This window comes from Ctenopharyngodon idella, chromosome 1, assembly GCF_019924925.1.
Source record: "Ctenopharyngodon idella isolate HZGC_01 chromosome 1, HZGC01, whole genome shotgun sequence".
Taxonomy (NCBI): domain Eukaryota; kingdom Metazoa; phylum Chordata; class Actinopteri; order Cypriniformes; family Xenocyprididae; genus Ctenopharyngodon; species Ctenopharyngodon idella.
The window spans coordinates 35,372,275-35,660,632 of record NC_067220.1 but is presented as its reverse complement, the minus strand read 5'-3'; the positions used below and the strand labels follow the sequence as shown (position 1 = coordinate 35,660,632).

Below are 288,358 nucleotides of genomic sequence, written 5' to 3'. Positions count from 1 at the left end.
CATATAAGTTAATCCAGGACCCTATAAATAAACTGGTGAGTTTGATTTGTATTTAAAATAGGCTTTTTTAATTATTCAGCTTTGATTCGATTAAGCTAAACTTTAACTATTATTACACCAATTAATTTGTTTTCCTTGCTGACCTCTTTAGCTGAACCAGATCCTAACTGACCCCACAGCCACTCCATTTGTGTTCAATGAGGACACAATGAATTTCACGTAAGATTTAAACTAAAAAATCTGCTTTGAACTTGGTTTGATATAAAAGGATTTAAAAGAAGAAGCACACTGTGATCTTTTTACATATTTAATTAATGTAGATTTTAATTTCTCCCCAGGGGTAATTCCACCACTATTGAGGCTGATGTGCATTATGTTTTCTCCGAAAAAGACATCAAGACACCCAGTGCCTTTCTCTATGCACTTCTTGTGGTTAATAATGGTATGTTCTTCTGCATAGAAATGTTATTATTAATAGTTTTATAATTCTTTTGAGCTGGAAGGGTTTTTTTGTCTTATCTTAATTATTTTACACCTTCTCATCTACAGAGACTATTACCACAACTACTGCTGCAAGAACCACCTTTTACCCCACAGTGCTGAGCAGTGCAATCACAAACAACAGCACTAGCGCAGCATGGATTGTGGCCATTATTGTCCCTTGTGCTATTGCCATCATACTTGTACCTTGCTGGATTCTCCTTTGTGTAAGTATCATAAAGGTTTAATGAAAGATATGCATATTATAATTGAAATGATTAGTGATAACAGGAATATGATATGCAGTTGATTCAATACATTTCCTGAAACCTATACAGGTTTCTATATGTTTAATTCTAGTCTAACAAGGCTCTCTCTTACTTCTTAGTGTTTGCTCTGTGGATGCTGTACAGCATTAAGAAGACGTTGGCACAGAAGACGGTCATACAATGTACAATACACCACTCGAAACAGCCTTTTCTAGAGAATTAGAGACTCGTTTCAAGAAGGGAAATACATCAGCAAAAATTACTAACGTTGATTACTTATATTACTAATCCAAATTGTTACAGTGGTACTTTAAGATCAGATTTATCTTTCCCAATGAATATGATATCTTAGAGATTTTATAATACACAATTTACTATTTATTATTTTCTTGTGCCTGTATTGCTGGACAGACAGGATCTCAAATTGTGATGAATGTAAATTATTTTCAGAATTTCTCAGAAAAAAAAAAATTATTTAATAATTTACAATGTTTACATTTTACAATAACAATGTTTGTTTTCCAAATAATTTATTTGATATTACACATTTAATTTTAAGGGGCAATCTGGATAATATTAAACCTATTCACACTTTATGCACTTTATCTCCATTTGTGATCATTCAAATCACTTTTGTTCTAATCTGACAAGATTGCCCTACAGCTGTTGACAGGAAATTTGTATTTCATTAAGGCAGCACACTAACCCTAAAGCCACAAACAGCTGATTTCATCTTTTAAATCACAACCACATTGACTACTGTTGATCTAACAGTACGCAGTGTAAACACTATGCATACTATGTCTAAATAAAAACCTTATAATGTTGAAAAATAAACAAATCATATTTATTTTGAATGCTTCGAGTAACTTTTTCAACAATACCAAATAAAAATTAAAACTTGTTTTACACATAGTTTAAAAATACTGGTTTTGTTATAAGCCATCACTTCATAAATTTCTTTAAGATTAAGAAATACTACTTACCAGATCATTAGAATCATGTTGAGCATATGCATCACTAGCTGAAGAACCTGAAGTAAGGTTGCCTGCTGTGTAACATCAGGAATTTCATCTAAGGCAGAAAATATTTTTTCTTCTATATAAAATGCTACCTATACCTTCTTAGCATTTCCCTAATACACTTTTTCCTTTAAATGCACAAAACCAGTTGAATGATGTTTTGTTAAAATCAGTTTATTGGCTACATATTTTATCTATCAAAACATTATTAGCTGTACACTGTTCAGATATGTGCATAGAATGAGTCAAAGACTATAGAATAACACAAGACGTGTCACTCGTATTGTTTTGAATGGGAGAATGTGCAACACACGCAATATGGTGGAATAAGTCCCGCCTTCTAAATAAGAGCCAATCGCCGATTGGTAAAGTCACGCGTCACTGCAGCAGCCGTTAGAAGCTCCGGTTCCTGTAGAAACAGTCAGACGCGCGCTTCCTATAGAGACGCGCAGTTAGGACTGCGCATGCGCATTAGCTTGATCTAGTCAGATTTCATTGGTTATTTCAAAAATTAAATTTAATCGAAAGCTTGGCAAACAGCTTTAGAGAATTTGATATTTCCCCATTCAAAGAGATAGGAGCTACACTTGCATGCCCGAGAGGCGTTTCAAAGATGGCCGCCGAAATGACTTGTCTTAAAGGGACTTTGGAATGAGTGCAGATCAAGTGCATTTCTCAAGGAGGTCTACCTGGAGAAAACTGTCAGCATTCCCATACATATCTAAGGCAGTTGCTCAAGTGTTCTTATTCTTGATAACTCTTTTTGAGCCTGAGCTGAACATGGCATTTGACTGATCACTCCAGAGGTGCACGAGAATAATGCTGGCTGGCAGATGGCACCACAATGTTTCAGGATGAGAAGGCAGTTTACTTGCACAGTTCCACAGCGACTACCCTAAGCTTGAGACAGGGACAAATACACATATAAATAGGTCAGAAAAAGTCCATATACTATAATATGAATATAATGAAATATTTGGTATCACTCAAGAGAAACCCTGTTTCTGTTAGCTGGGGATATACTGTAATCGAACATCTGACACCGCCCACTGCTGAGAGCGACGGTTAGATGAAGATGTTGATTGTCCTAGAAATCGCGTTCCGGGGGAGGGGAAATGGGAACGCGGGGGCACCGCGATGCAACCGCAAAGGGCACTTTCAAAAGGCCACTGCTTTATAAAATAGATTGCTTAAAACCAAGCGATTAAACACGAAAAACAGTGTCAGTCTATCATTTCATCAGAAGTACAACGCTCTCCAGTGTTTTCACTCGTGGGCGTCTGACTGCTACGGACTCGAGAAGAGAAATGAACTGTAAAAGAAAGTGTACTAAAGTGTTTACCAGCCGAAGCGAACTTTTCCAAAAAGTTCGCTTTGGCAAACTGTTTCGAACTTCCAAAACGAACTCCAAACAAACTTCGTTTCGGCCTGATTTTGTTCGAAATGACGTCACATCAGTTCGTTCCTTCTTCGATTTCATTGAAGTATATCGTGGCCTTTAAGGCACTATAGATAACATACGACCTTTCTGGTAAATCCATCTACACAGAGTACCCACTTGTAAGGAAAACTAGTTTTGTCTTTGCTCTTCGATTCCTCTGGGTATGTTTCAGTTACAATTTCTATATTGCTTAATTATGATATCTAAATATGAAAATATACTTTTTTTAGGCTATTGCTGTAATACAGGGAAATTTATAACTGAAAATTTGTTTGACACATAGTAAAATAGCAACACATGATCAACACAACACAACAGAACCAAAAACTAAATTTGACTAATTACAGTACACTAGTACTACTGTACTTTTTAGTAGGCTACATTTTTCTAAAAAACTTTGGATTTCGTTAGGCCCTTCTTCAAAAATATTGAGGAAAAATAAAAAGGAAAAAAAAATCTAACTTTGCATTTTGATACACCACATTGTATCAAACCTTTTAATGAACTCATGGCTGAAAAAGGCAACAACGTCTGTATTATATTACAGACTACACTCATTGTGCTTTATGTTTTTGATTTAATAAAAATAACCAGTTTAGAAATTCCTGGCAAATCGAACCTTTGGTTGAGTTGTATGTTTGTTATTGCACGCAGACTGTGAGACCAGATAAATAAAATCATGTTTTATTGCGGTAGGCAATTCGTATTATTTAGTTTTTTGCATGAGTAAATACCTCGCACACAAACACGTGAACTCCTAACCTAACCTTGCATTTATTCCACTGGCTCAACAACGCCCCCTCATGGGCAGAAACAGTATTCAGGTTTCACAACCATGTAAAACATTATGATGTCGTTTCAGTGCATAGATTATCCCACATCTCCCTTTTTAACAGAGAAAACAATGAAAAACATATAGCGCTGACATCTTACTCTTACTAGACATTGCTTAGAACACAACTCAACAATGAGCAATAAACAATATCCTTTGTAAAGATTAACATTGCCTGAAAACTGTTCAGACTACAAAATGTTATGAAAAACACATTACCACCAATTACAATGGTTGGCCAGACGTGGGATGAATTTTCCCAGGTCGTTCACCATACCAAGAAAACACCTGAACTCAAACGTTTTGTTGGCTCGGGCATCTCTTGGACTGCTGCTGTCTTAGCTGAGTCTGGCTGCACCCCTGAGTCTGAGATAATGTGGCCGAGAAACATGACTACATGCTGTGACAAGGCACAGTTGAGGGTAACGCCAGCATTTTCCATCTTTTGGAGCACATCATGCTCTTCTTGAGAACACCCCCACACAAGCACATCGTCCATGTGACAGACCACTCCATTCAGGTCTTAAGTGACTTGGGTCACTATATGATTTTGGAAGTGCTCAGGCAAAGGGCAAACGATTGAAGAAGTACCACCCAAACGGTGTGATATAGGTTGTCAGCTTGGCGGACTGCTCAGTTAGAGGGATCTGCCAAAATCCCATGTTTATATCTAGCTTGCTAAAGACACTATCTCCCGCTAGCAATCCAAGGGTCAGTTCAACAGAGAGAAGAATTAATTTCTCCCTTCGCACACAGTCAATGCAAATGTGTGGGTCACCGGACTTTTTAGGCACCATGATGATGCTTGCACACCACTCCGTGGGTTCTTCCACCCTGCTTATGACCCCCATCCGCTCCATGCTTTGTAGTTCATTTTTAAATTTTGCCATAATTGGAAAAGGAATGCGCCATGGAGTTTTGAGGGAAAATGGGACTGCTCCTGGGCTCAGTTTAATGGTGTATGGCCTCTGTAACATTCCTAGCCCACTGCACAGCTTTGGATAGCATTCCTGTAAAGTGTAAATGCTTATGTCATTAACACATGCGACAAGACCCAGTTTGGTGATGGCAGAAGTGCCGAATATAGACTCTTATCAACATACACTTCCTCCAATGTATGCTTGTCTCCTTTCTGAAGCAGCATGTTCGAAACTCCAATCACACTAAGTGGTGAGCATTCAGGTCCAAGTAAGGGCTTAGTAACTCTCTGGAGTGCTGGTTTCTTGCCATCTTTAAATATAACATGGAACACATGGTTTGGAATAATAGTGACATTGGCACCTGTGTCAATTTTGAACAGTACTTCACAGTCTTTTATTTTATTATCAATTAGCCATGGATTACCTTCAGCAACCACAGTGCTTAAAAATATGCCAGGGTTTTGTTCTTGAATTTCATTCACCTTTCTGGATGAAGCACACACTTTTTTTGTAGTGACCCCGTGTTCCACATGCATGACACTGCAGGGCAGTGCGCTTTCAAATGAGATTTTTCCGCATCTTGACTGGGACTGTTTAGATTTTTCTTTTGCTTCATGGCAACTTTTGACTCTCTGCCTGCTTTGAGATGGCTTGCTTTTGCTTATGACTTTATCTACCGATCCAAATGTTTTAGCATTAACACATTCACCACCACACAGGTTACTCTGCTGCTGCTTCACTGCTTCAGTCTGTCTTGCCATATCAATGGCTTTTTCCAGTGTTATATCTTTAACTGCATTTGCTCCAACAGACGTACAGTATCTCACAGAAGTGAGTACACCCCTCACATTTTTATAAATATTTTATTATATCTTTTCATGTGACAACACTGAAGAAATGACACTTTGCTACAATGTAAAGTAGTAAGTGTACAGCTTGTATAACAGTGTAAATTTGCTGTCCCCTCAAAATAACTCAACACACAGCCATTAATGTCTAAACCGCTGGCCACAAAAGTGAGTACACCCCTAAGTGAAAATGTCCAAATTGGACCCAATTAGCCATTTTCTCTCCCCGGTGTCATGTGACTCGTTAGTGTTACAAGGTCTCAGGTGTGAATGGGAAGCTGGTGTATTAAATTTGGTGTTATCGCTCTCACTCTTTCATACTGGTCACTGGAAGTTCAACATGGCACCTCATGGCAAAGAACTCTCTGAGGATCTGAAAAAAAAGAATTGTTGCTCTACATAAAAATGGCGTAGGCTATAAGAAGATTGCCAAGACCCTGAAACTGAGCTGCAGCACGGTGGCCAAGACCATACAGCGGTTTAACAGGACAGGTTCCACTCAGAACAGGCCTCGCCATGGTCGACCAAAGAAGTTGAGTGCACGTGCTCAGCGTCACATCCAGAGGTTGTGTTTGGGAAATAGATGTATGAGTGCTGCCAGCATTGCTGCAGAGGTTGAAGGGGAGGGGGGTCAGCCTGTCAGTGCTCAGACCATACGCCGCACACTGCATCAAATTGGTCTGCATGGCTGTCGTCCCAGAAGGAAGCCTCTTCTAAAGATGATGCACAAGAAAGCCTGCAAACAGTTTGCTGAAGACAAGCAGACTAAGGACATGGATTACTGGAACCATGTCCTGTGCTCTGATGAGACCAAGATAAACATATTTGGTTCAGATGGTGTCAAATGTGTGTGGTGGCAACCAGGTGAGGAGTACAAAGACAAGTGTGTCTTGCCTTTTGTCTTAGCGTTTGTTATGTATGCAAATGTATTTCTCATCAGACAAAACACCTTTTTTGATCTACGAGGACATACAGAGAAGCACGGGTTTAGGATTACCTTTAATTCTGAAGGTAAGGCCTAAAAAAATCTGTCAGGGGACTTCACGCAATCATCGCATTTCTTTAATCTGATCCATCATGAGAAAGATGCAAATGCGATTCAAGTTCAGTGACTTTCTCGCACCGCTGAATGTCAAATCTTAGATTAAAGAGACTTGGCTCATTTGGTTGTGTAACACAAGGGAGCTTGAGCAATCAGAGAAAACCAAATGTGTTTTTCCTTTCATTTTCTGTTGAATGAATTCAGCAGGTGCAACACTAGAAAGATGTGTGTTTTTTATAAATAAACATTCATTTCAGAAAAACACGTACATGGACATTCAATGTCAGTTGCTGAGGATTTATCAAGGCAAACTTTAAATAATCATTTCTAATTCAGAGGACTACAATTTCTAAAGTTCTGTATGCATATATCATGCCCATAACGATTAATCATGAGTAAAGAAATGAGCAGATTACACATTGTCCCTCTTATACAGTTGAGCGTATTTGGAGGAAGAAGATATTCAAGAAGCCAAGACAGTTAGCCCATGGCAAAATATTCCATTACAGCTGGATAAATCGGGGCATTAATGCATTATTGAGGTGGTATTCGGAGGCTGTTTTTAATTTCAGATGGAAGATTCACCTTCGCATCCTCAGCTAATGGTGCATCAAGTATTAAAACGGAAGGTGGAGGAGCGCAAGGTCTCTAACATCCACCAGCTCCGTAATGTCATCATGGAGGAGTGGAAGAGGACTCAAGTGGCAACCTGTGAAGTTCTGGTGAACTCCATGCCCAAGAGGGTTAAGGCAGTGCTGGAAAATAAAGGTGGCCACACAAAATATTGACACTTTGGGCCCAATTTAGACATTTTCACTTAGGGGTGTACTCATTTTTGTGGCCAGCATTTTAGACATTAATGGCTGTGTGTTGAGTTATTTTGAGGGGACAGCAAATTTACACTGTTATACAAGCTGTACACTCACTACTTTACATTGTAGCAAAGTGTCATTTCTTCAGTGTTGTCACATGAAAAGATATAATAAAATATTTACAAAAATGTGAGGGGTGTACTCACTTCTGTGAGATACTGTATATCATTCAAACCAACGACTTACCTGTCTCTGATGAGTTTGTCGTGCAGTGGCCCATATTTGCAGTGCTCAGCCAAGGAGTACAGTACAGTAGTCACAAAGAAGTCGACTGGTTTGTTTTTCCCTTGTTTTCTCATTTTGTAATGTGCTCTTTCGTAGATTACATTTTTCTTCATGACAAAGAATGCTTGAAAACCCTCTTTTCCTGTGTCGTATCGCTCCATGTTTTCGTCCGTCAAATTAAGCCCCTAGGTGTGTTCATTTGCATTGTTAGCGTGTTGCTATTTTGAGGCAACTGAAATAGATTGTGCCATTGACCAACTGAAACCTGGACTAAAGTCAATGGCACAATATTTATTTATTTATTTTTTGTTATTTAAAGAGCGTGTTAGTAATATGTGCCTATAGGGTCCAAAACACACCCATGACTCATTGAGAGAATAGGGACAACCCTTTTAGACCATGCGCCGGGTGCGCCGACCATTTTTCCTGTTGTTAAACTAGCAAAAGTGGATTCGGACATGCCCTAAGTGCACTTGCGCCGTGCACTTTAGAACATGAGCTTAAAATAGGGCCCTATATCTATCCTTGCATTTATTCCACTGGCTCAACAATGCCCCCTCATGGGTGGAAACAGTATTCATGGTTTAAACCATGTGAAACATTATGTAGTTTCACTACATAGATTATCCCACAGGCTCTCTTTTAATCTTATCATAAATGAAGACTGCAGTCTCACAACAGAATTCCTTTACTGTGGTACTGTCGTGACGAATCGGCAGCGGTGGTGCTGGATACAGTAAAAACGTGACTGTGTGATAAGTTCATTGCGTACTAAAATGGTCACATAACATTGGTCAGCCATGGTCCAGTTTAATTATTTTGCTCCCTCCTCCACGCACTCCGACCCTTATCTAGCCTCAATTGACAAGTGTACAATCATAGCAAATTTGGAATGGTTTGTAATCTTTTTTATCCTATGGAAATACTGCTAGTAATGTTTGGCCAGATGCAGATAGTCCTTTAATCACATTAATGGAAATAGCTTATTCAATTAAAAAATAAATGCAAACACTAAAACTAAGACAAAACTTAGAGGTAAACTCTGTAACTGCTGGACAGTCTGGAGGAAACGATGGCTCGGCTATTAGTTAAATCAAGACCAAAAAAAAATCTGTTTTTAAATTATATTTCAAGATATATCATGTGAACATTATTTTCTCCAAATATGTGGAATGTTGATATTTCAATTGAACTCAATTCAATTCAAACACTTTTTGTCCCCAAGGGGCAATTTACGAGGTCACGTAGAGTAACATAAGCAAAATATACATCAGAGGCATCATACATTAAATAAATAACACAATGAGCACAATGTACAGTACATATTGAATATAATCTGCTACAGGCAGATACCTAAAAACAGGTCCAAACCAGATATATAAAATGAATATGTGTGTGTGTGTGTGTGTGTGTGTGTGTGTGTGTGCAGTTCAAAATATAAAATTACTAATTGAAACATTACTGCATTTTTTTCTTTCTTTCAGTGTGAAATAACTCAGAAATTCTGGTTTGGTTTCTCTTTTAAGCCTTCTGAAACTACCCAGCTTTAAACTTATTTACATTTTCTTATTAATATTTTTGCTAGTAGGCCTACATCGATAAATTGTTGGAATTTGTTGTCAGTTTCCTCATTTTTTTTATTGTAACTTTTTATATGTAAACAGTTCCCACCGGCGAACTCCACCTCATTCATTAAATGGAATCTCTAAATTTCTATTTTACCAACATAAAAAAAGTTTTAGCTTACAAAAAGTGATTTTGGCTTACAAAAAGTTGTATAATTTGTGGTTTGTTTTTGTTGTTAGTTTGTAACAAATTATTTGTTTCTCATTTGTAATTTGCTTTGTAGAAGCTTCTGCAAAATAAATAGAAGTAAACATTTGTTTCTTGTCCTACTATAGGCTATGCTATGTTGTTTATATCGGTATATGTATGTAGGAACCTACATTCATTATTGTTTTCCTGATAATGTGTGTAAATGTAGCCTACTATACAATAAAAAGTTCAGTCCACAAATCGGTTTCACAACAGGTTTATCAAATAAGTAGTTGTGAAAGTTGAAAAGCAATATTTGCGACTTGTGGTGGTTGTACTGTGAAACTAAACTAAAATCCAATGCGGTCAAAAGGGAGACATTCAAACTAGTGTATATACAGTTTTTACTGTTATTTCTATTTTATGTCAATGTATAATCTGATTTATACATTAGCCACAGCCATATCACCTTGTAGTCCAAGATTGTTTGCCCACTTAAGCCAAGGCTGAGCCTGGTTAATACCTGGATGGGAGACCTCCTGGAAAAACCAGGTTGCTGCTGGAAGAGGTGTTAGTGAGGCCAGCAGGGGGTGCTCACCCTGTGGTCTGTGTGAGTCCTAAATCCCCAGTGTAGTGACAGGTACACTATACTGTAACAAGCACCATCCTTTGAATGAGATGTTAAACCATCTGTTGATCGATATGTGTGTGTATATATATATATATATATATATATATATATATATTACTTGGGTTTGTGCATAAACATACCCAGTCAAAAAAAAAAAAACCTTAAAGCTATCCAATGACTTTATATTATTTTTGTTTTTTCCTTTTAACATTGTGAAAGGCTCACATACTGTCAATTTTTGCTACTTTTGGCCTTCATAAACATAACTGTTTTTACATAAACAAATGGATGGATGAGGCACACTGTAATTGTGTATTTCAGATGCTGTCACATCCCACAACCTCATCATCTGCAGAGAGAAAGTGCCATTCAGTTACACTAAAATATACACATAATGATTGACTTAGAGGCATCATAGAGGACTGTGTAAATATTTTACTGGAACATGGTCTTCACTACGTCTTCTTTCTGTTTCTATTTTGTTTTACTTCTTTATGTATTTATTCATGTTCAATGTCATTTGTCATTTATTAATGTATTCAGCTAATTATTATTGTTAACTTTTTGCTACAATTTCTTGTCAATAAAAAAGTACATAATTGACACAACATGCTGTTGACATTTTTTTTATGTAAAACCCTAATAGAGGCTACAAGATATAAGATCAGGCAGATAGAGGGGTAAAAAACAATATTAATAAATAATATATCAAAATAATAATAATATAAATATAATAATAATAATAATAAAAAACTATTATTTAAAAGGTTATTTATAACACTATTAATGTCATAGCACTTTCAAAGCATGGTTCTTTATGGAACCTTATAAAAAGCTATTAATAAAAGCTGAAGAACGTCTCAGGTTATGCATGTAACCACGGTTCCCTGAGAACAGGGAACGAGACACTGCGTCTTAACGCATTTGGGGAATGCCTTAGCGGGAACCGGTGTCTGAAACGCTATCAAATCACGGCAATCGTATTGGCCGGCGACAGCCTATGATGTCACTACTAGTGTGACCCGAACGCACATAAGGTGCGCCTAGAGAACAAGTCATCCACTTATCGTCTGAAGGGACTGTTCAGCAGGCGGCCCCGAGGCATGGCAGGGAGATGCAGTTCCCTGTTCTCAGGGAACCATGGTTACATGCATTCCCTTTCGAAAGGGAACTCGCACTGCGTCTTAATGCATTTGGGGAACGAATACCCACGCCGCCATGCTGAAGGGAGTGCATGCCAAAGAATGGCTGTGACAAATATCAGAAACCATTTCAACTGAAATGCCAAAAAACACTCCTCCTAAGGGTCGCAAAGGCTGTCAGTGACAGCATTCCCTTTCAAAAGGCCACTGCTTTATAAAATAGATTGCTTAAAACCAAGCGATTAAACACGAAAAACAGTGTCAGTCTATCATTTCATCAGAAGTACAACGCTCTCCAGTGTTTTCACTCGTGGGCGTCTGACTGCTACGGACTCGAGAAGAGAAATGAACTGTAAAAGAAAGTGTACTAAAGTGTTTACCAGCCGAAGCGAACTTTTCCAAAAAGTTCGCTTTGGCAAACTGTTTCGAACTTCCAAAACGAACTCCAAACAAACTTCGTTTCGGCCTGATTTTGTTCGAAATGACGTCACATCAGTTCGTTCCTTCTTCGATTTCATTGAAGTATATCGTGGCCTTTAAGGCACTATAGATAACATACGACCTTTCTGGTAAATCCATCTACACAGAGTACCCACTTGTAAGGAAAACTAGTTTTGTCTTTGCTCTTCGATTCCTCTGGGTATGTTTCAGTTACAATTTCTATATTGCTTAATTATGATATCTAAATATGAAAATATACTTTTTTTAGGCTATTGCTGTAATACAGGGAAATTTATAACTGAAAATTTGTTTGACACATAGTAAAATAGCAACACATGATCAACACAACACAACAGAACCAAAAACTAAATTTGACTAATTACAGTACACTAGTACTACTGTACTTTTTAGTAGGCTACATTTTTCTAAAAAACTTTGGATTTCGTTAGGCCCTTCTTCAAAAATATTGAGGAAAAATAAAAAGGAAAAAAAAATCTAACTTTGCATTTTGATACACCACATTGTATCAAACCTTTTAATGAACTCATGGCTGAAAAAGGCAACAACGTCTGTATTATATTACAGACTACACTCATTGTGCTTTATGTTTTTGATTTAATAAAAATAACCAGTTTAGAAATTCCTGGCAAATCGAACCTTTGGTTGAGTTGTATGTTTGTTATTGCACGCAGACTGTGAGACCAGATAAATAAAATCATGTTTTATTGCGGTAGGCAATTCGTATTATTTAGTTTTTTGCATGAGTAAATACCTCGCACACAAACACGTGAACTCCTAACCTAACCTTGCATTTATTCCACTGGCTCAACAACGCCCCCTCATGGGCAGAAACAGTATTCAGGTTTCACAACCATGTAAAACATTATGATGTCGTTTCAGTGCATAGATTATCCCACATCTCCCTTTTTAACAGAGAAAACAATGAAAAACATATAGCGCTGACATCTTACTCTTACTAGACATTGCTTAGAACACAACTCAACAATGAGCAATAAACAATATCCTTTGTAAAGATTAACATTGCCTGAAAACTGTTCAGACTACAAAATGTTATGAAAAACACATTACCACCAATTACAATGGTTGGCCAGACGTGGGATGAATTTTCCCAGGTGGTTCACCATACCAAGAAAACACCTGAACTCAAACGTTTTGTTGGCTCTGGCATCTCTTGGACTGCTGCTGTCTTAGCTGAGTCTGGCTGCACCCCTGAGTCTGAGATAATGTGGCCGAGAAACATGACTACATGCTGTGACAAGGCACAGTTGAGGGTAACGCCAGCATTTTCCATCTTTTGGAGCACATCATGCTCTTCTTGAGAACACCCCCACACAAGCACATCGTCCATGTGACAGACCACTCCATTCAGGTCTTAAGTGACTTGGGTCACTATATGATTTTGGAAGTGCTCAGGCAAAGGGCAAACGATTGAAGAAGTACCACCCAAACGGTGTGATATAGGTTGTCAGCTTGGCGGACTGCTCAGTTAGAGGGATCTGCCAAAATCCCATGTTTATATCTAGCTTGCTAAAGACACTATCTCCCGCTAGCAATCCAAGGGTCAGTTCAACAGAGAGAAGAATTAATTTCTCCCTTCGCACACAGTCAATGCAAATGTGTGGGTCACCGGACTTTTTAGGCACCATGATGATGCTTGCACACCACTCCGTGGGTTCTTCCACCCTGCTTATGACCCCCATCCGCTCCATGCTTTGTAGTTCATTTTTAAATTTTGCCATAATTGGAAAAGGAATGCGCCATGGAGTTTTGAGGGAAAATGGGACTGCTCCTGGGCTCAGTTTAATGGTGTATGGCCTCTGTAACATTCCTAGCCCACTGCACAGCTTTGGATAGCATTCCTGTAAAGTGTAAATGCTTATGTCATTAACACATGCGACAAGACCCAGTTTGGTGATGGCAGAAGTGCCGAATATAGACTCTTATCAACATACACTTCCTCCAATGTATGCTTGTCTCCTTTCTGAAGCAGCATGTTCGAAACTCCAATCACACTAAGTGGTGAGCATTCAGGTCCAAGTAAGGGCTTAGTAACTCTCTGGAGTGCTGGTTTCTTGCCATCTTTAAATATAACATGGAACACATGGTTTGGAATAATAGTGACATTGGCACCTGTGTCAATTTTGAACAGTACTTCACAGTCTTTTATTTTATTATCAATTAGCCATGGATTACCTTCAGCAACCACAGTGCTTAAAAATATGCCAGGGTTTTGTTCTTGAATTTCATTCACCTTTCTGGATGAAGCACACACTTTTTTTGTAGTGACCCCGTGTTCCACATGCATGACACTGCAGGGCAGTGCGCTTTCAAATGAGATTTTTCCGCATCTTGACTGGGACTGTTTAGATTTTTCTTTTGCTTCATGGCAACTTTTGACTCTCTGCCTGCTTTGAGATGGCTTGCTTTTGCTTATGACTTTATCTACCGATCCAAATGTTTTAGCATTAACACATTCACCACCACACAGGTTACTCTGCTGCTGCTTCACTGCTTCAGTCTGTCTTGCCATATCAATGGCTTTTTCCAGTGTTATATCTTTAACTGCATTTGCTCCAACAGACGTACAGTATCTCACAGAAGTGAGTACACCCCTCACATTTTTATAAATATTTTATTATATCTTTTCATGTGACAACACTGAAGAAATGACACTTTGCTACAATGTAAAGTAGTAAGTGTACAGCTTGTATAACAGTGTAAATTTGCTGTCCCCTCAAAATAACTCAACACACAGCCATTAATGTCTAAACCGCTGGCCACAAAAGTGAGTACACCCCTAAGTGAAAATGTCCAAATTGGACCCAATTAGCCATTTTCTCTCCCCGGTGTCATGTGACTCGTTAGTGTTACAAGGTCTCAGGTGTGAATGGGAAGCTGGTGTATTAAATTTGGTGTTATCGCTCTCACTCTTTCATACTGGTCACTGGAAGTTCAACATGGCACCTCATGGCAAAGAACTCTCTGAGGATCTGAAAAAAAAGAATTGTTGCTCTACATAAAAATGGCGTAGGCTATAAGAAGATTGCCAAGACCCTGAAACTGAGCTGCAGCACGGTGGCCAAGACCATACAGCGGTTTAACAGGACAGGTTCCACTCAGAACAGGCCTCGCCATGGTCGACCAAAGAAGTTGAGTGCACGTGCTCAGCGTCACATCCAGAGGTTGTGTTTGGGAAATAGATGTATGAGTGCTGCCAGCATTGCTGCAGAGGTTGAAGGGGAGGGGGGTCAGCCTGTCAGTGCTCAGACCATACGCCGCACACTGCATCAAATTGGTCTGCATGGCTGTCGTCCCAGAAGGAAGCCTCTTCTAAAGATGATGCACAAGAAAGCCTGCAAACAGTTTGCTGAAGACAAGCAGACTAAGGACATGGATTACTGGAACCATGTCCTGTGCTCTGATGAGACCAAGATAAACATATTTGGTTCAGATGGTGTCAAATGTGTGTGGTGGCAACCAGGTGAGGAGTACAAAGACAAGTGTGTCTTGCCTTTTGTCTTAGCGTTTGTTATGTATGCAAATGTATTTCTCATCAGACAAAACACCTTTTTTGATCTACGAGGACATACAGAGAAGCACGGGTTTAGGATTACCTTTAATTCTGAAGGTAAGGCCTAAAAAAATCTGTCAGGGGACTTCACGCAATCATCGCATTTCTTTAATCTGATCCATCATGAGAAAGATGCAAATGCGATTCAAGTTCAGTGACTTTCTCGCACCGCTGAATGTCAAATCTTAGATTAAAGAGACTTGGCTCATTTGGTTGTGTAACACAAGGGAGCTTGAGCAATCAGAGAAAACCAAATGTGTTTTTCCTTTCATTTTCTGTTGAATGAATTCAGCAGGTGCAACACTAGAAAGATGTGTGTTTTTTATAAATAAACATTCATTTCAGAAAAACACGTACATGGACATTCAATGTCAGTTGCTGAGGATTTATCAAGGCAAACTTTAAATAATCATTTCTAATTCAGAGGACTACAATTTCTAAAGTTCTGTATGCATATATCATGCCCATAACGATTAATCATGAGTAAAGAAATGAGCAGATTACACATTGTCCCTCTTATACAGTTGAGCGTATTTGGAGGAAGAAGATATTCAAGAAGCCAAGACAGTTAGCCCATGGCAAAATATTCCATTACAGCTGGATAAATCGGGGCATTAATGCATTATTGAGGTGGTATTCGGAGGCTGTTTTTAATTTCAGATGGAAGATTCACCTTCGCATCCTCAGCTAATGGTGCATCAAGTATTAAAACGGAAGGTGGAGGAGCGCAAGGTCTCTAACATCCACCAGCTCCGTAATGTCATCATGGAGGAGTGGAAGAGGACTCAAGTGGCAACCTGTGAAGTTCTGGTGAACTCCATGCCCAAGAGGGTTAAGGCAGTGCTGGAAAATAAAGGTGGCCACACAAAATATTGACACTTTGGGCCCAATTTAGACATTTTCACTTAGGGGTGTACTCATTTTTGTGGCCAGCATTTTAGACATTAATGGCTGTGTGTTGAGTTATTTTGAGGGGACAGCAAATTTACACTGTTATACAAGCTGTACACTCACTACTTTACATTGTAGCAAAGTGTCATTTCTTCAGTGTTGTCACATGAAAAGATATAATAAAATATTTACAAAAATGTGAGGGGTGTACTCACTTCTGTGAGATACTGTATATCATTCAAACCAACGACTTACCTGTCTCTGATGAGTTTGTCGTGCAGTGGCCCATATTTGCAGTGCTCAGCCAAGGAGTACAGTACAGTAGTCACAAAGAAGTCGACTGGTTTGTTTTTCCCTTGTTTTCTCATTTTGTAATGTGCTCTTTCGTAGATTACATTTTTCTTCATGACAAAGAATGCTTGAAAACCCTCTTTTCCTGTGTCGTATCGCTCCATGTTTTCGTCCGTCAAATTAAGCCCCTAGGTGTGTTCATTTGCATTGTTAGCGTGTTGCTATTTTGAGGCAACTGAAATAGATTGTGCCATTGACCAACTGAAACCTGGACTAAAGTCAATGGCACAATATTTATTTATTTATTTTTTGTTATTTAAAGAGCGTGTTAGTAATATGTGCCTATAGGGTCCAAAACACACCCATGACTCATTGAGAGAATAGGGACAACCCTTTTAGACCATGCGCCGGGTGCGCCGACCATTTTTCCCGTTGTTAAACTAGCAAAAGTGGATTCGGACATGCCCTAAGTGCACTTGCGCCGTGCACTTTAGAACATGAGCTTAAAATAGGGCCCTATATCTATCCTTGCATTTATTCCACTGGCTCAACAATGCCCCCTCATGGGTGGAAACAGTATTCATGGTTTAAACCATGTGAAACATTATGTAGTTTCACTACATAGATTATCCCACAGGCTCTCTTTTAATCTTATCATAAATGAAGACTGCAGTCTCACAACAGAATTCCTTTACTGTGGTACTGTCGTGACGAATCGGCAGCGGTGGTGCTGGATACAGTAAAAACGTGACTGTGTGATAAGTTCATTGCGTACTAAAATGGTCACATAACATTGGTCAGCCATGGTCCAGTTTAATTATTTTGCTCCCTCCTCCACGCACTCCGACCCTTATCTAGCCTCAATTGACAAGTGTACAATCATAGCAAATTTGGAATGGTTTGTAATCTTTTTTATCCTATGGAAATACTGCTAGTAATGTTTGGCCAGATGCAGATAGTCCTTTAATCACATTAATGGAAATAGCTTATTCAATTAAAAAATAAATGCAAACACTAAAACTAAGACAAAACTTAGAGGTAAACTCTGTAACTGCTGGACAGTCTGGAGGAAACGATGGCTCGGCTATTAGTTAAATCAAGACCAAAAAAAAATCTGTTTTTAAATTATATTTCAAGATATATCATGTGAACATTATTTTCTCCAAATATGTGGAATGTTGATATTTCAATTGAACTCAATTCAATTCAAACACTTTTTGTCCCCAAGGGGCAATTTACGAGGTCACGTAGAGTAACATAAGCAAAATATACATCAGAGGCATCATACATTAAATAAATAACACAATGAGCACAATGTACAGTACATATTGAATATAATCTGCTACAGGCAGATACCTAAAAACAGGTCCAAACCAGATATATAAAATGAATATGTGTGTGTGTGTGTGTGTGTGTGTGTGTGTGTGTGTGTGTGCAGTTCAAAATATAAAATTACTAATTGAAACATTACTGCATTTTTTTCTTTCTTTCAGTGTGAAATAACTCAGAAATTCTGGTTTGGTTTCTCTTTTAAGCCTTCTGAAACTTCCCAGCTTTAAACTTATTTACATTTTCTTATTAATATTTTTGCTAGTAGGCCTACATCGATAAATTGTTGGAATTTGTTGTCAGTTTCCTTATTTTTTTTATTGTAACTTTTTATATGTAAACAGTTCCCACCGGCGAACTCCACCTCATTCATTAAATGGAATCTCTAAATTTCTATTTTACCAACATAAAAAAAGTTTTAGCTTACAAAAAGTGATTTTGGCTTACAAAAAGTTGTATAATTTGTGGTTTGTTTTTGTTGTTAGTTTGTAACAAATTATTTGTTTCTCATTTGTAATTTGCTTTGTAGAAGCTTCTGCAAAATAAATAGAAGTAAACATTTGTTTCTTGTCCTACTATAGGCTATGCTATGTTGTTTATATCGGTATATGTATGTAGGAACCTACATTCATTATTGTTTTCCTGATAATGTGTGTAAATGTAGCCTACTATACAATAAAAAGTTCAGTCCACAAATCGGTTTCACAACAGGTTTATCAAATAAGTAGTTGTGAAAGTTGAAAAGCAATATTTGCGACTTGTGGTGGTTGTACTGTGAAACTAAACTAAAATCCAATGCGGTCAAAAGGGAGACATTCAAACTAGTGTATATACAGTTTTTACTGTTATTTCTATTTTATGTCAATGTATAATCTGATTTATACATTAGCCACAGCCATATCACCTTGTAGTCCAAGATTGTTTGCCCACTTAAGCCAAGGCTGAGCCTGGTTAATACCTGGATGGGAGACCTCCTGGAAAAACCAGGTTGCTGCTGGAAGAGGTGTTAGTGAGGCCAGCAGGGGGTGCTCACCCTGTGGTCTGTGTGAGTCCTAAATCCCCAGTGTAGTGACAGGTACACTATACTGTAACAAGCACCATCCTTTGAATGAGATGTTAAACCATCTGTTGATCGATATGTGTGTGTATATATATATATATATATATATATATATATATATATTACTTGGGTTTGTGCATAAACATACCCAGTCAAAAAAAAACCTTAAAGCTATCCAATGACTTTATATTATTTTTGTTTTTTCCTTTTAACATTGTGAAAGGCTCACATACTGTCAATTTTTGCTACTTTTGGCCTTCATAAACATAACTGTTTTTACATAAACAAATGGATGGATGAGGCACACTGTAATTGTGTATTTCAGATGCTGTCACATCCCACAACCTCATCATCTGCAGAGAGAAAGTGCCATTCAGTTACACTAAAATATACACATAATGATTGACTTAGAGGCATCATAGAGGACTGTGTAAATATTTTACTGGAACATGGTCTTCACTACGTCTTCTTTCTGTTTCTATTTTGTTTTACTTCTTTATGTATTTATTCATGTTCAATGTCATTTGTCATTTATTAATGTATTCAGCTAATTATTATTGTTAACTTTTTGCTACAATTTCTTGTCAATAAAAAAGTACATAATTGACACAACATGCTGTTGACATTTTTTTTATGTAAAACCCTAATAGAGGCTACAAGATATAAGATCAGGCAGATAGAGGGGTAAAAAACAATATTAATAAATAATATATCAAAATAATAATAATATAAATATAATAATAATAATAATAAAAAACTATTATTTAAAAGGTTATTTATAACACTATTAATGTCATAGCACTTTCAAAGCATGGTTCTTTATGGAACCTTATAAAAAGCTATTAATAAAAGCTGAAGAACGTCTCAGGTTATGCATGTAACCACGGTTCCCTGAGAACAGGGAACGAGACACTGCGTCTTAACGCATTTGGGGAATGCCTTAGCGGGAACCGGTGTCTGAAACGCTATCAAATCACGGCAATCGTATTGGCCGGCGACAGCCTATGATGTCACTACTAGTGTGACCCGAACGCACATAAGGTGCGCCTAGAGAACAAGTCATCCACTTATCGTCTGAAGGGACTGTTCAGCAGGCGGCCCCGAGGCATGGCAGGGAGATGCAGTTCCCTGTTCTCAGGGAACCATGGTTACATGCATTCCCTTTCGAAAGGGAACTCGCACTGCGTCTTAATGCATTTGGGGAACGAATACCCACGCCGCCATGCTGAAGGGAGTGCATGCCAAAGAATGGCTGTGACAAATATCAGAAACCATTTCAACTGAAATGCCAAAAAACACTCCTCCTAAGGGTCACAAAGGCTGTCAGTGACAGCATTCCCTACGGCCACCACCCAAGCTATAACCCTCAAGAGGCCTCCAGAAACATCTAGAGGCCTACCAAGGCTTGGAACAAAAAAAACAGAATCTCTAAAGCACTAGCCTCCAGAGGAGGGGTCCAGAAAGATGGATTGCAAACTGGCAGTAACTGGAAGTAACCAACTCAGACCGGACGTAGAGATGGGCATCCTGGGGAGCAGAACTCAGCATAGCGCTTAGAACCCTTGCAATCGAGGAGAGATACTACGGGAGATGCTCAACCTAGGATCTACAGAGCGCTTCTTAATAAGCACTCTGAAAGTTGAATACTCTAAAAAAGGTCCCTAAAGAGAGACGTACCTCCAGCTCCAACAGGAGCTGATCGATCAAGGGAGTTCTTACTTAAAGAACCCTTTAAACCTCAATGACCAACTCAGGGGCAAGGTCCTCAGCCTTCAATACTGACCTCCCAGGGAGGTCTCACGAGAGACCTTCAACCTTCCGATCAGACCTCGGGAGCGCAGTACTCTAAAGAATGACCTTCAATGCGAGGGGAGTACCCACTGGACTCAACCGAGACGAGTATTGACCAAGCTCAATGCAAGTACCAGAGAGGCTCCTAAAGAGCCTACACTCTGATATAACTCTAGGGAGTCAGAATACTATCTTAGCTGGAAGTGCTAAGGACCTACTCGACCCAGAGGATCTCCTTCAAGGTGGCCTGCCCGAGGGCCAACTACTTGGTAAAGATCTAGAACTCCAGGGCTAGTATTAGGGAGGCTCCAATGGAGCCTGAGCTACCTGATAACCATCTGCTCAATTCTAGGGAACTAGGACACTCAGGAACCTAGCTCAACCCAGAGGATCGCTTTCAAGGTGACCAAAGGAGGGCCAACTAAGTAGCAAATCTAACTCCAGCAGAGATAACCACTAGAGGTATGCAGGCTTGGAATACTCGTTCGCATTGCCATAACAAGCTGTGTACTCAGCATATCGCTTTCTACCCTTAAAACAAAGGGAGTACAAAACTATGCGACCAGGCTGACGAGGAGGCCTCAGTCAGGGCCTACTACTCTAGCATAACATGGCCACAGGGGGAGTACTCGACACGCTCAACCTGAGCATCACTGGTGTTGGGCACATATGGGGCACAGAGCTCTGGGAGCGAAGTGAGCTAACCTGAGAAAGGCTCAAAGGTAAAAACCTGAGCAAAAACTCTCGCTCCAAGATGAGAAAAGCCGTCTGAGCTCAGCTCTGGAGGAATGGAGATGCTCCAAGCTCAAACTAGCTACTACCAAAGCTATTGAGAGTGGAGACTTCAGCACAGTGCTTTCCACTCTCTAAATGAGAGGAAGTCTAACAATGCTCAAGGACAACCAAAGGGGAGGCTTTCAACGAAAGCCTACAACACCTGGCTATTTGTCTGTGCCTAACACCACCAGGGAACTGAAGCTCAGCATATCGCTTATACTCTAATATCAAGAGGAGTTTCAGCTCAACCTAGATACATTGAGGAGGCCGTAAGGCCTGCCACTTGCATTAATAGCCTAATGCAGAAGGCGGGGCCCCGGCCGGGGACGACTCTCACAAAGAGAGGAGGTGTACTAGGATCACTAGCTGCTAGTCTTAAGCTGGAGAGGCTCTCCAAGGAGTAGCCTACTCCGGGCTACTGCATGCTAGGAGGCGGAAAGCTACAGCTGAACCGCCTCTGTCAAAAAAGACATATTCCTGAGTACAAACCTAGGTCGGATGTCGGGGCAGCCCAAAAGAAGGGCCAGCACACACGCACTCATGACCTTCCTGGAGCTCAATGAAGCGGAGGCTTCAACAAAACGACTCTACAAGTGAGAGGAAACCAACACACTCACCACAGGGAATGTCAAGGTGGCCTTAACAGGCCATCACTTAAGGACATCAACTACCTGGAGCTCAGTGGAGCAGAGGCTTCAATAAAAACTCTCAGACAAGAGGAAGCCAGCTCACTCATCACAGGGTGATGTCAATGGTGGCCCAGAGAGGGCCAACACCTACCGTCATGATCTATCTGGAGCTCGGGGGAGCAGAGGCTTCAGCATATCGCCTTCTACTCTCTAAGTGAGAGGAAACCACTTCACTCGACCTAGGGAAGGTATCAAGGGGGCCTAACAAAGGCCAAACACCTCAAATCGTGATATTACCTGGAGCTCAGCAGAGCGGCAGCTTTGACAAACAACTCTCTTTAACGAGAGGAAGCCAGCCCACTCAACCCAGGAGGATTATCAGGGCGGCCCCTGAGGGCCGAACACCTGACATATCAAGTACCTGAAGCTCGGATGAGAGGCAGCCTAAAAAAACCAACTCTCAGATCGAAAGGAGGCCATGCCATTCACTACAGGTGATATTTCGTTCTTAATGCTACCCACTATTAAGACCTCATAAAGAAAAGAGGCACATAGTAAGGGTGCCACGATAACATTCCCTAATAATGGGAGCTCCAGGGCCCCAGTTTAAATGCCCCATTACAAAAAACATAGAATAAACATCCCCTTATTCCTATCTACAGGGAGCTGAGGTCACTAAATTTGCAATGGCTCTCACAGAGGGAGAGGTAACCTAAAATCTCAACCTGAGACTTCAAAGAGCAGAGGCCTAAATGTAAAAATGGCCTGCCATACTCTGCAGTCTGAAAGGATGCTCTTACTAACAAGCTCTGTGCCGGATCCACAGACGGGTTAAAAAAGGATGGAACCAACACATCATTGGTCCAGCCTCAGGCCTGGTGTGAAGCGCCTGGGATATAAAAGAATAAAAGCCCCCTCTTATTCCTTTCTATAGGGAGCTGAGGTCACTAAATGTAAAATGGCTCTCACGCCAGAAAAGGCAACCTGCAAAGCTCAACCTGTAACTACAGTAAATGGAGGCCTAAATGTAGATGAGGCCTGCCATACTGCTGTAGACTGAAAGGATGCACTCAATACCTAGCCCTTATGCGTAAGGGTTAATAATAATGGAACAGAACCCAACATCGGTCCATCCTCAGGCCTGATAAAAAGCACCTAATATGAATAAACACCCCCTTTAATCCTCTCTATAGGGAGCTGAGGTCATTAAAACTATAACAATTCTCACCAACGGTGAGGCGACCTACAAAGCTCAACCTGTGACAACAGAAAGCGGAGGCCTTAACGTAAATGAGGCCTGCCATAGATGTAAAGCTTGCACACAAACCTACACATCGCTCGTCCAAACGTACATAGAGCATTGCTTACTGATATAGAGGACGCATCCTATATCAGCTGAACACTCTCATAACAAAAAACCCATCCTGCTTCCCTTGAGAAGAGACAGACAAACGAGAGTGGAGCTTTCCTCGGCGGGAAACAATCACAACGCGTGCCGACAGAACTCTCAAGCACTGGGCATGCATGCTCTAACAAAGACGCACGAGTCAAGTGTGTTACCAGGTAGCTAAACATGGATGTGCACACTGACTGAAATGTCTGTAAACAGCCGTTCTTACCTTTAAATAGTGCTTAAAACAAAACAGTCCCTGAAAGACGTAAGAGGACGCAGTGCGAGTTCCCTTTCGAAGGGGAACTAGTACTGTTTAGAACCAATTTTTTTTTACGTAGGTAAGTTTCATTTTCAGCTGTTCTGTATCAAAATGTGGCAAACAAGCTTATGTTGATCTATGGCAATTTACTGTTGATTCTTATAGCCTATCCCTCACCAGTTACAATGGTTACGTAACAATGATATTTATTAGATAACGTAACAATGATATTTATTAACAATAAGCAAGCATAATATTGTAAAATAAAGTTCTTTTGGCATAGGCCCTGTCTGTAGCTCACATCCTGAGGGTTTCGGACTCTGCATTCCCTGCCTGAAGATGAAGGCAGGGGCGTAGCCGACCCCCTGGGAGGTATGGACAAGGACCATCCTGGTGGTGGTGGGGAGAATGGAGGTGAAGGTTAGCGTCAGCATCTGCGAACTCAGACATGTGTAAGTACCAATCTTTTATACTCCAAGTGTTAGATAATGATTGATTAGATTGAAACTAATAAGTGACATAACATTTCAGTCTTTCCGCTAGAGCTTTCATTTCATGGCATCTTTAACCGCGGTCTCACTCCAGTATTCGTAGACACTGAAGTGCAAACCACAAAAGCTGGTTAAACTGGTTTCATTTATTCTGCATTTAAAAAAATGTTTTTCTAAAACAGATCTTCCCTGGAAGGGTGCTGACGTCTTGTTTTTTGTTTTTGTTTTTGAGCCAGTCACTTGATTTATTATAGTTTAATCTATGATGTAAGTAATATAAAGTAATATAGAACATAATATTGTATTACTTATATCATAAATAAACAATTATCTTAATTAATTAGACAATTCCATATTGACAGCTGTGTAATCTAAAATTAGAAGTGAACCTGCAGCTATTGCTAAATCTTTGCACTTGGCCAATCCCAAGTGAGATATGTGTACTCAGGGCAGTCTACACCCTCTTTAGAGCTAAGCAAAGTTTTGACTGAAGTTTGATATCATAGGAAAAGAATCGTATTTTATGTCATTATTTTTTTTTTTTTTTTTTTTTTTTTTCAGTTGTTATTTTAGGCCATATGTTATAATAGTACAGTGGCATAGTGTGAATATTAAATAGCAAAGCATGTGAACTGAATAGTCTGCATGTCCACAAACAGAGAATAAGCAGTGAAATACAGTGAATAAACCTTGTGTAGCAGTAAATGCTCAACAATTTGACACTAAATGGTTTACAATGAAGTTAATTGTGTTTTCATATTATAGCTAGCCTGGACCTGTGTGAGTCTGAGCAACTTTGAAAATCTGAAAGTAGCACATATAGCTATATAAAACCTTTTCTCTTCAGAAGTGATTCATTTTCAGGTCTTAACAGTGATTATTATTGTGGATGTCAGTTATGTATGATATATCAGGTCAATTCCCACTGGAAAAGCAATGTCTGCAATAAATCACAGAGTTGGGCATGGTTACGGCCTTTACTCATTGCCATCACAATACCTTAGGCTAACTACCAAATACCAATATGCATTACCAATGTAATACCACATGTATTAAGGTGCTAATTAATTAAGCAGGAAGTATTAAACTTTAGCATATATTTATAGTACAACAGTGAGTCTCTAATTCTATACTGAACAAATTCAGAACAAAATAAGTTCTGAAATGCGACTGATTCTCTGGCTTTTACTGGCATATGAAATCACAGAGGACATTGATAAATGAGAGTATATCATTGCAAAATGGCTTGTAAAATATGCTCAGTTAATAGTCCACCAGCTGGCTTTACTTTAAAAGCCGCTTTGTACAATAGAATGTAGGTTACAAGATGCTGTAACCTTTACTGGCACATGAACAAGCGATACGAACAGTTAGCCTGAGATGGTCGATTCAGAAGAGATTAAAATTACAGAGAAGCAATTATTAATAATTAAATATTTAAATCTAAATAGCGCTCGCTTTAGGTTACAAGTCAGTTGATATGCTGTTGTATTGTAGTACCTCTATAGTCTAAATAAAGTTTAAGCCTAAATAGTGATTGTTCATTCCGAATAGCCTCTAACGTTCTGTCTACGCAAGTTGCTGTGTGTGTGTGTCTATGTGTGCATGTGCGCACTTTGTTGAACATTCCAAGACACACCTTATACCAGTATAACACCAAAATATGAGAGCAATCCCATTTTTATCTGATAGACGTCCTTTTGTACGTATGCATGAAAGAAACATTGAGACTCACACCCTAAATCTATTCTTATATGAAAGAATTAAAGTTTTTTTTTTTTTTTTTAGTTTGTGGCTTTGCAGGCTTTTTACAGCACCAGTATATACTGTGCACACAATTATTAAATTAAAATATTAAATATGAAATCACTCCTTAGCCTAAAAGTGAGTTTTGCTGAAACAATATAATGATTTAATTGTACATTTGATGATTGTCATTTCACCACATTTCACCTCTTCTCTACTGTCAAATCTCAACAATTTAAAATCATAAGTTAGGTAGAAGGCTGTCCCTTGGCAGGGAGGTGGGGGTAGAGTCTACTCTTTGGGCCCACGAGGGGAGAGGGTATCCACAATTTTAGAAATGGCATGTGACAGGTCCTTTATCAAATTTAAGAGTAAAGCGGTTTAGCTAAATCATTCATAGTATCACCATGAATGTACTATTCAAATAAAAATATTAGTAATAAATAAATAAATGTGCTACTGACAGTATAGCCTTTTAAATTGTCTCTATGTTAAAACATAATTTAATAACTTTGAAACAAACTTCAACTTTTTATAATGAAACATTTATAGGCTTCTACAACAATTACCATTGATTATATAATGTGTGTAGCAAATAAACTCTGATTTATTCTGGCTTATTGTTCATCTATTTCATAAAGCCTTTTATAGGTTTTATTTTACTTTTTATTTCTTTATGCCTTTTATTTTATCTTACATCAAAATAGACACTTTGTTGTCACCAAAACACCTTTCATCATTCTGACAGAAATAAATTCTTGACATTCACGTTAGCAGTAATCAGCATTGTATTTACACCCTTCATTGTAGGCAGGGAATAATAGCATCAGCTTCTGTATTACGTACTAGAGCGTTTGGTTGCCAAACTACACTTTTTACCACACCCTACAAACGTCAGTCTGCCTTTGATATAGTATCACCCAAAATTGTGCTTTCCAGTCTGTTACATTTGAACTAAGAAGACAAATCACATAGAGCATTGCAATACCATTTGGTGTACATGGTTATGAATTTGAACAGCATAAGGAGGTAGGCAAATGATTACATATGAAATGATTGATATCATATAGCTTATAATACTGTATAATACTTTATTTGATTTATACTATGTAAATATATGTTTACATTAGCCCCTGTATCTGCTTGTATTATTTGTTGTCAACTTGTATCAACTTTATATCAAAGGGGTTGTACACCATTCAAAACTGAATTGGGAATGCCTTTTAAATTACAATTGCAATTTTGAATTTGAATTGAAATTAAGTACCAAGGAAGAAAATAAAATTCGAAAACATTCAAATACATTTTCAACTAGAAAAGCAAAGTTTGTCAAAAAATTTTTTGAATGCTGTCTTGACAAATCCTTGTTTGAAAGTTTTGAAAAAATTATAGAAAATATTATATAAAAATAGTCTTAAAATAAACATTTATAGGCCTTATGAACAGAGAAAGATAGAATGATAGGCAGACAGATACACACACACACACACACACACACACACACAGATAGATGGATAAATAAATAAATAAATAAATGTCTTTTTTAAATATTTATTTTACTAAAATACCCAACATACAACATGAAAACACATCACATCACCATTCAACACTTGAAGCTAACAGCTTGAAGCACAGCTACAACTCTTCATTGAGATAATTAAAGTTTGTAAATTACAAGATGTAACTGAAGGAAACATAGACCACAGGCAGCAACAAGCAACAGCATATGTGTAACGTTAAGCAGGGCCGTAACCACCATAGACATTGAGGGGGACAAGTCCCACCCAATAATTAGAAAATGGTTCCTGGTCATGCGGCACTCTGTATTTTGTTAGGATGACAAAAAGGTAAAATTTTTAGTCTGGTCTGCCTCAGCGGTTAACGAGCCGATGACCTATGATGTCTGCGCAAACGGTGCACGAGGGTATGTAAAAACATTCGGATTGAATGTAATGATTGGATGAATGTTTTATGGTCCTATGCCTTCGACAGACGATATATATTTATAAAAAATACATTAAGACCATTTAACATTGATTGCAATCAGGATATGAGGAGACTTTCAACCTGTATAACAAAAATTATTTCTGTAGAGAATCACCTATTGCACCTTTAATCTGTTTCAATCTTTGTTTGAAAACTATGTGCATTCCTGTGGTGAAAACAGTAGAATTTGACACCAGGGTCATATGTTAGATTCCCAGGGAATGCAAGAACCAGTAGAACTGTATATATTTTGAATGCAAAATGAGCTGCTTCGGATAATGAGTAGGCTACATGTAAATGTATGTCATGAGAAATATTTCCACAGAGAAAGGAAATTTTGAGACAAAAGCATACAAAATCGATCAAAAAGTGCTTTGAAAACTAGTCTATGCAGTTGGAACCGGCTTTGTTGAATGATATGAAAAGCATGTTTGTTAAACCTACTGTGTTTGTGACAGAATTAATAAATAAAATGTTTTAATTTATCTGAAAGCCTGACAATTGTTCACAATTTTAGTCCTTTAAATCTTCTCTAAAGGAAAGTTTTACTTTAGAGCTTTTTAGATTTATTTCTACAAAGATTTATCATTTGTAGACTGGCAATTCTGCAAGAGAAACAATATCAATACTTTATAGCACAACTCATAAAGCTCTTTGAATGTAAATGTTCTGAAATTTCATAAAGACATAAAATAAATGATTGATCTTCTATTTTAGGTGGTGTTTCATTTCAAAAAATGATGTCAGATGGACAGTTTTTCTCACCATATGTAAGTATACTTTACATTAAACCTGGACATTATGTGCTGAGAAATTGATAAATAAAGAAAATGGCAGACATAATCAAAAACTCTACAAATAGTCTAAATTGAATTTTAAAAGATCAAAAGGTAATGATGAAATATGTTTATTTATTTTTTTCTGGACAGTATGTGTATGGTGTACCGTTTGTGGAGGTGTATCCTCCCCAACTACAACTGCACCAACAACACCAGTTTCACAAACAGCCAGTGAAGTTTGTATTATAAAAACTAAAGCGTCTATTGCCACAGCTATGACCCCCAAACAAAATCAAAAATGTACAGCTGTGACTTTCACAACTACACCTCCTACAACTACTGATTCAACATCAGTGGCATCTTCTATAACAAATGAAGCTTCAACAGAATATCCAACAACAGCTACAGTTTCAAACACAATGTCATCTTCAATGGCAACAGGAACTGAATCTTCAATAACCACAGATTTAACAGCAAATGCTGCTCCAACAACAACACCACCATCTTCAACAACAACAAATGAAGAAGCTACAAACACAGCTGTGACACCCACAACCACACTCACATCCTTGCCAACTACAACAGCAACAAATGCTGCTCCCACAACAACAGCACAATCTTCAACAACTGAAGCTTCAACAACCACAGCTGTAAACCTCAAAACCATGCCTATATTCCCAGAACCTACAACTGCACCTCCAGCAACAGAAAATATTGCTTCAACAGAGAAACCATCTTCAACAATAACAAGTGAAGCTTATACAACCACAGATGTGACCCCCACAACCACACTCATATCCTCAGAACCTACAACTGTTCCTCCAGCAACAGAAAATGCAGTTCCAACCACAGCACTATCTTCAAGAACAACAACTATATCTCAATCCATAACACCACTTTTCACGACAACAACCAAACCTCCTACAGCAACAACATTTGTCACTCCCACAACCATGCCAATGTTCTCAGAAATTACAACATTTCTGACAACCACATCTTTACAAAATGCAACTCAAATTTCAGTGACACACAATCCAGATCCAACTGCTTTTGAAGCTCAAAGCACTATTTCTTTAGCAACCACTGCAACCAGTGCACCGACACTCATAATTGTTACTCAAGAAACCACTATGTCATTGTCAATGTCAACAACTGATGCCTCCCCAACTACTATTGTGAATCCACTGACTGAATCTGGAGCTGCAACAACTCAAACAACAGCAGTTGTCAACAGCACACTGGTGTTCAACTCTTCATCTCCAGTCCCCAATGAAGCTCTGGTCCTCAGTGCTATCAACACTCTCCGGCAACGCAGAGAGTCACAGCTCAATGATTCAGTGAAGGTGGTGAATGTCACCTATCAGAGTAAGTTTCATCATTTAAGGTTGAAATACTTTTGAAATGGGAATGAATAAAACAACTATGAATGGCAAGTTTTAGCCAAATAAACAAACAAACAAACATTTCTCTCCAAACAGAAATCTCAGAAACCTCCTATGCTGTCGTCTTTACATTTAACCTGAACAACATCAGCATGCCAGTGAATTCTGATCTCAGAGGCGACACCTACCAGAAAGTGCAGAATACAACCAATAATGCGGTAAATATAAAAAATTAACCTTCTAAAATGGTTTAGTTCCAATGCCAATCTTCCCCAGAGTTTGATGAATGGTTTGATTTTCTCCTGCAGCTGAACACTCTTCTGAATGATCCTGGGAAACAACTTTTTGTACCCAAAACCTCCAACTTCACGTGAGATGCAATCTTACTTCTATTATATTCTATTTCTGATTGCGGGACATTAAAAAAGCAAACAAAATGAATCCATTTTCTTGAAAATTTCAATAAATCTGTATTGCAAACTCTTTCCAAATATTTTTTTTTTTATTTTTCCTGCAGAAGCACATCAAACCAGATTGATGGCAGTATGGGATACACCTTCCAGGATGAAGATGTCATACAACCAGTCAGCTTCCTAAATGAGCTTCGTTCACAGATGGGTATGTCAATAATGATGATATATACCTAGACAAATTAGAAGAAAAATCTTTTTCTCTAAATCTGAGTTTTATTGTGTGTTTCTGCCTTTCATTGCAGAACTGACCACTACAACAGTGTCTCCAAGCACAATATCCAGCTTCCCCTCGACTTCTCCAAGCCCAATGCAAGTGTTGATTTTCCATTTACAAAAATTGCAACCTTTTATGGAGTCTTAAATTTATCACAAAAAAGTGAACTGTATTAATCAAAAGCGGTGCTCTTTACAGATCTGGTTCAGCAGTGGTCACAAGCAAGCTGCTGTTCAACTCTTCATCTCCAGTCCCCAGTGAAGCTCTGGTCCTCAGTGCTATCAACACTCTCCGGCAACGCAGAGAGTCACAGCTCAACGATTCAGTGAAGGTGGTGAATGTCACCTATCAGAGTAAGTTTCATCATTTAAGGTTGAAATACTTTTGAAATGGGAATGAATAAAACAACTATGAATTGCAAGTTTTAGCCAAATAAACAAACAAACAAACATTTCTCTCCAAACAGAAATCTCAGAAACCTCCTATGCTGTCATCTTTACATTTAACCTGAACAACATCAGCATGCCAGTGAATTCTGATCTCAGAGGCGACACCTACCAGAAAGTGCAGAATACAACCAATAATGCGGTAAATATAAAAAATTAACCTTCTAAAATGGTTTAGTTCCAATGCCAATCTTCCCCAGAGTTTGATGAATGGTTTGATTTTCTCCTGCAGCTGAACACTCTTCTGAATGATCCTGGGAAACAACTTTTTGTACCCAAAACCTCCAACTTCACGTGAGATGCAATCTTACTTCTATTATATTCTATTTCTGATTGCGGGACATTAAAACAGCAAACAAAATGAATCCATTTCCTTGAAAATTTCAATAAATCTGTATTGCAAACTCTTTCCAAATACTTTTTTTTTTATTTTTCCTGCAGAAGCACATCAAACCAGATTGATGGCAGTATGGGATACACCTTCCAGGATGAAGATGTCATACAACCAGTCAGCTTCCTAAATGAGCTTCGTTCACAGATGGGTATGTCAATAATGATGATATATACCTAGACAAATTAGAAGAAAAATCTTTTTCTCTAAATCTGAGTTTTATTGTGTGTTTCTGCCTTTCATTGCAGAACTGACCACTACAACAGTGTCTCCAAGCACAATATCCAGCTTCCCCTCGACTTCTCCAAGCCCAATGCAAGTGTTGATTTTCCATTTACAAAAATTGCAACCTTTTATGGAGTCTTAAATTTATCACAAAAAAGTGAACTGTATTAATCAAAAGCGGTGCTCTTTACAGATCTGGTTCAGCAGTGGTCACAAGCAAGCTGCTGTTCAACTCTTCATCTCCAGTCCCCAGTGAAGCTCTGGTCCTCAGTGCTATCAACACTCTCCGGCAACGCAGAGAGTCACAGCTCAATGATTCAGTGAAGGTGGTGAATGTCACCTATCAGAGTAAGTTGAATCATCAAATACTTTTGAAATGGGAATGAATAAATCAATTATGAATGGCAAGTTTTAGCCAAACAAAAAAACAAACAAACAAACAAACATTTCTCTCCTAACAGAAATCTCAGAAACCTCCTATGCTGTCATCTTTACATTTAACCTGAACAACATCAGCATGCCAGTGAATTCTGATCTCAGAGGCGACACCTACCAGAAAGTGCAGAATAAAACCAATAATGCGGTAAATATAAAAAATTAACCTTCTAAAATGGTTTAGTTCCAATGCCAAACTTCCCCAGAGTTTGATGAATGGTTTGATTTTCTCCTGCAGCTGAACACTCTTCTGAATGATCCTGGGAAACAAGTTTTTGTACCCAAGACCTCCAACTTCACGTGAGATGCAATCTTACTTCTATTATATTCAATTTCTGACATTAAAAAAGCAAACAAAATGAATCCATTTCCTAAATCTGTATTGCAAACTCTTTCCAACTATTTCTTTGATTTTTCCTGCAGAAGCACATCAAACCAGATTGATGGCAGTATGGGATACACCTTCCAGGCTGAAGATGTCATACAACCATTCAGCTTCCTAAATGAGCTTGGTTCACAGACAGGTTTGTCAAAACTGACAATGAATTGCTCCACAGACTCCAAATACTGTAACTGTAAGCCTCCTCCACTAATCATTACTTTATTTTACAGTCTTAACAACAGCCAGCCCTCTGACAACAAGCACAACTTCTCCTCCAACAGTGTAAGTGCAACGATTCCAGTTTAATTTTCTCAAAGTTAGTTGTTTTCTGAAAATGTCTTTACATTCCTGTTTTTTATATCATCTTTAGTAGGATGAGGAGGGTTTATATAAATATTCAGCTCATGTTCAAAACGGTGGGCCCAATACCGAGTGAGAATGACATTCTACAACTGGTCAATTCTTTGATCGACCCACGTTTCAGAACTAAACTTCTCTCAACAAAACTTTCAGATGTCAGATTTGCGAATGTCACCTTTATAAGTGAGTTTTTCTGTCCTCTTAGGTTACTTTTTGTTCTGAATATGACATTTGATTGCAAATAATGCATATAGTGTAGATCTGTGCAATAGCTTTCTTTCAAGGAAAATAATAATAAATATTTCAGTCAATTATTCCCTTCTAAAAAGGATTGTGTAATGCAGTTTCACCACTCATATATAACCACACAACTAATTTTTTATTTTTTTTTCTATATGTTAAGGAATTAATGATACCAGCTATTCTCTCAAATTTGGATTTGAAATCAGCAATATATCCATGTCAGAGAAAATCGAACTCAGGAATGAAACCTACGTTTCAATCCAAACCACTATAAACAAATTGGTGAGTTGGAGACACTTCGATACAGTGTTTTTTTTGTTTTTTGTTTTTTTTTTTCCACGAAAACTTGAAAATGAATGAAAATGAAAAGACCCTGAAAATGAATATGCCTTATTCTAATCACACTAACATTAACCTATTAATAAATACATTCATTTTTATATTTATTGCTCCACTCTTCAGCTCACCGAGATCCTAAATGACCCCTCAGCTCCTCAGTTTGATATCAAACAAGTTGATTTCAAGTAAGTTCTGAATTATTTTTATTATATTTTGAGCAGAAATGTCTCAAATCTGCATTTATCAGCGAGTAATATTTAGTATGCTAGTAGATGACTTGTGAGGGAAAATTGTTTACTTTTGTTCCTCATTGCATGTTTAAATCTCCCCACAGTGATAATAACACCGTGATTCAGGCCAATGTTACATATGTTTTCTCTGAAAGTAACATAAACACAAACAGCACCTTTGTCAAGGAAATTCTCAAAATTAATGGAGGTATTACAACATTCACACCTGCTATGTCATGTTTTAAATGCCTTGCTCCACAAACACCAAATACTGTAATTTAAAGCAGGATTCTCCTCCACTAACCATTACTTTATTTTACAGTCTTAACGACAGCCAGCCCTCTCACCATAAGCACCTCTCCACCGAGCTTGTAAGAGCAATAATTCCAGTCTAATTTTGCAATGCCAGTCATTTGAATTTTCTCTTTACATTTCTCTTTATTACCATGTTTTGAAAATTTCCATCTTACCGCTCCTGTAACACTTACTGTTAAAATATTGTATTGAACTTATTGGTGACATTGAATAAATCATCCAAATAAATAAATGTACTATCTTTTGCAGGTTTAGGAAGGTGATTATACGCATTAGCCTTGTGTTTAAAACACGGGGCACTCTACCAAGTGAGAGTACCGTTCTACAAGTGGCTAACTCTCTGTTAATTGGATTAAAACTGAGAACTAAACGAGCCCTCACAGAAAAAGATCTGAATGACCTTGTGAGCTCTGTGAATGTCACCTATACAAGTGAGTTTACGTTCCTTTTTTGTTGTTGTGAATATAACATTTGAATGCAAAGTAGTAAGCTTTCATGTCTCTCTTTGAAGGAAAATGTTTAAACCAGTAATCCCCTCTAATAATGAATGTGAAATTTTATCATCCACATATAACCACACAACTAATTTTTTTTTTTTTCTCCCTAAGAAATTGATGATGCCTCCTTCTCTCTGAACTTTGGATTTGAAATCAGCAATGTATCCATGTCTGAGAAACTTGATCTCAGGAACGAAACCTACACAGTGATCGAGAACTATATTAACACATTTGTGAGTTAGAGACGCTTCAATACAGTGCCTACAAAAACTTGCCCTGAAATTAAAATTGCTTTATTTCAATCACATTAACCACAACATATTAATAAACAATTGAATCTCTGTTTATTTCTGAACTCTTCAGGTGTCCAAGATCCTAAATAAAACAACAACGACTCAGTTTAATTTCAATAATATCATTTTCAAGTAAGTTCTGGCTCAGTCTTTTTTTTAATTTTTTTATTTCGAGCAGGAATGTTGTAATGATTTTAAGAAATCTGCTTATCAGTGGGTAGCTTTTGGTACATGGGTGAGGGAATGTATATTGTAAGATCAGTTTATTTATGTTGTTTCATTTCTCATTGTACATTTTAATCTCTCCACAGTGACAATTCCAGCGTGATTGAGGCCAATGTTGTGTATGTTTTCTCAGACAGTGACATAAACAATTTTGGCTTGGTCTCCATTTTTCTCGCTACACCTGCTCCAACCACCGCTTACCCTACAGTTCTGAACACTACAGTCCCAAACAACAGTACAAATGCGGCATGGGTTGTGGCTATCATTGTTCCTGTGGCTATTGTCCTCGGGCTTATACCTTGCTGGATTCTCCTTTGCGTAAGTTCTATGATGACTGAATGTCAAATATGTGCTTTGGTAGTAAAGTGATTCATGACAGCAGTCATGTGTTATGCTTATAGTACAAATGGACTTAGATTTGCCTTTGAAAATGGTGTTTATATTTCTATACTGATGATTAAAAGTTGTTTTTTAAAGTGTATAAAATTCCCTTCCAGGACCTTAACTCTCAATGTGTCTGTTTGTGTCTTTAGTGTTTACTCTGTGGGTGCTGTGCAGCAATCAGAAGACGTTGGCACAGAAGACAGTCGTACAACATGCAGTACACCACTCGAAACAGCCTCTTCTAGAGATATTCAAGAACAAAACATTGATGTTTAAAAGATACATTATTTTTTTCCTGTATTGCTGGGCATACAGGACCTTTGCAACTGTGATTTTAAAGCTGTTATTTAGGAAATTATTTTATTTATTTGAAAATTCTGTCATATAAAGTGATGATGATCTTGTTTTCCAAATAAACAATTTGGTACTATACATTTAATGTTAAGGGATGGATTTAGAATGTGTTGATCACGTTTTTATTTACAATTCATGTAATTTATCTTCATCTAATATAATATATTGCTCCCTACTAAAAAAGTTTCCACAAATCCACTGTGAATGTTTTAAACTGTCTAGTTAAAATAATAAAAACAATTGTTCAATTTAAGAATGTTATTGTATCCAGAATTGGAATACAATGCAGAGTTTCACAGGAAATTCACCTAACCTTACTGTAACATTTCATTAACCTCATTTTCATCATATTTATTAACACATTCATGCACCATTAATAGTAAATCAGTCTTAAATAAATCAATCAGCCTGTATAAATATATAATGAGCACACAATTTAAGTGTTTGTTGCTCCATGTTTAATTGTTAACAAAATTAACAATATATCAAAATTTAGCAACGGTAATTATCTTTTAATAGTAAAAACATTATAAAACATTATATCATAAAAAAAAATAAAAAACTACAGAGAATGTTCCTAGAATGTTCTTGTTTGGTTCCCTAATTAATAACAAAACAGGAACCAAATGAGAGGAGAATCTGTGTTTGATAAAATGATAATCTCGCATTTCCTTTTGTTCATAAATTTACACACACACACACACACACACACACACACACACACACACACACACACACACACACAAAGCTGGAGGGAGAGAGAGAGAGAGATCCAAGCGCTTCAAAACAGATTACAAGATTGCTTTGCTTGACAGGTAAATTATTTTACGTCAACACGATGGGTTTTAAGCGGTGGGTTCATTGACTCTGGTAGACTAACAAGGCTTACATCTTTAAATGTAAGACAGAAAAATAATTCAAATGAAAGTTCGCTAAGGTTGCAATAACAGTTCAACAACCATGTTTGTATCATGTAGCCTATCATTTGAACAATAGGCCTAAATGGGGAAATACATCTCTTTAGTGTCATTTTTTTATGTGTTTAAATACACAACACATCCTCATTATTCTCAAAATCAATTAATAGATTACACCACTTTACAAAATCCGCATATCATGTTATTTTAAATTTCACAATATTGCTGTTCTTTACAGAATTTTTGATCAAATAGCCTAAATGCAGCCTTTGTGAGCAGAAAACAATTTTCAACATTAAAATCTTACTTATTCCTAACTTTTGACCTGTAGTGTATTTAAAATAAAATATCAAATAAGTTATAAAATTATTGATTGAGTTTTGCACACATATGTCAAAGTATAAATATGAATTTACATATTGTACTCAGCAAACATTTTTTTGTATATATTAACTAAACATATGTTTTGCAAAAGTTTAAAACTGTTTTCTATTAAGGATACTGTACATTGGCTTAGCTCATTTGCTTGAATCTTTCCAATGAATTTATGCAGCTTTAATCAGCAGATGTCCTCAGCATGCAGACTTCAAAACCATGGTCATAAAAAAAAAAAAAAAACAACAACAAACGTTCTGCTATCACTAGTAAAAGTAGCTCTTACATTCATGCAGAAAAGACCATCTTAGAATGTTTTATAATGCTGTGACTAAATCAAACTAGAAAACATACTTTTAAAAAAATCTCTTTTTGGTTTCTCTGATGGAACAAAGGGTAAGATAACTTAACTATGTGCAAACAGCTGAAATGATTGGATTAAAAAAAAAAAAAAAAACAGTCCAACTGCAATTTTATTTATAGTGGACCTTTTTCACAAACTGATGACGTGTTTCCACAGTTTTATGTCTTGCAAAGATTTTTATATTTTCATTTATATATAGAATTATTTCTCAGTCTCTTTATTAGAATATAGCCAGAAAATACAGTAAATTTGTATGCAGTATTAAAAAAAAGAGAGAGAGAGAGAGAGAGAGAGAGAGAAAAGACTTCTATAGGCTAAAGTGGCAAGTATTTAATGACCTCCCTGTACTCTTGAGCAATAGCAGGAATCGGCTCTCTTAAACCTAAATGGAATAGAAAAGGACTGGAAGGCCAAGAAAACTTTCAAAATATGATGAGAAGTTTCTCAGATTTTTCTCAGAAGTCCAGGAGGTCACACTAAATACAGATTTTTGCTTAAAGAAGCCATTATTATTATTATTATTATTATTATTATTATTTTACATTTTGTACATATTTTCTGTATTTTCTGTTTGTATTGTAATAAAAAACCCAAAAATAAATATTAATGGTCAATAAAGCATTGCTAAAACAACAAAGCTGGTGGTGGCCTAAGTTTTTGCACAGTACTGTGTGTGTATATATATATATATATATATATATTACCTTGGCATGAAATTTGCTGTGTGGGTGTTTCTATTACACCGGCTAAGACTACCAAAATCAATCTAGTCTTATAAACACCATCTTGGATTTTACTTTTGCTATTGGTACGAATGGTAATGCAAAAAAAAAAAAAAAAAAGTTGTAAGTTGTTGTAGTTTCTATTCCATTCCAAGTTTACCCAACCATGATGACTTCTGCTTCTGAGTACTCTGGAAATGTGAAAAGTGTCCTTTTTTTTGTTTGTTTTTTTTTTTTTTTTTTTTTTGTTTTTTTGTAAGGGCGGGCATACATATAATATAATACAATATATAAAACATAATAAGGGACTGATCATCAAAAACAAGTATTGTCAACTGAAAATGGGAGCGGGCGTTCACCTTATTTGCAACATTTTGTTTTGTGCTGTGTTTCAGTGTTGTAACGCAAGGTAGTAGAGCCTGTGGCACCTCTAGAAGATAATTCTCTTTCGATTAACTCATTTGACATCTCACTCTGCGAAACCATCCCTTCCCTACTTAACCTGTTGCACAGGATCAGCCCCACGTTTTGAGATTTGTTAGAATTTGTGTGGAGGTGTAAAGCCTTTGGAGCAGGATGGCAACAGAGAGATTTTCCAGAGGAGCAGGAATGCTAATTAAAAACAGCCAGAAGGTGAATTAAAGGGTTAGTTAACCCAAAAATGAAAATTCTGTTATCATTTACTCACCATCACGTCATTCCAAACCTGTATCTTCGGAACAGATATTTTTAATGAAACTATGAATGAAAATTTCAAAACTTTTAAGTTTGACTAGCAAGTTGCTGCTATAAATGTTAACGCTTGTGCATATAAATTGTTCTTGTTCAGCATATCTTTAGTCCTATATCTTTATCCTCTAGGTCACCATTTTGCTATGGTTTTTCATTCTTTCTGAATCAAGTGTAGCGGGTACAGGAAAAAAAAAAATCACGCTGCTTGCTGGGTTATGACGAACAGCACAGCAGACCTATCGCAACACACTGCACTGCCACAGTGCCCTCTATTGGTCTGGCAGAACCACCATTCCCTCAATGTATTTTCACATAAAGAGACAACATTAATTTCATCAGTTGCGATTAACCAACAATTGAGGCATCACACAAGCACTGGTTGACATATAAACCATATTAATTCTTATATTAATACAGAAATTCTTATATACAGGAAATAACAATGTTTCCATATGACTATGCTTCAACACAATGAGAAAATTGCTGTGTTGCCATAAATTAACTCAGAACTGGAACTGCCCTAGACAGTTTAGTTTATTATATATAATGGATTTTTTTGTTTATTTTTAAGTGTTTGCCTTGATATAACTGCATTTATGTATAAACAATAGAACTATGGTGCAAGTTTCTTCTTTATATGGATTTTTTTTTTTTTTATAAATCTTTCAGAAGTGGTGTATCTTGGCATAGGCCACATAGTACAGCATTTTTCCAACAGTTATTTTATACTAGTTAACAGTTTTATATATACACCATTCAAAAGTTTGGGGTTGGTAAAAATTTTAAAAGAAGTTTGTTATGCTCAGCACGGCTGCATTTATTGGATCAAAAACAGTAAAAACAGCAATATTCTGAAATATTATTACAATTTAAAATAGCTGTTTTCTACACCAAACTTTTGTTCTATAGGGCTGAATATAGTGTTTATATATAGGCCTATATATTGTCTGGCTTCAGTGACGTGTTCAGAGGGGGGCAACAGGGGCTCCTTTTGCTGCTGAACTAAAGCCCTTTTGAAACAAAGTCTTTATCATGAATAAAAGTAGGCATGACTACAGTAAACAACAGCTGAGAGTTTCAATATATGAGGCAAAGCGCTGAATATGTTACAAAATCACTTTGTTCCTCTGATACAGAGCAGAACGCTGCCCTCTGACTATTCCAAGTTTCGACAGGTATCTTGTTTATTATCTTCTAGTGGTATGTCATCAGCAAGATAGATGATATTTTAACTGTTGAATCAGGACTGTAGGGGAAATCAATCTGACTGAATTATTTTGCAAACTACAATTACAGATGACTTAAAAGTTGTGGATTTTTCTATTTAAAACAACACAAAAGCTTGGCTTGTTTTACTTGTTAAAAAACAACAACAACAAAAAAAAAAAAAAAAAATCTCTTGGCAAGGCGTAAAATAAATAAATCTAATTAAATATTACTGATAGTTGTGTTTTTGTCTTTTTCACAATGACTCACATTTGAGGCATTTGAAGTAGGTTGGGCCAACTGGCCATACTGGTTCTGCACTCTGTAAAGGTACAGCAACAGATCTGTTCAGCTTCAAAACAAACAACAGATACATCAAAAATTTGACCGTTTATCGATAAATCAATTTTCATCATGTTTACATAGCACAAAACTCAATACCACATTTCTACATTTCTGATTACATTTACGATTCTGTTCACTGACAGTCAAAATTTCACCCTGTGCTTATATGGCAGCTTGTTCAGCTGCAAGACCACCTACAAATAATTTATATCACATTTATAACTAATAATAGTGATATTGGCCATATCTATTACTGTGTTTTGGATACATGCACTATAGATAGTGAAAGGGTCTGCCAGTAAATAAGCTATTTCTATCTCCTTTTATCTCTTTGTCTCTGTGATCCCTGAAATGTTCTCACAGACCATATGGACCATTACGTGTATTTATTTTATGATAATCTCCTTTGTTCTAATTGGTCTGTTACATGCTACCTGTCACTGCAGCTGGGCATTGTTTGGATCATGGTGAAAGAGATAAAGGGAAAGAAATAGGATAGTGACAGTGTGGTTGACATTGAAAGAGGAAGAGGAGATGGTGTAAGAGGTGTCTGTAGAAAAGCCAGGCAGCAGGGTGGAAGAGAACAATGAGATGAGATCCACTTTAACTGATCATGTGTGTGTGTGTGTGTGTGTGTGTGTGTATATATATATATATATATATATATATATATGTATTAAATCTTAAATTGACTGCATTATAACATTATATCTGGTGCTGTGTGTGTTTAATTGACTCAAATCAATCAAAACCCACTGTTTTTTTGCTGAGTTGCTCACAAAATGGGAGCAACTACCACAAAAAGATCATAAAGAGATCGGAAAACTAATCCATATGAATTGATCGGTTTAGTCCAAATTTTCTGAAGAGACTCGATTGCTTTTTATGATGAAAAGATTCAATTTAGGCTTTCACTTACATGCAAATATTGATCAGCGAACATAAGCAGAAGTTCAACCGAACATGAATAACTCACAAGAACAAACCTCTGCCGGAAGCTCAAATGAACCTCATTGGTTACGCAGCACGTTTGAACTTCCGGAAGAGGTTTGTTCTTGTGCGTTATTCATGTTCAGTTGAGCTTCTGCTTATGTTTGCTGATCAACATGTGAGTAAAAGCATGAATTAAATCTTTTCATCATAAAAAGTGATCGAGTCTCTGTCACGGTTTGAGTTTGTTCTGTTCATGTCTGTTTCTATTTTGGGTTTTCCTGATTAATTAGTTCAGTTCAGTTCTCCTTCATTGTCTCCCTGTTAGTTTCCATAGCCACTGATTGTGTTAGTTTAGTTCAGGTGTCTAGTTAATTTACCTTGTTGATCATGCCATTAGCTCCTGTTTGGCCTTGTATTTAAACCCTGTATTTCTTTCAGTTTGCTGTCAGTCCTAATGTTGTTTTATGTTTGTTGCCCTGTTCCTATCCTTGTTCCTGTCTCCTGAGATTCTGTATTTGAAGTTTTTTGAGTTTGTTTAATTAATGACTGCTGCACCTTGATCCTGCTTTATCTCTGCTGCAATCAGCGTGACAGTCTCTCTCTTTTTTTTTTTTCTTTTTTTTTTTTTTTTTGAGTATTTTATGATTGTAAAGACTGACTTGCCATCAAATAAAAGTATTTTATATGAACTATCCTATAATTATTAAAAATGAAAAAACATCAGTTTGAATGGTTGACCCAATGACCCAGCACTGTCAAAAAACAACCCAACAAAAGGTTTAATATGAAACCCAACAAGCTCCGTCAAAATATCCCAGCATGTGTTCTGTCCAATATTTACCAAGCGCTGGGTTGCCAAATATTCCAGGGTTGAATTTGGGTTGCCTAATAATAAATGTTATTTTTTTTTTTTTTTAATAGCACTTTTTAGAGTGTATTTTAAGCTGCTGTCACTTTAAATTCGAATGCACAAATACAATATATTGGCACATCCAATTAGACATAGCCAACTATGTTTATGTGAATACTCGCCAAGCCTGGCATTTTGACATTATTTTGTGTTTATTTGATATTTTAAGCGCAATAAACCACAAAAAGCGCTTTAAAGGATCAACTTCAATGACGACACCACAAACACCACAACGTCAACACATTATATGTATGTAACCACATTATACACCAGAGATAGGCAACATCGGTCCTGGAGTGCCGCTGTCCTACAGAGTTTAGCTCCAGCCCTAATCTTTTTTTTTTTTTTTTTTTTTCCAAGGTTGAAGCAAAACTCAACGATAAGTCAACCAACGTTGACTATCCCTGTTATAGACGATAAAGCAAAATAAAAGAAAATGAGCTCTGACAAAATTCAACCACATTTTAATGCTAATGCAGGAGCAGTGTGAAAATCTCCCATGTTTTTATTGTTCTTTCCACCACGATCACATATTCTGAATACAGTTGTGTAGTTGTTTTTCTCCTTTTTGATGCAAACTGTAAAAAAAAACAGAGAAGATTAAGATTCTTAAAATTCCTTAGACATGAATTAAATTTCTCTGGCTAGACAGAAATGGCTTTGATTAACTAAACTTTAATGAATAAATTCAGTGCTTACAATACACATTTTATGGTCTTTTTGAAAATTTCCTGTAGTGCACAGTCCCATAGCAACTGCTTGGTAATAATTTAGCAACAACCAAGACAACCTCTATAGATAAAATATTATTCTCTATTTGGGATAATCCTTTTGTTTCTTATTTACGGACAGAAATGTTTTTCTATTTCTAGTGTAACATTTTCAAAAATTGTCATTGTGACCCATAATTTGTCATATAGGATTCAAGTAAAATGGGTCAATGAGCCAGCTAAATATAACTCAGTTGTAAATATATCAAACAGCTTTATTTGTGTTTAAGAGTATAATTAGACGTTTTAGGAGATCAACATTTTTTAAGACTGATAAAAGCAGCCCCACCTGGAATTATATTAGTACGTTATGTTGCATCACTTTCAAATTGTTCTCTGCTCTGTCCAAAAGGAATCTTGGTCCACCTCATTCTTTACACATTAAGCCATTATTTATATCTTTGTCAAGCCAACACCCTCTTGGCGTTTCTTGGCCTAAAGTACAAAACTAATGGTTCTGATTTGGATCTTGTTTCTTTATATTAGATTTTAATCTTCCATCTAACACATTTAAGTGGAAAAAATCTTCATTTTCCTAATCATTTATTATCCGGAATTTGTGTTTTTCTCCCTCATCCGTTAATTTGCTATTTAATGCATATCTGAATGTGGCATGTAGGTGTGTAATAACTGATGTCAGCCCCAGTGACTTACTGTCACGGAATGAACACAGACAGAGGATCCAAGTGCAAGAATAACAATATTTATTGACAGGAAAATGCTGTACAATAACTTCACTCCAAGGGTCAGTCGAGGCAGAGGCTGTGGCGTGCAGAGTGGCGAGGCACTGGGTGGCGCAGGGCTACAGCGGGTATCAGAGAACAAGGATAATCCAACCCAGAAAACAGGGCACACGACGAAAGTCCAGAATCCAAAAACCAGGAAGAAACACACAGAGAACACGACACCGGGAACAGCCTGCAACGAACTGACAAAGACACATAAAGACAAGCACAATATATAACAACCACTAACAAGACACGGCTGGCAACAGATCGCAATCAGACCATAATGGGTGACGCCCACACAATCATTCACTCACACCCAACACACACACACACACACACACACACACACACACACACACACACACACACACACAACAACACACGAGGGTGAGTAAGTGAATCCATGAACCGTGACAGTACCCCCTCTCCTATGAGCGCCTCCTGGCGCTCCCAGGAGAGCCTACCTGTTGATAGTAATCATCAATAAGAGAGTGATCCAGGATGTCCCTGGCAGGAACCCAACTCCTCTCCTCCGGACCGTAACCCTCCCAGTCCACCAAGTACTGGAATCCGCGTCCCCTTCGCCTAGCGTCCAAAATACGACGAACCGAATAAACGGGTTCCCCATCTACGAGACGCGGCGGGGGGGGAACCGGAACCGGCGGATTAATGTTAGCATGAAAAACAGGTTTGATTTTAGATACGTGGAATACGGGGTGAATTCTACGGTACGCTGGGGGGAATTTGAGGCGGACTGTCACCGGACTAAGAATCTTGGTGACAGTAAACGGGCCAATGAATTTAGGTGCCAACTTATTACATACGGAGCGGAGCGGAATGTTCCTGGAAGAAAGCCACACTTTTTGTCCGACGACGTATACGGGAGGCTTCAGCCGGTGGCGATCGGCCTGGGCCTTGGTGCGCGCTCCCACCTGAATAAGAGTCTCTCGGGCTCTTCTCCACGTGTGACGACACCTCTGGACGAAGGCGTGAGCGGAGGGGACCGCGACTTCGGATTCCAGACTAGGAAAGATAGGTGGCTGGTAACCTAGACTACACTGGAAAGGCGACAGGCCCGTAGCCGACACTGGTAACGAGTTGTGCGCGTACTCCACCCAAGGAAGCTGCTGACTCCAGGATGAAGGATTCTGAGCTACCCGACATCGCAACGTTCTCCCCAAATCCTGGTTGGCTCTCTCAGCTTGCCCGTTACTCTGGGGATGGAACCCAGATGACAAACTAACAGTCGCTCCCAGTAATCTGCAAAACTCCTTCCAGAATCTGGAGGTAAACTGGGATCCCCTGTCAGAAACCACGTCTACCGGGAGGCCATGAATACGAAAGACGTGATTAATGACAGTAACCGCTGTCTCCTTGGCAGAGGGTAATTTGGGCAAGGGGATGAAATGTGCCGCCTTCGAGAACCGGTCCACTACGGTCAAAATCACCGTATTGCCCTGTGAAGGAGGGAGGCCTGTTACGAAATCTAGCGCTATGTGGGACCAGGGTCTTGAAGGGACAGACAGCGGTTGAAGAAGCCCATCTGGGGAACGATTAGAAATCTTACCACGAGCGCAGACAGAGCAAGCCAAAACAAAATTGCGAACATCGCGAGCCATGCAGGGCCACCAGAATCGTTGCTTAACCAAAAACATGGTACGACTAACCCCTGGATGACAAGCCAGATTGGAATCATGGCCCCATCGGATAACGTCTGGACGTAACCTCTCTGGTACAAATAATCGACTCGGTGGGCACCCGGGCGGAGGCGTTACCCCTTCTAAGGCCGTGTGGACCTTCGACTCGACCTCCCATGTGAGTGAAGAGACAATGAGTCTCTCAGGTAAAATACACTCGGGAGTGGACGGGCGCTCGGAACGATCAAAAATACGAGATAAAGCATCGGGCTTGATGTTCTTAGACCCGGGACGATATGATAGAGAAAAATCGAAACGACCGAAAAACAGAGCCCACCGAGCCTGCCTAGAGTTTAGTCTTTTAGCGGATCTGATGTATTCTAAATTCTTATGATCGGTCCAGACGATGAAAGGTACCCCCGACCCCTCCAACCAGTGACGCCATTCTTCCAAAGCTAATTTGACCGCCAGCAGCTCCCTGTTACCAATGTCGTAATTCCGTTCGGCGGCGGATAAGCGATGAGAAAAAAACGCGCAAGGATGCATCTTATCGTCCGTGGCGGCGCGCTGGGAAAGAACTGCCCCTACCCCCACCTCTGAAGCATCAACCTCCACCACAAACTGACGTGAAGGATCAGGGGCGACAAGAATGGGAGCCGAAACAAAGCGGCTCTTCAGATTGGAAAATGCAGCCTCAGCTGTATTAGACCACCTGAACGCCGTTGCGGTGGAGGTTAAGGCGGTCAGAGGAGCGGCTAGTTGGCTGAAGTTGCGAATAAAACGCCGGTAAAAATTGGCGAATCCCAAAAACCTCTGCAGGGCCTTACGGGAATCTGGGATTGGCCAATCCACCACAGCCTTAACCTTGTCAGGATCCATGCGCACCCCCTCAGACGACACGATATACCCTAAAAATGGAACTGACTGTGCATGAAAAACGCACTTCTCCGCCTTGACAAAAAGCCCATTCTCTAGCAGCCTCTGGAGCACTCGTCTGACGTGTTGCACATGTTCCTGGAGAGAAGAAGAAAATATCAATATGTCGTCCAGGTAGACATAAATGAACTGATCGATCATGTCTCTCAACACGTCATTAACGAGTGCTTGAAACACGGCGGGCGAGTTGGAAAGGCCGAAAGGCATAACCAAGTATTCAAAGTGCCCTCTAGGGGTGTTAAATGCCGTCTTCCACTCATCCCCCTCCCTAATGCGAACCAAATGATAAGCGTTGCGCAGGTCCAATTTCGTGAAAAGAGACGCGCCCTGCAGCCGTTCAAAGGCAGAAGACATCAACGGCAAAGGATAAGTATTCTTTACCGTGATGTTGTTCAGTCCTCTGTAATCAATGCACGGCCGCAGCGACCCGTCCTTCTTACCCACGAAAAAAAAACCCGCCCCCGCGGGAGACGAGGAAGGGCGGATGATCCCAGCTGCCAGAGAATCAGAAATGTATTTCTCCATGACCTCCCTTTCCGGATTAGAAAGTGAATATAACTTGCCTTTAGGCGGAGAAGACCCTGGTACTAAGTCTATGGCACAGTCGTAGGGACGATGCGGAGGAAGAGAAGCAGCCCGGGACTTACTGAACACTTCCTTCAGGTCAAGGTACTCCTCTGGCACGTTTGACAGATTCACCGACGACTCCTGTAACACAGAACGAGACACAGAAGAACAGGCAGACAACAAACAAGACGCATGACACTGGTTGCTCCATTCTGCCACGGACCCCTGACCCCACTCGATCCTGGGCTTGTGTTTGAGCAACCACGGATGACCCAAGACGACCGGATGAGTAGTAGATCTAGAAATAAAAAATGGCAACTGTTCAGTGTGGTTACCGGAAGTGATGACGGTTAAGGGCTCCGTGGCGTGTGTGATGGTGGGTAGCTTCTGTCCATTAAGGGCGATGACAGTTATGGCATGTTCCAAAGGGTGAATGGGTATGTGCAAACGCGTGACCAGATCATAGTCCATGATGCTGCCCTCCGCCCCCGAGTCGACCAGAGCCTGGCAGGTGTGATGCCCCGATACCCACTGTAGTCTCACCGGGAGGAGTGTCGCAGATGAGGATTTATCCAAGGAAAGACCACCCGACAATAACCTCGGTACTACTGTCGGGCTCTGCCTTTTACGGGACACTCCCTAAGAAAATGCCCCGCCCCTCCACAGTACAAACACAGTCCCATCTCTCTCCGGTGTAATCTCTCCTCCCGGGAGAGCCGAGCTCTACCCACCTGCATGGGTTCAGGATCGAACGGGGGACCGACCGTGTTAACTCCGCTGGCACCGCTCTCCTCCATTTCCTCGAAGCGCGCTACGGGCCTCTTACGCGCCGCGCGTTCTTGCAAGCGAGCGTCCACCCGCAGCGCGAGCTCAATGAGACCGTCGAGACTGGTGGGTAGATCCAGCTGGTAAATCTCCTGCTGAACACGGTCGGCCAACCCATGCAGGAACATATCCCACTGCGCCTCCTCGTTCCACTTGCATTCCGCTGCCAGGGTGCGGAATTTGATGGCGTAATCAGACACTGGTTGGATTCCCTGCCGCAGATCCGCGAGTTTGCGCGCGGCCTCCCGTCCCGCCACCGAACGGTCGAAGACCCGTCTCATCTCCTGCGACAGGGTGTGGAATGAGGAGCAGCACTGATGTTTGTTCTCCCACACCGCTGTTCCCCACAACGCTGCGCGTCCCGTCAGAAGCGTCATGACCAACGCGACTTTAGATTCCTCAGAAGAAAACGTGTTAGGTTGCAAAGAGAAATAAATAGAGCACTTCGTTAGAAAGGCTCTACAAACATCTGGTTCTCCAGCATACCTCTCTGGTGCAGGAATACGCGGCTCTTGTTGACTGCTGACGTTGGCGGATGGGTGGGGAACAGACGGTGGAGCTGGCGCAGTGGGAGATGAAAGATGTTGAACCTGGGTAGATAACTCAGCCACCTGCGCCACCAACGCCTGAACGGCACGAGCAGTGGCCACCACTTGCTCGTCCTGATGATCCATCCGTTGAGCACTCCTGCTCAAATACTCCTGAAGATCCGACGACCTTGCTGGATCCATAAGTGGTCAGTTCGTTCTGTCACGGAATGAACACAGACAGAGGATCCAAGTGCAAGAATAACAATATTTATTGACAGGAAAATGCTGTACAATAACTTCACTCCAAGGGTCAGTCGAGGCAGAGGCTGTGGCGTGCAGAGTGGCGAGGCACTGGGTGGCGCAGGGCTACAGCGGGTATCAGAGAACAAGGATAATCCAACCCAGAAAACAGGGCACACGACGAAAGTCCAGAATCCAAAAACCAGGAAGAAACACACAGAGAACACGACACCGGGAACAGCCTGCAACGAACTGACAAAGACACATAAAGACAAGCACAATATATAACAACCACTAACAAGACACGGCTGGCAACAGATCGCAATCAGACCATAATGGGTGACGCCCACACAATCATTCACTCACACCCAACACACACACACACACACACACACACACACACACACACACACACACAACAACACACGAGGGTGAGTAAGTGAATCCATGAACCGTGACACTTACTTCCTTATAGTAAAAAAGATGTACAAAAAGATGCATGAAGGAGACCAACTCATTGTCCTTTAAAAAAAAAAAAAAGGGGGGTAATAACAATCTAAGAAGACATTTTAGTGTTATACTGATATTAGGTTGATAGTGAATGACTGATTCATCTGAGGTTCCAATGAAAAATATACAGCAGAGAGATTTGTTATGAGATGATCAGTATGGAGGAAATAAAATAGACGCTAGAAACTATCTTATTAAAGGGACTTATGTTATATGTAAGCAATAAGGTACGAGAGGCTGTGCTGTATCGTGAATAAGTCACGATACGGCACCAGCCTCGAGTACCTTATTGCTTTTATAAAACGGTTACCACACAATACAAATATTGAATCCAAAAAATATGTGTATCAATGCAACTTTCATGAAGTAAAATCACTAAAAGCCTATCTTCCGCTGGAAAAAATAGTCCCTGACCGTGAACAGCAACAGAAGTTACATTATTACGCCATTAGATGGCGGCAAAGACTGTCTTTATGAGCGAGTCACTCTGTAGCGAAGATTTTTATATTGAAAAGATTGAATTGTTGTGAACACGAAACAAGACGCAACTGACAAATGCTTTGACTAGAGCTGTTAGTCACGGGAAAACCCCTTAACTGTTAAAAGAAAAGGACAAGATAATACATTGGACATTTAAACAGATTTTTTTATTATGAACATAGGACTGACCTGAAAGAAAACGCTAAATCTGAATGCAGGTAATAAACTCGCTCACTCGATCTCTTTCTCACAATACTCTTCTACATAATACAGTAAGCTTCAATGAACAATATAAATTGAGAACAAACAGTTTACATTGCTAAGAGTGGTTGCTAAGCGTGATGTGTAGTGATACACAGAACTGTTGGGTGAAGCGGTCATAGCCGTGTTTTATCGTGAATAAAACACAGCCATTGACCAATCAGAATCAAGGACAGGAACAAACTGTTTTATAAATCAAAATAATATATTGAGCTAAACTAGTAGAAAATGAACAATATTTAATTAGTAACAAATTAAAGGATATACTACATGTTAAAAACAAAACCGTATGTGTAATGATGGGTCGACAGCGTGAGGATCCATTTGCAGCTTTATTACGATAAACACCAAAGCAGACAGGGGCAAAGGCAGAGACACAAACAGGGACAGGCAATGGTCGAGGCAGGCGGCAGGCAAGAAGAGTAAAGTCACAGGCAATGGTCAGGGCAGGAGGCAGGCAAGCAGAGTAAAGTCACAGGCAATGGTCAGGGCAGGCGGCAAACAAACACAGTCCAATGGCAACAGAAATACAATCCACAAGAAAACGCTCAGTAGTGATCACCAGGGCAAATCAAGACTTCGCAGTGTGAGTGTGTGTGTGTGTCTTAAATAGTGTGAGTGTAATGCAGCGCAGGTGCGTGAGCAATCAGTCTCAGGAATGAGGGCCCATGGGAAATGTAGTCCGAATGGGAAATGATCAGAACTCCGGTGACGGCTCCCTCCGGCGGCCGGGAGGAAGAGCCGTGGGAACCGTATTCGTGACAGAGCCCCCCCCTGCGAGCGGCTCCAGACGCGAGGAAGCGGGCGCCGGGGTCTGCCACGTGGTCGAGGGGCCGGTCTCTCCGGATGCGTCCGATGAAACTCCTCAATGAGAGATGGGTCCAGGATATCATCCGCGTTGACCCAGGATCGCTCCTCCGGGCCGTACCCCTCCCAGTCCACCAGATATTGCAGTCCTCTACCCCGGCGCCTGGAATTGAGTAGCCCTCGAACCTGGTAGGCTTCCTCGCCCTCGATGATCAGGGGTGGGGGGTTGCGGGCCTCGGCTCCCTCCGGCTCCTCCCTCGGGCCCCCGGAGGGTTTCAGCAACGATACATGAAAAGCGGGAGAAATACGGTAATTAGCAGGTAAATTGAGACGAAAAGATACAGGTGTGATTTGTTTTGTGATTTGAAAGGGCCCTACAAACCTGGGACGGAGTTTTCTGCATGGAAGTCTGAGACGTAGATCCCTGGTAGACAGCCAAACCCACTGTCCCACAGCATACGAAGGATTGGGGCGTTGATGTCGGTTGGCTTGAGCCTCCTGTCGTCTCACAGCTCTTTGCAGGTGATGATGTGCCATGTCCCAGGTCGCCTCGCTTCGGCGCATCCACTCAGTGACAGAGGGTAAGTTGGATGGTTCCCCAGACCATGGGAAGAGAGGTGGTTGGAACCCCAGGACGCATTGGAACGGCGTGATGCCGGTGGCAGGTTTCTGCAGGGAGTTTTGAGCATATTCGGCCCACATTAGATAGCGGCTCCAGTCGGATTGATTATGCTGACAATATGTGCGTAGAAATCTTGTGAGCTCCTGATTCATGCGCTCAGTCTGCCCATTGGATTCGGGGTGGTACCCAGAAGAGAGGCTGATGTTGACGTTCAGCTGTTTGAAGAATGCTGCCCAGACCCGTGAAGTGAACTGCGGGCCCCGGTCGGATACAATGTCCTCCGGCAGACCGTAGAGCCGGAAGACCTGGTTGCACAGGAGTTCTGCTGTTTCTAATGCAGTGGGTAGTTTGGGGAGTGGTAGCAACCGGCACGCTTTCGAAAAGCGATCAATGATGGTGAGTATGGTGGTGTGGCCCTGGGATTCGGGAAGATTGGTGACGAAATCTATGGCAATGTGGGACCAGGGTCGTTGAGGAATGGGAAGAGGTTGTAACAGACCTGCGGGAGCTTGATGTGGGGTTTTAGAAGTTTGACAGGCTGTGCAGTTGGTGATGAAGTTTGTTAAGTCTGCCGGCATGGTTTCCCACCAGAACTGATTCTGTAACAGGTGTAGGGTGGCGGTGATACCTGGGTGGCCGGAACTGGGAAGGTCATGGACGTGATGTAGCAATTTGTCCCGGAGATGGATGGGAACATAGGTGCGGTTGGGTGGACATGCTGGTGGAGGCGCTGTTTGTTCGTTGGCCTGCGAGATCTCGGTCATGACATCCCATTGGACTGGGGCGAGTAATAGGGTTTCAGGAATTATGTCTCTGTGTCTTCTGGACGTTCCACCTCCTCGGCCTGCCGGGACAGAGCATCCGCCTTGACATTCTTTGACCCCGGTCGATACGTAACCGTGAACTGAAAGCGGGTGAAGAACATTGCCCATCGTGCTTGTCGAGGATTCAGACGTTTGGCAGACCGGAGGTACTCCAAATTTTTATGGTCGGTGAGAATGGTAAATGGATATTTCGCCCCTTCCAACCAGTGGCGCCACTCCTCCAGCGCTGCCTTCATTGCCAGCAGTTCCCGGTTGCCCACATCGTAGTTGCGCTCTGCCGCAGACAGTTTCCTGGAGTAAAACGCACAGGGGAACATCTTGGCTGGATCACCCTGTCGTTGTGAGAGAATCGCGCCAATGCCCGTACTGGAGGCGTCCACCTCCACGATGAAAGGGAGCTCAGGATCTGGGTGACGGAGAATGGGCGCTGAAGTGAATCTCTCCTTTAGCTCTTGGAAAGCATTTACCGCTTCGGGAGACCAGATAAGTCGTGTGGACTGTCGTTTAGTCATGGAAGTTAGGGGGGCGGCGACCCCACTGAAGTTTCTAATAAACCGCCTGTAGAAGTTGGCAAACCCCAGAAACCGCTGCAATTCCTTTAAAGTGCGAGGTTGGGGCCACTCTAGTACCGCCTTTACCTTGCCATCATCCATAGCCACTCCCTCCTGACTGATAACATAGCCCAGAAACGAAGTTGAGGTGTGGTGGAACTCGCATTTCTCGGCCTTGGCGTATAGTTTGTGCTGGATCAGGCGTTGAAGTACAGCTCGTACCTGTTGAACGTGTTCCTCGAAGGTGTTGGAGTATATGAGGATGTCGTCTATGTAAACGATAACCCAGCGGTTGAGCATGTCTCGGAAGACGTCGTTGATGAAAGACTGAAAGACTGAGGGACTATTGGCTAGCCCGAAGGGCATGACGAGAGTCTCATAGTGACCAGTGGAGGTGGAAAAGGCTGTCTTCCATTCATCTCCCTCCCTGATGCGAATTAGATTATAAGCACAGCGGAGGTCCAGCTTGGTGAAATATTTGGCTTGTCGTAGTTGTTCGAGGGCTGCAGGAACTAGCGGCAAGGGATACTGAAACTTCACCGTGATGTCGTTCAGGCCACGGTAGTCAATGCAGGGCCGTAAACTGCCGTCCTTTTTCTTAACGAAGAAGAAGCCTGAGGAAGCCGGTGACGTGGAAGGCCGAATGAACCCCTTAGCCAACTCCCCCTCAATGTAAGACTTCATGGCTGCGGATTCAGGCTGTGATAGAGGGAATATTCTGCCCTTAGGCAGTGTAGTACCGGGCAGCAGTTCTATGGCACAGTCGCTGGGGCGATGAGGAGGCAGCTCCGTCGATTTGGTCTTGCTGAAAGCAATTGCTAGATCCAAGTACTCAGCTGGTATGGTTGACTTTATATCAGGTTCGGTTTCGCAGTTGGGGATGGTTTGAGAGGATAGTGGAGTGACAGACCTCAGGCAGCAATGGTGGCATGTGGGATGTTAAGCGGGTCAGTTGATGCTGATGTACCGCGAGCTGGCTGGCCTGTGCTGATAGCTCGGTGGAAATCTGTGAGAGAACTGCTGGATCGTTTGATGGCGAAGTCTTCTGTAATGATGGGTCGACAGCGTGAGGATCCATTTGCAGCTTTATTACGATAAACACCAAAGCAGACAGGGGCAAAGGCAGAGACACAAACAGGGACAGGCAATGGTCGAGGCAGGCGGCAGGCAAGAAGAGTAAAGTCACAGGCAATGGTCAGGGCAGGAGGCAGGCAAGCAGAGTAAAGTCACAGGCAATGGTCAGGGCAGGCGGCAAACAAACACAGTCCAATAAACAGTCCAACGGCAACAGAAATACAATCCACAAGAAAACACTCAGTAGTGATCACCAGGGCAAATCAAGACTTCGCAGTGTGAGTGTGTGTGTGTGTCTTAAATAGTGTGAGTGTAATGCAGCGCTGGTGCGTGAGCAATCAGTCTCAGGAATGAGGGCCCATGGGAAATGTAGTCCGAATGGGAAATGATCAGAACTCCGGTGACGGCTCCCTCCGGCGGCCGGGAGGAAGAGCCGTGGGAACCGTATTCGTGACAGTATGGTAATGATGTAGAATGTTGGAAAACAAAATGTTTTGATAATTTAGTTTCTTTTGTGTTCCACAGAAGACAGGAAATCATGCAGGTTTAGAACGACATTATCAGGGAGAGTAAATGATGACAAAATTTTCATTTTTGGATGAACTATCGATTTAATGTAATCTGTATAGACCCTATTTCTAAACTTGTAACAAAAACAATAATAACAGAAAAATATACTTATGAGACATTCTTTCCATTTTACCTGGAACCATATTCGAACACAAGAACTTGCACATGCGAGAATAATGAATGATGTGTTGGAAACTATGCTATTCAAAAAGGATCCCCACCTTGGCCCTAAACTTATTCTTTCTTTAATAATTATAGCCTTAAAGTGTATTGTTTGCAGTGTCATTTTTGATTTTCAAAAACTGTCTCTATACAATAACTTTCAACACTAGCGATTGTTAATAGTCTGCTAAGGTCAAGAATATAGCCTGACAGTAAGAGAAAAAGTGAATCAAACATGTTTTACCAAGGAACACAGCTGTATTTTGTCACTTCACATCAGTTAATCTATTTCACGCTGTACAATTCCATGAAAAGGTAAAAAAGGCCACAGAAATTAGTCAGTAAGGAAAGAAGTAGGCCCTATTGTAAGAATGCAGAGCTCTGATGAGATTCTAAAAAACAAATGCAACATCAAGTTTGATGTCTAAACATTAGACAAACTGTAAAAAAAAAAAAAAGAAAAAGAAAAGGGTGGAGCTTTAGTAGTTCCAACTAATAAAAGTAGTCCCAACTAAAAAGCTCACAGATCAGGTAACATCAAAACAGTCAATTGAATAGATGTGGTTTGACAGTCTAATTATTGGCTGTTGTAATGGTTCATTTAGTTGTTCATTATTCTGCGAGTATATGCGTATATGAAAGTCTGAGTCACTTTGGACCTGCTAGCTTTCTGTTACACCAGAAGTTTCATGTATAAATCATATCAAGTTTTCTTAATGGCTGACAGATTAAATCAATATTTCAATATTTCAATAGTCAATATTTGCCACGTATCCTCTTGCACTGATAAATTACACAATTTTGGACATCTTAATTTCACTAAGGCACATGTAGTTGCTGAGGTATATATATATATATATATATATATATATATATATATATATATATATATATATATACACACGTGTGTGTGTGTGTGCGCGCGTGTGTGTGCATGTGTAATTTATTTTAATATAATGCTATGTATGTCAGATATATGCTATCAATTTCACTTATGTTGTAGTTTAGCTTGTATTTGGAAAACAGATTATATCTGTTTTGACATGGTGAAGTATCAGGGTTTATGTATTTTAAGGTTTATGTGAAAATTATCTAAATAAAACACATCTGTAGGGATGTACCTGCGTATTGTTTGACACATAATGATGAAGGCGTGTCTTTGTGTACTTCTATGTCTATCAATGCGACAGGGATGTTGATGTGATAAGAGTTTGTGCGTGTTTGTGCGTGTTTGTAACAATCCACACCCAAGAGGAAATCAACAGAATACAATATGATTGTGAAAGAGGAACAGTCTGTGTTTGATATACTGCTTATTTGTGTGCGTGAGCACAAGTTCTGAATGTGCTCACACCCCAAAACAAACTGAAAGAATGAGAGAGAAAAAAAGAAAGACTTTTTAAACCAAAATAACTGTAGAGAGAGAAGAAATTTAGTTTTAGTTTAGTTTTAGTTGTAATAAATAAGAATTATACATATAAAGTTTGGAAACTTACTATTTTTAATGTTTTTGAACTAAGTCTCTTATGCTCATTAAGGCTTAATTTATTTAATAATAAATACAGAAAAAAAATAATATTGTGAAATATTATTACAATTTAAAATTATTGTTTTCTATTTTAATATACTTTAAAATATAATTTATTTCTGTGATGCAAAGCTGAATTTTCAGCATCATTACTCCAGTCTTCAGTGTCACATGATCCTTCAGAAATCATTGTTATATGCTGGTTTGATACTCAGTTATTATCAATGTTGAAAACAGTTGTGTTGCTTAATATTTTTTTGGAACCTGTGATACTTTTTTCAGGATTCATTAATGAATAAAAAGTTAAAAAGAACAGCATTTATTCAAAATATAAATCTTTTCTAACTATATAAATCTTTACTATCACTTTTTATCAATTTAACACATCCGTGCTGAATAAAAGTATTAATTTGTTTAAAAAAAAAAAAGAAAGAAAAAAAATTACTGACCCCAAACTTTTTAGTGTATATTGTTACAAAAGATTTCTATCTTTAAAAAATGCTGATATTTTTTTAACTTTTTATTCATCAAACAATCCTGAAAAATTATCACAGGTTATAAAATAATAATAAGCAGCACAGCTGTTTCCAACATTGATAATAAATCAGCATATTACAATGATTTCTGAAGACATACTTGGCCATTGAATCACTTTCACCCTGTTCTTCTTCAGAAATGTGTTTAGGATCATTGTCATGTTGGAAAAGTGCACGACGACCAAGGGCACGGAGTGATGGTAGCATCTTCTCTTTCTTCTCTTTCTCTTTCTCTTTAGAGCAGTACATCTGTGAATTCATGATGCCATCAATGAAATGCAGCTCCCCGACACCAGCAGCACTCATGCAGCCCCACATGAGGACACTGCCACCACCATGTTTCACTGTAGGCACCATGCATTTTTCTTTGTATTCCTCACCTTTGAGACGCCATACAGTTTTGAAGCCATCAGTTCCAAAAACATTCTTGGTCTCATCACTCCAGAGTACCAGTAGTCTTCATCTTTGTCAGCATGGGCCCTGGCAAACGTCTCGGTTACAAAGGTAACCCTCGTTCCCTGAAGGAGGGAACGGAGACGTACGTCGGACAGACCGACGAATAGGAATCTCGCTAGAGAGGCCAATCTACTTCGAGTGTAACTACAACGAGCCAATGCACATTGGCATGCAATCATATGCATCAGCTGCTCGCCTCGCAGCGCGGGTATATAACGAGCAGCAGGTGCGTTGCATCTTCAGGTTTTCGCTGAGGAGCCGAACCGGATAGGCGGCAGCATCAGCGGGGTACAGCGACTGTGGCGACGGGACGTACGTCTCCGTTCCCTCCTTCAGGGAACGAGGGTTACCTTTGTAACCGAGACGTTCCCATTCAGTCGGTCACGTTCGACGTACGTCGGACAGACCGACGAATAGGAATCCCTACCAAAGCGCCACAGGGGCTGCCCTCTTCCAGCGCTCTGTTGTAAGCCACCTGAACCCCCTTGCCTACGGACGGTGGGACAGGGCTAACACAGAGAGTGTCAATCACTGCTGTTCCCCAAAACCCATTCAGTGAGACTATTGGATAACGCTGGGAAAGCGTACCCTTCCGCTGGGAAAGGAACGCTGCGGAAGCCACATCCTTCCCGAAGGAGTTAAGTGGAGAAGTACATATGGACTAACCCGTAGGCTGTACTACATATGGAAGAACTGGGGTGACTCCAACTCGATGAGAGGTGGGTTCTCCCAGAGGGAAAGACACGGGCTTCGTTTAGGAGCAACCGTGGAACTAGACATATGGGATCCCAGTAGGGTCACACATATGGTACCCAGCCTAAACCCGGTTCTCAAGGATACAACGGAGTATAGGCCTAGCGCCAGACGCTCCGCCACGTCGGCTGCCGAAGGGAGATCGGAGGACTCAACAGGGTCTGCCTTGTAGGGACTCTCTGGAGAAAAAAGCGCATGTAAGCGCAGCAAGCCGACACTAAGCCGGGGCCTCTCCGTGCCTCTGACCTGAGGTGAGAACACGGGAGGAGACCGGCTCGACACGAAGGCTATAGAATCTAGCGAACGTGTTAGGTGTCGCCCAGCCCGCAGCTCTACAGATGTCTGTAGCGAGGCGCCACGAGCCAGCGCCCAGGAAGATGCGACGCCTCTCGTGGAGTGCGCATGCAACCTGAGCGGGCAGGGCACGCCCTGAGCTTGGTAAGCCAGGGCGATGGCATCCACTATCCAGTGGGCCATCCTCTGCTTGGAGACAGCCTTTCCCTTCTGCTGGCCTCCGTAACAGACAAAGAGCTGGTCTGAGGTCCTGAAGCTTTGAGATCTGTCTATGTACAGTCGCAAAGCGCGAACTGGACAGAGCAAAGCCAGGGCTGGGTCTGCCTCCTCCGAGGGCAGCGCTTGCAGGCTCACTACCTGGTCCCTGAAGGGAGTGGTAGGAACCTTGGGCACAAGCCAGGCCGGGGTCTCAGTACCACATGGCCGTCACCCGGCCCGAACTCCAGGCACGATTCGTCGACCGAAAAAGACTGCAGGTCCCCTACCCTCTTGATGGAGGCCAATGCAACCAGCAGCAAAGTCTTCATAGACAGAATCTTTAAGTCTGCTGATTGCAAGGGCTCAAAGGGAGCAATCTGAAGTGCTCTCAGCACCAGAGCAAGGTCCCAAGAGGGTATGGAGGGAGGATGAGGAGGATTTAACCGCCTCGCCCCCCTAAGGAACCTGACGACCAGGTCGTGCTGACCAACAGATTTGCCATCTATGTGGTCATGATATGCGGAGATAGCAGCAGTATGGACTTTGAGGGTGGAGGGGGACAGCCTACGCTCCAACCCCTGCTGCAAGAAGGAAAGCACGACACCGATCGAGCATCTTCGGGGGTCCTCTCGACGAGAAGAACACCACTCGACGAACAGGTTCCACTTCAAGGCGTAAGCCCGTCTCGTAGACGGAGCACGTGCCGAAGCGATGGTGTTAAGTACCTCGGGGGGTAAGTCACCTAGAACCTCCGCGTCCCGTCCAGGGACCAGACATGGAGTTTCCAGAGGTCTGGACGCGGGTGCCAGAGAGTGCCCCGTCTCTGAGAAAGAAGGTCCTTCCTCAGAGGAATGGGCCAGGGAGGGGCTGTCGCGAGGAGTGAGAGTTCTGGGAACCAGGTCCGGTTGGGCCAATAGGGCGCAACTAGCAGAACCTGCTCCTCGTCCTCCCTGACTTTGCACAGGGTCTGTGCAAGTAGGCTCACTGGGGGAAACGCATATTTGCGAAGGCCCCGGGGCCAGCTGAGCGCCAGTGCGTCTGTTCCGAGTGTTCCCCGGACAGGGAGTAAAACAACCGGCAATGGGAGGTTTCTGGTGAGGTAAACAGGTCTACCTGAGCCTCTCCGAACTCTCTCCAAATCAGCTGGACCACCTGGGGGTGGAGTCGCCACTCTCCTGGCCGCGCAGCTCGTGATAGCTCGTCGGCCACACGGTTGAGCACACCGGGAATATGAATGGCACGAAGCGACCTCAGATGCTTCTGACTCCAGAGGAGGAGATGGCGGGCGAGTTGCGACATGCGACGGGAGCGTAGACCACCTTGACGGTTGATGTACGCCACGGTCGCAGTGTTGTCCGTCCGGACCAGTACATGCTTGCCCCGTAGCGGCCCTTTGAGGCGGCTCAGGACAAGGCGTACCGCTAGCAACTCGAGGCAGTTGATGTGCCAATGCAGATGGGGGCCCGTCCAACCCGACACTGCATGCCCGTTGTACGTGGCACCCCAGCCTGTGGCAGAGGCATCCGTGAATACCACAGCATGCCGGGACACCTGCTCTAGGGGTACTCCAGCCCGAAGAAACAAGGGGTCTGACCACGGGCTGAAGGTTTGGCGGCACTCCTGAGTGATTGCCACCCGGAACGTGCCGCGTTGCCACGCCCATCTCGGGATCCGGCCGTGGAGCCAGTGTTGAAGCGGTCTCATATGAAGCAGACCGAGCGGGGTTACTGCCGCTGCGGCTGCCATATGCCCCAGGAGCCTCTGAAAAAATTTCAGTGGAACCGCTGTCCTGCCGTTGAACGTATTCAGGCAGTTCAACACCGACTGAGCACGTTCCTCTGTGAGGCGTGCTATCTGTTCGACCGAATCCAACTCCATACCGAGAAAAGAGATCCTCTGCACCGGGGCGAGTTTGCTCTTTTCCCAGTTGACCTGAAGACCCAACTGGCTGAGGTGTCTGAGCACCAAATCCCTGTGTTCGCACCACTGATCCCGGGACTGTGCCAGAATGAGCCAGTCGTCGAGATAGTTAAGGATGCGAACACCCTGTTCTCTCATGGGAACAAGGGCTCCCTCCACGACCTTCGTGAAGACGCGGGGAGACAGGGCCAGCCCGAAGGGTAAGACTCTGTACTGATATGCTTGACCTTCGAACGCAAAAACGCAGGAATGGCCTGTGTCGCGGAAGAATCAAACATGAAAGTACACGTCCTTCAGGTCGATCGCTGCAAACCAATCCTGGGGACGGATGCACTTGAAAATGCATTTCTGCGTGAGCATTTTGAACGGTAGCTTGTTAAGGCTCCGATTCAAAACTCGCAGATCCAGGATCGGTCGTAACCCACCGCTTTTCTTGGGTACAATGAAGTAGGGACTGTAGAACCCTGACCTCATATCGGCTGGAGGGACCGGCTCTATCGCGTCCTTCGCCAGTAGGACCGCGATCTCCGCACGCAAGACACGGGCATCGACAGCCTTCACTGCAGTGAGGTGGACACCCCTGAACTTGGGGGGACGCCGGGCGAACTGAATCGCATAGCCGAGCCCGATGGTCCGAATGAGCCAGCGAGACGGACTGGGGAGCGCTAACCAGGCTCACAGAGACCGTACAGGCGGGATCAAAGGGACCGCAGGCGTACCCGCAGTGAGGCAGCGAGGTGGAACACAGGGACGCAGCTCGGGAGGCTCTCTCTGCGAGGCAGCCCGAAGTGGGGTCAGAGTGTGCTGTGCAACACCTACCTGGTTCCACGGTTGGGCAGGGGGCGCAGGAGAGGCTTTGCTGCCTTCTCGACTGCACGCTGCTGCCCTCTGGCGAAGGAAGAGGGGGATGAGAGTGGTGAGGCTTTTCTCCTCCCACTGCTCTCCGAGCCCTCTTCAGACCCAGAGATGGAGGAACTGCTCTCTTTTTGAAAATTTGGGTACCGCTGGCTGTTGGACCAGCGGGAGAACAGAAACAAACCCAACCAACAGGATTTACCACCCGGCCCTCCTCCGGGGGGGGGGGGGGGGGGGGGGGGAGAGCAGCCCCACCCGTCTCTGGGTCACCCGTCTCAGGGGTGATTTTTCACTAACCACTTAAACAGTAGCAGAGACGGGAGGTGTCATCTTCCTGCAGCGGACACAGTAGAGCAGACTGGGCCGGAGTTTTTTTTTTTTTTTTTTATTCTGCAGGGGACGACACCCTTGGCGACGAGCAGACTGAGGGCCCACGAGGAACTCAATGGTTTGTCGGGGGAGGCTCCCCGGTCTGCCACTAACTGAGGAGAACTGCTGGGCTCAGTCCCCGACAGTGTCACCGAAAAGGCCACCTTGTGAGATGGGAGTGTCGAGAAAGCGTTTAGCTTGACGACCTCTTGCACCTCAGCAAGGTAAGCCAGGGGGGCGCTTCTGGACCACTGAGGTGGACATCGTCTGGCCGAAGGCCTGCGCCGTGACTTTGATCACGGTTAGTCAACAAGCGCAGCTCAACCCCGGCTCAGAACTACCCTCATGCATAAAGAGTGCCTTGGCCTCACAGGCACTTTTGGCATTCCATATTTATGGCACCAATATAGCTCCATACTGCCAAGTTTTTCATGCACATCCGGAACACCCGGGAAAGCATGGCTGTAAACTCTGAATCTGAGTCAGCATAAGCACACACCATTACAGTGGGCAGCGTCACCCTCATTTCCAGAGCATAACAGCCCTCTCTCCGATGCTGCAATCGACATCTGACCCTCAGCTGGAGCCCTAAATGGAATGCTAGGTTCCCCTATGAAGAGGACCAGCAATCCAATCCAATCCAATGCTTTTACACACAAGCGGCAGCTGGCCAACAACAGAGGGGACTCAAGCTTCCCGGAGAAAGAAGAGTCACGACCGGCGTGTCGACGTGATCATGTTCTCATACGAAAACATGAACCACCCACGAACATCGTTTCAGCACGCGCCCAGACATGTGAAACAGTGATCGTGGCCGTCAGTGAGGACAGGAAACGACCGCATCCAGAAACACACAAATAGAATGTCATCTTTAAAAAGACGCAAGCTCTATTTGTGTAAGCTCTTTTAGGGACTTTACTCTTTTAGAGTGCTGAAGCACGCAGGGGAACGGCCGCCGCAACACAGACAGGGATTGTGTACAGCCTGTCGTGTGCTCTTTCTCTCTTTGAAGGCGCTCACTCTTACCAGCCGTAAAAACGGCTTTCAGCGCTCGAAGCGCACCGTACCGGCCGTGAGAACAGCCTTCTGACGCTGTCAAACAAAAAACAGAAAATAAAGAGAGGACTTCGACCCCGCTGCTGTGCTGTTCGCCCGCACTCGAAAAAAAAAGAGAAGTTCAACCAAAAAGCTTGACTCGTCTTCTAGCAGACACTTGCTTGCAGAGAACAGGAACAACACCGTTCGGCTCCGAAGCGAAAAGCTGAAGATGCAACGCACCTGCTGCTCGTTATATACCCGCGCTGCGAGGCGAGCAGCTGATGCATATGATTGCATGCCAATGTGCATTGGCTCGTTGTAGTTACACTCGAAGTAGATTGGCCTCTCTAGCGAGATTCCTATTCGTCGGTCTGTCCGACGTACGTCGAACGTGACCGACTGAATGGGAACTCTAGGCGGGCTTTTTTGTGCCTGGGCTTTAGGAGAGGCTTCTTTCGTGGACGGCACCCATGCATGCCATTCCTCTGCAGTGTACGCCGTATTGTGTCACGGGAAATAGTCACCCCGGTTCGGCTTTCTACTTCTTTAGATAACTGCAGTGAACTTGCATGCCGATTTTCTTCATCGCTTCTCATCAGAAGACGCTCCTGTCGAGGTGTTAACTTCCGTGGATGACCTGGACGTCTCTGTGAGATGGCTGCAGTTCCATCTTTTTAAAATTTTTGTACCACTTTTGCTACAGTATTCTGACTGAGAAGTAAAGCTTTGCTGATCTTCTTGTAGCCTTCACCTTTCTGGTGTAAAGAAATTATTTTCTTTCTCAGGTCTTGTGACATTTCTCTTCCATGTGGTGCCATTGCTGACAGCATGAAATGGGAAGGGGTTTTAACACCCTTTTATAGTCAACTGTCTGCTGGACATCTGTGTAATGAATAATTAGACTCACCTGTGGTTAAATTCTTGTTAAATTAGACATTTGTAGTCTAAAATTTAGCTTTGCTCCAGAGATTTTTAGTGGGGTGTACTCATTTTTGCATCACCCTAATTTGAGTAAAGCTGAAAATTTTGTTCTCTAAGTTATATTATTAACCTTACTTTCATGTTATAAGTTAAATAGATGTTATATAAAACTTAGTCTTGTCAACATTTTGGAAATTGTTTTTGTGTTCATTGAGATATTGTAACATTATTTGTGTCAAACATTTCCTGTCTTTGGGCCACCAGAAATTTTGTCATGTGATTCATGACTTATGGTTAAACAGGTCTTTAGAATAAGTGAACAATTCTTACATGAGCACATCAAATATTATGTGTCATCTATTGTATACCTTAATGGTATAATTTTTTCCTCGTTAAAAAAAATGTAGGTTTAGGTGTGCCATCTGTGACGTGACTATTGAGAATGTGCCTGAGAATGTGTGTTCAATGACTATATGCCATTCTGAATTTTGTCCTCCTCCTTAATTTCTCAAACTCTGTTTTTCTATTTGTAATTTTTCACAATATTTAGGCACTTTTATATATTAACAAATGGCTTTTTTCTACATTTTGGAGAACAGACAATCATGTTTATCAAAAACAAAACAAAAATAACGACTTTATTCAACAATATCTTTTCTTCTGTGTCATTCTCATACATTGTTTACGTCCAGCGCTTCCAGGTTCTACGTCAGAATGCCGAGTAGAACCTGGAAGCGCTGGACATAAAAAGCATAGGGGAATGACACAGAAGAGAAGATATTGTTGAATAAAGTTGTTATTTTTGTTTAATTTTTGCACACAAAAAGTATTCTTGTCACTTCATAAAAAAAAGGATGAACCGCTGCAGTCACGTGGACTATTTTAACGATGTCTTTAGTACCTTTCTGGACCTTGAAAGTGGTGGTTAAATTGCGGTTAAGTTGTCTATTGAGGAGTCAGAAAGCTCTCAGATTTAATCAAAAATATCTTAATCTGTGTTCCGAAGGTCTTACGGGTTTGGAACGACATAAGGGTGAGTAATTAATGACGGAATTTTTATTTTTGGGTGAACTAACACTTTAAGTCTGTTAGTGGGACAGTGATGCAGCCTTGTTTTGGCTTATCATCTTTTATGAGTGTTTCACTACTTAGTTCATTTAACTGCATCCTAAATGCACAACTTTCTCTGTCACATTCATTGTGACTCCAGGCAAAACAGATGTGGGACCACCCTCATTCACTGCAGCTGAAGAACTGGCAATACCCATGGTTGAATTCATTCCTGGGGGAGCACATCATAGTCACCTACTGCCAATGATACACATAGTTGCATAAAGTGTAAGTATATTACATGAATATTTTCTACTTTTTAGTGTACTAGTGGCTTGTACATTTACTTTGCCTTTCATTCTCATCTCTTCTTGTTGCTGTAAAACCCAGTCACTGCCATATACTGCTCCAAATGAAGTAGAGGAAGAGATGTTCATTAGGGCTTCTTACATTTACATTACATTTATGCATTTAACAGATGCTTCTATCCAACAGTTTCTCCTTCAACATGGTCTTTATCTTATAGTACAGTAGCTCTCAAAAAGTACATGCTGTACTACACAAGATCTGTAAATTTGATTAAGTTGTTCCAGATCAGTAAGTCTTGATTTTTGTTGTCAAGCACTTTGAGAGCCTAGACTGAAGACAAAAGTTGAATGTTTTGCTTTGTAATAGAAACACAATGATCAACAGTGCCAAAGGCTTTAGTGACATCTAAAATGTAACTCCACCCTTGTCTAGTGTAGATGTAACATTTAACATTCTTGGATCTAAAGCCCAACTGCTTGGGGTGTTATCTAAAAGAATGGGTGCTAAGTTGTTCTGTTACATGCCTTTTAATGACTTTTGGCATAACAGATGGAATACTATTTGGCCTGTAATTGTGCAGCTCTAATGAATTCCATGCTTTAAAAATAGGTGTTTCTGTTGTTGTTTTCCATGCCTTTTGGGAAATCCCTAAATTGATAGACATAATAATGATATTTTAAATTGGACTATTTAAACACTCACTAAATATTTTTGGCAACACTTAGTGAATGGAACATTTACTCTGTTAAGCTCTCAGAGTCTATATTTCTTTATTTTGCAGGTCTGCAGCAATATGTGAGATTGATAATATATGACTGGATAGGAGTTTATGAGGTAAACTAGTTACTTTATTTAATTATATAAATTTGCTTTATACAGTAATAACGTTTTATAATTATAATAATCTGTTCTTCCACTCCCACTGATCCTCATGAGTATTTGCAGACATCCTCTGAAGCTTGATTATGCTTGTCTGAAGCAAACTAAATAGTTCATAACCTGCTTCACAACAGGCCCTGGCTCTAATATATATATGGCATAGGACAATATCAGTCACTGTAGAAAAAATAGATTATTACTACTATTATTTGCCATTGTGGAATATTAACTTTCTATTAACTATATATTAAGAAAGAAAAACATGCCAATTGTTTATGTATAAATATGCTTGCTTGAAGTGGTAAGAAGTGCAAACACATAAGTAAATTCCTAGATGTACACCAGAAAGTCACATGACTTCAATAAGATATTGTGAGGTTATTAATATCATTTGACAAATGTTGTTCTGCTCATTCAGGAGAGCTGGGGCCTGTTTCAATAAGATGGTTCAACCAACTCTGAGTTAAAACTTGAACTCTGAGTTGACTTACTCTGAGATGGGAAACTCTGAGTTTTTGGTTTCAGAACAGCTGAATTGAGTTAGTTCAATCAACTCTGAGTAGGTTGACTCTGAGTTAAGCATGTAAAGTAAGTAAAGCAAGTAAAATATTAATAATTTAAATGCATTTTTCTTACTTTGCAAATTCTTTGCAATAAGTGCAAATAGTAATTAGATGTTTTTTTAATACATTTATCACAGCCATTCATCTTGAATATAATATCTGTTTTTTGTTTGTTTGTTTGTTTGTTTGTTTGTTTACTTTGTCACATTTGGTCTGTTTTAGTTTTGCCTGAGTTGGACTTTGAGTCGGTTTTCTATGTTTGCATTTGTTTCTCTGATGATTCACTGGTTGATTGATTCTCTGCACCTGTTTCTTGTATCTTTTCATTGATTATGTGTATATATATAGCCCTGTGTTTGTTAATTTCTTTGTTAATTTGATCATGTTTTCATTAAAGATCTACTGCTTGCAAATAGATCCTTTTTATTTCACCTTTGACTCAACCATCTGTGATAACAACAACAACAACAACAAATAATAATAATAAGAAGAAGAAGAACACAATCAGTGAATGGATTTACAACCCGAATTCCGGAAATGTTGGGACGTTTTTTAAATTTGAATAAAATTTAATATCAATCTTCAATATCAAAATTCAATATTTCTCCAAATGTGCATGCTTTTAAGCTAAAAGCCCTGATGGATGTTGCTTTGTCAAAGGTAACGACTCTGTTTTTCATATTCATAACTCCTGACGCATATTAACAAATTACGGTCACTATAAGATTTTAAGAGTAAAACAAAATGTGAAGCTTGAGTCTTAGATCTTTTTAATAATGTATAGTTTGTCAACTGCACATTAACATTTAGGCTATATAATATAACAAATATAATAGCCTATATGAAATGCCATAGAGGTAACATAAATGTTCAGACGCTTTGCATCACAGAAATACATTATATTTTAAAGTATATTAAAATAGAAAACCATTATTTTAAATTGTAATAATATTTCACAGTATTGCTATTTTTTTCTGTATGTTTGATATACAGCATGATGAGCATGAGACTTCTTTTAAAAACATTATAATAGTAATGCGTCCAATCTTTTGAATGGTACTGTAATTTAAACTATAATAGGCCTATACAAAATTTTCTTCACATGATGTGCAATAATACGTGCATGAATGAGATCACAAAAATCATGTTTTTTTGTCAAGAGTGGACATCATATGAATACAATAGCTGATAGAGGTTTTTTTCACATAGCCTACCCGACTGAAAGGGCTCATTATGTGGGTCATTATGCGGGTCTTTGTCTCCTCAGGTGTGAATCACAGCATTATTCATGAAGATTTACGCCTCCATGCATACTGTGTGTCTTGACAAAAAGTGTCTTACAAAATTTAAATCAATATATTGTTTTATATGAACGAGTAGGCAGGATAATTTTTACATAATTTTGAAGCAAAAACTCTAGTCTACAAAGTCCAATATCCAGAAGTTTTGTGAACACATATTTTGTATTTATTTTGTGGCCTTATTTTAGTGACTTAAGTTTTTTTTGTTTTTTCAATAACAACACAGGAATGTTATTCCCTCAAAAATCCAAACATGTACATACATGTTCCTCACATATTATGGTAGCCTAGTTTGTGCTGAATACAGTGTAATGACACCTTTTCTAACTGAAAAAAGCACAAATGTCAGGGCATGTCAAAACTTCTCCAGGGCCCCAAAAATCCTCAGACCCCAGAGGGTTAAAATGGACTGTTTCAAAGTGGAAAAGTGTTCTATGGTCAGACGAGTCCAAATTTGACATTCTTGTTGGAAATCATGGACACCGTGTCCTACGGGCTAAAGAGGAGGGAGACCTTCCAGCATGTTATTAGCGTTCAGTCCAAAAGACAGCATCTCTGATGGTATGGGGGTGCATAAGTGCATACGGTATGGGCAGCTTGCATGTTTTGGAAGGCACTATGAATACTGAAAGGTGTATAAAGTTTTAGAGCAACATATGCTCCCCTCCAGTCGATGTCTATTTAAGGGAAGGCCTTGTGTATTTCAGCAGGACAATGCAAAACCACATATTGCAGCTATTACAACAGCATGGCTTCGTCGTAGAAGAGTCCGGGTGCTGAATTGGCTTGCCTGTAGTCCAGATCTTTCACCTATAAAGAAAAATACGTCAAAGACGACCACAAACTCTTCAGCAGCTGGAAACCTATATCAGGCAAGAATGGGACCAAATTCCAACACCAAAACTGCAGAAACTCATAACCTTGATGCCGCTCTCACGGTACTTTGATATCATATGCCGATCGGTCTGCGCAGTGCCGATGCATCTTGAACAAGATTATTATCACATTCCCACATAATATGACATCCCCGCGAATTAATGGCAGTTTCTCAATATGTGTTCTTGTCTGTACTTGTTCTTGTAGACTTGTGAAACATCATCAGTTGCTGCCCAAGTAACTGATTCAATCTGATCCAGTCAGTCGAAGAAGTTGATGAGAAATTATTTCTTTATTAAAGATGAAAGATTAAAATTGAAGAAAAATTAATAATCGATAATGAATAAATGATAACAGTTTAATAGTTGAGTAAAATTGAAAAGACCAAAAGGTCCAGCAATCAAAAGTCTAACATCTACAATTCTAAGATTCCGAATTCTGAGTTTAACAATCTTTGTCAGAAGATATCAAAAGCTGGCACGCCAAAAGAGCAGAGAGCAAAAGATGGGTGCGGCTAACAAAGACCAAAGGTCATATTTACTATCAGCTTGCGCCAGCGCAAACCCTCTTTTGGCTTTAAAAAAATACTGTCGGGATTTACTAAAGACACGCAGTGCAAAACTAGCGGCTGACCTTGCATTTGCATTTGTAGGAATTTCCCTTTCAGACGCAAAATGTGGGAGGACAGTATTTAAATGAATCACGCAATGCGATTTACTAATGTTTGCACTATTCAATTTACTGGTATTTGCGCCATTATTTAACGCCCAAAAAAGCATGTCTTAAGTTAACCCATTATGCCACATGGCTGCAGTTGTTGCTGCTAGGTAGAGACACCCCAGAGAACAGAGAGCGCGTGGTAGAAGGGAGAAATTATTTTCCACTCGTATTAAGTTCTTTGGAATGCCAGAGGAAGACAACACGGGTGCAACTTGTTATGCTACATGTAATATACAGAATATTACATGTAGCATAACAAGTTGAGCCTGTGTCGACCCGCACATGATGATCATCAGCTCTGCTTATTTGCGACCCAAGCTAATTTGCACTGCTCTTGGTAGATTGCGTTGGTCATTATGTAAATGATTTGACTGCGTCTGCGTTCTTTAATTTGCGCGTCACCACTAGATCACGCGCAAAATTGCCACTCCCATCGGCGCATTTGTGGAATTGCGCTCTCACGCTAATTTGCCCCGTTTCGTAGGTTAAATCTGGCCCAAAGTCAGTTATACACCTTAAGCATAGGAAAAACTTACATCCCACTTAAAGGGTCTGTTTTGACAGATATTAAAGATCACAGTAAACTCTCCGCTGTGTCAGTAATTTATGTTTTCCTGCTATAAAAATCATGACTGGTTGTGCCTGGTCCCGTGACAGTTAACATTAACCAGAACATCAAAAATAACCACCCAAGATGTGGGTTGAACACCTTTTCAGAACAACAGGAACGCAAAGTTTGCACATTTCAAATATTAAGTCTTACGTTGAGCACAAAATATTATTGGAAAAAGGTTAATCAAGTTCAAATGAGCACAAATTCTGAGAACATCATCGCTTCTGCAGTACATGGCAGGCGTCCATATTAACCACAAGTGTCAACAACCTGTCACATTGGAACATTTAATGGACAACTGAATACAGCAAGCATACTCTCAAACAACTTAAAAAGATAAAAGAAACCTCAATGAAGAATAACCATAAAATGAGTAACAATATGATGAGGATTAATATATGAAGTAGGATTACATGAATAGCCATATAAAATGAAAAATAATATTGCTAAATCATAAGCCATGACTGATTAAGTTATTAATATGAAATATGAATAAAATGCACGAATCTAAATACCATTTTGGATCCACCACTTAGGCTATTTTTATAATGGCTATTATTGATCATTAAAACTGACATTTAACAAAAAGAGATAGGGTTGTGTTGTATGTCATATTTCATTTTATTACAGTGAAGATAATCAGAGCACATATTGCATGACCCCTAAAAAATATGTTCAATATTTTAAAAATGTAAACGAAAAGAGGCAGGGTTGTGTTTTTCGTTTTGTTATCCTATACATGCAGTGAAGGTCAATGAACGCGTTGCATGAACCACATTTGTGTCGCCTAATGTGTTTAAGATTTTTTTAAATGAAAACGAAAAGAGGCAGAGTGGTGTTTTAAAACATATTTCGTTTTATTGTTGCCTAAAACATACATACAGAGATAACCGGAGTAGCCAGAGCGAGCTGAATGATGCTATCAAGAACGCTGCTCTACCATTTGCAGAATCACCGGACTTGCGTTCTCCCGTCCTCGGGAGTCCGTTCTCCTGAGTCGAACTTGTCAAATCTGGACTTTGCGTAGGCCTACTTGATATTGAGAAACGCCTATTATCTCGTGGTCGGTGGCGACAACAAAACTATGTGAACCGAACACGTCCCCTCCCGGTCCCGTACAAATGCATGACGTGCCCGCTATTGTCATTATGGAATTTGTGGAACACAGTAGAATAACAAGGGTAACATGTTATTTAAAGGGCAAAACAATTATAGATTGCATAATTAAGTATTATTAAGTGACATAAAAAACAAACAAAAATTACACAGCTGATATGGCCAACGTATTAAAATTAGTGTATATATTTATATAAAGTAAAACACACGACAGCTTCCTCCGATCTGACATAATAGGCTATACATAATCCAACCATTTGATTTCTACCTTCAATATATAGTTGACTCTTTTAACCAGGGCCGGATTTACCTCATATTGTAACAGGCAAAAGAATATGGAGAAGCTCCTGCCCGACAGCAACAACATTATAACATTTTATAAATTTATAAGGTGTCGTACAGGGTTTTAGTAGCCTATTAGAGTAAAATAATAATAATAATAATAATAATAATAAATAGCAGAGAGTTATTTTGGAGGATCAATTCATTTTGTTTTTCCCTCTATTTTTGTTGTTGTTGTTGTTGTTGTTGTTGTTTTGTTTTGTTTTTGAAAACACCATACAAATCCACTGCAATCGAAAAGACACATTTGTGTAATTTGAACTTCTGTTATTGTTTCACGACTTCAAATGTTCACAAAATTTAACTCTTCATCGTAACGTGAAATGATCTACAGTCAAACCAAAATTTATTCAGACACCTTGAACATTTCATTCATTAATTCAGTTTATTCACTATAGTTAAAAAATGGTAGGCTAATAAAATATGACAAGATCTCAGAGTTAAACTGTGTCAGAAAAAAATTATCTTAATTATGTCAGATAACACTTAAGCAAAACATGGTCAAGTGTCTGGATATTTTTTGGTTCTAAAGTTTTATCAATTTTACTGGTAGTCCAATGTATGAAGAATTTTTGGGTATAATATGTCACAGTTTATTTTGCTATCCTCACTTACATAAATGAACTATAGTGTCCTGCACCCACTAGTAAAAATATATCAAAAATATCAAACATTTCTGAATAATTTTTGGTTTGACTGCACATCATCCTTTGTGATTTCATTTGTTTCCATCTTTGTCAGTAAATTTATTGATAGGCTGTCTCAAATAGTCTGTGTCGCGACGTACAGAAACGTTTTTAACGTAGTTGTGCTACACCCTTTATTGTGGAATAACTTTGAAAATCCGATGCTAGTGCGCGCTGCAGAGATTCATCATCTAATTACACCTGTTAGTGTACCACACCTTATAGCCTACGTCAACACACCTTTGAAATACTCTGCCCCAAATTTTTCTTGTCAGTCTTTAAACGTTGAACTGAAACGAATCACATACAGCATCGCAAGGACTATCGAAAGGAATATTGTTTGTTATTTATGGTTATGACTTTGAAGTACGGGAGGAGGTAGGACACTGGATGAATGAAGAATAGATTAATTTTGAACTGATACATTTAAAAAAATATATATATATTTTATCCATTAAGCGTTCCATTAAGCGTTTTTTTTTTTTTTTTTTTTTGTAGGGCATTTAAATTGATCTCTGCTCGCAGACTAATATGCCAGTTTATCAATTAGCCTAATATTCATTTATTATAATTAATACATTTATGTGAATTTAGCTTTTATTATTATTATTATTATTATTATTATTATTATTATTATTACATTGTTTGGAGCATAAGAAACAAAGATATTTTATTCATATGTTATGCTAGGTTCACTGTAGTGGACATCAGGACTCAGTTATTCAAAAAATAAAAAGGCATGAAAGACATATGTATAGGCAAAAACAATGGATTTTTTCATTTACCAATCAATTTGTAGGTTTCAGGATTTTCTTTAACCAAACATTGTATAAAGATGATTCACAACTATGTTATGGAATATATAACAGAATGATTTGATATACTATTTTAATTTATGTGATATGTGTGTAAAATTGCCATAAAGTCCCATTCTATACAAAGCGTCTATACATTGTATCTAATTTGCATATTAATGTGTTCTTGGGTCAACATGTAATGAAAAAAAGAAGTGTAATAATGAGAGTAATAATTGGCAACATTTTCATAAGAATATCTAATATTTCATAGGAATAGTGATATATAATTTATTTCCCTATTCACTTGTTGTGTCTCCCAAAATGCCTGATTTACAAGTCCTGGTATCCACTAGTGGACATATGAAATCGATTCGTAACAGAAAGTCATATTCTGATTTGAAACCCCATAACAATTCAATTTTCTGAGATGTTGATTTACGACAAACAATTTGAAAATTAGTAAGATTTAAATAATAATTACAAAATATCATATTTCCAGTGCTATATTTGATAATTCAATCAATGTCAGTCATTTTTAAAGAAAGGAGAGGGAGTTGTCATGGTGAAACCTCCAAATATTTGGTATCTCTAAAAAGCCCTGAATTTAATCTGCATTTTGTTACCCCAGGTTACACCAGGTGTGCATCAAGTTAGTTACACTGGACATCACTTAACGAGAGACTGGAACATTCGCAAATCTATTAGGCTACAAGCAACTTAAATGGATCTTTTCCCCTTTTTTGCTAAATTTGTCAAAAACAACAAGAAAAAATAAATAAATGTATTATTTTTGATTGCAAAACTAATGTATATAATACAAATTAGTATTTTATTTCTTTAAATCGATACACCGCAATCTGTCCATGCCAGACATGACAATCATGGTCAAGACATATCTGTATACCTTTACATGATAAGCACAACTTTTTGTAGGCCTAATAAACATAATTGTCACAGTTAAGTAGTGTTAGCTATATTATTGATTACATTTACAAATTTACAAAATACAAATTTTCAGGTGACCACACAGTATTTTTAGTATTAGCACATTATAGCCTGCATAATGTAATAGCATGTATAATATAATATAAATTATTTAAATATTCAAATATTTACAATTTTCCACTGTGTACCTGCCAAAAATTTTATTGTTGTATGCTGTTCAAATCTTTTCCAGTCTATGGTTAGTCACAAGTAGCTATTGCAAAGTGTTTAGACTGCAAAGCAGATTGCATATAAATGCACCAAGTGGGCCCTGGTCAGATGGGGCCTAGTTATTTATAATATACTTTTGTGCTTGATGTGCTTATATTTTAATGGTGGACTGAACCAAATATGTTGTGTAGCCTACATTAGAATATTGGCACTTTTGATTTCACCATTACATACATTTCACAAAAAGTTCACAATTCATGCATATTTATATTGAAAACAAAAGAAAATCACTGTGCTAGGCTCTTTACCTGCTTTAACTGCATCCTCTTTTCTGTTCTGATCAGAAAGAATACTCATTTGTAGATATTCCAGCCTCTGACTGTAGGGAAAGGTTGTTCTTTGTAGAACAATTAAAATAACTGATGATTTTTTCTTTCTCTCTTTTAGCGTTTTTTATCTTTCCAAGCAGGATGGCACTAGAAAAATTGTATTCACCCTATGTAAGTACTTAAAATATCTGTATATTTTTCTGTTCTGTGTTCTACAGATTGTTTTAGAATTGTTCTGTTTTATATACACAAAAATAATGAAAACTTATACAGCACTGTGTTTCTCTTTACAGTGTGTTTGTGGTGTGCTATTCATTCTACAAAAACACAAACGTAAGTGTAATTATAATTAATTGTTTGTATTCTCAATCGTATAATTTTTTATCTAATACAAAAATTTTATATATAATTTTTTATTGTTTTATATATAGATATATATACATATATATATATATTTTTTTTTTTTTTTTTTTTTAAATCAGTGCTTCAACAACTGAGCCTACAACTACAGCTTCAACAACTACTGAACTTATCAAGCCTACAACATCAGTTCCAACCTCATCAGATTCTCAAGGTATAACAACAGAGGCTCCAACCACAACAGTTATAACTTCAGAAACAACAATTGCAACTGAAACAACAAATGCACCATCCACATCTCCCACTACAACAACATCAGCTCCAACTTCATTTGAATCTACAGCTGCAACAACACTTGCTTCGACAACAATGCCTACAACTTCAGAAACAACAACTGCAACTGAAACAACAAATGTAGCATCCACAACCCCAACTGATCCTTCAACTACTACATTAGCTCCAACATCCTCTGAAGCTCAAAGTACAACAGCGCAGACCACAGTGCCTCTTGTAACCACAACTACTGAAGCTGTCACAACCACAAATGTTAGTCCAGAAACCTCAACTGTTCTTTCAACTACAATTTCTACAACTTCAGAAACAACAACACTTGCTTCAACAACAATGCCTACAACTTCAGAAACAACAACTGCAATTGAAACAACAAATGCAGCATCCACAACCCCAATTGAACCTTCCACTACTACATTAACTCCAGCGTCCTCTGAAGCTCAAAGTACAACAGCGCAGACCACAGTGCCTCTTCTAACCACAACTACTGAAGCTGTCACAACCACAAATGTTAGTCCAGAAACTTCAACTGTTCTTTCAACAACAATTTCTACAACTTCAGAAACTTCAACTGCACCTCCTACGATCACAACTACAACTGAACCCACAACATCTCTTGACCTCACAACAACTCAAGCTCCCACAACCACAGTTGTCAGTACAGAAACAACACCTCTTACTTCAACAGTGCTGCCTACAACTTCAGAAAGTACAACAGCAGAAACTACAGCTACAACTTCAACAACTACAACTTCATCTCCCACAGCAACAACATCAGCTCCAACTTCATCTGAATCTCCAGCTGCAACAACAGTTATAACTTCAGAAACAACAACACTTGCTTTGACAACAATGCCTGTAACTTCAGAAACAACAACTGCAACTGAAACAACAAATGCAGCATCCACAACCCCAACTGAACCTTCCACTACTACATTAACTCCAGCGCCCTCTGAAGCTCAAAGTACAACAGCACAGACCACAGTGCCTCTTGTAACCACAACTACTGAAGCTGTCATAACCACAAATGTTAGTCCAGAAACCTCAACTGTTATTTCAACAATAATTTCTACAACTTCAGAAACTTCAACTGCACCTCCTACGACCACAACTACAGCTGAACCCACAACATCTCTTGACCTCACAACAACTCAAGCTCCCACAACCACAGATGTCAGTACTGAAACAACACCTCTTACTTCAACAGTGCTGCCTACAACTTCAGAAAGTACAACAGCAGAAACTACAGCTACAGCTACAATTTCAACAACTTCAGAAACCACAACACTTGCTTCGACAACAATTTCTACAACTTCAGAAGCAACAACTGCAATTGAAACAACAAATGTAGCATCCACAACCCCAACTGATCCTTCAACTACTACATTAGCTCCAACGTCTTCTGAAGCTCAAAGTACAACAGCGCAGACCACAGTGCCTCTTGTAACCACAACTACTGAAGCTGTCACAACCACAAATGTTAGTCCAGAAACCTCAACTGTTCTTTCAACAACAATTTCTACAACTTCAGAAACTTCAACTGCACCTCCCACGACCACAACTACAGCTGAACCCACAACATCTCTTGACCTCACAACAACTCAAGCTCCCACAACCACAGTTGTCAGTACTGAAACAACACCTCTTACTTCAACAGTGGTGTCTACAACTTCAGAAAGTACAACAGTAGAAACTACAGCATCAACAACCACAACTCCATTTCCCACTACTACAATATCAGCTTCAACTTCATCTGAATCTCCAACTGCAACAACAGTTATAACTTCAGAAACAACAACACTTACTTCGACAACAATGCCTACAACTTCAGAAACTTCAACTGCACCTCCTACGATCACAACTACAACTGAACCCACAACATCTCTTGACCTCACAACAACTCAAGCTCCCACAACCACAGATGTCAGTACTGAAACAACACCTGTTACTTCAACAGTGCTGCCTACAACTTCAGAAAGTACAACAGCAGAAACTACAGCTACAGCTTCAACAACCACAACTTCATCTCCCACTACTGCAACATCAGCTCCAACTTCATCTGAATCTCCAACTGCAACAACAGTTATAACTTCAGAAACAACAACACTTGCTTCGACAACAAGACTTGCTTCGACAACAATGCCTACAATTTCAGAAACTACAACTGCAATTGAAACAACAAATGCAGCATCCACAACCCCAATTGAACCTTCCACTACTACATTAACTCCAGTGTCCTCTGAAGCTCAAAGTACAACAGCGCAGACCACAGTGCCTCTTGAAACCACAACTACTGAAGCTGTCACAACCACAAATGTTAGTCCAGAAACCTCAACTGTTATTTCAACAACAATTTCTACAACTTCAGAAACTTCAACTGCACCTCCTACAACCACAACTACAGCTGAACCCACAACAACTCAAGCTCCCACAACCACAGTTGTCAGTACAGAAACAACACCTCTTACTTCAACAGTGTTGCCTACAGCTTCAGAAAGTACAACAGCAGAAACTACAGCTACAGCTTCAACAACTACAACTTCATCTCCCACAGCAACAACATTAGCTGCAACCTCATCTGAAATTCCAGCGGAAACACCAGCTATATTCATAGATGACCTTAAAACCACATCAACAGCTGTAACCACAACTGCTGCTGCTCCAACAACATTTACAACTTCAGAAAGTACAACTGCACATGCAACAACAACCTCACCTACCACATTGGTACCTTCCACTACTGCATCAGCTGCAACCTCATCTGAAGCTCCAGCTGCAACAACAGTTGTAACTTCAGAAACCACAACACTTGCTTCGACAACAATTTCTACATCTTCAGAAACAACAACTGCAATTGAAACAACAAATGCAGCATCCACAACCCCAACTGATCCTTCAACTACTACATTAGCTCCAACGTCCTCTGAAGCTCAAAGTACAACAGCGCAGACCACAGGGCCTCTTGTAACCACAACTACTGAAGCTGTCACAACCACAAATTTTAGTCCAGAAACCTCAACTGTTATTTCAACAACAATTTCTACAACTTCAGAAACTTCAACTGCACCTCCTACAACCACAACTACAGCTGAACCCACAACAACTCAAGCTCCCACAACCACAGTTGTCAGTACAGAAACAACACCTCTTACTTCAACAGTGCTGCCTACAACTTCAGAAAGTACAACAGCAGAAACTACAGCTACAACTTCAACAACTACAACTTCATCTCCCACAGCAACAACATCAGCTCCAACTTCATCTGAATCTCCAGCTGCAACAACAGTTATAACTTCAGAAACAACAACACTTGCTTTGACAACAATGCCTGTAACTTCAGAAACAACAACTGCAACTGAAACAACAAATGCAGCATCCACAACCCCAACTGAACCTTCCACTACTACATTAACTCCAGCGCCCTCTGAAGCTCAAAGTACAACAGCACAGACCACAGTGCCTCTTGTAACCACAACTACTGAAGCTGTCATAACCACAAATGTTAGTCCAGAAACCTCAACTGTTATTTCAACAATAATTTCTACAACTTCAGAAACTTCAACTGCACCTCCTACGACCACAACTACAGCTGAACCCACAACATCTCTTGACCTCACAACAACTCAAGCTCCCACAACCACAGATGTCAGTACTGAAACAACACCTCTTACTTCAACAGTGCTGCCTACAACTTCAGAAAGTACAACAGCAGAAACTACAGCTACAGCTACAATTTCAACAACTTCAGAAACCACAACACTTGCTTCGACAACAATTTCTACAACTTCAGAAACTTCAACTGCACCTCCTACGACCACAACTACAGCTGAACCCACAACAACTCAAGCTCCCCCAACCACAGTTGTCAGTATAGAAACAACACCTCTTACTTCAACAGTGCTGCCTACAACTTCAGAAAGTACAACAGCAGAAACTACAGCTAAAGCTTCAACAACCACAACTTCATCTCCCATTACTACAACATCAGCTCCAACTTCATCTGAATCTCCAGCTGCAACAACAGATACAACTTCAGAAACAACAACACTTGCTTCGACAACAATGCCTACAACTTCAGAAACAACAACTGCAATTGAAACAACAAATGCAGCATCCACAACCCCAATTGAACCTTCCACTACTTCATTAACTCCAGCGTCCTCTGAAGCTCAAAGTACAACAGCGCAGACCACAGTGCCTCTTGTAACCACAACTACTGAAGCTGTCACAACCACAAATGTTAGTCCAGAAACCTCAACTGTTCTTTCAACAACAATTTCTACAACTTCAGAAACTTCAACTGCACCTCCCACGACCACAACTACAGCTGAACCCACAACATCTCTTGACCTCACAACAACTCAAGCTCCCCCAACCACAGTTGTCAGTACAGAAACAACACCTGTTACTTCAACAGTGCTGCCTACAACTTCAGAAAGTACAACAGTAGAAACTACAGCTACAGCTTCAACAACCACAACTTCATCTCCCACTACTGCAACATCAGCTCCAACTTCATCTGAATCTCCAACTGCAACAACAGTTATAACTTCAGAAACAACAACACTTGCTTCGACAACAAGACTTGCTTCGACAACAATGCCTACAATTTCAGAAACTACAACTGCAATTGAAACAACAAATGCAGCATCCACAACCCCAATTGAACCTTCCACTACTACATTAACTCCAGTGTCCTCTGAAGCTCAAAGTACAACAGCGCAGACCACAGTGCCTCTTGTAACCACAACTACTGAAGCTGTCACAACCACAAATGTTAGTCCAGAAACCTCAACTGTTATTTCAACAACAATTTCTACAACTTCAGAAACTTCAACTGCACCTCCTACAACCACAACTACAGCTGAACCCACAACAACTCAAGCTCCCACAACCACAGTTGTCAGTACAGAAACAACACCTCTTACTTCAACAGTGCTGCCTACAACTTCAGAAAGTACAACAGCAGAAACTACAGCTACAGCTTCAACAACTACAACTTCATCTCCCACAGCAACAACATCAGCTGCAACCTCATCTGAAATTCCAGCGGAAACACCAGCTATATTCATAGATGACCTTAAAACCACATCAACAGCTGTAACCACAACTGCTGCTGCTCCAACAACATTTACAACTTCAGAAAGTACAACTGCACATGCAACAACAACCTCACCTACCACATTGGTACCTTCCACTACTGCATCAGCTGCAACCTCATCTGAAGCTCCAGCTGCAACAACAGTTGTAACTTCAGAAACCACAACACTTGCTTCGACAACAATTTCTACATCTTCAGAAACAACAACTGCAATTGAAACAACAAATGCAGCATCCACAACCCCAACTGATCCTTCAACTACTACATTAGCTCCAACGTCCTCTGAAGCTCAAAGTACAACAGCGCAGACCACAGTGCCTCTTGTAACCACAACTACTGAAGCTGTCACAACCACAAATGTTAGTCCAGAAACCTTAACTGTTCCTTCAACAACAATTTCTACAACTTCAGAAACTTCAACTGCACCTCCTACAACCACAACTACAGCTGAACCCACAACAACTCAAGCTCCCCCAACCACAGTTGTCAGTATAGAAACAACACCTCTTACTTCAACAGTGCTGCCTACAACTTCAGAAAGTACAACAGCAGAAACTACAGCTACAGCTTCAACAACCACAACTTCATCTCCCATTACTACAACATCAGCTCCAACTTCATCTGAATCTCCAGCTGCAACAACAGATACAACTTCAGAAACAACAACACTTGCTTCGACAACAATGCCTACAACTTCAGAAACAACAACTGCAATTGAAACAACAAATGCAGCATCCACAACCCCAATTGAACCTTCCACTACTTCATTAACTCCAGCGTCCTCTGAAGCTCAAAGTACAACAGCGCAGACCACAGTGCCTCTTGTAACCACAACTACTGAAGCTGTCACAACCACAAATGTTAGTCCAGAAACCTCAACTGTTCTTTCAACAACAATTTCTACAACTTCAGAAACTTCAACTGCACCTCCCACGACCACAACTACAGCTGAACCCACAACATCTCTTGACCTCACAACAACTCAAGCTCCCACAACCACAGTTGTCAGTACTGAAACAACACCTCTTACTTCAACAGTGGTGTCTACAACTTCAGAAGGTACAACAGTAGAAACTACAGCTACAGCATCAACAACCACAACTTCATTTCCCACTACTACAACATCAGCTCCAACTTCATCTGAATCTCCAACTGCAACAACAGTTATAACTTCAGAAACAACAACACTTACTTCGACGACAACACTTGCTTCGACAACAATGCCTACAACTTCAGAAACAACAATTGTAATTGAAACAACAAATGCAGCATCCACAACCCCAATTGATCCTTCAACTACTACATTAGCTCCAACGTCCTCTGAAGCTCAAAGTACAACAGCGCAGACCACAGTGCCTCTTGTAACCACAACTACTGAAGCTGTCACAACCACAAATGTTAGTCCAGAAACCTCAACTGTTCTTTCAACAACAATTTCTACAACTTCAGAAACTTCAACTGCACCTCCTACAACCACAACTACAGCTGAACCCACAACAACTCAAGCTCCCCCAACCACAGTTGTCAGTACAGAAACAACACCTGTTACTTCAACAGTGCTGCCTACAACTTCAGAAAGTACAACAGCAGAAACTACAGCTACAGCTTCAACAACCACAACTTCATCTCCCACTACTGCAACATCAGCTCCAACTTCATCTGAATCTCCAACTGCAACAACAGTTATAACTTCAGAAACAACAACACTTGCTTCGACAACAAGACTTGCTTCGACAACAATGCCTACAATTTCAGAAACTACAACTGCAATTGAAACAACAAATGCAGCATCCACAACCCCAATTGAACCTTCCACTACTACATTAACTCCAGTGTCCTCTGAAGCTCAAAGTACAACAGCGCAGACCACAGTGCCTCTTGTAACTACAACTACTGAAGCTGTCACAACCACAAATGTTAGTCCAGAAACCTCAACTGTTATTTCAACAACAATTTCTACAACTTCAGAAACTTCAACTGCACCTCCTACAACCACAACTACAGCTGAACCCACAACAACTCAAGCTCCCACAACCACAGTTGTCAGTACAGAAACAACACCTCTTACTTCAACAGTGCTGCCTACAACTTCAGAAAGTACAACAGCAGAAACTACAGCTACAGCTTCAACAACCACAACTTCATCTCCCATTACTACAACATCAGCTCCAACTTCATCTGAATCTCCAGCTGCAACAACAGATACAACTTCAGAAACAACAACACTTGCTTCGACAACAATGCCTACAACTTCAGAAACAACAACTGCAATTGAAACAACAAATGCAGCATCCACAACCCCAATTGAACCTTCCACTACTTCATTAACTCCAGCGTCCTCTGAAGCTCAAAGTACAACAGCGCAGACCACAGTGCCTCTTGTAACCACAACTACTGAAGCTGTCACAACCACAAATGTTAGTCCAGAAACCTCAACTGTTCTTTCAACAACAATTTCTACAACTTCAGAAACTTCAACTGCACCTCCCACGACCACAACTACAGCTGAACCCACAACAACTCAAGCTCCCCCAACCACAGTTGTCAGTACAGAAACAACACCTGTTACTTCAACAGTGCTGCCTACAACTTCAGAAAGTACAACAGCAGAAACTACAGCTACAGCTTCAACAACTACAACTTCATCTCCCACAGCAACAACATCAGCTGCAACCTCATCTGAAGCTCCAGCTGCAACAGTTGTAACTTCAGAAACCACAACACTTGCTTCGACAACAATTTCTACATCTTCAGAAACAACAACTGCAATTAAAACAACAACAAATGCAGCATCCACAACCCCAAATGAACCTTCCACTACTACATTAGCTCCAACGTCCTCTGAAGCTCAAAGTACAACAGCGCAGACCACAGTGCCTCTTGTAACCACAACTACTGAAGCTGTCACAACCACAAATGTTAGTCCAGAAACCTCAACTGTTCTTTCAACAACAATTTCTACAACTTTAGAAACTTCAACTGCACCTCCCATGACCACAACTACAGCTGAACTCACAACAACTCAAGCTCCCACAACCACAGTTGTCAGTACTGAAACAACACATGTTACTTCAACAGTGGTGCCTACAACTTCAGAAAGTACAACAGCAGAAACTACAGCTACAGCTTCAACAACCACAACTTCATCTCCCACTACTGCAACATCAGCTCCAACTTCATCTGAATCTCCAACTGCAACAACAGTTATAACTTCAGAAACAACAACACTTGCTTCGACAACAAGACTTGCTTCGACAACAATGCCTACAATTTCAGAAACAACAATTGCAACTGAAACAACAAATGCAGCATCCACAACCCCTACTGATCTTTCAACTACTACATTAGCTCCAACGTCCTCTGAAGCTCAAAGTACAACAGCGCAGACCACAGTGCCTCTTCTAACCACAACTACTGAAACTGTCACAACCACAAATGTTAGTCCAGAAACCTCAACTGTTCTTTCAACAACAATTTCTACAACTTCAGAAACTTCAACTGCACCTCCTACGACCACAACTACAGCTGAACCCACAACATCTCTTGACCTCACAACAACTCAAGCTCCCACAACCACAGTTGTTAGTACTGAAACAACACCTGTTACTTCAACAGTGGTGCCTACAACTTCAGAAAGTACAACAGCAGAAACTACAGTTACAGCTTCAACAACTACAACTTCATCTCCCACTACTACAACATCAGCTCCAACTTCATCTGAATCTCCAGCTGCAGCAACAGTTGTAACTTCAGAAACCACAACACTTGCTTCGACAACAATTTCTACAACTTCAGAAACAACAACTGCAATTGAAACAACAAATGCAGCATCCACAACCCCTACTGATCTTTCAACTACTACATTAGCTCCAACGTCCTCTGAAGCTCAAAGTATTACAGCGCAGACCACAGTGCCTCTTGTAACCACAACTACTGAAACTGTCACAACCACAAATGTTAGTCCAGAAACCTCAACTGTTATTTCAACAACAATTTCTACAACTTCAGAAACCTCAACTGCACCTCCTACAACCACAACTACAGCTGAACCCACAACATCTCTTGACCTCACAACAACTCAAGCTCCCACAACCACAGTTGTCAGTACAGAAACAACACCTCTTACTTCAACACTGGTGCCTACAACTTCAGAAAGTACAACAGCAGAAACTACAGCTACAACTTCAACAACCATAACTTCATCTCCCACTACTACAACATCAGCTCCAACCTCATCGAAAGCTCCAAGTACAGCAACAGCTGAAACCACAATGCCACTTGCAACCTCAACTTCTGAAGCTCCTACAAATACAGATACTACAGCTGTTGCTTCAACAACAATTTCTACAAATTCAGAAAGTGCAACTTCACTTGCAACAACCACAACTACAGCTTCCACCACCACAATGATTCCTTCCACTACTACATCAGATCGAACTTCATCTGAAGCTGCAAGTACAACAACAAAAGGTCCAAGCACAACAACAGTTATGTCTCCAATAACCACAGCAACAACATCAGCTGCAACCTCATCTGAAATTCCAGGGGAAACACCAGCTCTATTCACAGTGGCACTTGAAGCCACATCAACAGCTGTAACCACAACTGCTGCTGCTCCAACAACATTTACAACTTCAGAAAGTACAACTGCACATGCAACAACAACCTCACCTACCACATTGGTACCTTCCACTACTGCATCAGCTGCAACCTCATCTGAAGCTCCAAGTACAACAACTCAAACCACAACAACTTCAACTCTAACTGTATCTCCAGCTACATCAACATTAGCAACAACAACAAATAACAGTCCCACCACTGAAACTCAAGCTCAAACCTCAGCTTCAGCTCAAAGCACAAGCATACCTACAGCAGCAATAACAACTGCATTCCAAATAACAACTGCACCTCTATCAAGCACAACTATTGCTTTTACCAATACAGCTCCAGCTCTAAGCCAAACAGCACTTACTACAACAACTGCACCTCCAATAATCACAACTGTGTCTCCAGAAAACATAACTATTTCTGTAACAATTATGCCTATCTCCACAACACAAGTAACTCTATCCCCAACTTCAACTCCAACAAAAACAACTGAACCTCCAAGAACGCCAACTGCATCCATGACAACCGAGACTGCTCTTTACACCACTACAGTTCCAGCTGATATCTCAACTACAGTTCCAAGCACAACTGCAACTCAAACAACAACTACATTTCAAGCAACTACAGGAGGTCTGTTAAGCACAACTGTAGCTTTTGCCAGCACATCTCCTGCTCCAGGCACACTGACACTTTCAACCAAAACAACTTCAGGTCCAACAACTGTGAATTCAGAAACTACAACTGCATCAACAACTATAACTGGAATTATTACAGGTCTCACAAATACAGTAGAAATTCCAATAGTGGTTCCAGTGACAATACCAGGTCTAGAAATCCAGAATCCAGCAACCACATCCACATCTTCAACTAATGTGACCGGTGCAGCAATAGTCACAACCAAACTGGTATTCTCATCCTTGTCATCCTTGCCCAATGAAGCTCTTGTCCTGGGTGCTATCAACTCTCTCCTTAAATCTAGAGAGTCACAACTCAATGAATCTCTTAAGATTGTGAATGTTACCTATCAGAGTAAGTTTCAACATTTTGAATGGAAAAGTATTTAAAAATGCATACATTTCAAACAGTGCTGCATGTCAAACTTTGAATAAAAATGTGTTTCTTTAACAACAGAAATTTCAGAAACCTCCTATGCTGTCATCTTTAAATGTGATCTAAGTAATGTCAGCATGCCAGAGGACCCTAAGTTCAGAAACAACACCTATATGCAAGTGCAGAATGTTGTCAATAATGCGGTGAGCATTCAGAATGAACTGAATTAAGCAGTTACATTCAATACTAAGCTTTTTTGCAGTTTGATGAATAATTTGATTTTCACCTGCAGCTGAACACTCTTCTGAATGAACCTGGCAATGCAACATTACAACCTACATCGTCCAACTTCACGTAAGTTGCAAACTGAATTTGCAATCTTCATTTTGTCCATGCACATTTTAGCTTATTAAAGCAATCCAAAATAAAAATACTTTTTCTTGGCAATTTTTATAAATTGTTTTGAATTATGGATTGAAGTCCTTAATGTCTTCTGATGTTCCCACAGGAGCACATTAAACCAGATTGATGGCAGTATGGGATACAACTTCCAGGATGGAGATGCCATACAACCAGTCAGCTTCCTAAATGAGCTTCGTTTACAATTGCGTATGTCGACAATGATGATCTGTGGCTATTCTAAATTCTAAAAGTTAAAATGACTTTTGCTGTAAATCACAAAAGACTCATTTTTTTCTTTTTATATTTGATTGTAGAACTGACGACTACAACAGTGTTTCCAGATTCAACAACCGGTTCCTCTGTGACTTCTCCAAACCTAATGTAAGAGCTGATTTTCTATTTTCAGAGCTCACAATCAATCGTAGGTAATTTTATTATAAAAATGTGAAATATAATAAACAAATGCTGTGCTCTTTACAGATCTGGTTCAGCAGTGGTCACAAGCAAGCTGCTGTTCAACTCTTCATCTCCAGTCCCCAGTGAAGCTCTGGTCCTCAGTGCTATCAACACTCTCCGGCAACGCAAAGAGTCACAGCTCAACGATTCAGTGAAGGTGGTGAATGTCACATATCAGAGTAAGTTTTATCCTATAAGGTTGAAAAGCTTTTGAAATGGAAACGAGTAAAATAGTTATGAATGGGAAGTTTAACCAAATAAAAACTTAACATTTGTCTCCAAACAGAGATTTCCGAAACCTCCTATGCTGTGGTCATTACGTTTAGTCTGAGTAACATCAGCATGCCTGAAGTCCCTGAGCTCAGAAACAACACCTACACGAAAGTGCAGGATGTTGTCAATAATGCGGTAAACATTCATCATTAAGAAATACAGCAGTCTGAATACTATGTAAACCTTCTTCAGAGTTTAATGAAAGATTTGATTTTCACCTGCAGCTAAACACTCTTCTGAATGAACCTGGCAATACAACATTACAACCCAAATCGTCCAACTTCACGTAAGATTAAACACACTTTGCAATCTTCATTTTGTCCATGCACATTTTAGCTTATTAAAGCAATCCAAAGTAAAAATACTTTTTCTTGCCAATTTTCGTAAATTGTTTAGAAATATGGATTGAAGTCCTTAAACAATGTCTTCTGATTTTCCCACAGGAGCACTTCAAACCAGATTGATGGCAGTATGGGATACAACTTCCAGGATGGAGATGCCATACAACCAGTCAGCTTCCTAAATGAGCTTCGTTTACAATTGCGTATGTCGACAATGATGATCTGTGGCTATTCTAAATTCTAAAAGTTAAAATGACTTTTGCTGTAAATCACAAAAGACTCATTTTTTTCTTTTTATATTTGATTGTAGAACTGACCACTACAACAGTGTTTCCAGATTCAACAACCGGTTCCTCTGTGACTTCTCCAAACCTAATGTAAGAGCTGATTTTCTATTTTCAGAGCTCACAATCAATCGTAGGTAATTTTATTATAAAAATGTGAAATATAATAAACAAATGCTGTGCTCTTTACAGATCTGGTTCAGCAGTGGTCACAAGCAAGCTGCTGTTCAACTCTTCATCTCCAGTCCCCAGTGAAGCTCTGGTCCTCAGTGCTATCAACACTCTCCGGCAACGCAAAGAGTCACAGCTCAACGATTCAGTGAAGGTGGTGAATGTCACATATCAGAGTAAGTTTTATCCTATAAGGTTGAAAAGCTTTTGAAATGGAAACGAGTAAAATAGTTATGAATGGGAAGTTTAACCAAATAAAAACTTAACATTTGTCTCCAAACAGAGATTTCCGAAACCTCCTATGCTGTGGTCATTACGTTTAGTCTGAGTAACATCAGCATGCCTGAAGTCCCTGAGCTCAGAAACAACACCTACACGAAAGTGCAGGATGTTGTCAATAATGCGGTAAACATTCATCATTAAGAAATACAGCAGTCTGAATACTATGTAAACCTTCTTCAGAGTTTAATGAAAGATTTGATTTTCACCTGCAGCTAAACACTCTTCTGAATGAACCTGGCAATACAACATTACAACCCAAATCGTCCAACTTCACGTAAGATTAAACACACTTTGCAATCTTCATTTTGTCCATGCACATTTTAGCTTATTAAAGCAATCCAAAGTAAAAATACTTTTTCTTGCCAATTTTCGTAAATTGTTTAGAAATATGGATTGAAGTCCTTAAACAATGTCTTCTGATTTTCCCACAGGAGCACTTCAAACCAGATTGATGGCAGTATGGGATACAACTTCCAGGATGGAGATGCCATACAACCAGTCAGCTTCCTAAATGAGCTTCGTTTACAATTGCGTATGTCGACAATGATGATCTGTGGCTATTCTAAATTCTAAAAGTTAAAATGACTTTTGCTGTAAATCACAAAAGACTCATTTTTTTCTTTTTACATTTGATTGTAGAACTGACCACTACAACAGTGTTTCCAGAATCAACAACCGGTTCCTCTGTGACTTCTCCAAACCTAATGTAAGAGCTGATTTTCTATTTTGAGAGCTCACAATCAATCATAGGTAATTTTATTATAAAAATGTGAAATATAATAAACAAATGCTGTGCTCTTTACAGATCTGGTTCAGCAGTGGTCACAAGCAAGCTGCTGTTCAACTCTTCATCTCCAGTCCCCAGTGAAGCTCTGGTCCTCAGTGCTATCAACACTCTCCGGCGACGCAAAGAGTCACAGCTCAACGATTCAGTGAAGGTGGTGAATGTCACATATCAGAGTAAGTTTTATCCTATAAGGTTGAAAAGCTTTTGAAATGGAAACGAGTAAAACAGTTATGAATGGCAAGTTTAACCAAATAAAAACGTAACATTTGTCTCCAAACAGAGATTTCCGAAACCTCCTATGCTGTGGTCATTACGTTTAGTCTGAGTAACATCAGCATGCCTGAAGTCCCTGAGCTCAGAAACAACACCTACACGAAAGTGCAGGATGTTGTCAATAATGCGGTAAACATTCATCATTAAGAAATACAGCAGTCTGAATACTATGTAAACCTTCTTCAGAGTTTAATGAAAGATTTGATTTTCACCTGCAGCTAAACACTCTTCTGAATGAACCTGGCAATACAACATTACAACCCAAATCGTCCAACTTCACGTAAGATTAAACACACTTTGCAATCTTCATTTTGTCCATGCACATTTTAGCTTATTAAAGCAATCCAAAATAAAAATACTTTTTCTTGCCAATTTTCGTAAATTGTTTAGAAATATGGATTGAAGTCCATAAACAATGTCTTCTGATTTTCCCACAGGAGCACTTCAAACCAGATTGATGGCAGTATGGGATACAACTTCCAGGATGGAGATGCCATACAACCAGTCAGCTTCCTAAATGAGCTTCGTTTACAATTGCGTATGTCGACAATGATGATCTGTGGCTATTCTAAATTCTAAAAGTTAAAATGACTTTTGCTGTAAATCACAAAAGACTCATTTTTTTCTTTTTATATTTGATTGTAGAACTGACCACTACAACAGTGTTTCCAGATTCAACAACCGGTTCCTCTGTGACTTCTCCAAACCTAATGTAAGAGCTGATTTTCTATTTTCAGAGCTCACAATCAATCGTAGGTAATTTTATTATAAAAATGTGAAATATAATAAACAAATGCTGTGCTCTTTACAGATCTGGTTCAGCAGTGGTCACAAGCAAGCTGCTGTTCAACTCTTCATCTCCAGTCCCCAGTGAAGCTCTGGTCCTCAGTGCTATCAACACTCTCCGGCAACGCAAAGAGTCACAGCTCAACGATTCAGTGAAGGTGGTGAATGTCACATATCAGAGTAAGTTTTATCCTATAAGGTTGAAAAGCTTTTGAAATGGAAACGAGTAAAATAGTTATGAATGGGAAGTTTAACCAAATAAAAACTTAACATTTGTCTCCAAACAGAGATTTCCGAAACCTCCTATGCTGTGGTCATTACGTTTAGTCTGAGTAACATCAGCATGCCTGAAGTCCCTGAGCTCAGAAACAACACCTACACGAAAGTGCAGGATGTTGTCAATAATGCGGTAAACATTCATCATTAAGAAATACAGCAGTCTGAATACTATGTAAACCTTCTTCAGAGTTTAATGAAAGATTTGATTTTCACCTGCAGCTAAACACTCTTCTGAATGAACCTGGCAATACAACATTACAACCCAAATCGTCCAACTTCACGTAAGATTAAACACACTTTGCAATCTTCATTTTGTCCATGCACATTTTAGCTTATTAAAGCAATCCAAAGTAAAAATACTTTTTCTTGCCAATTTTCGTAAATTGTTTAGAAATATGGATTGAAGTCCTTAAACAATGTCTTCTGATTTTCCCACAGGAGCACTTCAAACCAGATTGATGGCAGTATGGGATACAACTTCCAGGATGGAGATGCCATACAACCAGTCAGCTTCCTAAATGAGCTTCGTTTACAATTGCGTATGTCGACAATGATGATCTGTGGCTATTCTAAATTCTAAAAGTTAAAATGACTTTTGCTGTAAATCACAAAAGACTCATTTTTTTCTTTTTATATTTGATTGTAGAACTGACCACTACAACAGTGTTTCCAGATTCAACAACCGGTTCCTCTGTGACTTCTCCAAACCTAATGTAAGAGCTGATTTTCTATTTTCAGAGCTCACAATCAATCGTAGGTAATTTTATTATAAAAATGTGAAATATAATAAACAAATGCTGTGCTCTTTACAGATCTGGTTCAGCAGTGGTCACAAGCAAGCTGCTGTTCAACTCTTCATCTCCAGTCCCCAGTGAAGCTCTGGTCCTCAGTGCTATCAACACTCTCCGGCAACGCAAAGAGTCACAGCTCAACGATTCAGTGAAGGTGGTGAATGTCACATATCAGAGTAAGTTTTATCCTATAAGGTTGAAAAGCTTTTGAAATGGAAACGAGTAAAATAGTTATGAATGGGAAGTTTAACCAAATAAAAACTTAACATTTGTCTCCAAACAGAGATTTCCGAAACCTCCTATGCTGTGGTCATTACGTTTAGTCTGAGTAACATCAGCATGCCTGAAGTCCCTGAGCTCAGAAACAACACCTACACGAAAGTGCAGGATGTTGTCAATAATGCGGTAAACATTCATCATTAAGAAATACAGCAGTCTGAATACTATGTAAACCTTCTTCAGAGTTTAATGAAAGATTTGATTTTCACCTGCAGCTAAACACTCTTCTGAATGAACCTGGCAATACAACATTACAACCCAAATCGTCCAACTTCACGTAAGATTAAACACACTTTGCAATCTTCATTTTGTCCATGCACATTTTAGCTTATTAAAGCAATCCAAAATAAAAATACTTTTTCTTGCCAATTTTCGTAAATTGTTTAGAAATATGGATTGAAGTCCATAAACAATGTCTTCTGATTTTCCCACAGGAGCACTTCAAACCAGATTGATGGCAGTATGGGATACAACTTCCAGGATGGAGATGCCATACAACCAGTCAGCTTCCTAAATGAGCTTCGTTTACAATTGCGTATGTCGACAATGATGATCTGTGGCTATTCTAAATTCTAAAAGTTAAAATGACTTTTGCTGTAAATCACAAAAGACTCATTTTTTTCTTTTTATATTTGATTGTAGAACTGACCACTACAACAGTGTTTCCAGATTCAACAACCGGTTCCTCTGTGACTTCTCCAAACCTAATGTAAGAGCTGATTTTCTATTTTCAGAGCTCACAATCAATCGTAGGTAATTTTATTATAAAAAATGTGAAATATAATAAACAAATGCTGTGCTCTTTACAGATCTGGTTCAGCAGTGGTCACAAGCAAGCTGCTGTTCAACTCTTCATCTCCAGTCCCCAGTGAAGCTCTGGTCCTCAGTGCTATCAACACTCTCCGGCAACGCAAAGAGTCACAGCTCAACGATTCAGTGAAGGTGGTGAATGTCACATATCAGAGTAAGTTTTATCCTATAAGGTTGAAAAGCTTTTGAAATGGAAACGAGTAAAATAGTTATGAATGGGAAGTTTAACCAAATAAAAACTTAACATTTGTCTCCAAACAGAGATTTCCGAAACCTCCTATGCTGTGGTCATTACGTTTAGTCTGAGTAACATCAGCATGCCTGAAGTCCCTGAGCTCAGAAACAACACCTACACGAAAGTGCAGGATGTTGTCAATAATGCGGTAAACATTCATCATTAAGAAATACAGCAGTCTGAATACTATGTAAACCTTCTTCAGAGTTTAATGAAAGATTTGATTTTCACCTGCAGCTAAACACTCTTCTGAATGAACCTGGCAATACAACATTACAACCCAAATCGTCCAACTTCACGTAAGATTAAACACACTTTGCAATCTTCATTTTGTCCATGCACATTTTAGCTTATTAAAGCAATCCAAAGTAAAAATACTTTTTCTTGCCAATTTTCGTAAATTGTTTAGAAATATGGATTGAAGTCCTTAAACAATGTCTTCTGATTTTCCCACAGGAGCACTTCAAACCAGATTGATGGCAGTATGGGATACAACTTCCAGGATGGAGATGCCATACAACCAGTCAGCTTCCTAAATGAGCTTCGTTTACAATTGCGTATGTCGACAATGATGATCTGTGGCTATTCTAAATTCTAAAAGTTAAAATGACTTTTGCTGTAAATCACAAAAGACTCATTTTTTTCTTTTTATATTTGATTGTAGAACTGACCACTACAACAGTGTTTCCAGATTCAACAACCGGTTCCTCTGTGACTTCTCCAAACCTAATGTAAGAGCTGATTTTCTATTTTCAGAGCTCACAATCAATCGTAGGTAATTTTATTATAAAAATGTGAAATATAATAAACAAATGCTGTGCTCTTTACAGATCTGGTTCAGCAGTGGTCACAAGCAAGCTGCTGTTCAACTCTTCATCTCCAGTCCCCAGTGAAGCTCTGGTCCTCAGTGCTATCAACACTCTCCGGCAACGCAAAGAGTCACAGCTCAACGATTCAGTGAAGGTGGTGAATGTCACATATCAGAGTAAGTTTTATCCTATAAGGTTGAAAAGCTTTTGAAATGGAAACGAGTAAAATAGTTATGAATGGGAAGTTTAACCAAATAAAAACTTAACATTTGTCTCCAAACAGAGATTTCCGAAACCTCCTATGCTGTGGTCATTACGTTTAGTCTGAGTAACATCAGCATGCCTGAAGTCCCTGAGCTCAGAAACAACACCTACACGAAAGTGCAGGATGTTGTCAATAATGCGGTAAACATTCATCATTAAGAAATACAGCAGTCTGAATACTATGTAAACCTTCTTCAGAGTTTAATGAAAGATTTGATTTTCACCTGCAGCTAAACACTCTTCTGAATGAACCTGGCAATACAACATTACAACCCAAATCGTCCAACTTCACGTAAGATTAAACACACTTTGCAATCTTCATTTTGTCCATGCACATTTTAGCTTATTAAAGCAATCCAAAGTAAAAATACTTTTTCTTGCCAATTTTCGTAAATTGTTTAGAAATATGGATTGAAGTCCTTAAACAATGTCTTCTGATTTTCCCACAGGAGCACTTCAAACCAGATTGATGGCAGTATGGGATACAACTTCCAGGATGGAGATGCCATACAACCAGTCAGCTTCCTAAATGAGCTTCGTTTACAATTGCGTATGTCGACAATGATGATCTGTGGCTATTCTAAATTCTAAAAGTTAAAATGACTTTTGCTGTAAATCACAAAAGACTCATTTTTTTCTTTTTATATTTGATTGTAGAACTGACCACTACAACAGTGTTTCCAGATTCAACAACCGGTTCCTCTGTGACTTCTCCAAACCTAATGTAAGAGCTGATTTTCTATTTTCAGAGCTCACAATCAATCGTAGGTAATTTTATTATAAAAATGTGAAATATAATAAACAAATGCTGTGCTCTTTACAGATCTGGTTCAGCAGTGGTCACAAGCAAGCTGCTGTTCAACTCTTCATCTCCAGTCCCCAGTGAAGCTCTGGTCCTCAGTGCTATCAACACTCTCCGGCAACGCAAAGAGTCACAGCTCAACGATTCAGTGAAGGTGGTGAATGTCACATATCAGAGTAAGTTTTATCCTATAAGGTTGAAAAGCTTTTGAAATGGAAACGAGTAAAATAGTTATGAATGGGAAGTTTAACCAAATAAAAACTTAACATTTGTCTCCAAACAGAGATTTCCGAAACCTCCTATGCTGTGGTCATTACGTTTAGTCTGAGTAACATCAGCATGCCTGAAGTCCCTGAGCTCAGAAACAACACCTACACGAAAGTGCAGGATGTTGTCAATAATGCGGTAAACATTCATCATTAAGAAATACAGCAGTCTGAATACTATGTAAACCTTCTTCAGAGTTTAATGAAAGATTTGATTTTCACCTGCAGCTAAACACTCTTCTGAATGAACCTGGCAATACAACATTACAACCCAAATCGTCCAACTTCACGTAAGATTAAACACACTTTGCAATCTTCATTTTGTCCATGCACATTTTAGCTTATTAAAGCAATCCAAAATAAAAATACTTTTTCTTGCCAATTTTCGTAAATTGTTTAGAAATATGGATTGAAGTCCATAAACAATGTCTTCTGATTTTCCCACAGGAGCACTTCAAACCAGATTGATGGCAGTATGGGATACAACTTCCAGGATGGAGATGCCATACAACCAGTCAGCTTCCTAAATGAGCTTCGTTTACAATTGCGTATGTCGACAATGATGATCTGTGGCTATTCTAAATTCTAAAAGTTAAAATGACTTTTGCTGTAAATCACAAAAGACTCATTTTTTTCTTTTTATATTTGATTGTAGAACTGACCACTACAACAGTGTTTCCAGATTCAACAACCGGTTCCTCTGTGACTTCTCCAAACCTAATGTAAGAGCTGATTTTCTATTTTCAGAGCTCACAATCAATCGTAGGTAATTTTATTATAAAAATGTGAAATATAATAAACAAATGCTGTGCTCTTTACAGATCTGGTTCAGCAGTGGTCACAAGCAAGCTGCTGTTCAACTCTTCATCTCCAGTCCCCAGTGAAGCTCTGGTCCTCAGTGCTATCAACACTCTCCGGCAACGCAAAGAGTCACAGCTCAACGATTCAGTGAAGGTGGTGAATGTCACATATCAGAGTAAGTTTTATCCTATAAGGTTGAAAAGCTTTTGAAATGGAAACGAGTAAAATAGTTATGAATGGGAAGTTTAACCAAATAAAAACTTAACATTTGTCTCCAAACAGAGATTTCCGAAACCTCCTATGCTGTGGTCATTACGTTTAGTCTGAGTAACATCAGCATGCCTGAAGTCCCTGAGCTCAGAAACAACACCTACACGAAAGTGCAGGATGTTGTCAATAATGCGGTAAACATTCATCATTAAGAAATACAGCAGTCTGAATACTATGTAAACCTTCTTCAGAGTTTAATGAAAGATTTGATTTTCACCTGCAGCTAAACACTCTTCTGAATGAACCTGGCAATACAACATTACAACCCAAATCGTCCAACTTCACGTAAGATTAAACACACTTTGCAATCTTCATTTTGTCCATGCACATTTTAGCTTATTAAAGCAATCCAAAGTAAAAATACTTTTTCTTGCCAATTTTCGTAAATTGTTTAGAAATATGGATTGAAGTCCTTAAACAATGTCTTCTGATTTTCCCACAGGAGCACTTCAAACCAGATTGATGGCAGTATGGGATACAACTTCCAGGATGGAGATGCCATACAACCAGTCAGCTTCCTAAATGAGCTTCGTTTACAATTGCGTATGTCGACAATGATGATCTGTGGCTATTCTAAATTCTAAAAGTTAAAATGACTTTTGCTGTAAATCACAAAAGACTCATTTTTTTCTTTTTATATTTGATTGTAGAACTGACCACTACAACAGTGTTTCCAGATTCAACAACCGGTTCCTCTGTGACTTCTCCAAACCTAATGTAAGAGCTGATTTTCTATTTTCAGAGCTCACAATCAATCGTAGGTAATTTTATTATAAAAATGTGAAATATAATAAACAAATGCTGTGCTCTTTACAGATCTGGTTCAGCAGTGGTCACAAGCAAGCTGCTGTTCAACTCTTCATCTCCAGTCCCCAGTGAAGCTCTGGTCCTCAGTGCTATCAACACTCTCCGGCAACGCAAAGAGTCACAGCTCAACGATTCAGTGAAGGTGGTGAATGTCACATATCAGAGTAAGTTTTATCCTATAAGGTTGAAAAGCTTTTGAAATGGAAACGAGTAAAATAGTTATGAATGGGAAGTTTAACCAAATAAAAACTTAACATTTGTCTCCAAACAGAGATTTCCGAAACCTCCTATGCTGTGGTCATTACGTTTAGTCTGAGTAACATCAGCATGCCTGAAGTCCCTGAGCTCAGAAACAACACCTACACGAAAGTGCAGGATGTTGTCAATAATGCGGTAAACATTCATCATTAAGAAATACAGCAGTCTGAATACGATATAAACCTTCTTCAGAGTTTAATGAAAGATTTGATTTTCACCTGCAGCTGAACACTCTTCTGAATGAACCTGGCAATACAACATTACAACCCAAATCATCCAACTTCACGTAAGATGCAAACTGACTTACTGTATATCATATGTTCTCACACATTATCTTTTTAAAGCAATATATATAAAATATTTGCATTTTCTTCAAAATGTTCCCCAAAAATTGCACATATGAATCGATGTCCCCAACAGATATCTTCTGTTTTCCCACAGGAGCTCTTCAAACCAGATTGATGGCAGTATGGGATACACCTTCCAGGATGGAGATGCCATACAACCATTCAGCTTCCTAAATGAGCTTCGTTTACCGACAGGTTTGTCAAAACTGACAATGAATTGCTCCACATACACCAAATACTGTAACTGTAAGTCTCCTCCTCTAATGATTACTTTATTTTACAGACTTAACAACAGCCAGCCCTCTGACAACAATCACAACTTCTCCACCGACTTTGTAAGAGCAATGATTCCAGTCTGATCTTTAAAATTTTCTTTTTCATTTCCTGTTTTAATGTGTATTATTTATCATCTTTGTAGGATTGGCAGAGTGATTATATTCATTCGCATTGTGTTTGTCACACTTGGTCCCCTACCAAACGAAAATGAGATTGTTCAGGTGGCCAACAATCTGCTGTACTCACGTCTCGCGACTAAACTAGCCACCAGAACAGAACCCCTGAGTGATCCTGTGAACTTTGTGAATATCACATATACAAGTGAGTATTTCTTTCCTCGTTTGGCTTCTTTTTGATGTGAATATGTCATTTGAATGCTAATGGTGTTCATCATTTAGATCTGTATTAAGCTTATATTGCTGATTTTGAAGGAAAATAGTCAATTCTGTAATTTAATAATCTTAAAAAATTCATGAGTGATTTTTTTATTTTTTTTTTCCATCCACATATGCTACCACACAACTAATTATTTTCGTTATGTATTTTTAAGAAATTAATGAGACCGCCTATGCTCTCAACTTTGGATTTGAAATCAGCAATGTATCCATGTCTGAGAAACTTGAATTCAGGAATGAAACCTACCTGACAATACAAGACTCTATAAATACACTGGTGAGTTGGAGACACTTCAATACAGTGGTCTTTTACAAAAAGTCATTATTTTAACCACATAAATCTCAAACAAATTAATCTAAAAAAATGTTTTGCTGCACTTTTCAGCTGAACAAGATCCTGAATAATGAATCAGCTCCTACAATTAAGTTCCAACCAGGCGATTTCACAGAATTCTCGTAAGTTCTGAATTTTGAGCAAATATGTTCTAATGATTTTTAAAAACTCTTCTTTGGTGATAGTTGGATAGCTTTTGTACGCGGGTAGGTGTCTAAAAAAAAACTTTCATTTCTAATTGATTGACTTTCATTTCTAATTGTACATTTTTAATCTCCCAACAGGGGCAATTCCTCCACGATTCAGGCCAATGTTACATATGTTTTCTCAAACAGTAACATCACACAACCCAGCATCTTTATCAAGCAACTTCTCCAGGCTATCAGAGGTATTACCATATCCAACCTACAGTCCGAAACAATCATTTAAATGGTCAAACTGACAGTCAGATGTTACATTTATGTTTTATGTCTTGCACCAAAAAGACCAAATACTGTAACTGAAAGTCTGATTCTCCTCCTTTATTTGTTATTTTCATTTACAGAGAGCACTTTGACAACAGCAAGCCCTTTGACAACAGCGAGCACAGCTACTCCACAACCGTAAGTCCAACGAGTCCAATGAGTAATTTTGTGAAAGCCAGTTGTTTTCATTTTCTGTTAACATTTCCAATGATTTATCATCTTTTTTCTTTCCTTTTTTAGTATTAGTAAGGTGGTTATTAAGATTCGCCTTGTGTTTGTCACACTGGGCCCAATACCAAGTGAGAGTGACGTTCTAAGGGTAGTTAAATCTGTGTTGGCCTCAAATCTCACAACTAAACTAACCACCAGAGCAACAGTAATCCCAAGTAACCCAGTGATCAAGGCGGATGTCACTTATTCGAGTGAGTTTTTCTCTCTTCTTTGTGTGTATTTATTATTATTATTTTTTTTTTTTGTGAATATAACATTTGAATGCAAATAGTGTACATTGTGCAGACCTGTAGTAAACTTTTATGACTTCTTTAGGAGGAAAATAATCAATAATTATGGATAATGATTCATGAGAATGGATAATGAAATTTCCCCACCCACACATACGACTAATTATTTTTGTTATATATTTTTAAGGAATTAATGACACTGCCTATGCTCTCGACTTTGAATTTGAAATCATCAATTTATCCGTGAATAATGCACAAAAGGATCAAGCCTATGGAGAAATACAAAACAAGATAAATAATTTGGTGAGTTGGAGAGGTTTGGATATTGTGGTCTTCCACAAAATCCCTAAATTTGAAATTGCCTTATTTTAATCACACTAACTGCTATTCTCTAATATTTATTGCTCACTCTTTAGGTGATCGAGATCCTATCGAACCCCTCAGCTGCTCTGCCAATTATTCAAGCCAGTTTCAAGTGAGTTCTGATCCACTACTATTTTTAATTTGTTGAGCAGAAATGTCTAAATGATTTTAAGAAATCTACTTTTGCCAGTGGGATGTTTTTGAAGCATGGGTGAATGGCAAGATAATGTTTAGTTATTTTCTTTTTTGTTTCTCATTGTGCGTTTTTATCTCCCCACAGTGATTCAATTTCCTCCATAATTATCGCCAATGTTACCTATATTTTCTCACAAAATGACAGCAACAGTTACACACTTTTTGGTCGCTTGGTCGGACAACTTTTCATCACTTTTACCACACCTGCTCCAACCACCATTAACACTACAGTCTCAAACAACAGTACAAATGCAGCATGGGTTGTGGCTATCATTGTCCCTGTGGCTATTGTCCTCGGGCTTATACCTTGCTGGATTCTCCTTTGTGTAAGTTTTATGATGATTGAATTTCAAATATGTGCTTTGGTAGTGAAGTGATTCATGACAGGGGTGTGTTATACTTATCCTTAGACCTGCCTTTTAAATAATTGTATAGCTGATTAAAAATGTTTTAAAGTGTAAAGTGTTCCCTTCCAGGACCTTAACTCTCAATGTGTCTGTTTGTGTCTTTAGTGTTTACTCTGTGGGTGCTGTGCAGCAATCAGAAGACGTTGGCACAGAAGACAGTCGTACAACGTGCAGTACACCACTCGAAACAGCCTCTTCTAGAGATATTTAGAGCGCAAAAAAAGGACTGAACACCAGTTAAAACATAAATATAATTTAAGCTTTGGATTTTCAATACTGACTCCTTTGTAGTGATGAATGTACTATATTAATGCTTATTTTATTTTATAAATTATTTATTTTATTATGCCTGTATTGCTACACAAACAGAATCTCCATAAAATGATGCTAAATGTGATTTCTTCATACTTTCTCTGTAGTGTATAATGATATGTATTGTTTTTATTTATTTGTATATATTTATAACATTCAGTTTACAGTTAATTAATAATCTTGTGCAAATCATGTCTACTTGACATTACACATTTAACTTAAAGGGACAAAGGGACTAATTCAAAGAAGATTTGAATTAGAGTTGCTTATGTATTCATACTCCATGCACTTTATAAATGCAAAGCAAATGTAGGTTCTGCAAGTCACTGGCATGAACATTTTAAACTGCAAATAACTAATAAAAATACTAGATGTATCAATACAAATTTTTGTCTTTTGTCTCTTTGCAATGCAAATATAAAGATTACTTATTATTGGCCATTGTCTTGTACATCAAAGTAGTTTATACTATAGACCAGTGGTTCTCAAACCTGTCCTGGAGTACCACCAGCCCTGCACATTTTGAATGTCTCCCTCATCTATCACACCTGATTCAACTTATGATCGCATTAGTAGAGACTGCAAGACTTGAAATTGGTGTGTCAGATATAGGGAGACATACAAAATGTGCAGGGCTGGTGGTACTCCAGGACCGGTTTGAGAACCACTGCTATAGACAATATTCTCCAAACTTCTCTGTGTTTCTCAGTTGTTCCATTAGGTGGAACGTATCTACATTTACAACTTATTCAAGCTCTATTTAACTAAAAAGTTCTAAATTACTGAATATCCTCTAAGCAACAGTTGCTTTGAGATTTGTTGAGGTTATGCTTAACATCATTGCTCAAATCATGTTTTATTTCAAATGTGCAGCAACATAGCAGGCAGTAGGCTGCTGTGGTCTGGTTTGCTATAGGCTACTAATAGATGGTGGTAAGCACAAAAATAGGACGATTCTAAATTGTCCAGCAACCTCTGTTGGACCACTTGAGATAGACTGACACTAAATTGCACAATAAAGCTATATAAACCACTACTTTGCCGGCATTAACTGTCAACTCATTACTTTTTGCCATGATTTTTGAACATCCATGTACCATTTTTCTTGTTGCATTTAAAATCTATGCATTTTATGAATGGTTAATATGGTTTTCTTTTAAGGCAAGACACCCCCAGGTGAATAGGGTAAAATAACCAATATATCACCATACTTCCACAGATGATTGATTACATTAATGCAAACATTTTTGCAGAACAGCAATTTGAGCATTGGATAAAGCCATGCTCAAATTTTTTGTTTCATTTTGTTGACATATTAGAGTTTTTACAGAGGGGATTTTGTGAAATGTGAAAATACTGTCAGACAACAAAATATTTTTTTTACCATGTTTTTAAGAATAAAATGTTGTATAAATCAGGCAAATGACCCAACAACCCCCTCTTCAAAACCTTCAGAATATAAATAGGAATAAGAGCATTTGAAGGAGGAAAAAAAACACTTAGAGAAAACACCATTTAAAATACAATAAAATAAACACTTATATCTTAATACTGACTAGTGCATAAAAACCATAATGCTTTTGCCTGTATCTGTAGTTCACGGAAAAAAATGAAAATTATGTTATCATTTACTCACCCTAAAGTTGTTCCAAACCTGTATGAATTTCTTTCTTCTGCTGAACACAAAAGAAGATATTTTTAAAAATGTCGGTAACTAAACAGTTGACTTCCATAGTATGTTCCACAGTTTCCTGTACTATGGAAGTCAATTGGGCCCATCAACCGTTTAGTTACCGACATTTTTCAAAATATCTTCCTTTGTGTTCAGCAGAAGAAAGAAATTCATACAGGTTTGGAACAACAACTTGAACCGCTATACTCGCTTAATTGTGATATTGTGCTAAAGTAAAACTAACTAATGTGGTTTAATCTTCAAAAATGTGAGTTCAATATTTCGTCCATATATTTGACGTATGCGGACATGAAAATCGCTCAGTAGGATGAGAGCTTTTATTTTAAAAAATCCCAAGCGGATGTTGTCGACTCATTGTGGCCAGCCCCAGACCCGTACATACACATACATACACGCATTTGAACTGGCTCACTAATGTTATATAAGCTTAATCAAAACAGATTTCAACGCAATGGCAAATTTTGTAACGTTTCAAACGCAAATCGCTTCAGTAATGGAAGTACTAGCAAACGCCGCTGTGGCAGAAATCTGCAAACTTGTTGAGGACAGCTATGCCGAATTGCAGCTTGAAATATCACAAACAAAAAAGGAGAATAACCACCTTAAAAAGAAATTAAAAACGATAGAAATCAGGGATTCATTTTATCGAAGAGCGCATAAACTGATGAACGAATCAACTGCTATAACCAGAACCAGTGTTCACGAAAAAGTACCAGGTAAGGGTGGTTAGAATGGTCATTCAAGTAGACTGGTTTCGGACTAACTCCGTTGTATTAAAAGCCACTATTGTAAATTAATTGTTAACGGTGAAGGTATTTATGCTTATTTCCAGGGCGAATCAGCGTGAAAGTCGCTTCGCTGTGTGATAACGATGGTAGTGATGAAGATGGATCAGTTCACTGCGATAACGTCTCACTTCTTCAGCCCGAAAGACTTGACCAGGTCTGCATAAACAATGAATGGAGTGTAACACCTTGCCTTAAAGGGATAGTTCACCCAAAAATGAAAATTCTGTTATCATTTACTCATCCTCAGGTTATTCCAAACCTGTATAAATATCTTTGTTCTGTTGAACACAAAAGAAGATATTTTGAAGATTGTGGGAAACTGACCTTTTTTTTTCTTTTCTTCCTACTATGGAAGTCAATGGTGCCCCAAAGCAGCCTGGTTACAAACTTTCTTCAAAATATCATCTTTTGTGTTGAGTAGAACGAAGACATTTTTACAGATTTGGAACAACTTGAGGGTGAGTAAATAATGACAGATTTGTCTATTTTGGGTGAATCCCTTTAAACTTATTGTATTTATTTATTTTTTTGTCCTTGTATTTTGTACATTCTCTGATAATCGTTGGTTATCTGCAAACCTCTGTTAACTAATTCAATCAGTTGCACTGACCCTTTTTCTGTGTTCAATATCTTTATCTCAAAGCACTCAAAACGTTTTCCTAACAGTGCTTATATTTTCCCATTTATCACACATTTCGTCTTTTGTTATTATACTAGCATCTCAATGATTCTCTGAAATTGCCTATAAAAATAATATAGAAATTAAGTTTTTAGAGGGATGTGGCATACATATGTAAGTGTGCCTTTATTTTGAGTTTCCCATATATGTTGCTTGCTACCATTAAATTGTGTTTGTTTATAAAAATATATATGTATTTTTTTTTTTTTTTTTTTTTTCATATATACTTTTCAAAAGTTTGGGGTCAGTAAGGTTTTGAAATATTTTTGAAAGAAGTTTTATTTTATTTGACCAAAAATACAGTAAAACAGTAATATTGTGAAGTATTATTACAGTTTAAAATAGATGTTTTCTATTTTAATATATTTTAAAATGTAGTTAATTTCTGTGATTGGGATGGCAGTCTCACATGATTCCTCAGAAATCATTCTAATATGCTGATTTGCTGCTCAAGAAAATTTCTTATCAATGCTGGAAACGGTTGTGCTGTTTAATATTTTTGTGTAATCAAGAATCCCAGGGTTCTTTGAAGAATAGAAAGTCCCAAAGAACAGCATTTATTTTAAATAAAAATATTTTGTGATGTGATGTAAATGTCATTACTGTCACTTTTGATCAATACAATGCATCTTAGTTCAATAAAAGTATTAATTAGAATTTTACTGACCCCAAACTTTTGAACACCAGTCTATAAGCCCTTGGCCACCCATATCTCTAGATATCTAGCCCATATCAGTTGATAGTATCACCATCACTATTAATGTTCAGAACAGATTTTCTTTTCCAAACACATTTCCTCTCAGGAATCATGGCAACCTTTTAATCAGTCTGTAGGGGGTGGTGATGAGCCAGATGTTCTCATTATTAAAGAGGAGAGACCTGACAATATGAGGTGTGAACAGTCAGAAAGTGAAACAGAGGCTACTGAAAATCGTGAGTATGGTGTCTTTTATGTATTTGTTTAATTGTTTTGTCCTTTGTAACTTACTGTAGGGGTAAAGTGTATAACTTTGGTCAGTTTTGAGATTAGTTGACATGTAATTCAAGTTAACAAGAAGATAAAATATGGTAAAGGAAAAATGATCCAATCAAATAATAATGTAATAAAATTCACAAATATATGAAAAAAAAAATATTTTATTACATATGAATATTAAACACACACACACATATAACTGGTACATCCGCCTTGCAGTTAAAGATGACACCCAATACCGGAGTGCAGAAGTCTTTGTAACAATCCCCAGAGAAAACATCATTGACCAGAACACAGTCCAACACTGCCATCAAGAGGTAGGAAACGGTCTCAATCAGTCTGTAGGGGATGATGAACCAGATGTTCTCATTATTAAAGAGGAGAGACCTGACAACATGAGGTGTGAACAACCAGAGGGAGAAACAAAGACTGCCGAAAATCGTGAGTATGGTGTTTTTTTTGTTATTATTTGTAACTTATTTAAGGGATAAAGTGTATAACCCAGAGTTATTACACATATTATGTATAGTGGAATAAATTCATAAAATATCAAACCTACAAAGAAATGTAACTATTAATAAAAGTGTTATTTTATCTATTGTTTATTGTATTTTTTTTCCCCCTTTATTTTCATCAGAAAATCTATTAAAATATGACAAACTTTTGAATGGATATTGAGATTTAAAATAAAAATTCTTCTTTGTTTACCCTGAATTATTACTACTTTTTGCTTTCTTGGTAAGATGACACCCAGTACAGGAATTCAGGAGTCTTTGTAGCAGTTCATAAAGCAAACTTCATAGACCAAGACACAGTCCAGCACTGCCATCAAGAGGTTAGTATGAGAAATGGTAAACTTTTGAACATACCTGTCTTTGTTTACAATCACATTACACTCATGACACATAAACTGCTTTTCTACAGCTGTGGCAATTTCCAAACTGCTGCCCTTTTTTATATATATATATAAAATTTTATTTATTTTTTTTAATAATTTTTGTTCTTGCTTGTTAAGTTGTGATGTATGAAATACTGTTTCCATGTCCAATCCTCCACTCCGTTTCAACTGAGAATCTCAACATCAATTTATAAGCGCACTATTTAATTATAGCACACATTTAAGCTACACTACAGTCTCCAAGCTTACAGTGTCACACCAATTTCTGGCCAAATCTGATTTAGATAAAGGTTAGAATCATGATTTGTTGGTAATATTACCACTGATTTTTTTTGATTGATATAGCATCTGATAGAGCGTTTGCACTCGGAAGGAGTGGCACGTGACGTCAGACTTAACAAGTGGATAGGACTTGTTTATGTTGTAGTCTATAATATTCAGATGAAAAAATAAACAAATAGGTAACACTTTACAATAAGGTTTCATTTATTAACAAAAGATAACTATGTTATTAAAATGAACTAACTATGAAAAGTACTCTGAAAGACTTAATTTCAACATTTACTAATCAAAAGTTAATATCTGTTAATATTATTAAATGGACCTGAGCTAACATGATCTAACAATGAACAGTTGTATTTTATTAATTACCATTAACAAAGATTAAAAAATGCTGTAACAAATGTATTGCTCATTGTTATTTAGTTGTAATGTAGTAACTAACGTTAACTAATGGGACCTTGTTGTAAAGGGTATCGACGAATTAAATTTCATATTTCACAGTACAGAGGTAGTATGTCAAAAATACAAACAACAAAATTTCCTGCTAAAATTGCTTTCAAAATTCAAAATGACAAAATTCACCAACAGTGATTTGTTCCTCTGGTAGTCCAATGGAATGCAACCTGATCTTCTCGAGGATGAAAACCCAGAAGTGAATGATATAAGTGAAGATGCACATTTACTGAATGGTAATTAGAAAGTTGTTTTATTTATTAAATGGCTTATTGAAGTGTCTGTTTTACAAATGAATCCTTGTTGTGAGCCTATATTTCAGGGACATGATTATTAGATATTTGCTCACTTTTTTCTGTAATTTAAGCATGTTGTATTTCACGATAGGTGAAACCAGAATGGACAGACGTTGTGATGGAGAAGCAGAGACCAACCTGCAGTCTGTCTCTTCCTATGCCTCATGGGTTTCCAGAAGATTAGACGCAACCACAAACCATCCATCCTATGCTGAATCTGAATGCAATGGAGGACCTTCTGTGAATCAGTACATGATGTATAGAGGGAGCACAGATCCTATGTGTTCCTATGCAACTCCAATAGACTCTAATGGCTTGTCTATGCCTGATATGGAAGGCCATTTAACACACAGCGATGGAGGTAACATTTCTCAATCCGAGCAGCCCCCCTTCACACCGTGCTTTTCTTTCAAACAGTCAGATTCTCCTCAGATGCAAAGGAAAGACAAGTTTATGTGTAAACATTGTGGAAAAGCATTCTCTCAACCCAGCACTCTCCTCTTGCATCAAAAACTTCATACCAGAGAGAGGCTCCACAACTGTACACTTTGCGGTAAAAGATTCAGTCAGGCGTCTAGTCTCAAAAGACACCACAGCATCCACAGAGGAGAAAAACCATTCAGATGCTTGCACTGTGGCAAGCAGTTCTCAGATCAAAGTAACCTGAAAAAACATGTGACCGTTCACACAGGTGAAAAGCCTTATGGTTGTAACCTTTGTGGAAAAATGTTCAACCAGTCTTCAAACCTCAAAACGCATATGAAGATCCACACACGTGAGAAGCCCTTCACTTGCGATCGATGTGGGCGGATGTTTGCACACAAGTACATTTTGGTGAAACACCAACAGAGAATCTGTGTTTCTACTGGACAAATGTAGACTTCACAAGTCTTCCACCTTATTTTTCAATACTGAAGTAAGCTATTTTCTTTCTGAGACTTTCAACTCATTAGCCGCTATAAGGAAATAACGAGAAGTGTAACAAAAAGCAGATAATGGTAAAACAGTTTGTGCTACAGACCAATGTATTTATAATTATGATAATAAATTAAAACCATATTGTAAGAAATACCAGTTAGCAGTATCCAGCAGCGTAATGTTTTGTACAGCTAAATTAACTGGAAGCTAATGACACCGAAAGCCAGATGCATTCAATTTACAAATGGCCGTACCTGCTCTTGCGTGAAAAATAAGGTGGACAGAATATGGTATCTCTCTCACAATAGATTCGTTTTTGTTGGCTGCATCTGAAATCGCATACTTCGCTACTATACATTAGACGAGAAACTGTTCGTGACAAAAGAAGTATGTCTGAATTCACAGTACTCATAAAAGAGTAGGCAGAAAGTACCTGGATGACCTAGTATTTCCGGCGAGATTTTGAAGTGTGCATATGATGGACACTTTACTATCCCATGAGGCCACGGGAGAGGATTTGTGAATGGCAGTGAAGCGACACAACTGACGCTGGTACTGTAAGTCACATGATAATGACAACATGATGAATGTAGTACGTCTAGATTACATTCATACTACTTACATTCATACTATATAGAACTTACTTTTTTAGTGGTCGTGAAGTAATTGTTTATTTAAAATAATTACTCGAGAGTATGCGATTTTAGACGCTTTCTGAAACCATTTCCTTTTTGGTAGTTAAAGGGTTAGTTCACCCTAAAAATTAAATTTCTCTCATTAATTACTCACCCTCATGTTGTTCCAAACCTGTAAGACCTTCGTTCATCTTCAGAACACAAATTAGGATATTTTTGATGAAATCTGAGGGGTTTTTTTTATCCCCCATAGAAAGCAACATAATTACCACATTCAAGGTCCAGAAAAGTAGCAAAGACAAGCAACAAGAATACTTTTTCTGTGCAAAAATAAAGACTTTTCAACAATTCAACAATTTTATCTCTTTCCTGTCTGTCTCCTACGCTGTTTAAGTTGTATAGACAGTGCAGGCTTCCGTGAGCAGCACAATATATGCGTACGATGCTGACACAGGAGCCGACCAATAATGAGTTGGCATTCTGACGTAGAACCTGGAAGCCTGCACTGTCTAAACAGTATTCTTGTCGCTTCATAACATTAAGGTTGAACCACTGTAGTCACGTTGACTATTTTAATGATGTCTTTACTACTTTTCTGGACCTTGAATATGGTATTACATTGCTTTCTATGGGGGATAAAAAAATAAAAAAAACTCTTCAGATTTCATCAAAAATATCTTAGTGTTCCAAAGATGAATGAAAGTCTTATGGGTTTGGAACGAGCGTGATTACTTAATGACAAAAAATTCATTTTTGGGTGAACTAACCCTTTGACATCACAAATCTCTTTCAACAGCTTTCCACTAACCACGTGGTTACATTCTGAAACTGCCACTTTTGATGATCCAAACAATTCTCAATGGATAAAAACGAGCTTCTTCTCAGGTTGGTGACATCTTGAACCCTAGAGTTCAGTAGTCCTGCTCACTGATTTGAGCACGACAAATAGTAGTAGGTGAATAACAGATGTGACGCTAACACTGGATCGAGCAACTAAGCGATAAACATGCCTTTGAAGAGTGCTAAATGTTGTGCAGTGCCAGGTTGTGGAAAAACACAGTAGCTGCATTGGATTTGCAGACAGCCTGAAATAAAAATAAAAAACGATGCTGTGCCTTCTATATCGGATCCAACAGGAATGGCGCAACACACTTGTTTGAGTAAAAAAGTTTTTACTGTCACTATTGCTTTGTTACAGATGGTTTGATATGTACGGATTATGTGTACACGTCTAACCAAAATTACCAGTGATTTCTGATATGTAATGATTCATGTAGGCCAACAGTCAGATGTTTTTGTCTCAAAATCGTTTGTCAGTAAATCAAAGCAGTGACTAAACGGTCAACTTCACATTGTTTTTCTTAGTAGGATGAAAATAATGTGTTGTTTAAACGGAGGTTAAATTATATATAGCAATCAAAGAACGCTCCCTTTACAATTGCTGGAACTGTCAATCAAACAGTATGAGTGTTCAGGACTCTTGCCTAAACTCCTGTTAGAAACAAATCTCCTATTTACATTGTGTTTGCTGTTCGTTATGATGAAGGCATTCGTTAGTGTGCAATGACGAGATCAATGAGTTAAAATGAGGAGTTACAATGTTACAATGACGAGATCACTGCTTTCATGCACTCAACATGTCTGTGAGCAGCTACATGCTCATCACTGCCACCTTTCATGCCACGATCTAAACATAATTCTATAATCAACACTTTTCACGATTAGCAACCCTTGAGAACTGTAATAGTAAAAACGTGCTAAAAGTTTTTGAGAGAATTCCACATGTAATACATGGCTATTTCCATATGCAAAGATGTTAGCCAATCACAGCAGTGGGTGTTTACACTTAAGTCTCACAGCAGACACGCCCCAAATCCGAGGGCTAAAATAAGGGTAGGAAAAATGCCTTTTATTTCTAAATTATGACAATTTTTTATGTAAAAATCATACTATTGTGCATCCCAGGAAACATTATTTAAAAAAAAAAATAATAATAATGATAATGCAGTTTATGACCCCTTTAACTTTTTTAGCCATGGATCTAGTGATGTAGTGTCCAGTAGATTACCCTTTAAAAAAAAATTTAAATATCCCTATGTTGTTGCAAATAAAATAATATCACTGTGTAAGAGACAAACACATCCAATTGTCTTTCTTGCAAGAAAAGGTCAACAGTCATACAGATACTCGAAGTTGCTGCAGGGTGTGACAAAGAAGGGAGGGCTCCCTCCCACATTTATATCTCTATAGCTTTCAAGGCCAAAGCCAGTTTCTTTTACCATATTAGGAACATTTACCGTTCTTCTATACAAGAGTATTCTTTCTCTTGTCATATGATAGTCACACATTTCTTATTTGTGTCATACAATGATTATACACATCTATAAGATCAATAAATGTTCTTTGTTCATTCAAAGGCTGAGAAGTGTGTGAGATCACATGCAATCCTTGTGAAAATTAACTACATACTGTCTCTTTAAGCAGTACAAAAATGTAAACATAACACAAAGTTTCATGAGCATAACATGTTAATAAAAAGCATACATATTAATAAAATCTCTTCCATACCTACATTAATTGGAAGAAATGTTAAAGATTATTGTATACATACATTTTCCCCTAATTGCTGTGAGAAATTTTAATGGTAATGATTTAATGAGAAAGGTTGTCTAGTAACAGTATTATTTAGCATTAGTAGTTACATTGAGTACATTACATTGTTTTTTTTGTTTTTTTTCACCAAACCAAAAATTACACAATAGATATGGTATATTTAATATAATTGCCATACACGGTAGTTTCTAAACAGAAAAATAGCTGTCTATAAATCATCCAAAATTGCCCATTTTGATAAAAACCATTCATTTTGATTTTTATAGTTGGTTATAAAACATAAAAAAGTTTTTTTTTTTTTTTTTAATAATCTTACAAGTTTGTATCACACCATAGTCCAGAGTTGTTTTTATGATCTAAAATTTTGTCAGTCTAATATGTAATATTACCATTTGTCAAAAAAAAAAAAAAACCTGTTAAAGTCAGATCTATGATTATAATTATCTTGGCTATACGTGTTAAATCATATAAGTATTCATACAATTTCATTATGATTTATTATGACACAATTTCAATGCATGAATCACCTGCAATAGGTAAAGTAAAACCACAGAACATGTTTATCATTTCAAAAATGTTTGACAGGGGTTATGGATGAAAAGACAGCTACACAAGCCAATGCAAAAAGGTTTGTGGGAATGTTAGTATAAAGCCAACAAGTACAAAAAGGGGGAAATTATTTCAGATACTATCTGTTATTCAATAAATTTAACTGTAATCAAAAGTAACCAAGTATATATGCGTTTCTTTGTCACAAGCACTATATTGTAGCTGTGTGGCATCGGTGGTTTGTACTCTGAGCATTTTAATGAGTATGAGTACACGAGTGCAGTATTGGGTCCGATGTCGATACTGGTATTAGTATCGGTGCATCCCTAATTATTGTGGAAAGTTCAAAAGAAAGTTCAAAAGAACAGAACTTTGTAACATTATTAATGTATGTCACTTTTGATCAATTTAATGAATCTTCATTTAATTAAGCATTACATTTGCTTAAATAAAATCTTATTTACCCCAGACTTTCATGGATAAATATAACATTTAAATCTTGGATTTATGATTTTTTAATATATATATATATATATATATATATATATATATATATATATATATATATATATAGTTGCAAGAAAAAGTATGTGAACCACTTGCAGAGGTTCTGTAGGCTACACAATCATGGGGAAGACTGCTGACTTGACAGTTGTCCAAAAGACGACCATTGACACCTTGCACAAGGAGGGCAAGACACAAAAGGTCATTGCAAAAGAGGCTGGCTGTTCACAGAGCTCTGCGAAGGGAAGGAAAAGATGTGGTAGAAAAAAGTGTACAAGCAATAGGGATAACCGCACCCTGGAGAGGATTGTGAAACAAAACCCATTCAAAAATGTGGGGGACATTCACAAAGAGTGGACTGCAGCTGGAGTCAGTGCTTCAAGAACCACTACGCACAGACGTATGCAAGACATGGGCTTCAGCTGTCGCATTCCTTGTGTCAAGCCACTCTTGAACAACAGACAGCGTCAGAAGCGTCTCGTCTGGGCTAAAGACAAAAAGGACGACTGCTGCTGAGTGGTCCAAAGTTATGTTCTCTGATGAAAGTAAATTTTGCATTTCTTTTGGAAATCAGGGTCCCAGAGTCTGGAGGAAGAGAGGAGAGGCACACAATCCACGTTGCTTGAGGTCCAGTGTAAAGTTTCCACAGTCAGTGATGGTTTGGGGTGCCATGTCATCTGCTGGTGTTGGTCCACTGTGTTTTCTGAGGTCCAAGGTCAACGCAGCCGTATACCAGGAAGTTTTAGAGCACTTCATGCTTCCTGCTGCTGACCAACTTTATGGAGATGCAGATTTCATTTTCCAACAGGACTTGGCACCTGCACACAGTGCCAAAGCTACCAGTACCTGGTTTAAGGACCATGGTATCCCTGTTCTTAACTGGCCAGCAAACTCACCTGACCTTAACCCCACAGAAAATCTATGGGGTATTGTGAAGAGGAAGATGCGATATGCCAGACCCAACAATGCAGAAGAGCTGAAGGCCACTATCAGAGCAACTGAGCATTTCACTTTAAAAGTGTCATGAAACAAGCAAGAAGCAACATAATATAATTTGGTGATATCGTTGCCACAGGCATGTTTTTCCCATAAGCCTGGGTAACAAATATCAGTATAGGGTCTGGTGTGGTTTTGGACCCTATTAAGAAAAAAAAAAAAGAATAAAAAATCATTCTTTTGTAGTCTGAAATGACACAAGAGTGAGTAAATGACAGAATTTTTATTTTTTAGTTAACTACCTGAAAGATTATGTGTATTTTCATCAACTTTAGTTAGATGCATGTACATTGTGACTGTGCCTCAGATGCATTCAGCTCTATCTGTGTCTGTAAAGGTGTGAACCAAATGGCCCATACAGACGTATGGCCCACAGAATCTGATGGGTGTGAAAGACAAAGCATTGCTCAGAGTAGATTGCAAGGTAGATCGAGGTCCTAACAGTTTTCTATTGTTTGTAGCCCTTTTGTCTTCATGTATAAAGTTCTGTCTCACAGACAGAACTTTGGGTTCAGATATTTTGAAGGCTGACACGCTGACATCGATGCTGAAGAACTGTGCTACACTACTACCTTCAATAAATTCTTCTCCACACAAGAACTCTGGTCAAGCTTACTTATTTTATGTATTAGAGAAATCAAATACATTGGCGAGCCACCCCAAAAGACTGCTCAGCCAAATACAGCAAAATCTAACATACCTCTAGTGCCTTGTGTACGATGTAAAATGTAAATGTAAGAGAGAGAAAAAAAGTTACCTTGGACTTTGATGGTGTAGGCCTGAAATGAGCTAATGTTAATGTTCCAAAGGCCTACTTGATCAAATATATTCAGATGCACTGTGTAAAAATTGCCCACATGCTGAACCAGCCCCAGTTTTCCACTTAATTCTTCGTTGGTCTGAGAATCACCTGTGGAGGTAAATAATGCCATTAAAGATAACTGATCATTAATAATAAATATGATAATTTATATGCAAGACCCGACTCAGCATTTGTCTACATACCTGATGGGCTTGTGATGTTGAACCATAGAACTGCCTGTAATATAGATTGTCATATTTTTCAATGAGGAGTCCACAATGGAAGAGAAGGTTGCTGCTTTTCCTGGGTTTGGAAAATAGTTACCTGAAGACAGAGATAATGTTGTATACATATTTATTGATTTTGGATACTTTATATTTTAATAAGACACATTTTCAAAAACATATTCTTCATCATTGTGGAAGGTAAGGATTCTTTTCCAGCCATGTGACTACATAGTACCACAACTGCTGTGTGAAAGGTTTGAGAGATATTGATGTCATTACTAGAGCAGATGTGGAGGCATCTAATATAATGCTGGTGGTTTGAGGAAGTGTTGCTTTGGTAACTTCAGTTGCCTGCCCTCCAGAGGCCAGAGCTAAATCCTCATAAACCTGATTTGAGGGATTGGAGATCCTGGTGGAGTAATGCTGACTCTGCCCTTGATTCGGATCCTCACTGCGTCTCCGATGAGCAGCAAGACCAAAAGTCAGCATGAAGTTCACCTATAAAAAGTAGAAGCACGATTTTTTTACTCAACATGCAAATTATATCATGAACAGGTGATGCTGTCAGGTAATATAGCCTACTCTTTTGAGAAGCAGGCATTCAGCTTGTTTAATTGGCAAAATGTCTATGTCTGTGCATTGACAAACCCATAATATTAAAATAAACTTTAATTACATACCACAGACTTTGTGCTTTCAATCAGTGCCAACACAGTACTTTTTAACTCTTTGTCCTTTGTCGATTGTTCTCCCGCGGTAGAAATCGCGTTCTGGGGGGCAGAAATGGGAACGCGGGGGCACCGCGATGCGCCCGCAAAGAGCACTTTCACTTTCGCGATCAAAGGGGCAGGGGCTCAATTAATTTACACTGTTAGTTAATTAAATATGTTATTAAGGAATTAATACATTATGACACATTTAATTAATAACAATTCATATATTACTTAATCTATTAATCATATTGACTCTTTATTAGTTGCTGATGCAGTAATCATTAGTTAATGGTTTAGTTCTTCATGAGTCATAGATTAACTCATGATTATCTGTGCATTAGTAAGCATGAATTAATGCATATTAGTGCACCCGTATTGTAAAGTGTTACCGAGAATCCCATCAATCTAAGAGAAAGCGACCCAATAAAGAGAAAAGAAATATTCCTAAGTTCATATAAACATGTTGCATTTATATGTAAAGCCCCAAATTAATATAATTCAAAGACATTACATTATTGTGTCCTACAATCTGTTTTTCAATTAAGTAAGTAACATTTAAGGGGAGTTCACACATACGTTCTTTTGTCCTAATATGTGATACCTTTTCATTGTTGGTGCATGTACACATACAGATTGGCATCTTTGGCCCCATTTACATTTGGCATTAATATTACTTATTGTAACCATTTATCAGTATTCAGCGCTTGAAGATAAAAATATTAGAGGACACCCTTATTTGCATATTGACAATGTACGCTATATATTATGATGATTCATCACGTCAATAAGTATAAAAATACATCTTGTATTATGATAGAAAACAATACCCAGCCTGGAATATATAGCCTGCATTGTCAATATTGGCATCATGTCCAGGCCAGTTTTCAAGATTCTTATAGTCGACGCTGTCAAATGAGTTCCACAAAATGAGGAATTTATTGTACTATATTGGACTAAAATGTTAATATTTAGTGGCACCAAATTTTTTTGTGGGACAGAGATCAGATCAGTTATCTAGATACAGAAGCTATGTGCTTATATGTGGACAAATGTAAATGTGCTGTGTTCTGTGTGAATGATGATCCGATTTGCTTCATCAGATCACAGTGATACCATGTTAATGAAAACAGGGACTTTGTCGGTCAGCACCGTGAGCCCTGCATTGTTAAGTTGCCGTGTCAAGTTAAATGCTAATGCTTACAAATGAGCATGTTGTGTGAACTGCTGCCCAGTCATACTGGAAGCTTGAATTGCTCCAATGTCCTTCTTATCTCGGTTAGTCAGCTAGGCAGGTAATTACAACACAGTGAATATATAATATATATATATATATATGTGTGTGTGTGTGTGTGTGTGTGTGTGTGTATGTATATATGTATGTATGTATATATAACCGGAAATAACTGAGCAGTGAGTTGTGAGGCTCAGTGCAAGTAGTTCATTACATGGACAGATGAACTTACATTTGTGAAACTATCATAGTTAATGAAGCTCAAGTGCCACCTACAGGACTATTATGTGAAGTGTGGGCTGGCTAAATGGTGATGTGAAAGGACTTTATTATATTACCATTTTGGATAATTATATCAAGCCTGCATTTATTTGATTAAAAACAGCAATATTGTGAAATATGTTGATGCAAAGCTGAATTTTCAGCATCATTACTCCAGTCTTCAGTGTCACATGGTCCTTCAGAAATCATTCTAATATGCTGATTTATTATCAATGTTGGAAACAGTAGTGCTGCTTAATATTTTTTATAACCTGCTGTGATACTTTTTTCAGGATTCTTTGATGAATAAAAAGTTAAAAAGAACAGCATTTATTCAAAATATAAATCTTTTCTAACAATATAAATCTTTGCTATCACTTTTTATCAGTTTAACACCCTTGGTGAATAAAAGTAGGCTATTAATTTCTTTCAAAAAATAAATAAATAAATAAATAAATACCAACCTCAAACTTTTGAAGGTAGTGTATGTTGTTACAAAAGATTTATATATATATATATATGTTTTCTCTTGTTTGGTGGGTGTGTCAGAAATGTCAGCCCAATCAGCGGCAACATGTATATAGGCTAAACTACGCGGTATTAAAGAGACATCTCGCACGATGGGTATTAATGTAACATAAAAATACTATACATAATTATATATTTTGCTAGTATTGTGGAGTGACACTTTCATAAACTTTCTATACTCCTTTGATTATATGATGGTAAATATTACAATATCATCATAGCCGATATTGTAATACTTCTCAGCTGCCATAGTTGCAACTCTTGCTTCATCAAAACAGGGTGTTACCCACCACCGTTTCCGTTTAAAAAACGTTTTGCAACGTTTTGTCGGGGCTGAACGCAGCCCTGAAGTGTAGATTGATGTCATCAAAATCGTTGCTCCATATTGGCGGAAGTGAGATACTGTAAGTTTTGAATGCTTATATCTTCTAAATGCGAATGGTGTCATTGTTTTGGAGCACACTAGCTTATAGATAACAGTAAGGCTAACATATTCATACTAAAAGCCAAAAAACGTCATTTTGATTTCATGGGGACTTTAAGATGTCGCCAGCAATAGTATGCCACTGGAGGACTTTTATTTTGACTATGCATGTATGATTGTTGTCAGCTTCACAAAGAAATGCGGAAGTGTCCGTGCTGCTGATTAGAATGTTCAGTAGAGTACTGACACGTACGTAAGGTAACATAATCGTAAGTATAATTTGTGTTTGGCTTGTTGTAATCAATTTTTTTCATTGCTTTGTCCACCTTTAGTGCAGAGACAATGATCATTGCAGACGCGTTAAATAGACAGTGAAGAGCTTAATCTTATTCATGCATTCATCAAGTCATTCGTTCGTTCGTTCATTCATTCATTTCTTCATTCTTTATTTCAGTTAGCCAATTCAATAAGCAGAATCTTGTATATAGACAGGTGTAACATTATAGTTATATTTTAGGGGCATATATATATATTCCTGTAAATGCATTACTACAAGACAGAAATGTCAGCTTTTAGTTTATGAGCTTCTTAGGCTGTAATCACAGTCAACAGTCTAAACCTTTAGTGAAAACCTTTTGTTTTTTGATGATTTTCAGGTGCATTTGAATGATTGTCATTCTCAGACCGGCTTGGTCAGGTCAAAAGAAAGATGGGTCGGCGAAGGAAGAGGGTAACAGGTGATGGGGTACCTAACCCAAGAAAGGAGGAAAAAGCACCTGCTCCACCACGCAAGGAGAAGAAAAAGAAAACTGACATTGGGAAGGTGTTTATCAATATATCCATCGGTTTGTGTATCTTCAGCCTCATCTGGTTCTTCTATGCCCTTTATATGCGATCATCTTTGGCCAGGAGGGTTGTGACTTTGCACCCTTCTCCACGGGTCTTGGATGCTAATAGCTCAAGTCCTGCTGTGTCTCCTGAAAGATATTGGGGTTCCTATCGGCCCCAGGTGTACTTCGGGATGAAAACAAGAAGTCCTAGATCTGTTGTGACAGGTGGGTTGCTTCACACTTTGTCTTTAAGCACCATTTGCTTTCTTTCTGATTTTTACATGTCTTTGTGATGTTGTGAGGTTATTACAACCCTGCCTTTTCTATTGATTTATTAGGCTTAATGTGGATGCGTCAGTTCACTGATATGGAGGGAAATCTAAGGCACACTTGTGAGCAAGGCGACCATTTGCAGGGCTACGGATGGTTAATGCATGACGGAGTCTCTTTTGGAGTCCAGGAGATTCATGACCGTGATTTCACACTGACCACAGAGTTTGTGAAGCGTATGGGTGGAGATCATGGTGGAGACTGGACTTGGAGGATTACTGCAAAACAACATGTAAGAACGAGTAATGCTTTTACAGTTTGTGTTTAAAAGCCAGCATTATCTGATTTATCATAATAAAATAGTTAAATATAAGGATATTTTATTATAATATAATAGAAGTAATATAGGTTTTAATATAATTATATATTTAATATATAGTTTTATAATAAATAAAGTAAAAAAAAAAAAAAAATAAATAAACTTTTTTTGCTTTTAGGTGAGCTACTCCACCGTTCTCCAAGTTTCTACGAAAACAAATTTGATAACAAATACATTAATATGTTTTAATTTTGCAACAACAAAAATTTTTATTTTAAAATATCTGGCTTAATTTTAAATACATAAATGTGAAATTACTAATATTTATTATTATTTTTTAAAGGACATTAAATCAATATGCATGAAGATCACAGTTCTCACAGTCATGGAAAACAATGGGTCATTCCGTGTCAAATCAACCAAATTTCGGAAACTTCCCTGGCTCAAATTTGATTTTGTTCATATTTTTTTCTGAAGAAAGACAAACATAAATAGTGATGAGATCCAAAATATTAAATGTCATGAATAAATTGAGTAATCCACTATTTTGCATACCTGTAACTCAAGAAATATTAACAATATCTTAATATCCTTTTAGATTTTGGTTCTTAACAAACTTTTTTTTTTTTTGGTATTTTCATTTTGAAGGCCCTATATGATTTAATTCCAGATATATTTGGATCTCAGTATGGCTTCAAGAATAAATTGTTAAACTTTACATATTTTCAATGGTCAAAAACCAAATGTCGGCCATATTGCATATAGCTGATACTTTTTTCTTTTAAAGAGGAATGTCTGAAGAACAAATAATCTTAAAACTAGAAATGTATCTTGTTTCCCTTGATCAAAACAACTGCATAGAACATTCCTGTCTGTGACCATTAATATTCTTTTTCCAAAGTTGCATGCATGTAACTCAAGAAACAATGCATTTGCATGCATGTAACTCTGTCTTTGTTTCTGATTGGCAGAGCATTGCTTCCTCAGCTCCTGTGATTTCGCTGATGTTCTACGCTGCCACGGATATTCAAGGTTCATTGCAGGCTCATGTTGAGGAGAAAAATCGCTTGAGCTCTGTGACAGGAACATCTGAGGAGCTTGGCAACTTCAAGATCACTTTTGGCAAACCCACTGCGGGGGAAGGTGCTGGTAGCAAATATGCCAGGTATCTTACGTTTATGATACACTAGAATCTTATTTAATAAGTAATAATTGTGAACAATAAAAACAGGAAGAAATTTGGACTTTTAGCAGTAATTATACTATTTACTAATTAATTGCAGTTTTTTTTATTTATTTATTTATTTTTTTTTTTACAAAAACTAAAAACTAACAACTAAAACATGGAAAGCATTTTTATTTTTAAAATGTAGTGTATTTCAAAATATAGGAAATCTTCAATTGCTTCTCAAACATAAAAGCTTATTAGTAGTATGGTGCTCAGATGAGCAGTGTGGAGGGGTGTGAGGAAAATTAAAGACATTCAGGTTTGCTGTCATATGTTTATGGAAGAGGATTAGGGCCAAGTAATAAAAAAAAAATAAAACCATCAAAAGTCGAAATAGAATGTCGAGAATAAGATCATTAAATTTCGAGAATACAGTCATTGTGTTTCAAGAAAAAAACTCGTTAAATTTCAAGAAAAAAGTCGAAATAAAATGTTGACAATAAACTCACTAAATTTTGAGAATAATGTTGTGTTTCGAGAAGAAAATGTCGAGAATAAACACTCATTTGATCTGTGTCATATTCATTGCATACTGATCCTAGAGGACATGACAGAGTTGGATCACTATATATTTTAGGCTTTCTTTCAATAACAAAGAAATACAGCTTTAGCTAATTATAACCGAATAATTAACGTACGAACTTTAAAGAGAATTTGCAAGAGGCTGGGTCTTTTTAGAAGAAAAAAACAGTACAATTTGCGCGATGTAGGTCTACTAGGGATATTACAATATCAAAATCTTACGGTACAATAGTACCTCAGTATAAAGTCCACGGTATGATATTTATTGTGAAAAAAAGACAAATGAAGACAATGATTAAACAATGATTGAACATTACAATAATGTACAAATTAACCAAGTCATATCCTGTCCTCTATTCTTTATTCTTTAATCATAACTTTTGTTTGGAGGTATGAGATGGGTCAAATGACTCCCTTTAAAAATTAAAATTAAAATCCCTTTTAAATAAAACTCACTTATATAAAATAAAATAATTGCACCAGCTGGACCTTGACAAAGGTAACATCTATTATTTTTTCTAACATATGCTACTTCCTACTGTACCTACCTCGTAGATTAGGTATTAATTTTAAAGTGCAAAAAACAGTCAAGTCAGTTTGAAACAGGAACTTGTAGTGTTTTCAGTTTTCATAACAAGGAAAAACAAGCAATAAAAAATAGTAGTAAGGGGGAAAAAAAAAGCACAATACTCAATTCAAACAGTTCTTTTTGAGTTTATTTTTGTAAGCTGGATTCATAAAGACTTCACTTGTTTCTAAAAGAATGATTCAGTGATAGATACATTTTTAACAGTAATTTGTTGCCACCTAGTGGTGTAACAGTGCAATCGATATAATCATTATTTGAAGCACACAGTTACTTTCAAAAGGTGATTTATTCTGTTTTGAATAGTAACAAAGACATCAGCATTTATATCTGAATAATAAACTTTTGTATACTTGTGTGATAACTGGAATATTTGTAACCGAAATTATGATACTGTGTGTTTGAAAAAATTGTTTGTGAACCTGTTTATATCTAAACATGACAACTGCTCTCTGTAGGTCAGCGGTAGCGTGAACATAGATTTGAATGTGATTTTATTTTTGTCAAAGGTTTAATATACACGGGTGAATCGTTGTCATTTAGGAATTAGATCATGTGGGTGATGAAATCAGGAACGCAACCTTTTAACGATTAATCGTGCAGCTTTGTGCACCTCTCTCTTTCTCTGCATTGATATCTGACGTATATGAGTAGTGCGAGGGCTTTTCATTGCTCTTCTTGCGCTTGAATGGACAAATACATATAAAAGTATGGCAACAGTTGGAATCGAGAATCATTATTGAAGGAAAGCCTAAAATATAGCTTGACTAAGTGATCTAACTCTGTCATGTCCTCTATCAGCAATGAACACTGATTGAATGCGTGTTTATTCTCGATATTTAATTGATTTTTTTCTCGAAATTTAACAACTTTATTCTCAATGTAATGTTTATTCTCAACATTTTAATCTTGAGATGGTTTTATTTTTTTATTATTGCTTGGCCCTAATCCTCTTCCGAATATGTTACTTCAACAAGTTACTGTATTGTTTTACTCTTTTTCTTTTCAGATATAATTACCTGCAAACTAAGAGCTCTGGCCTTGATAAGCTGACAGACATAGTGAAGAACAGCCTAAATCACAAATTTGTCTTCAGTCCACCCAAAGGTGAAAAAAGATCTTATTTTGCCGTGGATTCTTATAAAGTCACTAACCACCAGAATCAACAGAAAGATCCCAAGATGGAGAGTGATTTTGTGGTGCATCAGGTGACTGTTCAAACCCCTTTCCAGATTGAAGTTTTGTTTGAGTCCGGAAGCTTCCGGGAACGACCGAATCAACTTGTGGGCTCGGTGCTTACAGACGAGCTGGAGAAACGTAAGATGGCGTTTGATGAGAAGTTTGAGAGTACATTTGGCCTCCAAGCAAAAGGATTCACATCTTCACAGATCGAATTTGCCAAGGCAGCTTTAAGCAACATGCTTGGTGGCATGGGATATTTCTTTGGACAGTCTGTTGTACAGTCAGTTTATAATGAGCACCCTGTGCTTTACCCTGAGGGGCCGCTGTTTACGGCAGTACCATCGCGATCTTTCTTTCCAAGGGGCTTTCTTTGGGATGAAGGATTTCATCAACTTCTCCTCAACAAATGGGACAGTCAGTTAACACAGGAGGTCATTGCGCACTGGCTCGATCTTATCAACGTAGAGGGCTGGATCCCACGTGAACAAATCTTGGATGATGAAGCACGCAGCAAAGTACCGTCCGAGTTTATAGTGCAGCACAATGAAAACGCAAACCCTCCCACGCTCTTCCTGGCCCTACAGGAGCTGCTGGAGAAGCGGGATGCTCAACCAGAGTCATTGTCCTCTCAGACCATGCTTCCTTTCTTGAGAAGGTTGTACCCGAGACTGCAGATTTGGTTTGAGTGGTTTAACGCCACACAAGCCGGACCCATCGCCAACTCCTACCGCTGGCGAGGCAGAGACAAAGACACCAACCTTTTCCTAAATCCCAAGACCCTGACTTCTGGCCTGGATGACTACCCACGGGCTTCCCACCCATCTGCTGATGAGAGGCATGTAGACTTGTATTGCTGGATGACCCTCGCCTCTGGCATCATGGCGAATGTGGCACGTATACTTGGGGAACCCCATCAGGTGTACGAGAACACCCATCGTACTCTCAGAAATAACGATCTGTTAAATGAACTGCACTGGTCCGAGAATCTGCACACCTTCAGTGATTACGGCAATCACACCCAGGCGGTCTCGCTTCAGCAGGAGAAAGTGTTTGTGCCTCCTGGACAACCACGGCACCAGTTCCCAGTCTCACGGTTGGTTCGCTCTGTTCGCAGAGCCCCTAAGCTGCAGTACGTGAATGCATTAGGCTATGTTAGCCTTTTTCCATTCTTGCTTCATATTTTGACACCAGACTCGCCAAAACTGGAGCATGTTTTGCGAGACATTCAAGACCCTGAACGCCTTTGGACACCCTATGGCCTGCGCTCACTCTCACGTGCAGATCCCCTCTACATGAAGAGGAACACGGAACACGATGCCCCCTACTGGCGAGGACCGATCTGGATCAACATCAACTACCTGGCTGTTAGAGCACTGCATCACTATGGCAGCATAGAAGGGCCATACAAAGAGAAGGCAGCTACCCTCTACCAAGAGCTCAGGACTAACCTCATTAATAATGTTTACAAGCAGTATCTGGAAACAGGATACATCTGGGAACAGTACAGTGATAGCACTGGACGAGGGCAGGGTAGCCACCCGTTTACTGGCTGGTCGGCTCTGACTGTACTGATAATGGCTGAAGAGTATTGAAAATCAGTAGCAGGCCAGAATCAGAATAAATCATGATGCTCAATTGGTGCCATATGTTTGTTACTACAAAGTGTATTTCATTTTTACGTAATTTAGATAATTGGTGGATTTTTTTATTTTTATTTGCTCATTTAATTTAATAATCAAGAGCCCTGTTTAAATATTTAAATTTTATGTCTGGTTTAATGTGATTATATCCTCAGGTTTGAAGAGCCGTGAGCTTTTTCTAGATCAGACAAAACAATATCATATGTTTGAACCAGGAGAAGACAGTGCTCTTTTTTTTTTTTTTTGGTGGTCCATTGCTGTTTGGCTTCATTTAACAGAATAAATGGAAATCTTCTTATAAAATCTATCTTCAGTTGAATTGAATCTTGTACTTAAATATTAAAATCATATCTCTTTATGGATGTTTTTTTAAAGCATTGTGTGATTTTTACTCGAAATTATAGCCAGGATTTTCTTCTTTTTACTGTATGTAATTCATGTGTTTGAATATAAATTGAACTGGCCATGCCTCATGGGAAGTTGAATTGCAATAACAGAGGAATATACTGAATTGCAATCTATATATATATATATATATATATATATACACATATTATTTTTTATTTTTTCTGTTCAAGGCTTTTTCTTCTTTTTCTTCAAAATTTGCAAACAAGGCTCTGTCAAGCAAACATTCAAAGTGTGTCTTGACAATTACAGTTAATTAAACTAAATTAAATTCAGTTTAATTGTCCTTCATTTACAATTTTAGTTAGCTGTAATATTTACAAAATGTAAATATTCATGTACTAAATACAACAAAAATTCAAGTTAGCTTTAAATATTAAAGTTGCTTTTGTATTGCTGCAGGAAAGTATATATTCTGTGTAGTCTGTGTCTCTACTCTCAACATGTATTTTTATTCTGTTTCTGGTAGACCGTCTCATTTTTCATTCAATCATAGAGATTAGTGAACATAAGGTAAGTGTCTGTGCAGAAATCCAGTCAGCATTTCATGCCACATGGTCAAATAAAGACCAGTGTTTACACCTTTACATAAAGAGTAAGGTTCACTGAACTGCTTCATGAACACTGAAGCTAAAAGTCTTAATACAATCTGTTTTTAGAGAGTACTTAATGGTGCCATATTAAAAAGGGCTTGATGACCCGATGAGTTTCAGTGTGAGAGCATTTCAGGCCAACTGAAAGATCACTTGCTTTCCCTTTCTGGCCAGTTTTGTGTTGCCACTGAAAATTTCACATTCATTAATCTTGTACTATCTATTTTTTTTTTTTTTTTTTTTTTTTTTTTTTTTTTTTTGTATATGCCCTGTATTCTACATTTCTGTTACAAATTCTGATGATTTGTCACCAAGATAATGTAAAACAGAAGTGCAATATACATCAGGTTTTGTTGATTTTTCAAAAATGACTTGTGAAAGTCTTGGAAGTCTTGGAAAGAATGTGCTTAAAACTACAAACTTTGAGCATCACATTCAGTTGTTTTACAGAAACATTTACAGCTTTCCAGGAGCAATAACTGAATAAATAAAAAAATAAAATAAATTTAATGTTGTAAATAAAATAAAAATATTAATTTAAAAATAATTTAGCTATTGCTAGCAAATATAAAAAATGTATTGCTTAAAAAAAGACAACAAATAGGCAATTAAAAATCTGAACTACTGGCCCGAATGAAAAAAAAAACAATGTTTTGCTGACCACTGTTTTTTTTTTCGTTCACAGGAAGTTTAAAAACACAAAACTGTAACATATTATGTAGCATGACTTAAAACAGTAATGAATTCCTGGTAGTATTTGAACCAAAACAGGCTTCCTGCTTTCAATCAACTGAGCTGCAGCATCTGTAGGCAGTGTTGGAGAAAGTTACTTTTAAAAGTAATGCATTACAGTATTGCGTTACTCCCTAAAAAAGTAACTAATTGCGTAACTTTATTTTTAAAGTAATTACATTACTTTTTCTCACCCAGGCTGGGCTTGTTTGTTTTTTAATAACAACAAAAGTTCTATTTTTGGCAAATGTTAAGGCCCTTTCACACCAAAGGTGAAATGAATAAGCCTCAGGCTGAAGGAAATGCATATTTATGCCTGTACAGGAGAGGGCGCAGTTCAAATAAATCTTTCAGCTGTGCTGCCATTCTGGATCAAAGAAGAATAGTATACAGGAGAAGGAATTTCAACACTTATTTCTAAAACTAATTTAAAGAAATTTTTGCTTATTAGTATGGTTGAATTAGATCATTGAAGGTCAGCAGCAAAGACATTGTTTAATGTTTTTGTATGTAAAGTATCTTTGTGGAATTTAATATAGTTAATTATTACTGGTTTGCATTAAATTAGAAATTACATTTCACTGTTTTTATTCAGTTTTGAGGAATACTGAATGTTTTCGTGCAAGTGAGATGAGTAAATGCATTTTTACATCACATTTAGTCTAGAACTCTGTTCACACAGCGCACAAAACATCTCTGCACTTTATTTCTCTCAACATGGGGACAGGAGAGCTGTCAGTCAGTAAATATGAAAAAGTAACTTAGATATTTTGTAATTTGAAAAAAGTAATGCATTACTAGTTACTTGAAAAAGTAATCTGATTATGTAACTCAAGTTACTTGTAATGAGTTACCCCCAACACTGTCTGTAGGTATCAACATAATTTATACAAATTCTATTAGTGTATTTAATTGCTGTTGCTTACTTCAGGTGTATTATACACCTCTTGTCATTCATTATGTAGGTTTACAATGAAGCAACACTGTTTGGAGGCCTCAAAGAGGAAAGGTAGGCAAGCTTGTAGATTAATCGTGATTGTTTAAGTATATTGTTGATGATGATCGGAGGGAAAGTTCAAAAGTGTTGACATCCCTCTGTTTACACACTCTTGGTTGCGTCAACAGTGTTTTGGAGACTTAAGCCTGTTGATGAGTCATGCTGTATTTGGTGTTTTTATTATTTTTTACTTTACCATCTTTTCAGAACCATGTGGCAACGTCAGCAATCTGACGATTGATCAGAGAACAGATAAACACACATCTTCCTCTATATTCGTATTCCCCTTGGGCATCATAGCATGTGTGCCCTCATAGCTATTGCCATTTGAAATGCATCTCCCAGCCTTTGTAGTTTTTGGTTGTTCAGTGTGACTAAAACACTCAATGCGCAATCCCCCTCCCTCCCCTCAGACCCACGGTACAATGGGATAATAGCCAAAACAGCATTAGCGAGATCTAACGCACAGGCATAAATAGATGAGTCAGAGTTCCTCCATTTGCGCATTGATGAGATCCCGAGCCTCTGTTTGCATCCATTGGTAAGAGTAGTTGGGGCATATTTACGTGAGTCACACTTTCTTTTGCCCCGTAATGGGACAATTATTGCATTAAATTCTCAAAGCTTCCTGTTTTATGAAGTGTGATGGTTTCATTTTCTGATTATATAAACTGACGGATAAGAATGGAGCTGTTCATTCACACCTCGTTCAGTCAAGCTCAAAAGAATCAATATTATAATGTGGAGAGTGTATTAATGGCATACGACTGCTAGGGGGAGCCATTTAGTCGCGCTCTGTGCGTCGAAAGAAATTATTTTGTGACGCCAGGTCTGACAGTGCTGCCTTCAAACAAGCTGTCAACTATAGAAAACTTGTAAATTAAAGCACTTTACATTCTTTCAATCCTTCCACTATCATTAGCCAAACAGATTCTGACATTGTCATCTCAGGCCCTCAGCTGTGTTCTCTTGATTTTGTGCAGAATGTAGTGAGTGTGGCTCACAGTGCCAGTGGGTAAATCTTGTGTTTGTTATCCCTAACAGCGTTCTTTCCATCTGTCATAAGCACTTGTTACCTCAGTGAGTCGGATGGTGATGTAATTACTGATACAGTGACGTTCAATGGCGAACATCTCCCACCGCCAAAGGCTGATATGCGTCCCGTGGGAGCTTGAGTTGCTGATCAACAAGCGCATGTAAAGCGTTCACCCTTTAGCAGTGCAGCCATCAAATCCAATCCGCCATCGTCTTTTCCCCTCTCTGTTCAAATTCTTTCTTTCCCACTTCCTCCCCCTCCTGTAGCCTTTCAAGCTTGCTCATAATCTACAGTGTAACCTCCAGACACCACTCTCGCGCACTCAATTCTAGGGCCGGGACCCCAGTGCCACTCACCCCGAAACCCAACCTCCCTCAGCCAGCGCTGGTCTGTGTGGAGATTATGTAAGCCTGCCTCTATAAATAGTGGTGCCCGGGATCTTTTGTCTTTACCTGCTCGCTCTTAGCCCAACAGTTTTATTTCTGGAGAGCTTGTGGAAGCAGTGCCATGCAGTGCGCCTGTTACCATAGTTACTTATGTTAGCGAGGAAAGGGAGAGAGAGACTCCACATTCTTATTTTGTTTCCTCATAGCAGCATTGCAATCTGTTTGAATAGACTCATCCCTTTTCAGTCTGTAGTTGTCCCTCAGAAAAGGTGATGAATTCTTTTATAGGCTTTTATTGAATCACCTTGATGGGGTCAGTCGTTATGAAGTCTGCCTGGTGAAGAAATACGCAGTGCTAACTGCTCGAATTACACAGTAGGGAGAGAACTGCCATGCGAGTGCATGATGAGTTTGTTGATTTCTCCAAATGGCTCAGGTGGCAGCTTGGGAGTTGAGGCAAAAGTAATGGGCCTCATCCCCATAACAAGCAAGAGCGCTAAAAAATTGAGCACCCTGCTGCGTAACATGAAGTGAGCCCTGTCGCTGTGGTGCTAAGCTAATTTATCCTCATTTATTGTGATTAGATAACTCCAGGTAGCTGGAGGAGAGCCAGATTGGCCTGCTGGTGTGCTCTGTAGCTGTGGCTCAGAGTAGAGAAGAGGTTGCTGGGAATGTGGGGGAGTCAGTCAGAGCGGGCGGGGAACTGCTGGAACCCTCCGCAGTCACGATCAGGAAGAAAGCCGAAGCTCCGGCCCCTCCCAGCCTGAAAGGCGAGGATGGATGTCCGGGGACAAGGGTGGGCGAGCACAAGGGTGTATTTCTGGAACTGCAAGGGAAACCTGCAGCTCGCTGAGTGGGGTTTTGGTTGTGCAATCGGGCTTCCCTAACCCCACTCCCACACTCCGTAGACGGAGGAGAGCGATAAGTTGCTGGTTCAAAAAAAACATGCTTTCAGAAAGGGGTTCAAGCGCTGGAGCGTAGTTATGCATGGGATTGTGAGTGAAAGGGAAAAAGAAAGCACAATGATTTGGCAGTGTGATGCAAGCTTGCATTGAGTCGTGTTTCCGGTCGTGGAATCTCTGATGTTAGCGCTCCCAATCCCTTTTTTCGGTTTTCTCATTGTTGCTATGGTTTGAGGAAGATGAGCCTTCATCCGGTGCCGTTGGGGGTTTGTAATATGGGACATATACTGCAGAAATGTGATGTGGAGGGCGTATGATTCCTCTGCCTCTTGACAACCTACCAGACGTTCTTGAAAGTAGTCCAAAGCTTCTCTTTTCAATACGTCTTCGTGCACAGCAAGCCCATAAGCTAGATCTTTTTGCAATGGTAAATCAGTTATCTTATCATAATATTTTAGAGGAATCTTCCTTTTTATAGATGCAATATTTTTCTAACTTTGTTTTTGCAGTGCTGCTTCTTCCCTCAACTCAATCATAGCCTTGGGAATTCATCAAATTATGTGTGGATACAATTATGCCATTTGTTAATGGTGTTGTTGAGCGTTCTACAAAAATGCTGTTATGAACAGATGGATCACACTAGCATAAAAGAAAATGAGTGAAGACATAGTAGAGATGCAGTATTCATTTCATTTTCACTTGCTTTGCAATGTCAGGAGCTTATTTTGACAAACCAATATTATCTATAGGCATCATATATTTTGCGATTCAACTGTTTAAAGCTCTCAATGCAATGGACTCTGTAGGTATCTGCAGATATTGCAGTGCCAGCTCAGATCATCTGACGTTTCCTTTCAAACAAACTTTCAAGAAAATACAGACACATCGATGGTCTCATTACACTTTTACCTTCATTGCATTTCTTTGGTATAATAATCTTGGTAAGTGCAGGAATTACATAAATCCATTACTGAGCTCCGTGGCATTTTGCAGAGGCGAGAGGTGAGCGCTACTCGGCAGTTATCACAACAGCGTCTCAGTGTTATGAACTCTTTAAGAGGAGAGCTTTTTAATAGGTTTAGGTCAACTGGGAGAGACCACTGGAGAGGGGGATATTAGGGCTTCGAATAGGGGAAAGTAGCGTGATGCGAACAGTTACCTCCAGAAAATGTCAAACTCGTTGTTAAGTGCGATTTTGTATCATCATAATAAGAGGGATATTTCGTGCACTGCCAAACCCAGTTCCATCATGCATACGGCCGCTTCTTTGTCGTCGTGCATATGTATTTATGGAAACCTATTGTACACCTAAATGGGTTGCATGGCCAATCTATTTACTCAGGGCTGTTCCAAAATAAATGAAAAATACGGCAACTGCCAATATTTTATGCACAAGCTGTTCAATACAAAAACTAAGCCATAAAATAATAATAAAAAATACAAAAAATACATAAATAGATTTGGTGAGCTATGGATACTTGAGTAGGCATGTGCTAAATGAGTGCCTCGCTTTTTTCAGCCCACTGCTCAACATATTCTTTCTTATCTCTTTTTTCTTTCATTGGTGCTCCAATGGCCTGTGCAAAGTAGTGGTGCACAAACAGCTATTACTGCACAGTTGGATGGGGCAAACCACAGTTCTCAGATGATTTCGAAGGCACCTGATCTTCTTATAAAGTTTCCACCTGCAAGTTAATGTACCTCTTCTGTGGTTCTTTCACAGGGGTTTTGCAAACCATGTCATAAAATACTGCTTAAGCTGGTAGCTTTGTTTTGGAACATGATAGTTACTCATTAGCTGCTCCAAGCTGGTAGACCATCTTGAACCAGCAGTTCAGGCTGGTTTTTGGATTGTGGTGGCTGGTCAACCAGCTGACACATTCCATAACACAGCTTCTAGATTAAACTGGATTTTGCAACAGAGAATTGTAGTTGTAGAGAGTAAAGCCACCAGTGTAGGAGTTCCCATGTGCAACTGTTGTAATTTTTAGAACATTTGGCTAAGAAGCTTCAAAACAACTTGGATTTTCTTATTGTTTTAATCTAAATCTATAGGCTACAATTTTGCTCAAATGCCTTGGTTCCTCAAAAACCATATTGTTCAATATCTTGTTCAATAATATTGCTGTAATTTCTTGTTGAAGAGGCAAAATTCTAGAAATTAGCCTGGATTCAACATCTTTGGATCTGACAGCAGTACATGGGTTGATGATAAATTGGGATGTCCAAAGTGGGAGCGGGGGGTTGGGAGGGTAAAAAAAAAAAAGGTAAAAAAATTTTTTCTCTATGTCGAGCTCAATGTAGCTGAGTTTTTATATATTTTTGATTTTTTTTTTTTTCTAGTGGGTGCAGGACACTATAGTTCATTTATGTAAGTGAGGATAGCAAAATAAAGTAAACTGTGACATATTATAACCAAAAATTCTTCATACAGTGGACTACCAGTAAAATTGATAAAAAGTTGGAACCAAAAATTATTCAGACCCTTTGACCTGACCATGTTTTGCTTAAGTGTTATCTCACATAATTAAGATTATTTTTTTCTGACACAGTTTAACTCTGAGATCTTGTCATATGTTATTACCATTATGTTATAGTGAAGGTGTCTGAATAAATTTTGGTTTACTATATATATATATATATATATATATATATATATATATATATATTACTGCTTATTATTAGTTAGTAAGATAGTTGTTGGGTAGGATTAAGGGATGTAGAATATGGTCATGCAGAATAAGTCATTAATATGTGCTTAACATGTACTAATAGCAGGGAATATCCTAGCAATATTCATGCTAATAAGCAATTAGTTAATAGTGAGAATTGGACCCTAAACTTCTATCTATCTATCTATCTATCTATCTATCTATCTATTAATGTGACTGCATATATTTTTTTAAAGAAATAATCAATTATTAGGCAAACTTACGCACTCATTTCTTGATAAGACTTTATTTACAATTTTCTACAATTGAATTGAATTTGAAGTTTGATTACCTCTAGAGAAAAAAAATAGGCAAGGGGAAAAAGAAACCGTTTTCCGTTCTGCTTTTATATTAAACCCATAGCAAGAATGTCACCGATATGGCTTCATACACAGACTGCAGGCCGTGAACTATAATTGTAGAATGAAGTAGCCTGCTATTTCAAGTGGCGCTCTCCATGGTGCTGGACAACAGTGCACTTTTACCGCCAGCTCTGCGCGACGGATGGCTGAGCGTCTCCACAACCTACTTGTTTGGGGTAAATATTCACCTTCGTCTCAGGGTCGTTTTACTTAATGTTGTACACTATAATTAGTTTTATTTTCCATTCATTTTATTATGATCCAAACAAGTGTGGGCTTTTCTGTATCAAATCATATCTAGAAGCAGTAGAGCTCGAGTACTGGAAAACAGGAATTTTAGGGCTGCAGTGTCTTGACAGCCTGGTCAAGGGAGTGACAAATCATTAACAAGTTAATAAGGAGATACTATTTTGCTTATAAAAGCAGGGAGATATGAAGGAGAGTTGCTTTCCACGCTTTATGCTATATTGTAGAACCGCAATACCTTTTTAACTCATAATTCATTTGCATGACAAACCGAATTATATGTCTACGTTCACAGTCAGTTAATTGCTAAAGTTAATGGTTCGTTATGCTATTAGTGTTATGTTGAAAGTTTGTCAAATGTCTAGTAGTAAATTAGTCAAATTTTACAAGACGTTATGAAACGAAATCAAAGAAAATGGACTGAAATTCGATGTCAGTTTTTTGAGCCTTGCTCGACATAGACTGAAAATAAACATGACATTTGTATAAGCATTCTGTGACTTCATTAAACACTGCGTTTATTTTCGTAAGGAACGCGTGCAGATGTATACAAAAACGCAATCTAATGCATAAAGTGCTTAATTTTGAATTAGCAAAGAAACATACATAGCTGAAGCCATGGCTCTCCCTCGTTCCCTTACACTTAACGACAGACTTGTTGAAGCGTCAGAACCGTAACTCTCCTTTTTTGGGGAAGCCCGTCATATCCTCTGTCCATATATGGTCACGAAGATGACACGCAGCGGGGAATCCTCTCACTGGAGACAATGAATGGGGAGGAGGGCTGATCGGTGAGACGGAGTGTATAAAAGCCGAGCGAAGGGAAGCCGTTGGTGTGAGAATCAACAGATCTACACATCTACAGATAGCTGGAGAGCTATATTACCTTGACGCAGATCTCAAAAAGGGGAATTCCAAAGTATTTACATTTCTTTTTTGGACGAACGCCTTCACGGACTTAACTATCGGATCCGTTTTTTGCTCTTTCTTGTGTTTGCAATACTCCCTTATCAATAACCTGCTCGGACTGACAGCCATTGGAAAGCCGTTTACGGAAAGATGCTTAACAACATGGATTTAAACTCTCAAGATTCTTTCTACTCGCAGTTTGAAAACTGTAACAGTTCTGCGATAGGGATGGAAACTCACGGCTCCAAAGACAGCCAGGATGTTTTCATGGATTCTGGAAGGACAGCACCTGCCCAGTTTGCACACGGTAAGTTTCTGACAAATCCTAGCTCTATTCATTATAGACCAGATTTTAGTACTGCTGCATGGAATATAATATAGTGCAAGTTAATTCAAGCCGCTCACGAAGCTATATAGTTATATAACTGATTGCACATTTCACTGAAGGCACTGACGCATGCCTGCTTTTTTCTCTCCATATCAGGTACTCCTATTACCCCCAAAACGGAGCCCACGAGTGCAGATCAGTATAACTCTTGTCAGGGTCCGAAAGAAAGCTACGCAACCTCCTTAGCTTACTCAGGCAGCTTCTATGTGGAAACATCTCAAGGAACACCTTGCAGCACGGAAACACTGCTCAACATGATCACCGAAATCGTTGGCATCTCAACAACCCCTGTGTCGGATGCGCATCAGTGTGCAGACGGTACGATGAACGCAAGCCGTAGCAGTTTTGGCGACGAGGGGGTCCAGACGCAGGCCTCCACGTGCAACACCCCGCCGCTGTATTCCCCGGGACAGACAGGCCACAGTTACCCGGACTCCCAGAGCGCCACGCAGGCCCAAGACTCCGCTGCATCGCATTTAAACTTTGGCTCCTCCGCGCAAGACGCGGAGCCGCTGTCTGAGAGCGCGACGTTCCCTGTGGTCATCAAAAATGAATTCGAGAGCAGCTGTTACGAGTGGGGGACCTTCAATAAGTCTTACTTGGATGCTGGCTTCCAGTCAGAGTCATTCTCCATGTCGAATAGCTTTCAAGCTGATCAACAACAGGTGGACGTGAAAGAACTTTTAGACTCTTATTCTCCCATTTGCTCAAACCCAGAGACTGAATTCAAAGTGGAGAGCACTTTAAAACAGGAGCAGTGTTTTGGAGATACTTGCACACAGGGCTTCAGCGCTCCTATGTTTAACTACTCCACCCCAGTTATGGATATCCCACCCACAAGTCTTTTAAAACCGAGCATTTATCCAAATATTGAACTCCAGTCCAGTTGCGACACAACCTACTCGACTTCCACAATAGACTCTGTTCTGTATTCATCTTTACTGCCCGAGTCTTTCAGTCAAACTTACACACGGGCTCAGAAACCTAACCGCGTAAGAAAGAGCCCTGCCTCCTCAACCGGGCCGGCCAAGGAGAAACCCTTCACGTGTCCGATGGAGACCTGCGACCGGCGCTTCTCTCGGTCGGATGAGCTCAACAGGCACATCCGCATCCACACGGGACACAAACCTTTCCAGTGCCGCATATGTTTGCGGAGCTTCAGCAGAAGCGACCATCTCACCACACACACCCGCACTCACACCGGTGAGAAACCCTTTTCCTGTGATGTGTGCGGCAAACGCTTTGCCAGGAGCGACGAAAGGAAACGGCACGGCCGGGTGCATCTTAAACAGAAAGAAAAGATGGAGCTGAAGCCACAAGTAGTCAACGCTTGGCCGTTTACTTTGCCCGAGGCCATTTAAGCGACAATTGTAAAAGGCGTAATGAGCGCTCGTTGTGCGTGATGTCAAATCTTACCGTCTTGGAAGATTCAAGCTTATTAAAACAGTTGCTTAGGCTACAGAATACAACTCCAAAGCTCAAGTGAACGTCGTGGCAACTGAATCAAGCGACCCGCATGAGTGTAAAGGTCTACTGAGGTGACGGATCCCCTTTTCGTGTAATAGGGGATAGAATTTGAAAACTAGACCTCCCACAATGAACCTTGAGCGCAGCTTGAGGTGCGTGCAGCAAGTACATAAACTTAAATCACGTGTTTTTTTTATTTATATTTTTCCTCGACCGTTTTATTTCTTAATCGAGGAGCGTGTTTTGCAGAACACATGAACTGCAGTTCAGCACTTTCACTATGGAACAGCTCCAACCTCGACCTTGCATTGTAATGCGGCAGTAAAACGCACAGCTGGAATGTATTGCACTTATCTCCACTTTCGAACTTAAAATGGTTTTAATTCGTGCTTTTTGGTCTTTTCTATTTTAACGCTGTCACCTGTTTAAGAATTCTTTAAAAATGCATGTATATGTTTACGTGATATTAATAATCACCGATAGATGCTTCACAGCACAAGTCAGATTTACCTCGTTTTACAACATGGTGGCATTATTGATTCATTTGTGCCAAGGTTTTTACAGCGTATTTTCCCCTTTATATATGTTTCATTTTGTTGCTATGCTCTAGCGAATAGTAATTGTGTTGTACAATTAAAGAATCCAGTTCTAATGTTGTCAAATTTACACAGCGAATGGGAAGAAATAAATACATTTATATGCCAATGATCATTTGTATTTTTCTAACAAGTGCTACTTTTTACATTTTATTTTGAACTGAAAGACTATTTATATCCTTATTTTTGATGTGCCCCTTGTGTTATGGAAAGCACAAGCTACACAAAAAATGTTTTGAATTTCTTCAGTCCATAATTATAATAGAATATTTGAATGTATTGAGCCGGTTTTAATACCATTGTCTACCCTAGGTATCTGCTATTCAATAACAGTACTCAATTCTTTTTTTTCTTTTTCTTTTTTTTACCAGATCATACTTGTGTGTTATTGTGTGACCTTGTGACCCTAATTCATGAATTATGAATTATCCACTCCTATAATTTGTGATGTGATGAGAAAAAAAAAATAGACTAGCACAGGGTTCAACACTGCCGTTGAGTGATTAGAAAAGCAAACATTGCTGCAGTTTTCAGTAGTTCTTTCACATGATACTAGAACAGTTTCAACATGCCTTTCAGTCTGAAAGCTTTTGTATTGTACTAGCTGAATTAATCAATAGAGGTAATGGGGGAAATGTAGAAAATGTGAACTTGCCTTAAGTTATAATAATTATACTGGAGAAATGATTTTGTACATATCAAGACCGTTTATACGCAATACTTTGGATGAACATTGATGTTTGTTATTTTTATGACAAATATTTATGAATAAAACAATTTCTTGAGGTGTTTAAGGAGAAAGCTTTTTACTGAAAATGGACATTCAAATGATATGGGTAAGCAACATTTGCTATAAATGTTATTTGTATACACTCCTCCCATCTGTCCTGTCCATCTCATGCCGACATCTACACTGGCTCTAATATCTTGCAATCTGTCGCCAAAGTGCTAAGCAGCAGCAACAGGGACTCCTCAGCATGTAGGCTGCCCTGTACACATGACGCGTCCCGCTGGCAGTACATCACTGGCTCCCACTCCAATGCGTAAGAGCCTGTGCTGGTTCCCTGACACTCATCTACTGTCAGTGATCAGCGTGTGATGGACCGCACAGCGTTACATTACGCCATAATGTATTTGATCAAACTGTGGCATAGATCTCAATGAAACTAGCTTTTGATGCCATCACTGTCCTCTTTGGAACAGGGTGTGTCATGAATGATAAGTGTTTAAGTGCTGCTTTTGTAGTTATAGTGTAGCACTTTATCTATGAATGACATTTTCAACAGGGAGGACAACAGATGGAAGCCTATATTCAAACCAGAAACCACACATACACTCTTATAATAAAGTCATAGCAATGCCATAGAAGAACCATTTTTGGTTCCCAAAAAACCTTTCAGTGAACAGTTCTTAAAAGAATATGAAAATATAAAGAACCCTTTTCTTTTATAAAGAACCTTTTGTGGAAGAGAAAGATTCCATGGATGTTAAAGGTTCATACACTGTAAAACTCAATAAGTTCAGAATACTCAAAACATTTAAGTACACTAACTCATTTTTTTTTTTAGTTAGTAGAACTTAACATTTTTGTGACAAGTGGGGCGGGCAAGCGGAGCAAGGCCAGTGTGATACACAGGTGTCTCTCATTAACAATCACGTCACCGGCATCCCTTCACTCCCACAGTTCTCAGCCTCGCCCAACTCATCATAAGGTTAATTACATACAGTTCATTTACATAAACATCACATTCGGATCTTGGTTAAATGTTAGATAGCAAATAACACATGCTATTATAACTATCAAAGAGATTATCATTATATATTTGCATGTATATAATCAAACAACATACAGTATATATGGTCTTAAAAGTTTTGCAGCCCATCCTCGCTCTCTTCACCACAATGGTAACCCTACAAAACTAACATGACAGAACCCCCTGTAAATCCCAACACAACTCAACATTGAACACTAACTTATGTCTCCCTATGTTAATCTTGTGCAAAAACACACAAAATGACACTTAATTTCAACATTTATTTATAGAGTCTGACGCAAAGCATGCTGAGAATTAGAAATCTGCTGCAACTCAACTCAATCATATTAATTCAGCTTACTACAATGAAATTTTGAGTTCACGCAACCTTTTTCTATTAAGCACAATGAACTTTCATTATTATTTGAGTGAAACAGACTAATTTCTTTTAATTAATTTCACTGTTCGGTTTTACATACCAATAAAGAACCTTATTTTTAAGAGTGTATCATATTTTATGAATAGAACCAAGTCTCACTAGTGTCAGTTTTCCACATCTGAGAATAGGAGTTAAGCTAAAATCAAAATGAAATCCTAGTTCCATTAGCTCAACTCATTCTACTCCCCTCACTAAGTAGAAAAAAAAAAAAAAAAAACTATTAAAACTCAAACTTTGCTGAAAGTTTTTCTTTGGGTTGATGTGGCTCCATGTTACTAAAAAAGCAACAGCCTACGTTAGGCAGCCATATGTCTTATACAGATATCAACAGCCACATAATTGGTGTCCCAGAATAATTCAGAGTCTTCATTGTAATAGAGTGCTGCAGGGATGACGTATTTTTGTAGGCCAAAACTTGGAAATGTGTAAGCATTTCAGCACTTCCGGTTCCAACGTCCTGAAGTCAATAGGTTTTTGGTTAAATGCTTGAAATAATGTCTGTGATTAACACAAGCTCAAGATATTTTCACGTTTTATTCTACGACATAAAATATATAAGTAATACCCCCTTTTTTAAAGCATTTACTTGCCTTGAAAAAGACTGTTGTTAAGAAGTGTCTAGAGAGGTTGTTGGGGAAAATAAATGTCATCACGCTGAGCAGGAAAACTCATCTACTCACGAGCCCGCTTTCACAGCCTCATTATGTTTATATAATCACGCTCTTGCAAAATTTTCAATTCCTAACTCAAACTTTCAGGGAAAATGTTTTTTAAATAAAGACTCAAAAAGTTATTGGAAGCTTATGGTGACATTAAAATTATGCGACTGTGGTGACCGTTTATGGCCTATGTTTAGCTTTTTACTTCTGCCGTTTGTATTTGTAAATTATGTCCAAACTTAAGGTTTATGTATTTGAATTGCATATAAATTTTCCATCCATTTGTGAAGCTGGTAATGCTGTTTGTGGAGTTGTTTAATCAGATCTTTAGAGATTTAATGTCTTCTTTTATCTTCAGTTGATTTCATCGAAGGCTGTGGCTGAAGTAAGTTGTAGTTCTTGTGTTTCTCTTTCCTTTGGTGATTCTGCTTGTTAACAGCAGGTGTTCATCATTAATGCTCAATCATCACTTAATTATCTCATTAACTTCAACACTGCTTCAATGGTACTTTAACTCTGTAGTGTGCACACACATGAACACTGGGCAGTGTTAATTTAACATTGGGTGTTTTGCTGTGTATAATTACATAAATCTTACCTGTTTCATTTATGTATGACTTACAAATATGAATCACATTCAGTTTATTAATTTGTTTATGTTAAAACTATGCAGTCCAAATGGATGAAAAATTTATATGCAATTCAAATACATAAACCTTAAGTTTGGACTTTTTTTTTTTTTTTTTTTTAGGCTTCAAAATTCATAAAAGTTGTTCATTGTGAAGATTATTATGATGAACAAAATGTGTAAGAATCATAAACTTTTGTTGGACACAGAGCTTATTTTATGCAATAATCCGAAAGCCAATGGAAAAATCCTATTGGGCTTTTGTCGAGGGAACCAAGGTGACTAACTTCCTAGCCTAACTTCCGGTTTGGTATACAAATCACTGCAGCACTCTATAGCACAGATACCTACATTGCCAGCTAGTTGTAAATTAGAAGTAGCCTAATTTGGGCAATTAAATTGTAGGGGCAGAGTTGCCTGTTGTTTTTCACTATGTAGGCTACATTTTTCTTTAAATCAGTCAACATAGTCAACTATTTACAGTAAAACAAACAAACAAACAAATAAAAATGTTAGTTAAGTGGTCTGTTGTAGTTAAATTTAGTCCATGAGTGACTTACTAACAGGCAGTTCTAGCCTACATAATATTCATTGTCTGTCGCAAGTCCGTCTAACTCCTCTAGTGCACTGCCAGTGAAATTCTCCATGTCCATCAAATTAAGTGTTTGTTTTATGACGCGTAAAAGCCCGACTTTCAAAAGCCGGAGGTCTCGTTAAGTGTTACTAGCTATATAGGTCTCAAGTACACCTTATTAATCATAGTTGCACTTCAGACTAAGCTGAAAGACGATGCGGCCGCTAGATTGATCCGTCCCAGTGCAATCATTGCGTGATTTTATATCCACCTTGACGATGTGTAGCCGGCGTAGCATGGTCCTCGGGTGGGCTTCGTAATCAGGGTGCATAATCATAAGCTACTGATGGCAATCAGCCTTAGCGGATTAATTCGTCGGATGGCTTCCCGGCCCGACGGTCCTGTCTCTGATCCTGAAGAAGGGTGTGGGTGTTTTGGAGAGTGCAAATGATTAAGATGGAGAAGTGGCGAGGTAAAAGAGCTCGTTATGCAAACATTTAAGTGTTTGATTCTCACCATTGTTCCGAAAGCGAATTTCTTCATTAGTATTACTGGTCAGGGTAGACACTAGTGGATGGATTCGAGAACTTGCCGAGGTGTTTTTATTCCGCACTAAATGGCAAGTTAATCCAAGGGGTCAAGGAGTCTTGTCCAGGCTACCGCTGTTATCCACGGTGAAACATCACTATGGCAACAAGGGTTAAGCGTCACAGTGCGCCAAAACGGAATGGAGAGGTGAACATTTTGAGTGAGATGAATTGCCTGAAAGCAATTCAATCACATGATAGAACAGTTCAGAGCTGTCCTTGATGGTGCGGTGGAGGCAAAGAGCCTTTAGACCCCAGAACAGTTCATTTAAAACTGTTAGGAGTTAATGCAATGCTGTCAGTATAATAATGTGAGATTTGAAGCAGGAGAATGGTGCTTACAAACAAATAAAGCATGTCTTTTTGTCGGTTACACTATGTGCCAGTAAGGAAATATTGTGTGAGTTTAATGTTAGTTTTGATATTGTGTAGTTCACCAACAAATGGAACTTTGTTGATTTTTGATGCTCTGTAAGGCCACTGCTAGGATTCTTTCTTCACAATATAAATGTACAATATTATAAAGACTCCATCTTTTATATTACTGCAATGTGTAACAATTAAAATTTGTGTTTTACATAGGGCCAAGTGGAAATAACTATTTGGTGCAGAAGACTGAAAAAATCTAAGGAATGCATAAGAACAAGTTTTTCCAGCTTTATTTTAGATATGTCAACAAAGTAAAAATGCTAAGTGCTTTTGGTTACATGCTCGCTACTGACACTGCAAATGTATGTGTAATGTACATGTAATCCAGTATTGCAGTCAGCAAATGCAAACTTTATGGAAAATATAAGGAAGGCATAGTACATTTGAAATCTGCAATCCGATTAAATTAATTTGGATTGATGAAAATTAATGCATGTAAACTGAACCACCTACTGAATTTGAGGTAGGACTTCTTTGCTTTCTTTATCTAGAATGTGTAGCTTTCTAATAGTGAACTAAACAAACTTTCAGCCTTAATCTGACAAATGGAGGACAAATGGCTTCCATTGTTACATTAGGGGCTTTTGCAATGGGTAATTATAGGAACTCAGTTATATAGGATCTAGCCACTTAAACTAAACTAAATGTTCCCCTAAGGGAGATTTTTCCTTGTTGCATTCGCACCGGCAGTAGGAACTCTGAAGCGACGTGCGACGTTATTTAAATGAGACATTTAACAACATCAACAACTAGTGTAAAGTTTGAGAAGTGCCTGGACTGGTGTCGGTTTATTTATCACTGTTTTCCATGTTCGCGGAGTTAGTTCCTGGAGTAAGTATATGTAAACTGTGTTTTAAACAGCTTTTTTAAAAATGGCGGGTCTGGGTGTTTCATATCGCATGCGTTCGGACAATCAACGTACACTTGCATCACTGGTAGTTCCTATTGGTAGTTCCTATACTTTGAAGTAGGAGCTAATAAAAAAGGCATTCCTATGACTAAAATCATTTCTAGTTCCTGATGTTCGAACACGCCAAAAAGCGGGTACTTCCGTCAATAGTTATAGGAACTATGAAAACGTTCTTCTGGTGTGAAAGCCCCTAATGACAGACATCTGATTTAAAATAAAAGTTCAGATTAAACATAAATGTGTGAGAGGGAAACCTCTGCAATCAACTTCCAAATAGTCTAAATCCAAACTAGTCCAAATCCAAATAGGCTGCATCAATTTGCTCCAGTTTGTTGTAAATATACAAGTTGTATATATCAAAACCCAATACTAAGATAATCATCCAAGTTACTCAACACTTTAAGCTAAAATGCAAAAATACTCATGCATTTATAGCACATATTCTGTAGTTATAAGTCAAAAAAAGCCTTGAGTAGAGGCCGTTACTCTGTCCTCAGCGGGACAGTGATTGTGGTGTGGCTGACATTTGTGCCGCGGTAATGAGGCTTGGCCAGCAACGGCTATGTCACTTTAGGCCACCCATGTCAGCGTGTGTCAGAAAGAGAGGAAGAGGTAAAGAAAGAGAAAGAGAGGATGAAATTGGCTAAGATAAAAAGAAAGAAACAGCATGACATGTATTGGGATATGGAGAGCTATTGAGATTGTTAAGTGTGAGAGAGAAAACAATATGGTCAGTCACAGTCACCCCGCTGCCAATGGTTTCACATGCCATGTCAGACGATTGAGTACCACAGTGAGGCAACAGTTACCTCAAATGAAGTTTACCACATCTGAATCCACTATCAGAACCAGGCTCCAGTGTTGCGCCACTATAATCATTTCCAACATATTTGGTATTTTATAACCTATTATTTCGGCCTCTGTGTTTTGGGTTAATAGATTTTTTTTTTTTTTTTGCTTAATATTGTTTGTAGACTAGATTTCTATATGGCAAAAAATTCCTGCATGTTTATCCATTTTTTTTATACCACCCCCCAACCCCCACCACCCCCACACTATCAGAATGTAATAGTTGAAATCCTGTTCCAAAAGGGCATTAGCAAATGAGTGGGTTGGTTGTGCTTAACTCACACTGTCAGGTCTCAGCAGGAGTAGTCTATACGTACACTTACTGTACTATACCTCAATACTGCCTGTGAATCATGGTGCCATTATATGTGCATGAGCTGTATGCACATATATCTTTTGTGTCTGAACAGACATGTTGCATTTTATGCTGACATTTTCACAATGGTATATGCTTGAGAACTGACAAGTTTGTGGTAAAAACCCTGCAAAGTGACTTGCACATAAAATACAATTTACAAAGATAAAATAATGTAGGACAGTGGCCCCCTGTGCACTCTTAAAATGTTATTTACAGGTTATGTTATGGTTAGGTAGAACCTATAACGTTTGTTTATCTCAGAGTGTTGGTGACAGTAAAGTACAGTAAATTTATAATGTTACAAAAGATTTCTTTTTCAAATAAATGCTGTTCTTTTTTTAACTTTCTATTCAATAAAGAATCTTGAAAAAAAAATGGATTTTAAAATATATTAAAAATAGAAAACAGCTATTTAAAATATTTTAAATTTATTTCAAAAACATTAAAAAAATCTTATCAACCTCAAACTTTTGAATGGTAGTATATATTCATATGCATGCAATCTCTTAAAAAAAGAGAAAAAAATATATACTTTTAGTTTTACTTCTCTGTTAGTCATTGGTGTGTTTGACTTATGCAATCTATAAGTATGTAAACGTCCCATTTAATCTTTAATCTAAAAAATATAAACAAGGTAAGCATATAATGACAATTAAATGCATAATCACTTTAACTTTAATATGTCCTTGATAGGCAAATTAATATTTGTGTTGAAAGTTTACCTGACACTAATGTATAACACAAGAAGCTGATAATAATGACACCTGTCTGCTCTTTAATCCACAGCTTTGCGCTTAATAATGTTAACCTGCTTTTCTTTGTTCAGTTTGATTTAGTTGACTTTCCTTTACTTCTTGATTTCTAATGATTGTGAACGAATATGTTCAGAAAAAAATGACCTTTTTCAATTATTAATCACATTTTACATTAATTCATTCATTCATAAATCATATTAACTCTTCTAAAAATGGTGTTTTTGCATAGTATCTCTACACACAAATCATCAAATGATTAGCCATATATACGCACATGTGAAAAAATGTAAAACACTAATATCTCATGTCTTTTGTTCAGTGTGCAGTGGAGTGCACAGGAGTTTGTCTAACACATACGTGTATGTGCACAAATAAACTGTATATACAATATGTATGCACAATTGATGAACTTTACAGTTATTGAACTGAACTGAATCAACACTGAACTGACTTGAGCTGTATAATGACACAATTGGCTTGCTAGAGCTGCTTTACAGATGAATTTGAATTTGTTACTTTTGTGAAGCTGCTTTGAAACAATCTGTATTGCATAAAGCGCTATAGAACAAAGGTGATGACTTGTATGCATATTCAGGTTATATGCATATATCTCAAAACATTGAGTTTTGATTTCTAAGTGATTAGATTAGATAAATTTACCTTTTAAACAAATGCAAGGGGTAAAAATAATCTATTTCTTCTCAAAACATTGAGTTTTGATTTCTAAGTGAACAAATTAAGTGTTTTCACACATGATCATTGGGTGTAGGTAATTGGAAAATGAGTGTGGCATTTGAATTGCAGTGTTTTCCAAATGAAACTCAAGAGCTGTTAGTTTTGAATGATGTGTCTAATGCATAAAATGGTCAAAATAACAAAAAGATGCCATGTTTTCAGACCTCAAATAATGGAAAAAAGTTTATATTCATTGTTTTTTTTTTTTAAACAACACTAATGTTATAATGTTTTAACTGAGTTCAGAATATTCAAAATTTGGTGGAATATTGCTGATTTCCAATCACAGCTTTCAAGCGTCTTGGCATGCTGTCTAGCAGTCGGTCACATTGCTGTTGGGTGACTTTATGCCACTCCTGGCACAAAAATTCAAGCAGCTTGGCTTTGTTTGACAGCTTGTGACCTTGTGTCCTTCCTCTTGATAACATTTCAGAGGTTTTCAGTGGGGTTCAGGTCTGGAGCTTGGGCTGGCCATGACAGGGTCTTGATCTGGTGGTCCTCCATCCACACCTTTATTGGCCTGGCTGTGTGGCATGGAGCATTGTCCTGCAGGAAAAACCAATCGTTCGAGTTAGGGAACATTGTCAGAGCAGAAGGAAGCAAGTTTTCTTCCAGGATAACCTTGTACGTGGCTTGAGTCATTTTTTTTCTTCACAAAGACGGATCTGCCTGATTCTGATCTTCTCTGATGAGTCCAGTTTTCAGCTTTGCCCAACACCTGGTCCTCTAATGGTTAGACCTACAACCCACAGTGTCTCGTACCCACTGTGAAATTTGGTGAAGGGATGGAATTGGGGAGATCCATCTTTGTGAAGGTAAACGGTAAATGAATGGCATTTAAATGGCAGTGTTTTCCAAATGAAACACAAGAGCTGTTGGTTTTGAATGATGTGTCTAATGCAGAGAACTGTGTTTAGTGTTTTGCAAAAAGTTTGTTTTTCAATTACAAACTGAGTGTAAAGCAGATAATGTGCTTGCAGTTTGGCAGACTTGGTCTGAAGATTAGGCATTTGAGTGAATGGTTTCACTAAGTGGGCCTCAAGTACCACTTTTAGTGTGTAAGCAATTTTTAAAAACTATAAAATCTAATTAGTTTATTTCAAAAGTAATATTTTATAATTGTGTCTTATCTGTGTTACACATTATATGGGAGATTTAAGAGCATTATAACCTCATTAACCGTCTCTGGTGCACACTGATGACCAAGAATATTAAATTCTTTGTTTAATCTGTTTCATTTTCGGCTTGTTTTCAAGCTGTGTTATTTGTTATTGGTCTTTGGGGAATATATGCAGGGCATTGTGAAACAAACTAAGATTTTTTTTCTTCTGTTTGGGCAGAAACTGTAAGAGCCTTGTCATCTCCCCACCCCCTCTCCTTCACATTGTGGTACACTCCCTCCCACTGTGGCTTTTTACTGAAAATGGATTGTCACTGAAAGTGAAGGGGGACCATGAAATGTGGGAGGTGGTCTGTCTTTTTGGGGACCTTGCTGTGAAAACACAGTAGCTCTTTAAAGACTTTACTTGATCATTAGGTAGGCAAGACCAAGAAGATGAAACTGACCTCCACTAGTATCCTACAGTGCTTGAGCACTTTGAAAAACCCTTCAATTATACCCTTAATTACCAGGCCATTAGAAATTGTGTAATTATTTGACTTCATCTAAAGCATGCTGATTACTGAGATAACATGGGTTGGATGTTTGGTGTATGTGCAAATTAAATAGGACATTACCTTTAAAAGCAGAGCAGGAAACAATAGTTGCTCTGATTTTTTTATTTATTTTAGAAACCTACTTTTCTTATCCTCACGAGGCCACATAAGGTGAGATGTTTGTGAACCACTGGGAAGACACATGTAGTCTTTTCTCTACAGTAATTATCAGCATTTACTACTGAGAGGAAGTGTTTCCGACAGAGATTTAGCTTTTTCATTCTCTGTATAAAATTACATTAGGATATATATATACCCAGCTAAGACAATGTCACTCCCTGGACACAACACAATCTTCACCTAGGTAAATGTGTTATTTTCTCACAGTAAGGACACTCAAGGTATTTTTCACGGCTTTGATTTTAATCTAGTTCATTTTGCTGACAAATCAAAGAGTTTTGGACATTATTTCTTGTCTTAAAATATTCCACATGAAAGGGTGCCATACATCAACCAGCAGGAGCACCTTTGATCTCTTGATGTTCACCGCTTGTTAGATACCGTTTACATCCTCTTAAGAGTTGGCTGGCCATTCAGATCTATTAGAAGTCAGTGGGAGACAGATCTCAATCCTGTTTCTCTCGTCTTTCTCTAAATGAGTGCTGACAGCGGTTTGGATTGATGGCTCAATGCATTCATGAAGTGTCAGCCTACTGCCATTGGCGATCACTTGAGTGAGGGAAACAGTCTTAAGAGGGAACCCCATTCCTTCACCGGGCTGATCTACTCTGTTTGCTTCTTTGTGCCTAACAGGCTGGTGGCAGGATGTACAGGTTAAGTATTAACCAAATACAGTGTATCAGGACGCCTGTAGTAAAACTTATGGGCATCCTGTTGGCTCGGTCTAACAATTGATTACGTCAAAGATCTCCATAGGCATGACGTTCGTCGTCCATCTTTATTTCTACAGTGATAGATATCTGCATTTCAGCCTGTGATGGATCTACATACTCATACTATATTGTCTGAGCTTTGATAGATATAAAGTGACTGAACACTGCAAAAATATTCAATTAAACTTACAGCTATGGTTGCCAGAAATTCACCATTAAAAATATGGTAACAATGTTTCCAGTATTACGGCATGGCATATTGGTGCCTGTAGATATTAATAAATATAAAACATGTAATTAATTTATATATAATATAATATAACACAAAAGTCTTTAATGTACATTACAGATGACAAAAATAAGAAGTAAAATTGTAAAATAAATAAAATAATTCTGGGACTTCTGGGAGTGGTGTTTTACTGGTTTTCACTTTTTCACTAAATTATATAGTAATATATATATTTAAAAAACACACACACACACACACACATACACAAAAACATAAATTTGAAAGTTTTTTACAGTAAATTCTGTGTTGGGGAAAGTTACTTTTAAAAGTAATGCATTACAATATTGAGTTACTCCCTAAAATGTAACTGTATTAGTTACTTTTTATGGAAAGTAATGTGTTATGTTAGTTTTGCATGACTTTTTCTCACCTGGGCTGGGCTTGCTTATAATGACCAACATTTTTGGCAAATGTAAAGGCCTTTTCACGCCAAAAGTGAAATGGTGCAGGAGAAGAAAGTTCAACACTCTTACTTCAGCAATAAAACAAAAGTATGACACAAACGTGCTGTTGATGTAAAGTCATTTTTGCTTATTAGTATAGTTGAAATGGATCATCGAAGGTCAGCAGCAAATACATTGAGTGTGATTAATTACATAAAGTATAATTAGTATAATTAATTACATTTGTGTTATTTAACATTTTGTAACATTTAATATTTTGAGTTTGCATTTCAGTGTTTTTATTAATTTTGAGGAAGTGAGATGAGTCAATTCATGTTCACATATAGAACTACAATAAGCACTACTTCTCTCAAAATGGAGAGAAATATAGGTGTCAGGCCTCGTTTACATTAGTGCGTTTTCATTTTAAAACGCATAAGTTTTGCTAAGCCGACGTTTTCGAACGTCGAACCTTCGGACCTCGAACCTCGAAAACTGACACTTTTGAAAATGCTGCAGACCCCGTTTAGTTTGAAAACGCTGGGGTTGCTTTTCAGTATAAACAGACCAAAACGGAGACTTTTGAAAACGATGGTGTGGCTGCCCACGTTCGCTCTGTGTATCCTTGACGACCGTGTAAACAGTAACATGGAGACTGAACTGCAGTCTTTGCTGGCTTTGTTGTAATTTTTAGCAGCCATTGTGCAGTTAAACTCTGCATTTTTTTAATACTGCAGCTGCCTACATGCGCAAGAGGCAACTGTTTACACTTGTACGCACATGCCCAGTGTGCATGAACAGTCATATGACATGCGTTTTCGGCCGTGTAGTCAAATAACTTTAGTGTAGTGTAGACGGAAATCGTTTCTGAAACGCTGTGGAATCGCCAGTGTAGACAAGGATTGTTTTCATTTTAAAAAGCCATTTTAAAACAAAAACGCACTAGTGTAAACGGGCCTCGGTCAATAAATGGGAAAACAAAGTAACTTGTGTTACTTATTTGAAAAAGTATTTTGTTGTGAATTTAAAAGAAATACGTTACTTTACTAGTTACTTGCAAAAGTAATCTGATTACGTAATGCACGTTACTTATAGGCTAATGCATTACCCTCAACACTAAGTAAATTTGTATGTAATGTTATGCTGAACCATTTAAAAAAAAAATTCACATTATATGATAAGGTAACTTACAGTTTTGAAGAATTCCTTCATGTGTTTTTTGTACATACAATAAAAGTCAATTCGTCAATATTGTTTTGGACTGCATTAACATTCATTTTATGCACAAAAACATTTCTTCAATATCTTCTTTTGAGTTCCAACTATTGCTTTAACATTTCATTCATGTAATGTAGAGTATAAAATTAAAGGGATAGTTCACCCAAAAATGAAAATTTGATGTTTATCTGCTTACCCCCAGGGCATCCAAGATGTAGGTGACTTTGTTTTTTCAGTAGAACACAAATGATGATTTTTAACTCCAACCGTTGCAGTCTGTCAGTCATATAAAGCATTGAAACGGTAACACCATCTATGAGAATAAAAAAACATGCACAAACAAATCCAAATTAAACCCTGCGGCTCGTGACGACACATTGATGTCCTAAGACACTAATCGATCGGTTTGTGCGAGAAACCAAACAGTATTTATATAATTTTTTACCTCTAATACACCACTATGTCCAACTGTCTTGCGCATCCGGTTGGTGAGGTCTGAACGCGCTCTTACAACGGAAGTGATGTCTCGCGTCTATACTTCAATGATGTCTTAGGACATCATTGTGTCATCACGAGCCGCAGGTTTTAATTTGGATTTGTTTGTGCATGTTTTTTTTATTCTCATTGATAGTTTCAATGCATTATATGACTGACAGACCGCAACGGTTGGAGTTAAAAATCATCATTGTGTTCTACTGAAGAAACAAAGTCACCTACATCTTGGATGCCCTGGGGGTAAGCAGATAAACATCAAATTTTCATTTTTGGGTGAACTATCCCTTTAATACTGAGATACGCAATCCACCATATGAAAGGATACAAATATGTTTTTTACCCTGCTGATGCTTTTCCTCTAAATACAATACAACATATGTAACTACATCTGTTTTTTAGTTTATACAAATCAGATATCCATAAAAATCTTCTGCTCAGGCCACCAGGGCTCAAAGTGGCAGTAGTCCAGCATAGGCCAGATGTACTTTTATGTGTTCAGAGCAGCACACCTCATTATGTACCCTCACATCAAACATCCTCATTATATTTGACAATGGGATGTGCGCCAGGCGATTCCCTGAGCTGAGCGGGGGCTATAAAGTGTAACAGGTTCAAACAATTTAGTCTTTAAGGACATGCAAGGGCCACCAGTCTTGTTTTATACAGAGATTGTTGAATCAAGGGGTAAGAAGGGGAAATTCACGAATGTTGCCTTACAGCTCAGGGCAGATTGCATGAGTGTCAAAGCCATGGATTGGAACAGTTTCACCTGTCAATCATCCCTGCCTGGGATTGTCAGTTCCCTCAGGATGCAAACGGGCACATTATTTTAATCATTATGAAACTAGATGTGTTTCTCTGAGGTGTAAAAAATTGGTAAAGTACTGGCTCAATGCACAGTTAATACCACTGGCAACCATATCCACCCTAATGTTAAAATCATCATTGATTCGCTCCCATCTGAAGCGACTATTTTTAGTTTACAAGTATCTTATACCATTTACATAAAAGCCCATATTGATCCTAATTCAGGCTATATAACTGCAATGGATGCGAACCCTTGCTAGAGGTTAAAACAAACACACCATAGTTGTTAAATCTATTAACATGCAAATCAGTGTAACAACTCAACAGCCTGTTGTCATACCTACACTGAAAGCCCAAATAAGTTCCAGAAAAAAAAAAAAAAAACCACACACACAAGAGCCATACTTGATAAGATATACTCTGTTACTATGGCAACATCTGTGGCTCAAGCTAAGAATGCAGAGGTCTGTACTATTGTCATTGCTGAACGTGATTTTCACACATTTATCTGCACAGTGTCACTAACGGAGTCTAGTAAAGATTACTAGACTTTTTTGTGCACAAGCTTGCCTGTGAAATTCTGCAAAGTCTTCAGTAAGCCAACAATCTTCGAAATCTGGTTTTGTGCATTTGGTGCCTAATCTAGGTTGAAATGCATGTTGTATGCTGGTTAAAATCATGCCCTTCTCTTAAGTCCCATTTGTTAGTTTTATCCTCTCATTATGCTCAATGGCCACTTGAGTCATATTATTAGCACACACTTGCCTTTTCATTGTTTGGATCACAAATTTTTCACAGAGAAAACAAACTTTAAGTGTTTGCTGTATTTTCAGTGCGGCTTCTTGTGAATTCAGAATCTGAATGGAATACTGGTTGATTTCACACACACAAACATATATATGTGTGTGTGTGTGTGTGTGTGTGTGTGTGTGTGTGTGTGTGTGTGTGTGCGCATGTGTGAAATCAACCAGTATTCCATTCAGATTCTGAATTTATATATATATATATATATATATATTTATATATATATATGTAACGGGGGCCAGCTAGTAGCTAGAGTATCTCTTGAAATCAGAGGAGTGAGGTTTACTCGCACAGCGACTACTAGCTGGCCTCCGTTACACACACACACACACACACACACACACATACATACATACATATATATATATATATATATATAGCATATATGACATATATAGCATAATGTATATATTCGTACTGTCAAATCGATTAAAATCGACATAAAATTTTGTAGTTATACACACACACGCACATATATACAGTATATACAAACTTTTATGTTAGATATACGATTGATCGCGATTAATCAATTTGACAGCACTAACATCAAATATATAAGCAATAAAAAGCACTAACAACTATATATATATGTGTATATATATATATATATATATATATATATATAATTCTTAGATTTTTAATGGCTTTTTATTTTAGGTGTCTCAGTCTATCTCAGTATATCTGTTGGCTGGTCAGTGACAAATATTGATGTGAATATTGCAGATATCTTCCTAAAAATTCCTGTTTTTTTTTTTTTTTTCAGTAATATTTTAAGAATGAAATAGAGAATATATTTACATTTTGCATTTATATTTAATTTTATTTTATTTACTGGGTATAAAAAATGTTTTCCTGCAATAAAGATTATGGTAATAACAATGAATACTACAATTGTGTTGATTATATAAACTAGCACACACATACTCATGTACTGTGTGTAGATTCATATTTCTTTGTGTCCTGATTTCATTAACTTAACATGCAACAGCCTTTTTGTGGTTGTGGAACATGCAGTTGTTTCTCCCCTTTGAGAAGCTCTATCTTTTGCTGTCCCCTGTTGATAGTACCCTTGTAATACAGGATGTGAGTAATGCATATTGTTTGTAGGTGTATTGATTTCCATTTGGCTTTTAAAGCAATGAACATTTTATTATCATGCTGAACATACCATTTACACACAAATACACAATCATGCTCAGTTTATGCTAAGAGATTTCATTCTAATTTCTTGCTTAGCTCCAATCCTGCATGTCTCCAATGTCTCAGTGTTTAAATTACAGAGAAAAAACACGACACATTTCAGACACATGCTATCGTTGCTAAGCAAACAGAAGCTAATAATATCCTCAGTAAGCATTTATTGCTAAAAAGCTATGGAAAAGCACAGCACGTCATGAATGGAATCCATCAAAATACAAAGGTAGATGACAGGCTAGTAATTAGCCCATAGTGTGGTTGTCACTTTTTGAAATGTCTGAATTAAAAAGACTGTAGAGAGAATGTGTGTGTGTGTGTGTGTGTGTGTGTGTGTGTGTGTGTGTGTGTGTGTGCGTGTGTTTTGTGTGTGCGTGGAAGGGTTAAGGGGAGAACACTTCCTTTAATTGAGCAGTGCTGAAGATGACAGTGTTTCATATGCAGCAGGTGTTTAGGAATTACTGGTCTCATTAAAAAGGCTATTCAAGGACACTGGAACACACACAACCATGTAGTGTTTCCTTGCAGATAACAAGATAGAACATTGTTATCTGTAAGAAAACGGATGAGTGAGGTTAAGGGAACTGATGAAGGTCTGATGAAATACCTGTTACTGTAGATCATGTCTGCTATGACATGCTGTGCTCATAGTGGGACAAAACTGTAGTGGCTTTGGTTGAAGTACCAGTGCTGATTAGATAGATAGATAGATAGATAGATAGATAGATAGATAGATAGTACCTCGTGCATATTTATATTGCAACCACAAGATGGCGCTAATGTCCTACTGTTGTCTTACTGTAACGCTGTCCTCCAAGTTTTTGCTCTTTGTTTCAGGGTTCAAACTGTAAGGTTGCTTCTGAATCTCTGCACTGCGCTTGTTACATATTTGATCAGCTGTTTAACATTATCAAACAACAAACCTCTGGAAGACAACAGACCAAAGATTAGACAATTTTGATTTTCTATTCAGCGGCACAAATAACAAATGTTAAGCCTGGACAACGTTAATAAGTAATTGCTTTAGCCTACATTAGAGCTCTCTTCTCCTTTTGACTTCATTTCAGGAGAATCTTTCCTTTAATATGCACGTCCAGGTCGGGAAAAGAAGCTTGGTATCCACCGCAGTGTCTAGGTTAAATTTGGCGAATGGTTTGTCCAGAACGACCTACTGTGCATTTGAGGTAAGCAGCACTTTTTATTTTCATCAGCATGTGTGTTTTCCCTGTGAAATGAACCGTTGTGTTTGCTATGAACCATGCTGTACCCGTTGAGCTAAAAAAGTTTCTAGTAGGCACTTGACTGTAATGCTATTCTTTGTAGGCTATAACTGCTATCCAATACATTTCAACTGAACTGAACATATTTATATTGATGTTTATAGGCCTAACATTACACTGGTCTGTAAAAGGTACACTGTCAGCTTAATACAAAGCAAATAAAATAATATTTAAATAAGATAATACTGTCCAGATAATATTTTTTAACAATCTTTGGCTATAATGACAATAACATAAAAGCCGATATTTAATTTTGTCTTCACAATAGCCTATCAAGTTTAATGTTTTCCTTACAAAGTATAAATAGGTATTTATGCAAGAATAATTACTAGCTATATTTTAGTAATTTGGGAGTCTCTGTATGAAAAAGTTAAAACTAGGCTAGGCTATATGACGACTGAATGTAATAAACAAAAAATGTAGCCTACACTGTGTGGCGTACCTTCATTTTCAGCCGGACGATAAAAACAATCCGCAATGAATGCTTTTTATCTTCAATACACAGCTTTAAAAAAGCTGAATCACAGTCACCTCAAACCCCGACTCCAGGCAGGACAAGTAGGGCATGTATTCTGCTCGCTGCGGTGAGCGTCACACACGCCCCTTCTTTATTATTTCCCTGCGCTACGCGACGCGTGTTCGCGCTCGTCTTCTGCTGCAGAGAGTGGCGCTCGTGACGTCATCCTGCTGGAGCGGCTGCTGCTGGGCACGGGCGGAAAATGGGCACAGATCTGCGAGGTGAGAGGCACACTTTCTGACACATGTAACATGTTTTGGATGGTGACAATGGGAACGGCGTGTTTCTAGGCATCTGTATTGCTGATATTAGCAAGCGGCGGTCATGTAAGGGGCTCGAGGAGACGGATTTGTACCGCGACTCGCCTACGTTATTGGAGAAAAATGGTGAAAATCTGTTGAACCGTGGTTGCGCCGTCGGGCGCGAATTTGCAGCGAGGTAACATACCTCCAAATATATGCCCATGGTCGGTATGCTTGAATTGCGTTATTATTATTATTATTAGTCTCATAAAATGTGGCATCTCCACGGTTAATATGAAAAGAGGTTGAGCCGCATGCGGTATCATTTCTCACATCCACGTACCCAAGAGAACGAGAACATGAGCTCCATTTCTGATTATTTAGTACCTCCACCCTTATCTTACATGACATGTTTGCCCACGACCGCATCAGCTGTCAATGACACGGAGCGCAATCCTGATCATTTAGGGAGAGATCCCCCGTGAAATGATAGGTTGTATCTCAAAACCTAGTGAGCTGCCTAACTAGGCAGCATTTTCTGCTGCCTACGTAAACATGGCCATAATGTCGCCGGCCTTTTCCGTGTCTGGATGATTCCAGATAGTGTGGACAGTTAATAGTAGGCTAATGGAGTTGAATTAGTTTATCAACACTTTTTACAGTTTTACTTCCAGTTCGTTTTGTTGAGTGAAAAGTTGAGTAATTACGCAAACAATTAATAGCCTATAATAAGTCACTTTACCTGTAAACACTGTTTTTTCCTGTTGAATGGTGTATGAGGCGTAATGCAGTTTTTTAGACTTCCAAAAAAAAAAAAAAAAAAGTCGGTATTTAGTGGTAATAAAGAACCGATAACCAAATAGAATAGTATATTTAAAATGTTGGTCCAGACAATTATCTTTAGTTACAAACTGCAGTGTAATTGTACTTGTTTCATCCAGTTTGCATTTAATTACTGATAAAAGAACATTGATTGAGACTGTGAGAGCCAGTGTATATGTAATTTCCCATAGTATTGTAAAGAAGTCCATGTTTGTCAGTGCTGCCTCTTTTTTTTTTTTTTTTTTTAGCTCTGCATGATTTTAATACGAGTTAATGAGAAATGACAGTGAGACATAGTATTATTTGCTGCTTCTGACATTGGTGGTCCCCTGTGTCTGATTTGCTATTGATCTCAAGCATACCCACTACCGGTTTGTTTACCTCCTGTATGGAGTCACGTTATCTCAGATTTCACGTGTTCTGTCAGGGAAATGCGTAACAAGTTGCTTTCTAAAATTAACAAAACGAATCTAAAAATATTTGCTTTATAAGACCTTGTAAGGATATTGAATTCTGTAATTATTGTTTGAAGGAAGTAGAGTTTTGACTGGGTTTATGGGAGCTATTTGGTCAGTTATTGTTGTCCTCCTGTGTAAAAATGGGTTTAGTCCTGAAACATACAATAAAGACACATTTTAAATATTATATACTATTACATTTTTGGCTATACATTGCATTTACTGATTTGACACAGGACTTATCCAAAGTAACTTTCAAATTACACATTTATCAGTAGGCCCTATAATGTTTAAAACCATTTCTGTAGTGAAATGATTGATTGACAGGTGAGTAGGCCATCGTTCAGTGTGTCTAGAATGCATTATCTTTTACACTACAAATGACATGTGGTCACAAACATTTCAGTGATCATTCAGTGTTTCAGATCACCAAACTTTTTGGTTACACTGTCTTTAGTGCACACCACATTGATCAGATCATTGTAAATGAATATTAGTAAACAGAGTCATAAAAGTATTTTATTTCTGCACCTTTAGGTAGCTGATTAGGAAGCCTGACAGACTCAATTAAATCAATTCAGTTGGTGGAAAAATTATGGAATAATTATTGTTTTAGCGGAGCTGCACAAAGTGTAATTCCAGAGAGTTCCCATTTGGCTCTTGGGTGTGTTTTGTATTTCACAAATCTGCATAACGGTTCAAATTGACCAAATCTATACTGTAAAAATATTTTTTGAAGATTATTGGTGTATGTTTTTTGTTTTTTACAAGAAAATACAATTCCATTCAGTCTATTTGAAAATTTGTCGTTCAATGTGTTGCCATTTCTTTAAAATTATTTGCAAAATTTACTAGCAATTTCTGAGTAAAAATTGTTTTTAAAGTAAATCCTACAGTATTTTTTTTTTTTCAGTGTGCTTCAGAGAGCAGTGTAAATGTGTTTAAAGTGCACAGAGGATTGACCACAGGCTACTGGTGGTGATTAAACTCAAATATCTAAATGGAAAACACACAGAGGCGAGATAATGCAGTAGTTATGTTTGTTAATTGCATCTGTTAACACAATAATAATGTGTTATTTTAGTGTGTGTCCTTCCTAACAACTGAACCACAACAAACAGTGCACTCAGTGGATGTTTGCTAACCTGTATGGAAAATAACATAATTGTGAAATCGATTGGCCTGCATCAGCTAGTGATACAGAAATGCAAGTGTGAGGGGGCCTTTAGTGTTTTATTGGGATGTCTTCCCAGACTAGTGGCATGCGATGAGCTGTGGGTAATGAGGGATAATTGGCTCAGTGAAATCCCATGGATCAATAGTAGCCAGACAAGTCTTTCGCCAGTGGGGCTTCAACTTTTGGAATCGGCCATCCTGAGCAGCCTTGGCCTTCACTGTCTTCAGTTTAGCAGATTTTTTGCATGCTTCATACAAGCAGTAGCATTGTCCTTGTGATTCTGCTACTATGCCAGCTTGCTCTTCTGGTTGTGCTCCTTTATGTCTACAAGGACCTCAAGTTTTTATTACCTTCTTGCCTATACTTGAAATGGCATTGACAACCTGTTTTACTTTGGTTTAGTCTATTTCAAGTGGTTTAATGTAAGTCAAATGTGCTCAGTAGATCATTTGTGTTTCAAGAAGCTTGGACCATCCTGATGAGAGATACTGGAGTTTCTGTAAATGTCTGTATAACACAAAGATGGCTGCTGTGATTAAACCAATATCGATAAAATAAAAAACTGGTGGTTTTGCAATACAAATACATAGAGTTAATCACACTGAAATAAATTAGGAAAATGAAAAATGGCCATGCAACTAACTTTTTGGACCACTTGTGATCGACTGACCCTTCTGTAATGCATTTCTGGGCACTTGATTTTATTAATTGAGAATTGATTGAATTGATTTGAAAATTAAGACAGATTGGCGCTATTGGGAAAATAATTTCAGAGGCAAAACAAATTATTTTATTTTTATGTAATGAAATGTGCCCAGTAAGATCATAAATATGTATTATGAATTATGCATTATGTGAATTGAGTTTTCAGGTACACAATCTGTGTCTAAATTTGCATACTGAGCTTTAAATTTCCCTTAAAGACCCATGAAAATGCTTGATGAGTAGTTTTCTTTTTTGTTTCTTATTTAAGGTTAGTTCACCCAAAAATGAAAATAATGTCATTTATTACTCACCCTCATGTCGTTCTACACCCGTAAGACCTTCATTCATCTTCGGAACACAAATTAAGATATTTTGACTAAATCTGATGGCTCAGTGAGGCCTCCATAGCCACCAATGACAGTTCCTCTCTCAAGATCCATAAAGGTACTAAAAACATATTTAAAACAGTTCATGTGAGTTCAGTGGTTCTACCTTAATATTATAAAGCGACGAGAATACTTTTTGTGCGCCAAAAAAACAAAATAACGACTTTTCAACAATATAGTATTGGGCCGATTTCAAAACACTGCTTTGGAGCTTTATGAATCGAATCTCTAGTTTAGAAAGGATCTCAGGCTGACTAGCTGAAGACGTTACTGTTTCTATACCCATAACACGGTACTTCCTTGAAAATAAATTCCAGCACAGCGCTACAACAACCCATAATGAAATGACCCTTCACAACAGAGAATGCTTTAAAAAGAACTCTGTTAGAGAGTTACATATGGCAATTTATCTGATCAATAAAATACCTTACTCACCCGTCAAGTAATGAAAAATCCCTCAGTTCTCGCCATCACCGAAAAGCAAAGCCAGTGTTGATTCTCCTTTTAACACGAGCTCTGTCACATTCTCTTTATGCCAGCAGACTCTCCTCTGTTCGGTGTCTTTTTAAAATGGGCGATTCCTCAGAAGTTCAAGATTCAGCTGCTCCATGTCAACCTTTCTCACTCATTGTGACAACTAACCTATGCCACTCCAACACCATACACACGTCAATTTACGGGAATGATGAGACACACATGGGCGAGTGACGCATGTACGCAATTTCTTGCGAAAACCACCCAACAGACACTATAAGCACTTATAATAAGCTTACCATAGTGAATCAGGGTAAGACAAAAACACGTTTTAGAAGAAGGATTAATGATGTATTGACTCATTGACTCAAAAAAAAAAATTTACATAGTGTACCTTGATTAAAAAAAGAAAAAAAAAAGAAAAGAAAACATAGGCATAACAGCATGTTTATTGAATGTTAATCTAGTGGAATTGTGTTGCATTGTAGCTTGGTGCTTTTCTGCTTTTCTCTTTATATCAAATAGAGTCAGAGTTATTTGCCTGTTGTCACTCTTTTGCTGAAACTAGATTTATGATCCAAAGTACAATGGACTGTAAAGGGTGAGCTATTTTGGCTACTACTTTTAAATCACAGGGGCATTGTGTGATCATGCTTGCGTTTGTGGCTTTACTCACTGAGGAGAAACCAGCAGTTCCAGAGACGAGAATGAGTGCTATGAGCTGTCGATGTAGCAGTTTAAGAGAGGTCACTCATTGGCCTAAGTGCTCACTTCATAAATAAAAATGTGAAATGCATTATGCATTATACATTTATGTAACAAGGATCAGACAAAATTTTATCCTTGGCCTAATAATATGAATAATATGTAGGCTTACAATACTATGACTGTTCAGTTTATTTTCCTAGACATAAAAAGCAAATAAATATAAAAAATGTAATTGTGTTGGCTCAATGGATGAAATGACAGCATTCAGCTTGTACAAAGCCTCTTTCTATTCCATGAATAGAATTCAAAGATGTCATCCTGAAAATTATGTAATGCACTGATGTGGCATAAAAATACAGAAAACATTGCTCACCATGACCTGATATAATAACGCCTAATGACGTGGACACGTGATTTGCATATGTATGAACCTTTCAGTAAGATGCTAAAACCATGTCTCAGCCAGTCACAATGTAACAATATTTTTTTTCCATCCACAAATTGAAAGTTATGAAAGACGTAACAAAAGTGCAGCCAATCAGTACACTAAAAATAAAGCCTATTATTTGTGTGCTTTCTCACAACACGTAATTTCACGATGTCCCTGATACTTTTTAGATACAATCCCTTTTATGGTTTTCCTTCAATCACTTCCAGTCCATGTGCTTTGTTTATTAAACATAAGCAAGAGGTCCAATGAGATTTGGATTTGGAATGGGCGTGGCTTTTCATTTGTTGAAGGCAAAGCAGGAACATGAACAAACTATGCATATTTCTGCCTTGCATATCAGAGATGTACTGATATTGAGTACGATAGTGATAATGTTAACCAATAAATAGCTGATATTAAGGTCTATACTTTTTTAATCTATACTATATTGTCTAAATAAATTACAATTAAAAAATAAACACAACATCTGTCATTTTAAATGCTACAAGTGAATTAAAAAAAGATTATATTTAACAGTGTTGTTAAATTATTAGCATTTTTAAATGTTACCTTTAAGGGTGTGTTCACACTTGGCAGGTTTGCTTCGATTAAAACGAGCTGTGTGATTGCTCTGTTAGTGCAGTTCATTTAAATAAGTGTAAACGCTGTCTTCTGAAACCTGGTGTGCAACAAACAAGCGGACCAAGACGCCTAAAAAGGTAGATAACTCTCCGCTTCCCAATAAACATACAACGAGTGTTTATCCCAGCACACAGCATTGTTTTGGATGTTCGGTAAGTTACTTCACAAAATATATGTCATTAAAACGTTTTTTTCTCTTTCCTTTTTTTGTATCTTTAGGTTCGGTGTTAAAAATGACAATGTGAACACTAAGCGAACCAGGAGTAAATGTATCATTTTCTTTTTTGGTCTGGACCAAAAGAACCAAGAGAACCAAACTACAAGTGTGAACACACCCTAAGCGAGCATTAGATGACAGTAAAGGCGATCTAAATCGCAAAATATGGAATTAAATGTAAAATAATAAATACAAAAATTCAGCCAATAACCAAAATAGTAACAATATATCCCTATTGCAAATATATATGTCACAATATTCTCATTCTTTCAATGATTGGAACATGTTCTCTTGGAGTTCTCTGCATACACCTATCTCCACGAAAACGAATCCACTGTCATTTACTCTCTTCTCAGTCCATTCCAGCATTCGTCCTGTATTCTTTGACTTCTCCACATCATTCTCCTTTCCTTGTTACCTCTCTCTGAGGATTCATCATTACTGGCTGGCTTGTTTGTATCCATTTATTACTGTGCTTCTCATTCTGAGCTTGTATCCCTGGCAACAATGGACCTCCATCTTGAAAGCAGCAGTTTGTTTGCAAGATTCAAACGGCTCTCTGTCATCAAGGTCAGAGCTGATTGCAAGAATGTTGATCGTGATGTAGCCGCTCTTTCATAACCTCTGATAGCACTGGGCTATATCTCAGGCTTAAATGGCTGCTGTTAAAAGAGCCCTTTAATGGTTTTAGTTATGTTTTTGCTGCTAATGCGTGTTAAGAAGGCCTTAATCAGAAGTCTTTTGTTATCCCATTACAGATCTGAGACGAGAGAGTCTTCAAGCCCCCTTAGTAATGAAAAGGTTTTCTCTGTCTCCTCAGCTAAGGGAGGAAGGAGGTTATAGAGAGATACAAACCCAGACAGAGATCATTTGTGGCACAATAGAAACAGACCAAGAATGATACCAAGTACCTATAATGATGTGCACTCCTGACAGAATGACATATGAAGACATCCATATAATGAATATGATTGCACAGGTTGAGGATTCGCGTGTATTTCTGCACTTTAAAATGTGTGTCACAATAGATGATATAATGATGATGCCCCTAAATCAGCAAGCATCCTCAGGGCAATAGCCCATGTTTTGTACCCCGTGGGATAGAAACTAGGAAAATTACCACTAAGGTAACCAAACGTCATTTGATGAGCCAAGGACAGCAGATGTGGTCTAGGTTTTGACATGATTGTTTAAGCATGTTGTCAGATTTGTTTTCCTTCTTTCACTTTTTCTGCAATGAGATATCAACCCAGCTCAATGGCAATCCTTCTGAAATCACACTCCATTTATTACCTCAGACTAAATTCCTGGAAAAATGAAATAGTTGTAAACCAGGCCAAGGTGGTTTACTGGTCTTACCTGGTTTAAGCAGGTTTAGGATGTTTCCCAAACTGACTAGCTGGCAAGTCTAAACCCATCATAACGGACTACCCTGAACAATGGAAATCAGATTGGTGGTTTAAAATTATTTGTTAGTAGGGTGTTGTCTGATGTAAATTTATAATGAAATGAACTTTTTGATTTAGAACTTCTGATCTCTATATAGTCCATCTGTTCATCCATTCCTGTGATGACAAAGGTGAATTTTCTGCATTATTACTTTCACATTATCCTTCAGAAATCATTCCAATATGCTGATTTGGTACTCAATAAACATTTATTAATATCAATGATGAAAACAGTTATTATAATATTATATAACATTTTTGTAGCAATGTTAAAGTTTTAAGTGACACTTCAGGTTCGTTCACCCAAAAATTAAAATTACTCACCCTCATGTCGTTCCACACCCTTATGACCTTCGTTCATCTTCGGAACACAAATTTAGGTAGCTCAGTATTGGCCGACACTGTTCACGTAAGCAGCATAACGCATGCGTCTGATGCTGACGCAGGAGCCGGCTAATAATGATTTGGCGTTCTGACGTAGAACCTGGAAGCGCTGAACGTAAACTGTGTAGGAGAATGACACAGAAGAGAAGATATTGTTGAAGAAAATCGTTATTTTTGTTTTGTTTTTGCACACAAAAAGTATTCTCATCGCTTCATAACATTAAGGTAGATCCACTGCAGTCACGTGGACTGTTTTAATGATGTCTTTAGTACGTTTCTGTTAAATTGCTGTCTATGGAGGATAAAAAAAAAAAACATCTGTGTAGGAGAATGACATAGAAGAGAAGATATTGTTGAAGAAAATTGTTATTTTTGTTTTGTTTTTGTAGGAGAATGACACAGAAGAGAAGATATTGTTGAAGAAAATCTTTGTTTTTGTTTTGTCCACGTGACCACTGCAGTCACATGGACTGTTTTAATGATGTCTTCAGTACGTTTCTGTTAAATTGCTGTCTATGGAGGATAAAAAAACATCAAAAATATCTTAATTTGTGTTCTGAAGATGAACGAAGGTCTTACAGGTGTGGAACTACATGAGGGTGAGTAATTAATGACAGAATTTTCATTTTTTGGTGAACTAACCCTTTAACTAACCCTGTAGGCCTACCTACAACAAACTAACCTTGTAGGCCTGAAACCCTAAAAAAAAACCTGGTTTACACTGACGTTAAAGAGACACTTACTTTTTATGTAATGCTACAGTAAAACACTGCTGTCCACTTTCAGAAGGGATGCTTTCTTCTCACAAAAAGAATGTGAAACATGTATGTTGGTTATATCATTTTCAGTTTAAATATATTTAAATATAATTTACATTTATTTTACACACTTAAATCATTATCAAATCGAATATCGCATTATTTAACAAGTTATTTCATATCACATTTTTCTTCAATATTGTGCATCCCTAGATCAAGGCTTAAAAAATAATAACGAAATTTTATTTAGAACACAAATGAGAAATAAAATTTTAAAGCAAAGACTGCTGGACAATTTAGCGGTGGCTAAACCACTTGTACTCCATGATATTGCTTGTTAAATGCACTGCTCATGACCTGCCATGGCAGATTATTTGATTCAGTATCTTGGATTAATTTTAGGGAATTGTGCTCATCTAATCCCTAGTTGAATGAATATATGACTCTCTCTTTCACTGGAGCCTTGGCTGAAATTCATTTCAGGATCATGTGTGCAGAATAAATACCCATCATTTCCATTTTATACCCATTCCTATCTGCATTGTTCGCAATATCGTGGGAATGAAAAGGGTGGGAATTGGAAGAGTATAGAAGATTGTGGAACACTAATGGGGATCCATTACACATTTAGACATGTCTTATGTTGATGAAGTGTCTCTTTGGGAATAGTTAGATGAACTGTCATGGCATATGAACAACTAATTTCACTCAATAGGTGCTTCCTTGTCCATTTCAGTGTTGTTAAGAGACTGTTCCTTGATCTACTGCCAAACAGTACATTGAGTAATGACTGTGTAGTGTGGCATATTGAAAGATATACTTTCTTGATAGAAGTCTGGACAGAATATGTTAATTTCCATTAGTGCATAGAAATGTTCTGCTAAATCAGTCCATTCTCAGTTCCTTAGTGGCTGAAACCACTCAGAGAGATTAGCAAACTTAAAGTCGTGTGCTACTCAACTCATGCTTTAAATTATCCTGTGGTTATTTTTTATCACTGTACACTTCCATGCACTGTTTATTTTTCTACTTCATGCATGCAGAGTAGTGGAAATTGTCCAAAGAAAGACCAAGGATGTTAGAATTGACTAAAGGAATTTCCAATTCAGGAGCAGATTTATATATAACCCATGGTTAATTCTATCTTTGCAGTACATTGCAATACACAAATATAAATGTGTGCCTCCAGTGAGCTGACATCAGCTTTTTGTATTCATCAGGTTGCAGGCATGTCTGCACACACTGTTCTCACTGAGTTTGCTTAACATCTCAATCAGAAAGCTTTATTGGCCATGTATACTCACAAGATATTGTGACAGAAGATTCCAGTACTTGCAAAATTTGTAGTCATATTGGTATCCATAAATGTGACCTTTTAATGTCATCTGTATTGGTCTGATAAATTAAAGGGTTAGTTCACCCAGAAATGAAAATAATGTCATTAATTACTCACCCTCATGTCGTTCTACAGCCGTAAGACCTTAATTTTCGGAGCACAAATTAAGATATTTTTGTTGAAATCTGATGGCTTCATGAGGCCTGCATAGCCAGCAATGACATTTCCTCTCTCAAGATCCATTAACGTACTAAAAACATATTTAAATCAGTTCATGTGAGTACAGTGGTTCAATATTAATATTATAAAGCGACGAGAATATTTTTGGTGTGGCAAAAAAACAAAATAACGACTTATATAGTGATGGCCGATTTCAAAATACTGCTTCAGGAAGCTTCGGAGCATTATGAATCAGCGCGTCGAATCAGCGGTTCGGAGCGCCAAAGTCAGGTGATTTCAGCAGTTTGGCGGTTTGGCACGCGATCCGAATCATGATTCGATATGCTGATTCATAACACTCCGAAACTTCCTGAAGCAGTGTTTTGAAATCGGCAAGTAATGTAATCAGTGTATGGCCGAGCACCGTGTAACACCAGTAACACTGACTACCACAGCAAGCCTAGACTCTAAACTCTCTCAGCTCTAAGCTGCTACATTAAATGTTGACAATTAGGCATTAAGGTATTAAAAAAAGCGTTAACATAATGAATTTCTGTAAAGCTGATTTAAACACATATATTGTGAAAAGCACTATACAGTATTTAAATTGACAAAATGTAGACTGATATCTGCCAGCATATCTGCTTAAAAAAATCTAATTACCATTTATTGCTTTATATGCCAAAATACTTACTGTATGCATACCTAGTTAATATTTGTTCATTTTTTGTGTTGTTCCTTTTCCCTCTTTTACTAGGACGAAAGGTTTTGACCCTGAGGAAGACAGATTAAGCACCAGAAAGAGGCCTAACAGCAGTCAAGACCTTACTGAAGAACTAATTTAAGAACTTGTGACTCAGAAGGAGCATGTGTGATGATCCCCTGTTCCTCGCTCAGCCTGTACCAAACCCAGCGGGTCTGAGATGAGTGGTCCTCTGTGGTGCCCGGCCGCTGTCCCTGCGTGCTCTTGGCAGCGCTTGGTGGCGTGAGCAGATTGCTCCATCCTGGCAGCCACGGGAGCGTGGAATGGCCTCTTTGGACCTGCCGTACCGTTGTCCTCGCTGTGGGGAACACAAGCGCTTTCGAAGTCTGTCTTCTCTACGCGCCCATCTGGAGTACAACCACACCTACGAGACCCTATATGTGCTGTCCAAGTCCAACAGCGTATGCGATGCTGCTGCGCTGCTCCCCCTAGTGGCTGACGGAGCCCTGGCCGCCGAATCTCGTTTTCCATACCGCGAATTGCCCTGCTCGGGCGAAGAGCTCGGCCTTGCCCCCTCGTCTACTGCTTGCTACCTGCCCAATGTGGAGTTTCCCCTGGGTGAGATCCTGGTGAAGACAGCCATGAGCTCCGGCGACGCCTTGTCCTCCACAGGGAACAATGCTGTGGCGGTGGCTGCTAACGTGGCCGCTAGTGCGGTGGAGGCGGCTTATGAGGAGGGCCTGGCTCGGTTGAAAGCTCGAGCGTTTGAGAGGCTTGAGCTGGACGAGAGGCTCGAGAAGTTGTCGGAGGAGGTGGAGCAAAAGATTGCGGCGCGTGTTGGCCGTCTTCAGGCAGAGCTGGAGAGGAAAAGCTCGGAGCTGGAAAAGGCAAAACTGGAGAGTGAAAGGCTCAGTCAGGAGAAGCAAGACCTGGAGGACAAGGCCACAGAGCTTTCGCGGCAAGTGGACGTGTCGGTGGAGATGCTGGCCAGCCTTAAACAGGATCTGGTTAATAAGGAGCAGGAGCTATCACACAAACAACAGTAAGTTACCGCCATCCCATCTTGTTTCATGACCATCCCCTTACATTAAAAAAAAAATGTCTTTGATTCTTAAATAATGAGAAATGTGCTTGACTGCTAGGACCTCGTTTTTGCGCAAACACTTGATTCACTCAAGGGTTCTCAAACAGAAGTTGATTTGTGGAGCAAGCAGGACTTTCACAAAAGAAGAAATACTAGATTCGTTCGACAGCTCCACGGGTTAGCCTCGTTTAGACAAGGCAATTGAGCAAGACAGTTAACAAACCATCAACTGTAGCATCGCTGTAGTATCCAGTCAGATTTAATCTGCTCTCTTTTCATTTTCATGGCTGTTTTAGTTTAATGTGTTTAATTGGCATTACAAATATTTGTACATTTGTACAGACATAATAATGCAGAACACAACACTACCATTCAAAAGTTGCTGAGATTTTTTTAAAATGTAAAAAAGAGATAACATTAAAGGATAAAATTAATTTACAAGAAAAAATAAATAATAATAATATACAGATCCAAAACTTCATAATAAATAAATATCAAATAAAACAGCTCTTTCACAACCCATAATACTGTATAGTTTTCAACACAAATGCTCTGCAGTATATAAAAATTTTAAAAAATTGCTAGTGTTATTTTTCATTCACCTATTTATATTCTACTATTATAATTAATATTACCTACTCTACTATTATTCATGTCTGAAATCTCTATAAACATTTTATGTTTGCTCTTTCACTCACTTTAGCTGTATTTGCATTTCTTTCCTCTCTATCTTGTGTTTCCTGAGGGTCTACATTATTTTGCAGGTGTCCCAATCATCCCTTGTCAAATGTTGTGAACTGCGATCAGTATTGAATCTGAATTAGTGCAGACTCCAAAAGAAATAGCAGCATATGGCCTATTTAATGCTGTTTTCTGAAGGCTTGTGCTCCTGTGGTCCGCAGATGTTTTTATTGCCTCTGCCTAAGAGCTGATGCAAACCGAACTCCATATGGGCCATTGCCTCTAATTGCCAGTGTCTTTCACCAGTCCCCTCTGCTGTTATAATGGCACTGTCACCAACTTGCTATCTCTATTCCTCTGTTGCAGCTCCTGCTGAAACTCACAAATACATGTTCATGTTATCATGGTAAGATTTCACTGTCATAATGGAGTGGTAACACCAAGAGAAAGTGATAAATGGAGTCCATCTGATAAATATTTAGTTCAGTAATGAAAGTCTAGAGGGTGCAGGCTGGTAGGTCCTTTACATGCAATCTGCTAGCAATCACATCACCGCATGGCACAAGTTGATTGGTCTCTGCTGACCCTGCAGCCAATGAGATTGCTTGCTTAACATTTAAATAATCTGGGTCATTGTTTGCTGTAATCTTGTCAGGTTTGGTTAGCGATGACACGAGGACTCAATGATGCAGAGAACAAATGGGCTTTTTATTATTAATAAAACAAAAACAAACAAAATCTACCCCGTAGGGGAAAACTCTGCATCCAAAAACCAGCAGGGAAGAGCAGAACCAGTCAAGACAAGGCAGGGAGCAGGACACAGTGGGTACACTGTGATTATTGACAACGATCTGACGCAGGGGGGTATTCCAGAAAGCAAGGTTAACTTACTGTCACATATACCCTGAACTCTCAGTTGATTAACCCAAACCTTGCTTACTCGAGGTATGCTGGTTCCAAAAATGTGTCCAGGAGTAAGTTCAGTCAACCCAGAGTATGTTCCCGGTTAACACACAAGACATTCTCAACAGAGCGAGGAATCGATGATTCATCGTGGAAACAGACACGAAAAAAGCACGCCATTCTACTACCTTCTTCTTGTTCTGTTTAATGCCGATTTACATAACCTACTTAGTGCACATCGCCACCTATTTGTTGGTTGTCAATCATTTTTTCAATCTTTTCATTTAATAAGTAATCTTTATTCACTGAGAATAATAATTATATTGTTTGTTTGATGCTAATTATTTAATAAGATATCACATGTATTTAATTATAGAAATTATAGCATAGAAAATGTCTTCTTATAAAAAGGAGAAAAAAAGCAGATCCATGTGTGAGATGACAATAAAATAAATACAAGGTTACTTACATACCCTGTAAGTTTCCTCTGTTTTTGAACCGAAAGTTGAGGTTATCCGCTTAGTTACTCTTAAACATACCCAGGTATGTCACATAATCTGCTTCTGGAATACCCCCCAGGACTGCAAACACATGGAGAGTAAATAAGGAGCAAACAAGGGAGGACAGGTGGGGCAAATGCACCAATAATCAGATAACAAGATGATCGAGGTTAAGACAGCAAAAAGAAACAAACTTGACAAGCCATGCGTTCACACCAAACCTGACAAAAACACGAGCACATGGCCAGCGAACAAAGTCACAAGCCATGTGCTCAAACAAAACAAGACACGAACATGCAGCTAATGGGAACACTCATAAGCCGCATTTTCACACAAAACATAACATAAATGAACAAACACACAACCTGTGCGCTCACACGAGAGACGAGACAAAACCCAGACACAGAACCGAAATCAAACTAGACATGAGTGCCAGGATCCAAACACCACACTCCAAACAAAAAACAAGGCACGGTGATAAGAGAGTGCACAGCTTGAGCACACTCCAAACCGCACACTCACACAAAGACAAGACAATACAGGAGTGTGAGGACTCTGTCACAAAACCAAGAATAAACCAGACCGAAGTAACAGAACCCTAACAAATGTAGTCCTGGAGCGCTCAGATTTCCACTGAAACCCTCCACCTCCCACAGCTCCACCTGCCTAGATCTGCTGTGGGATTTATGTATGTCTATTTATGCAGCAGCAGCATATCTTACATGCTCACAGCAGCGTGTCTGTGTATCTGTTAGCAGTAGCACATCCATACTTGTTCAGCAGCAGCGTAGCAGATCTAGTCCGCCAAGACCAAATACATTAACATTGCCATATTCTATAACATGCTAACACATGCTACACTGTGTTTCAAATTATTATGCAAGTGACATATCAGTAGGATTTCAGTACAATAAACATTCAGATTTTACTTTTTCAAAGAAAGTGTTTGTATGTTTTATTTTCCATATCTTTTTAGATAACTGGTATCAATCTCAGACAGGTTTGTTGAGTAGTTTGCCAGGTACTTAGGTAAATGAAACCCTACTTAAAGAGGTTGTTCGACATTATTAAGCAAGTCACAGTTCTCATGCAATATGGGGAGGATGAAAGTTCATACTGAAGAAGAAAAGCATGAAATGGTGCAATGTTATGCAAAAGGCACGAAAACAACTAATACTGTGTGAAAACTGAATGGAGATTATCGAACTATCATAAGATTTGTGAGTAATTTACAGCACAAGAGAACTCGGTCAGTTAAAGGCTTATTGATGAAAGTTTCTGTCAAAAAAAATTAATTGTATTAAAAGGACAGCTATAAAAAAAAAAAAAAAAAAAGCCAGTGTTGAGCAGCAAACAGGTATTTAAAGCTGCTGGTGTCTCTGGAGTCTTGAGAAGCTCTCCATGCAGGCTGGCAGTTGTGCGTAAAGATGCATTTCAGCCACTCCTAACCAAAAGCTCACAAAGAGAAACATTTACAGTGGGTTTAGAAATACATGAAGGCTTGCATAATAATTTGGAACACGGTGTATTTTGAGAGTTGTCATGATTGAACTTAATGTATTTCAGTGAGCTCATGAACCATCATGATTGCTAAGCAGTGTGAAGACATCTTGGGCAGGTTGCATATTACTAAGCCTTTTGATGGTTACATTTCATAACATCTGATTTCCTTCTTGACCAAAAAACAGAAAACTACATACACAATCTGACAGTTGATGTTGCTATGACAGTTTTCATGTATCAGAGTTGTATGAAATAATAGCAATAATGACAATAAACGCTTTTAAATGGTATCTTGGTTGTCAAGAAATAAAATATATTATAAAATGACACTTCCCTTTGTTAAGGCCTAGGTTAAAGCCATAAGTGTTCACAAAGGGTCTTAACTTTCTACCCCCTATTCCAATAAAATAACACTTCTCCCAAAATGATTTTTGTTTTATATACTGAATATAGAAGTCCAAAACAGAGGGCCAGTTGAGCTTGTGAAGTGGTCTGAGTTTAGAGACTCATGTGGAGTGGGATATTCTCAGCAGGACTTCATCTGAAATATATACCCGCTGTGATTGATTTGTAGCTGCCTGTGGATTAGAGCTTTCTTGAGAAACCGGTCACGCACTGCTGGCAGGTAGAAAGAAAGAAGCCTCATTTCTCTTTCTCTCTCTCACCTCTCTGTTTTTTGACCCTCAATACCCTTCTTCCATTCTCCATTTTTTCCCTCTCACTGTCACCTCTTCTTGTTAGTGCCTCATGTCGCCATCTCATCTCTGTTTCTTCTTCTGCAAACTCTGGTTTCTTCTCTCACTTGCTGATTTTTTTGCTTTATTTGCTCATCGTGTGTATGTCGTATGGAGCTTTCAAGCTAAACACAGACCTTTAGACTATTTTGACTTAGTGTGCTATATGATTTCTGACTGATTAAATATCATCAAGGCTTTTAAACAAATTCTTGCTTTGTTGGCAACAGCTACTGTGTCGTGGCATAGCAATTTTTTCATGATTCATATTAAACAGATCATCCTTGAATTCACTGGATGCTCATTTGTGTCACAATGTCCTGTTCAGCTGTTTTAAATGTGAATATTCTTAGAACCAATGTCCATGACAGCCATTATTATGCAAACGTAGGTCTGTGGATCATGATAAATTCATCTGTCTTGCAATCAGAGTACATCTGTGGTGGCATAGTATAGGGCTGCACAATGAATATGCCTGCAATTTAATTAAATAAATATATACACAATATACACACAATATATACACACAAAAAAAGCATGGTGCCGTGTTCTTACCATAGACTGTAAAAAAAAAAAATATGGACGTAGTGTCTGTGACGTCACCCGTTGATTTCTGAAGAGCATTTTTGAAGCGAAAATGAGGCCGCTGCCATCTTAGCAGCGCGTCACCGCACGTCACTTCCGGCCGGATAACTGAAAATGGTCAAAGAGGCGGGACATGGTTGGAACTGAGGTGGCTGCTGAAACCACGCCCGTCTGGCGCGACGTGATCATGTTAGCAGGCAAAGGAGCTATATATCTATCTTAGATACTATCTAAAATATTAATAAAGATAACAAGTTATATCATTTGAAAGTTCTAAAGGTTTGCTGTCAATCTACAGTGTCTTTTTTACGATTTAGATGCTCCAGCACCAGTAATTGTAATTTGTGTCAGGTGTGCAAATAACAACATGAAAAATCAAATGGGACTTCATACCTTTATAATGAAATAGCGATCGCGAGATGAATCCAATCCGTGGCACTTGGGTAAAATGTCCATGAGTGTCCATTAAAAAACAAAAAACAGTATTTTTTGTCCACAAAAGCGTTAAATCCATGAAATATTGATATATTATCCATTGTTTGCATCACATTTCTTCTGAATGATCTGCTCTCCATCATCGTTCTTCAAGAAATTATGCAACCTGAGCAGTTTGTTGTAAATATGATCGTATCTCACAAACAAATGAGCCCGCGACCAGAGTATAATTTTTCAAAATGCAGCAGTTTTAGTTATAATATCCAAGCAGTGCTGTCAGAGTTTAATATCCTCCCGCCATTGTCATTGTAGTAAATCTCAGGAACAAAACTTTTAGCCAATGCCACGATCCAACAATGTGTGCACATGTACACAGACGCACATCTGTCTCGAGTCTCGACGTATTAAGGCATATTATTTTATAATCGTATAAAATAATCCTGAAAAAAAGCACAAACATGGCAGAGATGCCAAATTCAGCGGCTGAAATTAGCTGAGGTAACATGACGGCTCATAGACAGCAGCGACAAACCTGTCACTCAAGCGACCACGCCCTTAATTATGCAGGCTTAATATAATTTAAACGGATGAGTTTGAGAAAAATTCACCCCCCTCAGAGTTGTCATGAAGGGCAAAATTAGCTGTTTAGACCAAAACCACAATTTGATCCAGGCTGTAAACATGTTTTTTTCTGCTGCAAAGTTGGCCATTTTAACATGGGGCTCAATGAGATTCTGCTCTCTTTTGGAGCCTGTCCCTAGCGGGCAGTCGATGAATCGCAGTTTAAGTCACTTCCGTATAGAGTAGATCAGGGATGACGTGTTTTTGTAGGCCAACCCTAGTTAGCGGAAGTTAGCGGCGCATGGGTTCCCTCGATCGATAGCCAATGCATTTTTCCCATAGACTTTTGAAAAATCGCAAAAAATCAGCTCTGTGTTTAACAAAGGCACTTACACGTTTTGTCTATCAAGATAATCTTTACAGGTTAACACAACATTTATACATTTTGAAGCCTAAATAAAGTCATCAGATATAAAAAGCTAACAGTAGGCTATAAACGGACTACAGCACACCATGGTCGCGGATCAACGTCACCACCACCAAGCTTCCTCAAACTTTATTTAGAAAACAACTTTATTTAAAACATGCTCACTGATTATGATCTGCGCTGTGTATGAATACTTATCTGCTTTTTCATGAGAAATGCTGTCCAAATGTCCTGTTTGTCGTGATGACGTCTAAAGTCCTCGCCAAAGGAAATAGTCCCTTTTAGCAATTTGTTAGCAACCGCTGTTTTTAAGACACAATAAAGGTTTAAAAAATCACAAGCGGGTTATAACTGGTGTGTTTTATGTCATAAATCAAAACGTGAAAATATTTAGAGACTTTGTTAACCACAGACCTTATTTCAGGCAATTTAGCAAAAACCCATTCAAAAAACCCATTGACTTCGGGGCGAGGGAACCGGAAGTCCTAAAATGCTAACTCGCTTCCGGGTTTTGCCTACAAAAACATGTCATCCCAGAGGTACTCTATTGGCTTCAAGAGAAACTGGGGGAGGTTGCTGCTTGGTTCTTACACATGAATCTCTGCATGAGTTTGGATCGCTTTTATCATGCACATTTTACAGTTGTATTATCAAATAAAATTATCATTATATTATTTTTCTGAAATATATTTCAAAATTGTTACATTTTTAAAAAATCTTAATTTTTTTTTTATTTTATGGTGAAATATCACAATATCTCTTATTTTGTTTTATATTTTTAGTATTAGTAATAATAATAAATAATAAATATTATTATTTTTCCCCCCACAAATCATGCAGCCCTACCATAGTATCCATCTTAAAGAGGACAGAACTGTGAAGGGTCAATATACTGTGTGTGTGTGTGTGTGTGTGTGTGTGTGTGTGTGTTTAGTATTCTGTTCATAAGGGGGCTCACATAATAACCTCTCTGCATACAAATCTCTGCTAATGTTCTCTGTCTGCCATCTCTGTCTTTCTCTGTGACCTATCCTGTCATACCGATCGCAGAACTACAGGACAGACACGATTTGAGGACGTGAGCTTGTTGTCATCGTCTAGACATATATCTGCCACTTTTTTGAGGGTCAGCTGAGTGACTCTATAGCATGTACATCTCTGCAGTGTCATCTTAACCAATTTAGTCAAGCTAATAATCTGTAATATTTCCCTGATTTTACCCTCCTCTAATTTCATCTCATTAACCACTTCTTCTGTTTCTTGTATTTAATTATCATTCATATTATCTGAGGACCTTGTGTTGCTTACAGCCTTACATAATCATTTACTATTCTGAACACTGTGAGCCGTTGATTAGCCCTTCACTGCTATTTTTATGTGCGCTTGAAATAATTGTCACTGCATTAGTGTGGAGGAATGTTAAATGTCATATGTATGGCTCCTATTTCCAGTCGACATCTCTGTATTCTCATCTGTTCATTTTTGATGCCCTGCCTGCATCCATCAGCCTTTATTGGCTTATTGCAAACATTGAGAAAATGCAGAAATTGCACAGAGAATTTGCTTCAGTTCTGACAATTCATGTTCATGCGGTCAGTTAGTAGTCTTGTTTTAGCTCATTTGGATGCAATATACATTTAATATGTTGTTGTGCAACAACTGACTAGTTAAATAGTTAGGAGGTCTTGTTCATGTGTGTTATTATTATTATTATTAATAATAAAAAAAGTTCTATCATAACTTTTTAAATACAGCATGCAATATAGAAAAAATATTGTTTTTTTTGTTTGTTTTTTTTAATTATTTCGACATTCATATTCACTCACTGGATATACTCATTTCATTTCATTCTGTATTGTGCAACTAATATTCCGTAACACCTTTTATTAGTCATCTCACCTTTTGTGAATATAATCTGAATGAAATGGCTAATGAATTTTAAGTAAAAATATTCTTTAAAACTCCTGGTGCACTGTTAGTACATTCTTTGTTGTAGCAATGAAAAGCATTATTGTTTAAAGACATATCTGACAGCCAACCAATAGTTGTTCCCATGGAAACTAGTCCAGAAACCAGTCTGTATTCATTGAAAGATCAAGGTTTCTTTTTAATCATTCTTCTCCTTTTTTAGAATTCTCTGAATACAAGTTGAAACTAGTATGCCAGCTGCACCGGTGTCTTGCAAGGTTGAACAGCACCACAATAGAATCTAGTCCCCCAGATCCCAAAGTGCAACGGTTTGGTTCTGGAAATAAAAATCCCATTCATTTTCTCCATAGGAGAATTGATTTTGAATGTTAAGGCAGACCTGCTCTGAGCTACGAGGTTGTTAATCAATGGTATAAGCTTTTGTTGAAGCCATCAGCCTGCATTATTTCAATGTATTTTTTTAATAATCATGTTTAAGAGCAGAATTCCTTGTGAAAAACTACATTACCTACAATTCTGCTGAGAAATCTCCACCAATCAGAGAATCACAAAAGGCAAAACACACAAAAAGAAAACTTTATTGCCCACCACCCCATGAAGCACTGCCAATTATAAAATAGAGTCAGTTTCCCTATGCTCTCAAACTACTTAAATATTTGTATGCATGATATGCATATTTTGCAATAAAGTTATTTTGTTTCCATATATAATCAACATCTTTAAATCAGTAAATTATTTAATTTTATTATTTCATTCACAATGCTTCATGGGATTGTAGTTCTTTCCCTCATTAAAACCATTAAGTCTTGTATCAATCACTTTTTTTCTTTTTGGACCTGCTTAGACCCCTAAATGGTGACGATTGATATCAGACTTAACCGCCGGATTGGCTGAAATAACTTTTTATGGGTATTCTATTTGGTGCCTGATTAGAAATTACAGCAACAATAAAATTAAGACTTAATGATTAAATATGAATATAATAGGGATTTGAACATTAAAAAAAAAAAATATCTGTTGCACTTTATTTTACAGTACGTGCACTTACGCGTACTTACTGTGTACATACCTAAAAAAGTACATGGTAATACAATGTAACTACATGGGTTGAGGTTAGGTTTATGGGTAGGTTCAGGGTTAGTACCAGTTATTTATTACCCAGTTATTGCAATTACTATAATAAGTGCATATAAAAAGAACAGGACTGTAAAATAAAGTGCTACCAAAATATCTATAAAAACATCTGCTGAATTCATAAATGTATATAAATGCTTACCAAGCTTACTGTTTGGCTTACATACCTTAGCGCTAACTGATTATTCTCTTTAGCATATCTTAATGTTAATGTCTACCAATAAAAACATAACCTGCTGTCTGATAACCTTTGCTACATAACTGGATTTTTTTTGATTAGCTACAACCAGCTATCAGGAGAACAGGATATGCTTTTGATCAGGCATTAGAAACAGCTACCCCTTGGAGTCCAAGCAAAAAAAAAAGTGGTTTCTGGAGGGACTGTATCTTGCACAACACCAGTAACATCATATCTGAGCAGTTTTAATCTGTTTCTTTTAGATAAGGGCTGTGTGGCAGTAACCAGGCACAGAGGTTATCACACACTCTGTCAGTCTCATTCAGACTGAGTTCTGTCATGCATTTCAGTTTAAACCATGAGGCATGACCTCGAGTTGAGATAATATTAGATTATTATTTGTTCTTGGTTATAGAGGTTTGTAGTACATATTAGAGAAATGTTAGTTCATTAGCAGACGCAAACTAGAGCACTTTATAACTGCTGAACTTAGAATTCCCACAATGTGAATCTGAAAGCCAGGCTTCCTCTCAGCATGCTTTGCTTGTAGCATATTGGAATTTAGATATCAGCTTTTTGGGCTGGTGGTCTTATTTGTATTCATGTTCCCCTGTGAAGATGGTTCAGTCAGCTTTGAGACTGTAAGCTAGACTGGGAGAGTTTTGATTAGGGCAGACAGCAGGAGGCACACTAAAATATGTCATGTTGCTTTGGTTACTTAATTGTGTTCACTTTAAACCTATACTGTATATCGACTAGGCCAATCAATCGCCAGCATTTGGCTTTTTTGTAATTTTTTGTCTGATATCTTTTGTCTGTTTGGACAAAAGTTATCAGACAAAAGGTATCTGTTATCAAAAGTTATCTGCCTTTCCACTATCTCTGATAAATGACAGACCAGAAGTAATTTATTTCCAATGAAGAGTCATTTACATTTGATTCGAGCTTTGGATGCGTTGAAATATTTCAATTTTTGCGGCAAAACTGTATGCCATCATCAGTGATAAGTGAGAATTAAAAATATTTTTCCACTAAAATTCTTTAAACTGTATATAAGTAATTACGAATAATTTATGAATATGTCAGAAATTATTATTTTATAATTGTTAAATAATTTTTTTTTTTATGTTGATTAAAGGCCTGTTGACACCAAGGATGATAACTATAACGATGAATATATTGTTTTAAAAATTGTTCTAAATTTAAAAGAATAGTAGAGTCCACATCTGAATTATAACGATAACGACACAAAGGAGTAATATCTTTGGAATCGCTTTTAGAATTATGTTTTTCCAGCTGATGAACAGTGTTGAGGAAAGTTACTTTTAAAAGTAATTCATTACAATATTGTGTTACTTCCTAAAAAAGTAACTAATTGCGTTAGTTACTTTTTATGGAAATTAATGTGTTACATTACTTTATACAGTCAATAAATGGGTAAACGAAGTAACACGTTACTTATTTGAAAAAGTAACTCAGATATTTTGTTGTAAATTTAAAAGTAATGCGTTACTTTACTAGTTACTTAAAAAAAAAAAGTAATCTGATTATGTAATGATTTACACCCAATACTGCTGATGAACGATAAAAACAAAGACAGCCAATCAGAATCCACTCTGCTTTAAAGAGCTCGAGCATTTAGAGCGGCAGACAACAAAACTGTAGTGCGCTTAATCAAAAATAGAATGTTATTGTGCATTGGTGTGGATGCTAATATAGTTTCCGTTATAGTTATTTTTATGGTTATCATTCTTGGTGTGAACAGGCTTTAACCCTAGATAGAAAACTTACTTTGCTTTTCTTTCAGACATATTGGTGGTCAGTTGTTTTGTACTGATATATTCATACATTCATTATTAATTCATTTTATCATGGTGAATAAGTGGAGGGTAATTGCTGTTTCCAATTAAAAATTTTAAATTGAAAATCGAAAAAATAAAAATCCCAGTATACTTTGTGCTTAAGTGATCAAGGTTTTGCTGGGTAGCATGGCTCTGTTAGCCCCTGCGTGTAGATCCTGCTGATAACTACACCATCTGGTTCTAAAAACATCCTCATTGACAGCCAAAAGTAATTAGCATTCTGGCATATTTTTAAAATCATTGAAACTGGAAGCATAGGGCGCGTGTTGCTAAAAATTGCTAGCATTTTTTATGCAGAATGTGCATACGCCCCTGCATACAAGAGTCATCATTACTTTTGGTTCTTTTTTCCTTAGAGAAAGACAACTTTTTTATTAAAAATGCATATATTTGCATAAAAGTATCAAAAAAAGTGTAAAAGGTAGTCTTAACGCAATATACATGGACTAAAATCCATAAAACAGAAATTATGATTCCATGGGGTGTTTAATACAAACACACACTGATCACAGTGTTACTTTCCCTTGAGGCCCCACACATTATGGGTAGATAAACAGATTTATCAAGCTGACCAAAGAAATTAGGTGCCAGCCCTTTAATTACTGAAAAGTCACTACTGGAGTTCAAGATACAGTGTTCAGCAGAGGCAGACATAATGTATACGGATGTGCATGTGGTATAGCACACAGTGAACACACACTGCTCTGCTCAGCCTCCACATTACTGGGCCTGTAATTAGTCTCGTTTACACTGTGTTGATTGACTGTTATTCTCTCTGTTATGTACCTTGTACTCTGTTTGTCTCTGTTCCTACAAACATTGTTGACCTTTACAACATTAAGAAAACTGCAGTCAAGTGAATAGAGAGCAAGAAGCGATTACACAAGATACTAAAAAACTGTAGTTTGTCTGTTTTGAATTGAACAGTACAGCCAAAAAAAAAAAAAAAAAAAAAAACATGAAAATGTATTCACCTACCTCACGCCTAGGTTATCTTAAACTGATGTGACTTCATCTGTGGAACAAAAAGAGAGATTTTTTTTTAATAATATACTGGTTGCTTTTTTATGTTTTTCTTTATTTCCCCCATAAAGTTACAATGGGGACTGAAGCCTTCATGCTTCAAAAAGGACACAAAGGCGCCATAAAATGATCCACATGATTCCAAGCAGTGCTTTTTTAGTATTATTAATATACCATTACCCAGAAACCTACAGAAGACTGCTATTGTAGTATTTATTAATATTTCGAATTAGCTTTTATTTTTATATTTTCAGTTTTCTTTTTTATTTTAGGTTTAATTTTAATTTTAGCCATTATATGTGCTTTTTCTTATTGTTATATAGCTTTAATTTATTTGTATTTCAGTTTTAGTAATTTTAGTACAACTCAAACATATTTATTTCAATTATTTGCCAAAGGCAACATTTCATTTTAGTTTTTTTATTATTATTATTATTTTAAGTTTCTAATTATCCATTATATATATTTTTTTATATATATATTTTATATATTTATATTTCAGCTTTATTTAAATTACTGAAAATTAATTTTAATAGTTTTAGTTGGAAATAATAACACTGATTCCATCTCTGATTAGTTATGTTGTACAAAGCGTTAGCTCATATATTAATAAATCCTTATAACCTTTGGAGGTCAATAAGAAGGAGAGAATTTTAATTCTGCTCTTTTTTGTGCCTTTTTGTATCTGATTTCACTAATGAGCATGACATAAGTCTTGATTTACTGATGATTAATTATTGCACAAAAGAAACATACTGGAAATAATAATACTAACGTGATGTATACCAGATCCACGAATTATAAAAAGGCTGCACCGCAGACTACAGTCTGTCTGACATGATAATTTAATAGAGCCTGATCTTTATCATTGTTATTTACTTAAAAGATCATTTGAGATTACATAATTACATAAATGCCAGTGAGATCACATTTACGCACATTCATTTTTCTGGTTTATAAAATGCCGCTTTTAATTTTTGTGGATAATTAAAGCTTCTTCCTTGAACGCCGGAACTGTTGCATATTCGGTTTGTCCTGTGACGTTGTTTGCAACCTATGTTGATGAAATACTCAAGATGTCAGTATCTCAAAATACTGTTTTCTTGGCGTATGAAAATGAAAAGTCCAACTGTGTGAGAATCTGCTATGAGTGTGAGAAAAGCTTAGAATAGCTGAGGTGATGGTGTCGACAGAGGCGCAAGCCAGTGTTTATGTGTACAGAGACATTTCCTACACTAGAGATAACAGTTGTCGTGCTTTCATTGGCTGTGTACACGCTCCAGGGATTTGCAGAATGCTGGAGAAGATAAACAAGTATGAGAAAAGGGACAAACGAGAAGGAGAAGGTGGTATCAGATGCCCTTTTCCCATTTGCCAAGGTGTGACCGGTTTAAATTTGGATGGTCTTTTGTCCTTTAAAGAGGACCTATTATGCTTTTTTACATTTTCAGCTTTCTTTAGTGTGTAATACTTCTGTTTGAGCATGAAAAAGGTTTGCGAAGTTACAAAGTCCACTCCAAAGGGAGTTATTCCCTATATCAGTAAGCACTCTTTCTGAACTCCCTGAAACACCTCGATTGTAGTCTTGAGTTTTCAACCGGGAATGAACACGTCACAATATTCCTAACTTTAAAAATTCCCTCTCAAAGCATACGCAAAAAAAGGGGGGTGAGGCCTGATCGAGTTGCGTTATTAGTGTGTTGAAACTCGTGGTTATGGTAATGGCCGTGAAGACTAAAAGAGCATAATATGGATATAACAAAGGAAAAACTGTTGGTGGTGGATGCATAAGGTCGTACATACGCCTCACTAAACCGCCATATCTTTAGAGTTACGCAGTTAATACTCTGAACACACTCAATACTCCTTAATACATTGATCAAACTGACAAGCAATCACTAAAGACTTTCTTTCTCCTTTTCGTTCATTTTCTCCTCACTCAGAGAGGTGGCCCAGATCGACCAGTTCCTGCAGGAAACAGCTGCGCGTGAAGCCAATGCTAAACTGCGTCTTCAGCAGTTTATTGAAGAGCTGTTGGACCGGGCCGACCGTGCTGAGAAACAGCTCCAGATTATCAGCAGCTGTGCCACCACCCCCAACGGCAGCCTGGGACACTGCAGTCTGCAAGGATCCAAACCTAATGGACGACAGGTACGGAAATAACTGAGAGAAAAAGACCAAAGAAAAAAAAACATGACATTGGAGCGATCAGAGATTCAGAGATTAAACCTGTGTTTGTAACATTTTCAGCAACATTTACCATCGCATCCAGAAAAAACTGTCAACTGTACTCACTTCAGAGCCTGGGCATGTTGAGAATTTTTTTAGTGAATCTTTTAGAGAATTATACATGGTCTTTATAACAGTTTGAGGGTAGGCAGTGGAAATTGCCTGAAAGTGCTTTGCCATGGTTGCAGTTCTGTCTGCAATTTTCTGTGAGATAAATCAATCTTAATGCAGCACTCAGGAAATATCTCTTACTACATACAATGCATACATTTGTTCTATTAACCTCCAGAGAACCTTTTACAGTGTTGATAAATTGCACTGGTACACTAGTCCTATTTTCTTGGATATAGACCAATTTGGAGCAAACGTCACAGTTACGTCACTTGCAGCTGCGCACGCATAATGGTGGCAGAAAAATAGCAGTAACAAGTGGAGGAAAATGGGCAAAATCCACAGATTAAGAGAAAAATGTTTTGTTGTGCCTTTGGATGTCAGAATCGGAATGCAAAAAATATAGTCTTCGTTTTTATAGAATACCATCATTGAAGACGCCCTTTGAAGCTAAACGCAGACGTTTATGTTGCATGTCACAGACTGAACTGATGAAACCTGCAATGATTTGTCTACTATTAAAGCATGAATTTGATGTAAACAGTAAGTCTACATAATATTCACATATGCAGTTCATAGCAGTTACAGCATGAGTGTGAATGCATTCAGATTACCAAGGACCTATTTGTCTGTTATTCATCTGTTTGTCAGAAATAGTGAACAATGAGTGTAGCAATGAGTAAAGTTTTGACCACAGTATGTACAATGTGTATGTACACAGTATGTATGTACAATGTGTTTTGTACATTTATCTGTATATATGTAATGGCTGGGCAAAATTCAGTGTGTGTGTGTGTGTGTGTGTGTGTGTGTGTGTGTGTGTGTGTGTGTGTGTACGCCACGGTTACTCACACTGCCATTTTTAGGCTTCTTATTGACTGTGGATGGCACATTCAGGCAACATCCTAACATCTCACCCTCTGACATCATTGGGGACCCCCTTCATCACCATGGAAACAGCAATCTACATTTGTCATTTACTCATATATTCTATTGCACACAGCGCTGTTGACTCAGTTTGAATTCACACACAGCCTGTGTTCCCAAATGCCAGCCACAGCCTTCCAGTCTCCTACTATCTGGAAAGGAAGTACACTCAGTGATGTCAGAAGAAGGGAACAGCGTTTCAGGAGCATGCATGCTGTGATTCAGGACATTTGGCCTAAATTAGAGCATAGACAGGCACTGTGAAGGGTTATGGCAACAGGAAAAAGACATAAAGAAAGAAAGTAAGTAAGCAAGAAAGAAGCTGCAGATTTCTTGTTCTCATCTCAAGCATTTCCGACCATCCTGGGCAGCCCTTTATGCTGTGCACCACTCGTGAAATCAATAGTGCTGCTTTCTCTTTCTGCCCCATTTCTGCGGGCACTGCGCCCAGTGTGTGTTTGTGGAATGTGTGTGTGCCCTGTCAGCACTATGGCACCTTGCTTGGCCCATATTTTCTCGGGTGTATCACCTAACCAGCTAGAGCAGTTATTTAAAGGCACAGTTTTCCTGTATCCTGTATGAGATTGGTGAGTCTGACTAACTACGTCTGACAAATAAAAGTCATTAGTAGTTGACCGAGATGGTTTTTTAGAGCAGAACACTTTTTTTATTTCTTTTTTTTTTACCTGAAGTACTATTTTCTAAGGAAATCAATGTAGGCCAGTCATAGCACCAAAATTACTTTATAAAAACAGGACAAATAAGCATATTTCACTGCATTTTGAGATCCTACATTTGTGAATAAGGTAAAGTTCACATAAAAATGAAAATTCTGTCATCATTTACTCCCCCTCAAGTTGTTCCAAACCTGTATAAATGTATTTGTTCTGCTGTACACGAAGGAAGATATTTGGAAGAATGTTTGTGACCAAGCAGATCTCGCTTACTACAGTAGGAAAAAAATACTATGGTAGTCAATGGGGGGGCGAGATCTGCTTGGTTATAAACATTCTTCCAAATGTCTTTCTTTGTGTACAGCAGGCCAATTATTTGGCCTGGTTGAGTCTTTCAGCAAGGCACAGAACCGCAGGTTGCACCAGGGGGATTGCCCATGTAATAAGTGTACAGTAAACCAATTTGCATAAAAGTAGCTAAATGACAAATTAGCAAGTAGCAAAATGAGTAATCAGTGATGCAGAGCAACCTGCTGTCTCTTTGGCTGCGCTGTTATTTTGTATTCAGGGAGTTTTGAAACATCATTATCAGTGTTGATCCAGACTAAACCTAGTCCTCATAAAACATGAATATAATGACGCTAAAGCATGTTAGTGGTAATCTCGTCAATAAAGTTCTGACGAAAATGTGACATGTTTTTCCCATTTCTCTCTGAGACAGGTCTTAGTTTTCTAACCTATACCTCTCTATATGCTTTGATTCTATTTATATTTACCTGCTGATGTTGATCTACAGTATCTCAGATATGTTCAGTGGAATTTTGGAGCATCTTTCTCTCTCATACACACGCTCTCACTTGATTTTTCTCTTTTTCTCTCATAGAGAAATTCCAGTATCTCCGGGGCATCCAGGGGAATGTACCAAGTGTCCGATCGACGTTCCTCCCCCAGCACTGCGTGAGTCTCAGGACAGCAGAATTCTGCCAGCATGACTTCACAAATATATGAATGTTTTGGCATCAGCCAAATTTTATTATTATATATAATTTATTTATAACTTAATAATATCACTAATTTTAAATGTAAAAATAACTAATAGAATTAAATAGTTGTTTTTATTTTTTTATTTGTGTATTAATCTGAATTTAATTTGAGGAGTTAGTATTTAAGGTTAAGGAGGTTAAGGAATTAAAATATTATGCAAACTCTAGTCATTTAATATTTTTGCTCAGGTTCTACCTAGAGAACAATTAAATACTTAACAGTAGTATCACCAGTGTTTTGTTCCTGATTGAATAAGTGTTTTCGAACAAATCGGTTGAATGACTGATTCAGTGACTCACTCATAAAGACAGTCACTTGTTGCCAAAATGTCTGTTTTATCAGCCTCATTTTTAAAGTAAGGGCAGTTTGTAACTTGAATGTGTCGAGGCATCCGGTCTTTTAGCTGTACATAAACTGTCTGTTATGCTGCTTTGTATTCATATCTTGTATTCGTATTATTTTAATCATAAACAAACTGGATTGTAGTAAAAATTATTTTGCCATTTACTGCATTTTGTTATTCAGGTTTTTTACCTATCGCGATTAATGAATCGGAAGTTGCACACATTCACCGAAGATAGCTTCCGTGTTGCAAAATGAGGTGCTTAGATCAATGGAAGTATAGTTTTACTTTAAACCTTGAAGTATTAGATCTGGCATTAAATTTGGCACCAGACGTTTTGTAGATATATCTCAAATATGGCAGAGCAGCAAGTTTATGTCTTTTATCTGCTGTGAGCCATGGGTATGTTGGAGTCAGCCCGGTTTGGGATGTGTCTAGGGAAAAACGCTAGATTGCTGCATTTGCCTCAGGGTTAAACCAGTCTGTAATCTCTCAGCCATGCAGAAGATATGCGAAAAGAGTCCTGTTGCACACAGACACACACACATAAACACACTGCTGTGTGTGAAAAACTAAAATGCCTAAAAGCACAAGGCCAAAAACAACCAGTGCCCAAGGCTCTAGAAGGGTAGTGGTGAACACATTCATTTAAATTCTGGATAGTCTTGTTTTTTGTGTTGTATTGAAAGCATGTGAGTGTCAGGTCAGCTTTTGCCTACATAGTGGAGACCAAAATGTCCCAATAGTAAATAGTAAAACCTAAATAAAGTAAATGGCAGAATTCTCAATTTATTTATTTATTTATTTATTTATTTTTTGTGAGGGTTCATTTTAGGCATATAATATAAATACGGACAAAGAGAAACTGAAATTTTGGGGTATAGGCTATACAGAATCACTATGGACTAAACAAGATAATTAACAAGACACAGGTGAGACACATGAGGACAAATCAAAAACCATGGCAACAGAAGAGCATGAACAAAGAAAATACAAAGTCCAAACTATATATATGTAGTCACATAGACTATATATATTGTTTTTAGTTTTATAAATACTGTTTAATGAGAGTTTAATTAAACAGATAAAAAAACTTAGAAACATTGAATAGTTTTTAGGATGTAATATTAATCTAGTGAGATTCTCAGCTAGTCACTATGACTAATATACATCACAAACATATTACTCTCGCTTTTATTTTTAGGTCATCATCCGTTTATATGATTCCCTGTAACATACCATAACTAACGTTGTGTGGCTGCTCTTTTAACAAGTTTCTGATCTGTGAATGAGGCAGCAACATCCATCTGTTGTGTGTGTTCATCTGCGCATGGGCCGTATCGAACCATTTGGTGCTCGGAGCGGAGGGAAGGAAGGAGCGTGGGTTTGCCCCGGAGTCTGCTGTCCCTAAATTGACATCACAGACTCCAAAGGTTTTCCTCCTGAATCAGACGGGAGAGGATTGAAATGATCACTGCTGTTCCTTCATTATGGCATAACCACCATCATCAATTAGAGTCAATTATAAAAACATTAAATATACAAGTGGCATTAAATAAACAAGTGGCAAACACTAAAACAGTAAGAAATGAATACTTTTATTCGGCAAGCATGGATTAAATTGATCAAAAGATTTCTATTTCAAACAAATGTTCTTTTTGTTCATCAGAAAATCCTTAACACAAAAATATTAAGTAGCACAGCTTTCTCAACACTGATAATTGGAAATGTGCCCTATAGTCCACAGCAGTCCATTTTGCAATAGAGTTTGTAAATCTGCTTAAGCTTGACTTAAAAGGCGGACGTCTTTAGCCATTGCATCCCTCTGTTTTTTCAGCATCTCTATTTTTGGCTTCAAATGAAAGGCACAAATATGTAGTTCTTACATAAAGTAAGGGGTGCTGAAACATTAAGAACACAATATGATACAATACAGAGACCGCACTCTGCCTTAAAGATCTTTTTTATGTCAGTAACTTTACATATAAATTCCTTTTAGCCTTTGCTTTTGAACATATGAATGGCTTTTGATATCTCTACCATAGCCTGCCATGCATTACACATTCCTACTGTGTATAAGCAGTTATAATGTGTCCCAGCTTCATTTCTAGTGGGTCGTTTGCTCTTCAGCCCACGGTAAAATAGTCTGTTATTGTAGTCAGTTGCCTACAGCAGAGCCTACAGTGACTAATTGACAGCAGTAGCACAGTATCTCTTTAAGTCTCAGTGTTGGCTTTTGAACTGTAACATCTGGAGAGTGACTAAATGTCTGGCTGGAATCCCCAGTGGAAATTCTGTCCCTGCTAAGCCTTGGAGGAGAACATTCCTTACCCACAATCCCATGCATTTGCCCTAACTGTTCCCTGAGTTTAGTGATTTCTCTTGTAATGATTAAGGAAATGTCTTGTGCAGTGGAATTGTTCAGAAGTGTCAGACTCAATTAAACTGAAATTAAGTTGCATATTTATTGGAGGTAAAAAGGAATCAGGAATAATGCATTGACATGTCTAAATTTAGTCGGCGAATTGAGTCACAGCTTCTTCAGATAATTAGCTTTAAACTGTCAAACTTAAAATGTCAAAGCTGCTCTTTTCTATACACTACATTATAAAGGTCTGCTGATTACCAGCTGTTATTATATGCATAAGAGCTACTAAGAGCTATAAGAGCTACTGAGTAGTTAAAACACTTTTTTTTTTTTTTTTTGTTCATGTCTGCACCAGGACTAACACTGGTGGCCAATCAAAAAAAAAAAAAAAAAAAAAAAGAAGTGCATGGCATCCCTAAAACTGTTTATTTAGTGGTGTGTACCCTGAGCTTAGTGTTGAAAAGAATCTTCTGTGGAGTGTTTTGATAGAAAACAACTGAGAGTCACTATTGCATGTGCAATTAAGGAAATAACCCATTACTCATTCAGGCTTAAAAATAATATTTGCGTTATTAATCTTTCTTCCAACAAAGTGAGTTAGCAGAGTCTCTAATGTCTAAATTAGTGGGTGGGTGTTTGTGTGTGTTATAGGAAGTCTGTCTAGACAGATCTGATCATATTTCCTGGTTAATTCGCACTGTTCTTTTTACACACTTTTTGAACGCAAACCCTGTATCCTAAAGCAGTGGTTTTCAGCTGGTGGATCTCGATTCTCATCCCATACGATAAGACTTTTCCAATAGGCTCATGGGATGCAAATAATAAAATGCAGCTAACCTGTGCATAGTTAGGATTGCAAAATTATTTGGTGTAAATTTGAAAATAGAGCAGAATATGCTTTAGATAGTTTCATTTTTAGTAATTTTATTATGTGCTTTTGTCATTATTATTATTATTTGGGCTGTCACTAACGATTCTTTTAGTAATCGAGTCATCAGTCGATTATTTTGATGAATAATCAAGTAATCAGATATTTTTGTGCTTAAAATACATATACAATAACAATGAGGCAATAATAGTTGGTTCAAACAAAGTATCAAAAGCAAGCACTGTTAAAATAAATAATGTAATATACGTTATATAAATGTACTCAACTTATGTACATTATGTATTATAACAAATGCCTGCAGAGGCCGCCAATGGCTTGGTGATTGTTGTTACACCTTACAGCATGATCTAATCCTTGTTTAAAGGAACACTCCACTTTTTTGGAAAATAGGCTCATTTTCCAACTCCCCTAGAGTTAAACAGTTGAGTTTTACCGTTTTCGAATCCATTCAGCCGATCTCCGGGTCTGGTGGTACCACTTTTAGCATAGCTTAGCATAGTTCATTGAATCTGATTAGACCGTTAGCATCTCGTTAAAAAATGACCAAAGAGTTTCAATATTTTTCCTATTTAAAACTTGACTCTTCTGTAGTTACATCGTGTACTAAGACTGACGGAACGAGATGCTAACGGTCTAATCAGATTCAATGAACTATGCTAAGCTATGCTAAAAATGGTACCGCCAGACCCGGAGATCGGCTGAATGGATTCGAAAAACTGCTTCACAAATGAGGTTAAATTCGATGCTTGATTTGCACAGAAGATTAACGTGATGCCACATGCTAGTCGATGAGTTGAATCAACTCCACAGCAACTACATAAATTTATCCACTAACCATTCAGAAATGTCCAGATGCATTCTATAAGTTGTAACTTCTTCCTGAGTCTCTCCATCAGTGTCCGACTCTGAACAATGTAAGGCTGAACACTGTTACTGACAATCGTCATTTTGGCTGCGTGAGATTCTCCAGCTTTGTTGTTGATCAACCGAAGCACGAGCTGTTAAAGCTCTGCCCTCTTCTGGAAAGCGGCCGAGAGCAGCAGCTCATTTGCATTTAAAGGGACACACACAAAAACGACGTGTTTTTGCTCACACCCAAATAGGGGCAAATTTGACAAGCTATAATAAATGATCTGTGGGGTATTTTGAGCTGACACTTCACAGACACATTCTGGGGACACCAGAGACCTATATTATATCTTGTAAAAGGGACATTATAGGTCCCCTTTAAGAATTATTTGTATGTTATTCCTGCAAATTAATCACAAAATTGTGCCTGACTGTTTTTTTCCCATGCATCCCTTTGTGCTTTTTGATAAACAGCGCATCAGGTCGAGGGAAATCTGTCTCCCAGGGTTCAGGAGGTTACGACAGTGACAGTGTGGACCTCCATGCTCTGGAGGACTGCCCTGATGCTCAATACTACCACGTCCAATGCCGACTTGGGGAGGGTGGCGGAGGAGGAGGAGGATACGAAAGGACAGGTGCTTCCCGGAGCTGGGGTCTCCGCAAACAGGCCATCCAGAACTGGCAGCGTCGGCCATACCGGAACAGCACGGAGGGAGAGGAGGGTGATGTGTCTGACGTAGGATCCCGAACCACAGAGTCCGAGGCCGAAATGTGGGAGCAAGACAGGAGAGCAGAGCACGGGGGTAACCGTGGAGGATACAGACTAGCACCAGGTGTGTCATTGACTTGCGTGGGCAGGACTTGTAGAAACTTGTCCTGGAGTTTATTATTTTGTATTTCTAAATGTTGGTGGAAAAGCATGGTTCATTTCCCAATGAACACAATTCCAAATGCATGTAATGTAAATGTCATTTTCTGCTTGTCAATCATTTAAAACATTATCTGGGGCAGAAACCGGCAAGCTCTTTAGCAAATGCTGCTATGGTTGCAAATGTCATTTAGCAGTATGTAAGTTTGTCAGTTAACAGTTTGTAGAGCAGTTTGTCAGGCCCGAGGCCACAGTACCAACTCTCCAAATAATGATGGTATAGTCAGGTCAGAGGACCAGGATGCCGGCTGAGAGAAATTAGGTCACATGAACGAACTGCCGTCAGGACCACAGGCCAGAGAGCAGTAGAGAGCGTGTGTCATGAAGCCATGAGTAATGAGCACAATTTTCCACCTACTGACTCCAGGTCATTGTGGGAAGAGCAAAATGAGTAACCAGTAGTCTATTATATGCTTGTATACATAATCATACCACATTGTGACTTAAGGCCGTGATATCTTGGCCTGTATGTATTTAATTTACATTGATTAAGGCTCATTTGTGCTGTTCAGATTGTGTCACCTCTCCTTTGTTCAGCTGTGGCAGAAAATGTAATTATCAACCTGTAGGGGGCACCAGTGGGCCTGCTCACATCATATTGATCATTTTAAGGGAGTTAACAATATATATGCAAGATCATGACAGAAGCCAACATGAAATCCTACATTTGAACCGCATCATATGCCATCCATGCCAAACAATGTCAGCGCCAACCTGAAAAAGTATTTGGAAGCTTAAACAGAGAGTTCAAGGGATGTATTCTGTGAATTTATTTAAGTGCAGACTTGTTTTGAGTTTAAATGCTGATATAAATGTAATTAATAATAATAAAAAAAAAATCATTATGTTATATATTTGTTATTAGTTTAATATTTAATTATTTTATGAAATACTTTACTAACATGCAGTACTTTTTATTCCACAAATTACACTACACGTTCTTATTTTAAAACATTGTGCCATTAAAAATAAGAAAAAAAGTAATAAAAAATAATGTTCATAAAACATTTATTTAATGGATTATTTTATAAAATATTTTTACAAATACATTTTTAATATTAGTATAATTTAATAATTTTAATTCCACAATTACAGTATTCTTATTAAAATAATAATAATAATAATAATAATAATAATAATAATAATAATGTGGTATTTGTATGTGGGGTGAAGTTGCCTGCATCCACTGTAAAAAAGTTTTTTTTTCCCATCCCACAATTTAAGCACATACTTGTTTAGAGATTAAACACAATTTAAAAAAAAAAAAACATGTTTGTTAATTATTATTTTGTATATTTGTATTATTTAATGGACTATTTCATAAAATATTTTTTACACATTTGGAAGAACAAATTTTTAATACTAATATGTAATACCCTTTATTCCACAAATGACTCTGCATATTATTATTTAAAAATTAATATTTTGTATTAATTTTCTTAATTAAACATTTAAAATTGTGTAATAATGTCAAAAATCAAGACATTTTTCTCTACAGCAAACAATGTGGGATGAACTTGCCTGCATCCACTGATCCAAAGTCATCTTTTCCCATCTCACTGCTAGTTGATGTTTGGTTTTGGAACAGCAGAGTCATGGTTAGTTTATCCCAAGAGAATATTCTATTGCTAGCATTTTTATTTAACTGTATGCATACAGTATCCATGCCATGGCAAGGTGAAGGCCAAGCTCCATTCTGTCATAACCATTACATCTCAGTTATTTGAGAGCATGTTTGAGTCACAACTTTTGGCAGATTTTGCTTGATAGATTCTGAGCGTCTTAAAAATGTAGGCGAATGCTGCCAACACCTGTTTCTTCAGTCTCAATCTCGTTAGATTTTCAACAAATTGTGGATGACTCAGGAGACCTGAGCCTGTCAGACTGGAGCTGTGAGATAGAAACGGCCTGCTGATGGTATGATTTGGAGGATGTTCAGAACCTGTGGGAGGCACTGAGACATATGAACAGAGGCTCATAACTGTCCTTTTTATTTGACTGTGGCGCCACCATATGGACATACATGGAGCCAGTTAAAGAATCACACAAAAATAAAAAATGTAATTTTTTTCCTAACCTTATGTGTTTTGAAAACAATGTGATTTTCTAATTGCTAAATGTCTGCTCTTTTTAAATGGTGACTGCAGCTGTCAAGCAAGTCTTCCTTTATCTCTTATTCTTCCTGTCACCAGGTCGTTCTGAAGGAGGATATAAGCCTTGCCGCCATGAGAAAAGCCCCTCTAAAGTAAACGAGGTGATCAGTCCTGAGGTGCTGAAGATGCGTGCTGCTCTCTTCTGTATCTTTACCTACCTGGATACAAAGACACTCCTGCGGGCGGCCGAGGTGTGCCGGGATTGGAAGTTTGTGGCTCGTCACCCAGCGGTGTGGACCAGAGTTCTGCTAGAGAACGCTCGCATCTCCTCAAAGGTTTTACCACCATTCACACGAACACTCCTTCAGTAGTACTCCTGTTACATTTGGACTCTGACCGCCCAGTTTTTCAGGAGTATGGTTTTCAGAATATATTTCTAATTTATTTTCTTTGTGGCCATTTCAGAAAGCCTTGAGCCAAACCAACCAGCTCTGACAACATTACAGATGACAACATTACAGCATTATAGATGAATTTGATTCAGATTGACAAACTGCTAATGAATGAATGAACTATTAATTCATTTTCACTATGAATGTTGAAATTAAATCAGTTTGGATTTCCCTTTTTTGTCAGAAAATACTACTCCTGTATTTTATGCTCTTAACAGTACATCATGACATGAATAAATATTTAAAAAATTAAAAATATTTAATAGATTAAATAGAAAATCGATCAATTAAAATCGATCAGTCGATCAATTAAAATAATAGTCTTTATATATATATAGAGTCAAACCAAAAATTATTCAGACATTTTTGATATTTTTGATGTATTTTTACTAGTGGGTGCAGGACATTCATTTATGTAAGTGAGGATAGCAAAATAAAGTAAACTGTGACATATTATAACCAAAAATTCTTCATACAGTGGACTACCAGTAAAATTGATAAAAATTTGGAACCAAAAATTATTCAGACACTTAGACCTGACCATGTTTTGCTTAAGTGTTATCTGACATAATTAAGATTAATTTTCTCTGACATAGTTTAACTCTGAGATCTTGTCATATTTTATTACCACTTTTTTAGTTATAGTGAATAAACTGTATTAATTAATTAAATGTTCAAGGTGTATGAATAAATTTTGGTTTGACTGTATATATACAATATATTAATAAATTACCATGCTAAGTCAGTACATAGCACCAGGAATGTGGCAAAACCAGGAGTATAGTAATATTATTCATAATTTAATAATTCAAATGTGTAATATTGTGATAAAAGTAAACCAACTAAACTGATTTCCATCTTTAAAAATGTATCATTGTAATATTTTATTAAAGATATACTGTATATAATAGAGAGATGAAAATGTTCTGCATTGTAGGAATATCCCAAAAGACATTTATCGGATCTGAATGAGATAACAGTATAGCATAAATTATCTGCTGCCCACGTATTTTGTAACTGCTGAAAGTCCTGAAAAAGGCCAAGCTCTCTAACTCTGTCTCTCACTATGTTTGTTTAGTTCTTGTGCACTCTGTCTCAATGGTGCACACAGACGCATTCCCTCATCCTCCAGAACCTCAAACCCAGGCAGAGGGGGAAAAAAGAAACAAAGGAGGAATATCTGAAGAGCACACGGTAACACGGTCTCCCACTGCGCCTGCTGTTTACTGTACCGTACTGACCCTGCTGTTTGTGTGGCTACTGCTTTCCCACAGCTCCACGCACCTCCTCCTCCTCTTGTCACTGTTTTATTACCTTCTACACTCTTCCCCGATCCTCTCATCACTCTTTCACACCAAACAGATACACACTCACTCGCTCACACAGTCTGACACTTGTGAAGTGCTTGTTCAGAGATCCAGTGTGAGAAGGGAACAGAATGAGCAGCCTGTTAATTGCTCTGCTAAATCACCTCAACTAGAGTGCCAGTCGAAAACCTCATGAAAGAATTCGTCAGGGTTTTTTACAAACTAGAATTTGAATATTTGGTGGATTGAAAGCCCAAAAATGAAAATTCTGTCATCATTTACTAATCCTCATGTCGTTCCAAACATGTAAGACTTTGTTCATCTTTAGAATACAAATGAAGATATTTTGAATGAAATCTCAGAGATTTCTGTCCCTCCATTGACAGCTACGCAACTACCACTGTATAACGCTTCAAAAAGAAATCGTAAAACTAATCCCAATTGACCAATTTAGGGATTTAGTCCAAATTTTCTGAAGAGGCACGATCACTTTATGATGAACAGATTTAATTTAGGCTTTTATTTACATATAAACATTCATCAACTCACACATCAGTTGTGGTAAACGGAAGCTCCAGCATGTTTGCTTGACGTGCGAGAACCAATGAGGTTCATTCTCATGTGTTACGCAGCACGTTTGAGTTTCGCAAGAACCAAAGAGGTTTGTTCTCTCGCATCAAGCAAGTACGGCTGAGCTTCTGTTTATGTTCACTGATCAATGTTTATATAAGAATAAAGGCCTAAATTCAGTCTGTTCAACATATAAAGAGATTGTTTCTCTTCAGAAAAATTGGACTAAACCGCCTTATTCAAATGGATTAGTTTTACGATCTCTTTATGAACTTTTTGAAGTGTCAAAGTGGTAGTTGCATAGACTGTCAATGGAGGGACAGAAATTGCTCAGATTTCATTAAAAATATCTTCATTTGTGTTCCGAAGATGAATGAAAGACTTATGGGTTTGGAAAGACATGAGGGTGAGTAATTAATTACAGAATATTCATTTTTGGGTGAACTATCCCTTTAAAGCTGAAAGACTTTATTTATTTATTTTTACATGTAAAATCTGAGACAAACCATTCATAAAACATTTATTATTATAACACTAGTCAAATGAAAGTTAATAGTAATTATTGCACCAAATGGCGCCCCAGGATAATAAAATCAAGATTGTCTTAACTTTATTGGAACGTCTGGTCACTGTAGTCATGAACTGAAATATTAATATATTCTCTTTCTTTTTTGTTTAGTGGCTGTCTTGAGGAGGGTCTGGAGGCTTTGTTGAAAGCTACCGGCAGTAATCTGCTCATCCTGAAGGTGTCTCATTGTCCAAATCTGTTGACTGATCGCTCTCTGTGGTTGGCAAGCTGTTATTGCAGGGCACTACAGGCTGTCACATACAGGTTGGTCCACAAGGGAGCACTGTTTAGTATACCATATATCCTTTTAATGCACAATTTTCTGATACATTTCATTCTGATTGGTTAATTGCAAAATTTTGCAGTCAGATATTGTTTGTATTATGACCCCTAAACTGAATAAATGACCACTGTCCATAGGAGACATACATAGCTGTAATAAAAATATTATCAACTTTAATGAATTTTTCATGTCTATGTAGTTATTCAGTAAGCAATCATAATCATAACATAGCAGTTATAAATTGGATGATGTATTGTTTAAGGATGCAAAAATCCTTTTGGAGTTAATGCAATGATCTGTAGACTTCACTTACATATAATTTAGCTTAACTAAGGGCATAAGGTCACAAGAGTTTTCTCTTGTAAGATACTCACTTTTGTACAGAGCCCCTAAAGGGATATGGTGATCTTTTAAAAATATAATGGGAGGAAAAATTATATTTCAATGCTTTTGCAACCAAATACATTAATTAACATGTTTATTTCTACTCTGAGCTGTACTGCCCTTGGAGATAATTTAAAAAAAGTTTTCTGGCTAATATATGTATTAATTTTATAAGCACAGAGTCAACACACAAAAGTACGGAGTGCCTAAGGGGACATGGTGATGGGAGAAAAAACATGAGATGGGAGAAAAAATGGTATTTTCAGTGCTTTTGCATTCCCTCACAAAATGTTTGGGTTCTCTCTGTCGAAAAAAAAAAAAATTCTTTGGCTTCAGAAAATTAGCATTCTCTCGCTTGCAGAAGCACTGAAATATAGTTTTTCCTCCCACCTCATATTATTTCCAAGTTTTGTGAGCGAAGTTTCACGAGGGAACACAGTAGTTTTGTGAACAAACATAACTGCATTGAAATACAGTTTTTCCTCCCATCTCATATTTTTTTTCCCATCACCATGTCCCTGTACTTTTGTGGTTTTGACTGTGTGCTAATAAAATTCATACATATATTAGCCAGAAAGCTTTTATAATTATCTCTAAAGGGCAGTGCAGGTCAGAGTAGAAATAAACAGGTTAATTAATGTATTTGGTTGCTTAGTTCCTGTTGGCAGGTCAAAACAGGGTTTACAAAGGCAGAGAAAGTTTCTCAGATATTGATTATGTTTTAGGAGTGCGACAGACCCTGTTGGACAGGAGGTTATCTGGGCATTAGGAGCTGGTTGCAGAGACATCATCTCACTACAGGTGGCGCCTTTGCATCCATGGTAAGATCGAAACACAGTAATTTGTTTCAAAGTTGTGCTGTCAAACATTTAATCGTGATTTATATAATATATATATATGTGTGTACTGTTTATATTATGTATATATAAATACTAGTGCTGGGACAATACATTGATTATCAGTTCACGATACAAAGAATCTGGAGCGATTCTGATATTTTCCGATGTATCGCAATTCTCTCTTGAATCGATTCTGAACATAGTTTAGATTTAGCAGATGTACTCTGCCTGCTTTCAGTTCCTTTACACGCAACTTAAACCTAAAATAATCATTCATACATTAAAAAAAAGTTGAAGCGAATTACAAGGGTGTTTGCAGCAGGCTGTTTACATTGATCTTGCGTCATAAAAGCATTCTGAGCCGAGGTGCAAGTATATGTAACCACTTACATGACTCAGCCGAACGCACAAGCGCTCTCCGGTAGTCTTCTTCGTGAGCGTTTGAGTGTGCGGTTAAAAACTAGCCTAGAGTGCCATCTGCTGTTAAAAACTAAGCTCAGAATCGATTCGAGAGAGAAAATATCAGGATCGATCCAGAATTATTGTATCGCGATTTGAGAAACGATGTATTGTCCCAGCCCTAATAAATACACACACATACATGTATTTATTTAAGAAATATATACATGTATATATTTATATTTATATACAATTTATATTATTCATGATTATATAAATATTTTATATATAAATATAATATGTTTTTGTTAAATATATACATGCATGTGTGTGTATTTATATATACATAATAAATATACACATCACACACACATATATTATGTAAACACAAACTTTTATTTTGGATGCGATTAATCGCGATTAATCATTTGACAGCACTATTTCAAGGACAATTGTAGATTTTTTGGTTGTTCTACATGGCTCGATAGCTTAAATATGATATAAATTTAAATGCAACATTTACTTTAATTTTTTTAACATTTGTATTTGACAGAAAAATAAAACAATTTTAAAAAAGTGTAATGTAAATAATTTTAAATGTAAGTTCTCTTTGTGCAGTCAGCAGCCAGCACGCTTCAGTAACAGGTGCTTGCAGACTATTGGCAGATGCTGGCCACACCTGAGAGCTTTGGGTGTGGGCGGGGCTGGCTGTGGCATACAGGGATTGGCTTCTTTGGGTGAGTGTTTGCCATTTGTCATTTTTATTTTTGTGAATACTTTTATTCAGGACACATTAAATTGTTTGAAGATGCACTAAAGGTGAAATATTGACAGCTAGCGGTTGAACTGGGTACTGCAGTCTAAATTCAAAATATTGGAGAGTGGTTTTTCCCATCCCCTCCTCCTCAGACTGGATGCTCACGCGGGTTGCCAGATTGAGGACTCACAGCAGAAACGAGCGTAATTTACAATGGAAATCGATGAGCCTTACAGTATAAATACATTTGCAATGTTTTTATTTCCAAGGCTTTTTATGTTCGGTAGAATTTGCGATCTCTGACCCAATTCGTTTGATACCATCACTGTGTTTTCCACAAACTGGCAACCCAGGGTGTCAAAAAACTATTGGGTAAATTGGCAGTGGGCTGGATCACACAGACCAAAACAAAAACAGACATTCCGACATGGAACGCACATTTCAAAGTAGCATTGTTTTTCAGAGAAACAAGCATTTGAGCATGTTTCCCACATCTCTGCAATCATGTTATGGGTTTTTCTATGCTTTAGTGCAGTCAAAAAATTACACAGAGCACCTTTACAAGTTGACAGTAAAGACTTGTAAAGATTTGTTACAAAAAAAAAAAAAAAAAGATCTATTTCAAAAATAAATGCTGTTCTTTTAAAATTTCTATTCATCAAGAATCATTCATAATTATAAGAAATGTTCAGCATATTTCTGAAGGATCATGTGACACTGTTTTAAGAAATTCTGGAGTAATGATGCTGAAAAATCTGCTTTGCCATCACAGGAATAAATGTAAAAATATTTAAAAACAGAATACAATTATACACAATAATACTATACTGTATTTTTGATCAAATAAATGCAGTCCTGGTCAGCTTTGGTCTGTGTGTATCTTTGTAAAATACCTATGCTTTGGATTTTTGGATTTGAAATGATTATTATACTAACCATAGTTACCATACAGTTGTTCTCAGATCAGCATTACAAGGCAACATCACTCAACCCTATTATCTGTCTGGAATAGACAAGAACTTGTTATTCACATTGAAAACTGGGGCAAAGAGACAACGGAAATGACACTTTTAGCATGCTTCTGGAAGCACATTGTACTATAAATAAATGTTTTGAAGAAGGAAAGAGCCATTTTCTGTTATGCTTTCTGTTTTGTAACCTACTTTACTGTACCATTTCATTTAGATATAATGGTTTTGACCTTTTTAAATCACAAGATTTCACCTGAGCTTTACATAGAGCACTCAGAAGACTGAATCAGGAAGATAAACAGAATTGTTTTTGAATTTGTTATTTTACTTGTTTTTCTCAGTCTACCTTTCAGTTATTTTGTTCCAGTCCATTTCAAAATGACAAAACACATCATGAAATTAGTTCATACTACATGTGCACTATATTAGGCGAGTTGTTCTCTTCTTATGCCCACCTAAATATAGTGCTCATATATGTAGCCTTATGTTTTTTAAGATGAATAGAATATTAATTTTGGGGTGAACTATTCCTTTAAGATCATCACTAATGCAGCAGTCTGCCAGTGTGGCAATAGACATTCAGTCCCATTTTATATTAGCTGGCCTTAACTACTATGTACTTACATCAAAAAAATAAGTACAATGTACTGATTGTGTTCATATTGTATTGCAAAACACTTTTGTTGCTATAGAGGTGGGACACGGATAAGGTTAGAGACAGATTTGGTGGTATGGGTAGGTTTAAGGGTGGGTTAAGGTGTAAGGAATGGATCAATATGCAGTGTAATTATAAATATAATTACAGATGTAATTACATGCAGGTATTCTTAAAATTAGAAGTACAATGTAAAAACATGTATGTACACAATAAGCGCAAGTACATAGTAGTTAAGGCCACCTAATAGAAAGTGGGACCAGACATTCTTTGTTGCGTTTCTCCACAAATGACCTTATTTGTGTATATATGTCTTCAGCAAGGAACTGCATGAGGCTGCAGGTGCTTGAGTTGGACCACGTCAGTGAAATAAATCAGGAAGTGGCTGCTGAGATGTGCCGAGAAGGTCTGAAGGGTCTAGAGATGCTGGTGCTCACCTCCACTCCTGTTACCCCTAAAGCCCTGCTTCACTTCAATAGTGAGTCCACACTCACTTCAGATTCTGATTCATTATTATTGTTTAGTATTTTGTTGAACAGTAATTCTATTTGTGCATGATACTAATGAATATATTCCTGTATTTGAAATTCATTTCAAATGATACTTATAAAGTGTCCAAAATGTTGTAGGAAAACTTTGCGATCGTAAATTCAGAATAAACATTGAATTTGGTAGCATCTTTAGATTTGGAGCTATGAATGACATGAAATACTCCCACACTTCCTGAAAAATGACCCTCCTGCCCTCGTTCCCTTACTCACTCTCTGCTCCGCTCTCTTCACAGGTGTGTGTCGTAACCTGAAGTCTATTGTAGTTCAGATCGGTATAGAAGATTACTTTGAAGACCCCAACAGCCCCGAGGCCAGAAAACTCTTTGATGAAATGGTGAACAAGCTGCAGGTATGGAATCATCGCCATAAATAAGTCTTTGAGACATCTGAGGCCATCAAAAATTTGACCCATCCATCTACCAGACTAAAATTACCAGCAAAAGCTGTTCAGTAGTAATTTAGTCTTAGGCCATGGGGTTTCCTGTGTCTGAGACAGCGTTAAAGATGAGTAAGTGAAAGCAGAAGAACCTCTCACAGCTGCCGTGTCGAGGAACCATGAGTCAAATGCAAGTGATTCATCTCATCCAATTGCTGGCTTTGAGGATGCAGGAAGCTGCCTCTTCTCTGTTCTGACTCTAGATAAGCTGGGAGAGGAAGTGGAAGTGGGGTTACACCCACCCACGTTAAAACTCCTGTTTAAGTTACTTGCAGGATATCTTACACAAGCTGTGCCAAAATGGGCTGCTGTAGATGACAGAGTGCATTGCTCATCGTATGTAATTTTCATAAGAGGCTCAAAAATATTTTGTACTTGTTCAGAAACTGCCCACAGTTTATTTCCATCTCAGTGTGGAAGCAGATTTATAGTGTCCTTAAATGTTCAAATCTACAGGTGCTGGTCATATAATTAGAATATCGTGAAAAAGTTCATTTTTTTATTGTAAATTATTTAAAAAAATGAAACTTTCATATATTCTAGATTCCCTACATGTAAAGTAAAACATTTCAAAAGTTTTTTTTTTTTAATTTGTTGATTAGAGCGTACAGCTCATGAAAGTCCAAAATCCAGTATCTCAAAATATTAGAATATTTACATTTGAGTTTCATTAAATGACCATCCCTACAGTATAAATTCCGGGTATCTTTTGTTCTTTGAAACCACACTAATGGGGAAGACTGCTGACTTGGCAATGGTCCAGGAGACAATCATTGACACCCTCCACAAAGAGAATAAGTCACAGAAGGTCATTACTGAATGGGGTGGCTGTTTACAGAGTGTATATCAAAGCATATTAAATGCAAAGTTGACTGGAAGGAAGAAATTGGGTAGGCAAAGGTGCACAAGCAACAGGGATGACCGCAAGCTTGAGAATACTGTCAAGTAAAGCCAATTCAAACACTTGGGAGAGCTTCACAATGAGTAGAATGAAGCCGGAGTCAGCGCATCAAGAGTCACCACGCTCAGACATCTTCAGGAAAAGGACTACCAAGCCACTTCTGAACCAGAGACAACGTCAGAAGCATCTTACCTGGGCTAAGGAGAAAAAGAACTGGACAGTGAACAGTGGTCGAAAGTCCTCTTTTCAGATAAAAGTAAATTTTGCATTTCATGTTGAAATCATGGTCCCAGAGTCTGAAGGAAGACTGGAGAGGCACAGAATCCAAGCTGCTTGAAGTCTAGTGTGAAGTTTCTGAAGTCAATAATGATTTGGGGGGGCCGTGACGTCTGCTGGTGTTGGTCCATTGTGTTTTATCAAGTGCAAAGTCAATGCAGCCATCTTCCAGGAGATTTTGGAGCACTTTATGCTTCCATCTGCTGACAAGCTTTATGGAGATGCTGATTTCCTTTTCCAGCAGGACTTTAGCACCTGCCCACAGTGCAAAAACCACTTCCAAGTGGTTTGCTGAGCATGATATTACTGTGCTTTATTGGCCAGCCAATATGCCTGACCTGAATCTATGGGATATTTTCAAGAGAAAGATGAGAAACAGTCGATCCAACAATATACAGATGATCTGAAGGCTCAATAGTGCCTCAGCAGTGCCACAGGCTGATCACTTCCATGCCACACTTCACTGATGCTGTAATTTGTGCTAGGAGCAAGTCATTTGCTGTAATATGTCCTGCCGATCAAGTATTGAGTGCACAAAAGAACATACTTTAAAGAACTTGAACTTTTCTGTTTTGCAAATCCATTTTTTGATTGATCTTAGGAAATATTCTAATATTTTGAAATACTGGATTTTGGACTTTCATGAGCTGTACGCTCTAATCATCAAAATGTAAAAAAAAAACTTTTGAAATGTTTTACTTTACATGTAGGGAATCTAGAATATATGAAAGTTTCATTTTTAAACATAATTTATAATAAAAAAATGAACTTTTTGATGATATTCTAATTATATGACCAGCACCTGTATATCATCTCAGTGATTTGGCTTCTCCATGTGGTTCTACTGATGAAAGTTTGTTTAAAAAAAAAAAAAAAAAAAGCCTATAATCACATCACCGGATCAGCTGAACCCATCAAACTACAAGCGCAGATTATGATTTTATCCAGAGACATTTTAAAATCTCAAATTATGTAACTTCAATGCCTCATTGCTAGGCATTTTTCCTCTTTTTATCCGAAGATACTTACAATTGAAAAACAAAGCAAGCAGATTATTACAAACACTAACGAAATAAAAAAGAGAATGGTACATTATTTTACCAGGCACTTTCGTCATCAGTTTTTGAATTTCTTTTAAATTCCAGTTCAGTTCCTGCAATTAGATTGAATTTGAGTTATTGTAGCATCAGAATGTGGAATTGTAATTTGAATTTAAATTTAAAGATGCACTATGGAACTTTGTATGGAAGCTTGTTTCTGCCACTGAATAAAAAATAAAAAAGGTAATTGCGACTTTTTATCTCAGTTTGACCCTTCGCCGGGAGTTTGATTGACAAGTGACCTAACCAATCATAACGCCGAATCCGCCATTTGTCCGACAGAGCAGTCAGGAGATTAACCTCGGTGGACTTGAACTTGAAAAATGGTGTGTACTGACGTCTTTCCGCGTTTGAAACAACGTTCCTTCGCATGTTCATTCATGTTTATTTGATGCTATAAATTAACTAGTAGGAAGAAATGATCGGTTCACGAGCCGCTTGAGCTGAGGTGCTACAGCAATCTGTCACGACACATTAAAGAGCCACAAAATGGTTATTATTGTTCGAATTTCTTAAAAAAATTACACAGTTTGAAAGCTGGGACTTTGTTTAATATTATAAGTCTTGTCTTGTCTGTCGACGTGTTGTCAGTGTCCTCTTTGCTCCGCAATGTATTTTTCACTCTGTGTGGCGTGACAGTGACATGGCTTGTCGGACAAAGCAACAGTAACTAAGGGGGGCGGGTCTTTGAGAAGGGTCAATTCTGACTTTTTATCAGAATTGTGTGATATAAACTAACAGTTGCGAGTTATAAAGTCAGAATTGTGAGATATAAACTCACAATTGTGAGTTATAAAGTCAGAATTGTGAGATATAAACTTGCAATCCTAAGTTATAAAGTCAGAATTGAGTGATATAAACTCGCAACTGAGTTATAGTCAGAATTGCGATTTAAAGTCACAATTGTGAGTTCATATCTCGCAATTCTGACTTTTTTTCAGAATTGTGTGATATAAACTTGCAATTGCGAGTTATAAAGTCCAATTCTGAGGACTTTTTTTCTCAGAATTGCGAGTTTCTCACAATTCTGACTTTATAACTCACAATTGCGATTTTATATCACACAACTCTGAGAAAAAAAAAGTCAGAATTGCGAGATGTAAACTCGCAATTGCGAGAAAAAAAGTCAGAACTGTGAGATAAAAAGTCTCAATTACCTCTTTTATTTTTTATTTAGTAGCGGAAACAAGCTTTCATAACTTTGGCCTCTCTATCGCCAGCTGTGGTTGAAACATAAAATTGCAAGTTACTTCAACATTGTTCAGTGTTATTTTAGTGTTGTTTATATACTTTTATAGTATTTAATAATATTTTTAATTAGCTTTTATTTTTATACTTTCATTTTTTATTTTAATTTTAGTCATTTTGTTTGTCATTTTTATTAGTTTAATATTTCTATTTATCTTTAATTTATTTTTATTTCAGTTTTAGTATTAGTAATTGTAGTTCTTAATCTTAGCTATTTAGATTTTTTTCTAGTTTAATTATTTTATCTACTGTTTGTATTTTATTTTATTTTATTTTAGCATTATTTCCATTTACAAATTTATTTTTTTTTCAAGTTATTTCAATTACCGAAATCAATTTTTAGTAGCTTTAGTTTTATTAACTATAACAACATTGCTGTTGTTGTTTTTTAATGTTGGTTGACAAACCTGAAATGTCGAGCCAAATCAGACCTCACTACTATACTCTCTCAGTCTCAATAATGTAATTTTGTTTATTTTTACTATTACATTATAATGAAATGCTATAATTGCAGTTTTCAATCCATTTCACTTTTTTACTATGAATTACCCAACATGTACCCAACATCATACTGTACATACGACATTCATATTTCCAGAAATATATAACCTGTTCATTCATACCCTTTCTGCTGCCTTCTCTCAGGCACTCAAGAAAAGACCTGGTTTCTCCAAAATCCTCCATGTGAAGGCAGATGGCTTGTGCTAACTCTGCTGTGTTGAGGCCAGAGCCATATGAAGGTTCACCGAATATTTCAGCCTGATCGAGTCATTCTCTCCTTGATGAAACGAGGAAGAATCAAACACTTCCGCTTCAGTTTGAACCCTAAACACCAGTCTACCACACCAAGACGGGCGCATCTGTTAGCTTTGACACGACGCAACCAAATAGAGGAGCTTGTAAAGATAATACATAACAAACTCTACGAGAAGGCATGATTACTTGCCCTGGATCCCGTTCCAACAGTCAGACCCAATTCAAAACAAGTTACGATTATAGACTAAGGATTTTTCTCCTACTTGCCAAACGCACTAAACTTTAAAAGAGAACATGTTGTCTCTCTTCAGAGCACAGCGCTGCAGGAGGGAACAGTCTCATATTCCAGATTAACCTGAAACATAAAATCAACGTGAAATCCAAACAGCACAAATTTAAAATGCACATGCGTAAGTTATTAATGTGGGAGTGTGTGTTTGTGTGATCAGATCGATTGTTTCCCCAACATTCAGCAAAGAGGCGCATTCGTTCATTAGTCGTCTGGATGCTTCAACCAGCCATATTACTTGGACAGTTTCGACATAACATAATCACCAGCTTCAAACATGGCTTACCAAGACCCTTCTTTAGGGGATGCCGTGTCTCCATAGAAACTACTATTATACTTGCAGATATCTTGTGTCCATAAGCACGAGTTCAAACCGAATGCAGAAGCCAATAAACACAAGCTCCGCTGCCTCATTCGTGTCAGACCCTCCCGTTCTTTATCAGTATTTCCATGACCAGGGTCTCTCTGGCAAGAGATTGTTTCTCATCATCTGTTGTTCCAGACTGATTTGCAATGCCTTCTCCATAATGTGCCATCCATAGCTTCGACATTTTGTTTTCGAGGTTGAATTTTGGTCATTCCCAATGTGCCATTAGTGAATCAGTGAATAGTGAATTCCCTACATGGTGTGCACTTATCTAAAGGGAATTTAAGGGCAAATTCACGTAGTGATGGATAGAGACCAGCTCATGGTGCTGTCACCCCAATCTACGCCTACTGTTTCACCTCAGATGTCAACGTCTCCATCTCTTCCATCACTTACCGTTCAAACTTCTGATGAAGTTCTATGGAACTCAGGCTGGTGGCGTGGAATAAATCCCCATCTGCTCTGTTGACTTCAGATGGTACTTTCCATGTTCTAAAGGTAGACACCACTGAATGGAGAATTCAGATTCTGAGTTCTGAATGTACACACTGCACAATCGAATAGAAGGGATGAAAACAAATACATACAGGTGTCACATTAGGTTCTTCACGGAATCTATAAGAACTGCACTTTGGAAATGTGTGGGTTGGGTTTTGGCTCCTCGGACCTTTAATTGTTGAAACTAGGAAGTACGTTAACATTAACAATAGCCATATTAGGCTGGTGCAGTCAGACTAGAAAATGAAAAATGATTCTGCACAGCTGAGATTGAATTCAGTATTCATAGCCTTGTTTTGTCAAGGCCAGCATTGTGAAGTTAACATTTTCATTTGTTTTTTTTAAAGACAACAGGTTTATTTACTGGGATATTTTTGATGCACTTTTGAGTAGATCGCATGACATGTCAGGTTTTGCTTTCTGTTTGAATATCACTCCATGGTTAGGAAGACGTTTACTCTGAAAATGAATGTTAGAGCACTTAAATGGTTTTAGCTAGAAGTCAATCATACAAAAAAAATAGAATATGTCATCCTTTTTTTAAAGAAAAATCATGCTGATGCAATAATACTGATGCAAGTAATGGTCTCGACCGCTCTCGGTGCTGTACCACTTACCCATCAGGCATTTCTGCTCCCCTTGGCCAGTCTCCGAGCTGAAATCACACAGTCTAAACGGTCTACTCTGTAGGAAACTTTTTCCTCGTCGAAGCAGAGACCAGGAGACGTTGGGATATCTTTTAAGCAGAAGTTACTCTTTATTGAGAAACGTGCTGTGGGTCGCTGTAGTCATCCAAGTCTAACTAAGGCAGTGTACTTGGTAGTTCATATACATTCAAGGGGGAGGGATACATAGAGTAGAGGTGGAGACAATCTAAACAAAGCATGCAAGTGCAGTGCAGGAATCAGCCCATTCCCTACATTTCCCAGCCATGATCTAATCAGCATAACGGTGTCATTCAAATGCATAGGTGTTAATCCACTCAGTCTGACAGCATGGCCCATACCTTTACATTATCATAGAGACAAAGTCACAGCTGTATCTTGAGCCAAATGGTTAGGAAGTGCATGAAGACAAAAGGTTAATGTTACAGACACCTGGGCTGCCTGCCTTGATCTCCTTAAATTGTCATTATCTTTACCTCAGAATGTTAAATACAATATACTTCACCTTAATATTTCATGTGAGGTTATGTCAGGATGTAGGATCAGCAGATCTTAAACAGATTCTTAAATTTGTAATCCCACAGTCCCCCCTTTGAGAGTTCTAATAACTCTCACATAATACAAATTTAAACCTTCTTAAATCCCTTCTTTAACCTATGTTTGTTAACATAAGTCCCATCTTCCAGTCATGTAACTTGTAACAGATACAGGCACATACATCTTATTCTATGTCGTGTCCAACATTTACATAAGTGTTGTTCTTTAACTTGAGTATACTGTTGACACACATATACAACGCAGGGTGGTAATATGTTGTATAAACTACATGATGACACAGAAAACCATGTAGCATAAGCGTGGAAGTCCTAAAAGTCCATGGCGCCTGAATAGCTGTGGAGTCTGTTCCCTGTAGAGTCCATTTCCAATGCATTTCCATGTTTGTCCCAAGTTGCTCAGATGATTCTTTGTCATTGTGCAACTCCGAGTTGCTCAGATGACTCTGTCTTCATGAAGGTTGTTCATGGATATCTGAGGTGATGCTTTACACCAGGTGCTGCTTATGAGCTGTCATGGCATATACACATACCTGCAACACAAGAAAACAAAGAAACAGCAGACCAGCAGTATTCATGCATAGACTTTAGTACGTTAGACCTCTGATGATCGTATAGTTTTTCTGTCTAACTCTGATCATCATAAACTCCTAGTGATCGTATAGTGGTTTTGTTCCTTTTTTTTAACCTAGTCTTAATCAATTTGACACCTATAGACCAGTAAGGTGGGGATAAACTACTGAGAGGGGGAAACCTATGAGGAAGTCTTCACCACAGGGTTGGCCCCCGAGGCCTGTTGCACTTCGGTTCTTCCCTGGGCTCCTCACTGGTCTGTGTGTCCTATTCTCTCCCTGTAGTTAATTTGTTAACTTTACTGTGCTACACCTCCATCTTCCATTGAAACATCAGTCATAGCAGACATCATAACCCACAGAGGATGGATAAGTGAATGGAGTGTGCTGTAGCATAACATTTAAGGCTGTGAGTGTACTTAACCAGTGTACCCCAAATGGTGGAAGTGACAGTCAACTTTCTTTTGTTCAGAATGAGTCTTTCAGCTTTCTTGTAGATTACTGGGGAAATTAAGCACTCACAGCCCAAATGGTTAGCATGTCAGTAAGCTGTTGCTCCAAGTGTTTGGAGAAGAGGGGAGGGGCAGTTTCAGTGTAGCAAGTAGACTGAGTAGGAGCTGAGTAAAGCTGTTCATTTCTTTAAATGTCTTTTTGTTTTTCCTACACTCTTTCATCCAATGTCCAGGTTTACCACAGTAATGACAACTGCCTTCTCTCTTAGGACATTTACGTTTCTGTCGATTCTCTGTGTTGACCTTAAAGGATGCTGCTGCAATCTTTACTCTTGTCTTGACATCTGAGTCTCTTTCCCAAATAGCTAACCGATCTAAGTTGTTTTGCAGAGTTCCATTGGACCATGTGAGGTCTAAGAAAGGCAATGCATTTTTGTATTCTGATGAGAGCCCATCAAACCACATGCGGACCAGTGGTCCATTATCCTTTAACACCTTCTCTGGAGTGTCTGCTATTCCACTGTATGCTGCAGCTGACTGACAAAATCTTTCAGTGTACTCACTTACAGTTTCATCCTTCTTCTGTACACAACTAGTGATCTTTGACCAGTCCACCTTTGGTCCAACAAGGTTCTGTAACACTCTCAGAACTCCTTCTCTCAATTCACCTTTGCTGGAATGCTGAAACTCAGAATTATTTACAGCACTTTCAAAATCACTGAATTCTGACTCTTTCAGGATTTGTGACATTAGCTGGGTGACTTCAGCTAGGGACATATCATAGAGCTTCATTTTCCTGGACAACTCTGTCCTAAACTCAGAAAAATTTCTCTGCACTGATGGCAAACTCTCAGCAAGTCTTTCTATGTCTTCAGGACCTAGAGCTGTACTGACTGCTTGTAACTGGAGTATGGGGGTTACAGATGTAACTGTGTCAACACCTTTTACCCTACTCTGAGCCTTTTGTCTTGCTCCACACACTTCAACTGCATTTACATCTTTATCCATGAATCCAGTATTGCTATTGCCCTCTAGTCTACAGAAAGACTCTAAGTCAGGATAGCTTTCATCTGACTGTTGGTCTTTTGAGTCACATTTGGTTGAGGCTTTGTTAAGGCCCAACTTCTGCGTGAGATGAGACACTCGAGTGTGCAACTGTTTGTTCTGCTTTTCTAACTTAGCAATACGTTGGATTTGTTCTTGTGCAATGGATAGACTAAATTCTCTGTGGCAGCAGATAATGCCCTTCATATTTTTCTTCCGAATACAAGCACCAAGTACCTTTTTGCATTCTTCAATAGACCAAACTTTTTCTGGATGAATCCCAAATTTCTTTGTCAAATCCAATCTGACTGACTCAGTCACTATTGAGTCCATGTGCTTTCCTAACAATGATTTGAACTCACTATCTGTCCATAAAGGGGTAGCTAGTCCACCTTTCTCAGTTGTTGGAATTAGTCTAGCGTTCTTTCTCAACATTTTGTAATGTCTTTCTGGCACAACAATACACTTCAACACTTCCCTGACAGAGCAGAGGTTAACCTAGTTAATACACATCGTAATATATTCAACCTTCTCTGGTGAGCAGAGTAGAACCAACTTGCTTCCACACTGTAACAGTTGTAACCTTCCCTGAATTAACAGAGGATGAACCTTCTTCTCTAGCAAAGTAGATAATGACTATTCTGTTAACACACCACCTTCCCTGATTAAACAGAGGATAAACCAATATTAGCATGTGATACCAATCTTCCCTGCCTGAGCAAAGGATACCAATATTAGCACGTAATGCTAATCTTCCCTGCCTGAACAAAGGATACCAATATTAGCATGTAATGCTAATCTTCCCTGCCTAAGCAGAGGATACCAATATTAGCATGTAATGCTAATCTTCCCTGCCTGAACAAAGGTTACCAATATTAGCATGTAATGCTAATCTTCCCTGCCTAAGCAGAGGATACCAATATTAGCATGTAATGCTAATCTTCCCTGCCTAAACAGAGGGTAAACTTCATCTCTAAAAGAACATTTTTAGAGGATAACTTAGTTAACCAAACCCTACAGCTGTCTGTTAACTCTTCTCTGACGGCGCAGAGGATAAAACTTGGTACTGGTCTTAATGGTTCTTTTGGATAGAGTATCACTCACCAACCCTTGGGTGTACAGGAAAATTCAGCTTGGATCTTCTTTTGGATCAGATCTTTGTTGTGCTTGAAGTTTCAATCAGGATTGAGGTGAGAAGCTCTATCCGGGTCACGGCACCAAAACTGTAGGAAACTTTTTCCTCGTCGAAGCAGAGACCAGGAGACGTTGGGATATCTTTTAAGCAGAAGTTACTCTTTATTGAGAAACGTGCTGTGGGTCGCTGTAGTCATCCAAGTCTAACTAAGGCAGTGTACTTGGTAGTTCATATACATTCAAGGGGGAGGGATACATAGAGTAGAGGTGGAGACAATCTAAACAAAGCATGCAAGTGCAGTGCAGGAATCAGCCCATTCCCTACATTTCCCAGCCATGATCTAATCAGCATAACGGTGTCATTCAAATGCATAGGTGTTAATCCACTCAGTCTGACAGCATGGCCCATACCTTTACATTATCATAGAGACAAAGTCACAGCTGTATCTTGAGCCAAATGGTTAGGAAGTGCATGAAGACAAAAGGTTAATGTTACAGACACCTGGGCTGCCTGCCTTGATCTCCTTAAATTGTCATTATCTTTACCTCAGAATGTTAAATACAATATACTTCACCTTAATATTTCATGTGAGGTTATGTCAGGATGTAGGATCAGCAGATCTTAAACAGATTCTTAAATTTGTAATCCCACAACTCTAAGTGCTTTAGTCAAGGCGAGCACTTCTATGGTGCAACGTTCTACTTCCTGTCTTAAAACACATAATGGGGCTTGAATTAGCGGAGTGGAGTATTCACACAAACTGCCTGAGGTTACTTCAGGATGGCTGTTCAAATGAAGCAATGTGGACCAGAATGGAAACTGCAAGACCATCTTAAAGAAAGAAGTTGCAGATGTAGAACAGGGCAACTTACCCACAACCCCACACAATGACTTTTCGCGTGTACTGGCACTCTTGTCTTCTGAAGACTTTAAAAAAAACTGTATGTATATGTTGTTTCTATAGGAAAGGAATTAAAAAACGGTGTAAATATTTGAAATGTAACAAAGAAAGAGACAACCTGAAGCGTTTAACGGGTATCCGCCTGTAAATGGTTTCCTGTGTGGTGCCCATACTGACTTCCAGAGTTTAAAGGTATCGAATTTGCAGTATGCTGTGTATGATAGATGCTTTATATTGAATGTGTATCAGAGTCCTATAGAGATGGAAATAATTTAAACAGAGTACAGTTTATTTCAACTATTTATTTCTATAAAAGAGATGTCTATGATGATGGCATGTTTGTGCTAAAGCATTATATATCATGTTGCCTTTTCAACTGTTCTGCTGTAGATGTTATTAGATTATTAGATCTGAGCGCTCTGGATTACTGCTTGCTGCCTTTCATTTTTAGACTGAGCAACCGTTGCACCATTATTATGATAAAAGGTAACCGCTAATGTTTAGTATTAAGCCGTTGATGTTCTATTTTGTTTAACGTCGAGCCTTTTTAAAGAATCTGACATGTAATGCACTTTTTTTTATCAGAGCACTTCCAATGCTCTGTGATGGTTGGTTTCGTATAATTCATGTGCAATTCCTCTTTTCCTAAGCTTTGCACTGGAAGACTATCAGCTTTCCATTCATCATGTGATCGGTCCGTTCAATAGCGTTAGTGACTTTTTATGAAACCCTTGCAGTGGACTTATTTGATGCATAGCATTAACCTGCAATATAAAAAAATAAATAGTAATATATATATAAATATAATTGCTTGGTCATGTAAAAACATTCAAACGTTTTTGTTTTTTTTTTGCTTTGACTTCAGTAAGTGGTGAAAGTGATGATGGATTAATAGTGTAAGCACTTTGAATTTGAAATTTTGACTAAAAGAGATTCTCAAACCCAAAACTGTAATTGATACTGACAGATTTAGAAAATGGTTGTAACTTGGAGGGAAGAAAAGGGGATCGATCACAGAATGAAGACCTGAAGCAGTCAGAAAGATAAATATAACTTTTATGTAAGCATAACCATTGTTTCTGTTCCACTGAACAGAACTTCTTTAAACAATCAGTTATAGTGGTGTGAACTATTGTTAGGTGCCAGATGTTGTGACAATTCATGTGTAGCTGTAATTGTAACCATCAAATCAATGACCTATTATTAAAAGTATGTCAAAAAGACAAATCTACAAACAGATGATTTATTAATTGTGGAGATTTATTAATTGTGGAGTATTATCAGCTGTTTTGTTCCAATTACGTTTTGTGGAAAATAAGACAGAAACGGCATTTACAATCTAAACAGCCATATTCAAACTCCACAGCCCTGGAATGAATATAACAATGTACATCATTTATTTTATTTCTGCTACTCTAGCCATTAATATGGTATTCATTCCTTGATTTGGCGATATTGATATATGGCTTCCTCGATGTTCAGCTTTGTGCCGTTGTGTTTTTTAGTCATTGTCATTACCTCTTAGGCTCTCGTTTGAATGATTGTATTTTATGCCCATCTGTCTGAACTGCTTTCATGCATTACCTCAAACATCTTCTGGCAACATAAATTAAATTGTGTTGCTTTTTTTATACCAACAGATTGCATTGACGTTATTTAATGAATACCATGCACATTCTCTGCTGTTGCACAAAAAGGCAATTCATTACCCATAGTTTAATATTTATTGGAAAATGTTCATGTTTAAACAACTTTCTTGCCTGTGGGAACAAGTGACTGCAGACTTTTTTTCTTTTCTTTTTTTTTTCATTTGTTGTATTGTTGTGGCCTGCTTAATAGCATTTCTTATTGTCTTTTCGACCGGTTATTCCAGTTTGCGAAAAGCTGATTATAAGAGTGTGATGGAATTGTTTACATTCCAAATCTCATGCCATTTTGTTCCAGGCATATTCTATGAGTTCTAATAAAAATCTGATATATATACTCATATTGTGTGAAGAGGTCTTTGTATTACTAACCACTGCATACTAGGAACACCCCACAAGCCATTTTGGAGATGATCTGACGTCAGAATCACTCAGATCTTTTCACTTGCTCATTTTTCCTGCTTCTAACACATGGAATTCAAGAACTGACTTTTCCCTTGCTGCCTAATATATCCCACCCTTTGAAGGTCGCTATTGTAATGCATTGTAAATCCCAACGCTCAAAATATTTAATTGGTTTGAGTAGGGCAAACTCAAATAATTTAGTTAAATCAAATAAACTTTTATGAGTATTTAGAACTTTCTTTTTCTTTTGAGTTCACGAAACAGTGTATAATGCTATTTCATGTATTCTTACTTATTTACACTGTTAAAGAGTTGGATTCTCATAAATTTCGAGTTGGATTCTCATAAATTTAAATCCTCATAAATTTCGCGGTCTGTTTTTCGAGTATGGGGAATTCCTTGTACGGGAACTTCTCCCGGAAGAGAGCGCGCGCACACGTCGGCCAGAGCGAGAGAGCAAGAGCACGCCCATCAACGTGCGTTCGGCTTTACAGAAGTCGTCGGCAGCGCTGCACAGGTCACAGGACTTAACGAAAATCAACAATGTCACTCGGCTGTTTTCAGAAAGACTTGGTACAGCGTATGTATCTTTTATAAATATAATAAAACTAAAGACTTTTCGGAGATATGAAGGATGCACTACTACTCTATAGGTACTCAAGATTAACATGAGATTGGCAGAAACTGTGTGTGATACCCCCCTTTAAGATGTCGGCGCTAATAGCCTCATGGGCAGCTCGACATATAGCGCCATTGTGGGTGATCTAAGTTCATGTCCCGGCCCTCAGACCTTTCCCGATTCCGATATATATATATATATATATATATATATATATATATATGTATGTATAAAAAATTGAAATCTGCCAGTTCTGCTTACTTAAACTTTGAATTTCTTAACTTAAAAATTTTATGTAACTGATTACCTCAATTTTTTTGAGTTTTGCCAGCTTATTCAGGTTTACAGTGTGATATAATCAATATTATTCACTTCACCTGTCAGTTTAATGTTTTTGTGGTAAAATTCATTGTCACATTTTGCTCGTGTAGTATGTGGTCAACAAATAAGCAAGTAATACTGCCAAGTGCAAATATCAAACCAAGGTGGCAGACGCTACCAAGGCTCGGAAGCCTCGCAAGACGTTAAGCTGAGGGATAGAGAGGCCAAGACTTGAGCCTCTGGGACAGCTGTGGCAGGAACCTCTGTGCCATTTGGAACTTCTGGGATCACAATGACCTTGACATGGAGTTCTGCCATAAAGTTGGTGCCAGTCACTACTGTGGAGGCTTGCCAGACCCACAAGACTCTACGGCTCGGGAGGAAACCTGGAACTGTGGTGGTAAGTAGTGCAAATAAAATTTCCATTTAATTTGCACTATTTACATTTTCCTGTTTCTTCTTTCTTAAAGGGTGGCCTGAAACAAATAACAGTAATCAAGATTATTGTCTACATACAGTACAGAGATCTGACTTTAGAATCGTGTCACAATAAACAAACAACATGAATGCATATAAAATAGTGAGTCAAAATGTGAATATTTCAGTCATTAGTAGCTAGACTCAGTCCTGCTCATCATGAATGGAGCAGGATTTCCTCCAAACCAATCTGCCAGCTTGGGTCCTGCTGCAGGAGACGCTGAATCAGATGGCAGCATTCTGTGCAGAATGATGAGAGAGAGTCAGATTATAACCTTGAACTATGGTAACAAATGGAACCTTATTGTAAAGTGTTACCTTTTTATTATTTGATTTTTATTATTTTTTTTTATTATTTACTTTTGGCATTTTCGGTTGTTACAAGCAAAGAGGTCACTCCCAACATACACGGTTAAAAAAAAAAAAAGAAAAAAAAAAGAAAAGACAAATATAAATAATTTTTCATTTAGTGCTAAAGTATAAAATAGTCTAAATAAAATGCAACGGGAGTTAAGTGCGACCTCAGGCAGTATCATTACAGTATTTTTATTAAATTTGGACCATCTCATTGTCAACAAATGTTTCTCATTAAAAGCACTTTTTTTTTTGTCGTGTACTGAGCATTTTGCCGAGAGCTGATCATTGTATAGTGTGCGTTGTCCTGTTTGCATATTATTTAAAATGTAGTAGATAATCTTAATTTTACATTGATCACAGTGTCCACCAGAGGCCAGTAGTGCACAGTTTAAGCAAGCAGAAAATAACGTGGTCCGTAGTCTGTCTTTTCGAATACCTTTAGTAGCCTAAATGATTCAGGGTTATTAGTTACACCTAGTATAATATAGCCACATAACTGTTTACATATAAACATTGTTTTATCTCTCACAGCAAGTGTGAGTTTTTGTGGAAGTTTTTGTGTGCGATACAAATAGGCAAGTTCTCATGAGGAATTTCCATTTAGAAAAGAAACCGATAGCTGTGTGTATTTATTTGTTTACAGTACAGACAAGCTCTTGTTCCCCTGTCGGCTAATCTGCAGAGGGAATTGTGTTGTGTTTGTTTGATTAGCACATGCTAAACACGCTGAGAGTGAAGTTAGTGGGGTCAGTATGGCTGAAGGGCAGAATAAACATAGCAAGTTATTGACCTTTCGGACAAAGAGCGTCAACTCGATTTAGAAGCCTAACTAGGCTATATTTATATTTTCAGAATAAAATGTGCAACACTTGCAACCACAATGCAAGGGGGTCTTTGGATAACGAGATATAATTCAAATAGTAATGAATGTGTTCGTCAGGAGCTGATTAGATATGCAATGTCGAGAAAACACTTCTTAAAAGTGAAATGATTCCTGTAAATCCAGTGATCATGCTGTGGGTCTCAGTTTTCAGTGGTTGGTCTGTGTGTGCAATTCCACAAACCTGGAAGAGCTTCTGAACGTATATAAGCCGTAGACTTTTTTAGAAAGGAACATACAAGATGAAGTAGTAGTAGGGAGAATCAATGGATTATGAATAATTTACTGCCATTGTGAGAATAACTTAAGTAAAGTTGGAACAGTTTACCTCACTATCCCACAATATACCTTTATTGTAACGCTAGCGCTGATCTTGAAGAAATTAGTTTCTTAATCTTAAGAAAGACAACAAATATTCTTTATTTCAAAAACTTGGCAACTTTATTTACATTTCAAGTCAGTCACATGCAACATATTTTAATGAATATAACACAAAATTAGCAAAAAAAAAAAAAAAGCATCTTTGCATTTTTTATTTTCTTCAAAATGTTGATTAAATATACAAAAATATAGTTTACAAATACTATACAGAAAATATTCTGCTGCAGAATTCTTACTTATACAAACATGTTTGTGAGATTCACAAACATTAGCAGTGTTAAAACAAGACTGTGTTGGGAAGGGGCGGGGCTCATATGTTTACATCTGTGAGGTCACAATGGTGAGGGGAGGGGCAATATCTCAGAATGAGGCAAAAGAGTGGTGTGGGGAAAGAGGAAGCTGAAAATTCCATGGTGGTTCACAATGACTTTGGAATAGTATTGGCAGTTCAGTTTTGATAGTAATCATGTATCAAAAAAACAAAAAAAAACATTTGAATTACATTATGTGCCTTAGTGACTCTTGACCACATTCTATGAAATTACTACTTTACAACAGAAATACTGCCAATCTCTTTCCAACAGCTTTTAAATATCTTCTTCTAGTCTAAAAAGCCTGTTAGGAACAAACAAAAGTTGTAAAGTTGCAACTGAAATCCTAATTTTGTCTTTACAAAATACAATTGGTCAACCAGATATGGCACTCTCAGTAATGATCATTAAAAAACAGTTTGAATATGCTGAGGAAAAATGTAACCTATCACTTAACATTCCCAATCCACTTGAGGACTACCTCCTGTATAAACGCACTAATTTGACTTTCTGGATATGTTTTCAAACCGATTTTGGATTTTGAAATTGCTTTAAACAATGTCAAGAAAGGCTTTCTTTGCCTAATCTGCATTATCACTAAATTAGAGCTGTTAGAACATACTATTGAAATGTTATGGGTTTTAAACCTTAGCACACAATAAATAAGATGAAATTTTTTTTGCCCCATTTCAGTTCCGCCTCAACGGAGAGGCACCAATACCACCAAAACGGAAGAATATGAAAAGTGCAGTGACGTAACTCAATTTTAGACACAATCAACTACTTTCACATTATAATGACACAGTTGAACCACAGCTCTCTATATGTATACATTCGTGATCAGAGCGACACTTTAAGACCTGCTGTGTTACAAACACCAAAGAGATGAAGGAGAGATCCTAATTTAGGACTCACAATTTAACAATATTTGTCTGTGATAAGGAATTACAAGTCTTAAGTAAACCCTCAGTGTTTTACTCTTCGTTAAGACAAAGTACCAGAGCAAAAAAAAGTTTTTTTTTTTTGTTTTTTTTTTACATTTTTTCTTTTTAGATAATATGCACAAGAGTTTCTTCACACACACAGCAAATGCGAAAAAGAGAAAAGAAATAAATAAAAAATAAAACCTCATTAAATAAGCTTAACTTAATTCACAATCTGAATCTAGCCTCTCAAAAACACAGACACACTGCAGAACATGGGCAATGAATATCACAACATTCGATCCATGACCAGACAGCACTTTAAATAAAACCAGTGCAGATTTAGTTTGGGTTTACATAAAGCATTACTTGTGTCAGATATTTCTACTACAAATTCAGCAACAAAATTTTTCCACATTTGGCATCATTTCTAAAGTGTTGTGGCCAGCCCATATATGTAATATTATACATACTTTCCTAGACTGCCTTAACATGGAGGGCACAGAGACCCAACATGACCCTAGAGGGTTGGTGGGATGACCCTGAAAAAAAAAAAAAAAAAAACAGGAGTACTATAGAGCAGGAAAGAGCCAGAGCGTCCATTCTATTATGTAGAATAAAGAACGCCCCATCCTGCTGACAGCATCCACCTGCTGCTCATTGATTTTAATGGCTGAAAATTCTGTGTTACAAAGTGCCGGACTGATTCACTGATATGCTGAAAGATGCTGGAATGATACTAGACTAGACTGTGTATGTCAACTGGGTCTGTACTGAGGGCATTTTCCAATCCCAGTGACTTCTGGTCAGATCTGAGTTTGTTTCTGTAGCGTGTCTAGTTTGATTTGCCTTACTAGAGCAATATTTCATTTATTAATATTTGTTGGAGACAGATCTAGGGCTTTAAGCCAAGTATATTTTCAGAAAGCTATGTAGCACAATATGAGAACCACACAGACACACACACACATTTACTGCTTTGCATAGAGCCACAGCTTCATGGGAGATTTGTGATAACTAAAAAATATAATACATCTCAACAGTACCTGGGGCATAAAACCTGGGAGATTTATGTAACAATAATCCATGAAAGACAGGATAAACCACAAAACAATACTTTGGAACATTTTGTTCAGTTTAAATTTGGTTAAAACCTTGTTTCATTTGCAACTATTTCCAGTAACTCTATAACAGATCTGCAGAACTCTGCAGCTGATGAACAAACTGAACAATACTGTGTGTGGATTGGGAAACTGAAGCCAGAAACTGACTAATGCTTCAACTATGAACAGTTAATGGAAACGGGTGGGGTTTATGGCAGCAGTTCCCAAAGTGTAGGCCGACATCATACATATTGCAGGGGGCCTTACAAAATAAAAGGTATTATTTATATAATTATCATGTTATTTAGACTGGCTGGGAAAATCTGAATGATTTAGAATATCTAATGAAGTCTAAGAGTGACAATAGTGTTTTTTCTTTTGCCTTTAGCTTTTTAGGGTACTTTAAAATTCTTATCAAATTCACCCTTGAACCCAAAGCTACAGACATGTGTGTGTGTTTGTGTGTATTTAACACAGCCCCTCAGTTAAAAAGCATGTCAAATATAAAGCATCCACAGAACACAGATCAAATACTGCTGGGTCACATCCTGACCTTAATAACACAAACTCTGCATTCACATTAGTTTTGGGCACCAGCTAAAGGTCGCAGCAAACCGTATCTACCAATACAGCCATCCTACTGACCGTCACAACACAAACAAACATATACACATTGGAGAGCTGCTGTCCCTTTAATATACAGTATAAACATAACCCTCTCTAATGAAAATAATACCAATGGTTTGCTCTGTGGCTCTGTGTACATCAACTAAAAAAGTCTGAAATCATAAAATATAAAAAAAGATCTTGCTACTATCACAAGCAACTAGGTTTGAGTAGACTTTGTGTAAAGTGCTTGTTAAAAAAAAACTTATGTTAAAAAAGTATTTTTTATGTTATTTTTAGTCCTTGTATTTTTTTGCCTCTCACTGGTGTCCTCAAAAAAGTGCTTTGGTGTGGAACGGTTACTTTAAACATGGCTTGGCCATGTAAACTTAATTCTTCTTCATTATCCCACAGGAAGAAAAGCTAAACCCACATAAGACAGATTGAGTAAATCATCTATTATTGTAATTTGGGAAAAAATCCATTATAAAGCCACCAAGACGGGACAGGAACATATGCAGGTCACAGGTCACCGTGGCTCTGGGCATAAATCCTGCGGTCTGTCCTTGGATATGAGCGTGTACCTGTACAGGAGGGAGTGTGAAGGTAGTGGTGGTCACATTTTTAGGAGAAACAGGAGGGGCTACACCAGGTTCTCCACTCCGGGCAGAGGCTGCTGCATTGGGGGCACAGGCTCGGACATGCTCTGCTGCTGTGCCAGCTGCAAGACGGGCATGTTGCACAGCGGGCATACCTTCCTCACCTCCAGCCATTTGATAAGGCACCTGAGAGAGAAAGACACAGAGAGAATGTGGTAGATGAAAGGCAAACTAGATAACATTATGCTCAGAATTTCCCAGATCACAGCAGAGTATGTGAAACTGCCCACTACAAACAGGCTCCACTAACCCGAACTATTACTGGTAGCAAGTCAAAAGTGATCTCATATGATATCTCAGGGCTGGTTGTGTTGGCGAAGCTGGGCATCTCCTTGCAGGAAGCCCATGTGGAAAGTGAGACTGAATCTCGGGTTAGTCTGAGTGAGATGTTGGCATCTCTGCTCTGATGAATAATTCACTGTAAGCACAGTTCTATTTTAGGACGTGTTGGTCCTATCAGGTACACAAACAGATCGATGATACAGAGGTCTACATTTAACCAGGGATTTGGGATTTTAGGGATTTGACTGAAGTATAACATGAGAGTGTGAGTTCTTTTGTCTGCCTGTATTTCAATAACAGTCCATAACAATCATTATGCAAACATAACAATTTATATATTTATCAATTTGATATTTTTAATGATTATTTGATCATCTTTAGAATTATTCATAATTATAGTTTTATTAATATATATTTTTTTTTTATTTCACAATTGAACCATGTTGATTGAGGAAAAACCTGCTAAAATCAATGCATACATATTACATACAAACTTTTTCTGTCCTTTATTAATAGTTTAAATGCATTTAGTTTTAGTTTACCTTTTTATAGTCTACAGAAAAGAGGTAAGAATATTTTCTGTGGTAAGAAAATATTCAAATCAGGACTGGCTGAGCTGAATTTTTGGGGGTTTCTTAATGGGAATTCCCTGCGACTCGTACATCATACAGCGTGACATGCAAACGATATGCACCATGTGATGTAGTCACATTAAAACAAGAAATGCTAAGAGTTCTACTGGAGTAAAAACCTTCGTATCCCAGTGCTCTTTGGATAAGGAATGGTTAAACTCGTTAAGAAACATATAAGGCCAAGGCACTCAAGGACTAAGAAAATGTCAACATTATATATAGAAAGTGTCACATTATATTATGTTTCATGTAGTTATGTATCGGCTAACACCCTTGTGACATAACTATAACACTATGAGCTTCTAATGCACAAATGGAAAAAAAAAACAACCTTTTTTATGTATTTTTTCATTATTCTGTAATATATTTTTAATGACAAAACAGTTGTAATAATAATAATACAGCATTTAATATACTACATAGTAGTGTGTGTGTGTATATATATATATATATATATATATATATATTATATATATATATTCGGAATCTGTCCAAAACTTGTTTAAAAGTTTGTTTGTTGTCATTTATTAGGCAAATAAACTGAAACAACTAAATAGTCTAACACTAACAGCTTGCATTCTTGCTGGCATTGTTTTCATGTACTTTTCCCACAGTCTCTGTTGTTATTGACTTCCAAATAGTTTCTAGTTGTTCCCAAAGACTTGCTTCTGATGAAACTTTTGTGTGATCTATCTTTGAATCCATTAAATCCCAACAACAATTATATTTTAGCATTAGAAACACTACCGTGACTAAAGAGCCTACACATAGTGGTGTGGATTAAACATTACAGAAACATAAAAAAAAGGTTTTGGAAATCACCAATACTGTTTGTTTAGGGCAGCTGTGGCACAAACCTTACATTGGGTGGCGGTCTAATAAATGTGTTAAGCACTGTGTGTGTGTGTGTGTGTAGATAGATAGATGGATGGATGGATGGATAGATGGATGGATGGATGAATGGATGGTGAATTCAGGTTGATTGGGACACTTTTTCCAAGCCATCTCAATGGCAAAAAAGTATCCCAATCACACTGAACTTACCCTATACGTACATACATACACACACACACACACACAAACACACACACACGCATTTCATATATGACTCGTAATGACTTTATGCTCTAAAAATTGGCTGGATTCCTAGAGAGGCAAACTAAAATGTTGAAATGTTTAAAAAGAACAGAGAGCTCCCAACCCCTCTGATAAGTGTCCAAACATTACTCTGACATTTACTTTGGCATTTACTCTGACATACAGCCCAGTGCAAATGTTTCACAAAGGGGCGAATGAGAAGATGGGTGAGGCAGACACATTTCAACTAGATCAATGACAGAGCACAGTTATACAGCACACTTGAAACCATGTAACATTGCAAATTTGCATTTAGTTTAACGTTTTAAGTGTGTAATTTATGCTTTTTCAAGTGTCCAAGACGACCTGTCTGCCACTTTTCGTAAAACAGGTAATCCAACCTCAAACTCCAGTGTTATTTTTGGCCCAGTTGGGGCGCTGCTAGTGGTGCAGAAATTTTCCACTTTTAGAAAACAACATATGCCAGGGTACTCACTTTCTGTGAAAAGCATGTTTACACGGGCAGATTCCCAATTCATCTTTCTGCTTGAATTCCTCCAAACACACCGCACAAATCTGTAGAGAGAAAACAATAAATTCCAATAAACACACAGATAAAATGCTTAAATATAAACATTTTATCCTCAAAGAAGAAAATGGTTCCATTGAATACACTTGTCTCAACAAGTAATGGTATCACCTTCAAAGATCAGTGTTGTAATGCAGTATTCATTCAGGACTGCTAACTTTATTAATATAAAACCGATATTCTTAAGAACATTTTGTTTTCCAAGGCTTTCTCTATCTTAAGTCATGAAATGGTCTACGCTCAAAAAGTTCCTTTGTTATCTAGCAGTGAAGTGGATATGGCATTTCATCTAAAAAAAAAAAACAACAACAACATTTCATGGACACAAGCGTCAGTGGAAATATAGCTTTTTCTGATGGCTGCCTAACATGTCTAGACCTGGTGCTATAAAAGCCAAGCCAAACACTTTGATTAATGACCTGTCTCACATCAGAGGGTGGAATTCTGTGAACATTTGGACATAATTAAATGGTGATGTAAACTGGAGATAGGCAAAGACTCATGTCTTGGCTATTCCTTATAAGACTGAGGACTACTAGCTCGTTCCTTTGACAAAGTAGTCATTAAAATTCAGAAGAATGTATAAGAAAATGACAAAGTGAACTGAGGTAAAGCCAAATAGTGAGACAGGGTGTATCAGGGTAAACAGCGCTTAATTCATTCAAACAATGCTGGAAAATATGCATGAAAATGATGTTAGGGATTCCCAGAAAGCATAAAATGCTTTTTTCATAACATTTGACAACATTGCGTTGCAGTCAGGTAACATAGCAGTACATTTTAAAAATGCTTTAGAAACCAATATAACCTAAATTTAACATAACCTAAATCTAAAATAATTTGACTTAATTATTTATTTTTTTTAGAAACGTTTAAGTATTCTCAAAATGGTGTGATATTTTACTAAAAAACAAAAGATCAAACTGCAACGTTTGTGGGACAGTGTATTTAGGTTCTCAAATAACATTGTTTGTATCTTATTTGAGACATTAAAAAAAAAATACTAGTATACTATTTTAAAATTACTAGTATACTATTTCAACTATGTGAATGAAAGAGGCTTGCTGAATGAGTGCACAAGCCAAAAAAAAAAAAAAAAGCTTCTCAATGAAAAATGAAAAAAAAAAACAACAACAACAACAACAACATGACTACAGGGTTAAGACACTTTTACTTCAAGTGACAGATAGCTCATAAACAGATCAGCTCATATTATCAGAACTGTGCACAAGTAAATATTTCATTAACCTTGCTGACAGCAAATAAGGGAGCAGGGAAATGCACAACTAGTAATTGTAAGAGAACAAAAGAGGTTTCGGACAAATGTGCCTGGGCACAAGGGTGTCTGTCACAACAGTTATTTACTGTTCTGTTTGTGTATCATAAAATAAGATACAGTCCGAGTGCTTTAGGTGTCATTGACCCTGACTAGGGGGTGGCCAGCGAATTATCGAGACACAATGGTTCTCTGTTTGAGATGAGCGAGACTGCAAGAATAAGAAATTGTCTGTTGAATATACACTGTTGTGTTTTGTCAGGAAAGAATGGCATTAACAGAGCCAGCAAGTAACAGAATACGCCCATGTATGTGCATGTTTCTTCATAACACTAAACATGTAGCTGCATACTGCAGACAACAGACAAGTGCCTATACTTCACTACTGTTTTTATACTCCAAGCAAGGCTAATCTGTTTATAATCAATCATCCAACCAGGCCAGTGTCATTCCTATCAGAATAGTGAGGCCTAAACAGTGATGGTATGCCACTTTGAACTATCATGCATTTCTATTTTATTAACATCCTGGCCCTGTTTTTGCTTCTCTCTGCTAGGCTTCTGAATTGAAAGGACCACCTCTGCAGTTCAAACGTGACTCCCCGGGGTCTTTTTTAACAAACAGAAATAAACCTTCATAAGCATTGCTCAGTCCGTTTCACTCTACTGCTCTCGTCTGTTTGATCTCTCACCTAGAGAGCTGCAGCTACGCGCAAGTATTATACAACACAAACCGTGCAGTTTTATTTCCGACTGTTTCACTGCAGTGGAATTACGCACAATAAATCTTACTCACTGATGCGGTGATATTTATGTCCATGCTGTTCTCACTGGTTGCCACCTGAGGATCCATATCTTGGCAACTGTCTGGCACATTTGCTAGTTTTCTGCACCAGTGTGTTTGCATATCAATCATCCGTGCACTAGCTGTATTGTACAATGCGTCTGTCTATGTATTTAATCACCTTATAGGAAGGGTACTTATAATCTCAGCTCTCGAAACATTATTTACTCATTTTGTGCTTAGGGCCGCTGTATCTTTCTAACTCATGGAGGCTTGAACTTAAAAACCTAGGCTTCATGCTGTGGTCGGACACTCTTTAACTCAATGTTGGATCTAGTGAAGTGGATATAGTTAAAGGGATTGTTCACCCAAAAATGAAAATTCTGTCATCATTTGCTCACCCTCAAGACGCTAGTGGATTCTGAAAGTCAGTGGGGACAAAAAACATTGAACCCTATTGACTTTATTTGTATAGACATATTTGACTTTTTTTTTTTTTTTTTTTTGGGTCACGCTTTATACTGGGTTGCCCTAACTACTATGTACTGTGCTTAACCATTTTATACAATATACATATTATGTACATAAATGTTGGTGAATTGTAATTACAATTTAATAAGCTTTTAACATTTAATTAACACCCAAACCTTACACCAGAACCTAAATCTAACCCCTATAATCCTTACACTTTCTCCTAAACCTAACCATACCTCAAACTCAGCAGTAAATGTGGGAATTTTACAGAACAACATGTACTTAGTAAATCCATAGTCTTGTAGGTATTTAAAGGGATAGTTCACCCAAAAATAAAAATTATTCCATGATCTACTCACCCTCAAGCCATCCTAGGTGTATATGACTATCTTCTTTAGACAAACACAATCAAGAGATATATTTAAAAATATCCTTAGTCCTACAAGGTTTATAGTCCTTGGAGGTTTATAAGTCCTCCAAGGTTTATAATGTTGTGAATGGAGGGGCCATGTTTGCGCATTCTGCATTCTGATATTTTCCTTACAAAAATGCATCGCTTCGCTTCAGAAGGTCTTTATTAACCCCCTGGAGTCGTATGAATTACGGCCCCCCATTCACAACCATTATACAACTTGGAGGACTAAGAATATTTTTAAATATATCTTCGATTGTGTTTGTCTAAGAGAAGAGAGTCATATACACCTAGGATGGCTTGAGGATGAGTAAATCATGGGATAATTTTCATTTTTGGGTGAACTATCCCTTTAATGTTAGTACACAGTAGTTAAGGTCACCTAATATAAAGTGTGACCTTATTTTTGAAGAGTCATACAGGTTTGGAAGAACAGGAGAGTGGACAAATAATGGTAGAATTCTCATTTTTGTCTTTAAACACAGTAATATGACAGATATTTCAGAACCAATGAATCCATGCTCAGTGGCTGTGCTAAACGTTTGTAACCTCTAACTATGCTAGTGAAAAACTCCCATGCCTGTGGCGTACAATCATAACATTGTTTTTGTGTGCACAGGATGGAGAAACCAATCAGCTTGTAGCTCGGACCCCACCCCTTTATGTAAGATCTACCTTCTTGTCTGAGTACATATGCAAGTGCAATCCAGAATTACTAGTACAAGCGAGGGGACTACTGACCCGTTTATTTTCAGTTCCACAAATGCCCTATTGAAACATTGCAAGAAGGAGGGGTAGGGTTTCAGGTAGGCCTACATTAGGTTTATTTAACAACTGAAATGTAACAATCAAATGTGAAACAGCTTAGTCTTCACTGTATGAATTAAATATATACTGATTCTTTAAAAAAAGCTACAAAAATAATTCAGTCAAGAGCAGTGAGTGGGGTTTTTTTTTTTTTATGTTAGATTAACATAATGAATTGAACAATTCAAAATTTCCTTGATCTTTTGACATGCAATAGGTCATTGCACTGTAAAAACTCAAAACTCAAAACTTCCTCGTTAGTCCAAGTTAGTTAGTCTTTTATTGAATCCAAGCTCAGAAAACGTCTCGTTTGGAATTTTGTCACATTATGACGTAATAGTGTGACGAAAGACTGCCTCTGCAGAATCAGATCAACGACTACTTCTATATCATCGTGTCTTTGGTCCCGCCCACTGGCACGTTACTGAGATAAGGAGAGAAGAAAATAACATTACCTTCTAAAGGATCGTAATGCTAGGAAGTGGTTGAACTATGTGAATCTCTCAGTAGAGCATTATTTGTTTGTTCGTTATATTTCACTGTGCATTCTTTGCAACATGTAACCTTGTTAATTCTAATGCCTAATTAGTGATTTCTGATATATGTACAGTCAGATGTTCATTGTCTCAAAATCATTTATTGCTGTTTATGCATCAGTAAATCAAGCCAGTGCAGGCTCATGGATGAAAGTATTTCCCCAAAGCTATTCGTGAAAAAAAAGAAAAAATCAGTATCAAATATAAAACCTTTAAGTCTGACAAATGAGTGTCATGACTGCTGGCACAGAAAGTCCAAAAAACCATGTAGAATACCATTAAAAAAAACTGTGCTTACAAGTGTGGCTGACATTTGCTTGGCACTTCTGGGCAGTGCTGACAGTTTTCAGGCAATATTTCAAAAGATATGACTAATAGTGCTGTAATATTAATGACACTTCTAGCACTTTTAGTGTTGGACAAAAATACAGTGGCTGAGAGAACTTTGTGTTCCTTACCCAGATAAAATGTTATTTAATGAGTTGCTGTTGAACAAACTTCCACCATGCATACAACTTGCAATTGCTGTGCTGTTGTATCAAATACAACTGGAGAAAAAAAAGGAAAAAAAAAAAAAAGCCAGACGTGACACAAGGCTGAGCTTTCTAACAAAATATAACTCAGCTCAGCACAACACAATGCCATCATTGTTTTGCTTAAAGATTACATGGTATTCATGCACATCCACAGCCAGAAGAGACATATTACTGTTTGGTTAACATAGCTGCTTTCTCTTTGTAGAGGAATATCCAGCTTTAGCCAGGATGCTAAAAATACAATTACCTAAAAGTGTAAACTATTCCTTGACAATGAGCTCTTATGAGAAACCGAGAGGGAGAGAAGAGCTACAGGAAATTCCAGGAGAGTTTGAGCTTTCAACGAGAGCATTGGTGTCTTCACACCTCAATATTGTCGCTAGCATTTCATTAGCACTCACATATGAAGTCAGTCTGGCCTATTAACACCAGCAAAATGATAGCAGTCATGTACGAACTGATGAAGGTTAAACGTCATACGCTCATGATATGATTAAACATGAAGAGCGTGTTTAGAAAGTCCTTATATTCAGGGTAGAGGGTAGTTCATGTTTTGTCTTAAGTGAACGGAAACAGTTGAGAAAGAAAACGTGTATCAGTATATTTGGTCCATGCATTAGCCTAATATACCTGCTGCTGTCTGTGTACTTTACGTTTGATATCTAAATTTTTTACTTAATTTTTTTTACCTCATTGGAATCGAAACTTGGAATCGATAAGAATCAGAATCGGTAAGCAGAATCAGAATTGCTAAAATTCAAACGATTCATTAATATCATGGCTGACAGTTACTGTGGTTACAGTGTAATCTCAATTAGGGTGACAATGTTAAATTGAAGAGTTGAAATTACACTAAATACAACACACACAAAAAAACTAAACTGAGTTGAAAAGTGTGATACTTTTGAGTGATGATTTTTACAATAAAAATACACAAAATACCAGATCTTGAATCATTTCTTTTTGAATTGGTTCATTAACATAAAGCATGCTAAATAGAAAAAACCCTCATGTTGTTTCAAAACCTGTATGAGTGTCTTTCTTCTGTTGAATACAAAAGAAGATATTTTGAAGAATATTGGTAACCAGACAGTTGACGGCAACAATCGATTTCCAAAGTATTTTTTCCAAAGTATGGGTGCTGTCAACTGTCTGGTTACCAGCATTCTTTAAAATATCTTTTGTGTTCAACAAAAGAAAGAAACTCATAAAGGTTTGGAACAACATGAGGGTAAGTAAATGATGTCAAAATTTTTATTTATGGGTGAACTATCTCTTTAAGATAAATATATTCATTTTCTGCTCAAATATATTTTTGGCAAAAATGGTCCTGGCACTATGAAAATGCAGATTACAAATCAGTTTGGACATTATTTATACTATTACTGTTATATATTGTTTTACTTTCATTAATGATTTTTGCTCAAAGATGTCCTTTAAATCTCATATGCCACATCACAGCACATTTTTAATACCAAGAAAGCACCTCTTGCCTAAACAATATGTAACCATCTGAAGTAAACGATTAACATGATTGGCCAGAAAAAAAAAAAAAAAAGAAAAAAAATCTGCACAGCTGGATGAAAGGGGGAAACTCCTACCTCATGCAAGTTTAATTCTTTGACTTTTTCCTTTTGAATAACCTGTAAACAAAAAAAAAAAAATAACTTAATTAGTTATTAAATGTATTTAGAGTAAGACTCAATCACAATTTGGAGACTCTATAACTGGAAGGTTTGAAATTGCATGAGAAAGAAACATTCACACCCAATTTGAATCATACAGCAAATACTGTACATTTATATAATACAGTAAAGTGTTAGAATAGACAAGTCCGCAGCTTACCTGCTTGTATGCATAGAGCTCTTTGTGTGCCTGGTGCCGTAACCTAGACAAAAGAAATCTTTGTTTTAGTTCAGAGAGTGACACAACATTTTCAAAAACCTGTGCTGGAGAGACATTCATAATACCAAATTATATACAAACAAATGCCAAAATCATCAAGTTAAACCATGATACTAAAATACAGTCCATTTTAAAAGCCAGTGTTTTAAATGCATTGTATGTGCTTCTCTGTTTATATATTTTAGCTGTATATGGTCAACACATGCCTGGATCTTATTTTTTAGTCACAATTTGACAAACTGTAGCCTTCAGTACCCATAAGGCATTACTTGATCATTTAAAAAAAAAAAACTATACTGATTCACTACATATTTTATATTAAATGTATGTGTTGCTATATTACATTTTTCACTGGATGCCACCAGAATATATATTTTATTCACTACATTTGAGCTTAATCAAAAAAAAAATCAACCTGCTAAACACACACTGCCATTCACTTTCTAATGACTATTTCCTGGCTCATTTTTATATATATATAAAAAAAAAAAAGAACTTCCTCTTATTTGACAATAGCTGTGTCCAGTTCCAGCAGTGCTGTGGGCTGCCTTGGTATGTTTAAACTATCTTTAGAGTCTTTCTAGGGTGATTTAGGTCTTGTATTGTCTCATCAAGCTTGACCCGACTTTAATAGCCTGTCTGAACCAGACTGCCCAGGCATTACCCACTCGCACCGCTGCAATGCTTTACCGAGTGTGACTGTCAGACTGGTGCCAGACCCTTTAAAAGAACTATATACAGATACTCTTGGCATGAATTTAAGAAATGGAGGCAGCCAAGCAATGGACAGTCTACATTTAACACTATTTTGATCTTGAGCAAGTGTGTGTGTCACAGACAGAGAGAGAGAAAGTGAGAGAGGAACCCTGGTGGAAAATAACTGGAATGTGTCAGGCATGATGGAAGAGTCTCTAGTTTAAGAAAAAGGCTATTTAAAGAAAACCAGCAAGCGCTTTACACACTATATTTAGCCTCAAATGTGCGAGCATACATTCTGAACTGTTAATGTCTGAAGGGTTGTTAGAACATTAGTAATAGTCCAATTAGCCTTATAAGACATTCATCTTGGCCTTTTATGATTGTTTGTTTTGCTGAAACCTTTTTCATTTAAATTCTCTGGAAGACATGACAATTAATTAAACAAACAAACAAACACAGAAACATATATATATATATATATATATATATATATATATATATATATATATATATATATATATATATATATATTATATATTACTTCCTGTACAAAGGAAAGGCACAAGTGAACACAACATACAATACTGCAGTATCTTACAATCACATCCAGAAATGAATATAGTTTATTAAAGATAATATATATTCAGAAAAGTCTCAAGTGAAACGAGAGCTGGATAGATGAGAAAAAAAAAACATGGAGACGTGTTGTAAAATTTACCTCCAATACAAGAAAGCTTAAACTCTCGCAGCAGAGTGAGAGGGACCTGTAAAAGAGGCAGCACAGTCTAGGAGAGAAACTGACATTTTGAAAGAGACCAGCAGGTAAAGGTGCAGATACTCCCTTTGAAGGAATTTAGGGGTGAGGAAGAGGGAGTGTGTACTTTAGGACTTTTTTTTTTTTGTTTATACTCATTAATATGCAAAAACCAAGTTGAATTTTTTTTAACTTAAGCGCTGTGTTTTTAGAATGCCGTGTCATGCGTAAGATGCAACATGTCCGTCTTGCGCATGTTTACAAAAAACTATGGAAAAGCAGCGTGGTAGAATACAAAAAATGCATTCTGTATGAATGGCCCCTAAAGGTTGTCATGGCTAGATGAAAGAAGTCATAGAAATATAATCATTGCCAAAGTCATACAGTGTGTTTCGGTCTAGGTCCTGAGGTGGGCTCACCTCAAGATGAACTGTTGTTTGACAACTACAGGCAGTCATGATTTCTCATGCACTATTAGGCTAGTGCTACAATTCATCAGGTTGAAAACCACCTTGTGACCATTTCCCTGCAATGTAATAAAACTGGTACAGCTATTAACACTGAGTGCTCAATCTCAAACGTGTGTGTGAATTTCGATATTCTTCCCATGAGGATGACTATGCCAGACAAACACTCACCCACCCACCCCTTTTCTTCTCTAATTGTGTGTTCGCCAGTCACAGGGGCATTTCACATTTGTGTGTCGGAGCTGGTGCATGGCTGCTACGTGCGACTGTGTGTGTTTGCTCTGAATCACGACGTCCTTCACAGATCCACTTGAGCTCACGACTCCCTCGTCTATCATATTGTGAATGTCCACACAATCGCACGACTCTACAATCTGGTGGTCCTTGATTAAAGTCTTTGATGTTCATGATAAAATAGCGGTTTAATTCGACAAAGAGGTCAATAGACCATCTGCACTCATTCATTTCATCTTGGAAAGCTAAGAGGAAAAGGAAAGCTACAATCTCTGCTGGAAAGACCAACTTTATGCTTAAAAGGGTTAGTTCACCAAAAAATGAAAATTATGTCATTAATTACTCACCCTCATGTTGTTCCATACCCTTAAGGCCTTCGTTCACCAGAAAGCTACTAAAGACATATTTAAAACAGTTCATGTGACTACAGTGGTTCAACCTTAAGTGACGAGAATACATTTTGTGTACCAAAAAAAAAACAAAATAACAACTTTATTCAACAATCTCTAGTGATGGGTGATTTCAAAACACTGCTTCATGAAGCTTCAAAGCTTTACGAATCTTTTGTTTCGAATCAGTGGTTCGGAGCGCATATCAAACTGCCAAAGTCACGCCCCCCAGTGGTGAACCATTGAAATTTCAAAACACTTATGACGTAACGAAGCCTCGTTTACTGAAATCACATGACTTTTGCAGTTTGATACGCGCTCCGAACCACTGATTCGAAACAAAAGTTTCGTAAAGCTTTGAAGCTTCATGAAGCAGTGTTTCGAAATCGCCCATCACTAGATATTGTTGAATAAAGTCGTTATTTTGTTTTTTGTCTCACAAAAACTATTCTCGTCACTTCATAACATAACTACAGGTTGAACTACTGTAGTCACATGAACTGTTTTAAATATGTCTTTAGTAGCTTTCTGGGCATTGAAAGTGTTAATTGTCTTGCTGGCAATAGAGGCCTCACTGAGCCATCGGATTTTATCAAAAATATCTTAATTTGTGTTTCAAAGATGAACGAAGGTCTTACGGGTGTGGAACGACATGAGGCTGAGTAATTAATGACAGAATTTTCATTTTTGGGTGAACTAACCCTTTAAGTTAGCTGGAAGATTAGTTTCACCCACAAAAGGAGAATTCTTTCATCATTTACTCACCTTCATAATTTACTTTCTTCCATGGAACATGAGGAAAAGTTTGTTGTACTGGTTGCCTTTTTAATGCACTTAAAATGAAATGGGACTGGAGCTTTCAAGGTTCATAAAGGAAACAAAAGAACTATAAATGTTTCTCACTTGTGGTCCATACAATTATATTCTAAATCTTCTGAAGCCTGTTTGGTGTAGAAAAGGCTAGTGAGCTGTTAAGCACAATGGCCAGGTCAGTCTGACCGGATCAGCCTGATTATTTGTCATTTTGGACATGACAGTCCCAGTTCTCATTCACTTTCATTGTATTGAAAGAAAAGAGTAGCCAGTATATTCAAAAATGTACTTTTGTGTTCTACAGAAGAAAGTCATATAGGTGAGGAATGACACAACAGATTTTTCATTTTTGGCTGAACTAGTCCAGTAAGAAGCCTGTTGGGGACACAAGCTCACAGACATCCCATGCTGGTGACCAGCATTCAAAACACATGTTGGCCTTCTCAGTAGGGACGTCTCCATCCTGTCAAAACCAACTGATAAACAACGTAAAAAGCTTTGAATAAGCACTCTAGACTCTCGCCTATTGTTTCAATGATGCTGAAGGTATATGTGGAGGTGAAAAATAGCAAGCTAAAAATATAATGAAAAATGCAGCTAGGTAGAACGGTACCCTACTATTTTGGTACTTGCTGAATTTGCGATTGTTGTCATTTCCATTTCCTCTTCTGGTGTAATGTATAATTATTTCAGAGCTGGTTTTCAGATGTACAGTAGCCCCACTGTACCTAACTAACATTTTTTTTAGTGAAATGTTGAATGTGAAAAGCATGCTTTTGCAGTCATCTAAAATAAATGCCAGTTATTTTGACATTTTGTTATTTAATGCATTGACGTTAATTTTTTAAGTGTGCCAAATAGTTTTTGGAGCCACTGTATGCGTGGAAGTCATGAATATTTGTGATCTAATGCAAGGGAGACCCAATATTATCTGCCTGCAATACCGGAGGCTGCACTTTTAGGACTGCAGCAGCTTCAGGGCTGCACTTCTAGGACCCTAGTTTTTGTGACAGCGCCATCTAATTTGAATAATTAAACAGGGTTACCAATGGGTAGGTTTAGGGTTAGGGGTTGGTTAGGACAATATATAAATTAAACAATCAATTAAACAACTAAATCATTGCTAGGGTCCTAGAACTGCGGTCCTAAAAATGCAGCCCTAAAAATGCAGCCTCCAGTATTGCAGGAAGATGCTACTCAGGGAGACTGCATCTTTAGAAGTCTGGAATCTGGGCTAAATACAAACTCTTTTATAGATGACTTGGTAATCTGACATTTTTTTTCCATTCAAGAATCCAGTGTTTTCATTCTTAAGATTAATCATATAAGACTATAAAAGGCTACCAATACATGTACACATTTGAAAATACAGTAAGGGGGAGGCAAAGTCAAATAAAACAGAACTAGTATATAACTAGTATATTCTGGTTCTCACTGTCTTAAGTAATAGATGCTATACGTTTCAACTGCATGTTAAAGCTACAGTATCTCTGCTGCCAAGAATGACCACATGGCAAATTCGACTGGATAACATGCAGCTCAGTAGCTGATGGAAAATGGAGTTTCTAAGCCATAAAGCATCAGTGGTCAGTTTGGTTGTTTTATCATTACCAGGCTCATTCTCACTTGAAAAGTTAATCAATGTCCTTCAAGTTATTGAGCAGCTGCTGTAGAGTTCACTCAATCCAGAGGGAAGTTGGTGACACAATGTACAGTAGTTTCCTCAATGCAGTGATTTGTGATTGTGCAACTAAGCTGCTTTGGATTCAGTTAATGTGCAAAAAATACATCTACATAGAATTTACCAGCCAAATCCAAGCAGGGGGAGGTTGTAATGGTGGGTTTTATTTTCAATTCAGATTATCAAGTCAGTAGCTCTCTTAGCTTCTCCAAACTGTGCTGTGACCTTCTCACTCTTCATGAAAAACTTTGTTAGTGAATCGCACACGCACATACAAATGATCAAAAGTAACAACCATTTCAGGGACAAGTAATCATTATCTTTCTTCAAAATGCCATACAATTGCCTTGTTGTCCCGATTATCAGTTGTTAAGGAATGCTGCATTTCAATAGAGCTGTTCAGGCATGTTTGACATAGACATAGTTTGCAGACCAACCTTGAAGGTTAATTTGCCATGGGCTCCCAATGGAATCTGGTCTAAATTTAGAGTTTAAAAGATCCCATTACGGTATGACAGTGTGTAATTTATGCTGTAAATCAAAACAGGAAAGTCTCTTCAAGTAAAACCGCAAACCTTATTTTACTCATAAATCCAAAATTCCTGAGGGAACCCATGGCTTAACAAGGCTAATTCTAAGACTAAAATTGAACATCCCTATTATATATTGTGGAATTCAATGAAGTTGCTCATTTATCCCTATCTCTTTAGTGGACAACCACTAATAATTAAAGTATGGCTCTGAAATTCAGAGTTGGTTCAGCTTTCAAAGTGAGCATGATAAAAGCTTCCTCACATGGTATGGACACGGTGTGAAGATGAAAGAGAACTTCTCCGTTCCACCACCATCAGCTCTCCTCTATCCTCTCTATCCTATCCATTTTCTATTTTACCTTTGAGCATGGTGCATTAAAAAGTTGTCTAGATAAACATCAGTGCACCATGGTTAGTTGCAGCATTTGTGGCGTAATCTAAGGCGGTTTGATGTCAACACATGAGGTTCCTAAATGACTGTGTTACTTTTATATTTTTGGTATAATTATGACTTTTATGATGTACATTGTTCCTGTTGGCAACACTGACTTCTAAACCACAGTTTCCAAATACACCCACTTGCACATACTGGGTCAATTGCATTTTTCATGAATTTCCAAACAAATCATGATGCAAATTACACTTAAATGTGTGTTAGGTGTTTATTTACAACAGTTCCATTTTGTAGCCTGTATATTTAGGGATTAGATCACGATGTTCAAACACTGTAACTGTCTGAAGAGGATAAACAAGCAAATGTATGGCATTCTGAGGCTTGTTCAAACACATTCTGCTGCCGCACACATAGAAGAGTAGGTGGTCTTACCGAATCAGGTAGCAGCAGAAGAGTAGGCTGAGGATGAAGACGAAAATGGCCGTCCCAAAGACAACAATGTAGATATTGAGGGGAAGGTTCTGAAACCCTATATTCGGCATCCTGAAAGTGTAATGCTGTAAATCTAAGGTCATGGATAACCTGGTCAGAGAATGAGAGGGAAGAGAGACAAAGAAACATCAGAGAGTGGCTCATTGATCACAACACTAAATGCTGATGCAAATGCTAGCAGACCACATGCCCATTAGTGCAGCTCAATCCCAAAGGAGAATAATCACCCTGTCTGCCGATGCACGTATTAAGCGAATGCTCTCATCAATATGACTGTGATTTGATATGTGGCTTGGCTTGATTTCTGAACTGTTTCCACAACAACTGCTTATGTACCCAACAGACCAATGAATAAACTCATTAATGTCTTAAATTGTGCATTGGGCAGTGCATGTAATATTCCAGTGGAGAGAGCTTGAGAACATTGGTCCTGCAGGAGCCATTAAGCAATACCCACACTGTCTATCTGTAGGAAATTAGTGTTAACTAATCTACTGAGAGTCAGCACAGCTTTGATTTGGTCTGTTATGAGCATGTTTTTTATATTTAATATATTCATTTCTGACTGGAAAAACACTCAAAATAAAACCTTAAAATTGCTAACAGAAAGATGAATAACCTTTTTTGCCAAAACTTAAATTCAGGAATGGCGTGAGAACAGTCACCCTAAAAAGTATTTGGACACTTTCCCCTGGTTTCACAGACAAGACTTAAGCTAGTCCCAGACTAAAATGCATGTTTGAGCTGTTTTAACTGAAAGCAACTTATACTGACATATCTTAAAATATGTCAGAGCCATTGTTTTGTCTTAAGATGCACATAGTAATGTTTTTTTCTAGGGTACATTTATAAAAGCTACTTAAATACCTTAATTGAACTAAGGCCTAATCCTGGCTTAGTCTAAGCCCTGTCTGTGAAACTGGGCCTTAAATTTTTAATTTCAATGTACTAGGAAACAAAATATCAAATAAAATGACATTGCATTTAAAGAAAGTGAGAAGGCCAATGTTTTTTTTCAATAATGTGAGGGCCAAATGTTTCAAAAAAGACAGTAAAACCTGAAATCGCCTGCATTATTAAGGAAAACTGTTTAATAAACATACTAAACAAATGTTTTTTTTGGAAGTAGGAAACCCTTCAAAATATGGGAACTCATAATATGACTAATTAATGTCTTAATTTATATGTAAAAAAATCTCAAAACTTTATGGATAGTCTACTAATAAAATCTTAATTTTAAGAATGACGGGTCAATAGCACATCCCCACCACTACATAAAAACAAAAACGTGTGCATGTGTGTGCATGGGTCTTTGTTTATTTATGTGTGTGAGAGTGAGAGGTTTCACTGGATGTTGCTCCCCCTAATGTGGGCATGTCTGGACATGCCTTTAGTAGATAAGACTAGAGTAACACCACATGTGAGACTGTGTGTGTAAACAAAGGGGGAGGTAGAGAACCACTGTGTGACGTAATAGCACATGCAGCTGTGTGTTATCCATCATGCTTTGTTCTCACAGACATACTTGGAGCTTTACTCTCCATATAAACATTTGATGTCCTGGACCTGTCTGAATGTGAGGGCCTTTGACACATTCAGAAACACTGCCACTTTCACCCAGATTCTTACTGACCACCAACAGATTGTTTATTTTCCCACCCTGTCTCTGCCTGTCTTCCTCTGTCTGTGTCCATTACAGCTCTACCCATGCAAAGCTTTCTGACAGACGAGGGTAAATATCCAAACAGAAAATCAATAACCAGCTGGCTTTACACACACCCTGTTATTTCAATAACAACATCCCTCACTCTTACCGATACCGTATGTACTAGTAAACAGTACTGTTTTATTGGCTAGGTTGGAGTGGAGGTTTTTGCCTCTGTGGCAAAATACGGTTCACTGCTCTTCCCATTCCATTATCTTCCTTTACAAGCATTAATCGTCTGAGCTCTAGTGGCCCGATTTATGCCACACAGCCCAACATACAGACTAACTGACATTTTAATGCCCTTAAACTCAAAGATGCATGCACTTGGGAAAACCCCACAAGTTCAAGACATGTAAAAGAATCCGGAAGGACCTATATATTAAAGGAATGAGGGGGTTGGGCATGTTGAATGGATTCAAGACTGGGAGAAACTCCACTGGCTGCAGGCAAATACTTTTTAAGTGTCCTTTTAAGTGTCATTTGGCACTAAGGAGAAAAGAAGGAATTTATTCATTTTAATGTTGCCTGAATAATTACTTGCTTACAAAAATGTTCACTTATGAGATTATTACTATGTAATCTCACAACTTTTAACCAGCTCTGCCAGTAAAAAAAAAAAAAAAAAAAGCACAAAACAGCCGCCTCGGTAACTTACTCAACAAAACAATGTAGTCACTATGCGGCCCATGCAACAAAACTGGGCAAAGTATCTACTTGTGCCATGAGAAAATGTATACACTACTATTCAAATGTTTATGGTCTCCAAGATTTTTCCAATAAAATATCTTACTGAATATTTGTACTAACCAACATATCTGTTTTGACAGATGACACATTAACCTGAACAACCAAACAGAGAGCTAAAAAATTAAGATTCTCCAGCCTCAGTATCACCCAAGGTATTCATTGCTGATAATAAGTGAGCGAAAACTGTTTCAACTACTTATAATTGGTTTGCCTCCAATTTAAAGAAGGGTCAAAGTCAGGCTACAGTGAGCTGCTCAGAGACAAGGAGACAAAGTATGCATTTGTTACAAAATCACTTTCACCCCAGTTAACAGTCATAGCATTCCAACTGAGATTTGTGTTTGTGTTTATCAACCATAATGAGGGCAGACTGAATACACAAATGGTTTTGGACAGGTTAAGAAAAAAAAAAAAAATCCACCACCACAATCATTATGTATGCACTGCAATTCTGGACCAATATCAATAACCAATAATAAACAGCTTTTTGTGACTGATAGAACAGCCAATACTTTTACTTTACTTTATGAAATATGATCATACACTGTAAAAAAAAAAAAAAAAAAAAAAAAAAAAATATATATATATATATATATTTTCATGATTTATCATTACAACATTTTTTCTTTTGTCAAAACAGCTTCAATAATTAATGTGGTTCAGATAACATAATATTTTGAGTTCCTGTTGATTAAACCAATCGCCTTCATTGTATTAGCTTAAATTTGAATTTCTATGAACTCAAAATTAACAACCAGGAAACTTACTTTTTTAAGTTGAACCAACAATTCTTTTTTACAGCATAGTAATCAAACAGGAATTGGTAAAAGTATTAGAACATTTATTGTTGAAAAGGTCTCATGACTGAGACACTGAAAAACCAGTAAGGCATGAAGTAAAATAAGCAATTTATGAGTTCAAATAATGTGCTAATTCCATTTTTGGTATCAGTAATAATACATTGAATTCATCCAGTAATTGCAAATATCTGCTGCTATTTCAAATACACAGCTCCTTTTTTTTAAGTTGCAAATTGTACAATGGAGGTAAACAATTTAATGAGTGTAGTTACAGTATTGTTCTCATCCGACAGGGTTTCATGCTTCTGCAAACTCATTTCTGCATGTATTGTTTGTGCTGCTGCATTCCTTGTCCAGTTTTGCTTTGGTATGAGTTTGTTTCAGCAAAGAAAAAAAAAGAACCATTCAAAGAAAACTAGCTTTCGCACATAGATTTTCACGCAAATGTGATCCTGTGATTCTGAGAAAATGTTTCTTAAATGAGCAGTAGACATCTTTCCTTCCTGTCTCATTCTCGATGGCCAAAGTAAGAACTTTCATGAACTCTTGTCTGCAAAGGAAATCTCAAATAGTGAGCCAGTCAGATGGCCTAAAAGCATGTCAACTTCTCAAAAGTGTAAAGAGAGAAAGCTTGCAGAGGTCGCAACAGGGGCACCATGAAGGAAACCTCCTTGTATACCGGAGTGACAGTTTCACGCACCAACTTCTGCTGGGCAAGAGAGTCGCAGACACCAAATGTTATCCCGGAGCCACTGTCCTGCTGTGGAAACTACCCAAAATACAAAAGGGGTTTTTAAAGTGTCTGTCAGGCCATTGCTACCACCCAAAAAGAAGGGAAGTAAAACTAAACAGCTTCTTGATCCACAGGGTGCAATATCAAGTCCCTTTTCACCCCTACTTCCCATTATGACACCGAACTGACCAGACAAGGTCATTCTGCAATGTTCAGCTTGCCATAACAACACTTCCAAATGGTATTTTTACCTCTACTGAGGAGGAAAAGCATTTCAATAGTGCATTGAGTCACGCTTAGAGCTGAGAGGAAGTGCAGAGTGACATTGGAGTGGCCCTTACTTATTCAAAATTTGTTGCGTTTTACAATCCTTAATATACTCAGATGGGTTATAAAAAGAAAACTCTTAGGCTTAAAAGAGGGTTCTGACTAAACAATGATTCACTTACAGTGAGCCATGTGCACTTAAGCAGTAAATCACTTTTTGGTTTTAATAAAACAAAGTAACAAAACCTATTCTAGAGTGCCCTATTCGCCATCTACTTTATTTCCTTCTCAGCTTCAGGGTAAACCAAGGAGTGAGAAGTATCAAAAAAACAGACAAACTGGAGCACTTGAAGTATAATAAAGTACTTAAAGGACCCTTGTTAAAGAAAACAAATCTATTTCCATTTCCCACAAGATGACTTTCTCACAACACTATTAAATATCTATAATCGCTCAAAAACAAAATTACAGTAGATTTCATGAAATAACAATAAACAACATTTTTACTCTTACATATTGTTGCAATCATAGGGCACAATGTCACATTCCAATTTATGGGCGTTTGCTAAACCCTAATTGTAATTCCAAACCTACTGTGCCCTGATGAGAACAACATAAACACTGACAGTATGCCAGAAAACAGAGGAAAAGCCTGATTAACCACCAACAAATCTTCCCAAGAGAGAACAACCCACCAGCAGAGTGGGAAAAAAATAGAGTGCATACATCACATACATTGAATTCTTCCAGCTGAAGTCAATGCAGGCCTTGTGTCAAAGTCAAAGCATCTGTCTGGTCATCATTCACATTAGCAGATCACAACTGGTATATTTATTCAATGCTAAATCGACATAGTGATGCTTTCAGTGCACCCATGACATCTGTCTGGGGAAAATGTATGTAAGGTTCACTCAAGATGGCAGTGGTTTTCAGAGTTTCGTTTCAGAGTTCTGTAAAAAGAGAAAAGTTGAGGAGGCTTCTAGGCTTATTCATGATAAAACACGGCTATGACCGCTTCACCCAAAGATTCTGTGTATCACTACACCCATAGCAACCACTCTTAGCAACGTAAACTGTATGTTCTCAATTGATATTGTTCATTGAAGCTTGCTGTATTATGCAGAAGAGTATTGTGAGAAAGAGATCGAGTGAGCGAGTTTATTACCTGCATTCAGATTTAGCATTTTCCTTCAATTCAGTCCTATGTTCATAATAAAAAATATGTTTAAATGTCCGCTGCAATATCTTGTCCTTTTAACAGTTAAGGGGTTTTCCCGTGACTGACAGCGCTAGTCAAAGCATTTGTCAGTTGCGTCTTGTTCCGTGTTCACAACAATTCAGTATTTTCAATATAAAAGTCTCCACTACTGACTGACACACTCATAAAGACGCCATCTAATGATGTAATAATGTAACTTCTGTTGCTGTTCACGGTCAGGGACTATTTTTTCCGGCGGAAGGAAGGCTTTTAGTGATTTTACTTCACGAAAGTTGCATTGATACATATTTGTGGTAACCGTTTTATAAAAGCAATAAGGTACTCGAGGCTAGCGCTGTAACGTGAATAACTCCGCTTCAGCCGTGACTGATTCACGTTACAGCACAGCCTCTCGTAACTTATTGCTTACATGTAGCACAGGGGTTAGAATTCAGAACAACAAGATCCACGAGTTTTGTGCACAAAGTTTAGAAATGTATTGTGCAGTCAACCCAAGAAACTTTCATTTTAAGGCCTGAATACTACATTATAGGGCAATTAGTTAACTTCAAATGTCTTTAAACCAAATTATATTATGCAGGTAGTTAGCAAGCTTGAATAATATAACTATTCAGCTAGCTAACAATTATTCAGCTAGGTAACCAACTTTAACTAACTTGCATAGCAAAATTCTTTTAAACTATTGCTTCACCATGAAAGTAGTTGACCTAAAGAGGAAAATGACTTGTAGAAGACTACAATTTATACTAATATCCATTATAGCATCATCTGTGATAAAGCTGAGAATGTAATGCACAGATGTGTTATGTTATGAATCGAGCGTTTGAGTTCACATGACTGGATTTTAGTTTCACATTTAATTTTAACCATTTAAGTCAGTTGTCATTTAGCAGATTATATATCCAAACTAAGCTACTGTACAATACACTTATTTCAGAAAACTTTCTCAGGTTTCAAACCTACAACCTTTTTGTTTACCAGTCCAGATCTTTAACCACCAGGCCACACCAACCACATATTTTACAAGAGAAATGCTGTTATTACTTAGCAATTCCATGTTTGGCCACCCCCATATTACTGTTTTCTGGAAAAGTCTAAAACATCCTAACAATAAAAGCTGGAAATTTTGTGACCCCAAGTAAATGTCCATGTTTGTTACCAGGGAGGGCAAAAAATCCTTCTGAGATTTAAAAAAAAGCACCTGGGTATTTTTGGGATAGAATATAAGAAACTTTCTCTTTCTCTGTCTTTAAGCCACCAAGACAATTCTCCATATACTCTAAGGATATGCAACTTTCTGACATTTAACTTCACTTTCAAATTTGCTCATGAGTCATGTCTCACTTTGACGCTCAACACAGACGCAAAAGGAAGCATTTATTGCTGTAAAGAGAACTATAATTACACACTCTGTGCACAACCCTGATTGCTAAAGTGTTTGCATAGCCAGTGATGCAGTGAAACCTAGTGAAGCAGACCATCAGCACACACCTTTATAATGACCTCTCTTACGTTGTCTGGCAGCTAAGGACCCAGTGGCACTCTTTAATGCATAGATATTTCACACATCCACTGAGTGGCCCAAACGTATTATAAATAAATTACATTAAAATGGACATGTCAACATTTTAAACTTTAAAGTGGACCTTCTAAGCGCCATGCCATTGCGCTCTTCAAATGTTATACACAGTAAACACTCAACTCACAATTGACATGTTGCTAAGCTAATACTCTAACATGCAAAGAAAAATGCATAGTTTAGACAAATATTGGACATATTGGATATATTGGATATATACCCCAAGCCAAATCCAAGAATAAACTGATGTGACATCATTTTGAACAAAATCAGACGAAAATGAAGTTCCTTTGGAGTTTATTTCAGGAGTTCGAAACAGTCTGCCAAAGCGACCTTTCTGGTAAAGTTTTCTTTTCACAGTGCATTTTGGGATTGCCTTCTATGCAAATGATACATGTGATTCTTAGATTTGGGCAAAAAATATATAAGCATACTGTTACTGTCAACCTTTTGCGTCAAACCAAAAGTGTACCTATAATTCCCTAAAATATTAGGTAAACAGACATTAGATTACTAGGTTTTGTAACAAAGATAAACTATATAATTTTCCTTTACGTAAACTGTTTATTCAGCTTTTCATTCTATGACAGTAAAATCCATTCAACAAAACAAGGCAAAAATAACCCTACTACTCATAATGACACCACCCTTTTTACTTGTGTAACTCCCATAAAAAAAAAAAAAATTAATATGTCACATGAATACTTGTTTTCACCTTTGCCTGTAAACTAAAATATCCCTTCATGGGAACACAGTCGAGCAGAAAGACGACTCCTCACAGAATGCTTCTGGTAATCTTCCATCATAGGGAGGGTATAGTTACCCCCTACCATCAAAGGAGGAGCTCAATATCTCAAGGCTTAAGAACTGCAAAACCATGTTTTTACTGTAAACATGCCCCTACTGAACAGCAAACGTTAACATAATTGGGTGATTGTTCCTTTTTTACAGCCGCCTGGACTCCAAACACGATCAATGTGGCTATATTAGTGATATTAGTTCAGATAATTAGTATTCCTGATGACTGTCAGTAAAAAGGGGCATTGGAAAGAGAAATATTTTTATGCAATGCACATGATTCTGTGTTTCTAAAAAAGTATAGTCTACTGACCGTTAAAGGCTGAAAAAGTTGAATTGCTCAATATCCTTCTATTCACTGGAGACCTTTAAAACAGGAACATGCTTTGCCAGAAGTTGAGACTGATTTTTAGATAGTTTTCTTTTTTATCATTATGCATTTTTTTGTCTATTTTTCTTTATGTCTGGCTATCTGTTTTCACTCTTTCACAACAGAGTCCCAAGCCAATTTCCAGCGGATTGTGGCAAGCCCCTGCACCAGAACAAAGGCTGCTGTCTGAATCTGAAGTGGAAATTTCCACTGGGTCTTGAGCTCTGGCTATCCCAGTTGCACATTTGAAACTTAATATTACAACAAAACTAGAGGGCCTCCAGCTGCGTAAGGGGGAGTGGTGTAGGTCTTGACAGTGTCTGTGTCAGGATAGTGAGAATATGTGGTCATGAGTTTATTATCTCTTCTTACATGTAGTACCTAACAAGATTTGATTTGAACCGTGTCAACAGTAGCAGTTAAAATCACAATTATGAAAAAGAAAAAAAGAAAAGCCTGAAATTACAAAGCTTGCTTTTCAAGGCTTCAACTCAGCTGAGAGAGTAACAGATCTTATCAGACAGTGACTTCTAACACTGGCATAAACAAACACTTTTCTTATCAGTGTTACGAGTAAATCTACTCTTTCGCTATTTTCCACCTATAGTTTACACCTGTATTTAGCGTCTTCCACTTTTGATCCGATCGACCAAAACGCATCTTAAAACCAGGTGTAAACAGGGCCTTTGAGCAACTCTAACTTGCAGAGTCCAAATCAACTCACAATTCAACTTGAAAACTCAAAAAGCTTGAGATTAATTAAGTTACCTTGCAATTTTTTACTCACAAAAATTAACAACCCAACATTTATGTATTTATGTACATGTTAATCATCCCATTAATGTGGACACTGCTTGTAAAAGAGGCAAGGACACATTAAATTAATCAAAAGTGGCACTAAAGACATTTATAATGTTACAAAATATTTCTATTTCACCTAATTGCTGTTCTTTTGAACTTTCTATTCATCAAAGAATCCTGAAAAAAAATGAATCAAGGTTTTCACAAAAAAATATTAAGCAGCAGAACTGTTTTTAACATTGATAAAAAAAAATAAAAAAAAAGTTTCTTGAGCACAAAATCAGCAATTATAATGATTTTTGAAAGATCATGTGACACTCAAAACTAAAAAATTCAACTTTGCCATCACAGGAATAAATTGCATTATACAATTTATTACAATAATAAAAAAGATTTTAAATTGTAATAATATTTCATAATATTACTTTATTGTTTTTACTGTATTTTTGTATTTTGTATTTTCAAACCTATGAATGATTGTGTGCATCTTATCTGTCAGGGCCATAAAATGGGTTTGATGAATAAATAGCTGTACAGATCTGAAGCCATATATAAAATTAAATAAATATAAGAAAATTATTCTAGAGGTCAGTTCTGCAGAAACATTGAATTCTTAACCTTCCTCTGTTTTTCTGAGCAAAAGCAAACTTGTAGGCTACATCTCCTACTAAAGCTCTGATCTCTATGTGCAGCAGACCTTCATCACATTAATTCAGAACTTAGTTTGTGCACAATAACAGAGAGAGACACCTCGTATCAATGCATCCATCTCTATTATCATCTAAATCATCAAACATAAGTATAAAAAAAGAAAGGTTCCTTAATGTAGTTGCCCTTGGCTCGGTGTTTGTGGGCAGAGAGATTAAGGGTGCTTTCACTCTGGCAGTTTAGTTTGAAACGGGGCACGGTTTGCATAAAAATTGGTAATGTGAAAGCTGTCATGCGGACCCGGGAGCGCACTGGGTTTACCGAACCCGAGACCACCTGTAGGAGATGGTTTGAGTTCAGTTGCAATGGAACTGTGGTGCAATTTGTGTGAATGTGAAAGCAACTGGGACTCGGATGCACACTTGTTCAGGAAGTGAAGTAACCTGCACATGTGTTTTAACCAAAGACAACGTCAATAATTCAACAAACTGTGATGATTTACCTTGAATACGAGCGTGAGTGAGCATGCAGTGTAATCAAGCCGAGTGAGTGCAATCAGAGTGGCAAATGAATGGCTCACAATTCGCTGTCTCTTCAGAGCTGCTCATGCGATGCACATACAGTAACGCAAGTGTCATTCACTCTGCTGCGCATAACACCAAATTAATAACAAAAAACTATATACTGACCCGCATTCTGTTTTGCGATGACGTAAGATGAACGCAAATATAACAGGGTGCGAAAGTGTGAAACCAGAACAACGCTAAAGGGGTACTGGTGTTGTGATGAATTTTAACTCTCTGCTAAATTATAACCCCCTCATTGGGGCCGCTACCTGGTTGCCTAATCCTAACCCCAGCCACCCCCACACCTAATTGACTGAAGGGGCTGTTTACACAACACAGTTTTTAACTAAAAATGGAAAACTTTTTATGCGTTTTGGCTGTTCATTTACACGATAATGGCGTTTTGGGGGCCTGAAAACATGAGCTTTTGAGAAAGGGTATCAAACTACAAGTTTTTGAAAACGAAACCATGTAAACTACAAAAACGCGTATTTGTGAAAACGGTGACGTAATGCGCATATATATTACGTTTTCATTCTATAGGTGCGTTCTAGTGACCTCGCCAACTACTGGCCTGGTATGCATTATAGAGCGCTTTTAGTCATTATTGTGGATCCGTGTGAATGGAGATTGTTTTGACAACGTTGTCATCATGCGCATGCATATTTTATTTTCAGTCTATATGCGCGTAGAGTTTCTTTACAAAGTGACCTCGCCAACTACTGGCCTGGTATGCACAATACTGTGTTTTACGCGTTTTTGTGTGAATGGGGATTGTTTTGACAACGTTGTCATCATGCGCATGCATATTTCATTTTCAGTCTATATGCGCGTAGAGTTTCTTTACAAAGTTACGTCGCCAACTACTGGCCTGGTATGCATAATACAGTGTTTTTAGTCGTTCTCGCGGATCCATGTGAATCGAGATTGTTTTGACAATGTTGTCATCATGCGCATGCATATTACATGTTCAGTCTACTGTATATGTGCATAATGTTTATTTACAAAGTGACATCGCCAACTACTGGCCTGGTATGCATAATGCAGCGTTTTTATTCATTTTCGCTGTTCCGTGTGAACGGGGATCATTTTGACAACGTTGTCGTCTATACACGAAAAAAGCAAAGGACAAAACTTTTCCATTTTTAGTACATTGTTGTCGTGTAAACGTACCCTCAGTCAGGGGGGTAGTAATCTGACGAGGGTCAGAATTCGCCACAACACTGGGAACAATCGCGCTTGGACTCTGACCGCAGCAAACGCACCCAGTGTGAAAGCCTCCTAATACAGTGTTTAATCCAGGGCAATAATGTTACTCCAACAGCTAATTAATCCACTTTAGGCAGAAGCTGAGCTGCAGGTGAGGGATTAGATAGGACAGAGAAGACAAACCAAACCCATATGACTTTATGTCAACCAGTACAAAAGTAGAAATACTGTCCTTTTCTGTTTTATAGAAGAAAGAATGTCATATGGGTGTGGAACAACATGAGGGTGAGTAAACAATGACAGAATTTTTATTTCAAGGTGAAAGGGAATATGCACTGCCGAGTTGACTAAGCACTGGAAGAGAGAAGATAAGATTTATATGTCCAGAATGAATACTGTACATGCAAACAAATAGCTTATCTTGCAATAATTCTCTCTAATGCTCTGCTGTGCTGAAAGTGCAAGCTGGCCTGTTCTACTGATCTGAGAGCATATCTGCAGTCGCTTTAATGAGGAATTCGATGATCCTAAATCTACTAAGAGGGCAAGTGTCCTGTCTTGTGAGCTTAAACAGTAACATGAGATGGTACAAACAAGTTGTAGAAGTGACACCAGCAGCTGTTGCCCCTAATTTACTCTCTCAGACGACATTCACCACAGGGCTTCCTCATAAACAACTTTGTATTTTGTTTTGCCATAGTCTTTCTTTTGGTCTTATTTCTCATCTTCTGTTCATCATGTGGCCATGTATATACGCAAATATGCACACAATAACTCTTAGGTACAGTATTACTATTACAAAACTATCTTATGCTACAAAATCAGCATTTCTAAAACAGCACTAAGTGATTTTCTCTCTCAAAAAAAACCACCAGATAGCGGAAATACCAGAGTAAGTCATTAAAAAGACTTACAGGCTGTTGAAAAAAGACATTATGTAGGCGAGCGATCTCAGCTGAGTGATCATTCATACAAGAGACAGTTTTATTCCTTCAGAAATATACTGTATGGAGAATCTGTATAGCTGCATTTTGGTGATCAGTTAAACTTAAATGACCAGACAACTCAGCTATCAAATATGTTGTAAAGCATTATGATAACACTTACACTGGCAGATATATCATCTTTGTGGATTTTAGGCAGGATTCAGAATTCAGGAGCCTGTAAAACATGATGACTAATTCACATCTGTGTCTTTGAAAGTTACGTAATCTTTTTTTTTTTTTTTTTTTTTTACATAAAAGAGTATTGAGGGGAACAAACATGCAAATCCAGCTGATGACGAATCGCTTCACTATCCAGGATGTGTTTCCACATATATTCTACCTGAATAAAATAATTTCCAGTCAAAAAGAAAGCAATAATTAGGCTTGGAATTAACTACACTTACCACAGATGACCCATGAGTCATTTCTGGCATGTGTAAAACTATTCATTAGCATCATGCACGACTCAAAGACAGGCTAGTATCTGTTCAGCAGCTCATTTGCATGTTAAGTAACCTCAAAGTTATATTAGCAAAGCTGAATATTTGTTAGTCATAAGCATACAGTAACATACAAACATTCTGTACATGATTACAAAGCAAAAACATCAGAAATGTCAGCATGTTGAAATATCATAATAAACTTGCATGTATCTGAACGCAGAGTGAAAACAGATCACGGGTCAATTGCCCGTGAATAAATTGCTTTCAACAGTGAGCTGTGGGCAAATGTTTATAGTTTTTGAGCGCTGCTCCACATTAGGTCGCACTATTGACCTCTTCACCATAGGGAGCTGTTCCTTTCATTGTCTAGTACCAAGCAGCCAGGATGGCAAAAGCTGGACATTGTGCACAAAAACAAGTTCCTGATTAGTTCTTATTACATGCCGTACATGTCGTTCAGCCAGCTAGACTGAAAAACGGCATACACCAGAGACCAGAACTACCTGCTTGATGATGTGAGAGATGCAATTAAAGTAAATGAATTCCTTGCAATGACAAATTAAGCAGAATTCTGTTCTTTGGAGCTCTTTGGTTCAGAGGCAGTGCTAAAGTTTACATGTGCACTTTAAAAAATAAGTGGTAAATCAGTGGTTCACAATCTAAAACAAACCCAAAACTGTGGTGGGCCACAACCCAAAATGGGTTGCAGTTGCAGGTTTGTTCTGATAGGGTCATGGACGTTGTTAAATAAAAATAATAACAAGCTATAATTGTGCATAACTATAGGACAGCAAACTTGCCTTTCACGTCACCAAATTAGGTAAATATAACATGGACATATGTTCATCACCTAAAAAACATGACTAAATCTAAGTTAAAAGAAAGTAAAACCCATAATATAAGTTTAATGTTGGACAGACGTGGAAAAAATGTTAAGGCATATGTGTCATGTAAAAAATCTCAAGGCAAAATGAAATAAAGTGTCAGCGCAGCATAACTAAACATTCTCCAGCGCTGGAGTTCATAATGAAGTGCACCGATTACTATTGTGTTTACATTGTGTAACAGAAGCACGTGGGAAACAAACAGCTGGGGTCAGGCCAGCACGCGACTAGAACATTCTGCTCACGCGCTTTCTTTATTATCATTATGACGTCGAGAAGTTTGACACAAATGAATGAACGAGCATTCAGCAAAAAAAAGAGCCTGCCGCAGTAGCAGACTCTAACACACAGCGGATAAAAGGCCTCAGTGCTGCTCAAATTCAAACGCAGAGTCGTTATGATTTAGTTTCGATTAGTATACATTGCTGGATGTATTACTCCGGATATATTTGTATTCGTCTGATAGTAGGCGGTGTCTCTGCCATCTGAGACTATACAGAGAAATGAAAGCTTTCTGCTTGTAGAAGCAAAAGTACATATGTCTAATTGTAATTAACATAAACATTAAACGTCTATTACCACCATTAAACACTTAGAGAAACTTAAATTAGCTCACTAGCCATTCTGCTATCCGCAAGAGTAAAAGGAAGTCCGACTCATTTCTGCGATTCGATTCGTTCGAACAGTTCGTTTCAAAGAATCAGTTAAAAAGGATTCAGAGTTATTTTCGTTATGACGTAATCAGTCATCCCGTGGTCCCTGACATATAATATGCTTCAATAAAGTATAGTGTAAGCACATATTACGTGTTTATTACATTTTATTAATAGCCTACTAATAAAACTATTTAGTACACCCCAGGGTTTCGCAGTAACATACATTTCATGTTGAATTTAATAATAATTTTAAACTCTAATTTAATCTCTTAACTGGAAAGTTTATTCAAGCTTAGATAAGTGATAATAATAGTGCTATTAATTAAAGTCGACACTTGCTTCGTAATATATTTCCAGGCTGCATTTTATATTATGTAACATTTAAGCTATTTTTTTTTTAAGTAACTTTCATAGTTTTCGCATTATCCATGAAATGGGCTCAATTTAAAATCACCTCATATGGGATTATAAATTGGAAATGTTCGAAAGAGGCGTTTCTCGCTTCAATGAGTCGACGAGTTGATTCAAGGACCGCACGGACTGATTCAGTCCGTGCGGACGTGAACGGACCGGTTGCAAAACGGTTCAATTGAATCATTATATGGATCCGACTCAAAAGAACGATTCGTTACGGATCCGAACACCGCTAACCAGCAGGCTAACGGAGTCTATAACGTTACAAGACATCAGGTTATGTATTGTAACCTTCAGTTTAAATCTCGCGCTTTAATCAGTTCACTCGAAGAATAAATGATTCCAAGGAAGAATGTCTGTTTATGATCGTGCAACCGCCATATGACAGTATTTATTTATTTGCTCATGTGGAGGTGTAGTATTATAGACTTACCAGCCGTTTCTCCGCCACTCCTCCCTCCTGCTCGATCACAAACCCAAACAGATGAAAAGAGCTCAAATTCAGTGCCTCCGCAATGTAATACACCTCCAACCTTTTTCTAACAACCGACCATAGATGAATCAATCCAGTTGTTTAATCTGCAGAAATTCGAGCGCGATATTAACAAATCAATAATCATATAAACACAAGCATCGTAGGCTTTAAGTTCACAGATGCTTGTAAAACAAAAACTAAAATCGCTTCCCAGGTGGCTTGAGACTGTAGTGAAGTGTGTGCGCTCCTGATATACGTCTGCATGAGGTGGTAGATTGAGATTTTTGGTGGTGAATATGAACTCTGCACGTAGCTCACGACACGAGCAGGTCCCTCCTCCTTCATCACAGAGAGAGAGGAGTCCAGTCTATGGTGTGGGGAGGGATGCGGATGCTTTTAGAGAGGGAGGGGCAGATGCATACGTACTAGCTCCTGCTGTATCTCCTTGCATAGACTGTATGGACATTGTATCCTCCTGAGATCCAGCAATTCCTTTTTGTCCAGTGTGGTGTACATATTTTATACTGCTTATAATATAAGTATAGGCTATAATGTAATATAATACACCCGCAACCCTATATTGGATAAGTATTTTAGAGAATATATAATATAATATAATATACTCGCAAGTTGCAACCCTACATAGGATAAGCGGTTTGGAGAATATATAATATGATTAGTATAATATAATGTAATGTAATGTAATATAATATACTATAATACACTCGCAAGTCGCAACCGTAGGATAAGCGGTTTGAATATAATATAATATAATATAATATAATATAATATAATATAATACACTCGCAAGTCGCAACCGTAGGATAAGCGGTTTGGATATAATATAATATAATATAATAATACACTCGCAAGACGCAACCCTAGGATAAGCGGTTTGAATACAATATAATATAATATAATATAATATAATATAATATAATATAATACACTCGCAAGTCGCAACCGTAGGATAAGCGGTTTGGATATAATATAATATAATATAATATAATATAATATAATATAATATAATATAATATAATATACACTTGCAAGTCGCAACCCATAGGATAAGCGGTTTGAATAAAATAAAATAAAATAATAAAATAGCCTAATAAACTCACAAGTCGCAACACAAGCAGTTTGGGGAATGGATAATTATTTAATGGATATTAATATCTTTTTATTTGTATTTATAATTAACATGAAAACCTTTGGCATTTTTATATGAAAGTAGCAATCATATTTGATGAATCTAGGGCAGTCTTAGAGAGTTCGAATCAGTGCCCAGTGCAAACCATTTTGGATTCAACCGTCTCTGGAAGGCACAGTGAGTGGGCACACTTGGTTGAGACATAGCCATGCGCGTGTGCCAGTGCATGCCAATGAGGTGCCACTGACAGACACATATTGTACCAGAGCCAACTGAGCGGAATCATGGGAACCCATGAATAGCTGCCTGGGGGTGGGTCGAGAGACCGGGATGGCAGTGCTTACAAAGCCCTATTGAGGCCCGCACACCGGGCACTAGACTGGCACTGAATCAAGTGACATGTGGGGTATAAAGAGTGCACGGAGGCAGGAAGCATTATCCTTGGTACAAACCAATGAAGTAGAATGGAGTATTACACTATAGGCCTATATGGTATCCGGACCTCTGGAATGACGGTTAAAGTGATCTCAGACTACCACAGCAGGTCAATCTTTCTGCCCCGTATTCAATGCTTACCAAAACATTCTGATGTCACAATGCTTAAACATGTTCTAAAAGTAGTGGTATGGTGTGTCCCTTTAACACGCAGTGCTCAAAATCCTATGTCATTTGCTTGTCTTTTAATAATGACTTTGAGATTAAGGTGTATGTAAATGTGAAGTTTGTTGAGCGTTTCTCTTTCCATTAAAATTATGTTTTGAATCTCCCCAATAGCCAAAAGGAATATTGATTTCCTTATTTGATCTGTTAATTAACATCTCTATTAAATGTGCAGATATTAATTTCATAAAGACGCAGTGTCTTTTATGGACACATAAGTGCTGATTTCACAATGTGATTCAAATTACAAAGTGTCCAAGCACTTAGCTGTGGCGTTCTTTTTCATAGCTTGTGATTTGCAATATAGCCCCACAATAGTAGAGATGTCAGTCAAAGACTGTTGATGAAGTTTACAGAAAAAGAATCCATTGGCCCTTGTAATTGAAATTCTAGGAATCCTTTGAAACTCTGATTTCTGCCATACACAGAAGTGAAACCAAATCATGTAAAGAGGCCACTGTGACGAACACTTCCTGTTGACTTTGTTTTTTTTGTTTTGTTTTTTTTTTTTTTTTGTATGAAAAGGATGTGTAGGTAGTTCTATGACTCATTTTGAGAAAATGAACAGAGAACAGGGCATTGTGAGACAGCAGGGGAGCTTTATCTATAGTCTTAATGGTCTCTATACAAGCTGTTTAGATCTTACTGCAGACCTACTTCTGATTTGTATGTGAACGCCCTCTAGTGTTTACAAATTACACTCAGAAAAAAATATATAAAAGCTGTCACTGGGGCAGTTCAGATTTCGGTAGCCTACTAATATGTACACTTTAGAAAATAATAATTACCTTTAAGGTAGATACACCCTTACACCTAAAAGAGCGTGTATTGGTATATGCACCCTAACATACACCTGCGCTCGAAGAGTGAATAAGGTACAAAGGTATACCTTTGGAAGAGGTACCTGCCTCAGTTACAGCTTCAGTTACAGCTTGTGTACCTTTTTTTTTTTTTTTTTAGTGTACATTTGGGCATTTGGGATATGCATCGCCATAACACACACACACACGCACACACATGCATATTGTTTTATAGGGGCTTTCCACAGACTTAATAATTTTTATACTGTACAAATTGTATATTTTATCCTCTAACCCTAACACTAGAAAAATGCTGGGTTAAAAACAATCCAAGTTTTCATTGAAAATAGGCAAACCTAGGTTGTTTTAACCCAGCGGTTGGGTTAAATTTTTGCCCAACATCCTGGGCAGTTTTATTTAACCCACCTATTGTTTAAAAATGACTATATGGCTGGCTTAAATTGAACCAAAAATAGGTTGGAAATTAAAAATCAGACACATAATTACTAGAGGCAACAATAATAATCAAAATGTGAACAATTATTAGTAACCAATTTAATCAATATTTATTGTTTAATTATTATTACTAAATGTAAATTTATTAAACATATAACAAAATGTTAATTTCCAACATACTTTGGGGTTCATTTTAAGCAAGCAATACAGTATTCTTTAAACAATAGTTGAGTTAAATAATACTACCCAGCAGGTTGGGTGAACATTTAACCAAACCGTTGGGTTTGTCCATTTTCAACCCAACTTGGGTTGTTTTTAACCTAGCATTTTTTAGAGTGCATCCATCACAGAAACTTTCTCCATTTTTACATTTTCTAAAAACATCATTGGGGTGCTAGGGGCGAGTGCCACCCCACGTACTTTTGGTTTTGGATAGGCAGTGTAGGTTAGTTTAGGGCGTCTCGGATGCTGAAGACTTTTCTTTTTCACATCTTCTTTTTGTAGTTAGTCTTAGGGGATATTTATAAGTTAGACTTGTTCGGTTTTTTAACTTTCTTTTCTTTGGCGCTGCCCGCGTCCAAACCCCCCGTCTTTTTGTACGATTGTTTCTGTAAATACAGTATATATATTTTCCACTATTTTTGTTTATTTATGCTTTACCATTATACCTTTATACCTTTACTTTGTATGCATGTTTAATAAATTTTTTTATTGCACTATATCGTCTGATTTGTCCCGCACATTGTTTATATGTGTTTCTTTTTAATGCCAATTTTAAATGTTATACCCCTGTTACCCCTAGACCATTCGGGGGTCATAACAGTATGATTTATAAGCTGGTTTCCTCATGGGGACCAAAAAATGTCCCCTCAAGGACAAGGATTTCAGGTATTGCCATCTTTATGGGGATACCTACCCATAACGTTGGTTTTACCAGGATCAAACACACACACATTATGTGTTGCACAACATAGTATCTGCCATCACTATTAGTGTAGCCTTCAGATTCAGTGCTAAATGCCCTTGATATTGTACACACATCGCACATACTTTAAAGATAAATACCCATGTTATCTCAGTCTAATTTTTTTAGGTTTTTACATAGAGATACTACCGTTTAAATGTTTGGGGTCGGTAAAATTTTTAAATGTTTTTGAAAAAAAGTCTATTCTGCTCACCAAGGCTGCATTTATTTGATAAAAAAATAAAGTAAAACAGTAATATTGTGAAATATTATTACAATTTAAAATACCTGTTTTCTATTTTAATATATTTTTAAGAATAATTTATTCCTATCAAGGTAAAGTTGAATTTTCAGCAGCTATTATTATTATTATTATCTTCTTTGTCATATGAAACTTTAAAAATCATTATATTATACTGATTTGTTGCTCAAGAATTTCTTATTATCAGTAGGAATATATATATATATATATATATATATATATATATATAAACAGCATGTTGAAACATGTTGAAAACAGTTGTGCTGCTTAATATTTTTGTGGAAACCATGATACAGTTTTTTTTTTTTCAAGATTCTTTGATAAAAAGAAAGTTCAAAATAACTTTTTGACAAATATTTTGTAGCATAATGTGTTTACTGTCACTTCTGATTGCATTTTTGCTGACTAAAAGTATTAATTTCTCAAAAACTCTTTTTTGAACAGTAGTGTATGTAACCACCAGATTGTGTCAAACTAAAGTTGCCATATTTAAATAATCTTTCAAGAAAAATACACTGAACTGCATTCTAATTAAGAAATCTCTGAAAAAAATCCTGGCATCAGTGTTCTAATCACTGTGTTTATTTGCTAAATATGATTATCTAAAGATAAATTGACACAACAAACACACCCCAGGCTGTCATTTTTGTTTGTTGTTTTGTATTTTGGTTGGAGCATCAGCTGTTCTAACAGTTATTGGGAATGTTATTTACACACCTGAAGGCAACAACTGACCTTTAACCAAGAAACTTGACAGAGGTCATGGCTGGGAAGAAGTGGAGCTCATTCACGTCAAGATGAAGCTCGAGGGTGAACAGCGAGTTTGATTTGTCAGAGAGGCACTTAAAAATTCTAATACCTGTTTTTAAAAGGAAAAAAAATATTAAGAAAAATGTAGATTAAGAAATTGGTTAAGAAAAATGATTATCTGTTGCAGTAGAGAACAATAGGGGTCGAACACTGATCCCTGTGGAACACCAGCGCTGCAGGGTGAGGAGATTGAACATTTGCTCATTCCAGTTTAAAAGGTAATGTACTCACCCTCATGTTGTTCCATTTTCTTCCATGGAACACAAATATTTTAAGGAATGCTGGTACCAAATAGTTTTGGTTACCATTGACTTGACTTCCATTAACAAAACAACAACAACAACAGCAAAACTTATGCTTCACAAAGAAAGTAAAACAGATATGAAGCAACATGAGGGTGAGTAAATGACAGAATTTTTATTTTTTGGGTGAATCCCTTTATTAAGTTTCCCTTCATTGTAATAAAAGACATGTATCCTACAACATCACCCCTTAATTAAATATTTTTAGACTAAAGTCATCTGTTTGTTTGATGAATACATATCAATAAAGAATTGTTTCCATAACTGAAATGCTTTCTCTTCTCTGTTCTACAGCTATGTATCCTCTAGGTGGCAGCACAATTCACTTCATGCTTATGAATTTTATAGAACATGGGATCCCCAGCATATGAAGCTTGATATAACTAGCGTTTTACCTATAATAGTAATGACTTGACAGCAGACATTACACACACACAGTGTCCATTTTCATCTGTGATTTGGAGCTGCACTGATGGTAATGATCCATCAGAGAAAGTGTGAATGACTGATCCGCTCTTTCAGGAGCTAGAGAAGATGTATGAAGTTTCCATGGTTTCTGTAGAAAATAAAACAGATTATTTTTTTATTTATTTATTTATTTATTTTACAGAAGCAATCACAGGCAGCAGATATATTCATAACTGCAATGACTAGAGGAGATTTACTCCAACAGTTTCAAAGATACATTCTACACTTCATTCATGTTTTTTTTTTTTTTTTTTTGCTAGATATTTACTTGAAAAATCTGTAATGGTGTTTGTTTTTAAACAAAAAAGTATGGCTGAAAAATGCAAATGCTAGAACAGATATGAATGTGAAACTAGTCATTGTGGGTAAACAGGTGCAAAGACAGCTGTCATTTCACATTACTAAATCAGAGGTATTAAAAAAGAACAATTCTAAGCAGCAGTCTGTACAATGCATTCAAAGATGGTATCCTTTTCAAGGCACGGTTAACAGAAGATGCCATACCCCTCAAATAATTGGTTGTTTGCTAGCCGTTAGAGGACACTTCACTCCAGACATTTCACAGTTGAGCCTGTGGCATTACTTACAGCTAGAGAACAGTTGCATAACACATCATCATGGTCTCTTTTGCTAATGAAGAGATGTGAACACTGAGCTCTTTGACTTTCCTACACCAGTGTAAAGTGCTGTCAGTCTCTCTCAATTCACGTTTTACATGCATGTACATTGTTTTACGGTCAGGTCAATTAGCTGTGGATTTGCAAAAGCTGCTTCTAAACAATTTAAGGGTAACATTGCAGCATGCATATTAGTCACATAAACAGTGCTTGGTAGATTACTTACATATAGTAGTTCATTACATATTGAAAATTACATGGTGAAAATAGTTAGTAATCTGTTACATTACATGTATTCTGACTACTTTTTGATTACTTGTAGATTACTTTTTAGATTACCTAACTCATTTAACATATTAATTTGAATAGGACAATCTTATTGATACCACACAGAAAGAAAATATATTCCACAATATTAAGGGCATTAAACATGACTTTACATCAGGGTTTCTGAAGGAACTGCAGGAGGTTAGTGAGTTCATGAAAAGATATCAACACATATTAAAAAAAAATTACATTTTTTATTTAGTTTTTTCCCTGCATGTCATGTGACCATTAATCAATAGTTTGAATAATAACTCGAGACATTGTTTTTTAATTTAATGCGGTTAGTATTGTTTGTTTTGGTTTAAAATTGGCATACAAATATATGATATTAAACATAACTTCACAATATAAGCAGAATATTTAACCTTCAAGCAAAAAATGTTACACAACAACTATAAATCTTGTTTTGTTTTTTGTTTTTTATGATTCCCAGGTTATGATTCACTAGAACTTATTTTCACTCCCAAAGTTCTATAGAGAAAATAGGAGAGAAAATAAGTTCTAGTGAATCATAACCTGTACATCTGCATTGTGCTTTCCTCTATCATCTGAGACTGTTGGGAAATCTTGGCTGGCTGGAGAATAACAGCATGTTATCTGCGAGATGCACAGCTGTTGGCCCATCTGCTGTATGACAGGCAGGTCTGTTAGGAAAATATGAATGGCAATGTGAAGTCATTAGTTCTGGGTGAGTGTGGTTAATATGCACTGATCTGAGACCAGCCCCACCAAAACCAAACACACTGATATAATCATTACTGTAAAAAGAACCAGCAGGTTTTGTCTTATCACTGTAAAATAACGAATGCAGGGTGTCCAACCGACAAATCTGAAACAACATGGTTAAACTGATTAAAATTATTTGTATTAGGCTAATTTATATGGACATAACAACACTGGCTATTTTAGGGATAAATGTAAAAAAAAAAAACTTAAGTACAAGGTTTACTTTCTTCTTTAAAACACTAGAATTAAAATTAAACCCGCTGGAATTTGGCCACTGTATTTTCACTCTTTTGTGAGATTATACATATAATGTAAAATGAATGAGTGAAATCTCCCAGAGCAAATGTTCTTTAAACATGAATCCACTAAATCCCGACTCTAGTCCAGAGTGTCTGTTTGTGTTCTTTAGAGCCTAAAGGAATAGTTCACAAATGATTTAACCACCCTCATGTGTTCCAAATCTTTCTCTCTTCTGTGGAACACAAAATATATTTTTTCTTTTCTTTTCTTTTCTTTTCTTTTGGATGGAAATTATTGGAGTCCAATGTTATTTTTAACCACATTGATTTTTATTGTATATGGACAAAATAGTTGAATGATCATTCACTTTTGGGTGAACTATCCCTTTAAAACTAACACCGTGTCTACACCAGACGCAACCGTTGTTGTGTCGCATCACTCCACACCGCAACAGCTAAAAGCTGTCTACACTGAACGCGACAAACCGACAAACTGGACTACGTCAGAAAGTGAACAGGGAATCCATTTACTGTCAGGAATTTGTTGTGTCGCATTGCATCCAGACAATATCACTGATTATAATGGGTTCTATTGTCTATTGATGCGTCGCATTGCACCGCTTGCTTCCGGTGTAGACACGGTGTAATTGTGCGAACACAGTAACTTTTAACATTGAAAATTACACAAATTTCCTTTAAAGTTGGCATGAAACAGAAGTTGAGATAGTGTTTTCTTAACTATTATTATGCACAATCCGAATTCGTGAAAAGTTGGGACGTTTTTTTGAAATGAAAACTAAAAGACTTTCAAATCACATGAGCCAATATTTTATTCACAATAGAACATAGATAACATAACAAATGTTTAAACTGAGAAATTTTACAATTTTATGCACAAAATGAGCTCATTTCAAATTTGATGCCTGGACTACAGGTAAGCCAATCCAGCACTCGGACTCTTCTTCGATGAAGCCATGCTGTTGTAATAGCTGCAGTATGTGGTTTTGCATTGTCCTGCTGAAATACACAAGGCCTTCCCTGAAATAGACGTCGTCTGGAGGGGAGCATATGTTGCTCTAAAACCTTTACATAAGGTTATGCACCCCCATACCATCAGAGATGCTGGCTTTTGAACTGAACGCTGTCAAATTTGTCAAATTTGAACTCGTCTGACCATAGAACACTTTTCCACTTTGAAACAGTCAGGACACGACGGCGCTTCTGGACCATGTTCACATATGGCTTCCTTTTTGCATGATAGAGTTTTAGTTGGCATCTGCAGATGGCACGACGAATTGTGTTTACCAACAGTGGTTTCTGGAAGTATTCCTGGGCCCATTTAGTAATGTCATTGACACAATCATGCCGATGAGTGATGCAGTGTCGTCTGAGGTCCCGAAGACCACGGGCATCCAATAAAGGTCTTCGGCCTTGTCCTTTATTCACAGAGATTTCTCCAGTTTCTCTGAATCTTTTGATGATGTTATGCACTGTAGATGATGAGATTTGCAAAGCCTTTGCAATTTGACATTGAGGAACATTGTTTTTAAAGTATTCCACAATCTTTTTATGCACTCTTTCACAGCTCTGCCCATCTTTACTTCTGAGAGACTTTGCCTCTCTAAGACATCCCTTTTATAGCTAATCATGTTACAGACCTGATATCAATAAACTTAATTAGTTGCTACATGTTCTCCCAGCTGAATCTTTTCAAAATTTCTTGCTTTTTCAGCCATTTGTTGCCCCTGTGCTAACTTTTTTTGAGACCTGTAGCAGGCATCAAATTTGAAATGAGCTCATTTAGTGGATAAAAGTGTAAAATTTCTCTGTTTAAACATTTGTTATGTTATCTATGTTCTATTGTGAATAAAATATTGGCTCATGTGATTTAAAAGTCTTTTAGTTTTCATTTTATTCAAATTTAAAAAACATCCCAACTTTTCCTGAATTCGGGTTGTATATCTGAGTGAAACAGCTTCCCAAACAAGACAAAATGTAGGGCGGGACTTGATTTTTCCATTGGGAATTGATTGGATGGTTGTGGTTTGCTATTGCTATAACCTCATATGAGTGACAGGTTGTCCCACCCTCATGTCAGTAAACACGTCATCAGAGAAAACAAGAGATGTTGCTGCAAGAGGGAGGGGAAGATATTTTGATTAAAGATTATGAGGGCACATGAATTTCTAAAAAAAAAAGAAAAAATGTGCATGGATAATTCATTTATAATAAATACTGCAATATTCCAAAAAAAAGAAAAAAAGTGAATTTTGATTTCATGGTGACTTTAACTGATCACTACCTTCAGGCTAGTTACTGTGAGTATGAGTGTGTTTGTGTATAACATGATCCCCAGTCTCTCAGTCGGGTTCTGACTGTCTGGCAGTGAAGGTATGCTGACTAACCCAGCTGATGGACTGTTTACAGTATCATTTTACAGCATATAGAGGCAGGGGGGGGGTGGACGAGAACAGCATGAACCTGTAGCCTCTGACGCTAATAACCATCCACTATTACCCTCTCCACTGGTTTTGTTGTTTTTGATAAAAGATAACAAAAACCTTCTTGTAAAGCACTTATGATGCTCTTGGTATCAAATGTTTATTTACTGATACACATGAGTGCATCTTTCATATCAGTGGGTAATGCGTCTGTATTTAAGCAGTTTGACTGTGGGAGAGTGACCTGTTTGTTAGTGTGAAGGTCAAGTGTTCCGCTGTAAGAGACCTGGAAGGGAACCATCTCTGCTTGTATTACAGCACTCTTCTGATTTGTGCAATCAACTACCATGTATATATTGGTGATAAATCAAATTGCTAATAGATATAGTAACAGCTTTTAGTAAGGCTGTACCTATTACTCTACTGTTTTTGGGCAGCTATAGATACTAATTTCAGTTAGGTGTCATGTAACTGTTTGATATTTACAGTATATTTGGTCTGCCATCTACTTGAGTTAAACGGCAAGTCTTGTTTAGCCCTTTGTCATTTTTTTTTTTTTTTTTTTTTTTTTTTTGAATGGTGCAAAATAACTTTGGACTGCATTTTAACCACATCATGAAAATTTAAAATTTTTAAATCGCTAGTAATTTATGCTTCCTAAATACACACAATGAACAACTTTGGAAAAATTTGTATTTTGAAATAATTCAGATTTTTCAGCATAATCAGCATATTAAATCATTTCTGAAGGATCATGTGACACTGAAGACTGGAGTAATGATGCTGAAAATTCAGCTTTGCATCACAGGAATAAATTACATTTTAAAATATATTCAAATAGAAAGCCGTTCTTTTAAATTGCAATAATATTTCACAATTTTACTGTTTTTACTGTATTTTTAAATAAATATCAAATAAATGCTGCATTGGAGATTATATAAAAAATGTTTTAATTATTCCAAAATTTGACTGTTACTGTAGGCTATATTATATGTAAATTACTGATTTTATTTAAAATTATGTAATTAAAAAAAAAAAAAAAAAATCATAGTTTAAGATTAAGACAATTATACATAAAAGCTATTTGTTTTTGTTTTTTAAATAAATAATGAAGGCTATAAAATTACATGTAAAATGAATTAAAACAAAATGTAATATAATATAATATGTACTGTAAAACAGTTTTAATTTAATTAAAAAGTTCAAATGTGTTTGTTTTAATAAAAAACAACTCCTGGGACAACAGACTGCCCATAAAGTTGAGGAAACATCCATATATAATCCAACTGAAAATACAAATTTGGAACCTAAAACTTCCCAGACACAACCCAGGCATGATTCCCTATTAAACCACAAAAAAATAAAATAAAAAAAAACCTGAACCAGATTCCTGATATGCAGAGGGTCTTTGAACTGCACCCCAGGACACATTTGCAAAATTAACCTTGTGTCCTGTCCCCCACAGAGACCTAAGACAGATGAAATTAATCAAGTCCATCACACCCTCTCCGGTCATGTCTTTCCCATTCTGAGGAAAGACCTGACAGGAGTATGCACGAATTGTTTGGGTCCATTACCGTCACAGGCTTCCTTCCTATGATTCAGAGAGGAGGATACGGGCCATGTTATTACAGACACACCCAAAGTGAGACAGGACAGAAGGACAGACGCCCACTGTCACCTCACCCAGAATACCACAGCCAAATAATAGCAGGGCGGAAAGCACAAGGAACATGCAATGGCTTTTGGAAGAAGAGGATGCATACTTCTAATGTTCAGCATTGGTGTATCCTAAAGCATTCGCTTTGATATTATTATTATTATATATATTTTTTTTAATATTCATGCAACTACACCACTCTAAAAACAGGTGGTTCTTTAACCCTCTGGTGCTCTTCGATCATTTATGATCGAAAAATTTAGCATTTTGTTTTTTTAGAATTTTTCTCTTATCGGAATGGTACGAAACTTTTTAAAGAACAAGTTTTAGCACTTGCTATGTGAACACATACACAGACACACACACACACACACACACACACACACACACACACAGGTTTGTTTTGCTATCAAAGTGAGGACATTCCATAGACGTAATGGTTTTTATACTGTACCAACTGTAGATTCTATCCCACCTACACTACCCCTACTCCTAAAGCTACCCATCACAGAAAAGTTTCTGCATTTTAACATTTTTAATAAAACATTGTTTAGTATGTTTTTAAAGCTATTTTAAATATGAGGACTCATGAAATGTCCTCATAAAACATGTTTACATTGTAATACCAGTGTAATACCCATGCCATTATACAAATTTGTGTCCTCATAAATCACAAAAATGCTCACACACACACACACACACACACACACACACACACACACACACACACTGCATTGGAAACTAATTTGAAGCGATTTTCACCTATTGGAAACAAAATCTTACTAAAAGCTCATTTTTTGAGATATCAACACTGTAAAAAGTTAACTTAGATAATTAATGTGGTTCCGATAACATAATATTTTGAGTTTCTGTTGATTAAACCGATCACCTTCATTGTATTAACACAAATTTTTAATTTCAATGAACTCAAAATTTCAAAGGCAACCTTACTTTTTTAAGTTAAACCAACATTTTTTTTTTTTTTTTTTTTTACAGTAAACCTCAAATTTGAAACACAACTTGTTTAGATTTATGGCTTTGAATTTCTCGGTTTTAGAGTAAAACATGTTTTGGAAAATGTATATTTCATATAAAATGTAAAAAAAATAAATAAATGTTTTTTTCACTTCAGCTATCACGATCCCTGTGCTGTGTCTTGTATTTTGTAGGACTTTTATGTTGAAGTGTAATCTTAGTTCTCTTTGTTTCTGTCTTCACTTCCTGTGTTTGGCTCCTGTTTTGCCTTGTACCTTGTGTGTTGCTATAGTTACCCTCATTAGTTACCATGACTTCTAATCACCAACACCTGTCCCTCATCAGCCCATTGATAACATGTCTATTTAAACCTCTGTGCTTCAGTAGTTGTTTGTTGGTCGTTGCTCCTGTGTGTGTTCCTGCCGTTGCTCTCGCCTGCAGTCTGTGGATTACTCTTGTTTATGGATTACCTGTTTTTTTTTTTGTTATTAAACGTTTGTGCTTGCATTTGGATTCTCACTCCCTCTCATGCCTGCTCACACCTTACATCAGCAATAATCTGCCAAGTGTCTTCTTTAAAAAGAGACCAAAGCATTTCAGTTCTATGCTCAAAAAGTGAACAGTTAATAAATGCATCATAACTATTCTATAAATATAAATAAGTACCATAAAATCCCCTAAAAATACAAAATATTAAATAAAAAATATAGTGCATTCATGTCATTGAAATAAAAATAAAAAAATGTCATTTTTGACCGCCACACGAGCAGGACCAGAGGGTTAAAGGTTCTTTACACAGAGTAACGTTTTTTTTATAATTATTAAAACCATATCATCCCGAAGAAGCGTTTATGCTAAAATGGTTCTTCGTTTTAGAGTTTAGAGCTCTTTATTCCCACCTTTTTGCATTTTAAATCGGTGTTCTGTCAAAAAAATCAAAGCCACCTCATTATTGATTTTCTGGAGCTCAACAATCCACATACACACTAGAATACAAGGTTCAAAATATGAATTATGAAACCTTATAAAAAGGGTTCTAATTCGCACCAAAAAAGGTTCTGCTATTGTTACAAGCCAAAGAACCTGAATCTGGTATTGTTTAGATCCATTTTTATTAAGTACATTTTTACATTAACTGACAAAATATTTTTAGAGTGATAAATAAGTAGATTTAGCATCTCAGAGGCCATTCCAAAAATAAAATGTATTGTTTGATTCCAGCTTTGAGTTAAACCACCAATAATTTTCTAGTCCTGTTTCTATTTACTTAAACTCCTATTTAGGATAACAGGGACAAACCACAAATACCATTTATTTGTACAATGCGGTCTGAATCACAGGTGTAGCACAAAAAAACAAAACAAAACAAAAAATGCCTTGAACACAAAATGTGGTTTCAGGTTCTTAACTGATTTGTTATTTTATTGTTAAGTCTTTACGTAAGCAGCTTAAAGTGGGAGGATGGGCAGTCCCAATGAGTTATGGTACATTGGAAAACAAGATTTACTCGTAACGCATGGTAACAGAGCACTGTCTCATAACCACAAAGAAGAGAAAGCCATCTCTCCAGCCAAGAGTGTTGCACAACCAGAGATGTGAAGGATAGAATACAAAAGAGCTGGTGAGGAAACAAGAGTGAGATAGCAAACGAGTGCAGGCAGTGATGTGACTGTCTTGGCTTGCCTGGTCAGCCTGGAACTCATTCATTCTTGTTGCAGAGAAGAGAGTCTTTATATGCAGTCAATTAAAATTCCTCTCACATTAGGTATACAGCATGTTACAGCTGAGCTGGCTGTGTTTGTGTCATTTAATGTCATGCTTTCTATCACAAAAAAAAATTATATTGATTTTTCACCTTTTCTATAACAAAATAAACAAAACTCTACTCTAAAATAAATATAAAAAATTTTTGTGTGTGTGTGTAATCTAATGTAGTCTGGTTGTGATGGCCTTGAATAAACAGAAACAAAACCAATTAATTTAGAGGTTACCAAATGAAGCACATTTTTTAGGTTATGTGACTAACAATTTTAAAGTGTATCAACTTCTCTGAACATATTTTGCATATATTTGTAACATTTGTAAAGTAAAAGGGTAAGTTCACCCAAAAATGAAATTTCTGTCATTATGTACTAAACCTCAAGTCGTTCCAAACCCGTAAGACCTTCGCTCATCTTCAGAACACAAATTAAGATATTTTGATGAAATCCAAGAGGTTTTTTATCTCCCATAGAAAGCAATGAAATTACCACATTCAAGGTCCAAAGAAGTAGTAAAGACATTCGGTCTCATTCACTAAGCGTAAAAAAGTTAGTAAAAAAGTAGTAATATCTTAATTTCCCCAAACTGGTGAACAGTAGTGTAAGTATAACTCATAGTTTTAGCTTTAAGTGCGGAGTTGGGCAGACCTAAAAGTCTCAAAGAGAACTTTATATAAAAGTTGTTCTATGCAGTTCTAAACAAAAGGCAAACCACAAAGCCTGTGTTTTGTCAGGCTTCTCAGGCTGATCCCGGATCAAATGGCTTTGTGAAACCTTTTGCAAGGAATTGCATTTGAGTGTGACCTAAATTTTTAGACAACAGCATAGTTTCACAGTTGCTTGAAGTAACATTCTTAAAATGTAGTGCGCAAAATCACTTTTATGCAACTTCTTTGTCCTGCAAATTTTAGAAGAAATCATTAAATAAACTATTAAAAATATAAAGATCTACTCCTTTCCATACAAATGAAAAAACTGAAACTGTTTTTGGGGGGTCTACTAGAATAGGTTTTCATGCTTGGATATTCAAAACACGTTATTTTTCACATATTTGACATTGTTACAGCACCTCTCTTCCCAGTCTGTCAGTAACGCTCTATTTAGTCTATGGCCCCTTCTTTGGAAGAGTACAAAGTGCTCTGTTTAGTCAGCTAGACTAATGTGTTGTGATTGGTCAATCACTTCCAGTGTGTTTCAGAAATGTCATGGCCTTTACCATAACTGCGAGTTTCAACACACTACCAACGCAACTCAACCAGGCCTCAACCTCTTTTTTTGCATATGCCTTGGGCAGGAATTATTAAAATAAAGAATATCGTGACATGTACGTTCCCAGAAGAAAACTGAAGACTACAGTTGAGAAGTTTCAGGGTTAAGAAACAGTGCTTACTAATATTGAGAATTTGTAGCGATCTTTGTGCTTTGTAACTTTGCAGAAATTTTCATGTTCAAACAGCAGCATTACACACTAAAGAAAGTTGACAATGTAAAAAAGCATAATAGGTCCTCTTTAACAAGTAAAACAACACAAAATCTTAGTTCAGCCCACAAGGTAACCACTGCCAACATCCACATTGAAGCTGCCTGATGAGAACACTTCCACCCAGTTCCTGTGCTTGCTTTCTCCTCCCATTCATGAAAAGACACTTTCTTCTTTCTCTTTTGTATTGTTGAGGCACATGGCCAATGCCAATTGGACTGCTAGAGAAAACGGAGGCTAGGCGGGCAGCATTCACAATGTGCAGGCTATGCACCCCACTGAAGTCGCCAACAGAAGAGCCATTCTAGCTGACTGGTCCACTGGCGAAGGCCTTTTACCACATTCCACTTTGTTCCACTTATTCAACAGGCTCGTGTCCATTCACGTGCTGGCCTCATAATGGCAGCCTTTCTATGTGGCCAAGCTTGCTTTGAAATCATCAAGATAACAGATGCAAAGTGGAGCCCATGTGTTACTGAAACCAGTGACAGTGTGTTTTACACGTATATGACACGTTTCCTTACTTGCTTACTTTCCTTACTTGCAGGAGGACTCTCCTTCTCGATTCGATTGCTCCTGTCGATTGCTCCTGTCTGCCTCGCTGCTCAGATTGGTTTGCGTCTGTAACTCCGTATAGCTTTGTTTTGAATCTCTTACTTTTATTCATTGTTGCTTATTTTTTTATTACCGTATATGTAATATTGCCTACCACACTAATCTGACGTCGCTAGCTTGTAATATTTGAATCTAAATCGCTGTTACAACGCATTTGCATTTGCAGCGCTAGCTTGTCAACTTGTTAACAGTCGCTCGCGCGCTCCTTTTTCAACGCGTTCTTCAAACAGCTGTGGTAAGTCGGATCAGTCTACAAACACGGTGAGTCATGTCATCCTCTCCCAGCATTGCTACCTGTTCCATTTGCCACATGTTTACCATAGCTCTCTCTGTCAGTGATGAGGGATTTACATGTCATAAATGTAGGGAAATAGTCAGGCTGACAGAGAGAATCTCAGAATTAGAGACACGCATCCAAACTTTAATCGAGGATAGTAAGAATGCAAGGGCTTCAGATACTGTTTTGGATGCGACTAGCTTAGTGAACTCTGTACATTGTTTGGTTCCGGCTGTAGAGCCCGTGCAGCAGGGCACTTGGGTAACGGTGAGGCGGCCTAGCCGCGAAAAACACCACTCTTCCGTTCCAATAAGAACATCAAACAGGTTCTCCCCACTCAGTGATACACCCACTGAGAATCCTGTTGAAAGTGCCCTAGTTATTGGCGATTCTATTACACGGAACGTGAAAATAGAGACACCAGCCACCATAGTCACATGTTTGCCGGGAGCCAGAGCACCTGACATCAAAGCAAATTTAAAAGTGCTGGCTAATGCTAATCGTAAATACTCTAAGATTATTATTCACGTCGGCACTAATGATGTTCGACTTCGCCAGTCGGAGATCACTAAAATTAACATTAAAGAGGTGTGTGAACTCGCAAGTACAATGTCAGGAGAAGTAATTTGCTCTGGCCCCCTTCCTGTTCGTCGGAGTGATGAGATAGTTAGCAGATTATCATCACTCAATGGCTGGCTGTCTAAGTGGTGTCCGCAAAATAATATAGGTTTCATAGATAATTGGAAAAGTTTTTGGGGCAGACCTGACCTGTTAAAAAGAGATGGTATTCATCCCTCCCGGGATGGTGCTGCTCTTCTCTCTAGTAATATGGCACATAGTCTTAGAACTGAAACATGACAAACTGGGGCCCAGGTCAGAAAGCAGCAGACAAACTGGCTAAACCGACCGTCTGCTAGCTGCCTCACGTTACAGAAGTCAGAAAATTCAGATAACTCTCAACACATAGAAACTCTTACACCTAGATATTTTCAAATAGAGACTGTGTCTGTACCCCGAATTAGTAAAAACAAAAAACTTCCAAACCCATTTAATGGTAAAAATTTAATTGATGTTCAACAAATAAAAAATAGAGATAATAATGCTAAACAAATGATAAAACTCGGGTTGTTAAATATTAGATCCCTTTCTTCAAAATCACTTATTGTTAATGATATTATCAAAGATAATAATCTAGATGTGCTGTGTTTGACAGAAACTTGGCTAAAACCGGACGATTACATTACTTTAAATGAGTCTAGTCCTCAAGGTTATGATTATCGACACAATGCCCGTCAGAAAGGCAAAGGGGGAGGTGTTGCTGTAATCTATAGTAATATTTACAGTATTAGTCAGAAGTCTTTCAAATATAATTCCTTCGAAACTATGGTACTTTACGTAACATTATGTAAGTTGACATTTGTGCTGGCTACTGTATACAGGCCACCAGGACACAATACAGACTTTATCAAAGAATTTGCTGACTTTCTATCAGAGTTAGTACTAGCTGCAGGTAAAGTCCTTGTTGTTGGTGATTTTAATATTCATGTAGATAATAAAAAAGACGCATTAGGATTGGCATTTGCAGATATTCTAAACTCTATTGGTGTTAGACAACATGTGTCAGGACCCACTCATTGTCATAATCATACTTTAGATCTAATATTGTCACATGGAATCGATATTGATGCTGTTGAAATTCTGCAGCAGAGTGACGACATCTCAGATCATTATCTAGTCTCGTGTATACTACATTTAGTCAAGGCGGCTAAACTGCCTCCATGCCATAAATATGGTAGAACCATCACTTCTACCACTAAAGATTGCTTTATAAATAATCTTCCTGATCATTTTCATCGCCTTAGCATACCAGACAGCTTAGAAGACCTCGATGTTGCAACAGAAACTATTGCCTCTGTCTTTTCCAGCACATTAGACTCAGTTGCTCCTTTGCGTTTAAAAAAGATTAAGGAAATTAATCCAATGCCATGGTACAATGACCACACTCGGGCCCTAAAGTTAGCAGCCAGAAAAATGGAGCGCAGCTGGAAGAAATCAAAACTAGAAGTATTTCGTATTTCGTGGAGAGAGAGAATGATTGAGTACAGAAAGGCCTTAAAATCTGCTAGATCTGCCTATTTTTCAAAACTCTTAGAAGAAAATAAACACAACCCTAGGTATTTATTTGATACAGTGGCTAAATTAACAAGAAATAAAGCTTCAACTTCTGATGTTTCCAAAGAGCACAGCAGTAATGACTTTATGAACTTCTTTACTTGCAAGATTGATAATATTAGAGAAAAAATAATAACCATGCAACCGTCTACTACAGTATCGTGTCAGATAGTGCATTGTAGTGTCCATGAGGAAAAATTCAATTCATTTACTGCTTTAGGAGAGGAAGAATTGTCTAAACTTGTTAAATCATCAAAATCAACAACATGTATGTTAGACCCTATACCGACTAAGCTATTGAAAGAAATGCTTCCAGAGGTCATAGACCCTCTTCTCAATATCGTCAATTCATCTTTATCATTAGGATACGTACCAAAAACTTTTAAGCTGGCTATTATTAAACCTCTTATTAAAAAACCACAACTTGATCCTAGAGAATTAGTCAATTACAGGCCGATCTCAAATCTCACTTTTCTGTCAAAAATACTAGAAAAGGCAGTATCATCACAGCTATGTTCCTTTTTAGAAAGAAATGGTATCTGTGAGGATTTCCAGTCAGGATTTAGACCGTACCATAGTACTGAGACTGCTCTCATTAGAGTTACTAATGATTTGCTCTTATCATCAGATCGTGGTTGTATCTCTCTATTAGTGTTACTGGATCTTAGTGCAGCATTTGACACTATTGATCACAATATTCTTTTAAATAGACTCGAAAATTATGTTGGCATTAGTGGAATTGCATTGTCATGGTTCAAATCATACTTATCTGACCGTTATCAGTTTGTAGTAGTAAACGAAGACATGTCATATCGATCACAAGTTCAATATGGAGTACCACAAGGCTCAGTACTAGGACCGTTACTGTTCACTCTGTACATGCTACCCTTGGGAGATATCATTAGGAAGCATGGCGTTAGTTTTCACTGTTACGCTGATGATACTCAGCTCTATATTTCTTCGCGCCCTGACGAAACTTACCAATTCACAAAATTAACGGAGTGCATAGCTGATATAAAAAATTGGATGACCAGTAATTTCCTACTACTAAATTCAGAAAAAACAGAGATTCTAATTTTTGGACCAAAAACTTCTTCACGTAATAACCTAGAATATTGTCTAACACTTGATGGCTGCTCTGTTAAGTCTTCGTCGTCAGTTAGGAACCTAGGTGTGCTCTTTGATACCAATCTTTCATTTGAAGGCCATGTTACTAGCATCTGTAAAACCGCATTCTTCCATCTTAAAAATATATCTAAACTACGACATATGCTCTCAATGAAAAATGCAGAACAGTTAGTTCATGCGTTCATGACCTCAAGGCTAGATTACTGTAACGCTCTACTGGGTGGTTGTTCTGCTCGCCTGATAAATAAACTACAGCTCGTACAAAATGCAGCAGCTAGAGTTCTTACTAGAACCAGGAAGTATGACCATATTAGCCCAGTTCTGTCAACACTGCATTGGCTTCCTGTTAAACATCGTATAGATTTTAAAATCTTGCTAATTACTTACAAAGCACTAAATGGTTTAGCTCCCCAGTACCTGAGCGAGCTCCTAATTCATTATAGTCCTTCACGTCTATTGCGATCTCAGAATTCAGGCCAGCTGATAATACCTAGAATATCAAAATCAACTGCAGGTGGTAGATCCTTCTCCTATTTGGCACCTAAACTCTGGAACAATCTTCCTAGCATTGTTCGGGAAGCAGACACACTCTGTCAGTTTAAATCTAGACTAAAAACGCATCTCTTTAACCTGGCATACACATAACACATTACCAATTTATATTTCCAAATCCGTTAAAGGATTATTAGGCTGCATAAATTAGGTCAGCCGGAACCGGGAACACTTCCTATAACACCTGATGTACTCGTTACATCAGAAGAAGAATGGCATCTACGCTAATATTAGTCTTTCTGTTTATCCCGAGGTTCACCGTAGTCAACCGGATCCGGGCCGTATCCAGGTGAGACCAAGGACCTGCACCTTGACACGACCACAACGCAGCCCTGAAGTATCAGCAGAGATTGAGTCAACTAGATCATCCCCTGTGAAGGCCTCATCGACACGACAGCCACGACACAGTTCCTCAACAACCGTCCATACCGGCGTGATGAATACGATCCTCAATTGGATGGAACTGAAATAAATACTTTTAATGTTGCGATCCTATTGGACTTATGATAGCAACCTGAATTGTAACAAAGCACTGTTGGCCAGAGGAGAACTGGCACCCCGACTAAGCCTGGTTTCTCCCAAGGTTTTTTTCTCCATTTTAACACCAATTTGCCACTTGTCTGCCACCTGATGTCACCTGATGGAGTTTGGGTTCCTTGCCGCTGTCGCCTCTGGCTTGCTTAGTTGGGGACACTTGACTTGACATTTTGATATTCAACAGTGCTTTTGATCTGCCTGCATTGACACTATTCTTTAAGAGCTGCTGTGCAGTCAAACAATGTACCAGTTATCAATGTAAAGCTGCTTTGACACAATCTACATTGTAAAAAGCGCTATATAAATAAAGGTGACTTGACTTGACTTGACTTGACTTGCTGCAATAAGGAGATTCAAAATGGGTGATTTCTCAAAGATTAGAAAGACTCATTGTGTTTATGGGTAATCATGCCCGCACCCATGTATGTTTGTGTGTAATTAAATAGACTCGGTCAGAAGATAATTTCTATCCAACTACAGCATTTTCCATCCAGTCAACACTAATTTGGAGAATTTACAAAACAGCGCAATAAGCATGTCTGAAATGCTTAATCCGTTTGTTTGAGTGAAATACAAATTGCTTTTTTAAAACAAAGGAATTTGACCAGCGTTTAAATTGGAAGAAGATTACACCGTCAACAACCACCTCTACTCCGCCCAGCACCTCTCACAGTTTTTTCCACCCTGAACAAATATAAAACAGAATTTTATTTAGATTAAAACTTTTTTTTTTTTTTTAAGTCACTTGGATGTGATAATGTCTAAAATAAACCTTTGAATAACAACAATTATATTTCTATATAATACAACAGGCCAGCTTTGGATTTTTTTAAAAACTATATCTGGGATCTGGGATCACAAGCATATTTTTTTTTCTAATTCCAAAATGGAACACTTCTAATCCTCAGTGTTTTAATTTTAACGAGTTGTGCTTTGGCACCCATTCATGAATGAGATTTAGTTTATTCAGACTACATCTCAGGAACGTACTGACCAATGCTAATCCTCTTGTGATTTTTTTTTTTTTTATACCAAAGCCTGCAGAAAGCAGGCCTGTAATGACTTTAAAAACATGGCACTGTATTATACTAGGCATTTATCAAATCAAGTTTTCTAATATAAGTTTCCTTAAGATCATATAATTCTACCTAGCCCTAACATAACCCTAACCCTAATGTGAGATTTCCTTTTTCTAGCATATTTTTGTTCTGTACAAAACAAGCATAAGAATTTCTTCCCTTTTTGCATATGCATGCTGAACTACGTCAAGGATCATTTAAAAAAATATATATATAGAAAGTTGTACAAAATTAATACGAAAACTGAGGGAAAACCTAATGTACAAAGAACAGACTACAGTACATTGTGTGTAAAATGATTAGATAAATGCATAAACCAAAGCATCCAGAACTAAATCACTATTGTGTTTTATTTGCATTTGTAAGATAAATTATCTATTCAGGATTAATCATATCAGAACATGAATTGTAGAGACATGACAAAATGAGTAACCAACATTTTGTCAAAACAAAGACACAGTGTTCTATTGAACCTAAAAGGGAAGTTGTGAATCTGCATTTATACTGTATTAGAACAACTACAAGAGATGGGAACTAAAGAAATGAATACGCAAGTCTGATGGGATTAATCCCTTCAAAGATACAAATATGCATTAAAATAAGATTACCACATGATTAAAGGGTTAGTTCACCCAAAAATGAAAATAATGTAATTTATTACTCACCCTCATGTCGTTCTACACCCGTAATATCTAGTGATGGGCCGATTTCAAAACAAAGCTTCAGAGCTTTACGAATCGAATCAGTGGATCGGAGCGCCAAAGTCACGTGATTTCAGCAGTTTAGCCGTTTAGGAGATCCGAATCACTAATTCAAAACAAAAGATTCATAAAGCTCAGAAGCTTCATGAAGCAGTGTTTTGAAATCGGCCCATCACTAGATATTGTTGAAAAGTCATTATTTTGTTTTCAAGTATTCTTGTCGCTTTATAATATTAAGATAGAACCACTGAACTCACATGAACTGTTTCAAATATGTACCTTTATGAACCTTAAGAGTTTCACTAGCTTTGCTCTCAATAGAGGCCTCACTGAGCCATCAGATTTCAACAAAAATATCTTAATTTGTGTTCCGAAGATGAACGAAGGTCTTTACGGGTGTAGAACGACATGACGGTGAGTAATAAATGACATTATTTTTTTATTTTTGGTTGAACTAACTCTTTAAATTAGTCTCAGGTTGCATTTAATCTTTGTATGTGTAAAAAAGTACATCTTGTACACAATAACAATGCCATATTACAGTCGTTTGCCGATCCCATCATAGCGGTTGGGTCATAAATAGTCTTTAGGCAAATGAATGATCAGAAATAACCTTAAATGTATTGAGAGATGATAAATATAGGCCAATAATACTATAATATAAAATCAATTTAATAAAACCTAGCTTTTAGAGAAGTTTATTTTTCTTATTATTATGTGAACACATCATTTGAATTATTGATCGATTAATAGGCTACAACCAGCCTTTATTTACTTGTTTGCTTAAGGATAGGCGTTTAGCGTAATCTAACAAGACTGAACAAATCCAGCTGTACTCTGTCATTTACTACAGAGAGGGTGGGCTTTGTGTGTCAAACAGTGAGTCACGCCAAGACTCGCTCGAGCGCCGGTGTTGATTTCGTGGCGGTACGTCACAGATCCTCATATTTATTCAGCGAGGAGGCAGCGGCATCGGCTAAACTGGCTGCTTCTGGTTTCAAGACATAAATACAAAGCGAGACGCTGCGAATACACAAAGAACAGAGGACTGCTCTCCGCTTTACGCTGAAGACGATAAAGTCAGGTAAAGACCGTACTAAATATGATGTGGTGTGTGTTTTTACCGCTACAGTATTGCGTGTTTAAATGATGTGGGTTGTTAACGGAGATACGGTGAATCAAAAATTTGTAAACAAAACTGACTCGCTGGACCGATCAGTGTTTTCATATTGGACAGAACGTGTTACTCTCAGCCTTTTTCGTGTTTATCCTCCGTTATTTTTCTTGAAAGAACAGTCCATTGTCTGTCACAGTTCAGTTTTCATTCAGCAGCTTATTATAATGCGCTGTTATATTAGGACATAAATAATGACAAATGTTCAGTCAGCTGAATAAGGTACAGTAAAGGTTGATTTCATGAAAAGAGGATTTGGTAAATGTCATAGTTGACGTTTATTTTCGTATCACTGGAGGCCACTCGCCCGTGACAGTATGTAGTTACGTGGCAGCGCTGATTCCACTAGACGCACTTTGTGCTGCACTTTATCAGCAGCCAAACTTCACTTATCTCAACTCAAATGACCCAGTGCTTCGGGTTTTATGAACGCACAGCTTTTTTTTTTTTTTTTTTGCTTTTTTCGTAGGCTATATCGATTTTTAAATGATAATAATAACAATAATAGGCTAGTGTAACTGATTAGTTCAAAACCTGTAAGCTACAAGATTGTATCCCATCAGGATAGAGATTCCTCTGCCGGCTTTGTCTCTAAAAAGACAGTTCCTGTATTTGGATTGCAAGTCTTTCTAACAATTCCAATCTGTTTTAATAAGCCATGCTGATGATGTAGAGTGGGATAAGGGGAAACTGTGCAGTGCTGATATATACTTTGTCTTACAATGTGTGAGTGGAGAGGCAGGCATTATAGAGGATGTAGGTTGTGATTTCTAGGTCGTGTAGAGTCTGTGCGTCCCCAAAGCCCACCCTTAATCTGCGGCAAGTGAGGAGCCGGGACATGTGGTGTGTTTTTTATACTGCTACAGTCACACTCAAGTCTACAATGGCTGGAGGTGAAAAGAGTTCTGAAAAAAATTCCCATCAAGCAGAAGTACTATTGCTTCAGGCCGTAGTTCAGCAAAACAAAAAATGTTTGAGCCACAGTGATGTGAGAATAGTGCTATTTGAGGTTGCTCAAAAGGGAGGATTTCAAGATACATCAGTTACTTCTCTTTATCTTAGGCAATGTCTCTGGATCAACTTTATTTCCAAACACATTGTGAATAAGCTCAAAACCACCAGGCAGAGACGTATCAGAAATGTTCAGAAATGGCACAAACACATTATATGTGTCCCTGGATCACAAAACTAGTCATAAGGGTTTTTGAAATTGTGATTTATACATCATCTGAAAGCTGAATAAATATGATTTCCATTGATGTATGGTTTGTTAGGATAGGACAATATTTGTCCGAGATACAACTATTTGAAAATCTAGAATCTTGAGGGTGCAAAAAAATCAAAATACTGAGAAAATCGCCTTTAAAGTTGTTCAAATGAAGTCCTTAGCAATGCATATCCACTCACAAAAATAAATTTTCATGGAACATGGTCTTTACTTAATATCCGAATGATTTTTGGCATAAAAGAAAAATCAATAATTTTGACCCATGGGTCAAAATGGGTATTGCTACAAATATACCCGTGCTACTTATGACTGGTTTTGTGGTCCAGAGTCACATATCACAATCTTTGTTTAAGAGTTTTAAGACTTTTGAGAACGTATTTAAACATCCAAAAGCCCAAGTACCCTGTTAATAGGAAATGGGCAACAGTGCCCTCAACATCGAAAATTTTGATGCTAAAAGTTTGAGAAAAATCTAATGTAGGATCAGAACAATTGGAAACCATGACTTACATACTTTATCTCGTTTTCTGTTATGGCCTCATCCTGACTTTAGATGTGACCTTTTTCATTTGCCTTGAAACCGGACGTACCACAAGGCAAGGACTTTCTCATACATGCAGTGTTTCATACACAAACCCTCTCAACCATGACCGTTGGATTGAAAAAAAAAAAAAAGAAAAAAAAAAGAAAAAAAGATGAACGTGTATAGTTATGTTTTATTTGGTACAGCTGTTTCTAATACCTTCAGCAACTTCTGGTGTGCTCCATGATCTAGAAACTCCTGGTTTTGTCAAAAATGTGTGTCTGTTAAACATTGCACATACATTTTGGTTTACCTCAAACTGCATAAGATTGGAATGGGTGTGATTAGGACCTGTAGTTGCACTGAGGTTATCCAAAACTTTCCATTTCAGGACCCCATCAAAGGAATTTTTGGTTGTGGGTCATGGATAAATGCCTTACTCCTTCTCTCAGTTCAACAGGAAATGTCTCCTTGACCTACATGATGACATCACACTCTCACGTTTGCTAAAGGGACCCATTCACTAGACGAGCACTTCCCATACGATCACTGCTGCCACTAACCAACTTTATAGGAGCTGCTTTAGAAGCATGATTTTGCTGAAGTCATAAGTGAAATTACAAAGGTATTGTTAAGGTCAGCCTTAGTTTTGAAGATGTCTTTTCCAGAATGTGGAAAAACTGGTTTGTAACTTTGCATATACAGCTGCACTCTATTGTCTAGTGGTTTTCCAGCTGTAAGCCACACTGAGAGATTTCCAGCTTGCTTCACTGTATGTCTGTGTCTAAAGGTCAGAGTTACAAAATCGTATGTGTGCTTAGCTGAATCCTTATTACATGCATATTACTTCACATGTTTTAGCCAGGATAAGGTTTCATTTTTTGCTATTTTTCCCTGTTTTCCTTGTTTCCCTGGTTGTTTTTGCAGGTGGAATTGATTGTAATCTTTGTAAAATGGTGTGCCATTTGTTGAAGAAATGTATTTACAAACTATCTAAAGTTTTTTGTTCAGCCATATTTAAAGCCCACTGATATTCAAGGGCTGCGTTCCACTCCAGTTTTAGACACGCTCTCGCAAACTTCCCTAAGCACTTCCCCTCGGGGGAATCCCTGCCGCCATTTTGAAGTGCGTTCCACTACATGAAGTGGACGAGGGAAGTTTATATGGACAGAACCCTCGACTTTGACCGAGGGAGCGAGTCTACTTCATATGTACACTTCAGGCAGCTCCATAACCTACAATGCAACACGATTGTGATGTCACGCATATCGCGTTTAATTTACCCCACCACAAACAACTCTGATATATAAATTTTTTTTTTTTTTTAATATTTAAAACACACATATATACACATTTTTGAAGGGGAAAAAATTAAATAATAAATCAACTCCCTAGCGGATTCCAAGTGATCAAGGGCTTAGGACGTTCTAATTCAGCCCATTGCAAAGGTTCCGCCAGTAGTGGGCACTCATGCAACGCAAGCAATGACATACATCTGAGTCAATGAGACTGAGTGAAGTTAGCAAGGGAAGGTCATAAAAAAAAACGAACTGGAACGCAGCCAAGGTCTTAAAAGTTGCGGCTAAATTCAGTTGAGGTCACATTCTGAGAATTGTCAAGAAGGAAACAACCCATTCATATAGTAGCACACATAATGCCGCCATCATGCTAGCACCTTTTGGTGTTTATAATAAGTGTTCTGATTGTCATTGTGCGTCAGAAAACCCGCAGGCAGCCCTTCCTGCCCTCTCCGTAGTCTGATAACGAACTGTGTTGATGAATTTGGCCTATGCAAACTCTCAACAGGAGGTTATTGTGGTGTGTACTGAGAGCATAGTAGCACATCCTCATTCATTCAAATCATATTCATTTACAGTTATCAATCTCTTCCACATTGCACGTGAGCGGCTATGCCTACTGGGTAAAATAACAATGATGACAGATAAGGAGTGTGTGTGGTTGTATGATCATGTATAAAGAAGGGTATCACTGGCTGGATCCAGAGTGATCCATCACTCTTTCACTCTGTTGTGAGGAAAGATTGCAGTAAAAGTTCCGTTTGGTTCACCATAATAACATCCTGTATCTAAAAATATTCCATTATCACTCTTTCCACATTCAGGTCCTTAAAACAATAAACTTCTCTTATGAGGTCTGTCCAACATCAGGTGCATCTTTTTTTTCTTTTGGCTGTCACACATAAGCTGTTGTTTATGTGGAGACCTTGCCTGAAAAGCCTGAACGGAAATGTGAAGAGCACATTAATATCCTTGTGGCTGTCACAGTGTAATTATTTTCACAGCCACATACAGACCTTTTCCATTCACTTGTGTAATAGACTCTGTGCAATGACATTTTACATTCTCTAGTATGTTGTTGCGAGTCTGTTGTCCTGTTCGACACGGTGTCCTCAGATGGGTGAAGACAAAATGAGAATCAAATTTACACTTCACTGGCATTTTTGCCTTATCTTCATTCTTATTTAGCACTGCAGTGGTGATATAATCACTCTCAACTCATACACAAGAGGTTGGAGATAAGACACCTTATTTTGTGAATAGTGTTATTTAAGGTTGTGCTTTGAAAAGACACCATGTTGCAGTCAGTCCTTTAAACCACATGCTCAAAGATGTAAAGTTCTGTATCTTTGATGCATTCTTTTCCTGTTAATAATCTCTATTATTAGTCTTGCTGGAGGGCTTGGTGTTTGCTCTAATGGTTTCTCCTCATCTCACCCTTCCCCAGATTCCCTAGAAGAAGAGCTTGGACGGCATGCAAAGTTGTGAAATATCTTCAGACAGCACTGATGATCCTCTTAGTAGAGCCCTACACAGACATCGACAACCGCGAATAGTAGTGATTGGCGCGGGCTTGGCCGGCCTTGCCGCCACCAAAACCCTCTTGGAGAACGGCTTCACCAATGTCACGGTGCTAGAAGCCTCGGACCGTATCGGAGGCAGAGTGCAAAGCATTCAGCACGGTGAGAACAACCGTCTTGTCATATGCCAGCATCCTTTTTATTCTTTCTAAGTCATTGCTTCATTGTCAACCTTTTCAGATCAGAAAATGCTTTTTTTTTCAAGGTGCTCCCTCTCTCAACAGGTAAAACCACTTTGGAACTTGGAGCAACCTGGATACATGGGGCAAATGGGAACCCCATCTACCACCTGGCTGAGGAAAATGGGCTGCTGGAGCACACCACAGAGGAGGAGAGGAGTGTGGGCCGCATCAGCCTCTACGCCAAGAATGGTGTGGCCCACTACCAGACCAACAACGGCAAGCGGATCCCAAAGGATCTGGTGGAGGAGTTCAGTGACCTGTACAATGAGGTGATGGAAGAGAGCTGAGTGCCTGGTTTTGTGCAAGCAAAGTTTGAACTTTTTGGTGTAGCCTCTTGTGGATTATAAATCTTGAGTAAAAAAAACGCATCATGGCCTTGTTTTTTTACCTGGTATTAAGACGTGAATTTGATGATCCAATCACAAGTGGTCTGCCAAGATGCATTTCTGTTTCCATCTGTATTAGGCAGCTAACCTGAAGAGCATGCACTGCTTTATTTCAGTCCGGGACCCCTTCAGAATGGGTAGTATTTACACTACAAATGTGGTCATATGCGTTTTTGATAGGGGTGGGGGGAAAAAATCTGGACCAGTAGAAAAAATCCTTCGCGTTGAGCACTGCATGTGTTCTGGGGTTGTTACCACATCCTGAGCTGAGCCTTTCACCTCCTCTATCTCTTTCACAGTGTTTTGCAAGATCCCTGTCTTTTGTTTGGGACTAATGCCTCGTTTCGACAGAGCGGTACAGTATAGTACAGTTCAGTACGACAATTTTTGCCGTTTACATTGTCAGAAGTTGTGAATGGTACCCTAATTCCGAACCGTACCACTTTTTTAAGACCCTTCCGTTGGGGTACCTAGCACAGTAGTCTGGTACTAAAGGGTGGAGCTAGACTCACTGCAGAGTCAACTAAGGGATCTGTTGGCGGTGGAAACGCAAGCTGGATCAGAGTTTAACATCCCAAATCGTACTGGACTGTACTGTACTATCCTGTACCGCTCGGTGGAAACAAGGCATTATATTTCTTTAATAATTTTGCAGAGAAAACACTTAAAGTGATAGTTCACCAAAAAATTAAAGGCACCCCTTTAGATAACCCTTTCAGACATGTAAGGTTTTCTTTTTCTGTAGAATATACAGAGATATTATGATAATAAATATCTTAATGTTTTTTTCCATACAATATAAGTCAATCGTCACCAACACTGTTTGATTACTGACTTTCTTCAAAATATAGTTTTGGAAAAACAAAAGGGTGAGGAAATGATGATGGTTGAACTATCCCTTTAAAGTAATGCAATATTTTGACCATAGTGTATTCCATCCAAAGTAACTAATGCAATTAAACCCATGTTTGTGGTAAGGATAGCTCCATGATCTGATGACTCAAGGATCTCTCTCTCTTAATCTTGTCGAACAACCTCCTTTGAGCAGGTGTACGAGCTGACTCAAGAGTTCTTCCAGAACGGAAAGCCTGTGGGAGCCGAGAGTCAAAACAGTGTGGGGATCTTCACACGAGATGTGTTGCGCAAGAAGATCATGCTTGATCCTTATGACACAGAGAGCACCAAGAAACTTAAGTTATCTATGCTACAACAGTACCTCAAGGTGGGCGGGGCATTAATGCCTTAGAGAGATTTTTCATAAGCAAATCATGGTTAGTTGACTTACAGGATAGTTAAAATCAAGATATTCTTCTCTAAACCTGATTTTGAAATTAGAGGTGTGGCATCACATTTGCCAACTCAACAACAAGCCACAGCAGGAAATAGCTGAATTCCTGTCATATCAAATTGACGACATGAAATATATTGCATGTGTTCTTACATTTGTAGAACAACAGTGATGTCAATATTACTGCCATGCACACTTCCCACTCTGTTGCAACAGAGTGAAATGAAAAACTGTAGACTTCTGCCCACAGAGGTGTGGATTCCAACAACGGTTTCACTACTGTTTTAAACTACTGTTTTAATCATTTCCCACACTTTGACCTAGACTCACAATGGGCTTGTATTCACAATTCATGGAATACTTAAACTTCTTTACAAAAGTCTCACACTACTGTTTGGTCAGGCTGTTCATAGAAATTCTGATTGTACTGAAAGCTCTGGATTATTGAGGTAAAAGTAGGACAGATATTGAATGTCATCCTGTAATACTAGAGGTTATGGGAAGAAGGGGGAGAACCAGGAAAAGCACTCAGCTGGCTATATGCCTGCTAGACTATGTCTGTCTGTGTTTGTTTACAGCAATATAATTTGAAATAGTAAACTTAGAGTAAATGGTGTTTAGCAAGCATTTACTGTGACAGCATGAAAACAGTAGGACAAACTATGCAAGTAGGGTGACCACCTGATTCTTACTCTGTTGCATGACAGTAGATGTGATTTTGTGAGATAAATTTACTATTATTATACTATGTAAATATTGATTTACATTAGTTGGAAAGCCTATTTGCCATCACGTTGCATGACAACGTTTTAAACAGCCAATAAGCTTTGTTAATTGTGACCAGCTCTGTGACTGGAAATCAATTTGCCAAGGTTCGAGTAATACAGTGCAATTTACTCTACAAGACCTCAGTATGCTAAATATTATTAACTGAGTAACAGGCCAGTAGGTAAAAAAAGGTTGTAATTTTTAGGGGGGAAAAAATACATAGCCTAATTGAAATGCGGAACACTGCTTACGTCTCGCAGGATGCGGGACAAAGCTACCAATTTCGGGACTGTCCTGCAAAATGCGGGACAGGTGGTCACCCTATATGCAAGGCTACACATAAAGTGAATGGTCACATTATCTGACTTAGTATATTTAGTTTTGGTGCCAAGATGTATCTTAACAGCAAGATGCTGGTAAGACAAGTTTATGTGCAATTTATTTCTTAATATGCTCTTTTGTGCCTCAGGTGGAAAGCTGTGAAAGCAGTTCCCCCAGCATGGACGAAGTGTCTCTAAGTGAGTTTGGTGAGTGGACCGAGATTCCCGGTGCTCACCATGTCATTCCTGTTGGTTTCATTAAAGTCGTTGAGATCCTGGCTCAGGACATCCCAAGTCGTGTCCTCCGCCTCAGCAAGCCTGTCCGCCGCATCCATTGGAACTGCAGCTCCCAGGATGCAGAGGAAATTGCCGACCAGGCTGACCATAACCAGGACCAACGGCCCAGCCCTTCGCCAGTCTGTGTGGAGTGCGAAGACGCAGAGTGTCTGCTGGCAGACCATGTGATCGTAACGGCCTCTCTTGGGTTCCTGAAGAAAGCTCATGAGACTCTCTTCTCCCCAGGCCTGCCACAAGACAAGGCACAGGCCGTCCAGAAACTGGGCATTAGTACCACCGACAAGATCTTTCTGGAGTTTGCAGAGCCCTTTTGGAGCCCCGAATGCAACAGCATTCAGTTTGTTTGGGAGGACGAGGCACAACTGGAGAGCCAGGCATACCCAGAAGAGCTGTGGTATCGAAAGATCTGCAGCTTTGATGTGCTGTATCCGCCTGAGCGCTATGGCCACATGTTGAGTGGCTGGATCTGCGGTGAAGAGGCTCTGCGCATGGAAAGGTGTGACGACGAGACTGTGGCGGAGATATGTACTGAACTACTACGCCAGTTCACAGGTCAGCACATGCGCAAGTGTAACACTGTAATTCTTTCACTGTACTTTCCACGATACCATGAAATAAACTGATTTAAACTGATCTCTAATCAGGGTGTTACAAAGCAAGAAAATTACACTTAATCTCCAATTGAATTGCGACTCCCTCTGTTTCCCACCACTGAGATGAATTGTTGACAGTTCTTTTGCCGATTGTCATTAACAGAAAGACCATTGTTAATGTGGTGTTTGCATAATGAATTTAGCTCTTAAATACCTTTCCCTCATTCTTATAATCCCCCATTTTGTTATGTCTCTCTGAGAGAGCTGCACATACACAACAATCAAGGTAGATCATTTCCGACTGACAGGAGATTCATGTGGGGGTTCAGCAATTTAATGTAATCAAGTTGGTCATCCAAACAAAGAGTCAAGTGTTTTGCATATTTAACTGGCTATAATAATGATGTCTTCTTGTCATGCTTATAGGTTATATTTCTCTGAGACAAGAAAGCACGTGTACCTGTTAAATCAGGACAGAAAAAGGACCTTTGGTGTTTAAAGTCAGGGTAAAGGTATAGACAAGGGCTCTAAAGTTTCCAGGGTTCTGTGAAAGATTGTACTATAAACAACTCAGGTTTCTCTTCCATTGTAACCCTTTCGTGACAGAACACTTAGTCAGATATAAGGGTCCAATCCACACATTCTCTGTAGATGATGTCAACAGGCTGGCATACCCCTTAACTAGGTCAGTCTGTTTTAATCCAGATCCACAGCAGGTTTCCCTCCCATCTGCACCAGTCCTATATAATTAGTGTGCTGAAATTGGATTTGGTCACACCTTACCACTGATAATTAAAAGGTCCCCTAATTTCTGTCATTAGCTATATGACCTAAGACTAACTTCACTTGTTCATCAGCATATGTCCACTAAATCCACACCACCAAAACAGACACAGATCAGCATAAAAGAACAACACTTTAACTTACACTTTAAAAAAGATGGATCTCTGTACAAAGTCTTTAGCAACAATTAGTAGCATTTGGCAAAGTCAATTTATTTTCATATGTTTGATGTTTCCATCAGGGAACCAGAATATTCCTAAGCCAAGGCGGATTCTGCGCTCCTCGTGGGGCAGTAATCCCTATATCCGGGGTTCTTACTCCTTCACTCAAGTAGGCTCCAGCGGCAGAGATGTGGAGAGGCTAGCTGAGCCCCTGCCTTATATTAAGAACACTAAGGCTCCGGTGAGTTGAAATTTCCAAGTTTCCAAGAAAGTTGGGAGTTGTAAAGACTATTAAAGAAAATCTTGCACAACTGCAATATAAGCTTAACATAGTTTATATAACAGAATTTATGCAGTATGTTTTTGGAACAACAAAGTATATTTGAGTATCGCTGCTCTTTAGTGCAAACAAGTTAATGTTTTTTTCCCATTAAATTAAACTACCTGCCAATTAAAGGATTAGTTCACTTTCAAATGAAAATTACCCCAAGCTTTACTCACCCTCAAGCCATCCTATGTGTATATGACTTTCTTCTTTCTGATGAACACAATCGGAGATATATTAATAAATATCCTGACGCATCCAAGCTTTATAATGTCAGTGAACGGGACCAACGATTATGAGCTTAATAAAGTGCCTCCATCCACATCCATCCATCAAAAACGTACTCCACACGGCTCCAGGGGATTAATAAAGGCCTTCTGAATTGAAGCGATGCTTTTGTGTAAAAAAAAAAATATCCATATTTAACAAGTTATTAAGTAAAATATCTAGCTTCCGCCAGACCACCTTCCGCATTCAACTTATAAAGAAAGTGTAAAACTCTCGCAGTTCAAAAAGCTTACACTACCTCCTACGCCAGGGCTATTCAACTGGTGGCCCGCGGGCCAGCTCCGGCCCGCCAATCATCTTCATCCGGCCCGTGGGCACCTACACCACTAATCCTACCCAAGACTACCAAGCGTATTATATGCACGCCATGAAGTGCATATCATATGCACGCCAAAACTCATTTTGGCGTATATTTTATACTAGATTACACACACATTGCACATTCTCATGTGATCGGGTTGGGTGGCCGCAGTGGCACCTGCAGCTGCACTGTTTATACCATGCACGCTCCTCCAACTGACCTGAGAAACGTTTTCTGTGCGAATATTTCAGCAGTTATTATTTGTGTCCCGTATTCCTGTCGACTGAACCAGCGATACCAATCATTCATGAATTAATCGATTCTTTCTTTTCCGTGAATTGGCAAAACGGCCTTGCATAACTATCTGAAACAATTTGGATTCGTTCGGACCGCTCTGTCACTGAATCATCTGAAGTGGTTTCTCGTTCAGTAACAAATATAGAACAAATAGCGCAGTTTTAGGCGTTTCACTAGTTTACTTTGAACTACACAGCAGGGCCCAGTGGATAACGGAAGCTTAAAGGAGCTGCGTTTATTCCCGGTCACCATTATTAAACAGCGTTGCGACATCCAGTAAGAAACGTTTCAGTTCGACACACACCTCTCGGTTACCAACCACAAAACACTCAATGATTAAACTAGTTTTAAATCGGATGAAACAGCCTCAACATTCACAACAATGAGGAAAACAGGAGAAACATGCCATGAATGAAGATAGAAGACTTTTAAATCCCAAAATCAACACTTACAAACATTTACCATGAATGAACTGTAGTAATTTACCATGGATTGTGGAAATATGGAATAATGAATACCATGTTGTAGCCATTTATATATTGCAATATATTTATTAGGTGGGTAGGGGAAAATATAATTCATTTCTTTGTAAAGGTGTGTATAGTTTCACCTGCATTTATGCGCTTTTTATAGGCCTATATAACATATCATAATATAATATCATTTGACAGTGGTAGTAGTGAGTTGCCATGCATAGTTTTACCTGTGGTTACCAAGTCTCACTGTCAGGATATTTTCATTTAAGCCTATATTAATTATAGATAAAATAATTCTTATCAATAAGAAACCACCCCCCCACCCCCGGCCCTCCTCAACTTTTTGATTTGATAATGCGGCCCTCGAATAAAACTACTTGAATAGCCCTGTCCTATGCCTTCCCTATTCAGCTTAACTGACGCGACTCCAGTTCCGTTTTTTCATAAGTTGAATACAGAAGGCGGTTCATTTGAAAGTGAACTAATCCTTTAAACCAGAGACAGCAGGTGTCCTTCCAAGGAGTAAGACTTGTTTCTGATTATTTTACTCAAAGACATTTTAATCCTGTTTAGAACCACTTACATGGCTTCTTCACCTCTTGTCATTGTATAAATTTCCCTGGACTGCTCTAAAGTCAGGCTGACCCAAATTGCTTACGTGGTGGTTTTTTTAAATGTGTCATATTGAGCTGTGGAGTGCCAAGACTGAAATTTGAGTCAGATGAGAAGGTTGGGTTGTACATGGGCCAAACAAACACATATATATACGTGCACAAACATGCTCAGGCCAATTAAATGTCCGAAAGGAACAGTCTGACCCCACAAAACACACAGCACAAAAAGAATAAGAGGCCTCACTTTTCTATATCGGAAAGATTGAGACTCATGCTAAAAATAGCCTACTGGGCCGCAGGGCAGTAATGTTGTATAGCATGTTTGGTCAAGCTAACTTTTTGTTGTTCTTTTCTTTTCTTCTTATCCAAAGCCTCTACAGGTGTTGTTTGCTGGGGAGGCCACCCATAGAAAATACTATTCCACTACCCATGGTGCTTTGTTGTCAGGACAGAGGGAGGCCAACCGCTTGATTGAGCTGTACCAGTACTCCTTCGGTGCAGAAACCACAAAGCCTAACATTTAAAAAAAACAAATTGCAACAAAAACAAGAACCACTTACTAGTGACAAAAACAATTGTGTTATGTGCTATCTGTATTTCAAATGATTTAATTATGTATGAAAACCTAGTAGGGGCATTAAACTAATAACAATAAATCCTCTTTATACTGTATTTAGATTAGTGCTCTGTAGATTTTACTTGGGATGTACTGTACAAGGCTGCCATGTGGCGCTATCTCTGGTCCTTATTTTTCTGATTATTTTTAACCCATGTTATTATGTTTCTATAATTTAACATTTTTTGTAAGTGCCTTCTGTATTTAATGTTATGTCTTTAAAAATGAAAAAAAAAAAAAAAAAAAAGACTTGATATGAATAAAGTGTATGTTAATGTGATTAAGCATGTCTTTTCTTTCCAAGACTGTTTCTGTTTATTATTCATTATTCAAATGGATGTTTATTTTTATTTTTATTTATTTTTTTTTTAAATCCAGACGGCCTACATTTTGGAAGGTAGTTCAATCACTTTATTTCATAGGTATGTTTTGTAAAATAAATAAATAAATAATATAAATTTTTATATATATATATATATATATATATAAATATACACACACACACTACCAGTCAAAAGTTTGGAAACATTACTATTTTTAATGTTTTTGAATGAAATCTCTTATGCTCATTAAGGCTGCATTTATTTAATAATAAATACAGAAAAAAACAATAATATTGTGAAATATTATTACAATTTAAAATTATGGTTTTCTATTTTAATATACTTTAAAATATAATTTATTCCTGTGATGCAAAGCTGAATTTTCAGCATCATTACTCCAGTCTTCAGTGTCACATGATCCTTCAGAAATCATTGTAATATGCTGATTTGTTACTCAGTTATTATCAATGTTGAAAACAGTTGTGTTGCTTAATATTTTTTGGAACCTGTGATACTTTTTTCAGGATTCATTGATGAATAAAAGGTTAAAAAGAACAGCATTTATTCAAAATATAAATCTTTTCTAACAATATAAATCTTTACTATCACTGTTTATCAATTTAACACATCCGTGCTGAATAAAAGTATTAAACTTCTTTCAAAAAAAAAAAAAAAAAAAGAAAACTAAAAAAAAAAAATTATTAAAAAAAAATTACTGACCCCAAACTTTTGAACGGTAGTGTATATTGTTACAAAAGATTTCTATTTTAAATAAATGCTGATATATATATATATTTTTTTTAACTTTTTATTCATCAAAGAATCCTGAATCAGCGGCCATCAAAGTATCACAGGTTATAAAATAATATTAAGCAACTGTATCCAACATTGATAATAAATCAGCATATTAGAATGATTTCTGAAGGATCATGTGACACTGAAGACTGGAGTAATGATGCTGACAATTCAGCTTTGCATCCCAGAAATAAATTATATATTTTAAAGTATATTAAAATAGAAAACCATAATTTTAAATTGTAATAATATTTCACAATATTATTGTTTTTTCTGTATTTATTATGAAATAAATGCAGCCTTAATTAGCATAAGAGACTTCGTTCAAAAACATTAAAAATAATAATGTTTCCAAACTTTTGACTGGTAGTGTATATATTGTGCTATGCAGTGGAAATTTTAGTTCAAGGATACAATTTGCACTCTTTTGGCTCTGTACTAAAGCACAATGGGTTTGAAATCAAGAACTCATGCATGACTATGAAGTGTAGACTATGTTTTGCACTAGTTTGAAACACCAATGAAAAAAAAATTCTCAAGACAACAGAATTAAGGTACAAAACAACGGAAATGCTCCTTACCTACCCAAAGAGGGCAATGTTGACCTGGAAAATTAATATTTTTAAAACTCCTACTGGCATAAGGGATACAAAAAAAATATATATATATATATTCTAATCATTGTGCAATCATAGATTGTGGTAATTAAAAACTGTGAAAGACGTTATTTTAAATCGCACAGCATAAAATAACAAAAAAGGTGAAAACTGTATAGGCAAAAGAAGTTTAAACTACAAGTGACTAGAAAATCTTTTTGGCTAAAAAACAAAGGGTGTTACATATGAGAGATGCTGAGTTTCCTAAAGTGATAGGTGTGTGGAATATAAATAAAGATCCACACTTCAGTTCAGTTGGTTGCAGTCCTGTACCAAAACTTGGCTTGCTAACTGCCAAAGAAGTTAAGAAGGTGGTGGAGGAGGAAAAGAATGAAGAAGAATAAGAAGAAGAAGATGATGATGATAATGATGATGATACAAAATCCTTATGTGAGTAAAGTGAAATGTAGTTGTGTCTTGCTTGTGCAGCTATGGACCATATTGTCAGTGAATATTTTAGCTTCATAGGATTTAATTAGGCCATTGTACATAAATCACCAAAATATCAAATTAGAGATGACTATCCAGGAGGTTTCTTGTTTTATTAAACATAAGCTAATACAGAGCCAAGCAAAATTGTTGGTACATTTTTTGGTGTGTGTAAATGGTGTACACTCTGAGCTCTATGTATTGACTGCCATCTTCTGGTCAGGAAAAAAACAACAACAACAACCAAAAACACTATTCGTAGCTTGTTTTATTATTTGCTAGAGTTTGCCTGTGCTCCGTTGTCATTGGCATGTCCAAGAAGGGTTCCCCTAACTTTTCAAACAGTGTACCCCCTTCTTATCTTTTGTATTTGTAAAACACCAGAGTCATGAACACATTCTAAATAATGAAATATAGCTTGCACAGGAAAGACACTTACTTACTGTTGCTGCTGCTTACCTTCTTAGTTAGATGAGAGGGGCGGCAGATTAAACTGAGACAAGAAGGCGTTTTTAAACATTCTTACTAACATGAAGTCTCAAATTTATTAGTGACTCGGAGGTTGATTAACTGCCACCTCGAGCCAGTTATGGAATTGGGCGGAGCAATTTGACGACATGGTTTCTTATCGCGAGATGCAAAGAAAATTAAGTGACTGTAATCATTAAAGTCCCCATGAAATCAAAATGTAAGTTTTTTGGCTTTTAGTATGAATACTAAGGCGGTCTGGCGGAAGCTAGATATTTTACTTCATAACTTGTTAAATATGG

General features: G+C 37.8%; 11 protein-coding genes and 2 long non-coding RNA genes across 73 annotated transcripts in view; 11 read left to right on the top strand and 2 right to left on the bottom strand.

Moving 5' to 3' along the window:
• LOC127510972 (mucin-2) overlaps window positions 1–1,599 on the top strand; it is an 8,626-nt gene extending 7,027 nt beyond the window's left edge. The window contains exons 3-7 of the mRNA XM_051891180.1: window positions 1–35; window positions 152–219; window positions 339–442; window positions 550–707; window positions 869–1,599. The exon at window positions 1–35 is cut by the window's left edge and continues 87 nt beyond it. Coding sequence (XP_051747140.1) covers window positions 1–35; window positions 152–219; window positions 339–442; window positions 550–707; window positions 869–964 — 461 coding nt within the window. The 3' untranslated portion in view covers window positions 965–1,599. The remainder of the gene's footprint in view (window positions 36–151; window positions 220–338; window positions 443–549; window positions 708–868) is intronic.
• Window positions 1,600–27,092: 25,493 nt separating this feature from the next.
• Window positions 27,093–36,370, top strand: LOC127511093 (uncharacterized). Of its 9 annotated transcripts, XM_051891580.1 has the most exons (27): window positions 27,093–27,198; window positions 28,873–28,925; window positions 29,085–30,299; window positions 30,413–30,534; window positions 30,625–30,686; window positions 30,834–30,934; window positions 31,032–31,098; window positions 31,202–31,356; window positions 31,470–31,591; window positions 31,682–31,743; window positions 31,891–31,991; window positions 32,089–32,155; window positions 32,259–32,413; window positions 32,527–32,648; window positions 32,739–32,800; window positions 32,924–33,024; window positions 33,113–33,164; window positions 33,253–33,425; window positions 33,646–33,767; window positions 33,948–34,009; window positions 34,159–34,262; window positions 34,377–34,425; window positions 34,619–34,800; window positions 34,978–35,099; window positions 35,230–35,291; window positions 35,471–35,702; window positions 35,918–36,370. In XM_051891580.1, the coding sequence occupies exons 1-27, from the start codon at window positions 27,170–27,172 to the stop codon at window positions 36,011–36,013; spliced, it is 3,852 nt and encodes a 1,283-aa protein (XP_051747540.1). In that variant the 5' UTR covers window positions 27,093–27,169; the 3' UTR covers window positions 36,014–36,370. The 9 variants fall into 9 exon arrangements, with proteins under 9 accessions (XP_051747540.1, XP_051747550.1, XP_051747587.1 ...); XM_051891590.1 differs by lacking the exons at window positions 30,413–30,534; window positions 30,625–30,686; window positions 30,834–30,934; window positions 31,032–31,098; window positions 31,202–31,356; XM_051891627.1 differs by lacking the exons at window positions 30,625–30,686; window positions 30,834–30,934; window positions 31,032–31,098; window positions 31,202–31,356; window positions 31,470–31,591.
• A 35,952-nt stretch (window positions 36,371–72,322) lies between these two features.
• LOC127511200 (uncharacterized) lies at window positions 72,323–75,244 on the top strand. Its single transcript, XR_007929872.1, has 4 exons — window positions 72,323–72,421; window positions 74,443–74,495; window positions 74,618–74,657; window positions 74,807–75,244. It is a non-coding gene; the product is annotated as an uncharacterized LOC127511200 (long non-coding RNA).
• Window positions 75,245–76,790: 1,546 nt separating this feature from the next.
• On the top strand, window positions 76,791–82,258 carry LOC127512088 (integumentary mucin A.1-like). The gene is made up of 3 exons (XM_051892693.1): window positions 76,791–76,953; window positions 81,136–82,013; window positions 82,124–82,258. Exons 1-3 carry the CDS (start codon window positions 76,791–76,793, stop codon window positions 82,256–82,258), a joined length of 1,176 nt encoding a protein of 391 aa, XP_051748653.1.
• A 630-nt stretch (window positions 82,259–82,888) lies between these two features.
• On the top strand, window positions 82,889–84,340 carry LOC127512083 (uncharacterized). The gene is made up of 2 exons (XM_051892681.1): window positions 82,889–84,176; window positions 84,233–84,340. The coding sequence occupies exons 1-2, from the start codon at window positions 83,067–83,069 to the stop codon at window positions 84,338–84,340; spliced, it is 1,218 nt and encodes a 405-aa protein (XP_051748641.1). The 5' UTR covers window positions 82,889–83,066.
• Window positions 84,100–100,400, top strand: LOC127510977 (uncharacterized). 44 transcript variants are annotated; one of them, XM_051891545.1, is made up of 60 exons: window positions 84,100–85,713; window positions 85,816–85,937; window positions 86,027–86,088; window positions 86,243–86,343; window positions 86,451–86,517; window positions 86,617–86,771; window positions 86,879–87,000; window positions 87,090–87,151; window positions 87,309–87,409; window positions 87,517–87,583; window positions 87,683–87,837; window positions 89,011–89,132; window positions 89,222–89,283; window positions 89,441–89,541; window positions 89,649–89,715; window positions 89,815–89,969; window positions 90,077–90,198; window positions 90,288–90,349; window positions 90,507–90,607; window positions 90,715–90,781; window positions 90,881–91,035; window positions 91,143–91,264; window positions 91,354–91,415; window positions 91,573–91,673; window positions 91,781–91,847; window positions 91,948–92,102; window positions 92,210–92,331; window positions 92,421–92,482; window positions 92,640–92,740; window positions 92,848–92,914; window positions 93,014–93,168; window positions 93,276–93,397; window positions 93,487–93,548; window positions 93,706–93,806; window positions 93,914–93,980; window positions 94,080–94,234; window positions 94,342–94,463; window positions 94,553–94,614; window positions 94,772–94,872; window positions 94,980–95,046; window positions 95,146–95,300; window positions 95,408–95,529; window positions 95,619–95,680; window positions 95,838–95,938; window positions 96,046–96,112; window positions 96,212–96,366; window positions 96,474–96,595; window positions 96,685–96,746; window positions 96,902–97,002; window positions 97,091–97,142; window positions 97,226–97,404; window positions 97,634–97,755; window positions 97,864–97,934; window positions 98,097–98,200; window positions 98,357–98,414; window positions 98,517–98,698; window positions 98,925–99,040; window positions 99,154–99,212; window positions 99,381–99,621; window positions 99,808–100,400. In XM_051891545.1, exons 1-60 carry the CDS (start codon window positions 84,348–84,350, stop codon window positions 99,901–99,903), a joined length of 7,494 nt encoding a protein of 2,497 aa, XP_051747505.1. In that variant the 5' UTR covers window positions 84,100–84,347; the 3' UTR covers window positions 99,904–100,400. The 44 variants fall into 44 exon arrangements, with proteins under 44 accessions (XP_051747505.1, XP_051747524.1, XP_051747516.1 ...); XM_051891564.1 differs by lacking the exon at window positions 89,011–89,132 and adding an exon at window positions 87,945–88,066; XM_051891556.1 differs by lacking the exons at window positions 89,011–89,132; window positions 89,222–89,283 and adding exons at window positions 87,945–88,066; window positions 88,156–88,217.
• Window positions 100,401–102,047: 1,647 nt separating this feature from the next.
• si:dkey-56e3.3 (zinc finger protein 181) lies at window positions 102,048–110,188 on the top strand. 4 transcript variants are annotated; one of them, XM_051891770.1, is made up of 8 exons: window positions 102,049–102,423; window positions 102,540–102,649; window positions 102,851–102,953; window positions 104,002–104,107; window positions 104,370–104,591; window positions 104,894–104,985; window positions 105,938–106,019; window positions 106,171–110,188. In XM_051891770.1, the coding sequence occupies exons 2-8, from the start codon at window positions 102,579–102,581 to the stop codon at window positions 106,956–106,958; spliced, it is 1,464 nt and encodes a 487-aa protein (XP_051747730.1). In that variant the 5' UTR covers window positions 102,049–102,423; window positions 102,540–102,578; the 3' UTR covers window positions 106,959–110,188. The 4 variants fall into 4 exon arrangements, 3 of the variants coding, with proteins under 3 accessions (XP_051747730.1, XP_051747715.1, XP_051747722.1); XR_007929846.1 differs by lacking the exon at window positions 102,851–102,953 and having other exon boundaries at window positions 102,048–102,423; window positions 105,919–106,019; window positions 106,171–106,733; XM_051891755.1 differs by lacking the exon at window positions 102,851–102,953 and having other exon boundaries at window positions 103,978–104,107.
• A 6,426-nt stretch (window positions 110,189–116,614) lies between these two features.
• mogs (mannosyl-oligosaccharide glucosidase) lies at window positions 116,615–123,737 on the top strand. Its single transcript, XM_051891717.1, has 5 exons — window positions 116,615–116,749; window positions 117,137–117,535; window positions 117,649–117,872; window positions 118,871–119,064; window positions 121,245–123,737. Exons 2-5 carry the CDS (start codon window positions 117,190–117,192, stop codon window positions 123,007–123,009), a joined length of 2,529 nt encoding a protein of 842 aa, XP_051747677.1. The 5' UTR covers window positions 116,615–116,749; window positions 117,137–117,189; the 3' UTR covers window positions 123,010–123,737.
• An 8,309-nt stretch (window positions 123,738–132,046) lies between these two features.
• LOC127511176 (early growth response protein 1-A) lies at window positions 132,047–135,576 on the top strand. Its single transcript, XM_051891864.1, has 2 exons — window positions 132,047–132,643; window positions 132,821–135,576. The coding sequence occupies exons 1-2, from the start codon at window positions 132,487–132,489 to the stop codon at window positions 134,083–134,085; spliced, it is 1,422 nt and encodes a 473-aa protein (XP_051747824.1). The 5' UTR covers window positions 132,047–132,486; the 3' UTR covers window positions 134,086–135,576.
• Window positions 135,577–142,631: 7,055 nt separating this feature from the next.
• LOC127511201 (uncharacterized) lies at window positions 142,632–153,072 on the bottom strand. The gene is made up of 2 exons (XR_007929878.1): window positions 152,926–153,072; window positions 142,632–144,010 (listed from the first exon to the last, which is right to left on the bottom strand). It is a non-coding gene; the product is annotated as an uncharacterized LOC127511201 (long non-coding RNA).
• Window positions 152,045–210,960, top strand: fbxo41 (F-box protein 41). Of its 3 annotated transcripts, XM_051891737.1 has the most exons (14): window positions 153,135–153,221; window positions 161,483–161,692; window positions 164,104–165,091; window positions 179,532–179,739; window positions 182,413–182,486; window positions 187,497–187,855; window positions 190,143–190,378; window positions 191,574–191,689; window positions 193,052–193,204; window positions 194,333–194,428; window positions 195,464–195,582; window positions 197,548–197,706; window positions 198,013–198,128; window positions 202,386–210,960. In XM_051891737.1, the coding sequence occupies exons 3-14, from the start codon at window positions 164,373–164,375 to the stop codon at window positions 202,446–202,448; spliced, it is 2,418 nt and encodes an 805-aa protein (XP_051747697.1). In that variant the 5' UTR covers window positions 153,135–153,221; window positions 161,483–161,692; window positions 164,104–164,372; the 3' UTR covers window positions 202,449–210,960. The 3 variants fall into 3 exon arrangements, with proteins under 3 accessions (XP_051747706.1, XP_051747689.1, XP_051747697.1); XM_051891746.1 differs by lacking the exons at window positions 153,135–153,221; window positions 161,483–161,692 and adding an exon at window positions 152,045–152,387; XM_051891729.1 differs by lacking the exon at window positions 161,483–161,692 and having other exon boundaries at window positions 153,076–153,221.
• A 3,133-nt stretch (window positions 210,961–214,093) lies between these two features.
• rnf24 (ring finger protein 24) lies at window positions 214,094–249,088 on the bottom strand. 3 transcript variants are annotated; one of them, XM_051891909.1, is made up of 8 exons: window positions 248,688–249,088; window positions 246,135–246,197; window positions 245,979–246,032; window positions 233,367–233,516; window positions 226,911–226,953; window positions 226,667–226,708; window positions 220,149–220,228; window positions 214,094–217,787 (listed from the first exon to the last, which is right to left on the bottom strand). In XM_051891909.1, coding segments are annotated over exons 2-8 (513 nt in total). In that variant the 5' UTR covers window positions 246,137–246,197; window positions 248,688–249,088; the 3' UTR covers window positions 214,094–217,645. The 3 variants fall into 3 exon arrangements, with proteins under 3 accessions (XP_051747869.1, XP_051747878.1, XP_051747888.1); XM_051891918.1 differs by lacking the exon at window positions 246,135–246,197; XM_051891928.1 differs by lacking the exons at window positions 245,979–246,032; window positions 246,135–246,197 and having other exon boundaries at window positions 248,688–249,087.
• A 23,713-nt stretch (window positions 249,089–272,801) lies between these two features.
• On the top strand, window positions 272,802–285,665 carry smox (spermine oxidase). Of its 3 annotated transcripts, none has more exons than XM_051891790.1 (7): window positions 272,802–272,971; window positions 277,558–277,792; window positions 277,915–278,141; window positions 279,307–279,480; window positions 280,784–281,483; window positions 282,549–282,709; window positions 285,141–285,665. In XM_051891790.1, exons 2-7 carry the CDS (start codon window positions 277,585–277,587, stop codon window positions 285,291–285,293), a joined length of 1,623 nt encoding a protein of 540 aa, XP_051747750.1. In that variant the 5' UTR covers window positions 272,802–272,971; window positions 277,558–277,584; the 3' UTR covers window positions 285,294–285,665. The 3 variants fall into 3 exon arrangements, with proteins under 3 accessions (XP_051747750.1, XP_051747769.1, XP_051747759.1); XM_051891799.1 differs by lacking the exon at window positions 272,802–272,971 and adding an exon at window positions 274,607–275,437; XM_051891809.1 differs by lacking the exon at window positions 279,307–279,480.
• The last annotated feature ends 2,693 nt before the right edge of the window (window positions 285,666–288,358 follow it).

Bases quoted from the DNA above. Each gene is read 5' to 3' on its own strand.
- LOC127511093 (XM_051891580.1), top strand. From the start codon at position 27,170: ATGGTTATGAATTTGAACAGCATAAGGAG. The intron at 30,687-30,833 runs GTGAGATGCAAT...TTTTTCCTGCAG, and splicing joins CCCAAAACCTCCAACTTCAC to AAGCACATCAAACCAGATTG. The intron at 34,426-34,618 runs GTAAGAGCAATA...TATCTTTTGCAG, and splicing joins AGCACCTCTCCACCGAGCTT to GTTTAGGAAGGTGATTATAC.
- LOC127512088 (XM_051892693.1), top strand. From the start codon at position 76,791: ATGCCTACAACTTCAGAAACTTCAACTGCACCTCCTACGATCACAACT. The intron at 76,954-81,135 runs GTACAACAGCAG...CAACTTCAGAAG, and splicing joins GCTGCCTACAACTTCAGAAA to GTACAACAGTAGAAACTACA. The intron at 82,014-82,123 runs GTTATTTCAACA...CACAGTTGTCAG, and splicing joins TTAGTCCAGAAACCTCAACT to TACAGAAACAACACCTCTTA.
- LOC127512083 (XM_051892681.1), top strand. From the start codon at position 83,067: ATGACCACAACTACAGCTGAACTCACAACAACTCAAGCTCCCACAACC. The intron at 84,177-84,232 runs GTCAGTACAGAA...AACTTCAGAAAG, and splicing joins AAGCTCCCACAACCACAGTT to TACAACAGCAGAAACTACAG.
- LOC127510977 (XM_051891545.1), top strand. From the start codon at position 84,348: ATGCCACTTGCAACCTCAACTTCTGAAGCTCCTACAAATACAGATACT. The intron at 89,542-89,648 runs GTATGTCGACAA...ATTTGATTGTAG, and splicing joins TGAGCTTCGTTTACAATTGC to AACTGACCACTACAACAGTG. The intron at 93,981-94,079 runs GTAAGAGCTGAT...TGCTCTTTACAG, and splicing joins GTGACTTCTCCAAACCTAAT to ATCTGGTTCAGCAGTGGTCA.
- si:dkey-56e3.3 (XM_051891755.1), top strand. From the start codon at position 102,159: ATGGCAAATTTTGTAACGTTTCAAACGCAAATCGCTTCAGTAATGGAA. The intron at 104,592-104,893 runs GTGAGTATGGTG...TTTCTTGGTAAG, and splicing joins AACAAAGACTGCCGAAAATC to ATGACACCCAGTACAGGAAT. The intron at 106,020-106,170 runs GTAATTAGAAAG...ATTTCACGATAG, and splicing joins AGATGCACATTTACTGAATG to GTGAAACCAGAATGGACAGA.
- mogs (XM_051891717.1), top strand. From the start codon at position 117,190: ATGGGTCGGCGAAGGAAGAGGGTAACAGGTGATGGGGTACCTAACCCA. The intron at 117,536-117,648 runs GTGGGTTGCTTC...TTGATTTATTAG, and splicing joins TCCTAGATCTGTTGTGACAG to GCTTAATGTGGATGCGTCAG. The intron at 117,873-118,870 runs GTAAGAACGAGT...TCTGATTGGCAG, and splicing joins GGATTACTGCAAAACAACAT to AGCATTGCTTCCTCAGCTCC.
- LOC127511176 (XM_051891864.1), top strand. From the start codon at position 132,487: ATGCTTAACAACATGGATTTAAACTCTCAAGATTCTTTCTACTCGCAG. The intron at 132,644-132,820 runs GTAAGTTTCTGA...TCTCCATATCAG, and splicing joins ACCTGCCCAGTTTGCACACG to GTACTCCTATTACCCCCAAA.
- fbxo41 (XM_051891746.1), top strand. From the start codon at position 164,373: ATGGCCTCTTTGGACCTGCCGTACCGTTGTCCTCGCTGTGGGGAACAC. The intron at 182,487-187,496 runs GTGAGTCTCAGG...TTTGATAAACAG, and splicing joins CGTTCCTCCCCCAGCACTGC to CGCATCAGGTCGAGGGAAAT. The intron at 197,707-198,012 runs GTGAGTCCACAC...CTCTCTTCACAG, and splicing joins AGCCCTGCTTCACTTCAATA to GTGTGTGTCGTAACCTGAAG.
- rnf24 (XM_051891909.1), bottom strand. The intron at 233,517-245,978 runs GTAAGTGTTATC...TTCTCTGACCAG, and splicing joins AAGATGATATATCTGCCAGT to GTTATCCATGACCTTAGATT. The intron at 217,788-220,148 runs GTGAGTACCCTG...TTTCTCTCTCAG, and splicing joins AAACATGCTTTTCACAGAAA to GTGCCTTATCAAATGGCTGG.
- smox (XM_051891790.1), top strand. From the start codon at position 277,585: ATGCAAAGTTGTGAAATATCTTCAGACAGCACTGATGATCCTCTTAGT. The intron at 278,142-279,306 runs GTGATGGAAGAG...TCCTTTGAGCAG, and splicing joins TCAGTGACCTGTACAATGAG to GTGTACGAGCTGACTCAAGA. The intron at 282,710-285,140 runs GTGAGTTGAAAT...TCTTATCCAAAG, and splicing joins TTAAGAACACTAAGGCTCCG to CCTCTACAGGTGTTGTTTGC.